At 37.8% G+C, this 265,323-nt stretch overlaps 2 protein-coding genes across 10 annotated transcripts; both read left to right on the top strand.

The window, feature by feature from the left end:
* The first annotated feature begins 24,725 nt into the window (after nt 1–24,725).
* On the top strand, nt 24,726–116,708 carry COBLL1 (cordon-bleu WH2 repeat protein like 1). 9 transcript variants are annotated; one of them, XM_074828983.1, is made up of 13 exons: nt 24,726–24,917; nt 74,262–74,441; nt 80,134–80,335; nt 81,270–81,498; nt 84,049–84,143; nt 84,268–84,507; nt 93,224–93,368; nt 98,514–98,582; nt 104,051–104,318; nt 106,854–106,939; nt 108,311–109,935; nt 110,568–110,750; nt 115,168–116,708. In XM_074828983.1, the coding sequence occupies exons 2-13, from the start codon at nt 74,350–74,352 to the stop codon at nt 115,252–115,254; spliced, it is 3,321 nt and encodes a 1,106-aa protein (XP_074685084.1). In that variant the 5' UTR covers nt 24,726–24,917; nt 74,262–74,349; the 3' UTR covers nt 115,255–116,708. The 9 variants fall into 9 exon arrangements, with proteins under 9 accessions (XP_074685084.1, XP_074685085.1, XP_074685083.1 ...); XM_074828984.1 differs by lacking the exon at nt 24,726–24,917 and adding an exon at nt 25,209–25,347; XM_074828982.1 differs by lacking the exon at nt 24,726–24,917 and adding an exon at nt 25,418–25,855 and having other exon boundaries at nt 104,060–104,318.
* Nucleotides 116,709–137,596: 20,888 nt separating this feature from the next.
* GRB14 (growth factor receptor bound protein 14) lies at nt 137,597–206,243 on the top strand. Its single transcript, XM_074829965.1, is given in 17 exon segments — nt 137,597–137,700; nt 138,514–138,699; nt 138,880–139,090; nt 139,092–139,384; nt 141,072–141,204; nt 175,633–175,807; nt 183,268–183,389; nt 185,360–185,434; nt 191,784–191,921; nt 192,960–193,070; nt 193,265–193,360; nt 193,942–194,022; nt 196,272–196,388; nt 196,485–196,542; nt 196,634–196,721; nt 201,374–201,467; nt 205,560–206,243. Coding segments are annotated over 17 exon segments (2,229 nt in total). The 3' UTR covers nt 205,707–206,243.
* The last annotated feature ends 59,080 nt before the right edge of the window (nt 206,244–265,323 follow it).

The following is a 265,323-nucleotide window of genomic DNA, read 5'->3' as shown; positions in this document are numbered from 1 at the left end:
TAGAGAGAACTGGGAGTGTTAATCTGCTTTAATTTCCCTACATAGAGTCAACTTTGAGGGTGATAATTTATCTGTTGTCCAGGTACCCAGTACTGTTGATGGAGAATATTTTTCACCAGTTTAGATCCAGCAATAGCTGATTTTGTCTTAGCTGTGAGTAGTCATTGGATAGATTCCCCTTCTATGCCAAATGGAGTTAAATAATATTTCCTCATGACAGCTAACAAGATCTTTCTGATGAATCAGAAATCTCTCATGAGCTTTTCTGTTCTTTTTTTCTGACTTTTTTTCTTTCAAATTTTTTTTTGTTGAGTATGCTACCCTGTTTCAACTGCTAATAATACACTATCCTTGCTTTAGAGGGTCAATGGAATAATTTATAGGATGCACTGTGGTACTGCCTGTTCAACTTAAAAATTCTACTGAGGCTGTGTCAATATTAAATCACGTTTACATGTCCTTTATGAAGGACAAGTCTTTCTATGCCTTTCTACTTTCTAAATGCACATTTAAAGAAAATTTGTTTCATGATGCTTTGCAATTTGAAAAGTGTAAAGTCTGATCAGGGTAGTAATAGTCACTTAAATGTTTTCATTGCTGATAAAGCTTTTGCTCTTAAAAGTTTCTTTTGCCAAAACTAATTGCATTCATGTAATCATATGCTCAGTGGTTTTCATTCATGAATTTGCCAGGTGATGATGGGGCTCTCCCAACCATAAGTATACTGGAAAAGGGAAGTCAGACATCATGGGTGCCAGAATTTAAAGTTAACTGCTATTTGGCTAATGGCTTTATAGAAGCTGTGGTTCCTTCCTTTCCAGTGTTACATAGTGTAACCTATTGAAACGGCAAATAACAATAACCTGCTATATGCTTTCTTAGGACCTAGGAGGTCTGAATACAGAAAGAAGAACCTTTTTATTTCATAATAAAAATTGTGATAGTCAATGGTTTTTGGAAACAGTCAAGACTCCCAAAAATAGAGTTGTAGCTATTACCAAAGCAATACAGGAAGCATTTAAGGATATGAAAATAAAGCTGTTATAAATATGGCAGTGGGCAAGTCTTTATGCGATAGGAAAGAAAGACACATAAACTTAAAAGGACACATTACAGCAAAGAAAGTACAACCACACTGAAGAATTACTAGCGAATATACTTAATTTAAGCTTCAAACAGAAGTGTCTTTCTGCGACTTAAAAAAATAAGGCAAAAGCAGCAATTTACAATCTGGTAGTTTCAATGGAGCTCACTGAGAATGAATGAAAACTAGTTACTACCTGTGTTACACTATTGGACAGACTTTTGCACTGAAGAGTATACTTTAGATTTGTAGTCATAAAGCAGGTTTGGTTGGTAAGCTGGAGGTACTTAGCACTGCTTAGCTACTGAACGAATCACAACCTCCGACTCTTTATATTTCAATATGATAAAGTTTTCTTTTTCATCTCAGTATCTTTTCAGATTTGTATCTTGTTTTGGCTGGTTAGCAGTGCACGCTAGGGTTTGTTCTAGCTTTGTAAAATCCATTGGGATGCTTTCACTGGCCTCAGCATGTGCAGGATCTCACCACTACCACAGGACCTCAAGCAGAGGTGTGCTGTGCACAGCAGTGGAAGGAGTGCTGGAAGCAGTGATAGCCCCAACTCCAAATGCTCTGTGGTGACAGGGCCTCACGGAGTCCAAGCGGAGGGAGAACAGCAATGTTCCACAAGCACTTGCTGGCAGGGTTTTCACATCAAAAGCTGGTACTGTGACTCACTATTTTTTCCAAGTTCCTCTCTCCAGCTGAGAAGGCATTTCAGGACACCAGATGTACAATTACCATTCTTGCAGGAGCTAAGCAGACAGTTTCTGACTTTGTAGAAAAGTGTGCTTCTTATCAATCACAGACTTCTGCACGTTCAGAAAATACTTTGTCAGATGAGCAAACCTCAGATACTACCATAGACTCTGTAGAGAATTTTCCTTCCTCCTCAAATTTTTCTATGGAGGTGGGATCAGAATGGCTCAACAGACATAATTCTATATAGTTTTCATACACAAAATCTTTGTCTCACATAACACACGCTATCTGGATTTGATATGTGAATTATATTTATCTATTTAGTAGATAAACTACTTACTATTTGTGCCTCGGTAGCAATCAAAACTTAAATGTAGTGTGAGGATTTATTTGGACTCTGTCTGGGGTGAACATTGAAGTTAGGGATAAAGACAAAAGTGGCAGACTAAACAAATGTATTGTGAGTGCAAAACATGAGATTGAACACATTCCCATAGCAGGAAGGAGGGAGAAATCAAAAAATAAACATAATGCACATAAGGTTTATGTTTTTATAGTAATTCTGTTACATGGAGATCTAATTTTAAAAAATAATTCTTGAGTTTCAAGCTAGAAACTGTGTTGCAACATTTGTTGTTTTTTTTAGAATTGGCACAAATTCTACAAAGTAAAGTATTTCAGTTCAGGCCAGTGAAGGAAATAAGTAGAAGCTTTCCAGTTTCTTTCATTCAGTACTTTTAGAGAAGATGAGATTCAGGTACATGCTTAGTACAAATTCAACATATGACTCAAAAGTCTTCATGGAAAGAAATTAGATTGTTTGGTTATTCCTCTTTCTGCTTATTTTTCTGTTCCCTCCTAGCTAAATGTTGATTCCAGGTGCTTCATAAAACAATACTGTATGGAAAAGCTATAGTTGCTGTATAGAATTCCAAAATCACATGCAGCAGGCATTCAAGAAAAGTTCAGGAAGGTCTGAATTTTCACGTGTCGTTTCCTAAATGAGACAATGGCCACTAAAGTTCATGGACTTACTGATTTCATACAAGTACTGAAGTAGTGAGCTGAAGACAAAAAGAAAGTTAGAAACTAAGTGAAAATTACTGTTAGATGCTGTAGGGATAAATTACAGATGTCATTCTGTAAAACCTGTATTAGGTGGGATCATGCAAATTAGCTTTCAGTGGGAAGCTTATGTCTGCCACAAGCAGTACACTTGGCAGTCTCAGCTCTAGCTGGTAGAAGGCTCTATACTGAAATAAGTCCTCACAGCCTGCTTCAGTTACCTCCTATTTTCCTTTGACTCTTCAGTACTGTCCTTTGTATTGGTGGTGGCAGAAAAACTGACAGTGGTGATACTGCTGTCTTGCCAAGACTGACTGAGATTTTGTGATGGTATGTTGTATGAATCTCTCATGACTTGTTTCTAGAGGCACGGCCTATCTTTTTTTTGTGTGTGTGTTCATATACTGCTTAGTACAGTGGCTTCTGATATATGACAGGACCTTCTAGATGCCGTATTAACATCAGCAGTAATTATTACACTTTGGCCATATTTTGTTGTTTCTCTATTGTTATATTTTTTTCCCTATCATGAATGAGTAACAAATATGTCACTGGGTGACAGAGGGTCCCTTTGCTTTTATTTTTGATTCAAATATTCAAAAAAAAGGCTTACAAGATGTCTCCATACTTGGTTCACTGAATTTTGTGTCTCTTCTGAAAAGGACACAGGTGTCAAATACCTTATTTATGTAGCCAAAGTGCTTAGTAGTTATTCTAGTTTTTGTAGTGATGCATATGCACTCTTGTGAAAAAGCAGTACCCTGCCTATTATACAGAATATGTTAAAATACAGGGCAGTCCTGGCCCTCTTGGAACACTAATTAACTCATCAAAGGGGGCATAGCTGGGGTCACATGACATTTGATGAAGTCACAGCTGTCCAATTTTGGCCTTCTTTCATATCAAGTCATTTGGAAAGATAATTTTGAGGAAAAAACGCAAGTATTTTCTTTTAAAGCCAAATCTGACTGCTTGGATAAGATGTAAATGATTAAGGTAGACCCTACGGGGCAAAAAAGTTACATGATTACAGGAACTTATATTTAAAACTTTCCCTTATACTGAACACTAGCTTTTTTCTTTCATCCTACCTTTTTATATTATAGAAAATGAATGTTTCTAGTGAACTTCTGCAAGTAACTTTCAGGCTCTTTCCTATCATATTGCAAGAGATATGTTAGCTAGAAGAAGTGAATACAGGTATCTTCCTATGCTGTTTGAGGAAGTCACTCGACTAGGCACTAACATAAAAAAAAAAACCAAACCTGGAAAAGAGATGATAAGATGTGAGCATATTTAAATAATGTTCGGGTCACATAAATTCACTGCTGCTCATTTGCTTCTTCTCTTTCCATGTTTTCTCTGTTTTATTTTTTCACAGAAAGGATGATCTGTCTTATGAAATAAAGTTCTTTTACATCCCAGTTCAGTGCTCTGATGTGTGAAGTGCAAAGTCTTCTCCATCTATTTTTCTTTACATTAAAATTCTTGGCATTGGTCTGCTACAGTATAATAGATGTCTTAAAATAACATGAGTTTTCACAGAAGGATTATTACCTTCCCAGGAGTATGTAGCTAGCTGTCTTCCAGAGAAGAGATAAATCCCTAAAATTAAGTTTTGAAGGAGGTAAGATATAAGACAATACCAGAACACAGTGTTTTACAGCATTTTAAATTAGTGGCATGCTGTATGCTGACAGCAAACATTTGTAACAGTGCTAGTCTGCCTTCAGTGTGAAACAAATGATGCTTTTAGACTCCACTCATGTATTTAACAGTATATATTAAGTCTGTTCCCATCCAATGACTGGGCAGTGGGATGAAAAAAAGATTGTTTCTTCTAATAGGACAGTAATTTTTAAACTATACAAACAGATTATGGTATAGCCCATTTTGTGCAGAAATCTGGTTATCAAAGAACAGTTTATAGCATGCTGGTCCTTCCAGAGGCTTCATGAACCATCATGAAGCCTGCCTGGAGAGGTGGGACAAGTGTGAAGTTACCCAGTTATGATTGGGTAGTCGACATTTTCAGTCTTTCAGAAATCAGATGTAATTTGATCTAGTTTTTATAAAAGAAGGGTAGGTCTCAGTGGTGAAATGCAAATATATAATTGGTGGCATATCAAATAATTGATGGTAGACTCTGTTGTACTTGTCTCAACTGTGGGAAAAGCATGTGGATGCAGCAGTCTTAAACCAGCATGTTGCAGAGACAAAGGGGAGCTAGACCCTAGAGGTGTGAGGAACCCCCAGTTTTCTTAGTTTGGGTTCAGCTACAAAGCAGTGGGAATCAATGATATAATACACATTTCTTCCTCATAATTCCTCCTTTCAGGCCTGTGTTCCCAGTCTGTTGCATTAAGTGGTTTACAGGAAAAGACCATGAGGGTGAGTGAGCTGGATCAGTTTTCTAACTTTGTGGGTAGAGACGCAAGAGTGTGAGAAGCTTTACCAGAGGCAGTGGTGTAGCTGTCAATCCTGTGGATCTGCAGGTGCAGTGAAGACCCATGCCATTATACTTCAAGAAGTTACTCATTGTGAAACTGGACAAGAGACCCTGTTTCATTTCTTGCATGTGCAAAATACAGATAACATGGCCCAGGAAGCTTGATATTTTAAATTAAGAACTGATACTTTTATCTGCTTTCTGCAAATATCCGATCTCGTATTGCTTAAGAATACCAGTGATAAAGATACTAACAATTCTGCTTGCTGTAAACAAATTCAAGCTTTTATAATTGATTTAGTCACCTCTGCCTACTCTGAAGTCCACTGCAACTATTGACTGAAAAGTCAGGGAAATGCAGAAATATGCAGGAAAACTTGAAACTAGTCTTTCACTTTGGCAGCATCTGCTGTTAGACGTCAGCTGAACCAGGAAATCAATATAAGCATTTAAAATGCAAGTCTTCTTTAATAGGTAGAAATACTGTTTCTGCTAACACACGCATAACTCAATCTGTAACAGTAAAGAACTGTGGACATCTTAGAGCAGAATTAGCTCTAAAAGATTCCTTAAGTTCTGTTGGATGCTACTTTGTATTATTAATTGCTGATAATCTGTTCCCACCTTCTTTTATTAGGATGCAGTTCTTCCTTAGGTGGCTGTTCTATTGTAATTTTTTTCCTTGGAAGACTGTGAATCTTGTAGGGGTCTTCCAGGAGGGCTTATATCTTGGAACTAAAGCAGGATGCAACAAGAAAAACATCCTGAAACTTTAGTAGGGCATCAAAAAAGAAGCATCCTGTAACTGAGGAAGGAACTTTGTTGAAAACTTGCAAATACTCCCAACTGATGGTTAATGCTTCCAAAATGAGAGCCAAAAAAAACCCAACCTTGTGCTTGTTGTGCTATAGTTAGATATAAGCTGCGAACTCCCTTGGAACTCACTCGTAACATCAGTATTTTAACAATGTAAACTGCATTTCATTGGACTGTATTTTTAAATTGTTGAGATAATGTTTTACAAGTAATTGTTGCTTATGATGAGATTTGGTAACTTGTGCAACATCTTTTAGCCATTTCCTCTAATAAGTGGGATGGTGTCAATGTAGAATTATAATATAACATCCTATGCATCAAGACATCGCTAGGTGTTAGACAGAGTATCATGGGACTGGTACAAGTTTATGAAGAATATCACTGTGACCCAAGAGAAAGTCGTTAGTGTGGAAAGATGAACTAGGTAAAACCAGGCAACTAGATAGACTGTTGTGTGAAAATTTTTAACTTTCCTATTCTATAGAACAATGATAAATAAAAAGTTGTTTCTGTATTTTCATCATAGTATACCGACGCCTTTTACCTTTAGAGCACAAAACAAACCTTTAAACTGCTGTTTTGCAAATGCAAAAATAATGTCTTAATTGGAATATTAAAGGAATTGCAGAAGCATTTCTATTTATGTTATTCCAGGGTCTTCACTCCATTCATGAGCAACAGCCTTCTGCATGCTCTTTTACTTGGATTTAAATTTTTGTTATTCTCCACAGGGCTCCAAAGTCTCAATCCTGAACACACATAGTTAACTAAAAATGCAGAAACAGTCCCATTTACTTCAATATAAAAAAAGAAAAAAAGATTTAAGTGTTTGTTGAAATATTGTAGGAATATTGACCATTACACAGGATATATCCAGACTGACCACAGTATTCTGGGCAATAGACAAAGCACTTGTGGAATATGAATAAATTAATAATTCAATTGATAATTGTTAGTGACTATTCAATAATTCAATACTCTAATTAAATAACTGTTCAGCATATCAACAGACCAGCATTTTATATCTAGGCCTTCTAGGCTGTACCTTCAGTTTGATACTGAAACTAATTTTTATTTAAATTGATATTAAAAAAATACTTTAGTGCATTATATGTGTTTGTGGTATTTAAGTATATTTGTAAGAAGCTTGGGAAGAAAGTGGCAAGATTCAGATGCTCTCTTCTACACTGGACATTACAAAGCAATTCAAACTGGAAAGAAATTATCTGTAACAGAAAGCAAGTACAGATTTCTTATATTACAAAATATTTTGGAAAGTGCAAGTTAAGCAAATATTTATTTAGTGTTCTAGGGAAAAGGAGAAAAGAATGAGGCTCCAGATTTGCTAGTAGTTAACCCCATCAGAATCCAGACTCCTAACATGGGACGTTGTCATCTTGTCCTAGAGGAAATGTTAGGTCTTTCTCTTTCTGGAGTAGAGTAAAGAGAAAGACATGAAAAGCAGATGTCATTGTATTGCTGGGAGCAAGAGGTGAGCAAGAAGTAATCATGATGATACATTTGAGGGTGAGGTTCTCTCTTTGTAGATTTCTCTACAACTCTTTCCAGTAGTATCTGAGAATCTGCAAGAAGTAAAAGATGGCAGTGATATCTCTTCTTTCCTTGCTGACAAGAGTTGTGGTAGGGGTGACATATGGTACATTAAGATGAAAACAGTGGCCAAGTTGCTTTCATTTTCAGTGTACTTGAGAAACCTTTTCAGCTTAAAAACATCACTGTGACAGGCTTATCTCAACATATATTAACTGCAGAACAGCTATTTTAACCTTTCAACACATCTCCTCTATAGCCATCCATTTTTACATGAATTCTGTATTTCCTCTAGTATGATGATAATGCAGGACTTGTGGGAACTTTTAATAAATATGTAGCAAAATAAGTGATAAGTCAATACAGACCTGATACGTATCTAGATGTTACCAGGAGTTGAGAAATTTGGTTGTTGTTTTAGAAGCAGACCAGCAGATGGTGCTCAAAAATAACGGAGTTGTGATGATGCATTTTTAATTAATTTATTTTTCTTTTTTGTTCTTTATAGAATGGTTATTACACACATTTATTAATTAAATGGAAATGTGAGTAAGGATGGAAGAACAGAACACCCAACACTCCTTGGAAATCAGTTTCTGAATCCGTACTAGTTTTCTTCTAGCAATAATTGTTGGTTTTAATTTCATTATTTATCTTATTATATTACTTAATTTCACTTCAAATGTTAACAGTTTTGTCTTAAAAGTCTAGCTTTCCTTCTAGTCAGACTGAGATGGTTTGCCTTGTAGATTTAAGAATAATGGTAATGATATTTGGAGGGGTGATGGAAACTGCAGATGATAGTTATTAAATTAAAAAAAAAAAAATAGAAAAAGTCCCTACTTGAACTAAAGTTAAGCTGCAAAGATACACCAGTAAACTTAAGAGCCTTGGGAATTTTATACACAATATATTAACCATAAAACCTCCTCCAAATTATAAAATTCAATGTTAATTTCATATTCACGAAGCGAGCACTGGCCTGTGTTAAAATGCGGTAAAGTTAACATTCTCTGCCATCCTGTTAAGTCTCAGTCTGTGGCAGTGACAACCTGTTGACATGCTATATTCTAGATGCTGCGAATGATATGCCCAGGTACTTTGAAACCTGTCAGCTTTACAGTCCCTGCTTTCTTGGATATTTCACTTGCAGACACCTTGATAAATACCCACTTCACTTCATGCAACAGAGTGTGAAAAGGAACCTAGCTTGGGAGCTTTGGCAAACCCCACCTAAGGTGTGTAGTCTGTTTTTAATTAAATGTATTGGCAAGTTAATGAAGCTGGTTTGTTTGAATAGTAAAAGCTTAACGTTGGCAGTAACTGCCTTGAGGTAGCTGTACTGGAAGGAAAAGAGAGATTTGACAAAGAATCAAAAATGTGATAAATGGTATACTGGTGGTGGCATTTTGAGAAGGAAGGATGAATTAGACTGGTCTTTGGCAGGGCAGGGTTACAGTGCTAGCTTGCACATCAGTGGAGACAGCTACAGAGCTCACAATTAACGTAAGAAGCCTATGGCAAGTAACAAATTTTGGGTTACGTAAATTCCAGGAAAATGCAGGTAAAAGTATGTACTAAGTGGAATTTAGTAAGTAGAAATTATATGTGTGCATGTGCACACAGACACACACAAAACAATCAAAACAACCGATGCATTCTTTGGAAAGGGTAAAATGCAATTTAGAAGCAGGAAAAACTTGGAAAACAGATAATTTACTAAGCATGCAAATAAAACAAGGTACCAGCCTTTGTCTCTTGCTGCTAAACCCAGTTTTATAGACTTATGCTTAAAGATAGACTTTCTATTAGTGTTTCAACAGATGCATCAGGGGAGAAAAAGTAAAGATTTATTTGCTTTCTGTTAGGTTGCACATAAAAGGTGGGGCATTAGTACAGGACCTTCAAAAAAGCATTTTCAAATAATCCCAGCTCTTAAATTGCTTTGTATACTCCTCAGTGCTTGGCACACCTTCAGCATCCATAAGAAGCATGTGTCTCAGGTTTTCTGCTGTGAGCTACTGAGATTGCTGCATTTCCAGCAGGAAAAAAAAAAAAATTACTAAAATGTAAATTAGGATTCAATTCAAAACTGTGTGATCATACATACAATTTGATTTTTGTGAACTTTAAATATGACTTAAGATCTTTGATAGACTGAGAATGAATCAGATTACCCAGCAAGTCCAAAGCCATATATATGGAGACTGTCTGACTTTCAAGTATGCTGAAGGCATGAACAGGAAAAGAACGGTATTTTTGTAACTGCCAGTGTCACAATAATCCAGTTTGGAAGTTACGTATGCTGTGACATGTCTTTGAACTCAAAGCTGATCAAACAGTTTTCTGCTTCTCGGTTCTTATTCTGACGGCGTCTTAGGCTCCTGTATGTAGAACACCTCTCTTTGCTTTCTCAAATATAGGAATGAAGTAGTTTGTTCATGATGTTAGTGAACAGAGAAGCATTGTAATGGTTTATATTGATTTTGTGGACTGTATCATTACCTGAACTTCCACAGCAGTTAGGGACAGACACAAGCAAGTCATTTATCTATACAGCTAGGGTCTCTGAATGCAGGTATTACTCTGTAGCGCATATGAAGTTAGAACTGCAGCTCATATGCAGCTTGAAATCAAGGCCATTCGTTAGACTGAATCTACCCCAAGGCAAGAAGTTTTGGGCGTGTTCTCATGGAAGTGGTCAGGAGCTCCTTTGGAAATAACAAGGATAATGGTGACTATTAAAATTAAACATGGCCATAGATTTTTGTTTTGTCACACTGCCATCCTTTCTTGGTTTTGATTTTTAGTGCTTTTGTTGCTTTATTACTCTTGTTGCATATGACATTTACTGCGTTCCACAGGGTGTCCACCAGCCCTCTTATTCTTGTGTTTAAAAGCCTTATTTCCTGCTCTGATTTCATAATAGTGTTCAAACAGTTTTATTCACATTCATCTTTGACAAGGGGATGAGATCATTCTTCTCTTAAACTGAGTGCATATATTTATATTTTTGTTGATCTTATCCACAGTAGACTTGGCCAATCAGAAAACCAGCACAGATATGCTGAGATGGAGGTCATGGGGCTGAATGTCACAGAGTTCAGGCATGCAATAGTTGCTGACTGCTGTTTTTCTGTGGAGAATAGGAGATTGCTGTGACAGAGGCTCTGAAACCTCTGGCAACATGTAGTGGACAGAGACAGCAGTAGGCTCAGAGCAGACCTATATAAGCCTGATGGTTTAGCATCTGGCTTGATAATCTCTTCAGCAGGAAGCTATTTTCACCTGATGCTTGTGGGCTACCTAACATATGGTGTCCCCCACACTAAACTGACCCTTCAGGAAAATGCAGTATTGATACCTCAAAACCTGGCTCTTGCAGTAGGTGACTGAGGTTTTCGAGAGGAGACTAGTCTCTAGATCAGAGGCCAAATGGCACAGAACTGGTTATATCCACAGTACATATCAGTTGGCCCTTGGTGTCCCCTGGACAAAATAGATACTGCTCTGGCTCTAGGCATAATTTGTGTGTGCATGCACATGTGTGTCTGTGAGAGATTTTTTTTTTCAGCTCAAAATATTTGGAATGATGTGAAGGATGTGCAGCAGCTCATGGGACTGGTAAAACACTCATAGATAACATTATATGGAGGGTATGGGAAAGAGTACTGGCTGGGACAGTCAAACCACGCCAGGAGTGTTGTAACAGTTAAGCAGCACTGATGAACAAGGGTGCAGGGTTCAATCTCATTCCTATATAATTCAGCAGTATAGACACAATCTGCCTTTACGACTGGTGAAAATCTGTGATAGATTATCCACTATCAACGATATCAGGAGATACCACTGTATCATTTACAATATTCACACAATGTCAAAACAGGCTAATAAGTACTAATATAGTCTTGTTTGTTTAGTACCTACTTGCGCCAAGGAAGGTTTAGACTGGATATTAGGAAGCATTTCTTTACAGAACGGGTTGTTAGGCGTTGGAATGGGCTGCCCAGGGAGGTGGTGGAGTCCCCATCCCTGGAGGTGTTTTAGAGTAGGGTCAACATAGCACTTAGGGATATGGTGGAGTTGGGAACTGTCAGTGTTAGGTTAACGGTTGGACTAGATGATCTTCAAGGTCCTTTCCAACCTAGATGATTCTGTGATTCTGTAATAAATAGACAAACTGAAATCAATCGCAGAATTATAGCGGTTTCTTGTTCTACCTGCAGAGGGCATTCGTACTATTCAGTATGTCATTTCTCTCCAGTTGACAGTGAATTCAAGGGATTATTTGTGGTTATCTCAGTTAAGGGTGCATAAATCAGGAGCTTTGTGTTACTTGATTTACTGAGCATACCTGCCTTCTCTAAAGACTCTGAGAACCTATAGCTGGGTATATATGAAACAGCTGAAAAATGTGATTGTGAGAAGAGTTGTAAGAGACGATCAGGTATTTTCCTAAGCAAAAATACCATTTTGCTTGCCAAAATACTTTTTCATTTTAGTTACACAGTTTTTAAAATTATTTTTATTACTAATTTCTAACCCTTTGCATTTTAATAAATTTTTACACTTAATTTGTGCACAGTGCTAAACTCTTAAACTCCTTTTCAATAAAGTTACTCCACAGCTTGCACTGAACTTGCAGAGAGCAGCAAAAGTTGCAAACGTGAAAAATTTGAAAAAGACATAGTGAAATCAAGCTAAAGTGTAGAAAGATGGTATTTTATTTTCTTGGAACCAAGAAGCACAAGAGGGAAAAGACCATGATATCGGGACTATTAATCAAAACATTTTTCAAAGCATTTGTTTCAGTTTTAAATTTATTGTGAAAGTGATTATTGTTGTTTTCTTGAAGAGGGAGCATGCCCCTTTGGGAGGCTCAGGAAGTATCTTCATAAACCATCTCCCCATCCTGGAAGTGGCAAGGGCAAGGAATGTAGACTAGCTGGAAGAACAGGTCTGATAAATGGTAACCCAGGCCCATTGTATCAGACAATGGCAACTGCTGAACAAACACTGGCAGGGCAGTATTAGTCTGCACAAGAGACAAGCTGAAGCACAGAACACTTGAGATCCTATTCATGAGATAGTTGTTGATCCTTAGATGCCTCTGGAAGAGAAGATGACTGTCAGAAAGTTGGCAGTCTATAACAGTTGAGAATAGAGCTTTAAGAAACAGAGAAAGAGAGGAACAAGAGGAGTTTCCATCTCTTTTTGAGACTAGTCATTCTACTTTTGGGCATTCATTCTTATCACAAGCCATAAGACAATATTCTGAGAAAGTCTGTATTCATTATGTCAAAGTGACTGTGAAGTATATCACTGAGAATCCAGGGCACTGAAATGAGGATAAGGTGCTTGTCAGGAAGGTCATCCCTGGCAGCAGACGCACCTGTATTGCAGAACACAGTATCGCTAGAACTGCAGTTTCCTTTCATGTAATAATCCAGCGCGTATTCATGAAACTGAGAGTGACTGAATGCTATATTCCAACTTCTAAGTGCCTGACAGCTCTCCCCTTGGATGCATATATTTCTGTAGTCTCTTTATACTGTCACAAGCTGCTTGACACACAGCTTTCTCCTCTGAACTCTCATCAGCTCTCTGACAAAGCTTATTGACTATTCCATAGTGGAACTTACATAAATATTTGAGTGCAATCGCTGCAGATGGTGTGCTAAGACTTGCTGCTCTCAATCATATTTTTAATACAGAGGCCTTTCTGCTTATTCACACTTCCAGTAAAATAGTTTATGAGCCTTAACGATTTAAAAAGTGACTAGAGTTACAGTGATTGCCAGGTGGAAGAAATTGAGGAAGGCTTTTCTTGCTGGCTAACACAGAGATGTATTTCTGTAGAATCCCCCATGCTTACAATGGGTTCTATAATATTCTAGTAAATTAAATTTATGATGCCTACTGCATGTACCTAGGTATGGGAATACAAAAAGTACTCTTAGGTCTGCTGGGTCAGATGTTGCTAAAGAGATTAAATTGCAACAGTTACCTGACTTTTGTATGCCTCTGGGTAGTGAAAGGGAGGATGGGAGGAGTTGTTGGAACTTGCTGTTTGTTGCAAGTTTGGCAGGGGATTCTACCCATTCTATTATTCCTCCTCTCTGTTTCATGTACTGCAGATTAAACACGAGTACTATTCAAGCAGGATCTGCTGGTGAAGTAGATCCTGAAGCAGATAAGGAGTGAGATTTCTATCAGAAGTGGGAAAAGGCATTAATACCCCATTCCTTTACCACCAGTTCCATGGTGGCAATCATAAAAAATTTAACAGATTAGATTATAACTCCACTATTCCCAATGTTTTCACATGCCTACCATGTAAAGCTGAGGCCTGACTTCAGAGATGTTGGGTTGACTTTTACAATTCAGTAGAATTGCTGTGTTTTTTCATTGCACAAGGTGAAACCATTAATAATCTCTGGAAAGTATGTTTGGTCTTGATGAGACTTCTCACATAAAAATGATAAACTATATGCAAAAGCTAAAACATATACTACAATCAGATCCTGAGGTTTTCCTGTAATTTTCGGCATGCTTTTTTTCATACCTTGCTTTTACCATCTACTAATTTTCTCCTTCAATAAATTAAATCCTTTCTGTTAATCTGTAACTGAAGTAGACTGTTTGCAAATGAAATGCTACAGCTCTAATCAGATTGCTCTCTACTATGGCATTTTGCAATGTGTGATACTCACTCACTGGTATCTGGTGCAACCAGGAGAGATCTCTGGAAAGGCAGCTTTGCTGGATAAACACAAGGAGTAAACTGTGTTGCATGGAAGGATTTAAGAAATGGTATTTCACTTTCTTCTTCACAGCATCAGGTTAAAGTTGTCAAGGCTTAAGCACATTACAGATTCCTGGTGTTCTCTGTCATATCATACTGAACTTGGATACCTTTTCTGTGCTGTACTCTTGTTTTTTACCTGGATGATATTTGACTGGCACAGTCATCAGAGAAAGCTTCCAGGTTTTAGTCTTTTCTTAAGGAACTGTATACAGCTTAGATTCCTGTTTGTAAGAGTTAGCTGCACATAATTGCTGCAGCTCTTAAGAGAAGATTCTCTTCACAGTGACTGCGATAATGAATTCTGAACACTGCCCTCACTATCTCCCCAATGTTCAATTTTGCTGAAGATTGCAAAGTGTTTCTTTTCTTATCATAGGCCCCAGACGTCTAGGATTCTTTCACAGAAGTAACTTTCAGAATATATCTCATGATTTATTTTGGAGTTAAGAGAGAAACTCAGTTAAAACTAGAAAAATGGACATCTGTAAGGATAGAACTTCAATATATTACAAAAATGTTGCTTGGAAATCTGCCTCCTAGCTTTTTTTCTCCTTCAGCACTGTGGTTCAAATCTTTCTCTGAACTTAGAGAAAACTGTGTAATGTGTTCAAATATTACATTGAAAGAGCCGTCAGTTAAGGATGATCTTTGCAATGATCAGTAATTGTTATTGGTACCTAGTAAAATAGAGTTTACTTTTTGTCAGCTACACATTTATTCTGTAATTGATAATTTTTATCATAAGAAGGATTAAAAATCTGTTATTTTATTGAAAAACATGGGTGAAAGTAATTTCATTTTATATTCAGTAATTCTAACCAAAGATTGCAGTAGTCTAGATAATTAGAAATTTAGTTGTCCCTGCCATTTCAGTTTGAAAGTCCTAAATTCAGATTGATTCACATTCACTACCTTTCAGGTTTACGTAGGAATGATAGCTGCCTGATGAAGCTGCATCACTTTGCTTCTGTTCTTTTCATACATTAAGACAGTAACAAATCTGATTTCCTGACTCAGGCTTAGGCAGTTGATCATAGTCATCGGAGCGCAGACCTTGAAGAGTACTGGCATTAAAGTCTCTTACTCTTGACTAAGGATGAAATCGTGAGAAAATTCTTACTGCACTTTTCTTTATGCACTCTGAATTTTTGTTCCTCAATGGCATGTGAAGTGGAAAAAAGGTGGTTTGAAAAAGTAAAAAAAAAACAAAAAAAGGAATCGTTTATTTGCTAGAAATGATGACAAATAGTTATACAGTCTAGCCTAATAGTCACTCTGATCTAGAGAGGACAGAGTGAGTTGGGGATTAAAGCCTCAGTATGCAAAGTTAACCATCTGTCCAGCACAAGATCATTGTTTTTACTTGTGCCATGAATCTGTTCCTGTACCTTCATGTTCCTTAACCGTGTAGTCTGGCCTTGCCATTTTTACCTCTTAGTTGTCTTCCTCTCCTCTCAGTTTTCTTATTTTATGCTGCAAAATGTCATGTTTCTTTTTAACATTAATAATCACTGTCTATGTTTTAAGACAATTTCCTTCTGCCCTCACAGGAATCTTATCTCCTGAGCCATTGCGCAGATTTACGTCCCTGTTCTTTTTCATTCACTTTAAATGTTTCAAAAATTTTCTGCCCTTGGGCCAAGGATTTTCTAAGGTGCATCTTGAATTACTTAAAACGGGTTATGCAGCAGGGTTCTGTCTGTAAAATTGAAACAAGAGTTAGTTCGCTTGAAAAATGGTTGTGTGACTCAACCCAAATTGATATCATGTTGACCAGAGTCTACAGCTGCTTATTTCTCAAATGCAGTTTCATAAGTAGTAAAATAAAAAAGAACACAAACCATTTAGGGTGACTCTTTGTTTCGCCTTATTTTCTCCTCCTTCTGCATCTGGGCAGCTCAACCCTCTTTCAATCTTTTCTCTGTAACAGTTTGGCCTAAATAGACTCTGATGCATTTAATTAGCATATACATGTTTATCTTTGTGAATCTTAGCCTGGATTGAAGCCCAAGAACTTGTATTTGACTATAATGGGCTGACTTTTAAGGTTCAGCCAGGTCAATAAGCATTTCATACACTGCTAGGGAGAGATAAAACATCTCCTTGTCCCAGTGCTGTCACTTTCACACACACTGGCCTCAGAGCTGTTAATAAGGCCATTCAGCATCACCACTTTACATAGAGCCTCTAAAGTCAATACCCAAGAAAGCCATTCAGCAGAGCTGTAATTTACCTTCTAACACCACCAAACTGCCTTTACCAGCTCTTTGAATGCCTAATGATTGAAAGGTGTGGTGCATTACAATGTAAAAAATAAGACTGAAGGCAAAATCCTGAAATAATTACAGTAGGTTCAAAGAAACCACAGACATCTATAGCACTCCTTTAACTTTATTAAAAAATGAGGCCTTTCTCTTTTAAAGTTAGACTTCCAAATATATCTAAAGAACGTCAGAACATGAGAATGGCCTCTATGTCAGACCGAATGTCTTATCTAGCCTGGTATCCTGTCTCAGACAATGTCCAAAAATGAATGTTGAGGGAACACTATAAATGAAGGGAAAGCATATATACTTCCACAAATATTCCTATCGTCAGGCAGTCTGTGGTTCAGGAACTTCCTGAGCCATAGATGGTTCTTTGTATTTAATAACTCTTGATGGATTTCTTTCCCACTGACTTGCCCAGTCTTCTCCAGGAAGAGATAGGGGAGATAAAACTGATGCTCTTTTAATTTTCTAACCTTTATTTCTGGGAAAAACATTGGCCCCATTCCACAAAGTCAGAAATAGCTGCATTGCTGTTATAGCAGCTGAGTGGCCTATGGCTCCAGTATAGAATGATGATGGCAATTTCACATCTTCTGGCATAAAGTGTGACACTGGAGCTAGACATTGGTCATGGAGTGGGACTGACTGATGCATTCAAAATCTTTTTGCTGTATTTAGACGTTTTTTTCTTTTCAAAGGAAAAGGTTAAAAATACCTTTAATAAGCTACTTAAAAGTTGAATCTTCAGATCTTTTAATCATGCAGTTGTATTGCTATGCATAAAACATTGCACAGTCTTCTAAATCTGGCCTAATGCCCAAGTCAAATTGGTTGAGCTAGGGGCATTTCTGTTGCTGGTTCCATATGGAGCATTTAAAGCTCTAGCCTACCTAGCTTGTTTGTTGTTTTTCTTTTAACTTTATTTTAAATGAAAATATCTTCACAATTTCATGCAACATTAGTCTCCGATTAGTACACAGTACTTAACTAGAGTGAATTAATAGACGTTAACGTACAGTAAAAAGCAACGTAAACTGCTGCATGTATACATAGTAATTAGCATGTGAGAATTCTAAGCATCACTATACTTGGTTTTATGCCATAGTAAACAGAACAAAACCAAACTAGGTTGTTAAGCCTTTTTTTCCCTCCTGACTGTATAAGATGCAAATGAAACTTTCCAAACCGTGCCATACTCAGTGGATACTAAGCAGTGACTTCAGCAGTTTGGAGGGAAGGAAGAATGAAATAACAGCAGCTCTGATGCCAGGAAGAGTGCTTTCCCTGGTGTATAGACACAATCCCTCCATTAAAAAATTGGGAAAACTAGTGATAGAAAATGCTCCATACATTTCTTAAATAAAATTAAACTTAGCTAAAATTTAACTGCTTAAATTAGAAGCATTTCAAGATGCTGAATATATACACTGTAGCTTAGTAAATCAATAGCAAATAGATATGCATACAAGTCATATTTTTATACAACACACTCAGACAGCTTTCTCAGTCTGTTGCCATGGGCTTATTGTTATGTGTGAGACTGCTGCTTAATTACCATTTTTTGTTTACAGGGCAGATACAGTGATATCTATACTGGTGCATACTTACCAGAGAATATACTTGTACTACCCTTGAGCTATCCTGTCCTGTGTACTGCTGCTAAACATAGCCACAGAGATAAAGAATTTTGCTTCTACATTCTCCAGGAAACCTGGCTCTGAAAATTAGTTGTTAGCCCATGCTGAGCTTCATGCAGCTGCTAGTTTCAAACTGTCTTTGACACGTCTGCACAAGTTGTGTTGACTCTACATAGATGCTTACTAATGAGGTAATTCTGTAAGGAGACACTGGCAATCTGCAGAAAAGAAACAGTCAAAGCTGGGCTTTGAAATTACTTTGAATTATTTATGAAAACTCTTAAACTGAGATCAGTAATAATTTTCAGCTGAAGACCTCAAAGAATTTCTGCAGCCGATGTTTCATCTCCCCCTGATGAGGCAAATACTAGACATAAAGCCACATTCAGCTGTAATACACAGCCTTGAGCTCCCATTTGGGTTCATTCTTGCTTCTTAGAATCATAGCGATAAGTGATATACTTGGAAAATGTGTTTGAAAAGGTTGTGGGAATTATCACAGTTGGTAAACTCTGCCAGGTACTCCAACTGAAACCTTTTTGTAAGTACCTGTTCATTACTTTTATTCAAATGTTTATTGGAAAAAAAGTCCGGCTTTCTAAAAGTTTAGAGCACTAATAATTTCTGGATCTATGAAGCAGCATATGTACCTACAGTGTGGCTTAAATAGAACTTGGTGCATTGTTGTATGCTTGAAACTGCCACCATTCGAAGGTGGGATGAGCCTCTTTTGACAAATAGACAATAGACTTCTCCAGGTCCCTAGAATTCACCATATGCAGATGTGACTGGAATTATCTTGGATCTGTCTGTGCTGAACATCTCAGTGCTATCTTGTGTTTAAAATAGACATGATAAATACTCCCCTTTGGAGCTCTGTTGTGGGGTCCATTCCAGCAGTAGGTCCCTAAAGCATACCTGGATAAGTGTGCTGCACACAGAACAGCGTCTATTTCTTGTTAGCATTCCAGAGGAAGAGTGCCTCTTCCCTGTCTCCCCATTTGTTCAGTTATCTAATCAGAGCATGCAGTTCATAACATCCAACTTAAGTATTTAACTCCCTCTCCATGCTTCAAACGTATCTTAAACATATGGCACTAGATTCCACCTAAATGTATGTAGTGCCTCAGAGGATGTACTGAAAGCGTGAGCCCTGTAAAGTTACCCTGGCTAGTTCTGAGTGAGCTAGCTGAAGTATCAAGAGATACAAATTTGTGCAGCATAAAGCTTCTCCTGGGCTTACATGTATTGCTTTCACAACGCAGTACAACCATAGCAATATAGCTTTCAGGACCTAAGAGAACTACTCTACCAATAGCTTAGCTATTGCTACATTTTCTGCATCTCCATTGAAGAAATTCCCAAATCTCTTTTGGATCTAAGTGTTATTTTTCTAATAGAAAAAGGATATGTTTCTTGTAGTGTTATTGTATGATACAGCAAGACATAAGCTAATGCATTACTAATCACTTGAACAAATATTATGAATGTATTTTTTTTCAAAGGTGTTTTTCTTCATAAATATTTTTTACTGTTTAGACTTTACAGACTTCAGTGTTGAGGATTTTTTCAGGGCATATTTTCCTAGTTATATATGAACTATATGAATTTGTAAATTTAGTGCATGATAGCAATTCAGTGAACTTGCAGTTTCTTCTAAATCCTAGGTAAGCTTAACATTTAAATTCATTCTCATCTATCCTTCATTGCAACTACTGTGGTTAACATGATTTGAAAGCATTATACAAAGCTGTTTTAAAAAATAATTAACATTGCAACAGGATACTTCAGGGCATATGTGATTCTATATCTTAAATCACTCACTACTCCGCATCATCTGAGGCTTTCTAATATTACTGAAGTGCAAAGTTATTCCACATGAGAACCTCACTAATTGTTATTTAATGCATTCCCAAAAATACTGTTCAACAAACAAAATAACTTACAAATCATGACATGTAATGTGGTAAAACATTCACCTTGATGATCCAAAGGCAAAAATAAAACACTAGCAGAGTAAAAACATCACTTAGCAATGGGAATGCATCACAGTATCATGGTAATCTTAAATATGACGCAAAAAGGACAATGTATCTCTAAGAAAGTAAATGCCTGCAATGTACACATGAGGAGCAAAATATAGTTGGGACAGTATTAAAGAAAGAAATTCTTTTTGGATCTAATCCTGCATTTACTATTATATGTGGTAGCAACTATTGGGAAAACCCTCATAAAAGGCAAAAATTACTTAGTTCTATACCTGACAGTGTTTAGGGTACCTTTTTGTAGTCTTTGTAGTTCATTTATCAGGCCAAAGCATTAAACAGACAACTGCATTGCATACAACTTAGAATAACGTGATCCGTCTCCTTCCCAGGGTGAAACCTGTCTTTGTGTAGATGGCCAGCATAGATATGACTTACATATAAATTATTAACATATAGCATTAAACACAAAGACTAAACGGTACTATCTGTGTAACCCTGTTTAGGTTAGCAGTGTCTGTGATGCTTTAGTTACTGTAATAGACGCCATTGCAAAGCAGTACACCAGTACAAACTCAGCTGTAGGGTAATTTTAATATTACTTTGGATCACATAGCACAGTTCTAACTTGAACTATTTTCTACTTTTTCCTTGTGTAAGAGGAGAGAAATCATTGTTTTATATATTCCATTGCACTTCAACAATCAACTGGTCCAAGTGGTCAGGCAGTTGGACTAGGTGATCATCGTAGGTCCCTCCCAACTGAACTCCTCTATTCTAATTAGAAAAAATCAGGAGCCCTACTATACACTGAATATAAATCCATCAACATATTGCATAGGATGTCTTTATGCTCAGATGTTTATCAAATCCATGTATCAGTGCCCTACTTGGTAAATCTCAGATGCAGATTTTGAGCCTACTCATGTTAAAACCGATTTTATAATTTTCTGTGTACTTAAAAATATAGCATCCACCCAGGCAGATGCCTTTTATTATTGTCATCCAATTTGCTTTAAGATCATCTGCTGATGAGAGTAGAGAATACAACTAGTTGTGATATAAAGTAGTGCTCTCCCAGTTGTGCTGTTAACTAGCTGTGATTTTAGCAAATTGCATAATCTCCGGGCACCGAGGTTATTTAACATGAGAAATAGAAATAATAATTTTAATTTCTTTATGGTGGTAACATTTTACTATTTAGAAATGCTCCCTGAGCTCCTTAGAGAAAAGGTGTTAACAAAATGCTTACTGTTCCTCTTGTGTATTTATAGATGAGGTGTGTATAGTGTTTTTCAATTAAAATGCACAGTTTAGATGGGCACAAAAACCTGTCCCTGTGCCTACAGCAATACTTTCAGTGGCTATATGCATGTGTGTGCATGCTTCCCAAAACCTCACCCACATGCTGGAATGCAAACACAGAAAAGGCAACTGTTCAACAGGATGCGATGTAAACTGATTGCCTGCTCTGAAGAAAAAAATTACATACAGATTTAGTTTTCATTTAAACAAAATTTAGAGTCATATAATAATTCCTTGTTTTATCCTTATACTACAAGGGTAAAAACCTGATTTTTATCATGTCTGCTCTACTGGCAGAATAGAACAGCTCAGCTTTCTAATATATTTTAATGATGCATCATAAAATTAATTTAACAAGGAAAACACCCTTCAATTCCATATTCTATTTCACACCTACTTTGCACAATATTATTCAAAACAACTACTGTGTGATACAGTATGATTTTCTATGTACAGAACTACATTAAGAGAGCATTCAGGTTACATCCTTAAATCACGAAATGCCACTAATATGCTGTTATATATGAATAAATTTAAAAAGAAAGACTTTGTAAACAGGCAACAGTGAAAAATATCGTAAGACTCCTGTGGTTTGTTTAACACTTCTAATAGCTTTCACCACAGGCAATAATGGGCATACCTGTTTGAAAATCATACGGTCTATTAGGTTTCTACAGCATCTTTCATCCCAAAATATTTGTATTCCACATTTCTGGCAACCTCTTGAACAGAGGAGAGCAACCACCAGCACTATCCTACTGTGTGGGTAGAGGCATGGAGATTTTTCCAAAGCCATCTAGGACAACTCCTGACTGTTATGAAAAATGCCATGGGATGTTACTGCTTTTTCAGAACAGGCAGGATTTTGTTTTTAGTAATTTAACTTGTATGAAAAACCCATGCTTAGTAAGGTGGCTGGCACTTCATGTCTCCACCTAAGGTAGAGGTTCTCCTTCAAATAGCAGTTGGAATTAACAGTTCTCACAACAAGCATAACTTGAAGGTTATGCTAACTGTAAGCAGAACGGGGTATTAATCTGCAAACATTTGTACTGAATATACAATGGTACCAAGTACATTCACTGAGTGCAGCGGGTGGCGGGTTGTCACGTGGATTAATGCCTCCAGCTAATGATTGTTTTACCTCAAACCATAGACAAAGGATGACATTATTGCAACTGTGCAATTAATAACCTGCCACTTTGTTAACTGCTACAATGATATCTTCACAGATAAGCTTGAAGAAACTAGGGAACTTTTCTTTAAATGTTCTTTCTTTGCACTATTCAATAGGAGAGACATCAATAGTGTATTAATACCCCATTTACTCAATATTCCCTCTTGCAGCCTTCTGTTTATTGTGTATGAGAGTTACATTTGCTTTATATGAGCAACATTTTGAGTTCAGGACAAAGATGTGAACTTTTTAAAAATAAAAGCGTAAGAAAAGAGAGTTTGACTCTGTCATCATCTTACGAAACTTGAACACAGAACTGATTTTCTATTTTTAAAAACCAAAGTGCCATAGGAGTCTAGAATTTGTTTTTAAAATCTGAGATCCCTATGACAAATGGTATTTCATAAACCCCACTATTTTAAGTGTAGTCATCATAAAACTCACTGCAGAACATGGCCTGCAGGCACTCAAGTTTAGAGCCTACAGTGTTTCTAGGGATCAGCATTTCAGACATGTTTAGTTAACAACCGAGATTTGAATAAGACTAGAGGAAGTGTAAGAAGATAAGCATAACCTCTCTCCTCTTAAGTGTGATTGGCATTATTCGGTTAACTGCTTTTTTAGATAATTCCCCAATCTCTATTGGAAATTGCCACCAATAACTTTTTTTAGGTCATTTCCCTGATGTCACTTTTCTCCCTGGCACTGCTGAGTTTCTGTGATTAGCCCATGTGAGCTATTCCATAGACTGCAATCTTCATGGCATTAGTACTTGCCAAAAGAATTAGACTATGGCATATAGTGATTTTCAAATGAGATTTTGAAGAGAATGGTACAACAGTACCTTGTCTGTTAGTGATCTAGCAAAGTTTATGAGAAGGGATGACAACATCACACCAAATTATGTAATTATTCTAACTAATATACAATCAACTACGACGGTCTTCAGTTCAGTTGGAACAACACTGTAGTGTTGAATCATTCACACCTTGGGAGTTTCATTACCATTTAGAAGATGCAGTCACTTCATAGTTTTGACCAAGAAGTACCGGGTTGGAAACATGAAGTTCTTTAGTACTTAAACTGAGGCTGCGGTCTGAATGCAGAAAGTTACCCTGCCCTTACTGTAGGAACAGTCAACATACAAAGAAATTATTTGTCAACCTTCATCCTAACCTAGGAAGTGGCCAAACCGTTTGTGGAGCCTGAGAAAAGAAAGCGGACTGCCAAAAGAGAAAAAGGGTCAGACTTACAGAAGGTCTTTAGTGGGGTTGTTCTTGAGATTCTTCTTACTGATCAATTTGTTGAACACCGTCTCTTTGAAAACTGAACCATGGAAAATCCATCTGACTCATCAGTGATTAATTTTTTGGTTTAAGAAATGTACACTGATTAACGGGGTGTGCCTGATAATGGCATGTGGTTATTCAGGGTGTGAACAACCTCTAGGGTCTGACAAAACAGGCAGCTTCAGGGTTATTTAATCTATTGAGGAAGGAGAAAATGAAAGCAGAAAATGTTTATTGAAGAAGCACAGTACAAATGAGAAGGGCATACAGGGAGAAGCAAAATGTTGTTATAGGATCTGTATTATACTATATACAGTATTATGCTAGACAATGTCCATATTAGGAATAATATTAAAATAGAATGGTCAATTATAACAATATCTGGGCAATTATTTTTGCCCAGATATGTAATCTCAGAACTAGTCAGAAAAAGGGCATTTATGCTAGAATGCAATGTTCTACTTTTTCCGTGTGGGGAAAAAAAAAAAAAAGGTGTAAACGCTTTGTCCGTTGGCTGTTTTCCAACTTCTGTTAAGCACTGGCCAAAATATTACCTGCATAAAGGGTTGGATGTTACTGTGCAGCATCATGTCCCGACCCCCCGGCGCGGCTGGGGAGGTGCTCCGTGCTGACACGGGCGAGTAGCGCGGTCCTGCCAGGTCTGCTCACCGGGTACTGGCCAGGGAGCAGCCGGTCACACAGAAAAGGCTCCAGTGCCGTCATGCTCAAAGCGCAAAGCGAAGACCGTGCCCGAAACCGCTCCTAACACCGGCACTCAGGTACCGGCGGCACGGGTGGGTCCCGCTGCAGCCGGCGCGGGGCCGCGGGGGGCAGCGGCGCGGAACCTGCCCCGCACACGCCCGGCCCTGGGCGGCGGGCGCAGGGCGAGCGGCCTCTGAGCCCCGGGCAGGGCGCTGGGCCGGGGGGCGCTGGGTTCCCACCGCGGAGCCTGGCCGCCGCCCCGGGCGCCCCGCCCGGCTCTCCCCACCTGCGGGGGCTTCGCCCCGCGCCCTGGTGGCTGGAATGGGGAAGGGCTGAGCCCGAGGCGGCGGCCGGGACACTTTGCTCGGGGAGAGGAAAATTCCAGCCGAGAGGAGCGGAGCGGCCCTGCCCTGCCCCCGCTGGCCGCTGACAGCCCGCGGCCGGGACCGGGGCCGGGGCCGAGCGGAGTCCCCGCAGCGGCCGGGCCGCCACTGGAGGGAGAGACGGGTGCGTGGGGGCGGCCGGCAGCGAGAGGGAGGGAGGGAGGGAGGAGCTGGGACGGGAACAGGGAGTCTCTGTTTCTCCGCGGGTGCCGGAGTGGGGAACACTCCGCGTTTCAAGTTTCTCGCCGCGAAGTGGGTTTTTTTGCTTTTGTGTTCTTTGGTTTGTTTGTTTTGTTTTGTTTTTTCCACCTCCGCGCAAGGTGTGGTCAGCGAGCGGCCGGCCCGGCGCAGGCAGCCCCGCGCAGCCCTGTCCGTGGCTGCCGCCGCCGCCCCGGGAAGACGCCCCATGGCCGCGCTGTAAACAGCGGGGAATGCCCGGGCTCGGGGGCTCGGTGGCGCCAGAGCGGGGCCATCTTCCTCCGCCTGTCCCGAGCAGGTGAGGTGGGAGCCGAGACGAGGCGAGGCGGGTCCCCGCGGCTGCGCCCGCCCTGCCACCGAGAGCCGCCCTCCGCTCCCTCAGCCGCCGGCATGGACGGCCGCGCTCAGCCGGCGGCCGCCGCACCGCCCTCGGGGTAAGCACTGCTCGCCCCGCCGGTGGGAGGCGCGGGCGCCTCCCGGAGTCCGCGGGGCAGCCGGCGGGGAGCCGCGGTCACGCCGGGCCGGGTGCGGGGCGGGCGAGGCTGGTGCTGTGCGCGCCCGGCTGTGAGGTGCAGTGTCTCGGGGGGAACCGCGGGCGAGAGGCGGCTCCCCAGCGTTGGGGGGCGGGTGCGTGCGCCCCGTCCCGCGGCGGCCGGGGCGAGGCGGAAGCTGCGGCGGCCGCGCCGAGCCGGGAGCGGGGAGGCGGAGGCAGCGGGAGCGGCGCGACCGTTAAACGGCTGCGGCGGGAGCGGGCGGGCCGAGCGCCGCCTCCCGCGCCCCGACGGCAGCGGGGCTGGCTGCCCTGGCTGGAAGCGGGCTCTGCGGCGGGACAAGCGCGCCGGGTCGGCGGTGCCCGGCTGAGCAGCGGCGTGTTCCTGGGGGCTGCCGCGCCAGCCCTCGCCCCTGCCCGGGGGCATTTCGGCGGGGACGGGCCGTGGGCTGCCGGCGTCGCCGCCGGGCGGCCAGGAGCCGCCTGTGCGGTACCCGTCGGGCTCGGCCCCTCGGGGAAATCGCCGTAACGCGGAGGGGACCGGCCCGCCCTCCCGTCAGGTGTGCGCGGGGTGGCGGGGGGGCCTCTGCCTGGGAGGGGGGGTGGCGGTGTGGGAGAGCTGGGCCCTTCCCGGGGCCTTGGAAACTGCCCGCCTTGGAAGAGGGAGAAAAAATAAACAAGCAGCGTCTGTTGGAAGAAGGGAAAGGGTGGGTGTGTTTGCTTTTACAGGTTAGGCTCCTCCGACAAATTGCTTATAGTCTGTCAGAAAGTGTAACTTTAAAGAATGTGTTTTTAAATTTAAGTAAAACTTCCCCACTTACAGCTCAGGAGCAGGAGGACTTCCCGTTGAGTTAAGCAGTCAGGTGTGTTTGAAGACAATTAATTCAGTCAGTAACTTCAGTAGGAACTTGAGGGTTTCAAAATACTGGCAAGACTGCTGGAGTTATCTGTAAATAGAAGGGACAAAACACATGGTGAGCGTATTTTTTTAACACCAAGACTTTCTTGAAGCTTCTGTATTATATGCAAAAATGGATTAATTGGATTTCTGACCAAGTGAATGCGGGATGAACAGCTGCAGCTGATGGTAACTTACTCTAGTATTTGCAGTAGCAATCAGATCAGTTTCAAGTCATGTCTGTAGTGAATATGGAAGACTCGTAGAGGAGGGGTATTTATTCACTTAGGGCCTTGTGGCAATTCCACGTTTACATATGGCGATTGAGAAATGAAGTTTGTGGTGTTAGTCAATGTAGAAGGTATAATTACAGTATAGATAATTATTGCATTTTTAAGACTTTGGGTGCGTAAGCACAGTTGAAAGGATTGAGCATAGGATAATAGAGCACGTAACCAGGTTAGGAAGTGACTAAAACAGTATGTCTTGAAGGGCCTCAGTTTTACTTGTGGGCAGGAACATGAAAACAAGCAAAAAGGCACAATTAAAATGTTGGTTATTCTGACAGTTTCTCTAGGCCTGTTGCCTGCCATAAAGCAGTTGGTTATACTGAATTTTGGCTGCTGCTTGTCTTATCTAAGTCAGGAAAAGTAGTCTGTTCCCTTAATGTGACTTCAAGCATCTGTCAGCATTCACATCTCAGTTTTGAAAAAGATGTAGCTAACAGCAGTGCTCATTTGCGTTAGCCCTGCGGATATATTTTCAGGCCTTTTATCAGCTGTTCCCATGTAATTTGGTACTTAGGAAATAAATTTACCATTCTTTTCTTGTTACAACAAGAGTTCTTTATTGGCAGTCTTAATTACTTCCTGAAGATGGTCTCATTTGCTCATTCAAACAGTGGATTTGAGGAAAAAAATCTGGATATACCAGCAAAAGTGGCAACTCCCAGTTTACTGAAAATGATCCACAGATACATTTTTGAATAGTAAGCAGTACTGCAGTTCTCTCTCTGAGACGATAGGAAAAATTGTGCAATCTGGGAAGAATTTCAGTTGAAATAGCAATTTTCTTTAAATGTATTACCAAATGATGTGATACTGCATTCTATCTCTTCTTAACTTGTCTAGCCAGGTGGAGAACATTGTTAATCGGCAGCTGAAAATTGTTTACCAGCAAATGGGTTCTTAAATCACTGTTTGAAGTTATGCAGTGTAATTACTGATAACTCTTCACAGCTTAGAAAGTCTATTTATACTAACTGCCAAGAAGGCTAGAGGCGTTAAAGGTGTTTTGTGAGTTTTCAAGCCTATTTAGCCTTGGAACTTCTCTATAATTTAATCATCAGTGACTCTTCAATATAGAATTTTTTTATCAGTTCTATGGGGACAAGCTTCAGGAAAGGATTCCGTAATTATATCTGGGAAGACATCTTTTTTGCATGCAGGAGTAGGCTTTTCTATTGAAGAATTGTTTATTAAAACCAGTTGTGGATAAAAATGTGTGCTTGAATTTGGGAAAAATAAGCCAATTTATTCTCGTTGTACAATCAAGTTAAATCAGTAAAGATTTTTAAAAAACAGCCTATGCTGGATTTTTTTTTTTTAATACTATGAATAGAAGGTGTGCCCAGTAACTGGCTGGAAATTTTTGGAATACAGTGAATAGAAGGTGTGCCCAGTAACTGGCTGGACATGACACATAGTTTCTTCTGGTAGCAGAAGAAACTTGGCTGGACCTACTTTTAAGGCATTTTATAGCTCATCTGTCTTGCCCTGAGTCTATCGTGCCTTGAGTCTGAGCAGCATTCATGACAGTGTGTTCCTGCCAGGCCAGTTGACACAGTCTGCTCCTGTTTATCACAGAACTGAATTGGTTTTATGTATTGGATGCATTACAGGATGGTAGGAAAATGTGTGTTTTAATACTTAAAAACAAAAAAAAAGCGCGGCTGTGGTTGGTATCCCATCTCTTGAATGCAGTTTTCCTGCTGTTGCTGGATAGCAAATCCAGTACCCTGGAGTAAATCAAGTTTTACATTACCAAGTAGATTTCGCTAGGTGACATAGGCTTTTACCATGAAGAACTGTATGTACTGTAGTTTAATATGCTGTTAAAATATTGGAGAAAATGGGATTTTGGTAAATGCAAGATTGATTTCCTATGAAATATTAGAATGCACATTGAGGTCCACTTTTAATTCAGTTCTAATCAGGTTCTGAGAATTTTACATTATTCCATTTGTTCCCTTAAATCATATTTAAAGCTATATTCTTACTTTCAAAATAATAGTTCTGACCTGCTTTACCTAAGCAAACCCCCTTTGTTTTGTCATTTTCTTTTTGTGTGTCTAATGAAAACATGCTTAGGAGATACAGCTGCTCTCCAGGGGCTGAAAATAGAGATGGTTGTATCTCAGAGGAGGGGAAGAGCCAAACTGAGCTTAAGGTTAACTTACTGCCAGGAACACTCCTCACATGTGTCTTCATGCTCCTGTTCCCTTGCTTGGCCTAGTGAATATATTTGAAAAGTTTAATAAGAAGAACAGGAGAAAAGTCTTTTTCCCATGGTTAGGTCTGTCTCAGGAAGTGAGAGATGTTTTCAGAAAGAACACGAAATTTAGCTTTTCTCTTGTGTGTGTAACCGTTGAGTTGTTATCAAATCATTTCAATCAGATTATGGATCTCTGGAGACATCAGCTGTGGCTCAGTGTTGAAAAGTGTCTGGCATTAAGCTTAGAATGCTGTTTTGAGCTCTCTTCCTCTCTTTCAAGTTGTCAGTTGAGTCAGTTCACAACATAGCCACACGTTTGTTCAAGTATAAATGAAAGTTCTCCCTGTTGTGGCATGTGGGATGGGACAGAAAGTGTAGCAATAGCTTCAAAACAAGCATTCTATTGCCAAGCCACAGCAGCAGGTGGGGGAGGTGTGTCTGAGTTTGCTCAGTTTGGTGAAATTTAGGTCAGGGCTGAAACTACGTTTTTATCTTGCAATGAATTAGCTGTTGCTATTGCTCTGTATACTACTTTATTGTATACACATTTTTATGAATAAATGCAAGACCATTTGTACTTATGCTACTAAATGGTAGCACTGTCTAGGATCAGAAGTTAGGCTGTCACGAGTCTAACAAGTAGTCCAATATTAGATGTGCTTTATCTCTTAGACCAAGGACTTCAAGATAAATAGTTAGCTCATTTTTTTTTCTCACCCCCATGACCCTGATGAAGATCAACTAATTGAGCAATAATGAAATGGAAAGAACTTTGAGAATTTGTGATCATAGAGTTCGTTGGATATTTGAAATGATGAGTTAGCTACTTTGTGGGTGGATGCCCTTCATGAGCCACTTGAATGCTAATCATTCCAGGGGGTAATTTGCCAACTGTGTTCTGAACATACACCTAATAGTTCTTGAGGTGATTATGTTTTCTTTTTAATGTATCTACCTTAACCAAGGCAGTGTGAAAATAGTTGTATGACACAGTGGTGCCATGAACTGAATGTTTGTCAAGTCTGAAGTCATAGCTGGGTGCTTATGGAGGAGTCAGTGGTAATGTTCACTGTTGGAGTATGTTGCTGTGGGAATGAGATCAAGGAAACATTAGGGGGTTGAGGAATGTGGATACTAGAGTGAAAAAATGTGTGGGAGGGTAATACACAAATAGAGAAATCAGCAGAGTTACTTCAGAGCTTTGTCCAAGTGTGGTGGTGTCCTGTGAAACGGAAAAGCGAGAGCTAGTTAGGTATCAAAAGCATGTGAGGGGAAAAAGTGCTTGAGACAGGAAGGTGGGTTTCAGTGTTATTTTAGGATAGGTTCTTTTCTTGCTATTGTTACTGGATTTTTTGGGTGAACTTTAAGGGAGATTACAGTGTTTGTGTAAAAAATGACCTTCAGGTTTATGTTGAGTAGATGCATCTATGTTGGGTGGAAGAAGGAAAGATCCCATTGTAGGCGACCAAAAGCTTAGATTCCAGAGGAAACTGAAGATCTTTACGGGATTCCTGTCATCTGACAGATAAATTAACTCACCAGGAATATTTAAAAGTCACAAACAGTTTCTCCTGTAATCTGGCAACATCTAAATAGGTCTCCTTTCATGAAGTCCAGTACTGCTTCTGACTTTCTTGACTGTAGATTGGAAGAAAGTTTTCAAGCATGCAAGTTTTTCTAGCTTGACTGCTGTTATTTCTAGCTGCCACTGTTGTAGTTTCATACGTGCTGGGGAGCAGCAGATGCCAAATTATCCAGCCAGACATTGGAGTTGTAACAATGTTAGCCTGCTCAACTAAATTATTTTTTTTTCTAGAAATTAACAAGTCAACATGATGACTTGCTCTGTTAATGGAATGCCAGGTGTCTTTTATGGCTGCTTGCAAGTTAAAACAGATCTGATTGTGTGCTTTCTTTTCACCTGGCTCTCACTTGCTTCCCCAACAGCTGACCTGCTACTCTGACTTAAGTTCACATAGCTACCTGCTATTTGAGAAAGAGTTGCTCTTTACTGTATTTGCTGTCCCTATGTACTACCCTAAAACTCAGAGAGTTGACGTCAGGGCATTAGAGGATGACAGGAAGCCAAAATGTTGGCTCCTAGGTTCCTGTAGAGTTCTGTGGCAATGCCCAGTGTTAACACAATGAAGAGAAAGCTCGGACTGTGCAGCATTCGACAATGGAGAATTCAAGGGGGAAAACCACCGCTGCTGTTTTGAGCTGTAACAAGCAATTGAAAACTTGAGGTTTTACCTGTATTCTCTCTTAAGGTAAGGTCCCACGATTAAAAATGCAACTCTCTGTATGAAAGTAAACTTACGCATTTACTAACTGGGGTTCCAGTAGATGCGTTCTGACGTAATATCTGCATAGTGATGGATTAGTGGATAAAAGTGTGTTTTTTTCATAGTTTAAGAAACATTTTTTTTTATGCATCAGAATACCATGGGAATCTTTATAGAATTGAGAGTTCATGGATTTGCTTTTTGCTAGAAGGCTATCCAGTTCAGAAGGGGCATGTACGCTTATGTGTATCTTTTGGTGTTTCTAAGGATGGGTCCCTAATCTATCTATGAAATGCCTCCCTGGGGAGTTTGCATATACGTCAACTGTGCTGCAAGACTAGGGTTGTCAGGATTACTATTTTCAGTTAAAGAAAATAGAGCACATGACTATTTTTAGCTAGGCATAAGCTTTCTTTTGTGAGAAAGCACTGGTTTTGTTGGAAGCTTTAGTTCTACAGAGGTTTCCATTGAAGAAATAGCTTCCAAGCTGTACTTTCTTAGCTGCATTTTAAAAATGCTTTCTGCACATTTCTTTGAATTTTATTTCTGTTCTGGAAATGTAGCTACTTGGTTTGGAAAACATAGATCAATCTTATTTAAAAACAGACAAATAAACAAACCTCCTCTTCTCCCCAAACAGTGCAAACAATTTCTCTATGATAAACAAGAAATGCTGTGAGCTTGAGTTTTTCTCAAGTGCCAACAATGGTACAGTTTTTGTTCTTTGCCCTGCATTTCTCATACAAAGTGATACTGTCTTAATTAAAAAAACTCCACTACTCTCTTAAAATAACAGCATTAGAAACATGGGTATTTTTCTTTAAAATCAAATCTCTTTTCAATTGAATATTCCTGAATATCGATTTATTATTTTGAAAACCTTGTTCTTTTCATGGGCCTTGGTTTCCGGTTGGGAATTAATTTTTCCTTTTGGTATTGTACCTGGCTTTCATGTCAGACCTTCAGATGCATTTTCTTCCAAAGACTAAGGCTCTGTACATACATTTTTAGCAGGTAACTTTTAGATGTTTTGCTATAGGAAAGGCATAAGTATCTTTCAGTTGTCCCTATAATTGTCCCTATAGTTGTCCCGGAGGGAGTGCTTTTTCTATTCGCAAAATGAATTGTTTTTTTACTGTATGTTGCATCCAATTTGACTTCAGGGTTTGTTTGTTTGTTTGTTTTTAGTTTGATGTCCTGGGTGCTTTGCTGAATAAAATGAGGTAAATAGGAATGTTCAAGGATATGGGACCATCAGTAGGGTAACAGTGGAAACTTTGTGTTACTAATGCCCAGATACTTTTTATGGGTAGGTATCAAGGTAATTAGAAGAGCAATAGGGAAGAATGCAGTGCATCAAGTTTGGGTTTTGTCATTTACTATTTTGCCATGTGTTTAAGTATCATTGTATTGCTTTTGACTTTTGTAAAACCTAGTACAGTCCTTCTGTACTGTCAAACTAGACCAGCAAAACAACTGGATATAATACTGGAGGTAGAAGATAATCTACTGAGGTATCTATTGTTTAACTGTTCTTGTGACAGGGATGTTGAAAGCATTTTTTACTTGGGAGGAACAGTGTTTTGTCTCTGGATCCAGGAAAAAAACACAGAGGAGCCAAAATGTCTGTCAGTAACAAAGTTGAGAAAGCAAATGTTTACAACTCGTCATGCTAGGTTGTAACCCCCTTCAGGGAAAAATGAAGTATGTCTTCACAAGTAGCTGTGGACTTAAACCTTTTGGTTTTTTTTTCATTAAAAATGCATGTTGTGCAGAATTAAATACGAAACCATTATGGCTTTGAGAGCATAGAAACTATTTGCATGGACGTACGTTGGTTTTAGTTCTTTAGTTTGCAAGACAAGTAAGGCGTTAGTTAGTTGATGACAATTGTGTAGTATGTGGAAATTCCAGAAGTGGAATTTCTGATGTAAAATCAGAAATTCAAGCCGTGACAGAAATCTGGGGTTTGACAATTTTTTTCTTTTTTTCTTTTTTAAGTTCAGAAACTTCAGTTCCTCAAAAATCAGGTACCACTATGTTGAAAGTTGTCCCTAGGTTCCCAGACTTCCATTTCTTAAGAGTTACTGCTTTCTCCATTTACTCTATGCAGTCTCCAGACATAAACTCCTCTGTATCCTCTGCTGGTAGCTGATTCATGGTCTCTCACTTCCCCTTGCCTGCAATTTTGATCCTCTCCTTCCACCCACACTACAAAGCAGCCTCACTAATTCCATCCTTAGCACCCTCCTTGAGCTATTTTTACCTCATTTGGTTTTTAAAGTACTCACTACTTGGAGAAAGTCCTGTTTTGCTGAATCTTAAACTTCAATGTGCTACTGCTTTATTTCTAAAAGCCTTTCTCATAAGTCATGCTTAGGAACTTTGAAGAATTGTAACAATTCCTAAGACACCTTAACTGTTGTGATTTTAACATTTGGAAGGTAAAGTGGACTTTCCCCATCTGCTTTTATTGGTGGCAGATGCTCCTGAAGTCAACACTTGGGTTTTGGGGGATTTCCGTTTTTTTCTTCCTCTGTGTGAGGAGGAGATTCCTTCCTCCTATTACCTTAAACTGTTTTGCAGTGTATGACCCTGTCGTTAAAGCAGAAGAAGAGTATGAAAGAGTTTTAGCTTTCTGGATTCTGTTTTTCTGCATTCTTTTAAATTGTGATTTAAAAAGAACCTGGCCCTTCAGCTTGATCCTTCCATCTATTTTTTTTTCCCTGTGTCCCTTTCTGCCTGGATCTGATTTCTCTTCCCGTGATTTCACTGTGAAACTATAGATTCTTCTTTTTATTAAATGTGGCTTTGTGTTAAAATATTGTGTATTATATTTTACCTAGGTTAATGCATCTTATTCCCTTGTATTCCCATGGGCATAATGGGAGAAGGGCTTCCCAGGCCCTTTCATATGGCACTTTAAAGGGCGGTCATTGGCTGTGTTTGCAGTTGCTGTTCTCATCCGCTCGCTTATCTGCGGTTGAGTAATGCATTAGACATTGCAGGACTTGGAGCTGACATCTTAAGGCAACAGTGATAGCTAGAGAAATGAAATAGTTGAAAGGAGAAAAAAAATAATTCCTAAATCAGAGTTTACTTATTACTTTGTTGGGCCAGTAGCAGTACTTTTCTTAATGCTTAATTTTCTTATGCTGTCCTTCCTCAAAATTAGATATATTTAGTTGATGTCTACATGACAAGTTATCAGGACTTATGTTGTAGACATTAACTGATGTAACTGGTTCAGAATGTGTCTTTATTACTTCAGTTTCTGAATGCTTCTCTTTTGTTTGTTGTTGGTTGGTTGGAGTTTTTGGGGGGTGGGGAGAGGGGCCTGTTTTTCTAAGTGATATGTACAGGGATTAGAGGATTTTGAAATCTAGGTAACTTTTGGGTTTTGTTTTGATTGTTTTTCTGCAGTGTGGGGCACATATTCCCCTCTCCCCCGTACATATTGTTGAGACAGTCTCAACATGCCAGGCAATGCTTGCTCATTTTTATAGAAAAGCAAGGTGAAAATCTAGAAGGTATGGAGAACCAAAGCATTTTATAAGCACTTCTTCAGAGTTGACTGTCAGTAGTGAGGGGGATAGGAGAGAATCTGAAGCAGCTTATTTGGAAAAGTAATAAGCATCTGACATCACTGTCTGAACTGTTGGAATCTTTGTCTTATTTCTAAGCATCTTTCTTTGACTATTCTCATATTTCCGCTGCCCAAATATTCTTACAAACTTTCCAGTCTTCCTCCCAAAATATACTGCTGTAATGCCTCTTTATCCGTAAATCTCAGATGAATAAAGGAGAAGGAGGGAAATGCAATGAATTGTAAATGTTAAATGAAACCTTAAAAATATAAAATGATTTTATAAAAAGGAGCTATGATAGTTTTAGAAATATTCAAACAAATCAATCAGTTCTTATTTCTTCTTTCTGATGGTGTTGTTTAAGAGACTGCTTATAGGCTTCTGTCTTTTTTTTTTTTTCTTTCCCCCTACGTTTACTTACCAAAAAAATTTCCTGGATTCTCTGACTTCAATATGTAAAGCCTGCCAGTTAACCAGTTTACAGGATTTCTTCAATTTTTTTTTTTTTTTTTAAAGACTGCTCGCCAGCACTTAATGCAGAATGAGTTTTTATGGTAGAATTGAGAATGTTTGGAAATAATGACACATAACGCAAATGCTGGAATTTTATCCTAGACAATGGCAAGCAGTATTTTATATGCGTTGACTGTAGATGGAGATTTTAAAAATACTTGGTACTCTGACTGAGTGGTCTTGTGGAAAGATCTATATGGTGTCAGTCAAAGCTCTGTCCCTCTGCAGAAGAGGCAAATGTCCCGCATAGTCTCTCCACTAAACAACAACTGGATTTTCCTTCATATTTCCTGAATGAAATCTGTCTATATTCTGACAAGCTCATGCTGCCTCTTCCTATTCATGTAGTAGGAAATTAAATGCCCAGTGAATTGTTTATTTTGTAAACAAATGTTTGTCAGAGCCACTTGGAGAAACTTTAGCAACCTAAAATAGAAATACTCTTGAAAAATCCTACCCTGATTGAGAAGTGTGCAGTTCATTTGCCAACAACATATTTTCAGAAAGGAAAGATGGTTGAGTATGTAGAGTTCTTTTGGTACATGTAAACAAAAGCTCTCAGATTAGGCACAATCATTTTATGAGGTTTTAACTTTCATTTAAAAATAGAATAAAAAATGAGATCTGGAAAACTCTATCTGCAGTTATTGGCCTTTCCCACATCCTGTCACATCACGTTTTAGATCTGTCATACACAGAATAAGTGTTTCCTTGAGTCCGTTTGTGCTATCATGTGAATAAATGCTCAATGTGGTAGAACGATCTCCAGTCTGTTTGTAAAAGAGCATGTGATACTTTATCAAAGATAGGAAGGGATAGCTAAACATGGCATAGTATTTGTGGAAATTATAAAAATTCAGCTATTAAGCTCAACCCATTAAAAAACTTTTGGCTTCTGACAGTAAAATGAGTTCCATCAGAAAATGTGAATCACATCCTCAAACTGATGTAGTTGGACCAGTATTATATACTATTGTGTTTATCTGGGGCTTTGGTTAGCAGATATTTTCAGTTAAATATTTAAGTGGCAATGAGAAAGAAGTGGTTTGGTGACTCTTTATGAGAAAGACCGATTCATTCAGAGATCTGGATATGGATTTACTTTTCTCCCCCCTACCCCTCCCACGATTTGTTGGTTTTTTTTTTTTTTTTTTTTGGTTTGGTTTTGTGATACTAGTCGAATAATTAACAGAGGTTGCATACCTATCTCCCTCCCTCATGGACAGTCTAGGTGGAAGGAAGTTTAAGTGTCTCATTCTGAACTGAGCAGGTTTGCTGCTGCTGTTGAGTAAGTTTGCAGCTTCTTTATGTCCTTCTGTTAGTTGTTGGTGATAAGCTGTTTGTAATCACAAAAATCTGAGGTAATTCCTTTTTCTCTGTTTAAGGTTAGGCAAGGTTTTTGTTGATTTAGGCCCCCTTCCCTTGCCTCTATTCATCTTGGGATATTCTTTTAGTTGGGGGATGTTTTTGAAGTGTCAGCTTTGAATTTCTGGATCCAAAAGACAGCCTTTCTGCTTTAAGCTAGGAGCACTATGCACTAGCAGACTCTATATCCATGTAATAAAAATTCAGAAAATTCTGGTCATTGTTGTTTTGTGTGTGTCAGAAGGACAGCCGGATGGCCATTAGCCACAACTTGAATCACTTCTCCAACATGAAGCCGGAGTTCTTTCCATGAATTTCCTCCTTTGGGCAGTGTTTGAAACCCAACCCTTGCTTACTGGGAGAGAGAAAATGTGGCACTTAGAGAGATTGATGGGGTTTTGGTTACTGGCAGTGAGAGTTTTACTCGGTAGAGTGAGGGTGAACTTTTCAATTTCACAGTTTGCAGCTGAATTTTAGCGCTCTCTAGTTTGTGTCTTGTTCTGCTTCTATCATCTGTGTAGACAGCTGCCCATGAACTTTTTTCCAGATTGACTGCTCCATTTTTCACCATGTTATCTTTAGTTTCATAACAACATTCTGTGAAGCCCTGATGTACTGCAGCTAAGTTTGGGGAAATCGGGACAAATTTTGGAGAGGTTTTAGCAAATGAACTATCTGTGGCTTGTCCCTGACCTAGCTCTTACCACTAAGGACATGAGTAGAAGCTCTGGTCTAGGTGATGTTCTGATCTACACACCTTGTCAGTGAAAATTCTATTGTTGTAGCTGCGTTGGTAGTAATTTTGCCTGTCCTTCATCCCCACCCCACCCCAGCACTTTTTTTGGCCAGCGTAGACAAATTCAAGGTTTTCTAGTGTTCTTGAATCAGGGTCATTAGTTTCTGATGAAGAAGTTTGCTCTATATTGATATTAGTAATTGCCTTTTTGTTTCCACTGACATGCTGCTTACCACTTGCTTGAAGATAAAGCAGTAAAAAATGTGGATGTCTTGTAGATACAACTAGCAAAACATTCCTCATTTTATAAGTTTTTAGTGATTTAATGTATTCAACAAGCAACAATTTCTTCTAAAAGTGTTTTGAACAAGTACAGTGGTTAACAGTTAAGCACTCTCAGTCTTTCTATTTCTAAAGCGTGACAACATGTGAATGGCATGTTCATGAGTTACTGCATGGTTACAGAGTATGAGCATGTAAATCATTCAAAATGCTGTTTGTCTGGTTACTTTCATGGGTAGGAATGTGGAAAATACTGGATTTTTGACAGGATTCTGACTGTTGTGATAACACAGGATACAGAATTATTAAATAATAATCTGAGAGGTGTCTAATCCAAAATTTCTATACATATATTCTTTTAGGCATATAACAGAGAATCTCTGTTATATTTAGGGAAAACTTCTAAATCTAGAGAGAACTTACAGAGGTAGCTTCAGATCTCAGGAATTTGTGTGTATTTTAAGGGCTTTATGAGATGTTATAGCTTAGATCATTTGAGCAGTATTTCTGTTCTTTCCTCTGAAAGCCATAAGGTAAGAAAATCCTTTTTCTTTGAATTTTCTTGGGTGTTTTTATATTACTTGCTGTGTGGGAAAAGTGTGTTACTTTTTTTAGTTAATATTTATAAACTTAAGTCACGTTGTTTCAAAGCACTTGGTATACATCTATATACTGTGTAGGCTGGGTAGATGCCATAATAGAATTTTCAGAAGGAAAGAGCCAGGAAGATAAAATGCTAAACTGGAGGGTGCTGTTTCTCATAATGGGAAGGCACTCAGTTATAGGAACTCTGATAAATAAAGCCCATAGACAAACTGCCCAGCTGTACTTTTAAGATGAAAACAGGATGTTGGTTGTACTGCTGGAGAACTACTGTATAAATCAAAGGATATGCTATTATTGCTGTGTAAGGAAGCTGTACTCCCTTAGAGTAGTTCTGTATATAAAAGAATGGTAATTGCCATGCTTATCAAGGACTGGCAGTTCTCTTTTCCAATTGTGACCTGGTGAATCCACCTCTAGTTCATGACTTAAAACAAAATGTTGCCAGTTATTTTAATTCCCTATTCAATAGGACAAACAGAATGTGGTTATTTTTATCTCTTTATGATTCCTTAGATTGTACAAATAGAAAACCACTTTATATTCAAGCCAAAGGTGATTTACTGAGGGGGATGTAGATTGTTTGCCCAGTGCCTGTTAAACCCTGCTTGTTCAAGTTGTGTCCATTTAGTCATGTCATCTGAAAATGGCCAGCTGGCTTTCTCCTCTTGCCAGTGTTTGACCTTTCCTTCTCCTAACTGTTTTTTTTTTTTTAAAGAGTTTACTTATACTCCCTTTAAATTTTTGTTTGATAGGTTAAACCATTTTTTCTTTGTTCTCATAAGGTCTTTTAAAGCACTTCTCTGCTCCTATTCCACTCAGTGTGCTGTCCTGCTGTTCCTCAATGCCAACTAGAAAGGTGGTGCCTTTAATTTTGTTTTTAAAATTAATAGTTCTTATGTTTCTAAGCGCTATATCCAAGTACACTTGCTCTCTTGAGGAAGGAAGTATGTCAAATTACTTTTCTGCTTTTGATTTCCACCAGTTTATTTTTCTTTTCAGGGAAATCATAGAATTATAGAATTGTTCGGGTTGGAAAGGGACCTTTGAAGATCATCTAGTTGAACTCCTGTGGTAGATTTGTAGTACACTGTAGGATAGCCTAGATTGTTGTTTAAGAAATATATGTAAGTTTCTTTTAGGCAGAAGTAGCTGAATCTGGAACAAGTATATGGATAAAGGTTAAACTGACGTTCCTGTAACGTGTGTGTGTGTTACAGAAAATTTTTTGGGATAAGTCCTCAAAACCAGAACTATTTTGGTAGAATCATTTTAGCCTAGCAGTTTACACTGGTTAGTAGAAAGTTGTCAGCCTTTCAGTATTTGTACTCAAGTGCAGAGTTTGCCTCCCTCCCTGCAGTAAGACTCCTGACCATGAATCAGATTTGAAACCAGTCCATGCTGCTGATGCCTACATGGTAGAGGAACAAAGAGTCTGATAAGAAAGTGAGGCAGTAGTGAGTCAGTTATGCAGAACTGTAAGGGAAAGCAGATAGGCTTCACTCTTGAAAGAATCTTCACTCTTAAAGGTGCTACAGCATAAACAATATTGTTTCAATATTGATTATACTTTATACTGAATTATAAATTCATCTTTCAAATTTATAGTTTTCATGAAGTTTGATACTCAGAATGACTTTTCTGTTATTGACCATCACTTATCTACATTTCCCTGAAATTCAGTGAGAGAAGGATGTTGCAGGAACTGTTTAGGCTTATTTAACAAGTCGTCATAATACCTAAGGAAAAATGGGTCTATAATGTAATGTTCCAAAAGACATTTCAGCCTTGTTGTTCAGACAGTAGCACGTTTGAAATAGCAACTTCTTTAAAGGGCTAAATAGTGCTGTTATTTATATATATATTTATGTATTGTATATATATTTATATGTATTTGGATGTACTTGGGGGGATACCATATTACATGTAGAGATATGTAATTTCTTTGGAGTGTGAATCTTTTCTGGGGCCAGAAACTAATTTAATTGAAAATGTTTGTCAGTTATCAGACATCTTAGTGTCTGTAGCAGCAGTTCATTGGATAAGGGTAGGTATTGATTTAGGGTAGACCAGTGATTTTGGAAAACGCATATAAGTTTTAAGTAGTCATGCCCTATGGTCATTAAAGATAAATTTCAAATTTTAGCCGTTCATATAAACTCACGATGTTCCTTAACAGGCCAGAAGCGTGGTTATCAGGAGGCATGCCGTGGAATTACCCTGATGTGACCTTGCAAGTGGTGGATTTGAAAAGTATTAAGCATTATTTGAACTGGTCCACTACTCTGAAGGCGTCTTAATTATATTGTCAGTATTATTTTTCTTAAAACTTCTAATGAAGGGGGATGTATTCTGGAGTTCTTGTCTCAGTTATGCACTCAGACAGTTCTCGCTGTGCAGGTTGTATCTTAAAATGATTATGATTTGTTTGGTTTTTAAATTTTTGAGCAAGTATCACAACTTTTCATCCCCAAAGCAAATAGCTGTTGCTTTTGATTAGTAACTTAAACCTTGGCAAGTATGTAAATTCCTCAGCAGGGCACTGGTTTTGAAGAGCTACTTATGTTCCAGTGAGAAATCTTTTGAACAGATTGTTTTAGAACATGTGATTTTAATTTTTTTTAAAACTTTTTTCCTGCTTCTGTACTACATTATCTGCACTGATTTGCTTCTTTCCTTCAGGAAACACATTTGCATTAAAGATCCGGTCTTCTGTTTATTTAGTTCCTGCTGCTTATTGCTTCCATGAGGTCCTCTTTGACCTTACAATTAACAGAAGAATAACTGATATCCTGGGAATTAAGAAGAAATTAAGTACAAGGAGCTGATAAATTCTGACGAATTCTTTAACTAATCAAGCTTCTGTTTTGACATGCAAAGATCCTCAGTAATAAAAAAAAATAAAAAGATTAAAAAACCCCATGAGGAGCGTGTTTTTCAGAGTGCCTCTGGTGCTTCATGGAAGGCTTTAAACTACAAGTGTCAGGGATACCACTGATTCCTATGGTTAAATGTTGGCTTTGTCATCTGAAAAAGTTCAAGTGTATTTGCTGGAAGGTACTCTAACCTGGCCTGAGCCAGTTTTTATTTATCTGATCTGTTTTGGCTAATTGACTTTTAGGTAGAAGATTTGCATTGTACCATAGCATTTTATAATTCCAGCTGTTACACCCTGACTTCTATTTAAAATTGGTTTGCTCGTGTAAGGATTCTTGCTGCAATTAATACAATAATGAATAGTAGTGAGTATAAGACATCACTCAGCTTGCTTTTAAGCTTAATCACATGCAGCAAATCCGGTGAAATACCAGTGATAGTTCTGAGATCCTTTTTTTTTGTTTTTTTATATTATATTATTATAATTCTGTTGGAAATAAAGATGGCTCGTGAGAGAGAAAAGTGGCATATCAAAAAAAATGAAAGGGTTGATTGCAATGTTGTCTGCTTAATGTCACTTTAAATGTTTAGGCTTGGTAATTTGGTCTGATTTGAACATAACAGCGTCATGTTCGAAGGCAGAGGATGCCAAGAAAGGAAGGAGGTGATTTACATCCCTTGAGCTTCCGTAAGTGGGAGTTTCAGATTGGAATTTGGCTATGAAATACTCAGATTTTTCAGAAAGAGCTACATGATAAAACAGGATGGGATACCAAGGCCTGTAACTGGATCCTTTGGCAACTAAGCTTGTATGTGTCTTTTCCAGAATGTACAAAAGGGTCTGCTCTGTCTTGGCAAACAGCCAGCTTGTTTCAGTTTCTACTGTCTTGAGTTTTACAATGTACTTACATGTTTAATAAACCCAAAAAACTTCAGGCTAGTATCATGAACAAGTTCTACTGTACATCTTGAGACTCAGACTAATCTTAAATTCCGGTTAGAAGAACAACATAGTAATACCAAACCTTAGTATATATGGAATATGGAATTGTGTTTCATTGTGCCGATGAAATTAAGCTATCCGTATTTGTTTGTGGCATATAAGCAAGAGTATGTTTTGTACATGAAAGGATAATTCTAAATACTACTAGAATCACTGTTTACTCATTTGACTTGTTCTGTTGGTTTACATATGCTTACGCATACTTATATGTGTATACTCACTGACGGTGTTTGAGTTCAAGCATTTTCCTTTGGTTTTTAGAGCTTATTCTTAAAAGTTCTGCATATTTTCAGATGACAATGCTGTATATATTGTCACTGTTGGTAGTTGCCAACAGTAGAAATGATCTGTCAAATGTTAAATTAATTCTCATTACACACTTCCCTTAACACAGCTTATAAAGAAAGCTAAGTGTCTTGAATTCCAAGTACATAAACCAGTAGGGTCAATGTACATATTCTTCTTTGGGAATCTGTGGTGACAGCTTTCACTGACCACGGCATGGTGCTTCACATAAGCTCAAGATGAGCAGAAAGATTGTTCTTTCTAGTTTCAGTTTCTGTTCTTGTTCCCTTCCAGCCCCTTGCGTAAGAAGTGTGGAAGGCTGGAACATCTACCCAGTGTGACCCAGAGGCATGTTGTGGGTTTGCCCATTATGAGCAAGTGGGGACGATTTCCTTTCTTCTCTTTCTTATTTTAAAAAAATTGAAAGAATATGAACAGGAGGGGATAATGTGAAGAGGCGGCTTCACCCCCTCCAATGAAGAAGGTGAGGACTTGGCAGCATTAGGTTTACAGTTGGACTCAATGATCTTAAGGGTCTTTTCCAATGTAAATGATTCTATGATTCTATCTTTCCCTTCACCAGTCACTCAGCTGCATCACTTGGTGTCAGTTGTGATAAAAGTTATGCAGCCATGTAATTTGGGCTAAAAAAGACCAGTAAAAAGAGAGAGAAATGATAGCTTGGCCTAGCTGTAAAATTTGTCCTGCAGTTTTCTCAGAAACTTATGTAATTTTATGATTTTTTGGTTTTGACAGCCACCTGGTATCCTTATTAGACACGTATAACCCCAGAAGGCTAATGGTAGAGTATTTTTAAAAGCTGCTGGATCATACTTAAACATACGGTCTAAAAAAATGTTTCATACAGTGTTACTGTGACAGTTGTATCCCCCATTCAACCCTGTCATTTCACATCAGCAAATATGCAGAAAACAGAATTATGAGACTAAAAAGGATGGTGAGCTTGAGAAACCATGTGACTGCACATGCAGAAATAGTGCAGTGGTGCGAGGTGTTTTATGAACAACCATTGTTTAGCCATGTTAATTTTCTTTTTTGTTTAGAAAACAGATTCAGTCAGGCTGTTGGCGAGTAGTTAGGTGTGGTCTAGTAATTCATACTGTGATTTGCAGTGGGATTCAGTGAGGTTGTGTAGCCAATGGCTGGTCCTTATATACAGAAGATGGTGAAAGGTTGGTGGACCTTATGAAGAGGAGGAATCACACAGTCTGTTTCCTCTGTCTTTAATCCCTAATTTGACAGGTGAATTCTGGTATCTCCTAGCAGTAAGACACAGCTTGTTGGTCCTCTGTACATATCCAAAGTGACAAATAAGGCCATAGCCTATTTTTCTGATCCCTATCTGTATGTCCAAGTCAATGCTAGACCACCTTTGTCTAACAAACTTAATTTGTGGCTGTCCCAGCGCTTTAAACACAAAACCACTTACATATTTTGGTAGCTGCAGTTACATGGAAAGAAGTCTTCATGTATGCAGGCTACATTTTAAATCTCAGTAGGAATCCAGGAGTGAAAATATCTTTTTGATCCATTAGATAATCTTGATAGTTGTTATTAATTTCTATTTTAAGTAATGAGAAAATAATAGAAAGATGCAGAAAGCTAGTGTAAGTTTTAGTCATATGTCAGCAACAAACTGGAGACAAGATTGTCACAGTGTAATGGGGCTTCTGCAACATAGATTTTGGACTCCTGGGAGTGATCTTATGATAATAGTCACCTGTCTCAAATTTTTAATTTGGCAGAATTTGTGCTCATAAGATACTCTTGTACTGTTTAGTGAAATAGGAGCTTTGCATATGTTTTTAGCCTACGCTGTCAAGCATACCATACTAGCAATACAGATATTTTTGTCTTTTCTGGATATTTTTTTTTGGATCATGCAGTAATTGGTTGTTCATTTAGAGGAAGACATTTGTGTTCTAAAAACAAATGACACACAGCTGTGTAGCCGAGTGACCCAGAGAAAACGAGTTCCCATGATCTATGTGTATGTGCAAGTGAGGGGGATCAGAACTTGTTCGTTGTCCAATAGTTCAGTTGTGCATGGCCTCAAGGGAACATGTGGCTCCTTGTACTGTTAACTTTCCATGGGAATGTAAGAATGTGTCTCACAGTGCTGGCTAGTAGTTGTCTGGAGAGTTTTGTTTTGCTTTTTAAAACTTGTTTTCTTGCATCTAAATTCCTGTGGTTTGTATAGAAATGGGGGCTGCATATTGATTGCACTTTTGAGGAAGAGTGTAGAATTGTGTGATACTGCAGTTAAGAATTGGACATAAATGTTTTGCATTGCAGTGATAAAAGCTATGCAGCTCTTTAATTTCTGTTCTTTATGTTCTTGAACAAATACTTCTGTTCAAGGGTATTTGAAAAAATGAAGGGAACTATTTGGTCATCTGCATGCATAAATAGACATGAAATTCTCAGATACCAAAGATGTGAAAACAGATTTATTTTTTTCTTTTTAAATTTTTTAATTTGTTCTACAGTGGGTGAGACAGGACTAGGATTGTCAGAATCCTTTCTTTGTTATTTGACTTTTGCAAGTTAAAATTTTAGTATTTGAATTTTTTTATTATTTTTCATTGGGAAGTGTGTGTGTAACCTCCTCATCTAGAACTGCAAAGTTCTGTAATGGCATATAATAGACCAAGTGCTGTTCAAATTACTAATGACCAACTATGGAAGCTTAATGCATTGGCTAGTTTTGAAATTATGATTAGCAATTTGATTATTAGCAATATGATTAGCAAAATTAGCTATTTAGTTGCATAGGGTTCCTTGTGCCATCCTGATGCGTTATTCCAAACCTGTGCAAAATACGTACAAATTAACAGTGAACACTTCTCTGCCTTAAGTGAGGAAATTAAACAGCAGAAGAAAACAGAACTCAACAGAAGTCATGGTAGTTACTTCCTCCACGTATCTTATTATACACAGCTTTCTCAGAGGCCATACTTTTAAGGCTATGGCCTTGATGAGCAAAGTACCTGCTTCCCAAATTTGTCCAGTTGTGTTTAGTTTTCTATTAATAATGGTATAGGTGGCAATAGAGGTGGACAGAAAATGTATTTGAGGCACTATTAGATTGCATCCAGTGTTGTCTATTTTTAGCTTAAATAGTTTATTTTATTTAGAACTAATGGAGCTCACTGTCATCAGTTGCATCAGCACATGACCTTGCTGTGTTATGTGTAAACAGTATGATGAACTGGGAAGTTATTGTATGAAGTGTTATGAGTATAGTTACTCAGTGTCTACAGGCAAACACTTCAGCAGAAGCCCTTGCTCTCCAAACCCAAGCAGAGGAAATAATAATAGCTAAATCTTTTCAGTAATAAGTATTTTCCTTTGTGTTTTGCAGTTTCTTGGGTTTTTTTTCTATTAAATATATATTTTAAAGAATATGTATTAAATATATGATTTTTAGGAAATACTGACTCAGGCACTGAAGTTTTGGTGCCCAAATCAATTTATTTTATCAGGTCACTAACCTGTTAATTTAGTATTTGTTTCTAATACTAAATAGTTTAATGTTTTTAATAAACAGTATCTGAAACTGTTTATTAGACTGTAGAGTGCTTTAGTATAAGAGTCAGCAAAATAGGTAGATAATATGCTCAAGTAGAATTTGTGTAGCTTTGGAAATCAATACCATTATATAATCATCTGCCTTATCCAGTGTTAAAGTCACCGCTATATTGTCGTATTTCTTTGTCAGTATATTAATGTCATGCCGTCTAATAGCAAAATAATCTCCCTATATAAACAGTTTAAAAAAATACAAGGAGCAATCTTGTGGCAAAAAGAATGGTTTATTGTTACTTGACTGTTGAAACAGTTACCAATCCATTCTTGAACTTCTGTCTGAGGGAATAAAACTTCACATTTTTTAGAATTCTTGCACTCTGGGGTCAGAAAAATGACAGCAGATGAATTGGTGTTCTAATTTATAATGTGATGCAACTGAATGAAAATACAACTTTTTGCTTATTTTCATTTATTACTAGAAGCATTGACAAGGAAGGCTGTTACTGATCATACTTTCAAACTGAACATTTAAAATGATCTAGGATTCCAGGTGACTAAAATGGTTGTGTATAGTCATACATTATCTGTTAGTTTAGAATCTACTGAAATATCAGGTTTATACCTTGAAAGGAAGCTTTTGTTTTATAAAGTGGAAAGTAACTGTTGCAATCCTGGATGACCTCCAAATCTCCTTTGAAAACAGTTTCTTCACTAAACAGGAATAGCTTTTCTTGCAAATGTTTTGGCTTTCAGTTTGAATGCCAGGGATTTGAAATTTGGGGGAGAAGAAGCCAGTAAAGCAGATTAAATAGACTCCTAAGTCTTGCTTTGAAATATTGCTGTATTAAGTCTTCTATTTTTGATGAAATGATGCATGAATCTTTTATACATGAGAAGGAAAATGTTTTAAAAGAATATGATAGTGTTGAATGCAGTATTAAGATTTTTTCACAGACTTGCATTCACTTTCTCATGTTAATACTGTCCTTCCTTTCAGAGGAAGAGAGAACTGTTTAGATTCTGGCATCTCAACATTGATAAAAAGTCATGATAGGAAGAAAATTCTGTAGCTTTTGTATGAAAATGCACATGCTTTTTGAAGATTTTTTTCTTAAATTATTTCAAAATGAACTAACAAACCCAAAATATATATCAATTCTCAGAGTACCTTTACAATAGCATTCGTGTGTTATGCTCTTAATACCATTTAATGAATTTGTAAGATACCCTGATATCTCTGCAGTAGAGTACCTCTTTTAAGATGTGATTTATATTCTAGGGATATTTGTTGCTGAACAATACAATGCTTGAAGAAAAACTAATGAACCAGTCTCCTGTTTTATACAGATGGGATTAGATATGCTCTGATTTGCCTGGAAAAGAATAAGAAGCCAAGAAGTTTCAAAATACAGCCTACCTGCAGTGCCACCCTGTGGCTTTTTTTTTCATGGCTCCTCTTAAACCAGTTTCTGGTCCCTCATCCCCAGTGGGAAGATCACTTGTGAATTTCTAAAATGTCTGTATTCCTGGCTGCAGACCTGGTCTAACCAGGATAGTACAGCACATTTCTTTGCCTAACTTGTGTGAGACAGCATTATTTGTCCCTGCTTAGATGGAGAACCAGAAAGAGGTCTAGGAAGATGGTTTAATTTTAAAATTAGATTGACTAAGTAGACACAGCATTTCTTATGAAGATCGTTGATACTATTTTGCATTCAAGGCATCTGCATTTTTGTTGACTTTAATCAAAGGATGTCGGAGAGACTTTGTTCTTAAAAGCAGCATTATGCTTTGAGGGATATGTTGTGCTTTGCCTTGCACCATTTTGAAGAGTCACTCAAATCTTGGGGGGGGTGGGTAAGTAAGTGCCTGCAGGTTTAAGTCTCTGGTTTTCATTTATAGGAAGTAATACAATGTTGAGGATATTTCACACCAAGCAAGTGTATAGGAAGGAACTTTGCAGCACTTCACCTGCCTGGCCTGTCTCAGAGAGCAGAATGTGGTTTTTTTCACTCAGCTTAGTTTTACTAACATCTCTGGGTGAAAAGCAGGGCTTTACCCATCTGTATTTTCTTCCTGCCATTCTGGCAGGGAGCAGAACTGACTCTCTTGCCCCTGTTGCCTAGGTGCCAGCACTAATGCTGTCGCTCAGTGCAGGTGTGTGTGGGCAGCAGTTCCCTGGGCTCACTGCCACCGCCCACCACCTGGCCCTGAGGTACCAAAAGCTGACCTGCCACTCTCTTGTCCAAGGACAGTGTTTGGCTACATTTTTTTTTGAGTGTTTTAAATTGGCGCTTTTAGTGTTGTAAGAGGTTTTTATTGTAATGCTTTTAACATGCTTTCAGCATTTTCTTGCTGCAAAAGTAACTTATTTTAATGTAATGAACTTACCAGGCTTGTGTTGCTCTGCTCTTGGCCTGCTCGCTTTCCTCACATCACAGAGCGCTCACTGCCTGCCCCAGAGCTGCTCGCGCTGTGTGGAGACAGGACGAGTGACTAAGGGGACAAATCGAGTCTGGGCTAGCAAAGCCTCGGCATGTGTTACTCAGACACCTCTGGGCTTCAGTATCTTCACTGAGGGCTTTTTATTTTTCTGTAATAGAAACAAAATGTGAGAGCACGTAAGTATCGAGCTGTGTATTTAATGTTTGTAGGCTTTCTCTGATAAGCAGGTGCTTACATTCACATTTGTGTCCTAATTACAGAAGTTGTACTTGGCCTTTTCTAAAAAGTGAATGTCTCTTTTTCCAAATTCACATATCTTGCTTGTAAACTGTAAATAGTCATGTGAATGTGGGGTCTGAGTTCTTGCAGAATCTTAAATCCAGCAGTAGAAATATCTGATACTACAGTCCATACCTGTAGGTTGTACTGTTTGTTATGTCTAGTTGGAAAGTCTTAAACAGTGAGAATTAAAAATGCAGTTTTCTTCTTCTAGTGTTGTCAGAAGGATTTCTTAGACAAGTGTTGCAATTTTTTAATTATGTTTAATATAAATACAGTGTGTATCTAAGCAAAATGATGAACAAAAGGCTTAAAAAGAAACATTTAAAAGACTGTACTTTATTTTTGTGAAACGTTTTTGAGTGGTTTAATACTTGCAGTTAGGTAGCCTGGATTTCCAGATAGTAAAAACCAAAGGTAGAAGTGGATGTGAGGGGAAAGTCACGGAGAAGTTTTTTATGACTTATCTTTCTTTAGGAAGCTTGTTTGGTCTGTCTGTCACATATCAGGCTTCTGCAGTATTGGGGATGTGTAAACTAAAGTGTCTGTGATTTAAAGTTACTACAGAATCTATTCAGGATGCTGTAACAATTTATATTGCAGTCAATGGAAGGAGCAAGTTTATTGTACTTTAGATGTTTTTTGTTCAGTGGATGTTTTTCAAATGACTCAAATGTAAGTCATGGACAATTCTGATTACCCTTTCTTAAAACAAAACAGAATACTGAAATGCACACATGCATGTACATTCTTGTGTATCGCAGGTCCTGGCTTGAGTCTTTTCCATATTAGAACTTTGGCTAGCAAAGTGTCTCACTTCATACCCTAGATCACAAAAAGACTGTGATTTTATTTTAAGAAAATACATTTAAAAACTTGGTATACCATGTGATTCAAGTTCTGGTAAGACTTCAGCATTGCCCATTAGTGTCTGTAATGGCACTTTATTTCGTTGTGAAGGAAAATCTGTGCTCGTGGTTGTGAAATTCATGACTGTTGCTGTATGCCCTTCCATTTCTTTTTAATAGGTACTTCTGTTTATATTTTTAAAATTTAAAAAACTGTCACATGAGCTCATCTATAAAACTTTCTATCTTTAGGAAACTTTATGAAAAGATGCTCTTTGGTTTTTACAAACAGTACACAAGGCGAGAGGGAAACCAAAACAACCCCAACAAAAAGCCCTGGTGTTGCCACATGCTGTTCCTTCAGTTCTGTGATATGCTGTGTCCAACTTGGACTGTTTAATAGAAGAAAAATATTGCCAGAAATAGCCACCTACCATAACTGTTTGCCTTTCTGTTGAAGGCCTTCAAAGTTTACGAGGCTAAAGTAAAACACTGAATCATAAAAACTTGGTGTATTGTAGGCTCAAGTTTAAAAGTAGATAATAATCAGGTAAGCAGACCAAATGTTCTGTGTGACTGGTATATAACTCTACAATAATGTAATGATTTTTTAGTAGTTTAAATGACAATACACCTAGAAACATTTGTGAACTTACTGTGGCATAAGAGGCCTCTTACTGCATGAGTAAATATTTCTCTCTCTCTCTCCCTCCCCCCCCCCCCCCCCCCCCCCCCCCCAGCAGAACTTGGCTTCACTGAACTGTGCTATTGGCATTTCTTCATTTCTCCTGCTTTCATTCATTTTGTTCTTTGTAAGCTTTTTCATTTGATAGGATTTCAGTATTGGTATTCCCCACAAATAGAAGTGTTTGAATACTTGAATCACCTCTTTTATTAATCTTTTCTGAGTAGGTAGAAAATCAAGCTTGACAGTCCTGCTCTGTGAAGAGCTTATAAGAACTTGGGATATTTTAGCGTACAAAATTTTGTTAGGCATCTGTTTTGTACTATTGCAGAGAGGAGACAGTCTGCACAAGTGGTATAGCACTCTGATGAGCTGTACGCCCGTTAGGGTGTTGTACCTAGTTTCTAGAATATCTGGTTTCTCTAGTAGCAAGTTCAAGGAGCCTATGAGCTCCTGTTGAGGTAGTGCAAGTAAGGTTTCTACATTCAAGTGGGTGTTCCAGCAAAATATTTGAATGGTGGAAGATGAAACATGATCTCTGTCATTTTTTGCCAATGTAAAATACATTTCCCACCCCCCACCCCCCCCACCCCCAAAAGCCCATGGCAGGAGTGTTTTTTCTAGTATTATACTGTAGATTTTCTAAAATTAAAATAAAAAAAGTAAATTCCCCAATACTGTAACCTGTGTAACAGAGATTGAGTATGACTGGAGCACTTGCACTTCTTCTGAATATTACTTTAGAACTATGGTTTGAATCAGACAAACTCCAACTTGAGCTTTTTTTAAAAAAATTTAAATCGTAGTGGTGCAAATAGTACTTTCAGGGTGTTACGTTTGATCTTCTTGGAGATATTTTAAACTGTTTTGTTAATGGTACCATATCGTCTCTGCTATATCTATAATGAAGTCAGTATTTTGGGAGGCATATTCTCTTTTTTTTTCAACTTTGTTGATTTGTGCTTTCTTCTTTTAAATACTAGAGAGAATCCCCAAATGTGACTAGCTGCCCCTTCCAGAAGTTGGTGTGGTATACTCCCAGTTTAGTTGTCTGTGATACTGATTCCAAAGATATGTGCTTATCTGAATTAAGGAGCTTGTGTGTGTGCATATTAAGTAAGAAAGAACACTCTGTTTTTCTTCCTCATTCCTCCCTTATGGGTGGCAGAGAACCTGAGGCACATTCCTTCCCAGGTGCCATCTTTGCAACTGTGGGCTTTTGCTCCCCAGGTGGCTTCTTGCTGCTTTGGAACGAAGGCCGTGCTGTAAATCAGTTTCAGCTCCTGTAAACAAACTCTGATCTGAATTATTTAATGTCATCATGAAAAAGGGGAGGGCTTTTCATTACAAATTTTAGTATTGATCCCAGTGTGATTGATTGTATAATTTTTCCATTGTCTCATGTTTACTTCACTTTGAGGAAGTACCTGAAACTTGCATGACAAAATTTATAACTGCAGTATGATGTTCGCTTTTATTATTTTTCCTTTCTCTTTATTTTCTTCCTTCCTTTCTAATTTATCATCTGATAAGTGCAGGAACTTAAAAGATGAAGAGGACACCACCCGATACACAGTTCTGAGGAATGGAGTGGAGGAGTGCTGGATGAAGCAAACATAAGGTGTCCTTGCTTCACAAACTGTTTAGCATTGAAACATTGCAATTATTTTTAACTTTTTGTTTTGGGAGGAGAAGAGTGAGTGTTACTAAACTTGACCAAAGCTACAGGTTTTTAAAAACAGCATTATACTACATGTAAACATTCAGAACAAGAAACTTGTTCAACTTTTTAATAAAGCTACATCTAAATTCCTTACAGCAACAGTGCCATAAAAAGATCCATCGAAGTACAGACTATTCTGTCAAGGAATGGATATTATTATGAAAGCTTGTATGTGAAACTGGATCTGAAGTTTCTGAATTAAAACATGGGATTTTTCAGAAGATCATCACTGTGGGAGCTTTATTTTGTCTGTCATTTTTTTTTTATTGACTTTCTAGGCCTCTGAGAGTGATTTAAGGACATTCAGTAGTTCTGTTTGGAGCTGTAATTCTCAGATATCCAAAAACACTGGGGTTTTTTTTCAGTTGTTTGTTTTTGGGTACATTTGATTGTTGAATCCCATAGTGACATTTAGTGTTCCCGAAATTGTCTTTGTTGTGTGTGGCTCCTGCTTCCGCTGGTTAAGGAAGATAATACTGTTTCAGTTCTCCTTAATGTTGTCTAAATAAATTGTGAAGAAATGGGAGGGCTCCGGAATCTTACAGAATAGTCATAATAATAATGTTTGTTAAAGAATAAGGTGTTTGTTAGAAATTCCCTGTGGTCCTCTGTCATAAGTGAGTTTGGAGGCTTAAAAGATATTTTTAGCATTACAGCTTTTAAATAGTTGCATACTGTCTCTTTTTAACTGTGTAAGTTTGGTCACAAGTCAAGTTTTCCACATTGTGTTCCTTGCATGATGTCTTGGCAGTAGCGATCCTCTTTTGAACCTCTAGTGCTTCATAGAGTGGTACGGTTGTTTCAGTTGGTGTTTGCGTGGTAACTCAGTATGTTACTGCTTGTACAGGAGGGCTGCATTTTCTAAGTGTAGGTTTTTGGTGATGGCAGTTAAAAAAAAAAAATTCAACAACATCATTCAATCATATTTTGGGACCTGGTTCTGCCACGATACCAGTTTTCTTGTGCTGTAGCACCAGCATAGGTATCAATTGTCTGGGGATATGCCTGTACCACCCAGTGAAGGCATGACTGGAGCGTGTGTGGGTATGGCTCTTTGCTGCAGCTTTAATCTTGTAGGGTAAGTAACACAGTAATGAAGGCACAGTGTCATCAGTAACTGGAGTGTGGATTACTAAACCCCAGAGAGCTTTTAGCTGTGAATACCACATCCTTCACTACTATTTTAATCATGTTGTTTAATTTACAGCTAGTGTTATGCATGTTTATGTTACAGCAGCAGCTTCGTTTATCGAAATAACCTGAATACAAGATTTGTGGTGATTCTTTTTTTTTCTCTTTCTAGATCCCAGATCTAGTGATATCTTGGTGTGCTCCTAACCATGTGTTGTATTTCAAGCTTTTATGGAGGGTTATAAACTGGGATTAAAAAAAAAGGAATTATTTAAGCATTAATCAATGATCTTATGGAAACATTATAGCAATAGACCAAGAGTTCTTGATCCTAGCTTTTCTGTAGAGTGTTTGGTGTAATGTGTATTTGAAGAATTCTGTAAGTGTATGTTAGTGTATCTAAAATAAAAACAAGCTGAAACTTCCCAGAGGCAGCTGAATTAGTCCTGTTCATGGCCTTCCTGCCTACACACTCTGCTAAATAAAATAATACAGTTGTTTCACAAACAGAGGGAGGGTTATAAAGGTAGCTTTACTGTGACATTAAATCTGTCTTGAGAGCTTTCCCAGAAATATGAATATAGTAATTATATGATTAAACAATAAGGAAACTTTTTGGGTTGTGCACTTCCTCAGGCTATTAACCTAACCACTAATTAACCAACAGGAAATTCCAGACCTGAAAGTTTCATTATTGCTATACTAAACTGTGAAAATATAAGTGTGTTAACAAGGATTTCATTATAGCCATCTGTAGCTTGTTTTTAAATTGTGTCAAAGCAGGAAAAACATAATATACCATCTGTTACCTAGCCATATCAAGTTGACATGGAAAATACTAGGAAAAAAATCCCCCAATTTACAACCCCAGTTGTCTCTTATATTTTATTTGTGGCAACCATTACTGCTGTGGCAGTGCCACCACTGTAGTAATGTGTCATTTACCCCTTAAATGATGTATTTGGTTTAGTTTACAATTTCTGTATTGTAACTTCAGTATTTGGGGACGAAGAGGTGCTGACTTTCCAAAATGGTAATACCTGGGCAATTAATGACCCCTCAATTTCAGTGTCATATTCTCTCAAATACGTCTGAATCATCAAAACTCAGAAGGTGAGGATTGTCTTGCAATTTAGAGTTCTTTTTGGTTTTAAGTAAGTAAAAACTTCTGGATAACATCTATTAGTATTTTCTCTTTCTCTGAATAGTGAGCATGAATTGAAGCATGTTGCTCTCATCAGATGCTGGGGTTTTTGCTGCTCCTTTTACCTTAACCCTGTGTTCCTCTAAAGAGCTTAATCCGTACAAACTTTCCCAAGTCCATTGATTTGTCGTTGTCTTTGACCTTAAAAAGGAGGGAACTTGTAATGTATTACCATGAAATATTATGGATTCTCCATTGTCGGATGTTTGTAGGTGTAATGCAGGTAGAACCTTGGGTGAGAAGGTGGTGGTCCAATGAAAAAAGTTACAAACATTGCTCTTGGGAAGAGAACTGGCACAGAAGAAAATTCTAAAATAACTGTGGGATAGTGAGGCAGATCCTTAGCAGCTGAGATGAAATGTGACTCAGTAAGGTCATAAAATGTGCTAGTGTTTGCATATTACCTTTGGGATGAGTAGAGAGAGGAGTGATCTATGATGTGAAAATGAGGATAAAAGGTTGTACTTGAGATAGAGAAGTGGAAGAGTCATGCAGCAGTTAAAGAGAAGTCACACTGACGACAGGCAGCCCAAGATATTGTCCCCAAAAGTTTTCTGAGTAGGCACTCTCTTTTTATCCTGAATTTGCACAGCAACTAGGACGGCTTTGGTGAGGGCTCTTAAGTACTGCCTTAGTATTCAAGACAAACTATAAATTTGGTGAGTGAACTTACAAACAAAAATCTGTTTCTCTGCAGACTGTGATGCAACAAGCACAGTTAGAATAAAATGAGGAACTCTTCGATATAGCAGTATATCTACAGTGTAAATGTCTTAATGCTGTAAAAATATAAAAAGAATCTAAGTGCTGAGCTGACCAAATGGATGAGGAAAAGCCAGCTGGTGCAGTCTTTCTGGTCTTTCAAAAGGCTTCTGCTTGTGTCAAACCTAAAGCCTTTTAGGAAAACTAAACAAGCATGGCATGAGACTGTAGATCTTGCATGGGTAAGTAACTTGCCCAAAACTAAGAGCAAAGGTATGTGAAATGGTCTACTATGGAGGTGAGGGGAGGCAACCTTGGAGTTCCACAGGGATCTGTGCTGGAACTCTTAGTTCAACATGTTAATAACCTAGAAAAGCAGCTGAATAGTCAGGTGGCAGGTTTGGTGACAGTAAAAAGTTATTATTCATAGTAATGAGAGGAGACGTGACTCTGAAGACTTGCAGAAGGATTTTACAAAAATAAATGGATAATAGAATGAGATTAAATTCACCTTAGATCCATTTAATACAAATCAGTTTGCCATGTGTAAAAGGAATAGAGAAGAAGAGAGAAAACATGATTATGTCACTGTATAATCTATAATGACAATACAGTGCACAGTTATGGTCTCTGTCATCTCCAAAAGCATATAGTAAAACTGGAGAAGGTTCAGAGAGGATCAACAGGGATGGTCAAAGGTGTGATATGGCTTTCATATAAGGGACAAAATGATGTGGTCTCTCAGCTTTCATGTTCTTACATTTACCATTTGTACATGTACCAATTTGTTGTGTTCTAACTGTTCCAAGTAAGTGAAAAGAGAACATGCAACAGAATTGTCTAATGGTGCTGCATAAAATCCTTAAACCAAATGTTAAATAATGGAAACGTGATTAAGTCCCCCTTAACACTGAGTGATTATGCAAGTCACATCAACAAGGAAAGTTGATTATAGACTGTATATGAAAAACAAGTTCTTGGTCTGCTTCCAAGCCATTTGGAAGCCTCTTGTCTATGCTCTCTTCTTCAGGTTTTTTTTGATAGAACAAAACTATTTGCCTTTCCCTGGAGACCTGACTGGGTTGATCCATCACAGATGAGATGTCATCTCAGTACGTACAAAGCAACTGAAGTAATAGACTAATAAAGCAAGAATTTAATTTGGAAGAATGCCTATTCTTAGCCTAGAAATCCAGGTTTCCTGCCATTCTTGCTGCTTTCAGACTTTAGCTTCTCATGGATATTATTTTAAAAAATAATCATTACTATTTCAGGGTTAGATGAAATATCAGATAGTTTTAAAAAACAATGTTTTGTTTATAACAATAGAGACAATAGGTTCAAAGAGCTCCCAACTTCACAGATTTGTCCCTGTTGGGGAATTTTTAAAAAACATAATAAATCTAACCAGCTTTTCCATATGCAGATAATTGATACACATCCGTTGAGTTCTAACAGCCTATTGGGCTTCTGGGGGTTTTTGTTTGGTGTGTTTGGTTTTGTTCCCCCCCCCTCCCAGTGCAGAAATACTCAATGCTCTGGGTAATCACTGGCAATTGAATCTGAAGGTATTAAAGATTAAAAATGAATATTGGGAAGCTTTTGTTTTACTGCTCTCACTAGTATATGCAAGTCTTTATATCCTTTTGGTCTTGGAAACAATTCTGTGATTTAAAGAGTATGAAACATACGTACTAAAAATGTGACCTATACAGGGGCCTCTCTAGAAAGCATTTTGTATTTAGCACTATTGTGTCACTGTAGTTAGCAAAATTAGATTGTTTACTTCTTTTTAAAGCATGCACACAAGAAATAAAATACATTCCATGTTTATGATCCATTCACAAGCATTCATTCCCTTTTGCTGCTGATACTTGTCAATTGATGTTTCCTTTTTAGGGACTGTTTGCTAATACAGCAGTGCCAAGATGAGTAATTTAAGTAGATGCTTTATGGAAAAATGAGAAACATTTTAAAATTCTAATCCTAAAGAAATTCTAATGAAACATTTTAATTCCATTCCCTTAGATGTTTGGTTTTTTTCCTAATACCCTAAGTAATCCCTCCACCCTGTCTTTAAAATTCTCAACGTTTTACCTTTCACAATTGTTCTAGGAACTTACAAAAAAAACCCCAACAAAAAAACAAAAACAAAAAACACCAAAAACTAGTAGCCTATGCAGAGTGATGTCATTGGGAGAAAAAGTAAAACTAATCTGTGAGATGCAGGGGAAGTAGCCAGGTACATAATTGCAGAAATGGAAAACCTTTCCTTTATTCCCTTTCAAGTTATCTGAAATCTTGGGCACTTGTTTATTGTGGTTGATAGTATTAAATTCCATTGGTGACTCCCTGAATGAAAACCACGTGATTTTCAGCAACGATAAATTTACTGCTTAATATGTGAAAGCCATAAGAAGGGAATTGCTAAGTAGATAAACAGCATGTAAAATTGAGTACCTCAAGATACCACTAGGACATTTTATTATTGTGAATATTAACAGAATATTTCTAGCTACAGCCCTTGGACCCGAGTAGTAATTAACACCTCCAAGTGGAATTCCCAAATGTTTTGTCCTGTGTAGGACATATTAGCCATAGGGAATGTGTTAGTATTTTAGACAACATTGATACTGTCTGCACTGAAATTCTTACTGCTGGCAGTCTAGTCCTGCAAGTCGTACTGCATCTGCATTATCTCTGTTCCCAGATTTTCAAGCAATTGAAATTGCTTGAAGGATTTCTATTCTTTGTATTGTTAACTCTTGAAGTTTGGTTGCAGACTGCATTTGACTTGTAACACACTGATTGATCTTTCATTTAACCTTACACACGTTAGGTAAAACTGACTTACATTTCTGTTTTGTCTGACATAATGGGGGATGGATGCTAGTGATGGGAATTCTTGAGTAAGAGAGTCTGGACAAGGAGTTGTCAGGAATGTTCACTCAGCACACGTGCACTCACACAGATGTTATCCTCTCACTGAAGTGGTACACAAGCCACTTCGAAACACTGTGTGGCCTGATACAGGTCTAGAAGCAACATTTACCAATGATAGGAACCTGCAGGATGTTGCCACTGATGATAGTGCTTGCCCAAAGAGTTTGACTGCATTCCTTCCCATTCCTGGGCAGACTTAATTGTAAGCAGTCCTTACATGGCTGTATGTGTTAGGTTTGACTTTGAGAATTGCTTTTGAGCAGCTTCTGTTTTTAATTGACAATAAGGTCAAGCTTTTGTAAATTAACCTACTTCAAACACTGCAAAGTTGTTTTTTGTCTTTCTGATAGCATAAATATTGTACTTTTGTTTGTGAAATTGATTCATCAACATCTTAAGCTTCAATAATTTTGTAGGTAGTACTGATGATGAAATTAACTACATTAAATGGGTATTTGTCTCTACTGCCTAAGTATTCCACTGATCATTAAAATTTGCTCACCTGAACTGTTTAGTTTGGTATCTTACAGACAGAGACACAGGAAAAGCTAAAAAACATGGAAGAAAGAGTCCTAATTCTAAAACTTACCATTAAACTTGTCTTGCAAAATTAAAAGGGACGCAGAAAACAGGATTGGATTATTTTTACGGTATAAAGCCACAGAAGACATAACAAAGCTACTTAATACTCTCTTCTGAATTGGCTGAAGTAGAGATGTCAGGATTAATGGCTATACAAATCTCTAGATGTACTCCGTAGGCTGTGTGGTCAGGTGGTGGGATTATAAATAGGTAGGCTTACTGATGTCACCAGTAGCGGAAGGGGACAACCGTGAGCTTGCCATGCACACACACACTCCGTCCCTTCTACCTGCATATGCTGTTGAAAGAAATTCACTTGATTTTAATGGAGAAGAAAAACCTCTGTTATCTTGCAGGTAAGCGGGAAAGTAGTGCAGTCAGTTCTAACTGTTCTTCCTCCCTTGTTCAGATGATCAGCAGAATGGCTTCAAAGTAATACTTGTATTATCTTACTGGTGAGTGTCATACTAGCAATACTTTTGTTTGCTATACATGGATAAAACTTTGACCCACAGAACTGTTCTGGTTGGTGTAAATGGGAATTCTGGAAATGTTAATTGATGTAAAGTGACACATATTTTGCAAGACTAAGGATGCAAATGTTGGTATTTACACAGCGTTTCCCTGCTTGTTTGGTTGAACTTGTCCTAACACCTGCTGTGAGGAAGAATATTTACCGATAATTATATATCTGCAGCAGCATTTTAAGTCATTGCACTTTTGAGGGAAGGCAGAATTTGGGTGTAGGACAGTAGGTAAATTGCCAGAACTCAAATGTAGGCCTGTAAAAAGAACGAAGAATTTATGTCTGTTGTCCTGTTTTCAGAGAAAGTATGTAATTCTTATAGTCCAAGGTACAAAAGCTTTTTTTAATCCCATTTCTGGCTCAAGATGAGGGTATAAAAAGACCTATAATTCATGTGGATAGACTGCTGAAATTTTGGTGATACATTTCTGGGTATAGAAGCTGTTCCATATTTTAAGCTGATTGGGGCCTAGAAGCTTGAATGAGGTTATTGAGATTATTTTAAATGGGAGAATGTTGTTACTTCATAGAGACTGTAAGGCTTTTCTGGCCTTAATTGTCTTACATCTGATTTTGATCTACACTTCTGTTTGGAAGAAAACCCACTTGTTTGTAATAACTTGTAAAAGTCAACGCCTTAGTAGAGTCATTGCTGTGTATTGTGTGTATTCGTTGAATATTATGTATCACTTTCATTTATCATGGAAAGCATTAAAATAATTTTGTAGTACCTAAATAGACTCAATGCCTAAATAACTTCACAATGCCTCGCTGCACTTTGCTTACAGCAACAAAGAAAGAATTTAAGAAATCTTGTTCAGTTATGCTTCTGGCACTGAATCATATGTTAATATGATTAAAACTCAGCAGTGAAAAATACTGGGTGTAAACTTGTGATAGTGAAAGTTGAAAAGGATGAGGGGGTGAATACAGGAGAGAAGTATAGTAGTTACAGCAAATTATTCATCAGCATAGTTGTATGGGAAAGTTTCTCTACATTCCCCAGAGCAGACTGCTGCTGCTGATTATAATCCGTATAAAAGGTTAGTAAGAAGTAAGCTTCTCCCCTTCCTAAAGAATTTTTTCCTACTTTATAGTTAATGCTGAAGTCCTGTACCCTTTTTCAGAAAGAGCAGAGGCTTTCTAATGGAAGTAATAGGTCATCCAAAATAGCTTTGGTGTTACCACCATCATGCGGGGGAGCCAGCTTTCTTTGAAGAAATATCTTTTTTCTTCCTTGCCTGTTGCAAGAATCCAGCAAGAAATGGATCTAGGGGATTTTGAGTGTGCAGAAGAAATCAGAGAATGGGGCTAATGACAGGTCTTGTATGTAGTTGGGGATGAGTTTGGGGAGGAAATAATAGCATTCATTTGGGGCCTTGAATTGACAACCAATGAGGGAGTTTAACTTAAAGTAGGACAAAGGGGAGGGAGCTTCTGCTGTCAGCAGCAGTAAAGGTGGCTGTGAAAACTGCTGGTCGGGTTTACGCTATGAAGAGAGCTGGGATAGGACTTCTGGCTGTGCTTTGTACCACCCATCTGCGTTCACACAGTGCATGAGGGATCAGGCTTGGGCTCCAGCAGCAGCACTGACATTTGAGGAGGTAGTAAATGCCACCCTGTTCTTGAAGGTAAGAGGGTTTTCCACTTTGCTTTCTGAGGAAGATGCTGTGAAAGATGAGCAGGAGAATCTGTTGGCAGGTAGGTACTCAAAGCATTTCTTCTTAGTTTTGCAAGGTGTGTTACCCCGAGATGCTCAGTGCTTCTGTTTGGGGAACTAAAGCTATGTTGTTCATACTTTGGGAGAAACCTCTTTATTACATCCTAGTTTTGGGGGTTATTAACTGCCAAGATGCTTCTCCTGCAATTTATTAAAGAAAATGCTTGTTTTAGTACTATTTCTTAGCCTGAACTTTTTTTTTTCCTTTCTCATTTTCTTTCCTGTAATGAACGAGAGTACCTTGTTTGCTGACATGGTTGTCTGTGTAGGAACTCTCTGTCCATTCTTCATGTGTCACATAGCCTCTGTATATATATAATTTGAATTTTTTTTTTAAGCTCAGGATAGGAAAATTTCCCTGTGTCCCATTTCTTTCCAGTGCTTAATGTGATGTCTGTTCTCCAGTCTGTTAGCCTCTCCTATTTCTTGGTTATGCAAATGTACAGAACATTTTGAAGTGTTACCAAAATATAGGTAGTTAAAGGACATAACTGCTAAGAAAAGACTCCTGGTGGCTGAAGAGCTTTCTACAAGGGAGAAAGCTTGTTCTGTTCCAGACACCTGCATGAAAAACAGAGATTAGCTGCAGTGCTTTCCAAAGTTGCATTGATGTGCTTGACAGAATTATTCTTCCTGTATCTGAGTCTTCAGCTGGGAAATGGGACTGTTGCAGCTGAACCCAACCTTCTGTAGCAGCTAAAAGGAAGAGGGAGTAAAGTTTGTCTTCCCTGCTGTTACTGAAGAGCTTCCTAGCTGCTGTCCTGCATTGTTATGTTACCCACCCACACCTACACCCACGTACCTGTATTTGAGGCACGTGTGTATGTGAGGAAAAAGGGAAGGGTCCATATCGGCCTCTTTCCTGGCTGCTGTGATACTTGAGTGGGTCTGTTTCCTTTTCCTTACCCTTCCCAACCTCTAAATCCATCCAGTGTCTGCCTCCAGTGTTACTTCTAAAACATGATTTTGAACAGGAGAGAAAAGCAGCAGCAGAAAAGCTCAGATAAATTGGCAATTCTTACCTCTATTGATGTTCAGAATGGCAGCTGAAAAAGCCATGAGCACAGCTCTAGGTGTTTCATCTGCTGGCTTTGAAAGACAGTGGTGTTATAGCTGCTTTCATGACTAGGAGATAACAGCCAGAAGGGCAGATTCAGGTTTTACTCTATTTGAGAGCCCTTAATCGAACTTTTCTTACTGGTCATAGGAGAAGAACATCTGTGTGAGCATCCTTTTATAGCAGTTGTTGAAAAAAGATTTGGGGGTTTGTCCCTAGTGAAGGTAACATATGTTTGCTTGAGTTTTAAGCATTTGTTAGATTTATTAGTGTATCAAAGGTTAAGCTCCCCCTTTCAGTTCAAGCTGCTCTTTGTTTTCTTTTCCTGTTTATTCAGCCAGTTATATATTACTCAATTACTGTTACAGATTTACTGCTTTCTCTTTCCTGCTCTCTTTCTTTTCTGTCAGGCTGTTTCCATAACTAAATATAATAAAGTCGTATGAAGTTTTAATAGTTTTGAATGTCATTCAAGTTTTTTGTACTTTTGGTAGTAAATCGGGGGGTTTTTTTGTATTTTATACTTTGTGGAAAGGTTGCATAAGTATATGCTTACTGCAGAGGTATCTTGCACATGGACATGCCAAGTTTGTATTTTGTGTTAGCCCTATTTACTTCAGAAGTCTTACGTTCTTAACCTCCTTAGAAGTAATGTTGGAACTAATTTTCCACTATACTGCTTCTTTTTCATTTGTATGTATTTATTTATTTTAGGAGAAAAATACTTTTGGCACAAAAGAATGTGCTATAAAGGAACTTCTGTTTAAGAACACATGTCTATAATTCCTCAGTAATAATAATAACCTTTAAGCTAACTTATAGCATAAGGTATTTTTTATCCCCTGTTGCCTGCTAGGATTCTGAGCTCTTGGCTGTCTTCCTAACAGCGAGGCAATTCTTATGCCTTGAGAGGAACTAACTATGTTTTGTTACTAAGTCAGTGGCTATCTGTGCTCGGGAGCTGGCTAGTCTTTCATATTACATTACATAACCTTATACTGGAGTTGCTGCCCTTTAATGCTAAGAGGGGCACAATTAAAAACATCCCCGTACCACCTCCCCTTTTTCCTTGTAATAAGAAAAAACATTGCATTAATTATGGCTCGAATACAGTCTCTTCTGTTTTCAAGACTGCCACTGCCATGGGGACAGACAATCAGACAGGCAGTGTCTGTTCCAAATGGTCTGGAGGGAACTGGAGGATTCATTTGTTGCTTTCTCGCTTTTAGTGTGAACCAGACATCTGAAGATTCCATTAAGCTTTCACCTTACTGTCATGGTTACCGTCCCAGTCCTGTGACTTATTTCTCTCTAGGATATGACTTTTTTTTTTTTTAAAAAGTCCTTTTCTTTAGAGATGAGGCTAGTTAGGGGGGGATTCCACATATCCCATTGACCAGGAAAAACTTTTCTCTAGCAAAAGCTTTGAAAACATGTCTTGATTCCAGGGATGCCTTATTTTCTTGATCCAATTTATTTATGGAAAGAGAGTGGAAACATAGGTATTTCACATTTTTTGCTTTCATTGTAGCAGTCATCTGAATATAGACATAGGTAAGAAAACATCTGCAGATGATTTGTTGTTTGCTGGAACCTCACTGAGTAAACCCACAGAGATAATCTTCAAAAATCAGTTTATTAATAGTCTTATCACTTGTAGCATTATTACTGGCATGTCAGTTGGCATATCAGTTGCATGACACGTTTTTGTGTTGGGAGAGCTATTTACCCAGTGCCTCATTTCTAGCACCAGCTTATTTTTATGTAATATTTTTAAAATACCAGTATTATTTGCAATATTGGTCTTCTTTCAGCCTTGGGAATCTGTATAGAGAAGTGCACTGTGAAATACCCCATTATCAGAGAAGATTTACAATTGTTCATGTTTGTTCCTCTACCTGGAAATGGAACTTAAAATGTGTTTCTGAACTTAGGTTTCTTTGGTACCTGCTGAGCCACCTGCTAGACACAATATCCATACAATATAACCCCAGATTCTTCTACAAATAACGAAGTGAATGAGTTTAGAACCTGAAAGCTCATATTTTTCTATGGAGCAGATACAGTAAATATGTTTCATTATTTTGTCCTACGTGTATTGTAAGCCTGGTTTGAAGGGATAACCTAAGAATGGACAGTGCTTGACTCTCATTGATCCATACCTTGATCTTAACATCCAGCTGGTGCTTTTATTATAGAAATAAAGAGAGAGACAGTGTATCAAATGCTGGTATTGATCTAGAGATGAAAGCCTGGTACCAAAGCTGATAGGCATGTTATATAGATGCCATGAGACTGGTACAGAAAATACTTGGGCTGCTTAAAATTAAGGATAAATATTAGAATAATACATTTTTATTATCGTCTGATGATACTTTTAAAAACAAAGTTGTAAGTCTTCTAGTATGCAGAACAAATCTTAGTGTTTTGGGATAGCTTTTGTCAGGTACCAGAAGTTGTTCTTAAGGATTGTGATTAAGAAAACTATATATTTTTTTTTAAGACTTTCATTAAAAGATGAATGTCGGCAATGTATTACAGAATTACAGAAGAAAGCAACGTACTGCTGAGGAGCCTCTTTTCTGTGATCCAAAAGCAACTATGTGAAAACAAAGTAATTGATGTCCAGAGAAAGACAGTGTTATCAGTTTTGTGACTTTTTTTTTAGATTCTTGGCAAGTAGTGCTGGAATTGAAGCAAAAGTTGAATGTGCCATTCAAGACTACCTTCAATGTTTAAATTTAATTTCCTCGCATAAGAAAAATTTAGAGACTTTTATGTAAGAAAGGAGGTACAAAGAAGTTTGATGTATACATACAGCCATAGATCTTAAGCAAAGGTAAAAGATTCATGCTGAGTCTAATGATTGTATGCCTATTTGTGTATTATAAAAAGGTGAGTCAAAGCTGGGAGTGATTTTGATGCTTTTGATTTTTTAATGGAGAGATATGGATTTGATGGATGGACCACTTGATGGGTAAGGAATTGCCTGGATGGTTGCACTCAAGGAGTTGTGGTCAACAGCTCGATGTCCAAGTGGAGAGCGGTGACGAGTGACGTTCCTCAGGAGTCAGTGTTGGGGCCAGCGCTGTCTAACATCCTTATTGGTGACATTGACAGTGAGATTGAATGCACCCTCAGCAAGTTTACCAATGACACCAAGCTGTTTAGTGTGGCCAACATGCTGGAGGGAAGGGATGCTATCCAGAGGGACCTGGACAAAGTTGACAGCTGGGCCCATGCAAACCTCCTGAAGTTCAACAAGGCCAGGTGTAAGGTCCTGCACATGGGTTGAGGCAATCCCATGCACAAATACAGGCTAGGTGATGAGTTGACTGAGAGCAGCCCTGCAGAGAAGGACTTGGGGGTAGTAGTGGATGGAAAACTGGCTGTCAGCCAGCAATGTGCGCTCACAGCCCAGAAAGCCAACCGTGTCCTGGGCTGCATCAAGAGAGAAGTGTGGCCAGCAGGTCGAGGGAGGGGATTCTCACCCTCTACTCCGCTCTCATGAGACCCCACCTGGAGCACTGTGTCCAGCTCTGGGGGCCCCAACATAAGAAGGACATGGACCTGCTTGAGCGGGTCCAGAGGAGGCCATGAAGATGATCAAGGGGCTGGAGCACCTCCCCTGTGAGGACAGGCTGAGAGAGTTGGGGTTGTTCAGCCTGGAGAAGAGAAGGCTCCAGGGAGACCTTATAGCGGCCTTCCAGTACTTAAAGAGGGCTACAGGAAAGGTGGGGAGGGACTCTATATCAGGGGGTGTAGGGATAGGATGAGGGGTAACGAGTTTTAAACTGAAAGAGGGAAGATTTAGATGAGATATAAGGAAGAAATTCTTTACTGTGAGGGTGGTGAGACACTGGAACAGGTTGCCCAGAGAAGCTGTGGCTGCCCTCTCCCTGGCAGTGTTCCAGGCCAGGTTGGACAGGGATTTGAGCAACCTGGTCTAGTGGAAGGTGTCCCTGCCCATGGCAGGGGGTTGGAACTAGATGATCTTTAAGGTCCCTTCCAACCCAACCTATTCTATGATTCTATGATTTTTGTGTCTGCCATTCTGTGATACTTGTTTGAGGTGAGTTGTCTGGACTCTTCAGTTCGATCGTCTTTATAACAGATACACAATGACCAGGAAAAAGCAGTTTCTGTTTTCTTTTTTTACATTTTCAGCATTCTGGGGTTTTTGTTTGTTTGGTTTGCTTAGTTTCTCTAGTCTATAGCTTATTTCAAGCTTGATTCTTGATCTCCTTGCAGGTGGTTGTGGTTTGCTTTCCCAGTTTCTGAGCCTTTTTCCCTCTTCAGATGTTCATTTGTCTTAGTCTTTCAGTGCAAGACCCAAATACATGATGGGCTCTCACAGTAGACAGTAAGTTTACCTGAAGAAAGGACACATATTCTCAAATGGCAGCCGCTTAACTTGTTCCATTGCATGGGCTTCTGCTGTAAACCCTAGACTCCACTAAAAGTAGTATTCAGGAGTTGTCTCACTTTTGTATCTTCATGCCCACCTCAAGGTGGGAGCTCTGTTCGTGAGGAGAAAAGTTTACTTGTTGACTGTTAGTTCTGAGAGTTTGCCTTCATAGCCTTACATGTTTAGCAAGTCATAAAGATACAAGGAAATGTCTTGGTCAGTTCATATACCTCTACCGAGTAGTGCCCTTTTCCCATGACGGAATGTTCATGGTATGAATTCTGTTTTGTAGAAGCTTTAGGGCAAACCAGCACTGAACATCCAGAACTGACAGAGTGACTCTGAAGAACATAGAAGAGGAGTTCAGATACTGTATTACTCTCTGAATGGTTTATTTGACATTCTTTATCTCAGAGGTTCTCTTTCATCTGGAGGTGCTCCTAAAAGCATACTCTGTTGTGCAATCATTGTTCTCCATTAGATCTAACTGATGTCTTGCAGTCTTATTTGGAGGAGTGTTAGAGGTAAAATTGGGACAACGCAACTGTAAAGGTAGCAGAAGGTAAGTAAATTTAGGGAATGCCCTTTCCCAGCTCTGATCAGAGAATCTAAACAGTGAACTGTAATTTGTCAACGAGTACGCTATAACGTAAAATCTATTGTATAGAAGCAACTGTACTTTCTCTAGCAGGAGGATTTTGTGAGTCCTTGTTCTAACTGTAGCATAACTTTTGACTTCTTGATCTAAAATTTAAGTGACTGAAAAAATTCTAGAATTTGTTTCAAGCAACTTGTTAGAAATGTGTGTGTATGGAGGAGGTAGGACGCAGCAAACAGCAGTGAAAGGTGGTTAAGATGTAGTGTAGGTAGTTACAGGTGATGCTCTCGCTTCCATTTTCTGAGTGTAACAGTCTTTAAGGGGGAGAATCTCTAGAAGCTTATAAACAAAGCAGCCTTTTCAATTTTTGGAAAAAGCTAAAAGTATGGGTTTTTGTGAGAACAGGTCCAATTCATTGGGTGCTGTAAAACAAAGGACTTTCAATCAGTTCTTTTTCTGTCAGCTTCAGACTTGGGCTGGAAGAAGCCAGAATGGGAATGGGTGAATCCAAGATGTGAAAGAGAAGTCTCTCTGAAAATGGGAAAAATAACCTTGTGTCGTGGTATGAAATAAATATAATTTTAAAGATGTGCTAGCAAGTGGGACTTACCATCAAGTACTGCAAAATGTTAAGATGTGTACTTGCAATAAGCACGTACATATGCTGTTGTAGCTATATGTACTGTGACACCGTTGACTTTAACTGATATCATGCAATGTTTCCACATAATGATGAACAGATAATTTAGGGACTTGGGAATTTTGTGCTCTTTGCTAATAGCACACAGGAAAGTAGAAACTCATCTAATGTAGAATGTTAGCTGAAGATTTTGTTTTTTAAATACAGATTTTTAATGAAATATCTATTGAAAAATATACCTTATTACACATTACTTATTGTTAAATTCTGTGCTTTCCCTGATCTCAGGAAGAAGGGGTTTTGTTTTAAGAGACTATAGATTCCGAGTGTCAGATCATAGACAGGAAAAAAGTTTAATGTGCGTAGAAGATAAATCCTCATATAGAGGCTATTTTGCTGCACTGATAGGGGTGGGAAGAGCTGCACTGATAGGGGTAGGAAGAGTAATGATCTGCCTTGAGTATTTTCATTTCAGTCTATCACAAGGTTATGCAGAGTGGCTTTACAACATCTCTGTATCTATTATAACAAGAAAAGCCTGGGTATTCCAATTCTCAAACTAAAAGAAAAATACTCCATGTGGAATAGATATGTCAGTGCAATTGTTAGTATTCAGATTAAGAACAATAAAAATGAAAATGAAGCTGCATTTTACTAAAGGAAAGAAAACAAAAATATAATCTGTAATTATACTGCGGATGAAACTGGCCTTTCAGACTGGCCTGTGGACAATAGATACTATTGTAAAATACTCCATTTTTCATGTGTTTGATTATGTAATTATCAAGTCCCAATTTGGGAGCTCCAACTTGCAAACTAATTTAAAATGTGGATTAGTAAACATTTATTATTTATTATTTATTTATTATGAAATAATACTTCCACTCTTTTTTTTTTTTTTTTTTTTGTTCCCCAAAAAAGGTTATCTAAACATATGCCTGGAAACATTTAGTAGTGATTTTTTGAGTGACTTGCATTGATAACTTCAGTCATTTGCTGGACTATGATGAGCAGAATCAGATAGGAATGTTGCAGTTGTCTCCAAGCTTTTTCTTAGCAAGTAGTGTTTGATCTTGAAGATGTGTGGTCGTGATGCTATGAAACTATAATCTTCAAAGAGGGAACTGAATAAACAGGAGGAAAGTTGGTACTTTCATGATCTTTGCTTAGTGTAGAAGACAAATTTGGTTTGTAAGCATTAAAGATGAGTATTGGGCTGCGAATGCTTATAAGTGAAATTAGGAGCTTAAATATTTTATGTATCTGTTGGCCAAAACTGATGTATCATTGTAAACAAAACAAATTAATGTACTTAATGTAGGCCTGAACTCTTGTTGAACTGTTCCTTGGTCGAGCAGATGATGTGCAAGGTTTCGGCTGTCTGCTACTATGGCGTAGCAGTGGAGCAGCATTATTGTACTAATCGAGAAGGCATAATAATTGCTTGGGGTGAGAGGTAAAAGGCAAGAAAAGCTCTAGAAGAAGCTTTATTGCAGTGACTCTTTTCCTCTCATGACATGATCTTAATAGAGCTAGATCCTTTTCTGCCTTTGAGTGAAAATAAAATGAAGTGCTGCTTGTACTTTTGGCATATATAATTTTGTAAAGTATGATATAAAAAATGTTTAGTTGCTCTTTGTATAAACCAGTGTTTTTCATGGTGCCATAAGTCAAATTTACAAATTTAAGTCTTATCTGTTGTGCAGTACAAGGTTTTTATTCTACAGTGTTTAATGAACTTTTCAGTACCTGAGAGATGACTGAATTGCAGGTGAGGTCCCTTATGACCTTTCCTGTCCTAGGTGATTGCTACTGAAAGTTTGAGAGATGGTTCTGATGTTGGAGGTTAGATCCAAAATAATTTCAGTGAGAGGACTATCAAGCTGTCTTTGTATAGTGTCTCATGTAATTGTGTTCAAAACAGTAAGTGGTGTAAACATTAATATTCTTTGATACCAAGATTTGAAGAGGTGGATAATTTTTTTTTTAATGCTGTAGACTTTGTGCACAAATCTAGCAGATTTCCTCTTTTTTTCTCCATTTTTTTTGGGAAAGTGATTCTTATCAAAACGAAGTGCTGGTGATAACTGGAATATCCAGGTCACTGTCAGTTCAAGTATTTCTCATTATTTTAAAGTGCCTTTCTCTAGTTACTGATAGTTAAAAATATACTGCTTGTAACTTTCTAACAGGGATTTTTTGAAAATCAAATAAATAGATGCTTTATTTATTTATGATGCCAGATCTTTATTTTAAAAAGCGTTTCCACTATTATTGTTCTGGCAAGCAGGAAATATGTTGCAATACAGCAATGACACTTTATTCTGTAGAAGTGGGATCTGAAGCACATAAAATGTTGACTTTCTGGTCTTGCATTTGATTTTAAAAGATGTATTGTTTTTCTTAGCAAAATGATGAAGTCTTCTATCTGCATTTGGCTGAAAGAATTCTTTAATGTCTTTACAGGAACTGTATTCTGTCACAGACTGGTGGGAATTGCAGGTGGGACTTCATAAATTTGCATTTCTAAGAGATAGGAATAAGTTCTCTTGGGAACAATATGATCTCACAAGATGAGGGCTAGCTGGAAGACTTGGCATAAGCAGTGGGTTCCGGGTGCACTAGTAACAAGGGAAATATGAACTCTTCCCAGGCTGCACCACCTTGTGTTTGTGGGACCCTGTGAGAGCATTGTAGATGTCTCTCTGGCTGCCTTTTCCAGAGTGAGGAAGAATCAGAGAAGAAAGATTATATTGATTGATTTTTTTTTTTCTTTCTTTCTTTCCTGCTTTGTCTTAAGCAATTGATTAAACAGAAGATGACATTCAAGCTGTTGCAGTGTTATAGGTAGCTGGAATTGTTTATATGGTGATAAACAGTGGGGAGCATATCCCTTCAGGTGAATTGAGATTGGCAGTTTTAATGTCTGGTGTAGGGAAGGTCGGTCAGCTGATGGGGTTGGGACCTGTGGAGACAAGGAAGGAGTAAGGACCTGCATTGTGTAGGATACTGCAACATAATTTCCAGAGGAGTTCTTATGAGTTGTGGCCTTATTTGGTTAAAATTTCTCTTTTAACTTCTTCTGTGTCATAGCTAAATGAGCTGTACTTTGATTTTTCCTGCAGCTTTCCCTTAGTTCTATAGTAGCCATGAAAATAAAGAGTACGTTTTTGGTTGTTCTAACTCATCCTAATGTTTGCTTTGATAACTAGAATAGGTCTGCTTAGCCCCTAGCATATCTGGAAGCTATCTGAGCATGAAAGGTGCTGTGAGTGAGCCTATTTACCGAAACAACCTTTTTTTCTGACCTCTAAAGTGTTATTTTTATATGATTGTTAATTTCTCCCCTTTGTTATGGTTGTATTTTTGTCTTACTAAAAATCAAAGGTTTTCTTCTTTTCAGGAGAAGAGACTACCTTAACCACTCTCTCTTTTTAGCAAATTCATTAAAAACCAGCAGCTGTCCTGCTTTGCAGAGTACCTGGTAGAGGTGAAGAGGCAAGAGAAGTGGGCTTTTGTTTGTTCTTTATGACAGATAAGTGTTTGAAATGATGGTGTAGACTTGGAGTTACTTGAATAATGCTGGCTTTCCTTTTTGATGTTTGACTAAAATGGTGTGTGGAAGGATGCCTTTGTGAGAGAAATCACCTGTGTCAACTTCTTGGAGGCCCCATAGTGCAAAAGAGGAGGGGAGGGTTTATAGGTTAAAACTACCTCTGCAAGTGTATTCCTGTCTCTTGCTGCTTTTGATTTTCACCTGTAGATGTAATCATGGTAACTGGAGTCATTCTTGCTGCCCAATACCAGCTCTGGGGTGCTGGGAGTGCAGGGCTTCTGTTTACCTGTCAGATAGCCTCTCCTGTGACCAGGCAGACATGAACACCAGAAACGAAAAAGCTGTAAGACCAAATGTAAATACTTTGGACTAGGAGTGAGAGATGAGAGAGTTGGTGAAAAGTGACAAAAAAAAAAGAGATGCGACACCTGGAAACAGAAAATGAAAAAGTATTGGGATCCCTGTTGTTTAATAAGAGGTTGCCAAAAGCTCGGCATAACTTCTGCGAAAGTGTACTTGGAGATTTTTCCTCCTTTGTGTGGGGCAGGAAACATAAGCATAACTAACCATAAAGAACATGCAGATGAGCTAGAGATGGGTCGGGTACATAGCTCTGTATGCGGAGATTCAGCCGACCTCATTTGACTGCCTGACCCCATGTGTGTATATATGTATTCTTTATTTAACACATGGAACTTCATCTATCTAGCTGTTGCACATAAGGCTTGACAAGGGTATTTTATCAGTTCTCAATCTCTACAGTGTAAGTTAGACACTAAATAAAGCCGTGTTTTACTGATGTGGACCGTGCATTTATTGCTGTGTGTGATTAAGCACTCTAGTGATAGTAGAGTTCCAGCAATGAAATTGCATTCGTCTGCCTAATGGAAAATATAGAGTCCACTAGCATGTGCAAGCAAATCTTTCTGTGGTGTGTAGTCTTCAAAGATTAAATTCTGAGTTCAGTTGCAATAAGTATGTTTTAACAGTCATTTGAAGTCACTTAAAGATGTAAGAATGAGTGAAGAAGGGGAAAAGCAGAACTGCTTTACTTTGGGTTTGAATTTTTTTTGGTATTAATGTCATAGGGTTAGTTTTCATTTTTGTGGGGTTTTTTTAAATAGTTGTATTGATGCTCTGTATTGGATAATATTTTCTTTTTAGCAGTTATGTGAAAGCTAAAAATCATGCAAAAAAAACCCCAAACAAGTCAGGGAGGAGTAAAAAGTTTGATTGATACATTTTGCAATGTTCACATAACCCAGAAACAACCCAGGCAAGCTGCTCTAGAGACCAAAGTTAAATTTGCAGCTAATGCCGCATGTTGTGAATTGCATGCGGCGTGCACCAAAACTAATTTAAAACATTAACAGAGAGGAGGTATACATCTTGATGGCGAATCCTCATTTGGTGTGTTTGGAGGTCTGTCAGTACTTCCGATTAGCTCTGAGAGCCTGTGAATAGTTAATTATTCAGCATGGAGTTCTGAAGTTCAAAACTCTAAGCGCTTTCAGGCACAGATCGGTCATGTGAAGTCTGGTTACACAGTCATCTTTTGCAATGCTGCTCTGGACCTTGTTTGCTCTTCATTGTGAGTGACTTTAAACTTTGCTTTTCTGAGAAAGATGTGTGTTTCTAATTGTTGTATGCTAGATCTTTTGTTTTAATTCTGTAGGACAATTATAGAAGTTATTTTTTTGGTTATGTTTAAACATTTAAACTTTGTTACAGCTCCAAAGTCTAAATTGCAGGCATATTTTTGGAACCTTTGTGTATTATGCTTGAAATGTATTTTAACTTTCTGTGAATGTGACTCCATTCAAGCTTTTTAAAATATTGTTTATAAGAAATTAAGAAGTTCTCATGAGGCAATGCGTCTCCACAGTGTCTTTGGGTTTTGTTTCTAATGGTGAAATTCCTAATAATAATATCTTTTCCTTGTGACAGTATCAGTGAATTGTGCAAAGTTATTTGAATAAAAGGGAATGCTAGACTGTATGTTGTAGGACATGAGAGTCCTACCTTCAGAATTACTGTAACATAAATATATTAAGAGGTGTAGAGAGTTTTCCTTTTGATACCATTTTGGATTTTTCTTTTTGAAGTGAAGCAAGTGAAACAGTGATCACTCTTTGCATTCAAGAGTACACTGGCTTGTTACTAAGATGGGAAAGGATAGCAAGAAAATAGGAAATCAGCATAGGTGAGGGGAAAATATGAAAGCGTATTGTGACTGAAATGTCAAGAAATATTGCAACACAGTATTGGTTATACTGCTATTTTATTACTGTATAGAATTAAATAGAGTAGAGCTGGTAGGATTTGTTTGAATTATGTTAATAATAATCAAAAGAAAAATTTGGGGAGGAAAAGTGTGATTATTCCCTTGCCTATCTCTCCTATATATGAAATATACTGTCATTGCAATTTGACTTCATACTGCATAGCACAGTGTTTCTGCTTATACTAATCCAGTAAATCTGTTTGGAGAACGCACAAATAGGGTCCTTTACTTAACCCAAGGGAGGAAAGAAAGTAATTAATTTACTTTTTAAAATATATATTAAAAAACCCTTTTTGTTTTGGGTTTGATGTTTATTGGGCTTTTTTTTTTATATGATACAGTTATCTTAGCCTGTTGTATCTTCTGTCACCACTGATCATATGTTTAAAATACTCTCTCATCCCTTCCTTACACCTATCACTTACACAGTCTGAATGAAAAGAATTAAGCATGGCTCATTCCTGTTCTGAGACTTGTTAGTTTGCCAGTATGGAATCGTATGTGTAAATACATACTTGACTTTTTATCCTTTTATTTCAGAAGAAAATCTAAAGCGCCGCCTCCTCCACCTGAGCCAAAACCCGTTGCTGTTTCTCCATTTGATGACACAGAATCAGCCAATCTCATCATGGAACAGAAAGAGATTGTAATCGATAAAGATATTGAACTGTCAGTGGTCTTGCCAGGAGATGTGATCAAGTATACTACAGTTAATGGGAGGTAAGTTACACAGAATTACATATTTGTTTAATTTTGTTTTCTTGTTCTAGTTTACTTCAGACTTCATCCAGGTTTTAATCACTCAGTAAAATACATGAGTTGGGTAAGCCTGAACATTGAGTGTGTCCAAAGAAGAGCAACGAAGCTGATGAAGGGTCCATAGAGCACAAGCCTTATGAGGAGCGGCTGAGGGAACTGGGGTTGTTTAACCTGAGAAAAGGAGGCTCTGGGGGAGACTTGATTGCTCTCTTACAGCTACCTGAAAGGAGGTTGCAGTGAGGTGGGTGTCAGTCTCTTTTCCCAAGTAACAAGAAACAGGCTGCCCAGGGAAGTGGCTGAGCCGCCATCCCTGGAGGTATTTAAAGATGTGTAGACATGGTGCTTGGGGATGTGGTTTAGTGGTGGACTTGGCGGTGTTGGGTTTATGGTTGGATTTGATGATCTTAAAAGTCTTTTCCAACCTAAATGATTCTGTAATTCTACTATGATTTTTGAGTAGGTGTGGAAACATACTTTATATATTTACCTACTTTTTGGGAAGATTGTTTTTTGAGATTCAGAAATTTGTATGGCACCTATCAGGACACATAGCCATACCTGTTGTTCTTTCTAGTCACTAGAAAAGTACTGTTTTGTATGAGTCACTGAATTCTTCCCACATGTTTTCCCTGTTAGCCTCAAAGATGAGTTCCGGCATCCTGTTTGGGTACAAAGTCATGTGTTCAGCACTTGCTCAGTGCTACTACCTGTAGACTACTAGCAGTCCTAAAAAAAAGTGTCATTACTTCAGACAAAATCTATAATGCTTCAAAGAAATAGTTTCTAGCTACAGCTTTGGATTTTTCTTTTTTAAACAAATACATTTTGCTTAAGCTAGTTTTAATTTGAAATGCATATTTCAGTCTGCTAATTGGTAGTATAGACTGTATGTATAACTCTCAAGTCACCTTTAGTTCAGAAAGACCTGGACATTGACTGGTGAGTTGAAATCATAAATACTGGGACTTAAAATGTTATATTAATTATCATAGCAGATCTACTAAGAAGTCTCCTATGCAAGGCCTTCTAGGATACCAGTTTGTTGCTTTCCTAAGCTGAGATAAACTATTTGTATATTGTGTTTGTATTAGTGTATTGCCAGTGTCTTTGCAACTGAAAGCAAGCAGGCTGATATAGTTATTTATTTATTCATTCATTTAAACCAGGTAATATAAATGTGTACTTACACCTACTTCACTTCTTAATGAGAGATAAAGTCTGGCTCAAGTCTGTTTGCACGCTTTGTCATTTGCTAGAGTTCATGAGGTCGTTGCTTAGACATCAAATACCAGCTTGTTCTCCAGAGCTGCAGTGGATGAACTTTTGTGGATTTCCACCCCACCCCCTGCCCTGACTCCATTTTCAGGATAACAAATCTGAGGTTATATTTGTCAGAAGAAATTTTCTGAAATAATTGGTGACTACTGTGATGCTTTATGGTGTTCTTGTTAGGATGTTTACAGCAAGGAATATTGCTGTCTGTAAATACGGTGCCTTCCTCTGTTTTTAAAATTTCTTAAAGGTGAGACTCCGTGTGTACACTGTCAGGCACTTCTTTCTTCTTTTCACTCCCTTTGTTCACACTCAGGAGTACCGTGTGCCCTCTATCTTGCTTTGTTCAGAGCAAAGTGCCAGAAAGGAATGTTGCATATATCTTCACTCAGTCAAATTACATTGTGTATAATTAGTCAGTGTTCAAGACAGGCCTCACAAGCTTAGGAAGCACACACATTTGCCAATCAGGTTTATTATCCCACAGTTACTGTGAGTTTTTTTCAGTCAAGATACTGTATGTGATTGATTTCATAAATGGCTCTCTTACAAATAAGAACCTGTATTAGCACTGCTAGACTCATTCAGAACGAAGGAAGATATTGTACAGGACCTGCAGTTCACTGAAACATGCCTCAAACTATCTGTTTTGTTTTTGCTCTGTCTTTATAGTCATATTTTGTGAACAAATAGGCAAAATCCCTCTAGAAATGATATAAACAGATAAATTGCTAATTTATCTCTTTCCTGTTCATAATCAGAGATGATTATGAGCTTCAAAGCTCCCAAGGAGATAATACCTTTTTAAATCTCATACTAGAAAAAGCAAAGCTGTGAGTTTGTACGGCCATGTACTCAAATGTCATAGTCCACTAGAAGAAACTTCTCTACTGTTCTCAGATGAAGTTGGGTCGGTTTGCTCCCTGCTTTAGCATAGTGGATAGCAAGAGCTATATAGAACAAAGGAAGATGTTATATAGATAAATATCCTGATTGAGTAGAAGTAGGCAGAAGAGGATCATAACAAAGTCCAAAAGGGATTTTATAGAAAATGATTACAAGAGAGAATAATTTTTGATCCTTGAGTTAATCTGTGGGCAACTATGGCAAAAAACCTGAGAGACTGAGAAAAGGAAGGAGGACTGAAGTAGGGTCATTCATCATTCTTAAACTTCAACCATGAGAGGATTCTCTATTTAAGCCCAGACTCCAATTTGTATTTTGTAGTAGTTGGGGATAGTGATTCAGAACGTTTGTTCGGAATGTGGCAGTGGCATTCACACTGTTCTATCACCAGGATTCCTGTGGGGGGGTCCAGGCCAACAGTTATTTAAAAACAAACAAACATAAACACCCAAAAAACATGGTAAGAGCAATGAGTAGGTAGGAATTGAAGGTACACTGTTCAGAGGAGGGGAATGAGTGAAGCTTCTTTCTTTCCTTTTTTTTTTAAAATGTTTGTCAGAGTGAAGTTTCTGAATCTTCTCCATTGGTTCGAATATTCTGCAGCCAAAGAAGAAAAGAACTATTTTATTCAGCAGCCTGATAATTTTAAGTTAGTTTTTATTGTCCCACAAGGAAGAAATGCAGAGTCTGAGAAAGTTTTCTCAAAATTGAATAATTGGTTTCAGTTGTATGCATCAGTAAATTAACTTAGAGATTTCAAGGACCAATATGATAGTGACATGCATTTTATTTGAAAATGGTGTATCAAACTAATAGTTTTGCAGGGTAGCATGTTTAAGGCTTCAGTTTCAGATGCCTTTCAGAGAGACCTTAGCTTTGCTGAATTTGTTTTCTTAGAGTCCTTTGTGAGTTTTCATTTGATCCATTCTTGAGTATTTTTGGTCATTAAGGTATTCTTAATAAACTGTTGGTTTACTCCGTATAGCTAGCTAGTGAATAACAGGCTTTGTTGTGTTGCCCTACTTTTCAAAACCTATTGTACTTACATTTGTTAGTAACAAATTCTGAGGGGGGGGGGGGGGGGGGGTTTTTTTGTTCTCCATGAAAACAAATGTCTTTTTCTCTTTAGAGAATAGGATTAGTAAATATTTTTGCAAGGAAGGCCATGAAACCATATGCTTAAGTAATGAGAGATCTGTATAAAGCCAAACTGCGTGTAGGTTTCTTTTTCTTTTTGATTCCATCCCTGTAGGAATACTTCTGGTGGTTACTGACAGAGTTTTGTTTGTTCAGTGGTGCTTACTGTGAGTCTCGTGATGGGAAGACCTTGTTCCTAAAGTCTGATCATGTAAGAATTTTAACTTTTTAAGTAGCAAGTTTCTAGCCCTCGTTTTTGCAGAGGTGTGTAGAAATTTGATGCATTTTTTTCATTTAAACACTTGATCCAGTATTTGAAGGATCAAATTAGACATCAAATACCAGCTTGTTCACCAGAGCTGCAGTGGATGAACTTTTGTGGATTTCCAAAAACCTTTCACTTTTGATTGCAAACGTAATGGGAGAATGACATGATTTGTGTTTGCAGCTCTTTTATTATTAGGGTGAGATGGATGTACTTGTTCTATTATGGGTTAGAAGTACAATAAATAGAGTCATTCCTTCTTTCTTCTAATCAGAGCAGGTTGTGATATAGGCGAGAGAAGAATTGAAATAAACTCTGGTTTAGCTATGTGAAAAGGGAGGAACAGTTATTTTTCTGCAGTGCCAGTGCATTTCTCATGGTATTCCTCAGGCTGATACATATCATATAGATGAAGGCCCGGGCGTATATTACGTTCTTCTATACCTCTTCAGACCATCTGATAGCTGCTTTTTGACACCTTGGAGCATCATTTCTTTATGTTTTTTTGGTTTTATTGTTCCTCCTGCCTTTGTCTCCTGAGGCAAGAATTCTTCTGCAACTTAAGCAGGCAGAAACTTTCCTCTGGGGAAAAAAGGTAGTAACAAGTCTGCAGTAACTATATCTGTCAGCTTTCAAACTGTTTCTATATCCTGGAACTGCAGCATGTGCACCAGAGAGTCCAGCCCTGCTTCTAGAAATCAGAAGACAGTTTGCTTAAAGAACACTCATTCTTTAAGACCAAGTGAAAACAGGAATGTTATTCTAAGGTTAATTAAAGGGGGGGGGGGGAACCCCAGTGTTCACAGTAATTTTTAACATTGAGTCATTCTTTTTAGAGAACCATATCATATGAAAAGTCTGTTTTAACTTCCTACTTAATAAATGTATTGATGTTCTTTATATTATCTAGAATTCTGCTTAGCTTGACAGCTCTTTGTAGAAGCCATCTATTTCTATATTTGTCTATGCTACCAGAATACTTGCATCTGTTATGAGGTTACATCTAGAATTTGAGATTTCGGGTAAATCTATACTAGCCAAACCCTGTATTAATTTTCTCTTAAGACATTTCAGTGTTGTTTTTCAACATAGCATTTGATTGCTTCACAGACTTTTAAATTATTTCCATAATATCCTTGTGAGACAGAGCAGGTGGTAGATTTCCCTGTTTGTAGATGTAACTGAGAGATGCAGAGGATGTCAAAATGAAATGCTCCTTACAGATGGTTACCCAACTCTAAAAATTATTGAGGAATGACTAGTTTCAGTGACCTGATAGTACTATAACCTTCAGTTGGTGTAACAGGCAAAGTTAGAATACTCCTTACCTTTGGTCTATTTAAACTTCTGTGACACTTCTGTTTAAAGTACAGCTTTAATAAATTTATTCCAGTAGCAACTGGGAATGTTCAGCCTATCTTAATACGCTGTTATGCATATTCTTCACTGAGCACTGAGAGAACAAGGACATACAGTTAGTGACTACATATGAAAAATTTCTCAAGAAATTGCATTCAACTGTTGTCATTTAGCGCCTTTCCCTCTGTCTGTATTAAACACCTGGCTTCATTTTGGGATCCCTAATGCAAGACCTCCTTAAGAGGTGAGTTCCTCAAACTTCATTTCTCCTGCTTCCTCCAAATGGCTCATGCTCAGAATTTCTGAAAATAAAGTGCTCTAACTTCAGAATGAATATAAACATTTCAAGTTTTGGAAGGAAATTGTTCTTAATGAATAGCAGGGCATTGATCACCACTGCTACAGTTCCCATTAAATGTCAAATGAGGTGGCTAATCCACATTTCCCTGCTGACCTCAGGAAAAGCATTACTTCACACAAGCAAAATTTTTTCTCTTTGCTCAAGCATTTGGCATACTTTTGTGCAAGCTGGTTTAATTTTCTTTTTAGTTTTTTGCGTTTGGCTTTTTTTTTTATGTTGAAGATATTTAAAGTTGGTGCCTGGTGGTAATTATTGAGTCATGGAAGGGACTTGGGTTAAATGCTTAGCAGCACGATTTGTTTATAGCCTGCTTAATTGTCATCTGTTGTGACAGTTCCATTTGTCTTTTACAGGAAGCCTATGATGGACTTGCTGATCTTTCTCTGTGCACAGTATCATTTAAATCCATCAAGTTATACTATAGAGTTGGTATCGGCAGAAAATAGTCAGATTAAATTCAAACCCAACACACCAGTAGGAATGCTTGAAGTGGAAAAGGTGATTGTAAAGCCAAAACAAATGGATAAGAAGAAACCTGCTCCAGTTATACCAGAGGTGAGAACTAAAATTAAAGTGTATTGAGAAATTAAAATCAGTGTTGTATTCAACAAGTTGAGCTGGTAGCTCAGCCTTTCCTTTCAGCTTTTCCTGTTGTCTGTCATCCTGTCACCATGGACCCCTGTGAAATGCTTGGCTCCATGTTCTTGTTAACATCCTCTTAGGTAAAATATATCTCAATTTGTTGTGGTAAGCATCTTTGCTGCCAAAAGAAGGAAACATTACTGTAGTATTTGAAATCCCATGCCTTACTGTCCATTTGACAAATTCTGCACATGAAGTGTGGCTGAATACAGCCTTCCACAAACTGAAAGTCAACAACTTGTACCATCTGTCACGCTGTGATATATATGCCCTTCTGATTGTATGTTCATTTTCCTTTAATACAGACTGTACTTTTTTATTGTTACTCAGCTTTTTTTATATACCCTTAAGAAGGCAGAAGCTTTTAGAAGTACTACAGCAACTTCTGGGTGTAGCCTAAATATTCCCTTCAGTCTTTGTCCTTCTGTTGTGTAGAAGAATTCTGGGTTTTAATTTATCTAAAGCACTTACACAGGGCCAAGGGAGTCCTTTTGCTGCACTTTTACCTTTGTCCTGCATGCGTGCATGCACACATGCACTCATGGCTTGCTGGCTGACTTCTAGGGTTACCTGATACAATTTAGCAGGGCATCTCACTCCAGGCATGTGCCCTGTTGGACAGGCAAATGACAGATACTGAAGGAGGAGCAGAGTGTTTCATGTGTCCTTTTCTTGAGTAGAAGGGAATTGCAAAATTGTTATTAGTTTCTCTTGTAATATTTCTGAATCTATAACACTGGTGAAGTTGTCCATAAGTGGAGTTCCTGTGATTACTGTAAGGCTGTTATACAAATGCCAGTTGTCTCAGAATTTGTGCTGGTATTTATTGGAATTTTCTTCTCCTTAGCAAACAGTAAGGGTAGTGATAAACTACAAGAAGACACAGAAGACAGTAGTAAGAGTTAGTCCACATTCACCCCTTCAAGAACACATACCAATTATCTGTAGTAAATGTGAGTTTGATCCTTCACACACCCTGCTGTTGAAGAATTACCAGTCTCAAGAACCCCTTGATGTGACAAAATCTCTTAATGACCTTGGACTAAGAGAATTATATGCCATGGATATCAGTCGAGGTAAGATAGCTTTTGTAAATTGCAGTTATAGAAAAGATAATTACTTAGTATTTCAATAATGTATACATTTTGTTGGGGTTTTTTACTTACGAAGAAAGTAATTTCTAGTAATTTAGTATGTATTTCATTAGTCTTCCGCAAAACTGTAACTGGGACAAGTTTACCTGTACTTATGTTTGAGAAGTGTTATATGAAACTTTTGTTTTCTAACAAAATGTTAGGTAGTGGCAAAGGTGACTAAGCACAAATCATCACTTAAAAGCAACTCCTTCCTCTCCTTCCCCTACCCCAAAAAGACCGACACCACTGTATTTCCCTTAGCTCATAGAAAAGACATAGGATCATGATGAGCTGAAAAAAATGGAAACATTAGAGAAATTTAGTTTTGCCTTTGAATTATTTAAAATTTTTTAAGTGTTAGAACATTCTGGTGATATATATTTCTGAGTGCTGTTAGCTAATTTTCCAGATTGTGGAGGAATAATAATTCTTGTTTTAACTGTAGTCCAACAGGGGAACAATGAACTTAGTTCCTTATATTTGTACGGACATTCCTATGCCTGGTTTTAACTTTAGCTGTAACCTCTCTTTTTCAGGAAGGGTTTATTGTACTGTGATTAAAAATTCTATACAAGTTTCAAACTTTTGTCACGGGAAATTTTACTTCAATATGGAGTGCAGTAATATTGGCTCACTCCTGTTCTATTTGCTTGTTTTCCTTTCTGCTCTAAAACTTGGGGGTTTTTGTTGGGTTTATTGTTTGTGTCTTTTTTCCCCCCTTCTACCTAAATATGGTAACCTTATCGTTTGGTGATTACAGTTTCAAGAGTTCTCTCAATTACTTCCCAAAGGCCAGTTATTTTGAACAACAGGAGAATGACAGATATAAAAAATATATCCTTTTCCCATGGAGAAAGCAAAAATGAAATATCTTTGTTTTCCACACTGGAAACCAATACCTGGACTGCATGTGCCCATAGTGCATTGTCTTGTTTGTTGTCTGGCTTTTGCACAGTATGACGTGTGCTTCATTTGATTCAACAGCCAAAAGTCCTTAGGAGAGAATACAAGGGCGTATATGCTTTCTACATGGCAGTGCGCTGCTAGGAAATTTAGATATACTTCAGTTCTCTTGATACATAGTAGTTCAGCATTTCAATTTTGCTGACAACTTTAAAGCTCTGAATTTTCAGCTTTCTTTATGAAAGTAAATGATGAGGTATACCTTTTACGTAATAGATTTTAAATTAAAGTTTTATTCAGTTTATATTTTAATTTTACGCCCTTTGTTTTCCAAGTTTGGACCACCTGACAATTCAAAACTTACAGAGCAAACTATTCTGTATACTGATTTTCCTCTTTCCTTCAGAAACATGTGGAGCCTCTCTTCTTATTTACAAGATTCCAGTCTGTGTTGCTGTCTTCAGGCTCGAGTTCTTAGATGACTTATAGCGTTAGGTAGTAAAAATACACATCCTTTTGCTTCAGGAAAGTACCTGGTTACTTTTTCCTAATGTTGAAGATTCAGCTTGGATTTCTGTGGTTGTAACTTATAACTGCATCCTCAATTCGGATTCACATTTTCTGTCTTTGTTTTTGTCCTTCTGTAGCCACATCACCAGTTGATTTAAATTTACAGTATTTGCAAGGTACGATTTACTGAAATAGGCAGTGGAACCGTAGCACTTACATGACATTACCATCCGCTCCTATTTATAACCACTGCTTGACTGTGACATGAGAAATTATCTCTGTCCTATTATAAATGCATATTTAAAAAGACAATACAGAAGTGGATATACCCAGCTATATATATAAAGTATGTCTGTATAGTTTTACCCTAGATCTATTGATTAAATTTTACAACCATATTTATATTGATACTTGTACCAAGAGCCCATAGTGGCCTTGCTGATTTCTGTCGCTCATTGCATTTGCATTCAGTGGGATTTCTTTAATTTTTACTAGATTTAACTTTCTTAAAAAGAGACAACCTTAAGATTTACAGATCATCTGAATGAATAAGCCAGTGTAAGGAGGATAAATTCTACAAGATACCAGAATGGACTTGACTATCTTTACTATGACTGCCATGTAGTTACATGTGCAGCACCTATCAGGTGTTTCAGTGATCCTTCTTCATAATCATACCATGTGCAGGCTTGTGCCTGACTTGGCCCACTTCACACTTTGCCATGAATTTAAACTGTTAGGAATTGAGAGCTGGAGAGGCTGATGCTCTTTTTCCCCTTTACAGCCTTTGTGTAGGAACCAAAACGTATGACAAGTGGAATGGGCTGGATTAAGTGCTAGGGGTATTAATAACAGCTGAAACTCATCTATTCAGTGTTCTAAGAAAGTCAGGAAGAACATAGATGGTAGGAAACCTGTTCATTCTCCAGTATTTAGAAAACACTGTTAATACAGGGGATTTATGATGTGTTTTGTATATCCTTCCAGGAGTCTTATGACATATAATGAAACAGTAAGAATGCAGGAGAAATAATCTCTGCAATAAATAACATCTGGAACTATTGTTTTCTGTCTTAGACTCCTACCAATCTGAAAGCTTAGATGTTCTGAAGGAGAAAGAAAACAAAGGATTTTTCAGCTTTTTTCAACGAAGCAAGAAGAAAAGGGAACAAGTAAGGTGTAACTTTGTATAAGCAAAACATCTAGAAACATATTCGTGTTGAGCAATCAGTATTGTCAGTTGTTTTCCAGAAAGTATAAGTAACCTGGATTTTTTCCTTCCTCCTACACCCCAAGGCTGCCAGTGCCCCAGCAACTCCATTGATGGGTAAGCCAAGGCCAACATTTATCGCGAGATCTAACACTGTTAGCAAGCAATACGATTCAAACACTCTGCCATCTGAAATGCCGAAGAAACGGAGAGCTCCTTTGCCACCTATGCCAAATTCTAAGAGTGCTCCTCAGGAACTTGCACAAGCCCAAGTCAGACCGGCATCTGATATGGTGAAATCTAACAGCTTTGATAGGAATGAACAGGTTAGTTACATTTGCTTCACTTCTCTTAAGAAGTTTAGACACAATAATCCCGATAACCCTGTTAGTAGCTGCTGAGGCTTGAAATAAATGGGAAATAAAAGTGTAGTGCTAGCTTTTAAAAATTGTAGTTTGAAAATAACCACAGAAATTAAAAGATGTGTTCCTTTTAAACTTTATATTCTGTGTGCAAAGTAGCTGCTGTATTTTGTAAATGTAAAATCAACTTCCTGTATGAGTTGCTAGTGTGAGCACCTTTTTGTTCTTCTGGATGAATAGTTTATATATTTAAATATGAGAACATTGTCTCACTTTATCATATCTGGTAATTGATGTTCTGATATTTCCAGTAATTTTTAATGTTTTTAGTTACATGTGATAGCAAGTAGTTTATTCTTTATATTACATTACTAGAGAAAGGTGGAAATCTCGGGGAGTAGCCATAACATTCTTGTGTTCCCAGCAAGTTGAAGGAAGGTTTTTATTTTAATCAAATAGGGATGTATTTAATTGAAGCTGAGGTGTGGATACATATTTAAGTAACCTATATATCCCATGCAATGCAGAAATTCTGCCTACAGAATTTGGGAGAACTGATGTATTAAGTGTTATCCTGGTATTGCACATATTGTCAGTTGTGAATTCCAATTAAAGATCAAGGCTAAAATTGTCATTATAATTTTTTTTTAATTTCATACTTTGCTTTGAATGTAGTATCTAAAGGTGGTCTTTAATAAATGAGGTTATTGGCATGCTAGAAAAATAGTGTAGAACTAAATGAAATACAAGTCTGAGGGATTAATTTTCTGTTAGACTCAGACAAGAGATTTCAAACTGTGACTTCCTTTATCTTTATGCAATGATTTAGTCTTTCATTGATGCACAGAACCACAAGAGAGCACTGTTCAACAGAAGTTCTGAATTTGTGTATTGTGTCCTGCTGAGAAGCTTTATCATTTGAAGAAGACAAAGGTTTCTTTGTGTATTTTAATAAAAGGAACTGGGGGGTGTGTGTGTGTGCGCGCAAAATCAAGGTTTGTTTTTTACCTCATTGTGTTTGTCTTTGAATTTTTTTGAAAATACTTTATTAATGTTAACATGCTTTAAATGATTAATAGCATGTTATATCTAACAGTAATGTATGACTGCTAGGCTAGGATCTGTCACTCAACAAAATTGCTTAAGTTTATTATTTTGTACTGACATTTCTTATTCATCTAAAGTGATTTGACAGAAGTTGAATAACTCACAAAGAAAGGACAGAAGTCCAGATTAAGTTATATTTTTGTGTGTATTTTCTATTTTGTACTACTTTGTGCAGCTTCCTTAGAACTTAGAAGCTTTTGGCATGTGTCTTTTAAGATGACTTCTGTTTCGTTCTGATTTGATTGCATGGTGATTTATCAGATAATACAGAGCTTGGAATTTAAATGTGGGCAAATATTTGCTCTGTGCTTTGAATTTTATTAATTCATGTAAAATATTTTCTCTTTTTAGTATCTACTTTTCAATAAATATCTAATGAATGAATTTGGACTGCATAGTACATATTGCTCAACTTAATCAGGGAACTCTTAGGAGGGATCCTATGAGAGACTTTTGCGGAGGATAAAGCTGCTCCTTGGAAGAGTGTTGAGATATTTTCAGGGACAGCATTCCTTCAGCACAGGAGTGGTCCATTCCCCTAAGTGGGAAAAGGAGTAGGCATAAAAATAAACAGTCTCATTTAAATGTGCTACTGAGAGAGCTCAAGTGCAAAAATAAGCATGTGAGGGATGGAAAGGGAACAGAGCAATTCCCCAAAAGAAATACAGAGGTACTTCTTGGACATGCAGAGATGCAGTTAGGAATGCAAAGGCAAACCTGGAGCTCAAAGCGGCAGGAGATGTCAAGAATAGTAAGAAAGGCTTTTATAAGTTAGTGGCAAGCAGAAGTTCTGGGATGAAGTCATCTACCTTTATTTTAGCAAGGTGTTTGTCACAGTCTGCCACAACATTTTTTGTTGATAAAGTAAGGTATGGACTAGACAGGTGAACCACAAGATAGGACAGAAACTGGATGAACAGATCAAATGGTGCAGGTTAATGACTCAAAGTCAGACTGGTTATCAGATGGAGTTCGTGATGAATTGGTAGTATGGCAAATACTGTTGAATATCTTTATAAACAACCTAGATGATGGAATTTAATGCACCCTCAACAAACTTGAAGTTGACACAAAACTGGGTGGAGAGGCAGGTACACCGGAAGAGCTACTGTTTGAGGAGACAATGACAGGCTGAAACTGCATGAAGATTAAAAAAGATGCATGTGAAATTCTCTATCTGGAATGGAGTAATTCCAAGCACTAGTACAGGCTGGGGTCTGGCTATGTGATCCACCTTGAATCCAGTGTACTCAAGACTTTTTAAGCCACACGTGTACTGCTATGTCCAGATTTGGTTCCTGTAGTTCAAGGCAGAGATTAAAAACAGGCAAGAGTCCAGTGGAAGGCCACTATGATGTTTAAAGTTTGGAGAACATAAATGTCCTAGTGAAAATAAGGCTCAGATTGGATCTAATTGGTTTCTTCTGATACCTAGAAGGTGTTGCAGGGAAAGTAGAGGAATATTCTTCACAAGGATGCATGGTGACAGGATGATGACTAGTGGGCACTAGTTACTTCACAGGAAATTCAGATTTCATTAGATACAAGAATAAAAGTCATCACTGTGAGAACAACTGAACATTGGAATAGGTTGCTCAAGAGAAGTGGTAGAAGTTCCCTCAGCAGAAATATTAAAGACATGCCTTGACAGGCTCATGCAGTAACCTAGTCTAAGACCTTGTATTCAACAGAAGGTTGGATCAAATGATCTCCAAAGGTCCCTTCCAACCAATACTCTTCTATTTCACATGGATGAATCAGATTCTTGATTTTTTCAAAACTGTATGCACATAATTAGAAGAACAGAAAAAAATATAATAGGGCTCCATCACTAACAGAAAACAACAAATACTTGGTTTTGCTGTGAGATCAAGCACTACTTGAGTAATGCCAGCAGGGGGAAGATTTGGAAGCTTGTTTCTCAGAGCTTCCACTGAATTCTCTAAAATAAACAAAAAGGTATCTCTAGCTATTGAGACTTCTAGTTTCACTTAACTGTAAAATAAGGGACAGTTCCCTTAAAAACATAAGGTGTTACACGAAGGACAACATAAAATAATGTTCTTTAAGTAAAAATGTCATTTACAGGATTTGCAACTTTATAAATTAAATTTGTCACTATTTAAATACATAGTAAGAATCAGTCATTATTCCAAGAATTGACATCCTAAATAGGGAATTTGAAATGAAATGTATAAACATTGTAGAATAAAGTCAGTTTTTTTGCTTGCACAACATTTTTTCATCTGTATCATGTGCATTAATGTTTTCTCAACTCAAAGTGACCAATTTATACTTGTTTAATCAAAGTCAGCTCTCTGTAATGAGGCAAGTACAATGGTCACACTAGACCACAATTACGTCATTGTAAACAATATAAGAATTTGGTGTCTCATATTCCCCACTGTTGAAAAAAATGCATTCTGCTGGTAGGATTTAAAGTCTCTTTCAGGTTGCTCACCAGGCCGATCGGTGTGTTTGCTGGGCTATTTAGTATGTCTGGGAGTTTCACTGTTATTGCAGTGTCCCATTAAGTTAATTTACAAAACTTAGATATACGTTTTTTTTCTTAAGAGTTACTTTTTATCTGCTTTTGCCTTACAAGAAGTGTTTCCTTGCAAATCATTGCTTTCAAGAATGCCTAAGTTCTGAAGCCTGCCCTTCAGTTTATTTGGCAGACTGGATACATACTTTTTCTTCTATGGACCAGGATGACCTTCTGCATGTGCCTTATTATGGACAAATCTCTTTTGTAACATCCACAAGGAAGACAAAGTGAAATGTCAGTTTTGCCTGGATAAACTGTTTGCCTGGTTTGGATAGAAACATGCCAAAGTAGTAACATCAGACAATAGTGAAATGAGCCAACTTTAAGGGAACAGAGTTCTCACTGTTGTCTTTCTTCAAATTCACAATGTATTGTCGTCCAGTTTCTCACAGTATGAAAAAGAGTTTTAATGTTTACCTCCTACAGCTTCTCCACTTCTTTTTCTCTGAAAGAGAAACTGCTTTCTCTTTATATGAGCAGTTACTTTGTGGCACAAAGCTTGGAATTTTTTCTGCCTCAATTTCAGAGCGATTATAGAATTAGTTTTTGGAGAGATGTACCTGTTTTTCAGGGAGAGATTAGTATGGTGGGTGTAAGGGTGGCTTTTACAAGTTATTACGTAGCCTGAGACTCAGAAGATGACTAGTAAGCTTAAATGGTTAATGTTTGTCCATCAAATATCTGTGTGAAATCAGATTGGAAATGAGCATGTTAGTCTCCAATATTGAAATCCCTCACTTGTTTCTAATTTTGGGCAAGATGGCTCTTGCCAGAAGTATGTTTAGAACTAGCAAGTTTAAATACACTTGCAAGTAGAGAGGATTCTCAAGGGGTTTTGCGCAGTGCTGTTGTTTAATGCAGTATGTGTGTCTTCACAGTTTTCATAAAAGCGGATGCAATTTTCTAGTAATAACGCTTCTTGAAAGGAAAATTTATTTTAAAAGAAAAGCATTTGATGATGTCCAAAATGCTATTGCTAATTTTCTTCCTAATGCTTTATTTATAAAAACTAGACTGTCATATCTTCATTTTATCCCCTGAATGTTTGTCTCCTTACACTGTTTTCAGTTATTGTAAAGGAGCATACGTAAACTATGCTTGAGTAGGAACAATTAAGTGAAGATTTTTAGTCAAAATGTTTACAGTTTTAAATGATGGATAGAACTCAGCTGTAGAAATATAGCTTGCTTGTATTTATACAACCCTAACTCCTAAAGAAGTTGAAATCTCCAGTCTACCCCTTAGAAAAGAAAGGGAAGGAGAAGATGGGAGAATGGGGGAAAGGTGGGAATCAACTAAACCATAAAGTATTTCTGAAAAGCTTTATTAGCCACTGTCACAGAACAGCTTAGTTTAGATTTCTGGGAGGGATGAGTTGCATGCTTAACAAATTACACCAGAGGCTCAGTTGCTTGAAACTTGGTGGTCAGCCCTTTAAAGGAGAAAGTTGGTCAATGATGCAGCGAGCACTATGAACATCAGGGAGGTCTTGACTAGAGCCGGGGTTACCTGGGAGAAGACAATGCTCAGGACTACCTGTTTGCTCCTACTGAAATTTGCATGAAGGTGATTTGATATCATTCTGATATGATTCAGAATTGGTGGTGAACATTGCATGCATCCACTTTTCAGTATACCAAATGCATAACCTTGTCCCCTTGCTATATTTACTTCTGTACTGGCAAGTGTGTAGATAAATCGTAGGAGAGAATAGTAGTATCAGGTGTTTGAACAGAATAACACCAGCTGAGTTTCTCCAAATATATTCTCTATGTCCTTTCTTTCCAGTAGGTCAGAGGTAAGTTACTTCCTGTGTAGTACTTTGGCTAAGTTTTGGGAAGCTTAAGTCATGTAATAGAAATTGAGTGCATTAATCATTGCAAGAGCAAATATATTTTTTTTCCTGTTACTCCCTGGACATACATTTGCCTGCATACTTGTACAAAGGGAAGAAGGAAATACTAGCAATGTGACTAGCAATGTGCTTTGATATCCCAGTTGCCTGTGTATCTTCTGTTAAACCTACGTATCTGTGGAGCAAAAGAAGTAGGTACTGGTGCTATGACAATATGTATATAGTGCCCCTTGGTGTGAGGTATGCTTTCCAGCACACTGAAATGCACCACTGCCACTACATTCTCCCAGTATTTTTTTTCCTTCTATTCAAGCTGCAAAATTACTGTGGCTTAATTACCTTTCCTTTGTTTTTTGAAATGATAAGAAAGGCCAGGCGCAGTGTCTGCCACTGTTTACAGAGGCTGGAACTTGGGAAGCACTGGTCTCTACAAGTGTCTGATTGGGGTGGTGTGGAATTTGGTGCCAAATTTGTCCATACCCATTTGAGGTTAAAAAACTTCATATCCATCCTTGTTTGTTCCAGGAGGAGGAGGGTGTACAGTGTTAACAGTGGAACTCCTGCATATGTTGTGGAAGTTACGACAGAGCTCACTGGTGTTTCTGCACAAGCACGGTTAATCACCTTAGTGATTCTAACATGAATTTTAATTTAAGTGTAACTGATCAAGCACTGGCTGTCATTGGCAGTTGGTATGACACATGAACACCCAGATGTATATTCCAAAACTTTGTCAGATAATGTCTTAATAATATTATTTTAATTTTTTTCCATCTGTTTAAAGTACTATTTTCATATTACAGCCTTGGTTAGGATTTGAAAGCTCTTAATATTCATATGTTGAATAATTCCTGAGAAAATCTGTTCAACACTTGAACCTTAACTGGAACATTTAGTACTTTCTCAAAATCTCTCTTTGCAAATCATTTGTTTCTTTGGATGCAAAGGGCAGTAGAAAGGCTTATAAAAATCTTCTAGTAGCATTTGTGCTCTTATGCTGAGAACATTATTTCCCCCCTACACACATACTCTTTCTGTGCAGGAGGGAACTCTGGTGACATCTGTTTAGCTGAGCGAGTATGCGCAGAACTCTGCCAGCCAAGTCAGCTGAGGGAGCCTGTGCGAAGCAGATGAGGGTGCAGACCTTTGAACAGAGAAACAGTGTCTTTGTGCAGAACAGAATGGCTGCAGCTTGGAGAGCAGCTACTGAAGAGGAGAAAAATAGAACTGCCCAACACCAAGGAGGAAAATGAATTAACGATAAAAAAACCCCTCATTTGGAGAAATAATATTATTTGACATTCGCTCCTGCATAGATTCAGATGCTGAATACTATTAATTTCGGGGGTTTTCGTAGAACTATTTGGAAACTGTGAATGAGGAACTGTAAAAGTGTAAAGGGATTTTTGTTGTCTGATGTTTTAATCTAGAAACTGACTTGTTTAAAAACCATTCAAGCATGCAAGTATTTTTAATTAGGAGTTGAATGCTATGACCGTATCCTCTGCTCTTCTTAAAAGAACACTTCACTTTGTGCTTTGTTTTTTCTCCTTAAAACCCTGAGTGCTGCTTTGCTGTAAAAGGTTTGACTTCCTTGTTTTGACATTAAAGTGATTCGTAGAAGAATTGTGTGAATGTTTTGGACACTATTGCTCCTTACAGGGCAGTAAAGTATCTAAGGGATCTGTCACACCTGACACTGATGTGGGACAGAAAAGGTGACTGAGTGTGCCCAGCATAGCTGAGAGGATGGTTTTCACCATTGCAGTTCATTCATTCAGGTATTCTATTGAGATCTAACAGGAGCTGCCAGACACTGCTTCACAGACACCTTGCGCCAGTGTATTTTCTATTGTGAGTTATTTTCTTTACAGTTTTGATTGTGTACAACCAAATACTCTAGCTTTTGGTCTTTAATATCCCCCTTACTGTAAGATCTGTATTTGTTCAGTGGTAGCTTTCTAAATGATAAGCATCTTATTACGTGGATATTGACATGGTCAACAATTCTGTTGTCAGGGATGTTTTTGAATGGATTGTCAGTGAAACAAAAGTTTGTAGGTGTATTTATGCCATCTCTGCTCCTTGATACTCTGCTTTGTGAAATGGGCTAGTTAATTGAAGCACAAAATTCTCTAAAGATGACCCCACACCCAGTTGCTCTGTGGATCCTTCTATCCAGAAATTAATGTCACTGCTGGATTTTATTATATTGTGGACTAGACAAGTGATAGGGATCAGAATTACTACATAGGCATCTGTGTATAGTGCCAAAATACACTCCTTTATTGATGGGATTGTGAACGTTATCATTCTAGTAGATGTGGAAATACCAGGTTTCTTCAGCATAAGACAACCTGCAGTTAAGTATGACAGGCAACTGTATAACCACTGTCTTTTGAGACACAGAATGTATTTTTAAAACAGTTTTAAATGCAATTGGACTGCGATATCATAAAACTATTAAGTCTTCAGCAGGTAGCCTTGTCCATTTTTTTAATGGTTTTGATTAATTATGAATTAAGAAATTTTTTCTTTTGCTACAATAATGAGGACATTATTACACTTTAACATCAGTATTACAATTATTGTTTTACAACTTACTGCCATTTAACTTCAGTAAGTATTATGATTATAAGACATCTGTACTTTCCAAGATAAGTTTTGAAAGTTGGCATTCAAAAATTTCTACAAAAGTATTTCAAGAAGGGAAAAAAAATCCTAATAATGTGAGTACAGCCCAGTTAGGACTCTTGTTAAAGGAATGGAGAAGGAAACATTGTGTCATGTCATTGTACTAGTTTAGTTGAAGCTTCTTTCCACAGTGATTTTAGGTACTTTTAGAAAAGAATTATTTGGGGTTTGTAGAATAGCCATTGGGCATAAAAGAATTCAAATTCTCTTTTATACTATATGTAACAACTGATTTTCTTTTACTGCTGTGTCTTGTACCTCTGTGAATATATTCAATTATTCTAGAAAATCTTTTTTTTGGAAAACTACTCCTCGGAGGAATTAAGATGAGAAACATAATACGTTTGGTAATAGGTATATATTTGCTCTTTCCCAAATGTATATTATAAATACTTTTGGAGAATAATTAATAGAGCTATTTTGCTGGTATTTTTTGATTGCTAATAATCTGCTTCCTCCCTTGTCTCCCTTCTTAGGCCCCTCCAGGATTAGTACGGAAAGGTTCTCTGCCACTCAGTGACACCGCTTCCGTGAACTCCTCTCTACGGAGGCTGAAGCGCAAAGCACCCTCACCACCCGCTAGAGCACCGGAAGATCAAAATGAAAGCAGTAAAGAGACTGGTAATCTTTTTATGCTGTTTAATTGGGAGGCAACAAGAAGTATGGCAATTTGGATAAACATTAGAGAAATACCACCTTATGAGATAAGACCTTCAAGTAAAAATATGAGTGAAAATAATCTTCAGATTGTAAGGAGTGGTGATACTACTTTATGAGATTGACTTATGTAGTGTGTGTGAGCTGGCACAGGCAGGACACAGGAACAACCACAAAACCATGGATGAATCACAAAGAGTAAATTTATTTTCGTTACCTCGCCAACCAGGGGATCCCTGAAGCAGCACCTGGGCAGAGGCACACAGGTAGGGACACAGGCACCACAGAGCTCAGTCCATGCTAGAGGGTCGCCAAACCTGCTGTTTTCACCTGTATATCAGGAATTCACTCAGGCATAGTTTACCACTGTGCTTTGATCTTTCCCATAGCAGGGCAGGAATCTGAAGTATGTTCGATAGGGTGCCTTGAAGTCTCTCATGAGCCTTTGTCAGATGACACAGATGTTCTACTTGTCAAACACACAAGACTAAACAACGATTAGTATGCTATATGTGGTTTTCTACACCTCGGCCACAAGTTGCTTGACTGTGTTTGCAATTCTCCTTGCTGGTTTTCCATTATTTTTCCACATTTCACCCCCTTGCTTAAGGGACCACTTCCATTTGGGCTTGTAGGGCAGGGTAATTTACAGAGGCATGCAATAAACACGTATAGAAAAAGGAATAAACATAGCTCTACAATAGTGCTTTGAATCAGGTATCCCCACTCATCCTTTCAGGGAATTAAACCATTCAGCCAGCCAGGCACTACCAGTAGATTGTTTCATTTGACACATTAAGTTCTGGAGGTGTTGAATGTCATCCTCTACGCTGGCTGATTCATCTGTTATGTTGAAGCAACACATACCTTCAAAATCAGAGCAGCATTTATGGTGTCAAAGAAGGAGATAGTCCACCGCCAATCGATTTTTGTAATGTTCCTTGGCTTACAGTGTCACCATAGTCAGAAAAAAATAGCAACGAGGAACATGAATATGAAAAGCAGTATAGTATAATTCTGTAATACAGCTACTGGGGTTGACGTGACAAGGAAACATGTTGTCAGAAGATCTGCAGCTGTTGATCCTCTCTCAATACAAAAGGCAGATGAGTTAGTTACAGTAGAGACCGACCAAATCCAAGTATTTGCATGTTGGTCTCATGAGACTGTATCCGGAGCATGTGCTTGTAGTACAAGAATACAAAGCATGATAAGCCAACCTATGATAAGGGACGAAAACAGGAGTTTCATCTCCTTCCAGTAATACATATACTGTTGCTCGAGCTCCTTCAGCTAATACCACTCTGTGTTTGATAACCTGATGTGAGGTAATTGCCCACAGAGATTGAAGAGCTATGGCTTGTGCTTTTTCAGATTGAACTTCAATTTGATGTCGAATTCACGACACCAATGATACCATTCCGGTGCTATCTCCTCTAGATAAGGCACAAGTATTCCTGAAATACAAGAACTTGAGAATCTGATATTGATAGAGGATGTAAAATAAGAGCAGAAGTTGGGGTACACAACTATATGGCATTCTCAGGGGTTATTATGTGAGTCTTCACATCTAGGCTAATAGGTTGTGGTCCCACCATGCAATCTGTTAGTGTAAACGATTCTGTTTCCCCTGTAGTTAATATTTTGGGGGAGAGATGCCATATGGAAGAACTTCAGTTCTTACCATGTTTTGTATTGGAGGTGACGTAATATGATCATAGGGTGTTTGATTATGAATATTCCATCTATTTAACAAAAAAGCATGGTTTAGTAAGATGTGAACTCCAATGTTGTACAGTTTTAGTACTGGTTAGCTATTTTAATTTTCTTCAACGTTCCAGTCATTCTTTCAGTCAAGCCATTACCTTGGGGATGGTAGGCAATGTGGAATATCCAATCTATCCCTAGCTGTTGGCTCAGTCTTGGACATTATGTCCACTAAAGTGTGTTCCTTGGTCACTTTGTATTTGTTGAGGAGGTCTGTATTGATAAATGAGCTGTTCTAATGCTTCAATTGTGCTATGTTGATTAGCATAGTTGGTGGGTTTAGCAGAAAACTGTCCTGACACTGTATCCACAGCAGTGAATACATATGACCACCCCCTTGACAGTAGCAGTGGGCCCATGTAATCGACCTGCCAGGTATTCAGGGCCCATTGACCCTGTTTTATCTTTCCCCATGGCCTATATAATGCCCTTAAATGTAGCTGTGTACAATTACGTGCATATGCTTTATAAATATGTAATGGTTAGCAAAAAGAAAGCATTAGTGAGATCTATCATCACCTGTCAGGGTTGTAAATTTTTGCTGATTTTTTTCTATAAGAGTAACCATGTCTGGTACCATAACTGCAAGTGGGGGTGGGGTGGGGTGTGACTTCAGTTCCCTATAATCTACAGTCATTCTCCAAGTGCTGTCTGTTTTTTGAACAGACCAAATATTAAAAGCAGTCATGGTTTCCTTAATTCCCACTTGTCGAAGAGCCTGAGTGGTTTGAGTAATTTCCTTCTCCCCTCTTCCCCCTGGAATATGATACTGTTTTACAGTTACCACCTTGGCAGGCACAGGCATCACAACAGAATCCCACTTTGGGAATCCACACAAGACAGTTATAGGTCAAATAGCTAATCCCACTTGCGAAGTCCTGAAGCAAAAGTGACCATTTAAAGCTTCAACTCTTTGTCCTGCCAGCACATCAGCACCCAAGATATGTTCTCTAACTGGGGCAGTTAACACTGTCATGGAAAATGGAGGGGCATTTCCTACTGTTAGGGTAGCCTTAGCTCAGAGGGCAGGGGTCAGATTTGCTCCCAATCCACAGATCTGTGATGTGGCTCCCTTAATATTACTGTGTAATACAGTAACTTAAGCTCCAGTATCCACCAGAGCCTAATACATGTAAAATCTCCCCAGACCACCAGAGTTAAAGGAACATAGGGGTGTTAGTCCCCCTCACAGTAAGAGGCTACAGCAGCGGCAATTTTGGGGGATCTGCCAAACCTTCATTTCTGTTGTTTTGGCGTTTGCAATGTAGTACCTGGCCTTGAGGTGGCAGACGGGGGTGGAGGGTGGACATGGAGTTGGTGGTGGGGCCAGGGGCAATCGGCTTTTTTGCGTATATGCTAATTTTTTCCATCAGCAAAATATTTCTGGTGGTGTAATACTGTTTACTTCTCATCGTGGGACATGAGCATGTACAAAATCATTCCACGTTTGTTTCCTCATCACCCATGATGTAACGCCTTTCGATTTTTGCCTGCTTTCCTGTACTCACCACCTGCACAGATGGTCCCAAAGTTACAGCTCCAATTTCCCTCAAGGTATTTGCTAGGGCACCTACATTACCAGTATCATTAGTGACTGCTGGTATAATCAAGGGCTTTAGTGAGGCAGGTGCTCCTCTCAAAAGCTGCCTTTTGATAGTTCTTGTTACTGCTTCTCTGTCCAGATTGATTACATGATTCAACACTAGCCATTGCAGTTACCAAAATGTTCCTAGGCACATCAGAGTAAGATGATAAGCAGTACAGCAAGCAGTGAAAGCAAAAAGCAGCTGCTAATGAGCACCAGAATTTAACATAGGCAAGCAAGCCCCATGGCAAGCACAGAAGCCTGCTGATTAAATGCCAATAACAACTATAAATTTGATTTAGCACATTCCAATGAAATCTGTCATTATCTTGAACGCTTCATGCCCCATGTTGGGCACCAAAAGGGAGTGTTGTGGTTTAACCGCGGCCAGCAACTAAGCACTACACAGCCACTCACTCACTCCCCAGCCCCATTGATTAGCAATATGCACTATCAACCGTTCTTCAGTATCTTGCAACCCATGGCACTGCTCTGCTTGAGTAGTAATTACTTCTTGCGCGATCACCTTTGCATCTTCTAAAGACTCAACTTCCTTCTCCAGTTCTTTCATTTTACTCTGTAAGGCAACAATTTCATGGTCAAGAGCTCTAAGACTGGTAACTAAGAACCATCCCAGTCTCCCCATTAACTTGAGAGAAGAATCTGATGCTGCTTTCTGTGGCAATCTGCACGCAGCTGTTTCAGTTGTCTGGGGGGTAACTGCTGCCCATGATCTACTTCAGGCCATGCTTCCAGTGTAGCCAGGAAAGTGGCCACAGGGGTCCAGTGCTCAGTACTGGGCCATCCTGGAATATGAGGAGTCACCATCGTGGCCTCCCCAGTCCCTGACTCTTGCCAGCCATGGCATCCTTGTTCCTGGATCCTGACAACTACACCAAATGTGTGAGCCAGCACAGGCAGGAAACAGCAACAACTGCAAAACCACAGGTGAAACTCAAAGAGTAAATTTATTTTCATTGCCTGGCAAACCAGAAGATCCTCAAAGCAGCACCTGGGCAGAGGCACACAGACACAGGCACCACAGCTCAGTCCATGCTAGAGGGTCACCAAACCTGCTGTTTTCACCTGTGTATCAGGGATTCGTGCAGGCATAGTTTACCACTGTGCTTTGATCTTTCCCATAGCAGGGCAGGAATCTGAAGTATGTTTGATAGGGTGCCTCGAAGTCTTATCATGAGCCTGTGTCAGATGACACAGATGTTCTACTTGTCAAACACACAAGACTAAACAACAATTAGTATGCTATATGTGGTTTTCTACACCTTGGCTGCAAGTCACTTGAGTGTGTTTACAGTCTTCCTCGCCAATCTTCCGTTATTTTCCCACAAGTGTGAGAAAGTAGGCAGGTCTTAGGGCATGCAGATCAGAAAAAAGTGGAAAATACCAAATTAATTATAGTTAGGTTAACTATAGCAATTGTGTTAATCAGATGGACAGCTTGGGGTGGGGAGAAAAGATTAGCTTCTTTGGATCAGAGAGGGCTTAATAGGAAATGAAATGAAAAGATAGAATTTTAGAGAAAGTTTTGTATTGTTCTTTTGTAAGTCTAATGTTTGATCAAAAATACCTAAGAGTTGACATTAAAATATATGGGAAATGTGTCAGTGAGCACTGGTTGCTTAAGAGAAGGTGCATTTCTTGAAGAACTCACTGGTCTGTAAGATCACAATTTAACATTTTATCTAGAACTTTTGTTGGTGCTGAGGCAAAAAACCTTGTTCCTTGACTTTTTGCAGTAACAGAGTCAACAGAATCAGCCCTTACTAAAGTGGAAGAAAGACCCACCGAAATGCAGTCTGAAACAGGTTGGTTCTTTTTCCAAATGCATTGATAAAATCTACTTCATAGGAATCTATGATAATTCATAGTAATAAATTACTGTACTACAGATGTGTCATAAGTATAGAACTAATTTTAACACTTCAGATCAATTAACATTATCTTTGAAGTACCATTATGGCTTTCTAAAATAAAGACATTTTACCTTTACTGTCTACAAAAACACATGCAATATATTTTGGTTTGGTGTCTGTGCTTTACATTTAGTAAACTAAACGTTATCCCTGTTTTCCCTCCTCCCCCACAAGTTGTAGACTAGAACAAGCCAGAAATTCTGTGATTTCTGTATACCTCTTAACAAGACCTTCAAAAGCTGAAGTCCAGTCTTGTTTTCAGAACCCCGCCTTGTGCTGCCCTTGAGCTGCATAACCTAGGGGTAGGAGTAAATATGTGCCTGCCTTTTGGTTTGCATCTGAAAAGCCTTTGAAAACATAAGTTGTGAATATAAACTGCATGCATAAATAGTTGTTTATACATTAAATCATTTGTTGGGTGCTATGGAAAAATGTGATATATAAAAGCATGGCTGTTTAAAATACAATTCTTTAGCTGCTGAACATAATTCTTTTTTAATTTATGCAGTTTGTACTGCTAAGTACTGTTGTTTGTAAGCATCAGACTGTAGGGTTGAGAGACAAGATAGAGCATCTAGGAGTCTTCTAAAATTTGTAAAAGCTTTTAGAATAATCAGTGCCAGTGCCGTCTGGAAAAATCACTCTTCAATGTGTTTCACTAAGAATGAAATATATAAACCCTAAGCATGTGGAGTGCCACTGGCATTATATGAGGCTGAACACTCAGTTTCTGTGCTAATTGATGGGAACCCTTTAAGTAGTCTTCCAGCTGATTTTTTCAGGATGCCAGTTGAATTGATTGGAGTGGTAAAACACACATGTACCACCACAAGAATTGAAAGTCACCTGCTGTCCTCGGTCTCTGGCAAAGGGGAAAAAAAAAGATCAATAATGAGTAAATTTGAGCTTGGTTTGTGTTTAGGGCAATTTATGTAAATTGTCAGAAAAGATCTTTAATAGAAATAATATGTACCTTAATAAATGGGAAGTGTGAACCTATACTGTGCAGTCTGAGGCTGGAGACATAATGAAGCTTTGACCTTTCCTTTTCCTAGTTGTTGCAGCAGATGAAGGAGAGTAGTCACTTTAAGTGAGGGTTTCTTAATGATGTTTATTAGTACTTAATTTTCTGTGTTGAAAACCATGTTTATCTACGTGTGATGGGTCTAAGATGAGCAAAGTTATCATACTGATTTAAAAAATCAGATTTTTGGGTTTTCTTGAGCTTGTTTCTATCTTAAGATTGTAGGTCCATGCTAGAATTTATGCATTTCCCATCACTGTAATGTCCAAAGTGCTGCGTAGATAAACAGCTCTGAACTTCATAGAAGGGGCTTGCTTGCTTTTCCGTAGATTTAGGAACCTCTGCTTGAAGCATTTAAGTTTTGTAATTAAATATTTTAATTTAAGTTGCAATGGAAAGAAATAGAAAAATGTAATCATCTTCACCAGGCTTAGAACAGTCTGGGATTTACCTCTGCAGTTAGTGACAGTCTTAATTCTCTGGTTCTGCTGCTGATGTCTTCGTGCAGTCTCCTTCACTGAAGACTTAATGCAAAGTGGTTTTTCTAAATGTAGAGACAAGTCACATAGCACAGCTTTCTTGCCTTTTTTTTTTTTTCCTTTTTCTCATGGGATACTGCTGCTCTCTGGTGGCATCTCTGAAACTGTCCTGAGGCCTGTGTATAAAGGGTCCTTTTAGCAAAGCTCATCATGCATCACCAACATTCCTCTGCAGCAAAATCAGTTGCAGTACACTTGTCCTATTCCTAGTCTGGAAATTATGCATATTTGGGTATTGTTTTAAATGGATGAGATAGTTCAGTATCTCTTTAATTGCTAAATTGCACGTAATTTTAACTTTACATAAACTCGGTAGTTCATTCCATTTAGATTAAAACTGCCTTGATTGTCAGGCTTCTGGAAGCATTGTGAGTTTTTGCTCAGCTGTGACTGGCATTCCCAAAGTAGTTCAGTTATGCATTACTACTTTAGTAAATAGGCAAAAAAAAGTTAAGCAGCAAATACAGTGTTACCTTCTGCCCTACAGTGAGCCATTACAAATGTTCAATTTGGTGTCTAAGTAGTGTATAGCTAATAAACACATATACATTAAGTGAAACTAGGCTATAGAATTTGGGCAGTATTTCTGTTGTGAAATGACAGTTTTCCCATGGTGTAAAAACCAACCAGCCTGTACCTTGACAAAAGTAGTTTGAAGGCATACATCTACTAGAATAACCATTGACAGAGAATTAATTTGAACATTTGGGATTATAACCAAGAATTTTTTTCTCAATTTTGATTTTTGTTCCCCTTCCCAAAGTTTAATTAATGCTCAGTCGCTTTTCTAGGGAAGAGGGTGAAATGGTGTTTAAAAAAAATAATTTAAGTAGTACAGATTTTAAAATAATTTTCCATCAAGCAAATCCATTGATGTAATCTTCTTGGTTACAGTATCTCTTAAGAACCTTGTTAAGTTCAAAACCACTGGCAGATTTGTATAATGTAGTCAGGCTTGCTGGCTTTGGTGCTTACAAGCATAATGGCTCACAGAGCAGTGTCAGCCTATTCTCTATTGTGCAGAGAGTATTCTTACTGACTCAAAGGAGACTTGCAGCCAGTATGTCAGTCATCTTAGCAGGTATGTCTTCACAATGTCATCCTGCAGGCTTTAACGATGTACTTTTAGGGCTAATTAAAACTCAATGACTAATGTTCATAGACAATAAATTCTACACAGACAAAAATGCAATTTATATTATATATGGATTTACGTATAAAGTATATAAGCAATAAGGCAACTGTATGTAGCCAGTATTGCCATAACTACTTCCTAGCGATATGTTGCATATAAAAACTAAACTGAGGGTTTAGAAACAAGTCATAAAACCTGAACTACAAATGCGTTCAGACTTCATTCTGCCACAGCAGTGGTGGCCCAGGTCTGGAATGAGATCCAGTAACAGATGAAAAACCACTAGTTGAAATTAGCTCCAAGCAAGGCTGATGATATGCTGACAAATGAAGTAGAGTACTTTGGAAAAAGCGTGAGGGTTGTTTTTGTTTGGTATTATACATTTGTAGGTCAGGTTAGTCCACTCCAAAGCTTGGAAGTGTTCCTAGCTCAGCAATGGCAGACATTCACATAGCAGGAATGTCAGGAATGTCTCCTACCAACCCAAGTTAAGTTTCCATCCCATCAGTATAGATACAACTCAGCTTTTGTTATACTTCTCTCCAGAGGTAAAGTGATAGAGATGACAGCAGTGCCTGAGCAAAAAGCCATAGCAGCTCCAGAATGCTTCCATTTGTCTTGTCAGAAGTCCTGGCTGTGCTTTGTTGTGTAATTCAAGTTTCCACAGAGTATTTAGACTGAAGGTCTTAGTCTTTGTTCCTGTGGCTAGTGGTGACTCAGGCCCATGGCATAATAGTTCTCACTGGTGAAGGAGACAGTCTTCTTGAGAGCTGGTTATGGGCTGTGGAATATTTTCAGCAGGTTTTATGTTTGCCCACATTCTGTTTTGTTTGTGCCTTGTCATTGAGATATATATATATATATATATCTATATATATATCTATATTTGCACACACAAGATCGTACTACTATTGCTAAAATCATCTCCCAAAGTATGAGGCTGCTGGCATGACTTTTCCCCTAGGTGGAAATGAAAGGGGTTGGGGGAGGTGGGGGGGAAGGAAGAGAAGGCCCTTACTAACAGTAAATTTTTAAAGAGTCCCTTTAATACCAGTGTGGCATATTTGTATGTATCTGTGCTTAAATCACATGGAAGGAGCTCATCTGCACCACTTTGCAGTCTTTCCCCTTTTTCCCTGGGGATCTAAATCACCTCTGCATTCAGCTCTGTGACACGTTGATCACATTGCTTAATGTGTAACTATAAAGCATTATTACAAGAAGGCAATACAAGAAAACTAGAATTAAGTAGTAAAATGTTTGGCTTTTGTAGTTGCTCTGTAACTGTGAATGAGTAACTTCAGTATTACTGAACTCTTAACTAATGACCTTATTGGAAAAATCAAAGTTTCTGTTCTATACTGAGACTTTCTCCAGTATATACAGTCCTCTATTGTTTTTATAACAGTGTACTTCTCTAGAAGTACTGGAAGAATTGTAGGACACTAGTCTGTACAAAAAAAGTCAATCTTAAGATTTTTTTTTTTTTTTTTTTTTTTTTTTGTATTCTGGGATCTGCTACTTTACAGTATTGCTTGCTTTAAGCCAGTATTTTGTTTTCTTAGCCTTGGTTTGCACTTGAAAATTTACTGATACAACTTGGAAAAGTCTGAAACCAAATTGCCCAAGTGCAAAGCCTGTACCTAATGGGTATTGGTGCACGCAGAGCTGACAGGAATACCCCAATCAGGTCAGGCAGAGCGCACTGCTTGTATGGCTCAGTTGTTGCCAGTAGCATTCCATGGCACCATATTGCACTTTATAGACGGAATTAACTATCTTCTTTGTGTTATACAATACAAGTTGCCCAAGAGGTTAATTGTGTGGTCTACTTAGTAACATTTGAAAAATGTGAGTCATCATCTTGTAGGAAGATTGCTGGCAGGGAAATAAAACTAGGGATCGTTAATCCCTCTGGAAATCAAAATAGGTAGATTTATTAGTTTAACTTCAGGCACATTGATTTATGTGTGTCCTAATCCAGTAACTAAACCTTTTAGTTTAACTATGGTCTATCTGAAAACTTCATTATTTTTATGGATTAACACTTTTCTGCGTACTTTATTTTTGTGCATTTCTACTGTAAGACAGGAGACTACACAAGACCATTCTAACTATGTTTTAATACACTTAGGATAATTTTGATAGTGGTGATCAAATTTGTTCAAACCATGGGCAAAAATGAAATTTGGTTTGCTCTGTTTAGTTCCTTAACATACCTACTCTGATATAAAGGAACTGTGTATTTTAAACCTCATTGGAGAGCTAATGGAATTATTAAGAAATCTGGGTAAAATAAACTGTCTGCCTCCATGAAATTTGGGTTTATGATATTGTTAAATATGTTTAGATCTGTCCTAATCCAGTACTTGGGTTAAACAAGAAAAATGTTATACAGTAGTTACAGATGCAGAAACAGATGGATAGTAGCATGGTGATGAGCATATTCCCACATGTAAAAAGACAGAACTGGAAAGAACCAGAAAATTCTGTGAAGTTAAAACTCTGAATGAGTCTTTTTCTTTTTAACCTGAATTATGAGAAGACTTAGTTTTCCTTCTTCAAACTACTTAGGCTGACTTCACCAGTCCCTTTGTATCTATACTCTGCATTGAGAACTGTAGGTTGTTTTTTTGTTGTTGTTGGTTTTTTTTTCTTCCTGTGAGTGTAGGTGTAAGGAGCTTAGAATACAACCTGGAAGAAATTGATGAAAGGGAAGAGATGAGTATGCAACAGAGAGAGGACAGTGAAAGTACAAATACCTCTCTTGGGATAGGAGAGGTTACTGCAGCCTTCAGCTCTGCTGAGGTACCACTGGAAACTGAAAAAAATGATCCTGCTTCATCAGCTCCAGTTCCTGGCAGTGTTTCTGTAGACAACTCACAAAGCTTCAAGGAAGAAAAACAAGAAAATATGAGCACAGATGGCAAGTAAGTACGTTTTGTGACAAAGAAAGGAGCATTGGGGAGGGAATGGGGGAGGCAAATAAAACGTAGAGTGCTGTTTCATTGTGGAGCACAGAATAGAGAATTGTGAGAGAGGAATGAGCTTAATATGCTTAGCTTTCATTGTAGCACTCTCCTGTGCCCAGTAATTCCTGAGGCTTTTCAAAAAAAATGACAAAAGAAGTGTTCTGCAGGCTATTCTGTTTAAGCCTCCCTTTCCTTACTACTCAAACGGCTAGATCCCAGAAAAGCTGAACCTGTCACTAAAATACCCAGCATATTTACTAAGCAACATGCTGCAAAAAAAATTTCTATTGATTAGTTAAATGAAAATTTACAAATTCATTCTTACAGTTGGGGAAAAACAGGTAGATCAGCTATTTCCGTTCTGGGCACAGTTATCCATTGCTTGCATATTTGTTTTGGTTTTAATTTTTCTTTTCTTTTACTTATATGTTAGCCAGTTGTCTTGTCCTGTCTTGATCCATCTGCTCTCAGGAAAACAAGTTAATTCTGCCTTTTTAAAGAATAAACACATTCATTTCCTTAACTGCTCTTTTTCACTTCTGGTGATGCTGTACCTTTGCCCTTCAGCATGTTTGTTAAACTACCTGACTCAGCAGGTTTCCAACATGAGTTAGTGCCTGCTTGAAATAAATGTTGATTGTCCAGAGATGTCCCATTGTGTTAATGTAATTCACTATTTTTCTGTTCCCTGGGGCAACTAATATGGCTACTGTTGCCAATTTAAATTGGATGAACTATTTCAGTTATTGTACTGAAGCCAAAATGTGTGACTGCCCTAGTAGCCAAGAGCTTTCAAGATAGTATGGAGAGCTTTGACTTGTATTTCAAGGGTCTTTTTGTCAGTCCAAGGCCAAATGGGGCTTTGCAGAAATCTTTGGTGCTCTGTCCTGACGAATATTGTGCCAGTTTCTTGGATGTGTCTGCTCTATGGGGATCTACAAGGAGTAGGAACAGTCAAATGTTATTTTTAAGTTGTCTTGAACTTGCAGATTATCAGACCTGTGTTATTGGGCCCATTTGGCCAATTGTCCAGGGCATGTTTCTGTTTCCCCCCACTAACTTGTAATAGCCTTTCATGGCCTATAATCCTGGTGAATATCATCTAACATGCACTGCACTCTAACTTTAGAGTTTGGCGATCTTTCTTTCCAGAAATATCACAGGGATTCCAGAATGACGACTAGGTTTTCTCTGACATTATATTTCTGGAAAGCTTTTGATAATTCAGATCTTTTCTTCAGAGTAACTAGATCTTATATAAGTGCTTTTTAATCAAACCAGGGATATGTGTAATATTCCAGTCAAAACCGCTGATTTCTATGATGATACTCTGTGGTGTTCTGTGGCTTTTGGATTTGATTATTTTTTTTGAACAGTTCAGCCTGTTGTGAATACTTGTAGTTCAGTCCCTCAGCTGTGTAAAAGGGAATGGAAATAAGCAAGAGTATGGAGTGCAGGACTGAGCTTTAACTTGCTTCCAACAATAATTTTGAGAGCGTATGCTCCTGTTCAGTGGTTTATTGGACACTTACAGTATATTTTGGACTGTACAAGCAACATGAGGATGGATGGTTATTGAGGAATTTATCATTTTAAATGATTCAAAGCAGATGTTTCAGCTCAAGGCACTGGTTGCTGACAATTAATACATTTGATGTGGCAAATGAATTGGAATCTTCATAATGTCAGTGTCTGTAACTACAGCAAATAAAAGTATCTTAAACAGAGATGTAAGCTTGAAGTTCTAATAACTTTTTAAAGAGAAATTTTAAGTATTTTGGCCTTTTTCATTTACCTTTTTAAGCCAAGGACTCAGTATTCCCCCTCCTCCACCAAGATGAGGGCTTTATTCAATATTCATGCAGTTCTTTTGTACCCCATGATCTGAGGACAGAAATTGTATGCATTTGCAAAATATTTAGTATGCAAGTAACATGTTTGATGCGTGTTTCTTTGTTGTTCTCAAGGTATTTATTGAAAGGGACAGAAAATTTTTCATTACTATTTTGAAAAGTCTGTACTGCACAGTTCATATGTTCATATGCAGTCAGTGTCTCATGCAGCTCCCTGTATATTGTGTCAGGGACAAAATCAAGGACACTTGATTGGGTGTTGGAACACTTCACACTAAGAATGCTGTTACATGACTGATAAACCATTGCGGCTTCACTGGAAGTTGTTTCTGGAGAGGGGCTTGTTCAAACTCCATGAGTAAACAAGGGGGAGGGAAGAAAAGAAAGGAAAAACTGATCATCTGCTCACACAGAAGAGAGTGAAGCTGCATGTCATTTTGGTAAAATATCATAGCAGCATTTCCTCTTGGTTTTTTTTTTTTTTTAAAAAAAAATCTATTCTGTTGAGTACTCCAGTGTTTGGCAGAGTGATTCTATTTTGTCCATCTGTGTTTGGAGAATATTGCCAGTTCTCTTGCATCGTTTCTTGTGTTTATTGAAATGAATGATAGCATATTTAATGTACTGTTGTGCTTTGCAGAGGACTACAGACTAAGATAAGCAGTGAGCAAGCTGCATTTGAAAAAGACAGGAAGCTTAGAATTTTGGATCAAAATAAAACCGATGGTGAGTAGTTCCCACTCATTTTTAATACTTCAAAGCAAGGTTGAAGAGAACTTTTCTATTCCTTTGGAAAAAATGACAATACAGTCAACTCTTGAATTGCGATCTTCAGATTATTTTCTTTATACTCTCTCTAGCTCTGGTGTATCCTCTTTGAGATGAGGTGATAATTCACTGCAGGTTTTTTGGGTTTTATTTTTAATATTTTGTTATTATATCAGTAGTCAAAGCTGCATCGTGCTGTTGTAGGGCAGTATGGGTGGAGCAGTGCTGAGGAGAGGGAATGCTGGACACAGAGGTTATCCTCCCACGTGGTGTGACATGGGCACTGCACTGCAGTGTGGAAGGAGAGGCTGTCAGTTGTTCTTCGCTTATGAAATTAGCCTGAGTTTTCTGCATGAAAATGCAGAAAATGCAGTGATTTTTAAACACAAACAGAACAAAGTGACACAATGTTTTGAAAAGAAGCGACAACATCTTGTGCATCTAATGGATCATAAATTTTTCTGTGGATTTAATGACCTGACTGATTTATTTTACCCTTTTGTGACACTGATTTTCAGATTTATATATTAGGCCTTCCATAGTCTTTTATATTCAGCACACCTCTGTTTGTAAATCATAACATACTGCATGAGTCCTGTTTATATGTGACATAATTTTAACCGCCATTTTATAACATACATGAAATGAGGAAAGACTTTTTTTTTTGCAAAATAGCACCCCAAATGATTGCTCCTAAAGAATTTAATTTTTCTCGATATTATATTTAAAACAACTTGACCCAAACATTCCTGTTTTCGAGAGGTCTACATGTTTAGTCCAAGGATAGAAAATTGAATTATCAGACCTGCTATGAAGTTGGAAAAATAGAGTTGGAAAATTGCTTTTGTACATATATTTTCCAATTGTTCTCTTGTACAAATACATAAGGTGTAGTTGACGAATAACATTTGTAATGTTAAAACTAAAGAACAGAAGCCACAGAAATGTGGAATGAAATAAAAATTGGCTCTAATCTAATATTGAATAGTCCTTGAGCTCTTGAGTCACTGATGCCTATATAATCAACTGAAATTCATTAGCACTTTTTAAATGATTCTAGAATAGATTTTTCTATTAAGCTGATGCATGGCACCAGTAGCCTGTTAATTAAGGAAGAATACCTGAGTTAGAATACTATTATTTGGCAATATTAGTCAAAGATAAGTATATCTTTAGCCTTTAAAAGTAAGTGTTAAGGAAAATTTTAAGATCAGTGAGGAGCCAGTCCTTGTAGTTAAATACATTGGATGTGGGGCTTTGTGGTGCAAAGGGAAAGGTTGAATCTTTTTGGCATTTGTATTAATTTTGGAATCTCTCTTTAACTTAAAGATCACAGTGATGCAGAACTCCTTCCAACAACAGAAGAAGGGAAAGCACTTCAGACAGCTGAAGTTAAAACAGTAGATTTTAGAGAAAATAACAAGCTTGAAGTTGACAGACTATCAAACTGCCAGGCGTGTAAAAATGACATTTCTGTAAGTCATAGGAATTATCCTCAACCGATTCCAGAAAAGCAAGATCAGAAAACAAATCAAACCAGCTTGGACACAGTAAAAACTCAGGATGTTGCAATCCAGACAGGTCCATCAGATAGCAATTTGGAAAGGACTACACCAAAAGAAATTATTGTTCCTCAGGGTTGTGAATCATCCACATTCAGAGGACTGGTCCTTCAACACAACACAGATACAAACAACCCTCTTCTTCAAGTGATCCATGGAATACAAGAGGATGAAGGTACTTCAACAGAACAAAATCTTGAGAGACAAGAAGTTACCCATGAAAAAGTAATTCCCATAGAAGATCAGAGTCACATTTGTGTAAATGGCAGTGACTTTGCTTCACCAGAAACAACTGCAAAAACTCCAGATGGCTCTCCTGTAAAAGGTCACCCCCTTTATAGACAGGACACCAAACCTAAACCCAAGCCTGCTAATGAAATTACGAGGGATTACATACCAAAAATTGGAATGACTACTTATAAAATAGTGCCTCCGAAGTCCTTAGAAATAATGAAGAGTTGGGAATCAGAAATTCCATCAGATAATAAGCATCAAGAGGTATCTACTTTGGAAAACTCTCGGAAGCATGAAGACCCTAAAGAATTCATAATGCAAGCTGAAATTCCTCATCTTCCAAAAAGTGTGGGTCATTTACAGGTTGGTTCGCAAAAGGAACCTGCGGCAGCAAATGATCTGCTGCACAGAGTGAACAGCATTTCTGAACACGTTGTGACGTCTGGAGCTGAGATTACTACTGAGAGCAATCAGATGGAAACAGAGTCTTCCAAACAGCATGTCCCACTGATGCTAAGCTTGGATAATACAAATGCTTCTTCTGAGACTCAGGACAAGTCAAATGCATTAAGTCCTACAACGAAGCCTAGTTCTTTTTATCTGCAGATGCAACGAAGAGCTTCAGGTCATTATGTGACATCTGCAATTGCCAGAAGTGCCACTTGTGCTCCTAATTCCATTCAAAATGAAGCTAAGAATACAGAGACAGGGAAAAAAATCTCATCACTTGATCCAACTTCTTTGTCTTTACATAAAACAAGTCCTTCCTCTCCTCCAGGAGATGAAGAAAAAGTTGATGATGGAAAAAAAATTGAATCCTCCACTTCCCCTGTTAAAAGCAATAAACCTTCAAGTTTTCCCTCCTGTCCGCCAGCACCATTGAACCTAAGAACTCTAACAACTTTTGCAGTTCCAAAGCCGTACTCCAGTTCACGACCATCCCCTTTTGCTCTTGCTGTCTCATCTGCAGTCAAAAGGTCACAATCATTCAATAAGACGCGCACAATCACTAGCCAGGTACCAAGAGAGGAATTCCCTGTTGAACTCTCCTCTGCCACTTCGGCAGCTGGATTCTCCTCAGCTACCTCCATGCCTCAAGTCAAAAACCCTTCCTTACAGACCATAACAGGGGGACCACAAAATAGTCTAACAGATAAGGTAAACTTTATTTCTAATATTGGTTGACTGTTGATCCACTGTCATCTAGTGTGACTAGTCCAGAGGCTGGTCTCTGAACTGCTCCCTGGTGAGAAAGTGCTGTATTCATACAGTGTAAACACCTTGTGGTGTCTAGCAGTAGCACAGCATCATAATGAAATGCAGGAATGCAGGGAATGTAACAGTGAAAACAGCCTCATTCAGATTACTGGCAATAATTATTTCTTGCCATAATTAGCATCCCCTACTTCACAGAACAGTAAACTAAATAGAATTGTTTATACTTTTTATGTCTTTTTGTGTTCAGAGTGCTTATGATTTGTTCTTTGTGGTTCTCTGTGTTGATTTCTTAAATTTAATTCTGAATAGCATGATCAGTTTGGCTTCGAGTGATCGTGGCACAAACACACTTGAACGGGGATATAAAATTTTGCTGGCAGAATTACCTGAGGGAGAAACTTATGTGCTATAGTGGAAATGTGGCTGATCTCTGAAATCATGAACGAAGCAAACACTAGAGTGGTGGCAGTTTGATATGCAACCTTGTGCCAGATTGACTTAGTTTTCCATCAATGACTAATTCAGATTAAAGGTTTCTGTTTTGTTTTTCCTTCCACTTCCAATCTTTATAGAAAGGCAGCAGTGTGAATAGTGAGCAGAAGAGTCAGGTGCAGTCAGGTGCTTCCTCTGACCACCCACTGCCTGTCACTAAGAGACAAACCATGATGACATTCCAGCGCTCTGACCCTGAACAGATCCACCAGAGCTTGCTGGCTGCAATCCGCTCTGGAGAAGCTGCTGCCAAATTGAAAAGGGTGAGTTTTCATCATTGCATCCGTAACAATGAACTCATGGTACTTCCTTCAAAATTACCATATTGATGCCTGACACTGAAAGCAGTTAGCTTTGACACAAAGTGCTGCCAGGAAGTCTCTTAACGATGAGAAGGGAGTTGGGGAAGAGAGTTCGGTTTTGCAGAATAAACTAGTGAATGCACATGCAGAGATTCATACATTTTCAAGCAGTACAAATCCGATCAGAAATCTTCCTAAAATTAATTAGAAATCTCAAAGTTATCAGTTAAGTATGTCTTTCATAAAATCAGGAACATATTCAATTATTTGTTTGTGTTTATATGGTTTGAAGTGGTATGGTTTTAGACACATGCTAAGCAGCTTCACCCTATACCTAAAGTAGCTGCAATCTTTTGCAGACAGATAACACACAGAAGTTCTGAAGATTGTCTTTATTTATTAGACTCTATCAGGTTCTTAATTCTTCTTAAATGTACTTCAAGCCTTCTGCTGGTGTTTGGTATCATTAGTGAGATATTTCTCAATGTTTTGTCAACAGCCCTGTTAGGACCATCTTCCCCCACCCCCTCAAGTTAAAACTGTGGCTTAATTTTTCTCTTCTCTCTCCTAAAATTCACCTGTGCTTCTCTCATTGGGTAAAATGTGGCACACTTAAAATCTGTACTGTTTTAAATATGTAACCAGACAATTTAATGGTAGTCTCACACAAAGCTTTCTTGATCCAGCATTAGTATTTTGCATTCTGTATTGAGGAATAATTTCTCATTGCAGAAGGTTAAAGAAATTAAGTAGTTTTTGTTTCTCTTTCCTTTCCTGTCTGAAAGAAAGGAATGATGTGTGGTGGGTGGATGTAAGGGGTTGGGTTTTTTGGTTTTATGGAAGTCTGTGATTCCCTAGGGTTAAAATCTCTCAGTGGATGGTCAGATATTAGAACAATCCATTTCATAATTAAGGTTTTGTTTCAGTGTAGCACTGCAACAGCCTCTCTGAGACTTGTAGACCTCCCATCATTTCTACACTGAATAGAAAGATTCCGTTTCCTGGAAAGGTTACAAGCGTGCTCAGGTAGTTTGTGACCTCTACTCAGTAAAAGTGGTACATAATACACTGCAGTATTACTTCTAACTACATGTCACTGACCACAGCCACTTTAAAACCAGGATAAGATTAAGAAAATGCTGTATTGTTCAGAGTCACTTAGAGGTCAAATCTGTCTATTCTGCCAGAAATATTGTTTGGATTTTGGTTGCAAATATTTTTTAAAACAGTTACAAGCCATGCCTATATTTCCCATAGAATCATAAAACAAAGTTCACACACTATGCAAAATAAAGTTGAGTATTATTCAGAATGTAATTATGCATTGGAGGAAAAAAAATAAAGTTCATAATGTGCTTTTCAAAAATCAAGAAGTCTATTTCTACTAGAAAGAAAACAAAGAAGAACTTCATTATGTGGTTATTAATTCTTTTCTAATAGAAACATTCTTAGGGTACATTTGACCCATATAGTCTTTTATCAGTCTAGGTACAAGAATGGCATGGGGAAGAAGAGAGTTGATGACTGAAGTCCTTTTTCCTCTCCCTTTCTCTTCTGTGGGCAGGAGATGTTCTGTCTCAGTAGAGTATCTGTTGAGGCTCGGGGTGAGGAGAGGCCTATACTTTTTAAGGAGACATTATAATAGTGAAGATGCTGAAAACAATAATAATAAAAAAAAGTATTCTGTAACAAAAACCTGAAACAGGCTTCAAAATAACCCTGAAACACACACACACAAAAAATGCAGTGAAGAACCCACTGAAATTTTGCCAAACATAAAATTCTACACGCTGTTCTTTTCACTCTTACCCAGTGCACATGTCCTGTGGCACAGGTATGTCTGGCAGCAGAAGGAGAGGGTTTTTGGCTTATGGCAAATTCAGTAAAAATGTGGTCTCATTTTATGTTTAACATGGAGAACTGACAGTAGTAGAACAGAGAAATGAGGCATTTTGTATCAGTAACTTAGAGTACCAGGTTGGAAGGGACCTCAAGGATCATCTGGTCCAACCTTTCTTGGCAAAAGCATGGTCCAGCTGAATCTTAGAAGTGTCCAGTGTTGGGGAATCCAATGCTTCCCTGAGGAGATTATTCCAGTGGCTGATTGTTCTCATTGTGAAAACTTTCCCTTTTGTGTCCAGTTGGAATCTCCCCAGGAGTAACTTGTACCCATTATACGTCATCTTTTCCATGTGCCTCCTTGTAAAAAGGGAGTCTCCATCTTCTTTGTAGCCACCCTTTAAATACTGGAACATGCTGATAAGGTCTCCCCTAAGCCTTCTTTTCTCAAGGCTGAACAAACCCAATTCTCTCAGCCTTTCCTTGGATGTCAGGCTTCCCAGCCCTTTGATCATATTTGTGGCCCTTGTCTGGACTCTCTCCAGCCTGTCCACATCTTTTTTTATAGCAGGGACCAAAACTGAACACAGTATTCCAGGTGTGGCCTGACAAGAGCTGAGTAGAGTGGGATAATGATTTCTCCATCTCTGCTGGTGATGCCCTTGCTGATGCGACCCAGCATCCTGTTGGCTTTCTTTGCCACTGCAGCACACTGTTCACTCCTATTGAGCTTGTTGTCCACCAGCACCCCCAGGTCCCTTTCCACAGAGCTGCTCTCCAGACAGGTAGATCCCAGCCTGTGCTGCACTCCTGGGTTATGTCTTCCCAGGTGCAAGACCTTACACTTGGTTCTTGCTGAACTGCATAAGGTTCTTGTCAGCCCACTCTTCCAGCCTATCCAGGTCTTCTTGCAGGGTGACTCTCCCTTCCAGAGTGTCCACTTCCCCACTCACTTTGGTATATCAGGAAACTTCATCAGGGTACACTTGATCCCATCACCCAGATCACTTAAGAGATTAAACAGTGTTGGGCCCAATATCAATCCCTGGGGGACCCCACTTGTGACAGGTTGCCAGTTTGAAAAAGAGCTATTCACCACCACCCTCTGGGTGCGGGCTGGCAGCCAGTTCCCCACCCACCACACAGACCACTTGTCTAGACCATAACGCATCAGTTTCTCTAGGAGGAGGCTGTGGGGAACTGTATCAAAAGCTTTGAGAAATGCAGGTAGACAATGTCCACCTCTCACCCCACATCAACTGAGCAGGTTACTTTGTTGTAGAAGGTGATCACGTTTGTCAAGCACAATTTGCCCTTGGTGAGCCTGTGCTGGCTTTTCCCAGTCATGTGCTTTACTTGACTTGTGATAGCCCCTGAGGGGGATTTGTTCTATAACTTTCCCAGGGACTGAAGTAAAACTGATGGACCTATAATTTCTTGGATTCTCCTTTAAGCCCTTCTTGTAGATGGGGTGACATTAGCCGTCTTCTGGGAAGTCCCCCTTTCTCCACAAATTCTCAAAGATTATGGAGAGTGGCCTTACAATTTACTGGCACCTAAAAGTGATTTCAAGTATTGAAAGGACTTTTTAAATGCATTCAATTCATAGCTTCCACTATTGTGCTGCACTCAGTAAAAGGAATAATAATCTGATCCATTTGAATTGTGAAAGAGTTCTGTCAGGTGCTTACTTCTCTTTTTACATCTTACCATACTCTCCCTTCTTTCAGCTCACTTTCTTTTTTCAGCTCAGAGAAAATTATTAAAAAAATAAAATTCTGGCACCACTAGCCAAATTATTTATTTTTTCCCGTTTTATTTAATACGTTGTGTGTATGCAGTGCTGAGATCTGTGGCCTTTTGTGTTGCTGGTCTTTTGTGTTCAATAGGGTCTTCAGTAATTACTAATCTAAAATGGGTCAAGTGAGGTTTCTTTTTAACCATTTTTCTCCTCAGAATGTTTTCATTTTGTTTAGTAAACTGTGTGCTCTGGTGTGTGGTTCACATGACTGTGGAGCATCCACAGCTCCCATTAATTCCAGTTGGAGTTGTTGGTTTGTGCAGCTCCACTGCAAATCAGCTCTTTGCTGTCTATCCTAAAAGTTATAGTTTGCTCCTGACAAAAGAAATATTACCATTGTATAAAGGAATATTAGAAGATTTTGTAAGAAATTGGCTCTATTCAATATTTAATAAAAAGTGTGTGTTTTAATGATGTTTTTTCAAGTATTTCTTTGCAACCAGGTCTGGAGAAGGACTAAAAATTATGCATGTCTTGAATAGTTATAAACTGAATTTTTAGCTAGGATAAAGTATGTCTTTAAGTAACTTTTAAATTTCCACTTCTGTAGCATACGTGCTTTGTTCCGAAATCATGTAGAAGGTCTTTCATTGCAATGAGAGAAATGCTAACTGAAGTAACAGTATTCCTTGAAGTAATGCTGTGTAACATACTACAGAGAGAAGAATCTGAAAAGTTAGGTTAATATTTCTTTTATCTTTTTGTTTTCTCTCCCCCCCCCCCCCCCCCCGCCTCCAGGTTGGTCCTCCATCAAACACCATAGCTGTCAATGGAAGAGCCAGGCTTACTCATTTGTATTCCACAGAAGCAAAAACTAATCACTAGATATTATACCAAATGTTTTGCACTTTACTACTGCTTCATAGGCCAACTTATTACTAACTACAAATTTTTGAAAGTGTAAATGCAAGTATATGTTAATATATTTTTGTCAATTGTTATAGGAATTTCAAGCTGGGTCCTTTGTTGCCTTGGAAAGATTATTAGAATATGTAAATTATGGTAATACTTTGCCTTTTCCTCTTTATAAAGCTGACTATGCTGCTAAAAAGGTTTAAGAGAAGGTGCAGATGAGCTTTGCTTATGTTAGAATGAGAATCAAAAATTCTTGATTTTAGCCTTCAAGACTGAACAATATGTAGCACTGTGCTGAAACTACAGATTTAAAGCAATCTAAGAATTTTTGATCATTAATTTTCAATTGTGTATTACTTTAACAGATTGTATGAATTTAAATCTACCACATGCTGCCTCCGTAGTACTTTGTTAAATTAATTTGTAATTAGTAGAAAATCTTCATTATATTCAGTAGTTTGTTTCTGTTTAAAAAAATAGATGGTTTTGTTCCTGTAGCTGAGTAGTTGAGATAAGTATTTTGATTTTTTTAATCTCCTTTAATTTTTTCCTGGTAGCACACACAACAAAATCAGGACATAAATTATTGGAAATTTTTGTACTACTTAAAAACTTTTCTTAACGGTAGCACTAAATGACATTTTTCATCTACTCTTTGAGTACCTGTATATAATATTTACCTAGCACTCAGATAAGCAATACTTTTTGTGAACTAGATATATTTTAATCATCAGCATATAGTCACTTACTGATAAAATGCAAATTCCAGTTTTGATAATGAAATAGAAGAATCTTTTTTTCACTGGAAGCATGACTAAAGAATGAACTGCTTTGGATTTATTCGTGTAAAATATTTTAATCTTAAAACAGCACAATAACACACTTACAAAGCATTCTTGTGTTTGAGAGTGTCTATTTATAGATTAAGCATTAAATATCGAAATGGGAATATATATTAAAAGAAAATGCTTCATGTTATATTTTATCTATTTTCCATTTCTTGTCGAGGTTATACATTTTGGGAAGAGGGTTGGAACTATGATCACACTCATGATGAAATTTCTAGATTATGGATGCATGCAGCAAGTGTTGGGGTATTTGCCATATTAAAATATTTTCTTGCTGGACTTGATTTAAATAAAAGTAACGGTATTTAGTTTCTGTTCTTCAACAATATATTTATTTTGCATTTTAGAGACATTCTGTAACTCGGTTTCAGAAACTGATCTATATGTGCATTTCAAAGGGTTAATTAATGGTTTGCTGCCAGGTTTTTGTGCAATAATCTCAAAGAGGTCTGATTACTTTTCTAGTACAGAGTCAATTATTGGTTACAAATAACAGTGTTAACTTAATGCTGAAACCCTTCAAGGAATGTTTTAGTAAATAAAAATTCATAAAGAGAGCTGATGAACATTTGTTCACTGCTGTTCTCTCGTGTTTTCTCTCCTATATCTAAGTCAAGGTGTATTACCACTCCTTTCTCCTCCTTGTTCTTGCCTCCAATGAAGGGCGAATTCCAAGGGCGGGGGGAACCCACATGGCGGTTCAAAAGATCTGTTTCAGGGTCTGATTGCAAAAGAACGCTTCATCCTTCACTTGAAAATGGTGAGATAGAAGAGGTAGGGTTTTTTCTAGTTTCTAACTGGGGCTTACATTCTATATTTCACTGTGTCTTGAGGGACAGACTTGTAAATGGTAACTCACCCCCAGGATTCTAGTGCCTGTGTTCATTGTGATATTTGAAGTCTGTGTTTCGAGCACTGCTATACACCATGCTGATCTGTACCTGCCACAGAGGTTGCACTGTGAAAGGAATCTCCTTGTGTGTACTTTGGGTGGGAGGGGGTTACATGGTTTTTTTTCAAACCTTGGTCTTCTCTGTCAAGGTGACTAAAGTTATTTCATAAAACTAATTTAATCTCCATCTGTGATAATACAAGTCTATATGACATTTCACTACTTCGACCAACTTGGTGGAGTCCGATTATTCCGGTTTAGGAAAAAGTTCAAATAACTGTGCTTGGTTTTCTTTGGTTTTGACTACAAAATTATACTACTGTATGTGCCTTAGTCCCGTATGTTAAAAGTACGTTGTCCTTTTATGTGAAGTCCTGAAGGCAAATATCATCCTATGTAGCATAGATTAAAACCAAAAACACCTCACTTGAATTTAGGGTTTCTTGTCTGTGTAACTGAACTTGCTTGATAGTTAACTGAAATGTTTATACACACTATATTACTGTGAAATTCTTCAGCAAGATTTTCTGTTACTAGCTGGCAGTATTGTTTAGCAAAACTTCCCCCTTCTTCCAACATATATGAGTAAGGCATCTTTAAATCTTGCTATTGTATACCTAGAGACTCATTTTTTCTTATACTCTTTTATTAAATTCTACCAGAAAAACTCCTGTTGATGAACTTGACATTTTTACTCATTGTTCGAACAAGAAAACATTTCTGCTCGAGTAACAAGTAAGTGTTTCTAGCAACTGCAAGCCCAAGCTAGACAGCAGTAAATTTTTGTTGTGGATGCCTTACAGGCAGGGAAAACAGGCTTTTTTTTGGGCCCAAGAATACTTACAGTTTGGGCAACCTGTATTACAGACGTCTTCCAACAGAAGGCAACTAGTTCTGCCATACCACTTACCTTTGCTGCTTTTGAATGGCAGTCAAAACATTTAGGGAAGGAAAGTCAGGATATTGCAGTGAATGAAATGACAGTGTAATTGTGCAGACAAAATAGCAGACCCCAATAAAGGTGCACTACGATTTACTGTCATGAGTTCTTTGAAGAAGCAGCAAATATCCATCTAGCACAGTGGGATCTTGATCTAGCTCAGACTGTAGGACTTTTTCTAGCCCTCCTTTACTTACAAAAACAATATACTAAAAATGATCTTGTTGGTTATTATAGATAATATTGTTTTTATCATTTTACAGAAGAATAAAATTAAGACTACAGATGTGTCTGGAGAAGGGAGCAGTTTTGCTGGGATAGCATAATGAAATAGTCTTGTTACTAGAGGTTTTAAGGCCAAGGCAAGAGCTCTTTTGCAGCTGAAAGATGTTAAACCACTGGATGTCTCCGTTTTGGGGACATATTTAGTAATCAGTGCCCTAGTTTTTCCTGGCTACTTGAAATTTGTGCCCTAGCATATTGTAGATTAAGATCTCTAAGGAAGACATGAAAATGATATGGATATGGACCAAGAGGCATGGATCACACATACTGGGTAAAGGATGAGAATATAACATGAGAGCAGCTCATGCTTTTAATTTCAAGTTTGTACAGGCACCTGTTACCAGCCAAAGCAAACATTTTCAGTTGGAACCGCTTAGAATCCTATTTTAATACACAGTTGCTGAGAAGGTTGAAATAATTTCCTTAAATAGGTACAAAGAAAAGATGCTGTTCAGCAGTAGGGTCTACATCCTTGAGTGCTTGGCCAGAGTGCATCTATCAGGTGTCGGACAACTACAACTAGATTGAAGAGTAACTAACTGTAAACTAATAAATTGATGGGTTGGTAGCCAAGCAAATAGAGCTCTTTGCAGAAGGGCAAATGTCTCTTAATTTAATTGTCTATGTCCATGTTAACAGAATGGGAGGTTGAAGTCAAAACAGCATGTTTAGACCAGAGCTGCCATCTTCACAGGCACAACAGCCTGGGTTCCTGGGTGCTGTGAATGGTCTGAGGTTCTGAAGCTGTGATGTTCTGTTAGCGCTTGGCTGTTGACTGGATAGCTGAATCTGAAACATCACTTGTTATAGACGGATTTCTTACAAAGTCTGTTTTGATGATAAAGCAAAGCTTTACCAATATCAATGGAAATGCTTCACAGCCTTTAACTGAAAAGGATGCTTTCTATGTGGATTACTTTATACAATCCAATTGAAAAATCACAGGTAAGGTGGATTTTTTTTTTTTTCCTTTAAAATTTCCAATTTAGGTAGCTTTGTGAGAGGAGGTGTCCTTCTTAAAATTACATGAAATTTGCAAATAACAGGAATCTATACTTCAAAAAAAGACTTAATTTTGGTTTGTGTTCCTTGCAAGAGCTATGTGATATGGTAACTAGCACAGAAACTGTGTATTTATCGCAACGTATTGTATGTAAAGTGGCATTATTTTTGTTAGCTGTTGCTGCTGGTTAACACAAGTTAACTCCTTAATGTTTTTTGTGCGTATATGTCTTCAAGGAGCAGATTTGGAAGAGAAGTAGCTGTATTAAACCTTACATCCACATAACAGTACAACAGCTAGGGTTTTAAGTGAAAGAGTAGATGAACTCTTCCTTCTCTCCTTGTTCCATCACCCTGGAAAGACTACTAAAACTGTTAATGGACTTAGTGATTCCGAAATTATTCAAGACACTGAAGAGAAGAAAATTAATGGGAGGGGGAAGGAGAGGGGATGAGCTAGAGAAAAAGAAGAGGAGTTGTGTTTTTCTTGATGTGGAGAATCACCACTTCTGTGAGAACATGCAGAAGGATATTTCTGCTCCTCCCCTGTTTAATGCACAAAGGAGTAATCTTCTACAGGCAAATTACCGGTTGAGGAATGACTTCACTTGCTTCCCAGTGGAAGATGTTGAATGAATTTGGTATTCCTCATCAGTGTCTTAAAATAGGAAGTGCCACTTCTCCCCCGACCTTTCATATTTCATGTTTTCTGGTTTGGCTTCAGGGTTCTACAAATATTGTACCATTTCAGAATGTGTGGGTACAAGCCAGAAACTAAAAGCTTAACTCTGAAAGCCTGATAACTTGTGATCCCTGTTCATGTAATCAGTACAATGATGAAAATGCAATCCTGCGCAGGACAGGCATTGTTCCGCATTTGCTAATATAGCAGTGAAAGAAAATCTCTTAACATTAGGAAAGGGAGAAACAATTGTATCCAAAAAGGACACTAAAACTATTAGGAAATTTAAACTACATCTATTGGTAACTGTTATTTCAGAGCGATTGTGCATATATAACTTAGGGCCTGGAAATAACAAGGGCTGTATCTTCTCCAACAGAAATAGATGTAACTCCAGTGCCAAAAAGAATCCAGAAAAGTTGGATTTGTATGTATGTTGCTAATTCCTCTGAAATTCTCAAACTTTGAGAATGGTCTTGTGCCAATAACATACTACAGCCAGTCCGATTATACAAAAATGCCAGTGACATTTACTAATTACCAGTTTGTGATTGTATAAGAAGTGTATTTTCAGTAGCTGTTTTGTTGATTATCAGCTGCTGCATGTGAAGAACAACTGTCTTCTGTTTCAACAAATGATCTTGGCAATTTCTAAAGCAGTGCACGGGCGTTCCCAAACAATGCTTAAAAGAGGATTTTAGGGGTAGGGTGGGAAGCTAATTCTTAGGTTTCTCAGTCATTTGAATACTCCTCAGAGCAATTGCTAAAATAAAGAACCTGAAGAAAACTTACTCAGAGTGGAAGACTAGGCATTTCTGAAGAATACATTCTAGTCTTGTCTTATATGAAATGTAGGGCAACATTGTTTTGTTATTCGTATTAATAGTGACCCAACTCTCTCCGTAGAAAGCGGGCATCAATAGTTGGGGGAGGTTGGGGTGACGGAGGGGAAGCTTCGAGATCAGTGTAGTTGAACTTCTCCAGAAAAAAGTCATAAGCTGCTGAGGGACCATTCCCTTGTTCCTTCCATTTGAGAGAATAAACTGAGATACGTAAAATTCAAGCCTTAAACTTTGATCTCATTGGATTGGCACAATTCTTCACAGTATACCTAACTATGTGCCATGTATGAATTAAGTATCATATTCCCTTAGTTACTTAGTGGCAAAAAATGGAGATAGATCACCATGTGGAATAATCAAAAGTATTTACATAGCTATCAAACACTCACAGATTTAATCTTATGATTTGTCTGCGTTTTTATGCAGCTGTGGTATCTGGTTGCATCAGATTATATGAACTGTAAATCTGTAAAAGTCTCCTATATCTAAGTTTACTGTGAAGATAAGAATTTGCAGTGTGCCAAGAAATGCTCATTAAATATTCCATCAGTCTTCAAAGTTTCGAGTTAAACTTTTAAAAGAGAGCAATTGTCAGTACAGGGGGTACTGCTGCTTCTGTTAGCATGTTCAAAGAATGTCAGAGCAATGGGGCATCACCTTTTTATAGTTTTAAGTCTCTATTTGGATTTTTTTTTAAATCTGAGTTTCATATTGAACTTAAATGTTGAACAAATGTGCAATGGTTAAAATGTTTTAACATCTTTAAGTGTGAAGGATCCCCAGATGTTTAGTAGGCTGTAATTAGGTGAACCTAATCACTTTATTCATTAATGAAATACTGTCACTTAAAGTGTACAGTGCCTTTGATTAGAAGCATTCCCTTATTAAATGGACTAGAACAGCACCTGAGGATGTCTATACTGTGTCAGTGATTCTTGAAATATTAAGCTGTTCCTGTTTTAGTAGTCATGGCTCCTTCACAACTCTCTTCGGTCCTTTTTAAGATGTAAATTCAAGCCTGCTCTGATCTATGAATAAGAACATTGTGTGCTGCTGACACTAATGTGAGAGTAAGTGCTGCTCTGTAACTTGCATAAGGAAGTCAGCATTACTAATATGAAAGAAATTAATTAACCATTAAAGCAACTTCCCACAGAAACTTAGATTTAGTCATTATTTACATTCTGTATGTAAATCGAGATTTAACTTGATCACAAATTACAGGCATCATGCAGAGATTACTGCATGAGTTTATTACCACTGCACAGGGTTAGATGGTCACAGTGGTACCTTATTTTCATGTGGGTATCAGATACCTGAATACCTACAGGTAGTAATGGGAAAAAAACAGTGTACTCCATCAATATACATATCAGAAAATCTTGTTAGTTTTGGAGTAAGCTGATACAGAAGCAGGGAGGGCAAAACATAGAACCCAGTGATGTATTATAAATAGTGAGGTTTAACTAAGAAGACAAAACATCAGGTTATGTGAAGTCTACCAGTTGACAGATTTTGTTCAAATAAGGATTGGAATGATTTGAAATACTGAAATTGAAGTCTGTGGATAATTGGGTTTTATTTATCAGTCAGGTGTAGACTGTAGCATTAAAGTGTTGTAGAACAGTATGGCTGGAGAGCTGATATTTCCACCTCTACAGAACTGGCTTTGTCATGTCTAGTGACTGAACACAGCTCTTAGTCCCCCTTTTGTGTCCTGTTTTTTATAAATAAGCTAATTTTGATGCAGCTGGATTTTCTAGTACTGTTTACCGATCTGTAACATAGTAAATCAAAAAGCAAAATACTGTCTACACATAATGCAGCAACCTCTCCTGTACCACACAGAGGGTAATGATACTTGTTTAAAGTCTTCCATCTGAGTACTAAGCAGGGCTGACCTTGCTTAGCCTGTGATATTTGATATCGTCATAGCCAAAGCAACAAGAACACTAAAATACAGTAAATACAAGGAAATTTTCACAAGTGACAGAATAGTTAAAAGAATGGGAATGTTAAAGAATGCGCTTGAATATTTCATAGTGAACATCCAGAGGAGTAAAGGTATTGAAGCATACAGTCAGCTCAGGGCAGTGGGAGAACTAAGTCCACAGAACCTGCAGTTGCAACAGCTGTTAAAGAATAAATTTGGCCAACAGTGGCTATTTGCAAGTACTAGTGTACTTAGTGTACTAGTGCTGGTGTACCTTAACCACTAGCGTACTTACTAATGGTTAATATATTTCTAGTTGAAAAAATAATTAATAAACTATAGTTGGACTCAGAATTTCATAATTTCCCCCCAGCTATATGTGTGTGTCTGCTTGTTTGTTTACTCTCTTCCCTGCCCCCCCATGTGTTCCTGATAAAGAACTCAGACATGATGGCTACAGTCACACTTAATCTGAAGCAGTAAAGCAAGGACAAATGAATTTATTTCACAGTTGTGTAAGGCTTTATATAGCTCTGATATATCAAAAATACAGTGAAAATCATCTTTAAAATAGTTAAGCTGATTGCAGATTTCTAAATGAAACACTCGAACTAAACAGGGAGATGGGGGAAGGAATGTGGAGAGAGCTACAATTGGTCACTTTGGTTAAACAGCATGACTGATTCCATCAGCAGAGGCTATTCCATTTCTTCAGATGCTAAGAGCTAATTAAACACTTGTGTTCTGCAAACTGAAGTGTATTTGGCCACTCAAACGTGGATTGGCGGACACCTGCAGCTATGAAGTGTGTGTACCAAGCAAGTCGGTCCCTACGGTATGTATGCCATGCTGCTGCAGTTCTAAACTCCAGCACCTAAATGATGCAAAGAGGTGAAGCAAAGGCTGAAGATGTAGATTGCAGAAGACTTCTTTTTCAAATTATAGAGGACTGGGAGAAAGATGGGCACCCAGGCAGCTGCATAGTTAGGTGCCTCACTTTTAAGGATTAGCATACTGTTAATCCTTATTAAAAGCGGCTGTACTGCTAGGGTTAATTCTTGAATGGCCAGAAGGTCTGTTGGGAGTCAGCCAACAGGCAGTCAAGCTGCTATTGGGCCCAGCCCTTGGAGCTGGCATGTTTTAATGATCTCCAGAGAGTGCTGAGAACAGAAGTCTCTCAGAGACACTGTTTACCTGACTCTCCCTTTACCAAGACAACTGAAGGGTAGGAAGAGGAGAGCATTACAGTTTCTGTAGCTGCTGGTAACTGTATGGTAACTCTTACACATAGCTGTGTAAGAGAGCTCTACCAGAGCTCTACTGTGAGCGGTGTAAGAAAGCTTTACCAGAAGCTACCGTGAGACAGGCACGAGCTCTGTGCATGGAGTTCACCTGGGGCTGGCCTGTCAGGACAAGGGACCCTGAGAGAGGGAGGTTTGGGGGAAGTAGGCTTAAGGGCTCTACCTGGAAGTGATGGGCTTAATTTTTTTTTTCATTCAAAATGTGCTATTAATGATTTTTTTAAAAATGAGAATTTTCTTTCCTGTAGGCCCCCTGTAAGTGCTGGAAGGCCACTCTAAGGTCTCCCTGGAGCCTTCTTTTCTCCAGGCTGAGCAACCCCAACTCTCTCAGCTTGTCCTCACATGGGAGGTGCTCCAGCCCCCTGATCATCTTTGTGGCCTCTTCTGGACCCACTCGAGTAAGTCCATATCCTTCTTATGTTGGGGACCCCAGAGCTGGACACAGTGCTCCAGGTGGCGTCTCACAAGAGTGGAGTAGAGGGGGAGAATCCCCTTCTTCGACCTGCTGGCCACACTTCTCTTGATGCAGCCCAGGACACGGTTGGCTTTCTGGGTTGTGAACACACGTTGCTGGCTCACAGTCAGTTTTCCATCCACTACTACCCCCAAGTCCTTCTCTGCAGGGCTGCTCTCAGTCAACTCATTGCCTAGCCTGTATTTGTGCATGGGATTGCCCTGACCTATGTGCAGGACCTTACACTTGGCCTTGTTGAATTCAGGAGGTTTGCATGGGCCCACGTCTCCAGCCCGTCAAGGTCCCTCTGGACGGCATCTCCCTTCCCTCCAGCATGTCAGTCACATGACACAGCTTGGTGTCATCAGCAAACTTTTTGAGGGTGCACTCAATCTCACTGTCAATGTTGCCAACAAAGATGTTAAACAGTGCTGGCCTCAACACCGATCCCTGAGGAACACCACTCATCACTGCTCTCCACTTGGACGTTGAGCTATTGACTGCAACTCTTTGAGTGCAACCATCCAACCAATGAACTATTCTAGGCTGTCAGGTGTGCTTGGAAGTTCAGTTGATGTAAAAGGCATATTTTTTGGTGCCCATGAAAGATAAAAGGCTAAAAAGAGAGGTAAGGAAGGGTCTGCTAGACCACACTATTAGGAAAAGGAAGGAGGTGAGTCTTGTGTAACCATGACATTAATTTTAAAATATATTTTGGTAGTGATGTGAGTTGCCAGATCATCAGTGGGGAAAACAACAGAAATCAAACTGGAATGATTTTATCTCAAAGTGGGGGGGGCGGGGGGAAGCAGTTAAAAGCAGCAGATATTTCAGATTAATCCTGACTCTTTAGATTGATAATCTAAAGGTGGAAGGCAATTTGGGTGAGAGAGAATAAAACAAGAGTTATAAGACCTTTAGAAAACATGTCAAGAAAGATTAAAGGAATGGGGTTGTTTTAGTGTAAAAAAAAAAAAAAATGGAAGACTGATCAGGATGACATAACCATGTTTGAACACAAAAAAGTTGCTACACCAAGGCAAGTGATTAATCATTGTACCTTCAAGCAATAGTCTGTTCCAGCTTTAGAGCATAATGGAAGAATGGCTGTACTGGGTCAGACTGAAGGTTTGTTCAGCTTGTTACGTGGCTTTTGACAATGATCAAAAATTCATCCCTAGGGAAAAACATAAGATTATAAAACACACAAAGTAATACTTACCCAAGGTATGCTCAACCTTCAACAATTTTTAGCTCTGAGAATGCCTAAGTGAAAATGATTTCTGTGTATTTAATAGTCTTAATAGTCATCTTGTTCAAGAACTTGGCTACTCATTCTTTCAACTCTTGTAAAATTTCGGCGGTGACAGTACTGTGTGACAAAGTCTGCTTTTACTTAATGACATACTGTCTGAAGAACCATCTTTTTTTGTTTGTTGTGAACTTCTACTTGCTAGCTTAATTTTATCCTCTCCAATTCTATTTCTTAAAGAGACATTAACTCATCAATCCCCATTCATGCTCTTTATGCCACTCATGTCTTTACATAGTGTAAGGGGTTGTACCATAGGCATTTGAGACTTGTACACTCTTGCCATTTTATCTGTTAGATGTCATTGAGATTTGCCAAAAGAAAAATATAGGTATGACCATGCCTTATGATTCACTTCTTTCAGTATCTTGGGAAGAGGACATTTTCTCCTAGCCGCATTTATTTTTCAAATCTGTGTTCTTGCAGCTCTTTGCCATAGTGAGTCACCTGCAGGCTACACCTATCTTCCATACAAGATCAAGAGTTTGAAAGAAGTTTGTATGTCACACTTCTAAAGTATTAAATATCCAGCTGAATAGAACCTTGCTAAGTCCTATTTTTTCACAGATGTGATCATCTGATTCACAGATGATCTTTTCAGTTCTCTGGACAGTGAACAAAATTGTTTAAAAACTTGAAGATCTGATATATAGGTTGTTCAGTTTACTGTGATAGTTGTTTGTTAGTTTCAACTTAAAATAATGAGATTCCTTTGGCAGCTAAGATATGCCACCTTTACATGTGAAATTTCAATCAGTTTTTCTGACAGGAATTTATATTGAAGTCCATTACCAACATACTATGTTTGATTAGAATAGCTCATCTAATCTTTCTCATTCATCCATTAGCAATTTTCCCAGGAAGTTAGCAAGGCATAAACCTATAAGATTTCCAACAGTGAGGTGAGAAATGAAGCAGCTTAACAACAACAACAAAGCCCCTTGTCAAGCAAACATTCACGCTACCTCCCACCTAAGCACCGAGTGCTGTTGCTTCCAAAGGGATGGCAACTCAGAACCCAGTGTGGTAACACAGGGACCTTGCTGGGGAGGGCCCTGTCCCACCATCCCTGAGTGAGGGAGAAGGGTAGGCCTGGATACAGCAGCCAGGGTCAGCCAAGAGTCCAGATTACCAGACAAATCCATAGTGAGGAAGAAAAGTCTGTGGCTCTGGGTGCAGATCAGCATGTCCATGGTCAGACACAGGCATGGATGCAGCAGGAACTGTAGCTCAAGTGGGGACAAGGCACTAGAGCCTCAGATCAAGAGCAGTTCCCCAGGAAGGGGACAGCCCTGACTACAGCCTCCCCACCAAGCTGTCTGAAGAGCTCTTCCCAAGGTCACCGCTGCAGTTCAGGCAGCCAAACCTCCAAGACAAGGGAGGATATGCTTGTGGTCTTGATAGCTGGCTCTGATGGAAAGTATGCCCCTGAGTGAAAGGAGCTACGGCAATGTAGTACTTGAGATAGGCTAGAGTTCACCCCTGGAAAAACATTTTGCTAGCAGATGCACACCAGGCCTAGCAGGAAAAGCAAGCACTTGTGGGCAAGTTACTAACTGCTGTGGTTTTCTCATCCCCCTTCAATCCCCATCCACCAAACTGAATGCAGTTGGCAATTTGGCCACAATTCGTACTCCCTCTCCCTTTTTTAAAAAAATCATATTTGCACTATAGTCAATCACTGTGCTGAAGGTTACTGTAAAGTATCAGTTGACTGAAGACCTTGTACTTGCATGATGAGCACTTTTGCCTACAAATACAGGTAGCTGTCCAGAAATCTAGAACAGGGAGAATGTATTGCCTTAAGTTCAAATATTCTTTCTAGTCTGGCTTGCAAACACAGTGTTTTCTCCTGAACTATTTCTGCTGATTCATTATTAACTTACTTTGTATTGCAATGTTAAAGTGAAACATGTTTCTTTAACTCTCTTTAAATGAACTACCTTTGTGGCAGTAGTTTTAGATGGGTTTTTTGATGCCTTTTTAATGGTACATTAAAACTTAATGAATGCTGAGTAACAGTAGAATCCCTATGGAACCACATATGGTATCTACATTAATACTGAATGAATGCATAATGATCAGTAAAATTTCTGTGGTTTCCACATGAATCAACAGTGATGAGCCACTTAGTGTTACACTCAATTACATCATGTTTAATTTATGTAGCATTGTTTGGACATTATGTTTAAATGTCTTTAGTAAATCATTGAGACTCTAATTGAGCCTCCATTTCAGTGACAAATTGCACTGTAAACATTAAATTCAGTTTTTTACACAACAATTAATTTATGTTGAAGCCTGCTTGCAAAGGGTCAACAATTTGATATATTCTCACTATTACTGCCTGAAAAATGGAATCCTAATATGAAAATAAATTGCAGTACCTGTTAAATTATTTCTGTTCCCTTAGTTATGCAGCATCCGGACACTGGAAATGTATTTATTCCCACAACTCTGGAAACAATGTCAGTACCTCAACTGCTCTATATGACTGCTGCCAAGCAGTTCAGAAGAACTTTTCAGGTCAGAGTACCTTGTGCACATCTATGCATCAGACTCAAAAGAGTTTTCCACAATGCCTGCCTCTCCGCAGTGTCACACCACCTCTTGTGTATTTGGGAGGCCTTTCTAGCGCATCCATGACTCGCTTGCAGTGCAGATGTACTACAGCAAGGTGGACCAAGAGCTTTTGAAGACTGACTATGCCACCGGTCTGCCAGAGGTAGCCAAAGAGGTGGTGAGGGAACCTACACCAAATGCAGACACGCTTTCAGCTGTTGTCCAGTCCTGTGCAGGACCAGGAAGCCACCACTTTTTCCCATGGTGTTGATTACCTGACAGCCTGTGCAGAGGAATATAATCTTGCCTCACTTCCAAAGCATTACAAAAGTGTGAGGGACCCACTGCCTCACTTCATCTCTCCTGCTCTACCTTGTAACACACGAACATGGGCAGTTGGTTGCATAGGCCCTGGGGTGAAGGCTCTGTGAAAGGCTGCCAGTGGCAAGAGGATTGTCTGTAGCTGTAGCCCTCCACTGAAGACTTTCACAGTAACTGCTGCAGCAACAGCATTTGGAGTGAAACGGGGTAGAAACTTATCAAAGGATGCTATGCTAGACTCCATCTTCCCAGACTGGCTCCACAGGGAGATTAGAGATATGCACATATCTGATCACAGTGAAAAATAATACAAGTAAATACACTTTGTAAGGGAAAACTGGAAATAAAATACTCCTACTCCAACCTTCCCTAGGAACTTCTCCTTGGCTTTTACATTTTCCTATCAGGTACTTCTAGCAGATAAGCTCCTGACATGCTGTTTCAGTGGGTGTCTGCTTGAGCTGGTTTTGGAGATGTTCCAAGGCAGGTTTGCAAATATTCATTCATAGAATGAGGCTGGGGTTGCCTGTTTTATTCAATCAGCTCAGTTACCTAAAGAGCCATCCGAACTTGTCTGACTTCTGGCAGAGAAGGTACCCTCTTCCACTATAGAAGGGATCTTGTACTCTCTGTTCTCTCAAGTTGGTCCTCCTCACTGGTAGTTCAGGCCAGCAAGGTCTTATCAAGAGTCTTTTTTACTTGAATATTCTTCCTCAAGTAGCTGTTCAAAATACAGTAAGTTTGACAGGTCTTGTCTTGGGAGTTTTTAGTTCTGAGAGGTTGTCTAGTCCAGCTGTCTTAACAAGAAAGACTGGGGGGAAAGAGAACTGGATTTGGAGAGCTATTTACAAATAAATCCATCAATATATTTTTAGCTTCTGCAAATTTCCTGCATTAGCTTCTAGCACTAAGCACTGCATCCAGTTACTTTAGTTTATAGAGAATTTACCATCTGTGAGTATACCAAGCTATCATTTTCATTTGCTGTTCTTTTTGATCTGCTGTGAGATTATCTGATAACTGGCAAGGCATCTAATAAACAGCTGGCCAACAACTTTGTTAGAAGATCTATAGAAAAAGAACTTTATAATGATAATAATCATAACAATAGCTGCTCTCGTTTCCCTGGATTGCTGAAAAATGCAAATTCAGACCTTTAATAATTGCAGCTCAGGCTTTCATTTCTGACAGCAAAGTGAGAGAGAAAAAAATCTTTCCATCCTAAGAAGCTGTAAAAGAGGCTATCAGCTTCTTTTTTTAATTATAATTCATTCTTGTTAGAAGAATTTAATAAACGAAGTATAAGAGTGAAAAGATACTTATGGAGAGCCTTTTCATTTTGCTTTAAAAAGTCCTTTTTTGGTTTATGTTGATCTTTTTAATGATTCTGATCTCATGATTTAGGAATTCTATGTTGTGTTAATTTAATTCAGCTTTAATTTGAATTGAATAAAATATTGGCTAGCTTGCTGGCTATGATGATAAATGCATGTACTGCTTAAACAGAAAGTGTTTGAAATATATAAAATAATCTGAAATACACTTCAATGTTTGTCTAATAGATTTTAGTGATGTAATTATTTCTAATTTGTTATGTGGCTGTATATTTTTAGAGCCTGCCGTGTAAGAGTATTTTTTAAAATTAGATGTAATGAGGTTATAATACCACTATAGCCTTTGGAATAACACCAATATAAGAAACAGTACAAGAAAATAATCGAATGTATGCCTTGAGCTACATGGTGGCTGTACAAACAGACTTCATGGCAAATTAGATTTCCTTGACTAGTGTTGTGGTTACAGTGATATAATTCATGTTTCATAACTCTGAAGATATAATGAAGACATTGTAACCAGAAATGTGTCAATTTGAATAAATTTATTATGATTTGCTTTGGTTCTAAAAGCTCCCAATATGTTATAATAGAAGCCTACGTTCTTGCTTGAGAGCCAGCCAAACTCTGTAGAAAATGGAATGGGGTTTTAATGTCTTAACAAATCACTTAATGGTAGATTTTCCCTTCAAATAAACAAAAGGAGAATTGTTCTGAAGGGACTGTGCTAATAAAAGAGATTGGAATATACCTTTCTTTTAAAGCCACTTTGAAAGTAGAATGTTTGGAAGCCTTGTATTTAGATGGTGGCCTCTTATTCCCCATGGAAACTCAAAACATTGTTAAAACTGTACATCCACTTTTGCCTGAATCCCAGTTGCAATGAAGCAAAACTTAGCCCATGCAACAATTAACTCTCTTCACCCATTGCTGAACTGCAATTACATTTGGACTGAATGCAATATTCAACAGACTACCTCCAGCTACAGTGCAAAGTAATTTCTCCAACTAAAGCCATGGAGGCTGGTGGAATGTAAATTGGAATTTAGTTAAGGCACCATCTAACATTTGCACAAAGTACAATTTATCAGTTAGGAACTTTCATGTATCACCTTCAGTGACACATTCTAGCTTTAATACAGTTTCTTGGACAGAGGCTTGGTATTGGTTCTGAGGCCATGGCTTGACAACATGCTAACATGGGCTTGAGGCCTTGAAGAGTTGCCACAGGAAGAAGAATCCTCAAACTCACTTTGTTAGTTCAAGTTTGTTAAGACATTTTCAATGGGTTGAATTTTTACCAGTAGGCTTTTTGCCAGATCAGATATTGTCTGTCCTCCCACAGCCTGCATAATGTCAGCCCAGAAACATAAAGCTGCTACAGATTCTTTATCATGTACTGTGGCTAATTTGACAGAAATGTGACTGTGTGCTTATTCCTTCTGTGGAATGGGTATGTATGTCATCTTGAGTGCTCCAGTAGTACAGATATCCAGTCATGTGAAAGAATACCAACTTTTGTGTCTAGAGTGGATTTATAAAAACCTGGACTTTATGAAAAGGAAATGTATTAGTCCAATAGTTCTTCTTGGATGATAGGATGCAAGTTGCATTTTATAAGTCTGAAAACCGCATTGCTGTTGTTTTATAAAATAAGTTCAACGAATGTAAAAAAAACCCCATGTATTGCTTTCTTTTATTTGAATTCTCAGACAAGTACAATGGATTGAGATAAATTTATGGAACTGACAGAGAACACTGAAGGATGAATTTAAAAGGATTGAGTGGCTATAACACCTTTCCTAATTTTAGATGTGATCTCAGTTTGTAGTCCTGCTTCCCAAATGCTTCAGATCCATCAGATGTTAAATTTCTTTGAAGTCAGGTGCAAATTATTTATGAACTTGTTCAGTAGCCAGCATTTTTCTCATTTCCACTCCCACCCCAAGGGAAATTTTGTAAGACTTTTTGACTTTTAAGTAGAATTTACAGGGCCACTATGTGTAACACAATTGTCTGGAATTATCTTGTATGTTCTTATTCAAGTAATATGTAATATGTCCTTCATAAATACAGAGAAGTGAACTAAAAGGTTGCTTACGTTCAGTGTTATGAAATTGTTCTATTTGTCATGGTAAAATTAGGACTATTAGAAGAAAATCACTTATTAAATGAAGTAGAGGAGCTACTAAACAACTCCAGAGCACAGCTACAGTAAACATGAAATCAAAGGAAAAGGTACTTTTTTCGTCAGCTCAAAGGAAAATCACCTTTTGGACCAGATTTAAAGCTGACTTATTGTCAGGAGTACTGAAGTATTAATACATTTTACCTCTTTTATTTTTAGAAACAAGAAACCTTCATTATAGTTACAAAGAAGGACGGCCTGATTGTTAGAGTACTAATTTTGGACTCAGAGTTTGCATTCCTTACTCAGCCACAAATTCCATTAGATCTTGAGAAAATCACTTAGCAAATTAATTACATTGTCTAATTTTCAACAGCTTACTGAGATACTTTAGTCAGAAGACCGTTCTCCCTAGGTTTCCCATGTAGTCAGAGGAAACAAAAAGTTATTCTGGGATGGTTGTTAGCGCTAAAACCCCTACGTGGTTTTTAGTTGACTCTGGAGTCACCTGTTCCTGTCCATGGAAGTTCTATGCCTCTATGTTAAATGGCCAGCCTAACTTGATATAGTATCTAAAGTCAGGTACTCTGAATACCCACTTAGGGTTAATTTTAAAACACGTTCAGGCACATTAAGATGCAAACATTTACTCATCCGTATGAAGGGAATAAATACATTAAAATGTTAGGTGCACTGATGTTGTGATAATTAGGTTCATAAGTGCTGAGATTGTTGTTAGATAGGGTTCCTGAATTACAGACATTTGCATTAATAACCTTTTAATATAATAACTTCCAAGTAGTCAGCACAATGCTTTTAAAACATGAACGGTAGGTTGGTTTTTCAAAGGTTTATTGAATACCTTATTCCCTGAATACAGATTTCTTGGAAAAACTCTTGAGACGGAGCAAGTGCCCCTTTCTCTATGTAAACCCTGTGGGATTAATTCATTCCAAAAAGTACTAAATGTCCTACCAGGTGATATATTAAAATGGTGGCAGATATGTTATACAGTGGCACTACCTTAGGAATTCCAGCTGGCTAGATAAGCATTTGTTTGTTTTACCTTCTGTCATTTGGGAGGAACATAATGACTCCGTCATTAAGGTTCAGCAGAACTTTCCATTTCATAGCCCCTTTTCAAGGCGTTCTAAATTGCACATGCACAGGTAGATTGATTTGGAAATTGCTTTGCTCAGTGAGGACTGGTGCAAATTTGAAGCTGCAGATCTGGACTAAGTTATTCTAGTGATTTTGGAAGAGAAAAATTCTTCCTCCCCTCACATGTATGCAGATATGCATACAGTCACATTTTAAATTTCTTACTGTTCCCAGAATTAGAGAAAAATCTCCTTCGATCTAATGAAAGCTTCCAAAACTCAATTTCACAATGCAAGATTTCTGAAGTTACTAGACTTTCATTTTGTTTCCTAAAGTTATGGATAGTGTATTGTGAGCTGCATGTTACAGAAGCAGAAAAGAAACAATATGAGTGAAATTCAGGCACCTGAATACCCATGTCCAGTGCTATATTTAATGTCAAAGGATATCAGAAACATCCACATGGGGTGGTCAAATGTGATATAGGATTAACAGGAAATCCATGTCTTCTTAGGGTATGGCAGAATAGGTATCTAAATTGGTATTAGATGCCTGCATTTAGGCAAAAAAATATCTATATATCAATTTTTCAAAATACAGAAGTAATTTTGTCTTTAAATTTCATGTATCAGCCTCGTACTCTGATAACAAAAGTGGAATGCTACCTGCCTTGAGTCTGACCAGGTATGTTGTTTCTTTTTGCCCAAAATAAGTCTACATCTCTCTTCCTCTTTGCATATATCTGGAGACTCTTCCTGTGCTTTGTCTGATACTGTTGCTTCAGTGTTCTTGGCAGCAGCTCAGAAATGGCTGAGATTTATGAGTGGTGTGGCTATTTGTGAAAAGGTATTTTAGCTCTACATTTCTTGTTAGGTTTTTTGTTTGTTTTATTTTGGGTTTGGTTTTTGGTTTTGTTTTGGTTTTTTTTTTAGTGCTTGTATTTTGTTTCCCGTTCTACAAAACGACTAGTGTTAAAGGGTCTCGAATCTGATTTCCCATTACGGAAACCGAACTTCTACGTTCTGGATAAACACAAGGAGTACCAGATAGCATAGTCACCTGCACCCTTCCCTCCATAATAATTACATGTTTGTGTGCAGTATTCTGAAGGTATATAAAGTCAGAAACTATGTCCTATGTTTAAGGTGAAGCTCCAGAAAAAGGGATGTAAAAAGTATCAGCAGTACTCTGCTGTTGTGAAACATTGCCTGTTTAATTTATCTAAATACTCTATCACTTATGTGATGTTTAACGTCATCCACTCTTCATAATAGTTATTTCAAAGGAACTAACAAAGTATTAATTATCGCAAATATTTACAAGGAATTAATAAGAACAGAGAAAGGTATTAAAAGAAAAATGTTTCTTCCGTTACAATACTATCATTACAAATGGTTGGTGCTGCGAAGTCAGTTCCCTGAGACTCGTCAATTCACTTCCACAAAAAAACTGCAGCAGTGTATTATGTGGTTCATTCATCCATAGCTACCCAGAATATTACATCTAGTCCAGTAGATTTAGACCCATTAGATGAAGACATAGCCACTGTAATCCATACATACATAATATTCACCCTGGACTATTACAGTTCTCTCTAGGAAGGAACTTTATGCCTTATAGAAGTTCAAGGTTGGCCAGTGCAGATCACATCACCTAATGCACAGTTTATTATAGACGCTGCTGAATGATTGATTTCATGCAGCCTTAGTGCGAGGGAGCAGAAACCAGTATGTCATGTTGTCTGACCTGCATCTCACAAGCACTACATGCCACCCAGTCAACCCTATGCTGAACCTAATTATTTGGTTTTAGCTACACCAACCTTTCAGAAATCATAAGCTCTTGATTTGATTTGATTGATTTGAAGGGTATCATTCTTATTCTCAAAACCCTGCACAGAATTTAATTCTATTCTTGTGTTACAGATCAAGGCAAAATTCCAGCAGGGGGATGTTCTGGGCTGAGGACAAAGCTGTTACAGGGAATCACAGAACTTGCTATTGAAATAGTAAACACTGTTGTCAAAGCTAGCAATAAAATCCATTCCTCTACTCAAGTTTCTTACAAAAATATGCTAAAGTATTCATGCTTTTCAACAGGTAAAAATCCCAAGCCCAAACCAAATAACAACAGAAAAAAACACAGTGCAAATCTGCTTCTTAATAGTAAGTGCAGAAAAGGAAAATTAAGTCAGGGGAAACACCAGAGTATTACCATGCTCTGTTTTGTGTAAGTGCACACAGAGGGAGTTCCAGATTAGGTTGAAAAGCAGCTTCTGGTAACGACCAAGACTGGCAGTACTGATTTAGTCCCTTGGAACCTTTTCCTTATCTGCAATAAAAGATACACATTTTAACAGTAATTCTAAACTTAACATTCAATGTGAGCTATAATAATAGGCAAGACTCCTCACAAACCATTCAACCACAGATAATTTTCAAAGAGTTATGCACTACTGCCAAGAAGTTAGCTAGTGATATTTCTACTTGTGCTCATTGGATAAGTTTGGCTTTCATGAAGTACTCTGCCCAAACAGATGGGCCAGTTTTCAAAGTTAAAAATGGGCTTTTGAAATGCTCAAGGAGCAAGGGTGCACAGCTTGTTGTATCAGGACCGTAAGATGTGTTCAACATATTCTAAGTACACCGAGATAACAAATACACATAAATTACAAATTCAGGCTTATATCTTGGGGCATGCCTTTTTTGTTGGACAAATATTTTTTTCTTAAGGTGATCCTCTATATCATTACATTTGATGCAATTGATTTTGGGGTGCTTGTAGAGAAAACATTGTATTGGGAGACAAGACTTATGCCTGGTTATAGCCTTGCAGTGGAAAAACTAGGTACTTCTGTGGCTTCAGTCTAGTACTTCAGTAGAGGTAATTCTTTTTTTCTGCCACTGTTGCTATGACAGAAGGTGGTGTAAAGGTATGATATTAGTTGTCTTCGTGTAACCGTCTTCAAGAAATTATAGTGAAGCTTTTTACGGTGAAGGCATTATACATATAAAACCACATTGAAAATATCTTGATAAAAGCAAGGGGTGTGTGTGTGAAAGGGTGAAATAAAAAATCCAGCAAAAACCCTCTAAAGTTTTCAGACATAATCACAAATAGTTTGGATTTTTTAAATCTTCACTTCATCAGTAATAACTGTGAAAGTTTACTCTAATTAAAGGCATAATTTTGTCACATTAATCAAGTGTCATGGTTCTAAATAGCACACAGGCTTTTGAGAACCAGAGCGCTTGATTTTCTGGAAGTGGGGTGCATACTGAATAGCTTGAATCTGTTGGGGTTTTTCTCAATATATATTTTTAGTTTTACTTGATAAACACCTGGACCTGATTAGGGCTAACAAAGATTAAATTAAAGAGAAAATAAAACTACTGAGTTGAAGATTCAGGGAAATGTTGTCTTAGAATAAGGACCACTGTGCTACAGAAGCATAGCAAATACCAAAAAAAAACAGACTAGGCAGCTTAGATGTATTTATGATAAAAAGGAAGCCAAGTCACAAATATTTTCATGTCAGGACTTAGCAGAAATCTGCTAGCCTTTTAATATCAACACTATTAATTGTCCACAGATTACTGGGTTTGTACTTGTTCAAAGAAAGAGTTAAAAAAGGTTATACTTAAACAGAGCTAGGTCAAACGCTCTCACATATCTTTAGCCAAGCTCTGGCAATATTTTTTATCCTTACAGTGGTTCACAAGGAGAGGCAGTAACTCAGGAGAAACTTTAGTTTCACATTTTCACCTATGCAACATTTCCAGTGCTACACCGGAACAACCACATCAGTCTTTCTGTGTCTCAGCTTTCCAGTGACTATTTTTCTCATACAATGCTATTCCCACAGAAAGCACTGAAAGCAGCAAGCATCAGGACAGACTATGAGAAGCAGAAAAAAAACCTTTTTAAGTCCATTTGTTTCTTAAATTCAAGTGAAATTATAATAGCATTACATTTTTATTGATCTCTCCTACAAGTGGCATTTTTGCTGTCATGACTCATTAGAATCCTAGCAAAGCTGTTTTGAAACAGAAGTATTTATTTGCTAATATTCCTCCTAATTGTGTTTTTTATTTGCCTGCCATTTTAAAACAATTACATGACTAAGCCAAAGACACAAAAAAAGGTACCATGAGTGTCGGGTTGCAACTATGTAACAAGTTGCGAAGACTGTGTGAAAAGTCAAAACATACTTTCTTTTTGTGGCTGAAATTCTAAAATGCTGATTGTATCAGCATACAATTGCCACCTGAAGGTTTTTATCTCTTCCCGACCTCATTTTTCTACCTAGAGCACCTACACCGGTTGTCCTTCCTTCTATTCTTTTGAAAACAGTGAGGTTTAACATGCTACACGTATGCCAGTGAATCAATTAGGCAGAAAACAGTGGTCTGGTCAGTGCAGTTGTGTCAAGATAGCTGTTTGCAAGCAACGAGCTAATCAAGCCAATCATGTCACACTGTAAAATTCCAGATATGTTTGCCATTCTCTGTATATAAGAATTGTTAATCAACTTGGACTTGCACTTCTGCTGTCAGCATAACAGAGAATGAGCTGTTCAGAGGACAAGGAATCCTTCCTTTCATTGAAAATAAACGTCCTGCAAAATCATCTGTGACTCAGCCAAAATGAAAACTGTGAGTATGGCTTCAATGTCAGAAAAATCTTTCTCCAGAATTGAAATTTTGACACGTGTGTGATGATTTCTTCAATGGGTTCAGGAAAACAGCAGAACACAGATATCCCCAAACAGTCCGTATTTTCACCAGTCTGTTTCTGTTACTGTGCCTGAGCACAAGTACGGTCAGAGGGTTTCTCATACAGCTGTTTTCACCAGGGGCTGGGCTTTGATTATTTGACTTTCTATCAGATTGACCGATTTATACAACTTTACCCACTCTGCTTGGTGCCATCAAACTGTTCTCCATACAGCGAGGGGCTATTTTTATTTTGCAATAGGGCAAACGCCAGTAAGGACGGCCGTGGAATTGCCACATAGGATTTTGTGTACATAAAGCGGGGCAGGAGCTGCCTTCCTCACTGTGGAGGAGCTCAAGGCGTGAGGCAAAACCTTTCCACTTCGCGCTCTTGTCGGAGCTGTGGCTGACGGAGAGTCCCGGGCCCAGCTGGGCGCCCGGCCTCCCCAGAGCTGCGCCTCTGGCACAAGGTAACGGGCCTGGCCCCCGGCCTTGTTCATCCCTTCTTTCTCCAAGGTGTAACCATAAATTCCCGACCTCGCCGAGGGATGCGGCACCTTCGTTAATGATTTGTCAGGCTCTCAGACAAGCGCCAGGCCCGCCCGGCGCAGCGCGGCTGGGCCCCGTTGCGCTCCCCTGGGCGGGGGGGGCGGCCCTGTCCGGGGCAGGAGTTACCGGCCAGGCCCGGGGCAGGGCAGGCCCCGGCAGCGTTACCCCTTCGCGCAGGCGGAGGGGCCGAGGCACTCGGCGGGCAGCGCCCGGGGCCCGCTCGGCGGGGCGGCCGCCCGCCCCCTCCTGAGCAGTCAAACGGCGGCGCCCCCTCCCCTCAGCCGCCCCGAGCGCCCTGTCAGGCCCGGCCCGGCGCCCCGAGCGGTCCGGCTGACGCCGCGGCCGCGGCTCCCGGGGCCGCGCACCTGCCGGGCCCGCCTCGCTCTGCCGGCAGGAGCGGAGCGCGGGTCTCCGACCCACCCCCCCGCCCCGCCGCGGCGGAGGCAGCCGCGAGGGCACGGCTTGGCCCCCGCCCGCCCCGCGCTGCCTCCCCGTCGCAGCGCGGAGCCGGCGGCCGCCCGCCCCCGCCGCCGCCCGCGCACGTGTGCCGGGGAAGGCGTTCGGTGCCGCTCGCCGCCCGGGCGGCGCTTCCCCCCCCTCCCCGCTCCCCGCCGCCTCCTCCGCAGCGGGAGCGGAGAGCAGCCTCCGCCCGGCACGCCCGGCAGCGCCGGGGCCGCTCGCCGACGTGCCTCCCGCGCGGGCGGCCGCCCAGCCAGGACGTCGCCGCCGCTGATGGCCGCCCCGCCGCCCGCTGTGCCGCCCGCTGTGCCCCCCGCTGTGCCGCGCGGCGCGGGGCGGGCGGCGGAGCCCGCGGGCGGCGGCCCCTGCGGCGCGGCGGGCTCCCCCTGCCCGCTCCCCCGGTCCCCCGGGGGGCACCCGCCGCCCTCGCCCCCCGACAGGTAAGGCCGGAGCCCGGGCGGGCGCCGCCAGCCCTGCCCGCTCCCTCGAGGGCCCGCCTGCTGCCGTCTAGGGGCGGGCAGGCGTCCCGCGGGGGGGGGCTGAAGGTGCGGGCGCCCTGCGGCCGGGCAGCGGCGGTTTGGGGAGGGGGCGAAGCGCCGGAGGGGAGCGGCCTGGCCCGGGCCCGGCTCGCTCCCCCTGGAACTCAAAAGTTGTTTCCCGGCCCTGCAGACACTTCCCTGCGCTGCGGATGCGTCTGTCTGTCGTCCCGTGTGTCCCCCCATGTCGTCCACCCCCCGCTTTTTCTTTTTGGTGTTTGTTTTGTTTTGTTTTGTTTTTTTTTTAAGAGGTTTCCCAGTTTGAGGTGAAAAGAGACGACGTTGCTGAGTCTGTCTTGTCTAACTGAACCGAGCCACTACTTTCTCATTGCAGTGTCTTTCTTATATGTTTGTGAGATAAATCGCTTCACGGTTAGCGATGTCGCTGTAATTGCTGTCAGTGATGTGCACCCTGTTTCTTACCTCTCAGGCTCTTCTTAAAGGTATTAGTCTCTATTCTTAGTAAAGGAAACCGTGATTTAGGTTTTTCATGAAGCGTCTGATCAGTTTTGGTAGACTGAAGTTTACAAAATCTTAAAATGCTGCACAGAGGATTTTTTCACTCCTTGACGCTAAATACTACTTTAAATGAATGCGGTGACAGTTTCCAGAAAGTAAAGCATCTTCATTCTGCATCATTACCTTACTCTGTTGGTTTTCCCCACTTTGTACCAATTAGTATGTGAAATCTGGAATGATTGTGATGAAGGTAATAAATACTAATCTTGGAGCCATCAACTCACACATGTAGAAAAATCTGATTATATGTTGACAGACTCAAAATACCTCAGGTGCTTTGGGTGGTGCTCTCCACATGAAATCAAGTAGACAAAGTGCTGTTCAATATTTTATGTGAGAAAACCATGCACTGTAATGTACACAGCAGTCTAAACAACCATGTTATTAATGTGATACTTTAAACCGGTGCATAACTGAGCTCTTCAGCAAGTACAGTAGTGATTATCTTCACTACTCTAGCAAAATGCTGCTTGATGATACTTCCAAGACAACCAGATTTAGGAAGCCAGCAACTACTGAGACATTTATTTTATGATGGAGCTATGGAGATTCAAATACAAAAGTAATTGAAAACAGAAATTAGTGTATTGCTTTGCACTATTTTGTCTTGTCAGTCACTTTGACTCCTGATTCTGGTGGAAAAAAGTTTCCATTTGTTTAAAATACAGTTGTGATGTACTCAGGAGATATTACTGAGAAGTTACATGCATCCACTGTTGTAATATGTGTGCATAGGGAATGGCATGAATACAGGGACAACAAAATATTTACTAATGCCCTTAGGAGCCAATATAAATATATCTGTGCTCTTACTCTGCAAAGACTTACACATATTCAAACAACTTTATATTCAGAGCTGAATACTTGGATTGCTTTCAAGTAGTGTTAAACACTATGTTAATAGATTCAGCCTACTGATTAAAAAAAATAACTGCACAAAAAAGCTAATTGCTGCAACCAGGAAGTGTCATGGTATTAGTGCCTTAGGATTTCATGCATTGTGGTTGGATATGGCAATTTTAACAGCAGTTGTTACAATTATCACTTGCTATTATCTATTTTGTTGAAATAGGAGAAAAAAGAAAGATGACAATACTTTGGAGATCCCATCAATTCCAAATCCTTTTCCCGAGCTGTGTTGCTCTCCATTTGCATCAGTTTTGTCAGCCAGTCTGTTGCCCAAGGCAACTTCAAGAAAAAAGCAGGTAAGATTTATAAATTATTATTTGACAAATTCTAAATTGGTTTCATGAAAGCTTGAGGAAAAGCTCAATTACATATTAAGTTATTTTTCTAATAGAGGTGTTCCATATTTCTGTAATTTGGTGAAATTTTTTCTGTAGGTCATTGGTGATTGTAGAAAATGAGGTTTCAGAATCTGTGAGTTAAGACGTGACTGTTCTTTCACAGAGTCCACATGTGACTGTGCACATTTTTTGGGTAGAGCAGAATCAGGGGCAGGCAGGTGGTACTTTATGTCCTTAAATGAGAAGTTAATTTCTTCCCTTCCTCCCCATCTCCAGTTACTGTCATCAGTGCTATAGCATGGAGGGTTTTAACAGTCACTGAGCAGCTTCTTTTGTCTGAAGGTCTAATTTTGCAAGGATAATTAAATAAAACTGAAATTGATGGGGAAGGAGCAAATGATGTGTACATGGCTATAATTTATATGCATGTGTGTTTATCTGTGTATGGCTGATGTTACTGTAACTCCATAAATACCTTAAATTGTAAGCCAAGGGAAGTTCTGAGTAGGCAGACAGACCTGGCAGTGCTCTTAATACTGTTCACACACAGTGTATTTGTTATGCTGAGCAGGGGGTAGGGTTGAAGAGGAAGAGTTGCCAATTAATGGAGATTACTGGTGTCGAAGATCTGTTTCATTCTTTGAAAGCTTACTTGTCTCATTTCACTTTTCTTTTCTTGAGACTGGAAAGAGTTCTGGCAAGGAACACCTGTGGGATTAAGCGTACTACCTCCTTCACATTCTCTTTTTTGGTGGTCTGCAAGATCCCTGTCTTAACAGTTTTAGTGGTGACATTGAAGGTGTAAGAACTTACACTGCTGCTTACTCAGTTTTTAGATTTGCATGAAGAAATTGTCTGGAAATTGAAGTTTCTTGTAGTTGTATTAACTTTTCTGAAGCTGACCAGCCATGTCTGTTTCTGTGCACCTGCAGAGAACTTTACTTGCAAGTCTTGGCCAGCACCTTAAGCAGGAACCTTCTCCCCGCTTCTCCAGTGAGAAACATGTATATGTCTGGGAAACAACTGATTCTATCTTGCCATATTTTGCATATTCTCTAAAAATAGCTATGCTGTCTTTCTGGACTACTTTTATTGCTTTTAGTTCTTTCCTACAACAGCAATACTAATCTGAAGCATTTTCTGGTCAGTGTGTATCTAAACATTGCTAATGCAGTGGGATAAAAGTGTGCTAGTTTTGTGCTTGGGCAAGGTGGAAGCATTGACTGTCTCTGCAGAGGCAGGAAAAACACTGCATTGGTAACATTATCTTTCAGAACATAAGGACTAGAAGTCACATTTAAAAAAAAAATTAGTTTAAATTACTCATGTTGCTAGCTTAAATTGTGGTAATCTTTGTGCTTGCAACTGGAAAGTAGATTTTCCAAGCATAATTTAACACACAAAGGTCAACTATCTGTTTTTGTGGCCTGTCATGTTTAAAATTACTGACTGGCTTGATCAGTTAAGCCAGCTAAGTGGTAGCTTCAGTCTCTCAGAAACTTAAGTACGTAGCTTCACTGATTTCACTTCTGTTTCTTCACAGAGGCTCTTGTCATACCTTTTGTGGCAATTTCTGCTCACAGTCCTTCCATTTCTCCTGGTTTTCCGTTTAAGAATATAGTGCGTGCTCTGGTAAAAGCAGGATCAGGTTTACTGACAGAAGTGAGCTAAAGTAATAATAGTGTCTATGGAGGGCCTGATCAATTTTCCAGTTACTATAAAAATTAAGAAGAGTCTTCCCATTATTTTCTGGAGGCATTTCAACAAGACCATGGTTTCTCTCAAAAAGCCTTTCACCTAGGTATGTGTTTATGACCACTGGAGGAGAAATGGTACTGGGCTAAGTAGACCTTTTGTCACACTCGGCATGACTGTCGCTAAGTTCTTCATCTAAAATTATTAAAGGTTAAAGCCAAATGTCAACTGTTGAGTTAAACTTTTTCTTTGAAATTCAGGTAGAAGTCTTCTAATATGTTTTTAAAATTAATTAATTTTAAAAGGAGAGAGAGGGAATGCTAGGCAAGTGTGCAAAGAGAAATGAACTGGCTGTGATTTTGACTTCCCACAATTGGCTGTGGAGATTGTGCAAATGTCTCATTTCCACCCTGTGTTCTTATTTTCGCAACTTTGTAGCAGCTCTGACTGCAAGTACCTAATCCATATACTAAGATGTCATTGAATATAGCCCCCAAGGTCATGTATATTACTGTTACAGTTTGCTAGTTTCCTAACTCTTAAGATAAACCAGCTACACTTTTTGGTATAGTGTTGACAGCAGCCAGAATTTTTTCTGTTGCCTCTGTGATGATCTACATATGTTTTCAGTGATTCTTCCTTTAGATTAGTTTCTTTTTCTGCTGTATTTTTAATTTCAGGCATAAAGAAAAATTACAGAGTGAATTTCTACTTATGTCTAGTAGGTAACTATTATCAAAATAGGTGTTTCTAAAAGAAAAAAAAAAAAGAAAAGTTATGTCTCTTCTGTCTTTTCTCTCAATAAAAGATTTTCTACTTCCAGGGAAAAAAGAAGTTGTCACAAATATCTGCTTTCTTATTCATAGCACCTGTGACATCTGAAATCTTTCCTCTTCTGAATAGATTATTAACATTATTTTGAATTCTTGTTTTTCTAAGCTGAAGTTCTTACTGTCTTCTGATGATCTTTTATCATAAGCCTCTCAAAACATTGAACATGCTGCTTGAACAGCATGTCTGTTTGTGGGGTTGACTTACTGGAAATAAGTTTATAAAAGAAAATTGGCAAAAGCCACGTAGCAGAATAGTGAGTTGCCTCTGTGCTTGGGAAGTAGGACATCTGTGTGTCTGAACACTATTCAGTCTGCCTCATCAACACAGCTGTCCACCTCCTTTCACCCCCTGCAGTTAGGAAGAGTTTTGTGTTACATCCTCACAGACTCACAATCGTGCCAGTTAACAGTAATTAGAACGAACTTTAAGATGCAACCTTGACTATTTTTTTCTCTTTTAATTTCAAAAATGAAGGGACGGGAATGATGGGTATCAAAATAAGAAGTAAAAGTATAGTCAGCATAGTGACAAATTTTATCACGCTAGAGAGAGGACTGGGACCTGGGAGAATGCAGTGAGCAGGCTTGCACTGAACTGCTGAGAACATGCAGACTTGTACCTCAGATGACCTGTTCTCAGTGGAGCATTTCATGGAGGTGACCCTGTGGAGCTGATGTCATGGTATCACACCTGTGTTTGGGAAGGTGGAACTTTGAGACATTTCACAAGTGGGAGTGGGATTATGTATTTAACATCCTCATCCTCAAGGGAATAATATGGAGATGAAATCAACAGCTGAATGTATGGATAGCAAGACCACCTTGTGGATTGCATAATCCATTCTGTAAGAAATCATCAAGTCTGGTATCCTTGGAAGACATATAGGAGGGAGTTGGGTGCTTTTTGCATGAATAATGTTATATTTATATATGTTCAGATAAACTGAATTTTATTCTTCAGGGTGGAGACTTGTATCTGAAAAGGCAAAAAACCCCAGCTTTTCCCTCACATCCCACACAGCATGGTCAACAATTTCTCTGAGGAATCAATCCTTTGCTGTTATTAGGTGGAGTTTGTGAACTCGTGTGGAAAATCCTATCGTCGCAGAGTCTGTGTTCTCTAAGAAGTGACAAGGAACTAAAAATATAAAACACTTTGTACTTTTGTCTCTAATTATGATCAAAATGGATAATAGTAGGGAAAAATATAAACTGTAAGAAAACTTTTTCTGTTCTTTAGTATACTTTTGGTTTTCTTTGGTCAAGTGAACTAAAAAGAAGTTATTATCATTTTATGAAAGCTTAGCTTTTAAGTCTTTCCGAATACAAAACCTGAATCATTTGCACTGGAGTGACAGTTCTTGCCCTGCTCAAGGATAAGCCAAAAAGTGTTTCATCACAAAAGTAGTTCAAGGTAATTAGTGCCTTGTTTCTTTAAATTAAATTAGAAGTGCAAAAATAAAACTCAAGTAAATCTCAAGGTGAAGAACACTCAAGTCTTTGGAGTTTTATCTTGCCTCTTTTGTCTTTCTTGATGTTCTAAACAAGTAGATATTTTTATCATTTAGAATCCAAATATACTCCCACGATGTTCTTTCCAGGAAATCAATTGTATAAAGAGACCTCAAATACACATTTGATTGTAGTGGAACATCACTTTTTTTGCATTAACAAAGATTTTCATGTAAAGCTCTTTGGCAAAAAAGAACTGAGAGGAACTTTATGACAAAGAGCAGATGTTTCTTTAAATGTGTGCTATTCTAAGTTTATGAATAATACTGAGCATTGACTGTTGTAATTGGACTACCATTTATATTTTTTTACAGCTATAGTTCATGGTCTCCTAGTGTACCCTCTTGGAATCTCATTCTTCAAAATTTTGTGTATAATTCTATTACCAGACATAAATGGCTAAATATCTGGTACTTAGACTTTTTAATGACAGATTTTTTGGCTGAAATCTCTGTTTTCTCTTAACTTTTAAACAATGAAAAAATGAAAGGTTTTTTTATTGAAATGTAATAAGTCATGAATTTCCAAACCGTTTCCAAGGGTTGAAATATCTTTTCCAACCAAAAGATGCATTAGTTAAATTTACTCTGTAATACCAGTTGGTCTGTTCCTTGCCAGATTTCTTTCCAGGTTGGAGAGCATTGCACGTATCCTCCTTTATCAGTTCTCAATATTTTTTCCTTCCAGCTCCTAAACATGTATCTGTTTTTCCCATGTCTTTCCCTTAAATTACACAAAAAAAGACAGAATTTGAAAGGCAGAAGGGAGGGGAAAGAGCCCTTCCAACCAGTTTACAGATTAACAGAAAAAGCATCCTGTACAGAACCAATTTGAACAGCTCAAGTCCAAGCTCAGTTGGACTCCTTTTTGTGGTGTCTCATCTGGTGGTCTTCTGCTCCAGTTTCTGTGTGCTGTTTTTCATTGAAATGGCTGTACCCTCCCACCAAGGAAAGATTTGTTGCTGTTACAGTAGATTAAAATTAGTTAGAGCCCTATTAAAACTTGCTATTTTAATGCATGTACCTTTGTGCTTTGACCAGTCACCTTAACACTGTGGCAGAAAGTCACAGGTCTATATAGGTAAAAATCAAGAGGCAGAGTTGAACAATTTCTCATTTTAGCAATAAGGAATATCATCTGGTTTATGTTGAGGTGGCCTAGTGCAAGCTGTCTGATATATCAACCCGAGGAAACTTCAGAATAATCACCCATTTGTGTCTTTTTCTTTCTGTGTTTTACTTTATCTTCTTTTACATTGGTTCATTCACTAGTGTATCTTTCTTACAGAGAAAATAAATTGCTTTCTGCCAAACTTCACATCAACCCTCGGTGTTATTACATATTAACCTTGTACTTTGTTACTGTCCGAAAACAACCCAAGCAAAGATTCTAAACGTTCTAACTTCACAAAAATAGCGTGTTTTTTTGTTTGGGTTTGGTTTTTTTTTTTTTTTTTTCCCCTTTCTAATGAGCAAGAAAACAAGGTCATTCTAACTTTTCTGGTTACTAAGAGATTGCCTCTGCAAGCTTGTTTCACTTATATCAGGAAAATATTAGGCTTAAATTTTTACTATTTGTAGCTATAAAAAAATCATCAGTACTGTCAAAGATTCTGGTAGACGGTTTGCCAATGTTTGTCAAATTGGAATGATTTGAATCATCCTTTGATTTTGATTGTTTTGGGCTTCATGAGCCTGAAAGTCAAAATTGAAGTTTTTTGTCTTTTCTGTTAGGACTGTTTTATCAATACAAGAAACTGCCTCCTCTGTGCCATTTAGGAAGTTATATCTGGAACAAGAAACCTCTGGTACATTGCAGTAGATCTAATTCTTTGTGTAGAAACCCTTCTCTGTAAATTTGGAAACCTTTATTCTCCAAAAAAAATTTAATATTAATCTCTTTAATTCTGAGTTGACTACCCGGTATTTTGGTCCTGTGACACTTCTACAGTACTATGTAATTACAAGGTGGCTAGGGCAGACAATGATAAAAACAGTCTCAATTTCTTTGAATATACAAGAGACAGTTAAAGCCAGGAAACTGCAGGGAACTTCTGCTCTAATGTTGCTGAGTCACTTCTAATAACTCATTTTTATTGAGTTTGGCTTTATAAGATTAAACTCTGATAAATGGAGCTTGAATCCTCATAATTTTCAGAAGGGAATGAGATGTGATAGGTACTAACACTGTTCTTATTCGTAAGTGTTCCCAGGGATGGGTGCGTTTGTTTAGGGTTAGACTGGAGCACTGAGAAGTTCAGGTTATTTTGTAGCAGCTCCATACCTGCCGTAGACAGATGCATGATTAAATAAATATTTTATTGACAGATCTTTTTCCAGGTGGTTTCTCACTGGCGGCATTGTCAGTAAGTGATACTGTGGTAAGGGGGGATTCAGGATGTCAGTAGTGTAACAACAGAATACTATTGACATCTTCCCTTTTACAGACCACTGTCTGAACTGTCTTTTAGTCAAAACAGATAAACATTCCCATCTGACTTTGAGGGACACACAGTCTAGGTTATTCAGAATAGTTTTTAGTAACATTCATAACTTGTATCATTTATTCTAGATTAACATTATGATTCATATTGAAGAAATTATGTGGATTGCTGTTTAAAGGCATTATTAAACTAGAAGACCTGAATTCTGTTGCTTTTTGAAGCAGTACTCCTCCCAAAGTATTGAGAGCTTTTCTAATTCCTCAAAGGATTGTTTTTTACAGTCTTAGAAATCTTAAACTACAGTGTTTTTCAGCATATACCTTTAGAACTAAAGTTCATATCTGCATGTGTGTGAGAGCTCCATAGATAATTTTCTTTTTTTGTTGCCACAGCAGTTTTCATTTTCAACCAGATAAAAATGAGAATGAGCCATACGTATTTTTGTATTTCTTGTGGTTTTTTTCTCCATTTTGTTTTTCCTCAACATTCTTTTCTGGTCTTATAAACCTCTGTGGTCCTGTTCTTGGTCTGCTTTTGTCATCTCATTGACCAGTATTGTAAACACCTGCTTTATTTTGTGTTCTGCTATTTTTATAATATAAACAATTTAATAGTTGTGTATTATTGAATGAGATGAGAGTAGTCAATGATGAATAGTTAAATTACCTGAAATGCTACAGCTCTGGTAAAGCTGGCAACTTAGATGTTTCTTATTGAAGGTTTACAACTTTGACCTCCTTTGAATTAAAAGCTGTGCAACAGATGGAGAAAATACCAAGTAGTTTACCATATGTTTTACAGTACTTAAACTAACATAAGATTATTAGAAATGTTATTATTTTATCATAGTAGAACTTTGTTATCCTAGTATTGGGGCATTAACTGAAGAATGGAGCTCAAACTCAGATCAATTTCTGTTAGTTTTGATGCACTTTTTAGCATATCTTTGGATTGTTGCATTTTTGATGTTCTGAGAGTTATTATCTATTCAAATAAGAACTTGAGAGCTATAGAAACAAGCAGAGGAATATCCCCATCCTACTTCTGTGTATAAATGTTGACACAATAAGAGTAATTTAGATTTTACATAAACAAAACATACCTCTGCATAAACATCAACATTAAACCTGGTTAGTTTTCACCAGACGGAATTAACTTAATCATGTATATAGAATAGTCTTAAATATTTGTGATTGGTAAAACAATTTTATATTTGTTACATGTGTGTATCTTCTGGTAAGTTGTTTACAGTCGATAGCTGAGGATTTATTTGTTCTTTCACATGATAATACAGTATTTTTTTTTCCCCAATTTTTGCTTCATGATCTTTTTAACTCTTTGCAGTGGTAATCTTTATGCTGTCCCAGTGTATTTAAGAGATCTAGCTAGAATTGTAACAGAAATTGAACCAATTGAATATGGGAATATTAGGATAGAAAAAGGACTTTTCATTTTTTAAGTTGCCTCCTTACATCTCTTCCATGCTTTACTTGCCTTTGCTTTCAGGACCAAGGTTCCTTTGTGTAAGAAAAAGTATAGAAACTGACAATAAACCTGAGATCTCTCACCACCCTATTTCATACAGTGTAGTAGTCAACATCTGATATCTGTGTCTTGACATCTGCAGATTACTTAGATGAGTATCTTTAGGATAAGAGGGGAGTGGGGGTGGGTGGATGGGGGTGTGTGTGTGTGTACACAGATGCAAGAACTGATACAGCTTCCAGTTGGGGATTTCAGGGCGCCAGGATTCCAAACTTTTCTGAGCTGATTATTTCTATTAACAAGATGGGATATATCTCTAGCAAGTGGTGAAATCCTGCAATGATAAGTTGGAGATGACAGTTGACCACTGGCCATATTCTCCTTATTTGTCTTCAACGTGTTTAAAGCTGTTACTTCTGAGGGAATTCACGCCTTTATGACTGCCTTTAATTTGGGAATGAAGGTAAATGGAACAGTGTGACAGTGTACTTAAGCGTGTCTCTCATGTTAGAGTCCTGATGGGAGTCATCTCAAACAGGAAGATTAAAAAAAAGTGCTATTCAGGCCAAAGAAAATTTTTCAAGAAGGGCTGTTGTGGGAAGAGGGATTAGGAGGGAGAAGAAATTAGACCTCTCTGCTCTAGTAACAGCATGAACTTTCTTTTCTCCTGTTTCAGTCACAGAACATTCATTTGCAGCTAATCAGCTCATATTTTAGCCCTATAGTGTACATGATATTTAACACTTAAGTCTCAAGAGAGAAATGTATATTGGTTATCTTAGAGATGTGCCTGTGCTTCTAATAAGGATACTGATGGATTGTTCCTGCCTGTTTCTGGTATGTATGCATGTGCTGCATACCAGTATGTCTATCTCTTTGCTTCTTAACTTGATATTATATCCATAGGAAAACAAGATACAGTAGATTGCCTTGTGATCAGAATTGGATTTTTCAATGACTGCATTCTTAGGCTATAAATAGCCTTTTTATATTAGTTATGATAACTCCTGTTACTGATTGCATTAAGACTTGGAGTTTATAAACAGCTGCAAGGACTTGATAATGGCACAGAAATGGTATCAACTGTTGAGAAACAGGCTGGAAGTTTGCAATAATTTATTCTCATAATCACTAGAATTTACTGCTGTGTGGTGAGAGGGAAGTCCATGCAATATGAGGATTTTCTTATAACTCAATTGACTTTGTTATCAGTGTGCTTTTCAATCAGGTTGAGTCTATTGATTGCAAAAATGGCAGCTGAAAAGCTTTGCAGGGAATGTTCATAACAAGGCTCTAAGATCCCATAAGTTTGTGAGAATTGGTGAGGATGGAAAATTGCATTATGCTCTTTGATACTGTGAAATTTAGAGCTGCATTAGAGAGCAGTGTTCAGCTTTTTGCAATGTTCTTGTAATGTGAACCCTTCCATAATCATTCGAGGGGAGATGAATAATCTGGTGAGTGAAGATTTTTTCCAGGCTGGTGTGATTTTCATTATTAGGCTTTTCTCTAACATCAGCCCCTCTCTGAATAGTGCGTTGTAGCTAATAATTCCTGTAGAGACAGAAATAGTCTCTTCCACATTGGTAAGCAGACAGAATTTGCCTAGTTTCTGTCTAGTACAAAAATTACTCATTAGGGCTAAAGTAAATGTGTCCATCTCCTGATTTTCATACTTTCACTTAGTTCCCATATCTGTAATTTTTGACTGGTTGCACTTAATATTTATATCTGATTGTTCTCATTAAGTTATATTTTAAAGTGATTTTCTTCTTTGAAAATTTCTCAAAGTATGGGATATTTGTGTGTGTGTGTGAGTGACATGTTCAGGAGGCAACAGCTGTCTAATTTCAGATTGTCCAGGAAAGCTGTTTTACTTCTGCTGTTGTGTTAAGATTTGTGTTAAGATGTTAATTTTCTGGGTAAAATATGAATTGCTCAGTTAGAATAGACCTGGGAGAGAGCAAGGTCATTTAGACTTCTCAAATAGGGAAAAAGAGTGTTTTACAGAGTTGAAGATTAAGGGTCCTGCTTGTGATGCTGAAGAAGGTTTAAATCCTTTCCTCAATTTGAAGTGATCTGGATAGCAAGTCATTACTCTAAATTGAGAAAAGTTGGCTCTTCCTAGTGGTTTTTATAACTAATAATTCTGCAAAAAAAGAAAAGGAGACTTCACAGCTAAAAGTTTCAATTGACAGTATAGGCTCTAGTCCATGATTAGTCACTTTGGTTATAGTAAATTACTTTGAGTTTACTGTATTCAGGTAACTTCAGAACATGGAGCTTTCAAAGGAAGTTTGTGTGTTGTCTTCTCTGGGCAACTCACTGGACAGTGAGATCCATTTTTACCCAAGTGTCCACATAATTAGTATGGTCTTAAGATATTATCCTTCTCATTCATGGAAATGAGCAGCAACCATGAAAAGGATATGGTGTGGGGGTTTTTTTGTTTGTTTGTTTTTTTCCTTCTTAATGTAAGATCAGAAGTGAGTTGAAAGAATTTTGGAAAAGGATTCCCCTTAAGTTACTTCTTAGGAAGTTTTATACTTTGTACGTTTGCCCATGAGACAATGACCTTATAGACTCCTCTAAATAAAATTTAAGAGGATATATACTGCTGTGGCTCCAAGATAAAATGTGTTACTGATTCAGTCCAAGCAGTCTCAATGTACAGTGAGGAAAAAACATGGTTTGTGGAGCTCTTGTGCTTGCTTGACCGACTGCTGTTAGTTGATACCTGTAACAGAAATACTAACATGAGAAAGGCTTCTCTTTCTCAAATGAAACTATCTCCTTTAGAACACTAACATATGGAGACAGTAAAACTGAAGCCAGTGATTCAGCTGTGGCATCAAGAAGCTGCCTTATGTGTCTTTGTCCACTCACTTTCTTCTTGCAACAGTGCTTCTCTTTGCTTTGGTTCTATTTGTATGATTAAACACATTTTCCTGTGGAAAACTGGCACTTGATAAAAACTTGTTTTCTAATACAACCAGCCTGTGATCTTGACTGTCAGAAAGTACAACTGCAGAGATTTTTTTATCCAAGAATCTTGTTTTAAGTATGTCTAAGGGTCAGTTTGACCCAGGTATATCATAGCTATAACCAGGGGGAAGAGGGAAGCTGACACATGGGTTAGTAATTGAAGGATAGCATTAAAAAGGAGGAGTTCAAAGTTCATGTGATACATGTTTCTTGGCCAGCAAAAAGACAGCAGTCTGCTGAGAACTATGAAATTACATATTTGGAGATGGCTTTTCAGTGCAGGGTTTGGGATCTGTGGTTATCTTGCTTTGCCCCTAGACTGCTCTGGCATGGTGTGTTTGTTTGTAATGCCTGGCTCATGCATGGAAAGGCTAGAAGAGGAAGAGCTGAAACTATGAATTGTCGTTCTTTTTTGTGGTGTTTTAGTCTCTTAAAATAGAAGCATTTAATAGGTGGATAATTGTATGAAGAGAGAGAAGAAGAGAGATAACAATGGCTCAAATTTCATTATGAAGTTCCCAGGTACACTATAATACATATGTTGCATTACAGGTAATATAGCCTGTTTTACTGCAACTGTTTCTGCATAGGAATCAATCATTATCAACCCTCTAAGAAGGTGTAATGTATTTCCTATCTGAGGAATAAGACCTTGTTACATTTCTTTGTATAAGGGACTATAGGAGTAGAAAGGCAACTCAATCACTTTGAAACCTTTCTTTTGTGGAGTGGTTTTAAAGAAAATAGTTATTTGCCAAACGTATGCAAATATACCTATGCAAAAAGTACCCTGTATGTGTTTCCACAGTCATGTTGATGGTATTAACAGACTCTTCTTCTAGTAAAGAGACAAAGTGACTCTCTGTGCCAAGCAGACAGGAGCATTCTCTCAAGGAAGTGCAGATAGTACTACAAATAATTTACCTGACTTTATGTTGGTCTTGTGTAATAATCTCTGCCTTAGTTTAAAGAAAAAACAAGTTCAAAAAATAGAATCAAAGTTTTTTATAAACCTTAATGAGTTTGTATTCTCTAGAATTTTTTTTTATCTACAGAAGCAAAAGCTGAGTTGGATTTACTCTTGTTACCTATAAATGCCCACATTCCTGCGTTATGTCTGGCAGAACCAGGAATAGATCAGCTGTTGTGACTCCATATCCAGTGCCTTAAGTACATCACTGACCTTCCTCTACTAGCAGGATATCTCTATTCCATATGTTGTTATAAAACCCTTACTTGGAGCTACTAACTCTTACTAAGAGATTTTCAAGTCTTGCCCACTCAATTTAGTCACGCTTTCTTTAGTGGCAAGAAGTAGAAGTGGTTTATATTTTGAAGTATCTAAAAAGTATCTGCACGGTGTTTTCAGAACTGTATCTGGTAGCTTAGTGACAAAAATAGGAGTGAAAAGCTGCATGAACATAGTCATTTTACAGAGCTCTCAAGCAAGTGAGCCAGATCTGATTTCCTTCCTGTCTACCAGCACCAACAAAATTCTTTGTGCACCTGCCATGGACAAGTCAAATCTTTTACCTGTAGAAAAAAAAAAAAAAAGTGGTTATATATGTGTTTCTCTGAAAGCATAATTGGCTTTCAAAGCATTTCTGTATCTCACGTCAACAGAACTCCTCTTGACTTTCGCATGGTGAGAGGCTTGCTCTTAGAAGTTGAGATGTCCTTTATTTTATTTTATTTAAATGGGTGTTTGTGAAATTTAAGAGATTAAAGTATTCCTCAATGCCATTTTCAGTACTCCTGGGTGCAACTGATGTGTATTTTCATTAGTATATGTAAATTACTGTGGTATTTTTGTTTAAAATCAAGTCATGTGAGAGTATTGGATTTTTATTACAAAGTCAAACACAACACTTAAGGTTTTGCTTACTTACTAAATAGGTCTGGTCTGTGTATCTGACGGGAGATGATAAAATACAGATAATCTCACTGAGGAAAATAATCCTCTGCTTCACCTTGCAGACAAATAGGTCAATATTATTCATAGAATGAAAAGCTGCACATGCAGCTTCAGTACCCGGGAGTAAGGAAAAATGGCTTGCGTTATTTTTTTTTTCTTTCCCAATAAAGCCACTAATGCAATGCACTAAGTTTTACAGTTACTGTTTCCCAAATATTTTTCTGTAAGATCCAAGGGAAAAAGATTGTAGAGAGAGGGTTTTTTTCTGGTGCTGCAAACACATGCATGTCTCATATTCCTGTGAGTAAAATGTCTACAGGATCAGGCTCTGGTACCACAAGTTGTTTTCTGAATCTTACAGCAAAATTTTGAAGATATATTATAGAATTTTGTGAACATGCTCCCATAGGAAATAAAAACTGTGTGCCTGAAAGGTAAAAACCTAATTGCAAACACTTGACATTTATTGTAGCTATCTCTAGCAGAAAAGGATGTTCATTCTAAATGTTACAGAATTAACACTTTAAACTTGATCGCTAGAATAGTTGTTTATTCTTCCGATTTCTCATAACAGTGATAAAGATTTTGGACTGGAGCTTAAGAGAGAAAAACAAAAGTAAATAAATATAATACCTTAAACCTAAAAGATTAGTTGCTATGGATGTATTGCTACTATAGACTCAATGTAAAATGAGTCAAAGTTAAAACTGAACCTTTATTATTGAGCCAAAGAAATGGGTTTTATGGCTTTCTTAAAAGCTTCTTAAAAGCTCTTTTTCTAAAGCTAACTGAACAAGGATCAAATATCTGTCTCCAAACAAATTCTCTTTGTGACTTGGCATCAGTTTCTTATCAGTTTTTTTCCATCCTGTATGTCTCAATCAAGGACAACAGGTTTTGAAAGTTTAGGAAAATATTTGTCTTTACTTCCTATGCTTGGCAGTATTTTATTATTATTTGAAAGCTGCAGGTAAAATGCCAGTGCACTGCAGGTTTTAGTTTTTGGGAGGGAGCTGTATTCTCGCATTTATGGTGTTTGTTCTTCCTCTTCATCAACAGAATTTGCCTAAGCTTTACTGATTTTAGGATTTCAGGAAAGTGATTTAGCATGAAGATAGGTGCTTTGAATCCATGGATTCTGAAGTATCTTACTGGCGCCAGTGACTTGTTATATAGTTTTTGCCACTTACAAAACTCTCAAAACACAAAATTACATGAAATCACATTGTTTATCTTTAATTTGCCAATATATAATTTCTTATGTCTTGGAGATGAGATTTTTTTCCTAGACGTTTTGGGATTTCTACAGAGTGTGCTCATCTCCAATTACTGAGGGAAAAAGACTATCAATATGATCTAGTGAATTTTAGCATGGATTATTGTAATATTTGCCAAGTCAGTTCTGAATGCTTCTAAGACATATACATTAGATGTGTGCTAATAATATACTTGCAGTAACTTCCTATGAAACTACAGTATTCTGCATATCTGATACATTATTATTTGGGATGTTATGAATGCTTAATACAAACAATTTTTGCAGAATGTGTGCAGTCTTCACCTATGGTGAGCAATGTTTCTGATGTGAATTGCTTGTTCAAGAGTTATAAAAGAAATATCCAATATCACAGTTCTAACATCTGTTTAATAATTTTGTTTACAACAGGATTATTGCTTAGTCATGCTGCATAAAACCAGAAAACTGTTTTTTTTGCTCTTAAGCAGGTTATGAGACCTCTACAAAAAGATTATAGCTTGCCTTATCTTATAGGCAATGCAAAATTTTACCCTTTTTGAGAAAGAAGGAAAGAAAACACCCTGACTTCCTTAGAACCATGTTAATGAAACCAGACCTGTTATGCAGATATTTGATACATAAAGTAAATATGGGGGGGGAGAATCGACAAGTTGAGTTCAGAAAACAGTCTTAAAGTTGACTTGTAACATTTTACGTGCCACATTTTCAGGCCTTTGTTGCATTGCAAAAGTAGAAATTGCATTATTTTAAGTAAAAGGGGAGTTTTGCTGCTGCTTTGATTAAAGGTAGTTAAGAATTATAGAATTAAACTCCATGGATTCAGTGCATCTATTTTTATGCTCCGTTACTTTACTGAAACCCTAAGATCAGAAGCACTGAAGAATATTTTTTTTGTTGGAAAAAGCCAGGAAAAAAAACCCCAACACTGTAACCACTCTGTAAAGTGCTAGAATACAGTCTGATGATTTGATTTTTGTTTTTGTTTTGACAGTGAAGACAAGGTTCTGAGTGATAGAAATGCATGTTTTTCTGCTTATTTTTATAGCCAGAGATATCAGTGTGGGCCTTTCCAAGGACAGAAGATGAGTTTTCAAGCTCTTTGGTTGGTTGATTTCTAGTTAGTCCTACCCCAGTGTCTTCTGTAATTGGCTTTGAGTAGGACTAGATTCACATAAACAGAGTGACATTTACTAAATCCTTATTAGCCTTTTCTTTGCACTGACTCTCCAATATTTGAGTTATGAGAAGTTAGGCTTCGAGGAATATTGCTAACTACTTTGTTCTGCTTCATGTTATCACCTGGGTGAAGGTTGGCGAGTTCTGTGAAAAACCGACATGAGTTTGTGTTCAAGAAGAGTAACACTGCCTGCAGTTATGCCAGTAACTCTGCAGAAATGGGTATGATACTTAAATCAGTCTTGTAATTCTGACTTTAGTATGGTTTGGTAATACATTCGCTTAGTGTAAATAAAAATGTTTAAAATAAAGAGGGCTATATTTAATTTTTCACTTATTTTTTGTTTCTCTAGTGTAGTAAGAATTTTTCTTTTCTGATGAATGTAGATTTTTTTATTTCATTATGTGAAATATATGTTTACATACTATACATAAATATATATGTGTACATAATTGAATATTTGTTACTGTGCTTTTTTTCTCTGTTACTGTAATTCTGTACCCTGTGCAAGAAATTGATTTTGCTTACAGATTAATGTCATTTTAAAATATAATGTGTCATAATTGCATTTCAGAATATTAAAATATGCCTCTGTGGAAGGCTATGGCACTGTTCCTAATGGAGGATTATTGGAGTCCTCTTCCACAGGCTTTGGATCAGCCTTGAACACAGCATACTTTTTCCTCACCCTCTCTGGCTAGCACCTTAACGGTGGATGGTCCATCACGTATTTTGGGAATCAGGGTAACACAGTACAGTGTTTCTCCATATCCGCTGTAGCTTGCCTTTTTTTTGTTATCTTGCTAAAAAGCGGAAGCAATGCAAAATCATCACACCCATGTGCACTAGGATTGCCTAGTGTAACTCTGTGCATCGGGGGTATCTATGAAGTTAAAAATACACGTGGATGTGAAGTATGGAAATACCACTCTCTGCTAAGCCAGATATATTAACTTCTAAGAAGTTAGTTCAGACAAACTGTAAGTAATTCTTTAGTTCGATTTATTTTGTAAATGTGTAGGTATTTTTCAAAAATCCATTGCTGCATAATGTGCCTGAATCACTGTTAATAGGCTCTTCTGTTACTCAAAGTCTTTTAATATACCAGCAGTGTGAAAAATGGAATTTCATTGAAATATTGCTACAGTATTAAATGGTTCTCATGAGCAATTTACACAGGATACAGCATATATTTCTTCTGGCATAAGTCCAGTGGGTCTAAAGTAGTACATGAGCACATAACTCTTATTGATTTTGGACATACGGGATTCTTGTAGATTACTTCATTGTTTGAGTTGGAGGGGAAGCCTGTGAACATACAATTTTAGTGTGATTGATTGGTACAGATTAGATTATACTACTATCTTAATAACATGATCATATACTACTTTTCTGGTATAACTTCCCTTTCAGATTTAGATGTGTGCAAGATGTGCTCTTACACAGTTTTATCCTAACAATTTGGCATATTTCTGTTACATGCCTCAAAAATACTCTTTTAAAATTGTTTTTTAAATTTAACTTCTCAGTTGTCATCCTCTCAATCCTGTGGTTCCCTCCCCTTCCTCTCTTCCTCCCCCCAACACCCCACCTGGTCTCAAATCTTCAGTTGTCACAGTTATTTTATTTTTGGCTGTTCTTTGGTTATTTGTATGTTAGAAGATGAGAGTCTTTGTTCTTGCAGTGTGTAGTTGTGTTGGACTCCTCTGGTATGCACATAGCAGTACTTGGTGCTATGTGGGAGGGGAGAGATGTGTAATTTTGCTCAATCTAGCATTCAGAAGGCTAGGAAACTCAGTTTTAACTGAACTGTATATTTTAATGGATTGCTTTTCTTTTTTTGCTGTTGAGAGGTGAGCATCATTCTCCGATGAAACTTAAGGGTTTTTCTCTTTTGACAAATGCATGGTGAGTAAAATTGTTTTCTGTGCATTCTCTCCTGTTTTAAAACACAAATATTTTCACACTACTATCAAATTTACTGTCAACTTCTCTTTGTCTGTGCACTTTGTAAGCCCAAAATAAAAATAATGGAAGTAGGAGGAGGAAGAAGTGCAGGATGTTGCTGTAGGTAGGTAGGTAGGTATTGGGTTACACACAGTTGCAAAAATTCTCAGAGGCATATATCCTCACTGAGGGCTCACTATATGCCAAATTTAATAGTCCTGTTTATGCTTGTGATGTTTGTATCTATGCATGTAGAATTTCTCCTGAAAGTATCTCTTTTCTCTTCTCAGAAAGTGCTTTTGTTATTTCTGTAACAATACCCTAATTTCTGGAACTGGAGTAGTGCAGGGGGGGAAGGCAGGAAAGCAGGAAAGAAAGAGCCTTGCTTGTAAGGGGTAATATTTGTGCATGCATGTGCATGTGTACATACATGTTTTTGCTTCTCATGGACATTAGAACCTTAGACACCACTTTTGACTTAAAGTAGTGCAACTTCTATTTTTTTGTAATGCAAGAAGGATCTGGAAATGTAAAAATGTTATGTTAGCACTGCATAGTCAAGAAGAGCTTAAGCATTAACTCATAAAATATTGTTTAAGCTATTGATCACCCCCAATCATTATTTCTTAAATTTATGGAATGGGTAACTGTGTAAGAAGTCTAGTTTAATTATGGTACTGCAAAAATTGCAAATCTGTTTTTTTCTTTTTTTTTTTTTCTCCCTCACAAAAGGTAAAATTTTGCATTATCAATGTGATAATCTGGCTGTTCTGCCAGTTTCTTGAATACATGGTTTTGTCTCATTTTCATTCCAAACATCTAATATGTCTAAAGTTATTTCATACTTCTTTCTGTTTTAAAATCTGATATGAAGTACTTACCACAGTTGATGTGTTTTATTCTTAAGTAATGTATTTTTAACTAAAGCTACAGGGCCTCGTTTAAATTCCAAGAGGTCTTTTAGCACAGGCAGAAAAATGACTTGCTTAATAAACATGGAGAATTATGCATATTGAGTACTATTACAACCAGATTTATAGACTGGACATATAATTAATCCAACATGGTTAGAGTAAACATCTTTATCTTTTGTATGAAAAACTTTGTACTCCTCTAAAAATGCTTTTAAGAAATGAGATTTAAAAGGTCATAATCATTCAAAACATTGTTTTACAGTTAAAGACCAATCATTTATTCAAGATAAACACCCACAAGTCTATTAGATTTGTTATGTGGTAAGTAGAAGAGTACTTATGCACCTGATGTTGGATGCAAGGTGTATAACAGTGAGAGTTGTAGTTTTTTCCACAGCATCTGGGAACTTCATAGCATACTAGATCACACAGTGTTAAAAAGCCTTGTGTACATAGGCGGTATGTATTGCAGCTGAATAATTTCCAGTGATTCTTGAAGAGATTGCATAGTGTCTTTTAAATTGAAGAAATATTGATTAGAAAATGAGGATGTGATATACATTGCTCAAATCTAGGACTGGTATAAACATGCAAATTTCAAGATTCTCTTGCATCTTTATTACCTCTATTTTTCTGGCTTGAAATCGCATGCTGCTTTAATCAACACTCGCCCCTCCCCGAAGGAATAATGGTCTCTTAAGGCAAATTGTACAGAGAATTAGTAATGTCTGTCTGCAAGTCCAAGAGCATAAAAGTAATATTTTGATTTTGCATTTGGGTTCCCTGAGATGAAAGGCCAGTGTGCTAATCCAGGAATCACATAAGGCACTTTAAGTGACATGATAATGGTGTCATTAAATTGATACCTTTTATAAAATAACTGGAGGCAGACAAAGCATTCATGTATGAAACATCTCTTCATAAGGACAGTTTGCAGAATAGTCATTTAAAGATGCATAAACAACACCTGTGCCCTCTTTGTCTTTTGTACAGTAATAAAAATAAAAGAAACACAATAATAAAATAACAGAAAGGGTAACATCCCACAAAGATTTGAAGACAGATGAGAGGTTTAAGTGGGAGATTGACTTGAGCGTGCTTTAAAGATTTTGGGAACAGTGGTCAGAAAACCTGTGGTGGTTTTTGAATCATTGTAAGTTCTTATTCTTAATGGAATGTTTTGTTTCATGACTTATTGGGGGGTCTGAGAGAAGATAGTGGTAGTAACCATGGGTAAAGCAGTAAGATGGGCCTGACTGAAAATTCAGTAAAGAATTAGATCTCAAAGATACATTACTAGGATAAAGCATCAAGATATGCTGCTACTGGATCTGCAGAATTTAATACAAATAGTAAAGTTTTTGAGCCAGAGCAAGAGTTGAAGAAGGTTGAGGAGGAGGAATATATATGGGAATGGGCAAAGACTCAAACTGAATTCAGGAGACTGGTAGTGTGTTTTTCAAAAGAAGTTTATGTTTAAAATTGCTGGAAGGCCAAGCTAGTATGTAGGCTCAAGGAAAGGTCTTGCCACCTTTGTGTATCTAGCATATTAGGGTAGCTCTGTGTTGTTTGAGGAGATCTAGAATTCTTGCTTCCTCTTGGTAATACATAAAAACTTTGTGAAAATAGTTTTACAAGTATCTATCTCAGATATTTGTTTGAGGAAGCATACAACTTCCATGTCAACTATGAAAGGATTCATGAACTGCCTAGAATTCAGTCATCCGTCATACTGTACTTGCAGATATTAAGTTCCCTAGTCATGACAGAGGCTGACATGATGCTAGAGATTCAGTTTGTGGATGACAGGGAAGAAGGAGGGTGACAGACTAGCATTTTCCATCATTGTGGAAGAGGTCTGGATAGGTTCAGGGACTGTTTAGAAGAGAGCTACTGACAGGGTCTCCTCAGGGGAGGGTATTGCAGGATTTTTCTCCTCTCTGATGATGTTGACCAAATAAATCTAGATCTGATACTATACTTGAGAAGGGTTCTAGGATGAATTTTTGCTTTGAATATGTACTCTTTATACTCAAGCAGGCACCTAAAAATGGATTCTGGTATAGCAGTCATATGCTGCTATATGACTATATTACTGGTTGGCCAGTAATTTTTCCTGCTTTGAACAACATGAAACCAGTAAAGCTTCCTACCATTTTATTGTGTATAAAATTGATTCCCCATGGATAAATGAAATCAAAATGGGACTAACTTTAGCAGTCCCTATGGTTCCGCTACTGGGGTAGAAAGGGAGGTTTTGTGTCATTTCAGTCTCTACAAGCAATAAAATTTTACAGAGCATTTTGTACACAAAATTGTCAATGATCTTGGAATTTAAAATGTATAGCACTATGCTGCATAGTTGCCATGAAAGGTAGATAGGGATGTATGTGTGTGTGTGTATGAGAGGATGAGTGATAAGTGCACAGAGTTTTTTAAAAAGTCTTTTAAAATCTCAGTGGTTTAATGCACTTGGTCATTACTTGTCCCTTGTATAGTTTGACAAGGTTTAGTGGCACAATTAACGTTGCACTCTGTCTCCTCTCTGTCTTCAGTCCTTGAACAAATCTTTGATACGTTTTTCAGTTTCTTCTTGCCTTCTTTGAACATCTAACATTCTTCATACAGTAACCAAGGAAATTGGCAGTGTTTAGTGCCCTACTCTGCTCATAATCCTTTTCTGTTGGCAGAAATCCTTTGGAAAAAAAATAGCTTTTTCATCAATTGAAGAAAGTGTTTGGCCATTTTCTAGCTCTAGTACTTTAGTCTCCTCTTGAATAAATTAGGCTTCAAGAAGTCAGAACTTGACCTTCAGGCTGTGTTATCTAGCCTTGAAGTATATCAAGAGCTATTGCTGAATAGTTATTTCTACTGGTAGTAAACCCCATACTGATTATGCTGCTTTGCTGTATATGAAGGGAGAAATTCAACAAACTGCACACAAGGTGTTGGCGTCAGTCCTATGTGAAAAATCTAATTTCCCTTACTTATTATGTCTTCTGTGTGTTACTTCCTACATGCTGCAATAAGTAAACAAGTACCTGGAAAAAATCAGAATATTTTATTTACTTTTGATAAATTGAAGATATACTAATGAATACAAAGAAAATTCATCACCTTGAACCAAGGAATTATTCATATTTAAGCTCACTTTCTTCCTCATTTTCATGCTGTTGCTATGGGTACTGGCCATGCCCCATGCTCCCTCACTCCTTGTTTTTCTGCCTGTGGGTCAGAAACAGAGGCAGGATCAACCCAACAAAATGCCAGCTGCCTTAAGGACCTAAAAAAGTTATGACTGCATGATCGTGTATTGGGTTTGTGTGGCCCAGTTTCGGTAGTGGGTTGGGGGGCTACAGGGGTGGCTTCTGTGAGAAGCTTCTAGAAGCTTCCCCGATATCTGACAGAACCAACACCAGCCAGCTTCAAGGTGGAGCCAGTGCTGGCCAAGGCCGAGCCCATCAGTGATGGTGGTAGCACCTCTGGGGTAACATATTTAAGAAGGGGAAAAAGTTGCAGGGAAAAGGGCAGCAACTGCAGCCAGAGGTGTGAGAATATGTGAGAGAAACAACCTAATGTGAGGAGCCCTCCACCTGAGCAGGAGGGAGTGGCAGAGACCATGTGTGATGAGCTGACTGCAACTCCCATTCCCTGTCCCGCTGTGCCGCTGGAGGGGAGGAGGTAGAGAACTCAGGAGTAGAGTTAAGCCCAGGAAGAAGGGAGGGGTGGGGGGAAGGTGTTTTAAGATTTGATTTTGATTGGTAATAAATTAATCAATTTTCCCCAAGTTGAGTCTGTTTTGCCCATGATGGAAATTGCTGAGTGATCTCCCTGTCCTTATTTTGACTGAGTCTTTCATTATATTTCTCTCCCCTGTTAAACTGAGGAGGGGAGTGTCAGAATAGCTTTGGTGGGCACCTGGCATGCATGCAGCCAGGGTGAACCCACCACAGATCAAAACTTCTGAACCAATATAATGCTATCGTAACACTGGAAATTTTACCCTGGTTCCAGTCCATCTCAGTCTCTTACACTTGGTAGTGACTTCCTAAAGTTTCTGTTTTGAAGTTGACCTTATTCAGTTGCTTTCAACCCTTTATTTCTCTTTACATAATTTCAAGGCAACCTGTTTTACAGTTAAAAGTAGTTCTATGAGAACAGATTTATTCTGGCACAGTACAGTGCATAATGGGTGCCTAGGGAACAGTACAAAGCAAGGCGAATCAAACTTCCCAAGTCACGCTTTCCAAGAATACATATCCAGCTTCCTGAGCCACAGTTGATAGGCTCTCATCATATTTCTTGTAACATATTTTATCTCCTCTCTCTGACAGATCCTAATGGCTGACCTATATCTCTACCAATACACATGCCTCGACATCAAAAATGTTAACTTGGAGAAACATCTTTGGTTCCTTTCTTTCCCATCCCTGTGGTTACAACTTCCTGCCATATGTGTCTTTGCTAATACCTTTTCTGTTTGGCACCACTGAAATTCTCATGAAGGACAGACCTGGGAGGAAGTGTTCACCTGAAACCCTTAATGCTTTTCCTTTATTTCTTGCTAGAATCCTCTTTTTTTCACTGTTCCTCAGTGTACTCTGATTTCTTCACAGTCTTTTTCATCACTCTTGTTGCATATTGTATCATTTCCACCTCCGACCTTTGCCCTAACATAATATTGTGTTTTTTTCTTAGACCACTTAGACTGCTTTTCTGAACCAGTTAATTCCCTTCTCCAAGAGGTTAGCAATTAAATGGTATCTACACTGAACAGCAATTGGAGCCCTCTGCTTATCTTGTATTAGCTTGACAGCAAGACTTAACCAGCTGCCTATGCAAGCCCTCAATGTTATCATTTTTCCTTTGGTCCTATTGATTGTAACTTGTTGGATTGGTGTCTGTCACCATCCTTTTGGGCATCCTGTTTGACGAGACTTTTAGGATGATCATAACACAAATAAAATACATACATTTATGATGATATGATCATTGCTTGTGTGTGGGGAAGAGAAGCATCATCCAGAAAACCCAGAAGACCTATGAATGTAGGGTATCACAGCATGTGTAGAGATGAGAAATGTGCTACTGACTTCTCAGTTTTCCTGTATGACTGAAGGCTGTTCAGTCTACGTACCCCATTTTTGGTTTAGAACAGATGATTAGAGGTGAATATTGTCAAAATACCTGAATTTCTGAAATGATTAGTCCCTCCTTATTACTACATCATCCACTTACCATCATCTTTCTGTTCTACTTTGTTCACTTGTGAGTGTCTCCTGCACTAGGTGACTGCTACATTTTTGCCAACAATTACAGGGCCTGATTTTCATTCCCAGGTGCTCCTGGTCTTTTTTTCTGTTCCAGTAGTGGGTTGGATTTGTCAGCAAAATTTGCTGACAGTTCTGTGGTAACGTGACAGGATATAGTTGAAGGTTTTACATGGTTTGAGTAGACATTACTAGCTTTATTGCAGGATTTACTCTTTATCTGGATTTTATGCTTTGGCCAGAGGGAGCAATGCTATGTGAATAAAATGAAAGACAAGTTGAAAAGTGCTGAGGGTAAAATGTTCTGTCAGGATAACTATTCTACAACAGTTAAACCTTGCTGTTATATACCACCAGTGACTAGAAACAGATACCCAGAGACAATAGTGGGCTGGAAGGATGTTTTAGTCTGACCCAGTAAAGCATGTTTTTTGGTCTTATACCAAATGGCAAAGTGTTTCAGCATTCTAAACCAACTATTTATTATAGTGGGTTAACCTACATAGCCTTTGTCATACGTGCTCTGAACATTCCTTGTACCACTCCAGAAATTCCAAGAAAATTTCCAAACGGTATCTTCTTTAGCTAAAAATCTAAACTTTGCTTAGTCTTACAGAGTCAGTATGCTTTTCTCCTCTAGTGACCTCCATGGGAATACAGAGGTGATAAAGGTGATGACAGAGGCATTCTTTGCTTTGAAGCTGTGTGGTAATTCAAGGCAGAACTTCTGTATAAAATTGTAAAAGTGAAAGAATGTTTTAAGAAAAAATATTTTTTTTCTTCTTTAATTTTAAAAAAATATTTTAGGGCTGCTGCAAAGGAAATGGAAACTAGTTGGTCTCTTACTGGTGTTATTCAGAGACTTGGTCTTTCTCAGCTTCAACAAGAGATCTGCTCTACTGAGAAACCAGCAACATAGTGTGAAAAACCTGGTAGAAACAATAGGTACTTCTTTTTATAGCTGGTATCTCTTCAGAAACATAGAGTGCAGCCAGAACGTGGCAGTAACAGATTTGCTTTCTCTTGTGCTGGAACACAGCATTCTATTTATCTCTGACAAGCGAAGGATATGTTGGACAAACTGCACTATTAAATACAGAAAGCCTCATTTAAATAACGTTAGTGCTTTGACATAAATAGGGACAAGCTATTCAAACACGAGGCTGATAACATTCTGCCCTTAACTTTTTTGTACACAGAAAACAAAAACCAGAAGTATATTTTATATTTAAATTTCTTTCTCCTCCGATCTTCATACATGACTTCTTTCAAAAGTAGAGTAGTATGTGAATAATTTATTCCATATTTCTAGTTTGGGGGATAAAGAACACTGTTGCACTGGGAACTTTTTTAATTTTCTGTTCATTTTCTATTTCACAAACTTTTTTTTTTTTAATGAAATACTGAAGTTCTTCCTTCAAGTCAGATTCTTTGAATCTAGTATAATTTTTCCATCCTCTCCCTCTTTTTAAGTCCAGTTAGTCTAACTGGATATTTTTCCATCAGTATATGTTAAGTGCATTCTAAATGTTGTTACTGTGTATAGTAAAATATAAAACTGGGTATTATTACTAAAAGTTATGTAAAGTTAAGACTTAGCAGGCAGTGTGGAAACAAAGGACTGAAGATACTAAATACCTAATAACTAAATAAACTAAGTTTACTAATATGGCTAATAAGCTGTTCATCTGCACTAAATTAACTTTTCATGAAGAAAAGTTCATGTGAAAGTACACTCTTATTAACCTTAATACAATAATCAAGTCTGGTCTGAATATTGATCTCTTTAAATTGAACAATAAGGCTTTTAAACTTTTATTTTGAGGGACTTGGTTTGGGGACAAAATATGAAACTCTTAGCCACTACCAAGATGAGTTTTGCACCTTGCTAGTTATTTTAGCAATTTTCTATGGATTTCATGAGTATTAAGGTATTGGGTCATAAAGCATGTACTTTTAGCCTAAATATCTTAAGCTTCGTACCATGAGCTGTATGGGTTGGACATACTGAATGATATGAAAGAGCGAGAGCGTGGTGATTCTGACACTAAGAGGTGGGTATGCATGGCTAGAACGGAAAATAACTTGTGTACAAATGTACTTGTTCAGAAGTTGGATTATGTTATGTTCTCCACTGAGTTTCACAATTACTTTCCATTGGTTAAAGAATTTTACCCAAGTTTCACTGGACTGTCATCGTCCTTTATTTATTTTTAGTGTCTAGGAAGATGTAAAACTCTCTTGTCTTCCTAACTGAGATCCACGTGTCTATGTATTGGGTTTAGATTAATCAGGAAGCCATGTGTACTGTACACTGAGGTTGAGAAGTGACCTGCATTTGATTAGTAGGTTTACATTTGATTAGTAGATTACTGTCTGTAAGTGGTACATAGAAGACAGGAACAGTGAACCTTTTATCTTTCCTAGGGCCAAGAGGTTTTTCAAATAGCTTTGTATCAGATGTTAATGTACACACTTAGCAGTGCTCAATAATGTAATGAAAAATAACTAAGACTTATTTTTATCATGGCTTGTAAGACATGGGTTCTCCACTCCAATGTAAAAGTTAGTATGAGTAAGAGTCAAAAATTACCTGACTATAGCCAGCTGTTCTAAAAATGAACCAGTCATTCCAAGTTTTTCTTTATTTTGCAATCTCTGCATAACTGTTTAATCTTCATAATAGCTCTTCTTTTGAAGGACTTGGGAAAAGTTATTGGTACAAATCAATGTGAACTGCATTAACCTACTGAGATTTTTCAGAAGTATGATGATTACTAAATCATTCTAGTAACTGCTATGAACAAGATGGGGAAGCGTTTTCATAACTTTAACAGTGGATTTTCTTCTAGGAAGAAACAGATTCAGGTAATGTTAGTAGATTCTTACCTATCTGCGTGGCAACAGTGGCTCACAAATTCACAATGAAACACCCCAAAATTAATCTGCTGCAGTAGCCCTTGGGCTTTTCCTCTTTCACAGGACTGAAGAGAAGTTTATACCCTATGCACATCAGATGAAGTAATAGATGGAGCCTAAGCCTCCATTTCTGTTGATGTTAGGATAGACTGAGGTTTGCCATTTAAGTTTCTTTAAATTTAGACTGTATAACCTTCTGTTAACTATTTCATTTTTGCCTTTTCATTTCCAGTGTCCTCTCTATTTAAACTGGCAATTTTATTTCACCTGTAAAGAGTAGATCTGGGAACATGTTCTTCCATATCCGTTGTGAATAATTAATGCAAATAAATAATTTAGCTGCTCTGCAGTGTGTTTATCTTGTATAAGTGATCCTTTGACTGCTTAATCATTTGGCAAACCTGCTAATTTTCTTTCATTTCTGCTATTCCATGGAATTGTATTATTTGAAATTTTTGCTAATGATGTATAAATTTCCTCAAATCTTTCTAGTTGTTCATACACATTTTACCAGTTGTACTTGAAGTGCCTCTTTAGCTGTTTTTGTCTGGAAGCTCCAGTCTGAAAAAAATCTCTCATAAAGCAGAATAATTTGAGACTCATTATTTAAGTAAATTGGCTCATCCAACCCCACCTTTCCTTTTAAATAATGTGCATTCTTTTTAAGGACTTTATTGTGGTTTTTACTTATATAGATCCCTCTGCATTTGTTACTGCTGATTTGGTCCTTTGTTGTGATAATGGCTGTTGATGGTGATAAATCTTTCACTTTCTATGTTTAATCTACATGTTATTTATTACTGTAATTCTTACAGTATGTTGAACTTCACAATGTAGCTGTTGTTACTATAACTGGAGAATTAAATAACTTTTTCAGCAAAGTATCATATAATTAGAGTATTGAATAATTAACTCTAATCTCACTTTCTGCTCTAAAAGTAGTTAGGTGTCCAAAGTGTGGAGCTTGCTTTCTCTAGACCTTGCCTTTTGTTCAGTTTTATACAGAGAAATGAAATTTCTATACTATTTTGTTGATATTTATAACTACATTTTGCTTCTGTGGACCAATATTAAAAAAGTGAATGTATCAAATTCAGGATTAAATAATGTTATTTATATTTTAATTTTCCTGTTGTCTTTCAAACTTTGTTTCACTTCAGTTTTACTGATGTTGTCTTTGAGATGATTGCATGTCAGCATTGCCCTCATTCTGCCATTTTTTAAAATATCATAATGTGATTGTCATAACCTTCGTTTGAAAGAACTTTACTGGTATATTTTTGCACATAGCTTATTATAATTTGGAGATCTGCATAATTTAACCTCCCTTTTTATAATACAACATATTTATACATCTAAAGCAGTAGTCATATGAGGAAGTCTAAGTGCTTTGCAAATCTTAATGAGTTCAATCTGTTACCCTGCTGTACAGAAACAGATTTCAGTTCCCCTGCCCCGTTTTACAAAAAGGAAACTGAGGGACTAATACTGACTTGCCCAAAGTCAGATGGCAAATATGTATTTTAAAAGTAAGAATTGGACTTTTTTTGCCTATAGGCAATCTCAAATATTTTTTGTTACTACTTCACATTGCTATTTAGTTCCTTTTTTTGGTGTGCTTTTTTCATTCATGGGATGGTCAATTTTGTGCTGGATTAGGTGGGGCACAGAGTCTGTACTAAGAGTACAGGGAAGGGAAGTGACTGTATGAGCTGTATAATATAGGCAGTTGTGTTAGTGCCATAGTAAACTATCAGAAGACTACTATAGAAAATGAATAGAAATTGTTTTAGTTGATAATGTGTGTATATTGTTACTGTGAAATTAAACATTTTTTTTAATACCTTCTAACAGAATATGTAGTTCTAAAAGAATACATTGTGTTTTGAGGCAACAAATTAATGAATTGCTTGAGAAATCGAGCTTGTCAGTGGTCTTATATTTGAATAAAGGCTGGCAATTGACATTATTTTTGCTCTTTGAAGTGTCAGTTTAAAAATGGATAGAATTTGGAAACAATATGCGATTTTTCTGGATTGTGGTAGTAAAGGTAGCCAATTTTCCTAGACTTTCTTGGCACTTTGGTTTCATTGCAAGACAGACATAATTGACTATTAGTGGTTTTATATCTTTTAGTGCTTGTGGGTCCATACCTCAATCTATCAATAACAGATAGTGTATTCAAAGTTAATTTTTGGTCATGTGGAAGAACAGCTCCTACTCCTTTGGGCAACCACTTCCTTCTTTGATGTTTGCTGTACTTGTAATCAGTGACTTGGCTTACCTTCAGTTTCTCTGAACTGATCTCCCAAGTCTTCAATATATGGCTTCACAAGCCATACAACATGCTTAACTTTTCCTTAATAGCCTTGATGGTCGTATTGAAGAAGATGAGCGTTTCATTTCATGTCACTTCTGAAGTGTCTATTTTGGCTGGTTTTTATAAATTTTCTGTTTTGTACCTTAAGAAGAAAGCAAGGTATTCTAACACTGGAGCTATAGAATAGAAAATGTTGCTGGCAACGGTATCTTAAAATATCCCTTCCTGAAGCTGATAGGAATACAGTCTGTGCATGACAGAGAATTTAAGTCTAATGCTTGTGTCACCTAAGCTACTGTATATATGTCCTGTATATTTTTCTGCATGGGAGTAGTGAACCTGCTGCCTCTTGAAGCTATACTGTGTTCCAGATAAGAAGTCAGGATTCACTGGGACCTGCATTTTACATAAATTTGTTTTTTGGATTGCATGCTGGAACTTATTTTGCCCTCTTCCCCTATAGGCAGGCTTCCAGGTCATTGTCCCTAATCACTGGGGGACAGTTCATACCTGCTCAAGTATACACATTGACGAGTGTATGCAGAAATCATGTCATGCCTTGTGAACCCTCCTCAGATGAGAGGTTGACAGGCTTAACCACCACCATTTTTGTTTTGGGTGCCTAAATTATTAACTTTGGCCTAGATATTAATAAATATTAATATTTGTTTATTATTTAATATTAAATATTAATTTTGGCCTGGAAAACTTCCTGTTGGAGGAAATATTGGAAGCTGGTCTTTTAACTGTAGACTGAGTTATTTAAAGGGAAAGTCTTGCATTCACACCTGATATGAAGACAGTAAATGTTACTAACACGCTTTTTTTTTTTAAACTATCATGAGTTAGCCTGCTCTTAAATATTTTTATGAATGCAGAATTTTACTGATTCTCTCTAAACCCAAGACAGACTACTGCTAGCGGTCATAAAATGGTTCAAAGTGATAGAAATTTCCAAGCATTTCCGTTGTAGTTCAAATACACTCCAGATTCCCCAACCCTCTGCCAGTATCAATAATCAAAAAACTTTGTCTTGCAGGGGGCAAGGTTGGAAGTTGGAGAACAAATGCTTCAGGCAAATAGCCTGTTAGTTAACACTAAAGATAGAGGTTAGCACAGTATCAAGCAGGATCTCAGGGGAAGTATGGCACCCTGGAGTGTAAGACTTTTTAAGGCCTGGTTTTGCATACAATAACTGTGCATTTAACATAAATGTGACTGAAATTGTAATGCAAGTACAAAATGTGTGATGTTTTATTCATGGGGGGAAAATAGTTGTAGAAAGATAAGCTAAGGTTAGGTGCTTGTATCTTTTATAAATAAAAGTGGCTTTTTTTTTTTTTTTTTTTTAAAGATGCTGACCTTCCACTGTCCATGGCTATACAGGAACATTAAGAATCATGTAAATGTCAGGTCATTTTGATGTAGGCACCTAAATATGGACTCCATGTGCTGGGTGGTTCTTTATCTGTTGGATCTACCTGGCTTTTTTTCACATGTTAGGACTTAGTTTGAAATTTGAAATTCCTCAGTGCGGGGTATGGTCTTTCCATATGTTTGTGCTGTTTCTGCAGATTGGAACTTCCAAAACAGATGGCTTGAAGATTCTGAAGAATCAGACTTGGAACTTGGACACCCTCTCTTAAAAGTCTATGAAACACATTATTTAATTATTGTAGTGGAGATGACAGTTGAGTGTGGAAGAAGACTCGGGGGAGTAGAGCCCAGCCTTCTCTTGCTCCTCCCTCCACCCACACTGATTACCTTATGTGCTCTTTTGCTTATTATTTTAAACAGTTCCTGATTTTTTTGCTCCTTATGATTAATTTTTAGTATAAAAGCTAGGGTTTCCTTTTTCCTTTTCTCTGTTAAATACTAGGTTATATTTGTCAACATTGATTTTACATTCTGAGTTCAGATGATTACTGAAATACAAACAATAATATATTTTATTTTGAAGCAATGTTTCTTATCAAAATAATGTTTTGGAAGGATAAAGATGCATTACACATACTTCTGGGATCTTGGCTGATTTTTAATATATTGAAAAATGGAAAGAGGATGCACAGGAAAGCTGTACCTTCTTGCCAGCTCTGATAGGCAATGAAAATGATTAATGCTTGTCATGCTCAGCTTGGTGCTTTCCTCTTATAAGATGATCTTGGAGCTACTAATTTCTTACTTCTGGTGGTTTAAATGGAAGCTATCAAGATATTTCTTTTCCTGACCTTGGGAAGAACTAAAATCTCCTTGTATTTATAAACTAGACAGGAAAGAAGAAGATTTGAGCACTACTGAGACAACTTTTTCTGTCTACCAATAGGTATAGTCAAGGGAAGTTAAATAGCTTTAGAACAAAGCTTGAGGGTATATGGTAATGAAAACCGTAATGACCGCTTGTTCTCAATTAGCAGCTCTTTTCTTATGTGTTACTTCTCAGACAAATTTTCAGGGGAAAAAGATGGAAGAGAGTGGGGATGATTGGCCAGCCCAATGCATGATGATAACTGCTAATAAAAATAAAGTAATGGTCACTCAAACTTCCTTATCTCTGTAGGAGGTCAGCATAACTGCATCTTTAGCATAATCCTGCCACCCTTTAATTCTGGGAGCATCCTCTACTTCTGGGAAGAGAAGTATTTATTGCAACATATTTCCAAGGAAAAACAGGCTTTTGAATTTATCCTTTTTCATCTGATCCACTCCCCTTGGAACAAATACATTCCCTGCAAATCCTATAAGAGACTTTGCTTCAAACACTGCAGAAAGCACAGACTGAGCAAGTTTTTCTAATTAAAAAACCCCTCAAAGGTCACTCTAACTGATGAGATTTACACCATCACATTCAATTCATTAAACTAAAACCGTAACAGAAGTTCAGAAGGGTCTGTTAGGTGGCTGCCTGTCTGTTGTCTCCTGCTGTATTTGAATCCCTTTCAAGGAAGAGAAAAAGGGCATAGCATTTGTGTTTTATATGGTAGCACATGTCATAGCTGTGAACTGGGGTGATCCATTGTCCTAGACTTGCACAGGATTTATTTCCCTATACCGAGAAAGCCAAGTGAGAATACTCACAGAGAATATAAACTCGGGTTTTTTTTCCATTGTTTTTTTGTTGTGTTGTTTTGTTTTAGCTGTGCTCCTGTAGTCCAAGGCCACCTCCAAGGCTTCCCGTTCCCCGAGTTGAATGGCTGCAGGCAGCTCATTATCATGACTTGTGTTGCTGTCTTCAGCATCTTAAAAAGTCTTTTTCTATTTCTTCAGCAATGAGTGTAGTCATTTGCACTGCAACTCTTAACCTTTTTAAAAAGAATTTCTGTAAAAATCGTCCGTCAAGGGCCTCAGTGTGGGCTGTACGTGCTCTTGCTGTAAAACGAACACACCACCTAACTTGATGAGTACCTGGAGAAAACTACAGTTGCTAGTATGTGCTGGCAGGGTCCCTAGCCAGGGCACTGGTGTGGATTCTCAACCTGGCTTTATTGCAAGAATATTGAGAAATAGAATAGAATATTTCAGTTGGAAGGGACCTACAATGATCATCTAGTCCAATACTAAGGAAGTTGCAGTTGCTTTCTCTTCTTTTTTTCCCTTTCTATACAGTCTCTCTCCTTTCTGGCACTTCAGCCTGTAAAATCTTTTAGATTCAGTGTGACACAGACTTAGTGGAGAGACTAATGAAGCTGTCTCTGACCTTCAGTGCTGCCCAGAGTAGGACATGTTTTAAGGTGATGGGATGCTGTTTTGTCTACTCACCTGTACAGCCCTCCATCCCATTCACAGTGCACCCTGCCAGACATGTCTTTTAATTTCATCTTTGAATCCTTGTAAATACTGCAGGAATTTAAATCATGCTGGTTTATCCTGCACTGCAAAACATAATTTCTGTGTTATTAGAGTAGGAGTTTAAGTTGTGTGTGTGGAACAAGACCCTACTGCAAGCAGGTTACATTGCTACTGGTCTCACTTGCTTAGCAGTGGGAATGCTGCCAGAGCATAGATATCTTATAAGACCAACCGTAGCCATCAACAATGGCTGCTTTGGCAGTAATGATCACTGAATTCAATATTGATGTGGTCTTTTTCCCTTTTGCATTAAATGTGAGTACTGGGCTATAGCTTAGGCCTGCGGTAACATCAAATCAGCTTTCTCCAAGGTATGCCTGTTTTCCCTGAAAAGCTCTGCTTTGAGGTGAGACAGATTTTAACCACTTTAGAAGCGTGATTTTAGTGTTTTCTATATCCTGGAGATCAGTGTCATGTCAAGGGTGGCTGAACCTCATGTGGAATTCTTGAGCTGTCATCATCTATTACCTGAAATATTAAAGCAAATCATATTGGACTTCATCATGATTTAATATGCAAGGCCAAAGTATTGTTTACCTGCCTGTTTGTGTTTATAATAAAATCTCAAACATTTGTTTTATTTTAGGAACTATGTTACTATTCCAACATACAGTACCACAGATAAGAGTTGATTCTTGTCAGGAGACTCAATATTTTTCACTTTTTTTTAATGAGAAATAGAGGAAATCTAGCAGAGTATTGAGTTTCTTGACTGCTGTGAGGAATAAGAAATTATTTTCTACTCCTATACAAAAAAAAATCTTCTGTATTGACTTTAATGGGATTAGTCACTGTGCAGAGCTTATAAAGACAGAGCACTAGTGTTTTGCATCAATTCCATCCAATTCACTGGTTCATCTGATTCATTTCATTCATTCTCCTTCAGAGAAAGAAAATACAGAAAAAAATACCTGAATGGTCATGTCTTCTTTCAGTCAGTCAGTATGCAATGACACCTTAAGCTGTTCATTTGAAACTAAGCATAAGCAGGTTTAGCTTCACTTCTTCCAGAACTTAGTGGATACTCATTCTTCAGGACTCTAAAATGTGTACCAATGTTGAAAAAAGTATTTTTTTACTGAAATGTAAAAGTGAAAATGAAAAGGATAAGTAATGAGAATTTGTATTGACTCCTTCCATACCGCCCCCCCCCCCCCCCCCCCCCGCCCCCAACATAATAAAGAATCTTGGAAAAACCACTGAGATAAAACATGATGAAAATTGTCTACTTTGTGATAAGATTTTTGCATGTACATGTTTTAGAACATTTTATTTACTTTCCTGGTCCTCATATGATGGTAATTCTTTTCCATGTATGATGTTTTTGATTCTGTATATATGTATATATGCCTTCATTTACTCATAGTTCCAGTTCTTGCTTGTCAAAATTTGAAGCAGCTCTGTAGCATCTCCTGTTTTTATGGTCTATAGAATTGTGATTACTGTTATGGTCTATAGAAATCTGATTACTGTTCTCTGAACTAACTCTAATTTTATCAAATCTTTCTATAGTTCTGCAGTCACAGAGTTCTTGAGTTTCACTGTTTATCCTCTGTGGTTTCTTCTTTGGTTTATATAAGAATGTACAGTTTCACTAGGTTTATTTACCTTTACATTACTTTTTTTTTTTTAAGTGAATGCACCAATCTGTCCAGTGTCCTGTGGCAAGGGATGTCCAGTAGCCAAATTTAGAAGTGGGATATGCTTTGCTCAGCTGTTTTGTACTCAATTATACCATCGTACTAAAGAAAAATGACTGTCTTTAGTATTGTATCCTACGTGTATAGGTTCTTGTCTCAGTCATGAAGCTGAGAAAGAAATATATTTGGACTAACTGAATCAAAGATTAAACTTATGGATATTTTAGCTTTTTTATTTATTGCAGGTAATTAAAGTGTATAGTGAAGATGATACTAGCAGAGCTTTGGAAGTACCAAGTGATATAACAGCCAGGGATGTATGTCAGCTGTTGATATTGAAGAACCACTATATTGATGACCACAGCTGGACTCTGTTTGAACAACTTACACACACAGGTTTAGGTAAGACTCATACTATATAATGGTATGGCAGTAAATAAGGTGTTTGGTTTTCATTTTCACATAGAAGTACAATTGTAATAGAAAGGCTTGGGAGGGCTTGTGTGAATTTGTTCTTTTGGGAGTTTATTGCTTCTGCTTCTCCTTTTTTGAAAGCATAGCTATAAAGTACATTTGCCTCACACTGCTTGGTCTGTGTCTGTAAGAGTGATTTCACAGAATCACAGAATCGCCTAGGTTGGAAAAGACCTTGAAGAATCATCTAGTCCAACCACCAGCCCAACATTAACAGTTCCCAACTACACCATATCCTTCAGCGTTACGTCAACCCTGCTCTTAAACACCTCCAGGGATGGGGACTCCACCACCTCCCTGGGCAGCCCATTCCAACGCCTAACAACCCGTTCTGTAAATAAATGCTTCCTGATATCTAGTCTAAACTTTCCCTGGCGCAACTTGAGGCCATTCCCTCTTGTCCTATAGCTTGTTACTTGGTTAAAGAGACTCATCCCCAGCTCTCTGCAACCTCCTTTCAGGTAGTTGTAGAGGGCGATGAGGTCTCCCCTCAGCCTCCTCTTCTCCAGACTAAACAACCCCCGTTCCCTCAGCCGCTCCTCATACGACATGTGCTCCAGACCCTTCACCAGCTTCGTTGCCCTTCTCTGGACACGCTCGAGTAATTCAATGTCCTTTTTGTAGTGAGGGGCCCAAAACTGAACACAGTCATCGAGGTGCAGCCTCACCAGTGCCGAGTACAGGAGTAAGATCACTTCCCTGTCCCTGCTGGCTACGCTATTTCTGATGCAAGCCAGGATACCAATGGCCTTCTTGGCCACCTGGGCACACTGCTGGCTCAGCCGGCTGTCAGTCGCCCACCCCAGGTCCCTCTCTGACTGGCAGCTCTCCAGCCACTCCTCCCCAAGCCTGTAGCGCTGCTGGGGGTTGTTGTGGCCGAAGTGCAGCACCCGGCATTTGGCCTTATTGAAACTCCTCCAGTTGGCCTCAGCCCATCGCTCCAGCCTGTCCAGGTCTCTCTGCAGAGCCTCCCTACCCTCGAGCTGATCAACACTCCCACCCAACTTGGTGTTGTCTGCAGACTTTCAGAGGGTGCACTCGATCCTCTCATCTAGATCATCAATAAAGATGTTGAATAGGAGTGGCCCCAAAACCGAGCCCTGGGGGACACCACTCGTGACCGGCCACCAACTGGATTTAACTCCATTCACCACAACCCTTTGGGCCCGGCCGTCCAGCCAGTTTTTTACCCAGCGAAGCGTGTGCTCATCCAAGCCGCGAGCAGCCAGTTTCGCCAGCAGAATGCTGTGGGAAACGGTGTCAAAGGCCTTACTGAAGTCAAGGTAGACAACATCCACAGCCTTTCCCTCCCTTTGTAAGACACTGATTGTTAAGGTTCTCACTGCAAATTGTTCCTTGCTCTTCCTTGCTTTTCTTTGGCCGTTCTTCCTCTTGTATTGGTATTTCCTGCTTATCTCTAGCAAGACTTGCATTATTTTCATTGCAAATAAAATCTTTGTTGTTCCAAACATCTGAGTGAAATCTCTGATATCAGGGACAGAAAGCTGTTACACAGTCCTGTTCTTTCTGGACAATAAGGCTCAGTCTTCAGAAGCATTAGAGTAGGCTCTCGATATTTTCCTTCAATATGGTCAGTTTGGCTAGATTTATCGTGAACTCTGGCGCAGGACTGCTTAAAAGCAAACCAAAACCATTCTTCTAAACTTCCACTTATGGACCTATGAACTGTGTTGAAGTGACTTTATGCTTAGTATTTTAAGTTGCTGGAAGCGAAATGCTCTGAACTTCCACATTATCAGTGTTCCTCTAGTACAGTAAAAAACCTCTTTTTCTATTATACAACTTAAAAGGTGTAATCTGTGGTTTCAGACTACAACTATAATTTTAACTTCTGGTCTCTATTCCTTTTTGTTGTGTATAGACATAATTTTGCAGTATAAAAACACATTAAGACAAATTAAATTTAGAGATGTAAAGAATGCAGAACACAGGAAAGACTTCACTCAGCAAAAGATGAGTTTAGAAGCCCACTACTAGGATGTAGTATTGAACTGATACTCTAGTCAGACAATCTTACTTATACAACACTGTGTTACTGTATTATGTTTGGTTTTGATGGGGTATTATATCAGAAAAATGTACTAGAAGGCAAATGCCATAAAAAATCTGGTTTTCATTTCATGTCACTCAAAGTTTCTATATTATTCTTGAACTTTAGCACTGTACTAGAGTTACCAAAGGTAGTACTTCCGCAACCTCAAGGGCAGTTCAAGCTGCTGGTGCAAAGTGTGCCTTGAGAAGAAGGATGTTTTGGGCGCCTTCCTGCATTCTAAAATACATAAAAATCTCCTTGGAGTTCTTAATTCTTAGAAGAAACTGCACTGGTACCTGGTAATGGCAGTACTGTCCATTTAAAACCCCCCTCACACCACCACCAAAAAAACAAATACCACTCCTCCCCCCCCCCCCCCGCCCAGTATTTATATATGGCTAAAAGCTATTGTTAAGCTCCCTTTCTGTGTATATATCTAGGGAATCTGGACTTGTGGATTTGTGTAAAGTAAACTTGACTGTGCATCTCCGACTGTATTATGTTTAACAGCTGTATTTTAAAGATGAACTACAAAAGCTAAAACTGTTTTCTGCCCTTTTCTGCTCTTTTATCCTATGAAGGCAGCCACAAACGTTTTTCAAAATTTTTTTCTTGCTTTGTAACATTTCAAAGATATTTATAACCTTTTGCACTGAATGTATCAGTTGTAAGATGCTCCCAGCTCAGAGTAAGGTCAGAGTTAAATCTGGGTCGAGGCTGTAAATGACTGACTGCTACAGAAGAGGAGGTATAAAAATAACTTTATACAACACTACGTAGAAGTGTTTTCTGTATTTTATAGTGTGGCTGATGTTTAAGTAGTGTAGTAAGTATTGAAGAAGACACTTTTGACAAACCATGCCAGAACAATAGTGGCATTGTTTCTTCAGGTTTATTTATTTGCACGATATACATTTTGTCAAATAGTGTATTTTCTTCAATCTGAAGGATTTATTGGAATATTTCAATATCAAATCATTAGTGAAGCTGCTTTTTCTAAGATTCTGAAATTCTCAAAATTGCTGGTGTGCAGGTCTGAAGACCTGCATTCACTATATGATCTTCTGATTGCTACAGCTGCTTTGGGCATAATTTTAGAAAAAGGTGAATTGTTCATTTTTAAAATAAATTATTTCCTAAATGATGAGGGTGGCAATTCAGGATTTATATTTATGATACTGTTAGATCTAGTTTTGTTTGAAAGGTTTAACATATTGATCTTGACTTGCATTAAGTATATTCTTAAGCACTGGATGAGTAGCATGAATAAGTATTTTTCAAATGCTAATGTAGTTTTGGACTGTTTGCTATTTATTATTCTGTTGTGTGCTTTACCCATGGAAATTTAGACCGGTTTTTTCTGCTCCCAAGTTAAATGAATGGATATAGAAAGGAGAAGTACTGTGAGTGAGTGTGTGTGTCTGTGTAAATTCCAGTGTGATGGGGATTAATAATTCATTCACCATTTAGTGAACATTTTCTTTAATATCTAACAGCTGTCTGAATACTTCAGAATTAGATATAATTGCATGAATCTTAGTGAGCGGAGCACAGCATTCTGCTTTTAATCAAGACAGACATTAATTACATCACCGGAGTGTGCCTTCATTGCTGTGTGGAGGCATCTGCATGTGAAGGGTAAAAAAGTAAAAACAAAAAAATCCTACCTAAAACAAAACATAAAACCATGGTCTGAATATTCCTGTTTTCACAAACCTATATGCCCTTTACTGTGGAGCTATATTGTTAACAATAAGCATGGTCGTGTCCTCGCTACATTGCATGGCAAGTGCTGACCAGCTTGTGTTGACTCAGGGCGAATGGGCAGGGGAGATGGTTCCTCCATTTGCGCCACTTCCCCGGGGCGCTGGCCGGTGCACCCCATCTGCCTGCCCTGGGGCACCCACACTGCACACAGCCTGCTGCTGCTGCCTCATCACCTGGGATCCAGATCTCAGCCTTCCTACCCATCTTCAAAGTTTTGCAGTAGCCTGGGCTCTGTTTCAAATATCTGAAGTATGACAATTATTACAGCACTATAAATCGCAATGTATTTCAGAACTGTGTGCTTCAGGTATGTGTCCTTTTTGTCTCAAGCTATTGAATTCAAAGAAATCCTTGGATGTTTTTCACCTTGTCTAAGGTTATTGAAGGCAGCTGAGGTATGCCTAGATTTGGATGATGCCATGTCATCCCTACCACCAGGTACCTTGGTGTTGAAGTCCCATGCTTCCATTGCAACTTCCCTGTACAGGGCAGGCTACAAAACCAGAAGCTGTTCTCCTTTCCAAGAAAAGTACTGTCTTCATCCTGAAATTTTTCCTTTTCTAGTGAGAAATTTTTGTGTTGACTGTAAACGGTTTTCTATTTGCTTCTGCAGCTCAATAGACTTGTGTTGTAGGGTTCCTCTTTGAGTAGGCTATAGTGCCTTGGCCAGACCCATCATTGTTGTGTTTCAGTCTCTTATTTTGATTTCACTGTCTGCATTCTTTTAGGTAGCCTGTGGGAAGACTCACAAAACACTATCTGTGCTATAGTACTGGACAATGGCTTTTCTGATTTTTGTTTAGTATCCTTTTTTTTCCCCTGATGGGTGGCTAGAGAGGAGGCTATTTGAAATGTGTTCTGTCATGCACTTCAATGTTAAATTTTCTTTCGTGTGCTTTTGTTACTTCCCATAGTTAAGGAGACTCTGTTTTGGACTGTAGCAGGTGCTCCTAATGTTAGAGATAGTAGTAATAAAGAGGTGGTAGAGAGGAAGGTGGAAACTCTTCAGTCTAACCGGAAGAGAAAAAATGATCTAACTAAACCAAAGTGCAGCTTTTTCATGGCAGCATTTAGGGATTTGATTACAGGTCTGTGTTTTGGAGGGCACTAACTCAGTCTTTCAGTTCCTTCAAGAAAGTAAGTTGAATCAATTGTAAAATATTCCGTGATGTGACACCTTAAAAATAAATAAATACCAGCATCTTTACCCATCCATTGGGGTGATGCAGAATGTCTTATTTTTGTACCAAGAAGTAAGTCTTGAGGAAATGCTATTTTCTTAAATGTCACAATGCCAAGCATTTAAGAGTTTTAAATGTCATCCCAGAGGAGCGCTTTCTCTCTGTAAAACTGAAGGGAAAAAAAATGCTGGTTTTGAGTAAGAGCTTCAGTTCTTTAGTGTCTTTTTACCCCTGCGTCTGAAGAAAGTGTTTTGGAGTCGTAAGCAGCCTGTACAAGATTTTAAAATGCTCACTTTTCTTTCAGTATTTTTGAGGTATTTTTTGTTTTCTGAATTGCTTTATGTTTTTATTTGCTTTCTGTGATCTGGTTACAAAATGCGAGTTTCATATAGCATCATTAATCAGTCTCTTTATGGGCTCAAGAATGAGTTAAAGTCAATGAAGAATGAGTTAAATTCAATGAAAGTTTAACTTTTCCCTTCTTGATCATGAGAGTGCTTTGTCTTCTGCTAGTCATGAACTTGATATTTTCCTACTGAGGTGAAATTTAGCTGTGTGAGTGTATTGTTTCTAAATTTTCCAGCTGGAAATTTCCTGAAGAAGTTTATACATTTGCAGGCTACCATAAGGGTGTTCCCCACCAGATTGGACAGTGTGGAAGCATGAAGCAGTGACTGGCAAAAGAGGTGGCAAGAGAAGATCAATAAAAAGATGCTGTAGTTCTAAAGAGGCTTTAATGATTTCAAATTTGAGGTTTGATTTTTATCTCTTAGAAGGTTGTACATGCTACACTTTATGAAAGTTAGGCTCTTTGCTTAGCCAGGATCACTTGCAAAAATTTACCATTTATATTAAATTAATGTTATGTCTAATTAAGTTTTTAAAAAAATCCATACTAGTCTTTTATCTGTTATGATTTTTTAAGATTTTTCTAACAGGCAGTTATATGAGAGCATCAACATTCCTTTAAGGTATATAATAAGATCTTTTATGATAAAGCAATGAAGTGGAGAAAATGTGATCATAAAATTGTGAGTTACATGGTTTTTATAATATATTTTTAATTGCCATTTCCCTTTGAAACCATGATCAGAATTGGATGTTAAAACCCCGTAATTGGCAGGGAGACATAAGTTCAAATCTCAAACCTATTGTTAACCTGTAACTCATTGTTGGAGTACAATTTAAATTTGGAGGTGCCAATGATCATTTAAATAAAATCTACAACTTTGTTCAACTCCATTTTGTTCTCATTAGTTTGAGTCCACAAAAAGTACAAGTGGCCACAAAAACTGTATACTCATTTGGAATCATGTTCATCCTTTTTTTGTAGCATGAGTTCATAAGCTGCTGAGATTTATTAAAGAAAAAAGGCCATACAAATAGTATTGCACAGAAATTATCCATAGTCTTTCAGGATTTATGTGTAACTTCCTGCACTACGAGTAGTCCCATTACATTATTCAGAATACGCAACATGCAAACATGCACAACGCAGGAAAATTCTTAAATTCTATATCTTTCTTATAAGTGCATTTCATATTGCTGTAAAATTGAATCTGAATGGCAGAAGCAATCTAAAGCAGTGAGAAAACCGATTCTGAATGCCAGTGGTGTGGTACAAATAACTGAATTCTTTGCCTTTTCTTCCCCTCGCCCCACTGCAAAAACAAACTACACATTAGGATTCACTTTGTAGGTTATTGTTTTGTTTTCTTTTTAATTTTTTTTTCATGGCTTACTTTTACCATTCCTTTTGCTTATGCTAGTTCTGTGGCTCAGTATCCCTGGTTTGTGCAAAAACATTAAAACACTGAAATGCCCTAATTTCATTTGCAGTTTTAGAAATGCTTCAGGACATAGTGGGGCCTTGGGGAGAAGGTGGCAAATTAATGCTTTTCTATATTGCAGATAACTTTCACTTTACAAATGATGCATTAGAGCAAGGAATTCAACAAGACAAACATTCCTGACATCCCAGACAGGCTGAGTGAATGGTTGAAGTGGTCTGCTGCCTACTGCCCCATGTATCACCCAGCAGGAACTGCCTGGCTTCTGCAGGGAGAACGTGGATTTGGCCATGACATGGAATAAAGCCCTCAGCTGCCCCTGTAAAAGAAAACAACAACAACAAAACACAAACAGAAATCCCCCATGTAGGACAGACCTCAGAACTTGGGCCCTACTGGGGTAGAACAGTAACTTGGTATAACATGGACCTGATTAATGGACTGTGTTCAGATTGCTTGTTTCATGTTTTGTATTCATTTTAATTAATTTAATTTGATAATATTTTTTTATCTGACCTTTGTGTTTTTATGTTCTGCTCTTAAGCTCTTAGGCACAGGTTATGTGTTTCTTTTTTAATTTGTTTGGTTTTTTTACAGGAAGAGCTATAGAGGACCATGAATTAGTGATGGAAGTCCAGTCAAATTGGGTAATGGAAGAGGAAAACAAACTGTATTTTAGAAAAAATTATGCCAAGTATGAGTTTTTTAAAAATCCACTGGTAAGTCCTAACATTCTATCTGTGAAGTGGTGCAATTGCTGTTGCTGCAAAATAGGCTTTTCTGTTACACACAGACAGGCAGAGTGTAAAGCTGTTAGTATAACATGAGTCAAAAGGAATAATTGGGAAGGAATATATGGGATATAGGAATATATTGTAGTGCATGTAACTGTTGGCCAGTCCCTTTGTTGGAACTGTAAAACATCCATGTTCATACTTTTTTTTGGGTGAGGGGGCAAGCATGGGTTTAACTTTATTGAAGTTTGCACATGGACCTGTGGCAAAATAAAATTTTTGAAATTGAGTGAAGTTTCCATCAAGTGACAACAAAATATAAAATGAAGCAGTGTGAGGAGGGGCATCTGTAGCAAAGATGATTTTATTGTTAAAGTGAAAATTTAATGTTATGACCCAGTGCTGTTCAATGGCAGCTTCTCACAGCTGCACCAAAATGACAAGTGACAGAACAGGCAGTGAGCAGCCATAACCTGTTAAGAGTAAGTGAAAGTGAAGCCAAAGTTAGTGTATGTAAGGAATGGAAAAAGAGCAGAGACAACTTGTAACTCAAGGATGTTGCCAAAGGTTAATGTTGCTGATTCAGACCTTGGCTGATGGCAAAGGCTATGGAAGCCGTCCTGGCTCAGCAGGAGAAACTCACCATCTGGTTGCTCAAACGCACAGTGTATTTGGATCACTCCTAATGCTGTCTCTTATAAAGCCAGCTAGTTTCAGATGTCAAAGGGAGAAATAGCAGAAGTGTATGAAGACTTAAAAGGTGAAAAGTGGAAGGGAACTCAAATTATCTACCTGTGAAAAGGCAAATATTAAGATACCAAAAGATAGAAGAGATCTAAGGGTTTGTTTGTTTTTTTTTCTTGCTCCACCTGTGTTTCTCTGGGCAAATCATGTACTCACCTGACATGGAGATATCACTGCACTAGTGAAAAATTCTAAGTTTGAGATGGTCTACAGTTAGTAGAGAAGCTTTCAAAGGATAAGTCTGTATGTATATTGATTAACCAGTGAGTGGAAACAGCTGTGGAGTGTGGCAGACGTGAAGCTATGACTAGCATCAGCAGCTGTGGCTAATCAGAGTCCTTACTCTTCCTGTTGAGTCATTCTTCTGGGCACTATGGTCCCAGGTGTAGCAAGAATGCTTTATCAGAAATGATATGAATTAACCCTACCAGTAGTTCAGTTTTGTTAAAAATGAAAGTCAGTGGACATTGGATGGTCAAGGGAATATAAGCTTTGAATGTCCAAGCTTTAAGAAAACGTTATTAGTAACGGTCAAACTTGGCTGGTTTGTATCTGCATGACTATATTGAACTCCCCAGCTGCAGATCTGTCCCATAAATTACCCCTTGAGCTTTCCTTGATAATGAAATTGACACTTTAAATGTGGACTTTTTAACCACACTGTATTGAGGTAGTCAGATCATGATGTTAATTCACATTCATATCATACAAAATGGACAATTAAGAAAAACAGAGAGGACTGGTTCTCTATTAATGGAAGTTATCCCAAAATATTTTACTGGGTTTCTCGTGTAATGAAAACAAGAGAAAACAATATATTTTTCAGCATGTTGGTGTAGCATGCTGAAAAATGTATTGTAGCATTTGTAGCATCTTGAATCCCCAGGCAAGTCTTATATGTCAACAGAAATAGAAATTACTACTAGAAAAACAACACTAAGGGCCAAGTACTGCAATATGACTCACACTGATGTATGAAACCCTCTTGCTTCCAGAGACCACTGATGTTTTCTCGAAATTCTAAATTTTTCAGCAAATTATATATAAGATGTCACCAATATAGGAATGATATTAAGGTAAGCTTAAATTATTGGATCAGAGAATCTGCAGTGTCTTGCATTGCACTGGGAACTTTAATTTTACATCCAAAAGAGATAGGAAGTTTTATATTTATTTTTATAGAACTTTGATACAAATTATTATTGTTACAGAGCTTTTTTCCAGATCGTATGATATCTTTTCCAAGTGACACCAATGCAGCTGTAAGTCACTCTGGGATATTACAGGTATGTAATCTTTGAATGAAGATGAGCCAGCATAGCTCAGAATTTCCCCTTGTCTGTGTTGTGTGAGCATAGTTCTTTGTCACTGTTGGTTCTGTTGCTGGTTTTTGAATAACTCAAAACATGTTTAATAACTTTTCCTTATGAGATATGAAGCGGTGTGTCCCTTCCAGACAGTTATTATATGACCACAGTTGGAAACTTGCACATTCTTTCAGAATCAAGGAGTGCCAAACCAGACACAATGCAGTAAAAATGGTTAATACCTTTATTGGGTATTTCAGGTGAAATATCCTGTTCCCTTAAAAAGGTGAATGCTGCAGTACTTAGCACATACTTAACAGCAGGCCTGGGTAGAATACTGAGGAACTGGTAATGTGATACAAATGGGTATAAAAAAGAATTAAATGGTTAAACTTAATGAGTAGAAAATTTAGACTGACTGGTATGATTTGTTAGCTTGAAGGCTACTGTAGCCTTTGAAAAAAAAAAATATGGTAGGTCACTCAGTGTTAGTCATATTTAAGCAGACACAAGATTTTAATTTACAGTGGGAATAATTTCACAGAATGACCATATCAGGAGGGATCATCGTCTTACTTCTCAAAGAGGGGAAAAATGAGTAATAAAGGTGGAAACATACACATCACTCTTGTTTGCTTGTCACTAGAAAAATTAATTAATAGAAGAACTTTCACTGGCCTTAAGACAACAACCCTGCGTGTGAGTGTTTGGGATAAAGAATGATTGGAAAGGCAACATAATAACACAAGATATTTAAGGTAGAACTAAAATTACCAAAATTTTTGCATCTATATAATAAATTCTACCTTAGCATCCATCAGTAAATGAAAAACATTGAAGAACTAATTCTCAAAGCATTCTTCTGTATTAAATAGCTATAATCCTTATAGAAGCAGATGTTACTCAGGATGTTAATTATCCCAAATATAGTAAAAAATGTTTCAAATTAAATTTAAATGACATGTGCTAGATTCTGTAAATCATTTTTAGAAACCTAAATAAAAACTTTGTAATTTCAAAATATGCTGCGTATCTAGTGAAAATCAGTTCACTTTTGCTACCTAAATAGAAAATAGATTTTGCAGTCTAACATAAATGTTTTGTTTAGAAAATCTTGTCCCCTGTATTAATAGAACTTGATATTCTTTGCTCACAAATGTAATTTGGTAGTTTGAAAAAAAGACTTTTATAATGGAACTCTTTGCCATATAGTCTTGCACAGAACTTCCTTAGGCCCATATTGTGTTATGTAGAATGTATGTAGAGCTTGCGGTTAAGATTAAGAATCTTTCTAAATATATATAGTTACATCCCATTTTGGTAGCTTGAAAAAATTGTTGTGAACTCTCTTCTGTTGCTATTTTATGCTGTATCATCTGTTTAATTGTATTTCATCAAATAAAACTTACTAGGCACAAAGTAGAGAATGCCTTTGTGAATTGTGCAGCCATTATACATGTTTCGGCAGAAGTTGTTGGGTAAATTGTTTACAGTGAGTCGCTATTTCCTTGGAAAACTTTCATTAAGACAAGTTAATGGGCTTGCGTTATTATTTGTGATGTGCTTGGTCAAGTATCAAGAGAGACATTAGTTTTAACAAGTCAATGCTTACAAGTGATTAAAAAATCACTTCTGATACTTTTATAGTTTTTTGTGGATTGAACTGTAAGCAAGTAAAATATTTTACAACTATGTTTTTCTTGACTTTCATTGAAAGTGGGAGAGTGAGTATTTTGGCTGATGGCTTTAAATCAGAGCATCTAAATAGCCTCAGAAAAACAGAAAAAGTTTACCTGTCTCCTATCTATTTAGCATGTGCTAAGTAAAATTACTAGGTCTGGCATATACCAAATGTCTATGTATACCAAAGAGAGAGGTTTAATTTCTGCCATGAAGATCTTCAGCCTAAAAAAAGAGAAGCAGCATGTCACTATTTTGATTAGAGTATGGCTGCTCTGAGACACAACACTGTATGTACATGTCTAGTGGTAGGCAGTATGGATCATTTGGAACTTGCTTTAGGTTATTTTTGCAAATTGGATGCTTTAAAAAATGTCAAAAATGAATGTAGTGTGAAGATTTTAATCTGAGGCCTCTCCCTATAGTAATGAAATATTCTATTATTTTCAGAATTTGGGATGGGTTGGTGGTTGATTCTTCAGAATTATCAATTTTCATAGCTGGGCAACAAATTAATTCACTTGGTTTAATTAGATGTGAAACTGTTGTTAAATGTAATTTTAAATAGGGCTTGTTTAAAACATCATCTGCTTATTGGAACAACTCTTATTTTAGATGTATTCATGTGTGTACTAGATCCTTTTGTGTTCTTATTCATGGCAGCAGTTCCAATGAATACACTGCACAGCATAGATAGCATTGACAGGATTGAGTTCTGCGTTAGTGGGTGAAAACCTAGCCTCCCTGAAGTCAATAATTATTTTTATTTACTTTGAAGCATCAGAATTTTATCCTGGCTTTCTTTCATTTTGTCTGTGAACATTTCTCCAGTGTTGTAATTCTGTTTTTTTAAATCTTTAATTGTATTTGGAACAGAATTTTTTTCACTATGCAGTATGTCAATCAGTGTTTTAAATTTAACAGTAACATCTTCAAAATGGAAGGTTGAAATTACTTGGGTAATTACACTTTTTTCTGGTTTTGCTTTAAGAATAGACCTATCCCCCCACTCCTTCCTCATTGTTTAATAGATGCAATTGATATTCAGGTTCTGTAGGTAGACTTGAAGTTCAGAGTTCAAGTGTTCTATTGACCAATTTGGCTGCTTCTTTCTAATAGCTTTTTACATATAATGTGAATACATTAAAAAAAGCTATTGTAGATAGCACATGTCCAAGCCATCTTCCAGAGCAATGAAAAAAGCTTGCACCTGATGTAGAATATATTAAAGAAGGGAGCATATATCTTTCCTAAATAAACATAAAAAAATGTTATATATGCAAAAATTAAGTTAAAGACAGAACAGGATTACCAACACAAACACTCATAATTTTGTGAAAAGTAGAATGACTGATAGTATCTTTTCCTTTTGCCCTTTCCCAATTGATGTCTCTTGCCCCATGTTCTTAGTTTTTCCCACTCTCTGCCTTCACAATTTGAGATTCAGGCTTTCATTTCTTTAATCCCTCTGCCACAGCAAGTCCCTCTTTCCCTGAGCAGTTTCTCATCTGACTCTGTTCCAGTCTTCAGGTTGAAATAGTCGTGCACTGAGTTTCAGTCTCTTGTCAATATCCTAGACATGTTCTGGTTTGCCCGTTGCTTTTCCCCGTCTTAGACTCTAGGTTTTGCTCGCCTTTCTCCCAGTCTAAACTCCTCAGATTGACTGAAGTCTATAGGAGACAATACTGAGAATCAGCATCAGTTCTTCACTGGAATTACTTGGTGCCCCCCAAATTTATCATAAGGTTCAAGGGAAAATCCTTCTCATTCCCAGTAGCATTGGACTGGATCATGGCCAGCTGTCATCACATCTTTGAAGAAATCAGTCATCAAATTCAAACTTGTTTCACAGAGTCTTAGGGAAATGATGGCTTCTTTAGCTTTCCAAAATAGTGTATAAGTGCTCGAGAAGCATCCACCTTAGCAAACGTTGTTGCCTCTTCTACTGCAACCATCCTTTCATTGAAAATGTTGAAGATGCAGACAAATAAGTTGTACAGTTAGGAGTGCAGCTCTCAGTCTTTACTGCATTCATTGATGTCTAGTATTTCTGCTGTTGTTATTATTATATTCATGTTAGTGCAATGTTTTTCCTGTTCTGTTGTTTTTCACTTGTTGATTGATTGTATTTCCCCACCCCCCAAAAGACATTTATTTGCTTTCTTTTTTTGTTCAGATTGGTTTTAAATTGGTTGGTTTTACAGCTAATCAAATTGTAATCAAGTCCTTGGTACTGTAATATATTAGTATCTGAAAGACATGGTGACATTTGACACCACCCTACATACCATGTTATATATTTCACTGCATGGGAGAGAGGGTGCAAGCTTATTTCTGCATATTGTGTGACCAGTAATCCCTGTCTGCAGCATACCATCATTTAACTCTGCCCTCTTTTTCTTCCTATATTAAGGACTTTTCTTATTTTTCTTATTTTTCTTTTATTTTGATTACCTCTTATCTGCATAAGCAGGGATAATTTCCCCTATAATAAACTTGCATGTACTTCCATTGGAAAAAAAAAAAAAGCCAACCAACAAACAAAACCAAAACCTCAACATAAACCCCAACCAAAACCAACCCCCAATAAAAAAACCCAAGGAAGTTATCTTTTCTACTATCTTTAGTTTTAGGGTTTTATTACAGACATTCAGTTCTCACTATGAAGTATTTTTACTGTTCATTCCTTCTGACAGTTAAAGGTTTTGACTACAGTTTATTCATGTTATATTTTCTCACGGAGTCCTCAGCTGTCTTAGAAAGAAAAAGATGGATCTAGGATTGCCTTTTTCCTAGCATTATTGCTACTTTATTTTAATTGATAGCATGGGTACAGCAGTGACTGTCGAAGCTGAGCTTTGTATTGCTCCTCCACTTTGGTCTGCTGAGTAAGAAAAGCATTTTTCATGACAGCGCTTCTAGTTTGAAGCTCTTATGGCAGAAATCCTGGGGAAAACACTTGTGCAGGCTGGGAGCCAACCACTCCTTTCATCTTCAGCAGAGATGCTAAAGCCTAAAAAGATGCTCTTTTATTTTTACATACATTGACTCTTTTAGGTTTTCCTAAAGCTTCCATTTGACTTTGTTTATAGAGTTAAAATACTTTTTCAATTCAGCCTTTATATTCACCATCAGTGAACCTGTTAATATGTGGCAAATGGGAAGATTAACAGGCTGGAACACCTACTAGGACCTACCCATCTGCTTCAGTGTGGCTGAAATAGCTTAAACTGCATTTGCACACAGCTGTGTGCCAGCAGCACATGTAAATAGATGTACCTAGTCTTATTGTAATTTAACTATTCAGGTGAATAGCAGTGAAGCAATTCATAATGCATTCCTAGTTGTGGGCTAGGGCACTCCCTTGTCAAATGAAGCCTGCCCATGTTACTGCATTCACACCAGTTGAATTTAATTAGCTCAGGTTGGTCTACAGGTAGTACAGTCATGCATCTGACTGCAAGGGAGGAAAACAATAAAAGTCAAAGAAACCTTGTGTATCTTGTTTGGGCTGCATTATTTAGTGGCCAGAGAACTTGGTGTACTTCCAAAATCACAATCACTTCATCATTTTGCTGCAGTCCAGTACTAGCCAGTCTGTCTCTTGCCTGGTAATTTGTTGCTTTGTGTCCTCAAATCAGATTTTCTGAAAGTGGTAGTGGACAGAAGGAAAATGCAGCAATGAAAGCTGCAGATATCAACCAGAAAATCCTTTGTTCCCTACCTCTGTATAAAGCTAGATGATATGATATTTATGATACTGCAGGCCAGCCTGGGGCAAGGTTCATTGAAGAGCTTAGTAGTAACAGAGATTCTTTTGCGTATTTGGAAATTGAAGGTTAGTATGTTTAGCTGTGAGTCATAGTTCTGAGTAGTTTTATTGGAAGAAGAGTAATAAAAATGGATGCATTACATGGAATTAGAATAAAGTTAACGTGGTTGCCAGCTTTTAGTGGGTACTTTTGCAGACTGAGTAAAACTGTGTACTTGGTTTTAGCAAGATAACAGCTGTGTTGCACTCTGACAATTGAATATCTTGAGTAGAGGCAGGAGCTGTCTTGGTGACTGGTCCAACCTCTCCTGGTTTTGGTTCAGCTAATGCTCCTAAAGCTAAAGGTCCTTAAGCATCACTTCAGGTCCTGAGACCTTTGTTCCCTCCTTTTGAAAATGCTAATATCTGCCTGACCTGCATGGTTTTGTGATTCCGATTTTGTGACTTGTTTGTTGAATTAATTCTAACTTGGATCAGTTCTCTTATCTGGCTTGTAACAGAGAGGAGAGAGGGATGGCATTTTTTTTTTTCTTCTGTTGGTAGTTTTATATAAATAGGGTCTGAGGCACGGGATCAGAATTTCTTACACTGGTTTTGTTGCTGAAGTCAACATATTGCATAACTAATGCTCTCATTTCAAACCATATGTTCCATATAAATATGTAACTTGCTTAGCATACCTTGGAGTTGTGTAACATTCTACATGCCTTAAATCAAAGGTACTTTTAATGGGATTAGATGCAATCATAACTGAATTAGTGTGGTATGATAGTGGATTTAGGGGTTTATTCCCCTTAGTCCTGTCTGAGTATGTTAATGAAACAGAAAGCTGGTTTCAGATGAAAAGAAAAGTGCATGTCTGATATTTTCTTTCAGATGTTCTTAAGCTCCAGCACGTATCCTGAGATTCATGGTTATTTGCATGCAAAGGAGCAGGGAAAAAAATCGTGGAAAAAATTGTACTTTCTGTTGAGAAGATCTGGCCTTTATTTTTCCACTAAAGGTACATCTAAGGTAAGGGAAGGGAAAAAAAAAAAAAGAGACACAACTACGAAGTTAGAGCAAATGTGTATGTATTTATCATTTGTTGTAATAATAACCAAAATTTGAATTTCAACTTATAGTGATAAAAAAGAAAATAAAATCTATTATAAATAAAAATTAGAGCGATATTGAGATATAAAATTGGGAAAGTATTGTCTTAGAAACAGTAGTTTCTTTTTTCCTGATAACTTTGCTTCATTCTGGTTAATATTTTTCCAATCAGGTACCAGAGTACCCTTTAAAAATGAATTTTCAAATAGTAGTTATAATCCTGAAGTATAAGTAGATGCTCTGAAAAGTGGACATAATGGTTCATTATCTAAAATAAACAAAAACCTATGTATAAAAGGATTTTATAGGAAAATTTTGAGAGTTTTTAGATTTTGTCACTGGACAGTTTATCATTTAGTACTTTAAACCTGATTATGGATACATTGGAGTTGAGACACCTTTTACATAAACCACTTAAACCAATGTTTTTTCTTGTTCTGAATTTTCTGTGTTAACTTCCAGAGTATTCATTGAGGTGTTTTTGTATCCTTTAGCAAATTTCTTTTGTTTGCTTCCCTGACTTAATTTACCTTAGCGGATGGAGATATTGGTTAGAAATAATACTTGACAGTAATTATTACAGTATGTTGTTTTCCAGATTATGAAAGTATATTTTATTTTGATGCTTGAAATTCATACTGCTCTCAGAACTTGAATCCTACTCGAATATTACTGTGGATTGAATTTAGTGGATGTTTTCCCAGAAATTATATTACCTGTACTTTGGTTTTTCTCCCTCTCTGGAAGAATGATCTTTTTGACTAGTCTGAGGTGTTTTTTCTTTGCATTATAAAATTAATGTTGAATTGTCTCTTTCTAGATTTCACGATGTCACAGTTAAAACTGCAATACGCAAGACTGTTTCGGAACAGGATAACTACTACACTCTTCTGAGTTTCTTATCTGGAGAGGCTGGCTAAAAATAGTCTAACTGTATTACATTGCTCTTCTTTTTAGGAGCCAAGGCATCTGCAGTTTTTCTGTGAATTCAGCAATAGTGATATGTACATGTCTTTGACAGGCAAAAAGATTTCTGGAGCACCAACAAACTATGGATTCTGCTTTAAGGTACAAGCTTATTATTCTGATATATATATATTAAAGCAAGCCACAGTTTTTAGGTAAGCTTAAGTTTCTTTAAGGTTTTTGAAAACAATATTCAGCTGTCTATTATAAAATAGGAGAATTAGTGGCTTTTATTTCAACAGGTATTATCTTCAAGATATGCATTAATGCTAAAAAAATGTGCTGTGGCCTTCTAGCCTAACAAATCAGGAGGAACCAGAGACCTGAAACAGCTCTGTGCAGATGATGAACAAAGTAGGACCTGTTGGATGACAGCAGTTAGGTTGCTTAAGGTAATTTTTCTGTGTGAAGTTACCTTCTTGCTTAAGGTTACTGCGTGAAATTTTGACTTGGTGTGGTAGAGAAGTAACGTAATTCCAGGTTCCCATGCAGTAGCAGTATTGATTTTGTACTCCAAAAGCTTATTTTTCTTCATCCCAACAAACAGAGAAAGTCCAAATTACTGGAATCTTTATAGGGGATGGAATGATGTCTTGAAGCCTCAGTCCTGCAAATATGTAACATTAAGCATATGCTTTTATGTAACCATGGTGAATTCAGTGAGATTGTTGTGTAGTGTTGGATAAAGCGACAAGAATGCACAAGAAGGAAACTTTATTATGTTTTTCAAATGTGTCTGTAAAAAAAAGAATAGGTCAGTTGATGTATTAAATGGGTAGTATTTAATGCAGAGTGTGCATTTATAAAGGCAACAGCAACAATGATGATATTGTGCATTTCCTTATCCTAACAGCATTTGTCTCTGGTTTTTAATGGTAAAGAAAAGCATGTGTTATCTTTTACATCTGGAAACAGATTTACTTGGCTTAGGTTTATAATTTAAAATGCTAACCATGTTATTTTCTGGTTTTAGTATGGGATGCAGCTGTATCAGAATTACATGCAACCATATCAAGGTAGAAGTGTCTGCAGCCCTTTGAATGTAACACCTATGGTATGTCCCACGGTAGCTCCATGAATAAATACCTTGTTTCTGCTGTCATGCTATTTTTAAGTAACTTGTGTCAGTTATACTGCTGACCCAATCCTGCAAATCTTTGTATGTGCGAATGCTTGTCGAAATCTTTAGGGCTGTCAGAGTTGACTAGAGAGCTAATTAATTTATTTACTTGCCTAATACAAATTGGGTAGTTCAGAGCAGTTAACAGGCTTTTTCCCTTTGTCAAATCTCCAGTATTTTGGGTGTTAATTGGCTTATTGTCACAGTCAAAAAGAATGGAAAGAGGATTTTGAAAACAGAGCAGCAGAATTATAAATGCATTAAAAAAGAAGCAAAGTGTTTAAGGTTACACATGCTGTAAATGATGAATAAGAAAGCTATAACAGATCCTTTCTGGTATACAGTAATACTTCCATTTTATTATTCTTTTAAAAATATTAAGTACTTGAGATGAATTTCAGCTGGTATAATACTGACTGGACCTCAGGGGAACACCATAGTTTGGCAGAACTGGGTTTTGGAGGGACAACAGCCTATACTAGATGTTGTGTCCATCTTCTCAGTCAGATAGTTGGGATTGGATCAGGTTGTCCTGTTCTTTAACATCTTATGTTATCCCAGCTCTTTAAGTCATTTGATTTTAGACTTTTTCATGGATGATTTATCACTTTTGTGGTTTTTGTTGGCTAAATTGGGTAAAAATTACTTGTTGCTGGGACTTGTGACTGATTTTATGGTGGATTTTTTGAGCTTTTATTACAGTTCTTGCTGTTAAAATGCCCAAAATATGCATTTGCTATTGTAGATATTCACAAAAACAGTTTTTAGTGATAACGCTAATAAGTATAGCTCCAAAACTGTGCTTAATACACAGACCGTGTCTTTACTTTGTGTTATGTGAAGCTGTTAGAATAGCCAGTTGCTGCTTTTATAATGGATCTGGGAGCCATTACTGATTCTCTCTCACGCTGTTGCATGTGTTTAACTCATGTAGCTTCTAACGCAGGCAGAATCTATAAACAGTATTAAGCATGGTACTGTTTTTCTACTTGTGTATAATTCATGATTAAACAGCAAATTGGGTAAACTTGAGAATTAAGTTCACAAGCTAATGAACATATTCACAGGGGAACCACTTCCATGTTTCACATTCCTCAATAACTCACAACCATGTCAGCTATAAGGAGTTCCCTCCACTCTCCTAGAGGCAAACATTTTTTCTTATTCTGCCCTTGTTTTTTTACTTTTGCAAAGTTCTTTACAGGTTACAGTTACTCAGGCAGACCTTAGACTGCAATGTCAAGAATTACAGTGAACTACAGAATTGCCATCTTCCATTTCTAGTTACATTCATGTGTGTAACCAAACAGGAACAAAACAAATCTCCTTCGGTTCTGGAATGGGAAGCTTTGCTAACCCTACAGAAATCTGGGCCTCTTGGGTTCTAGATGTTACTTTTAACTTACAGAATGCTAGAATGTTCTTTTAATTATTTGATATTCCAGTGCCTGCCAACATTTGAGCTGTTACAATCCCTATTAAACTTGACTTTGTAAACCTTGGTTTCTGAGAAGTATTTTGGTGAGTTTTAAGACTGTTTTGCCAGGCTTCAGTGCTTTTTATTGTATTGTTACAAACTTGATCTTCACTGGGAGAAAAAGAAACAAGCATTGTTTTATAACAGATCCTACAGTTGTTGAGCCTGTGATAAGATTAGAAGAGATGTATTAAGATAGAAGTTAAGCTCCATAGAAATGGCTGTTTTCAATGCTTAAATCCAGTAAACTTTGAGTGAAAGTTTATCTAGATAATATATAAATTTGACATATTTATAACAAAATGTTTCAAATCTTTGTTAATCTGATGGTTATGTATAAGAATTTTGCATTTTATCTTTTTTCTGTTACTTGGACCACTTAATAGCAGTTTCCTGACTTGTTTTGACATGCAAAGGGCTAGTTATAGTTAAAAATATAAATAATAGTTTATGGTAAAACGATGTATTTATCATCCAGTGCAGTAATGTAAAAAGATGATCTGTCCTGCCAGACTGTAAAATTGAGGTTTGCAGCGGCATACTGGAATTACAAATGCTCCCTAGGGTAAAATGAGTTTGGCTCTGATGGGAAACACTGCAGATACTTGAAACACCACTTACAAAACAATGTTTTCTCAGAAGCTCACTTTTAAATGATGGATCTTTTAAAAAATGAACAAACTAAATTTATTTTTCTTCGTTGCAGAGAAGCATTTCAGAAAACTCTTTAGTAGCAATGGATTTCTCAGGAAACAGAAGCAGAGTTATAGAAAATCCAACAGAAGCTCTTTCAGTTGCAGTTGAAGAAGGATTAGCATGGCGGGTATAAACACCTTTGCTTTTCAGAATAGTATTTTCTGATTTTTTTTTTTTAAACAAAAAAGATTTGAAATCATGTTTTTATTTCTCTCTCATACAGAGGAGAGGGTGTCTACGACTCAACTCACATGGTAGTCCTATTGCCATGTCTAGCATGGGTATGTGTGAGTTAATTCATTGACAGAGAAATGCAATAGCTGTTTCTTTCAATAAAGGCAAAATGTTTTTTAAAGGTCTTTATTTCTACAGCTATACACAGATCTCAGTCATGGTTTCATCATAAAATCTCTAGAGAAGAGGCTCAGAGACTTATTTTGCAGCATGGACTTGTAGATGGGTAAGTTAATTCTTTACATAACTCTTCTGACACATTTCTAGTCAACAACTGCTATTTTCGTGTACTTCTTATTGAGGGGAGAGATTGAGGAAGGAAGATTTTAGACTTACCTAATAGAAATAAAAATTCTTTTATATAGGGCTATCTGGGGATCAGTTGGTTTCTGGTTTATATCTTTTGGAAGCAATAAAGTGGTGATCTAACACTTCGATTCTGTCACTGACAGATTAGTTATGTCCGCTCAGAGCCAGGCATTTGAGCTCTGTATTTGCACAATACTCTCTGGGAACTGTCAACTTTGGCACCAGTGTCTTTTGTATCTCTTATTAGTGATGAAAGAATGAAAGAAAGCCTGAAAACATTATTCTAAGATGAACTGTGCAGGGACAGCCATTGAAAAAAGTGGTTTTTTCAATGCTTTTCCTCATGATATGACTAAAAATCATATTATCCCTTAATGGTAAACAATAAACATTAGGGTAAGATTTCTATTTTTCTCTCATTTAAATATTAATTTTAAAAAATAACAAAGCAAGTAGGCATTTTATGTTTGAATCCTCCTGTTTTTCATTTCCATATTTTTATCCTTACTCCTGTATTAAATGTAAACTTGGGCCTCCTTCATTCAATGCATAATTCCATAAAACCCTAAGTTTCTCTGACTCTGTTTCCAGTTAGGTACCTGTAACATCAGATTACTGGTTAAATGACTTCAGTTTTATATTTTCTACATCTGCAGAAAGGGCTCTAGGAACAAAAGCAATGGGAAGGAAAGGGAAACAAAAATAGTCGTACTCAGCAAGGATGGCTAATTGGACTTCCTCTTTTGTATTTTTTCTTCTTTTTTATTAATTTCAGGGGTCTGGTTTTTAAGCCTGGATAATCATCCTGAAACTGCTTCTGTACTCTGTATTCATTTTTGCATTTGTTACATGAGAGGAACAGGACATGTGGGTGAATCCAACATGTATTTCTGAGCAGTATGTCATTCTAGGACTGATGAATCTTCCACTGTATTTCAGTGGGTACACACACATACTGTTAAATGAAACCCAGTAGGTTTGGCAAGTAAAGAGCAATGGTGTTTGAGACGAGAAAGTCAATATCTTGCTAACATTAGTTTAGTACAATGTTGTTTATGTTATATTCTTGTATGTATTCATAGACATGCATTGTGGTTTTGGTGAGGATGATACTCTTGCTTGGACTGTCTAGAATTGATTAGAACATGGTAGTATGAGTGCTTGTATTCAGGAGTTACAATGAAGTCATGAATACCTTAAAGCATGTGAAAAATGCTGTGAGTTTTGATGGGCTGAAAGCCCAAAATACAGAAGCTTTTAATGGGAATAATAAGATTTTAGTTTCTGGGGCCAGGGGCAGAGAAAATAATCCATGTTGAGCCTTTTATGGTGATCCCAAGCAGGGAGATCTGCGTATAGGACAGAGGTCACAGGACCTCTGTAATACCATATGTAGCAACAAATATGCTGCTCATGATGGCTTATAGAAGATAAAGGGACTATTATATAAAGGATCTACAATAGTTTCAGTATTTGGATAACAGAATTAGGGACAGCAACAATCTTAAGGTGTACTATGAAGGAATAAAGTTTTTGGATCTACTGTTCTGGTGTATGTCATGGTTTGAGCCCAGAGGGCAATTGAGCACCACACAGCCATTCCTTCCCCCCTTCCCCCTCAGGAATGGGAAGAAGAAAAACAACGTAAAAGGCTCCAGAATTGAGATAAGGACAGTGAGGGGTGATTCACTCTAACAACAACACTTAACAGACAGAGTGGGACAGTGAGAAGCATTACCACATCTTTAAAACACCTTCCCCCACCCCTCCCTTCTTCCTGGGCTCAGTTTTATTCCCAGTCTCTCTACCTCCTCCCCCCAGCAGCAGAGGGGCAGGGAATGGGCATTACAGTCAGTCTGATGTTCCTTCTTCCTCAGGGGGAGCACTCCTTGCATTCTTCCTCTGCTGCACATAGGTTCCCTCTCATGGGAGACAGTCCTCCACAGACTTTCTCCAGTGTGAGTCCTTCCCACAGGATACAGCGGTTCCCATGCTGCTCTGGTGTGGGTCACCCCTGTGTGTTGCAGTCCTCCCAGTGCCTACAAATAGCAGGGGGGTGGTTCTTCCCTCAGAGTCCCAGCCTCCTTTAAGCACAGCTGCCTGCTCTTGCATGGGGTCCTCCACCAGTTGCAGATGGATCTCTGTTCCACTGTGGACCTCCATGGGTGGCAGGGTGGGGTGACCCTGCTGCCCCACCATGGGATACAGGAGGGTTCTCTGCTCTGGCGCACCTCTCCCCCCTTCCTCCTCCTTTCTTCCACTGACCTCTATGTTTGCATAGGTGTCCTTCTCAACTCCTCCTCACAACTCCCACTCCTCCTCCCAGATTCCCCTTCATAAATACGTTACCGCAGAGGCGAAGCCACCACCACTAATTGGCTTGGCCCTGGCCAGAGGCGGGTCTAACTTGGAGCCAGGGGAGCTCCAAGAAGCTTCTCACATGGGGTGACTGCTGTAGCCCCCTCCCCCACTACCAAAAACCCTGCCATACAAACTCAGCGCAGTATAAAACCAACTTTCTTAAAGAAGTTTGTGTAGCAATATCGTTGATTTCATACTTTATCCCCTAAAGGATATTCAAAGACTTTTTGGTGATAAATGGTTGACAGGATTGCAAACTGATCAGGATCTGATTGGTGTATGCAGTAATAGCATTACCAAGAGGCCCATGACAAAATGCAACTGGTCATTCAGAGAATTCCTTAAGTTTATGAAGCAGCAGTTGTTTGGAGTCATCCAGCATGTCTAAAAAGCTCCCTTTCAACCAACGTTTCTAAGATTCTGTGAGCTACAACCATTTCTTCATAATAATGTTTTTAAAGGTTCTTTGACAACTAAAGTAGGTCTATTGCGATAATGTTAGAAAAGAGTAAAGATCTCTTTATGTGAAGGAAAACAAATATTGCTTATCTTTGCTGTTAAAACAAGGAAAACATTAAAAAAAAGACTTTAAAAGAACTGATGAATGTGAACATAAATCCTATTCAACCTGTATTCTTTCCTACCCAATGTGATTACTTTGTGTATTGTGTCATGTGGATCCCAGTATTTGGTGTAGAGACTCCATTTTGGATATCTGCAAAGTGGCACATTCCTAGTGTCATTTTTCTGAATAAAATAAAATCCCAGTCCTTAATGTCAAACATATAAAAGATTCAAGTTTATGCATAGGATCTAACTGTGCTCTGAATAATTTCATTCATGTCCTGGAGAGGGTGAAAGGCCACTAGGTGGTGAGAGAGAGCTTGTTAGGAGAGCCTGAGTCTTTTGAGAAGTCTTACTTGTCCTTATACTTGCCATGTGCTCTTACAAGGCATATGCTAAGTTGGCAATTATCCCTCATTAATAACTGAATTAATAGCAGAGCTCCGAATTAGACTGGATGGGAATTTTGATAGAAATGTTAATGATTATGGACTCCAGATTTCTTAATTCCAGGTATTTTCTTACTTTGTAAAAATAGAACTCTTAAAAACTTTTGAGGATGAAATTAGTAGTTTGGATCCATGCTGTTAGTAAGTGAAAATCCACTGTAAGCTTTTCTTCTCCTGAAATCTTCTATTTTCATATAATAGTTGTACTCTCATTCCTGGTATGTGGTTGGGCAAAAGTAGGTGGCCACTAGTGCTCACTTGGTTGATACATGCAAGTCCATCTTGCCCATTTCTTTTGTGTCCTGAAAGAGGAGCGTGCTTGCCAATGGCAGTCCCTCCATTTCCCTTCTTTGGTGTGTTGGTTAGCTCTATCTGCTCCAGACCTGCACAGTACAAGCAGTTCAGACTCTCTCCACTACAAAGCTGTGAACCAGGTACTTCACCCTGTCCTTCAAATTGTTCTCTGCCAATATTCCACACTCAGTGATTCAATGAAAGATATCTCTTATTGGTAATCATCCTTTGCCTATACCAGATTATCCTACTAAGATTATGGCAAAATTATGTCTGTCCATAACCTAGCATAAACTAAGTTATCAGTAAACTAGTGGCAGTGACACTGTTGGCCACTGAGTGTTGTGATTTGAATAATGATGCCATAAAGTGAGCAGAGTGTAGCTCTGTCTCAGTGGGAATTTTGCCAATGTGCAGAAATGAGTGTGCATTTCTGAATATTGGCCAGATGTGAAAATTATTCTGGTATGTCTTTCATTACCTTTTCTGTAAACTTCCTGTTGAACGACCTTTTGAATTTTCCCTATAATGCTTATGATTTTAGGTAACAGTCAAAATCCAAAGAAAAATTTTGTTCAAAGCACAAACTTTGAGGGTGCTTTTCTGTCTGAAGAGATGCATTGTAATTCTATGCAGTGTAAAAACTAACGCCTACAGTGTTACTCATTCTGAGAATGCATATTTTTCATGTAATAGACAAGGTGAGGAAGAACTTAAGAAAAAGTTTTTCCAGTGACACATTTGCAAAGAAATACTGATTAAAAGCATAGCTTACGTAATTAATATTATCTCTGGTTTTTTCACTAATACTTACTGTAGTGAATTTACAACAATTTTAACTGGATGTTTACAAAAGGATTTCCAGAGTGATCTTACTGTGAAAATTTTCAATCTCTTTTAGGGTATTCCTGGTACGTGATAGCCAAAGTAACCCCAAAACGTTTGTATTGTCATTGAGTCATGGATTAAAAATAAAGCATTTTCAAATTGTACCAGTAAGTAAATTTTTCAGTTTATATATGCAGTTGTAGAACAAAACAACTGAATAATTGTGATACAATATTGATGGATTTTTTTTCTTTTGCTGTTATATGGGAGATGTAAACGTAATACCTGTATCACTAAAAATATTCAGTATTCTTGAGTTGAACACTTCGAGCATTGCTGTTTGATTTTGTTATAGACTAGTATCCTAAATCCTAAAAAGTATCTTGAAATAATAGACAAATCTTTTTGAACTGGAGTAGAAGCAACCCTGATGGCATGAAAATCATGTATTAATAAAGGTCATATTGCATCTTCATTTTTCAATATGTGCACAATTTCTTTTTAGTCATCTGTTTAGGTGGACTACAATGTGTGTCTATATCTCACTGACTCATCTGTTCAGTATAGTTTCTCTCAATATTTGGAGTCAAACATTTTTTGCTGACTTTTCTTGATTCATGTTATTGCGGTATATTCATGTCCAATCTTATTCAGGGGGACAATTTTAGCAAAATAATGATATCCTCATTTAGTCCAGCTACTTATAGGTAAGCTGAAATTTCCTAAATTGAAATCATATTTGCATCTATTTTCATTGAAGATATCATCCAATTCTCCTGCCAGAATGGCCAGCTTTCTCCATCGCTTTCACTGTCTCCAGAGGTGGTTTATGCTGTTTTATTTACAGTTTGTTTCTGTTGAGATGAGAAACACTTTAGTATTGTGTGTTTTAGCCACAGATGCTTGACATAACTGAGCTGACCTATAGCTTTTTCTTCTCTCTTCACAAGAACCTTTCTTCCAGACCACATAGTTCTCTAGCCTCCATGTTTCTTCCTACTGAAGTTTCTAGGAGATTCTGCTATTTCTCAGTAGAAATGAGTGTAGTGGCATTTTTTTTGTTTGTTTCTGATCTTATCTCTATTATTTTAATGGGTGATCCCCTATGATTGTTCACCAAATTTCTCAATGCCTTACCTAGGGCTTGTAGTTGATATCTTCCCCTAAAAAAGTTTCTGTAGAATAAAACTGAAGCAATACTGGGGAGGAGGAGGAAAGGAGTGAATCAGTCTTAGCTAAAAGAATTGCCCAGGATTTTCATTGTGTTTAGGTACAAACAAGGGAGGAGTCCTTCATCCAAAAGTGATAGCTATGCCCTGGATCCCATACGAGCATCAGAATCCCAGGTGTAAGATCTCTATGAATCTATTGACTGTGGTCAATACTTTGGGGTAACTGTTGTGTGGTTTAGAAAGCCTTCTGAACCCTGTACAAATACTGTCTGATTCTACTTTGTTGGGATGTAATTTAACTCTCAAATTTAAGAGACCACTTTTTCTTTCCCTATCAGGAAACAGACCCTTTCTTCTCTAAGAGCAGAGGTAGCAGGAAGCTGCAGTTATTTATCTCCAGTTTCTTCTGAGCTGGATGGTTATCCTCTTCCCTTTAAAAAAATTATCCAGTCAATTCTAATGTTCTGCAGATGTAAGCAGAACATTTAAGGAATTAATCATATACACTCATGCTAAAACCTTGCTCTCCTGTTGTAGGGTCTTTGGAGGAACCAGGAATTCTTTGTTTTGACATAGATTGTCTACAGACTTGTGTCAGTTTTTCCATGCTGGTAGTCTAGAATACCTGTACCACCTCAGTGCAAAACCTGTATTGCTTGAAGGATGTTTTTTTGATTGTCTTTAAAGTAAAGCAATTTGTCCTATGCTAGTTACCAGAAAAAATAAATCTGTAATGAGAACAACTTCATCCAAGAGAGAAAATGTGAACATGGAAACTGTTATTTCCCCAAACATATGCATATTTTGATTCCTTTCTGTCATTTAATTTCCAGTCTCATTCAGTACCCTCATGCCATTCTCAATACCCTGGTTTACCACATGCTTTGTTTTTTGCTAGAACAATACTCTTTAAGGAGTTCAGAAAAGTATTTTTTGAGGGGGAAAAGGTTTTGCTTCGTTGTTGCTGATCTTCTAAATGAAGCTATAATTTTCTAAGAAACAAGGCATTTTGTGTTACTGGAGTAAGTTGGTGGTTTATTAGTTGGAGATCAAGGTTACCTTTTTGAACTTCAAATCCTACTGTTCTTCTAAACCCTTGCCTTTACCAGTCATTGGGAAGAGAAGATAAACTTCCCTACTAAATACAAATAAATAAATAGCATTTAGAAGGTCTTTTTAGAAGTTAAAAATCATTTGGTCTCTAAATGAATTATTTATCTCTTACGTTTTAGTTTGCTTCAGGTTATAGTGTATTTAAAAACATCTTTCAGATAGGGCACACAGCCTGCCAATTCAAGCTTCCCCCACATTAACAGATGCATCATGTCAGCATTGGTAACATGTGCAACAGATATTGCAGGTGGGTGGCAGGGAACTGATTGTAAAAAGTTGAAAAGAAAACCTTTAGGATACATTTGGGATCCCATACTGTGAAAATTGGAGAACCTGGTATCTTAAATGTATTTTTTAGCCTTACTACTCTGAGCTGATACAAGTTAACTTCAGCGTAGTCTATCCTGAAATTAGCTGTTCTGTAGTCCATGTGAGAGAAGAAGAATTGATACACATTTCTGGGACTTTCCTTTTCCAGTAAATGTTCTCTCATAACAGCCACCTTAGCTGGCAGAAGACGCTAGGTTCCTGGGCAACATAACTTTGATATGAGTTTTGACTTTGCAAAATATTGATTGCTTTAGAATTAGCAATCTGGTATGAACTTCAAGGTTTGGGATTAACTTGGAAGGGGAAAAAAAAACTGAAAAGGAAATCCCAGTCAACAGGCATCTGAACTGTCAGCTCTTCCTCGTCTTCAGCATGTTGGTAGGAATATTGCATGCATAAGGAAAGTCCGATGAATGATAATCCATTTCCAGGTTCTTGGCTGGAGCACAGGAATTTACACATGCATACATTGGTAATTCCTTAACTAGCAGTGTTTGACTTGGATTGACCAAAGCCTGAGAATAAAGATATTACAGACTACTTCCACACATGGTAGAAAGGGGTAGAATAACCAGGAGTCATAAGCAGTTCAACAGCTGCTTCAGATGAGAAATCTTAATTACAGGTAAGAGAGCTAATTATATCTTCTCCTTTCCCCTGTACTCAAGTAAGGTAGTTACATCTTTCCCTAGCACATCATCTGCTACTCCATGCTAGCCCTATTTCAGGATCTTCTGTTCACTACTCTCTCAATTTTGTAAAGTATCTTTTTTCGCTTTTCTTTCTTAAAATGGTTTAAATAGGGTTTTTTGCCCTCTATTTACATTAATACTAATTAGTCACTATTGCACTGAAGCTTATTGATATTAGAAATATCAGCAGTAGAGGAACTAAATCAAGAAAGCATGTAGTCTGCAGTGCAATGCAAATTGTTCAAGAGCTAATGTTCAGTAACCTAGAATAGGAAAATACTGATTGTAAATTTTTAAGCATCTAAAAGTCAAAAGTAATCTTTCAAGGTATGTTTTGCAGTTTCTTCTTTATCTCCTGTATCTGTGCTGATACATGCATTTGGAGGTGCAGCAGTTCTTTCTCCTACAACAAAGAGCGTACTACATCGCGCATGTTACTTTTGCGATGGGCAGTTTCTTTGTGTAGCAAATATCATCCAGTACACCAGTGCACTAGTGTGTAGCCTCATTGCACCTTACAAAAGAAGTGGTACAAAATGCAGCAGTCACACAGAATGTGAAAGGAGTGAAGGTTGAAATCCATGAGCAAGTTGAAACTTGGTTGTTTCTTGTCACTCTATAAAAACTCAGTGTTCATATTAACTCCAGCTATCATGCCAAAGCAAAGGCATAAAGTAGTATTGTTAGTGCAGAAAGAATATTTCCGTACTTATTTAACTGTTTCATTTTAGGCATGCACCTAACTTAAAGGGGAAGTTAAAGAATGAATTATTTTTCTGTTGTGTATTTTTGATCTCATTGTGAATGATGACTGTATTTTTCATTCTCTCATTAGTCATAAGATTATCAATATCTTGGTCTACAAGAAGACTTCTCAAACAAGTATTTCAATTGGGAAGAAATACCATAGCAAAAGAGGATTTTATTCTATCTTGTTTTTCCATTTTTACAGTTGGAAGATGATGGGAAGCTATTCTATACCCTTGATGATGGTCATACCAGATTTACTGATCTCATCCAGCTAGTGGAATTCTACCAGCTTAATAAAGGAGTACTACCTTGCAAGTTAAAACACTATTGTGCACGAATTGCTCTTTAACCAAAGCATCTGTTGTTTCATCAGAGGGAAAGGAAGATACTAGAATACTTTTTCTCCTAAAGGCAATTTGTATAGTAAGAAGGGAAAAAGCATTGCATTGTAAAGATTCTATGTTTAAACTGCAAAAAAATTTATACTCTATAGATAAGAACTTTGCTTTGTGATTGTCACAGCAAAATTAACTTTATGGATTTAAAAAAAGCATTCTTTCCTATGTAATTCTTTAGTGTTGTCTTGGACTTTTTTTTTTTTTTTAACTGAAAACAATTAAAAAAGCTAATTGTGTAACTTCTACAAAAATATGACTGAAGGGAAGATCTTTGTTCTTAGGTTTAAAATTAACTTTTTGTCTTCAAATGTTTCTCATAATTTCTATTCATCACATAGAAGAATAACATTTACTGTGGTGAGGATAAGCTGAAATGCACATTTTATTTGTAAATAAAATGAATAAATATTTTGCACTATATTTTTGAATGCTACTTTGAGGATTATCATATACAAAAAGTGAAAATCATTAAAACTACTTATAACTGATCAGTTGTATTGAGTTGTGCTATTACTGTTGTAATATTTTAAAGGATTTTTTTTCTCTAATGACTAAATCTACATCTTTATACAGAGCTGGAGTGTCACTTACTTGGCTGTGATATTTATAAACATGCATAAAGTATCATGTGCATAATGTGGTTTAGTGTATACCTACAGAGAGAGGGAGACCTGTTAAGTACTGTGGATTGTTGCAGAGTTGGGGAGGGAATCAACTTCAATTGCCCTTAAAAAATAATCTTATAATATTTAAAAATTTACAATATTTACAATACTTACAAATAAAGGTAAATCCAGTGAACTTTACTCTTTGCTGAAAACCTGGTGAGAGTGTATTTGCAATCCGTTCCTAGCTTATTTTATTATTCATCACAGAATAAAAATTTCAATATAGCTACCAGTCAACCAGTCTTTAGAGATGACCAAACTTCTAACATTCCAGCTAAAAAGAACTGTTATGGTAGACTGAGTCAAATTTTGGACAGATACTTTCAGTATCTGTGTTTTAAAACAGAGATCATACTGCTGCATCCTTGAAAAAAGAACCAAGTGGAACTGGGCTTGTATTGAAAGAGCCATCCCTGTCCTGATGCTTTGCTCTCCAGTAGGTTTGATCTTGTTATGAGGATTCAGGACCTGGTTCTGGACATCTTCACTTGGGGTAAAGGCTGGAGTGCAAGGTAGTGCTTGGAGATGGGCCGTCACTCTGAATCTGGCCCTTTCTTCCTGTGCTTGTTTAGATTCTCTGCCTGTCAGACATACCAGCTGTCCTGCTGTAGGAGTTGGTGGGGAGGGAAGGTGAAGAAGGCCTGGGCAAGAAATGGAGTAAGATGGACCCAGTGGCAGTGTGCATAAGCCAACGAGGTCATGTAGATGGAAGCATTAGAATATTATGGTAACTATAGCCTATGGTTTTGTTATTGTGTGTCTGTGGAAGGCAATAATAATAACATAATACTGTGATACTTAATTTACTGACGTGATCCACACATCACTGACCTTTTCCTCTGGTATGCAAATACAGTTTTTAAAGCTCATTAAAAAAGCAACTCTTCATAACGTGTACCAAAGATGCAACATATGTGGTGCCTGAGCTCATTACATTAGGAATTCCTTGTAAAACTCTTCACAGTCTAATATATTTAACTCTTAAAACATCGAATATAATTTCAAATTGTAATTACAAAAATATAGTTTTTATTAAAACCTCTTCAGATTTAGTTTAATAATGTGATTATTTCTCAGGCCTAGTATTATTTCAGAGATTGGAATAGAATAAGGAGAAACATTCCCCTCTGCATCCCTGATTTTTTGATCATTTTCTGACAAATTAAATGAATTGTCTACTGTAGTCCGTTTCTACTTGGACATGCAAAAGCTTTGTCATAATTTTTCCTTGTATGTATATATTTGCTAGCATACTTGGTAGAGAAGCTCGGTGAGTACCTGTCACCTTTGGTCCTATCAGAAAAAGAAAAGAGAATATGGGGATTTTGTCATGTGATGGAGGGACATCAACCATTAAGAATCTTTGCCTGCTTTTTCAGGTTTTTTTCACAGGTGAAATTGAAAAGGGAAAAAAAAAAACAAGTAAAACAAAGTATTATTTAATGAGGATGGTTTTGGACACTTGAAACTTTTTAATTGGCAAGTCTTCAAAGCCTTCTTACTCTATAAAATGTTGCCTCCTGCATTTTGATAGCTCTCTTAAGATCTAAACTGAAATCTTTCTGAGAATACAAAGTATTTTTTTTACAAATGGGCATACATTTCCTGAACCGTATGGTTGTTCATGACTATGCCATAAAAACCAAAACAGTAAAACTAATAAAATCTAGTTTGGTGTTTAAATGACTTAACATGCTACTTCCTTGTTTAAATATTACTGAAGGAAGAAGCATGAAAGAGGTAGTCTTAATGTGTAAAAACAAACAAACAAACAAAAAACCCTTCCAAACAAACAAAACAAAACTCAGACTACTTTAAAACATGCTAAATGGTACAGCCATTTGGTATATGACTTGCAAGATCCTTGCTAGCAACCAATAGTTTCTTGTCAGAAAAATGGCAAGGTTTTTTATACCACCCAGGATATCTCTGACCATAAAGTTCTTTGAGGGTGTAGGCTTACAGGTAATGCTGTTTAAACAGAATTTCAGTGTGTTAACAGTGACTTCTAATTAGGAATACTACACTTTGGTGCCCACCTTCACAAAGAAAATTGGCTAATTAGGAGTTCTTAACAGCTCAGGAAGAAATCAGTACTATTTTGGGCAAGCCAGTCTATCTGTCTCCAACCGTTTACTTCTCTACAAAATGTGGACAATTTTATATCTACTCATAGAGCATTTAAGGACCGATTTTTAGAAAAATTACAATTGAAATTAGTACTGTGTGCAGAGGCACTTTTTTAATACATAAGGAAGTGATATGTTTTTACCTTTACTTTGGGGAGGTCAGAATCTACAGTCTTAAACTCCTTGATGGAGAATCAATGTCAAAGCACCCAGGTTTGAAGCATGATATTTGAAAACCACTTCATACTTTCTTCAGATTTGAAATTTTATACTTCTGTGAGCGTATCTGGGTAGTGCAGTGCAGTGCCAGGAAGAGGGAACTAAGCTTGCCATGCAGAGGTACCAGAAGCAGTATAACTACAAGCCCAGCTTTCTATCTGGGGTAATTAGCCCTGCAGGGGTATGCTCTGCAAGATGTGAGCTAGTTCAGAGATTGCTCTAAAGCTCAGCATTGTATTTGTTGGCATGCCCTTTGTGCCTTAGTTTCCAATCTTAAAATCTTCTTGGCTCAAAGGAGATTAAAAGTTAATTCACTGGTGTTTCATAATGCATATACATACACGGCCAGAATTAAGGTTGCACAGGCAGCATTAAATGACATTTTTTAACTTCTGAGTGTTTTTACTTAACAATCTTATTAAGTCACTTAATGAAATTTTTGAAATGTAGCAAGTCTTCAGTTCATCAGATGAAATGTTTTGAAAGAGAGCTTTAACCCATTAAATAAAAGAGGATTACGTATGTAGCTAACGACAAGTGGGATCTTTCAAGGATAATTGAATTTCTGTCAAATGTTGTCTGTTACATCCTGGTTTAAGAATTGTAGCGTTTTGTGCTTCCCTGGGGGTAGAATTATTCTGTACTGTAAGTGGGTTTGAGGTGTCTCATTTTAAGACACAAATCATCTTATTTCAAGAGAATAGCCTTTTTTTGTTGTTGTTACATTGTTTAAAAGCCACTCATCTTCATCTAAATAGAAGCCATTTAGCCACCAATTAGTTTTAACTGTTTAAACCTAATTAATAGATGTAGCTTACAAATCAGTCTAGCATTTGTCAATAAGAAATTTATACATAATTTTTGTTACACATTGCTTTAGTTTAGAGAAATACAAAGCAATTTACAGCTTACATGAGCGTTTCTGTTTGGCTAGTAAAAGAATTATTTTTCTTACTGTTCTGATATTTCAAACTACTATTCTTTAGCACTGTAATGCATTCCATTTTTAATTTCAACTTTGTAGCTGAAGCTTTCACTGAAATCATCGAAGATGGGACATACCCCATTACTTGAATATACTTGCAAGCTTTCAGAGGTTAAACACTTATGGTCTATGCATAATCAATGTGTATGGTAGTGCAATTAATGTTAACTTTAATGAAATGCATGAATATTTAAAACTTAATGAATCTGGCTTTACAGTGCGCTTTACAGCCTCGTTCACATATGTGAACAGTATTGACTGTTGGCCTCTGGATGTCAGCAGTGTATCACAAAATTCCTGTAATCAGCTGCTGTTTTCCTGCTTCCTCCCAGAAATATCTGTGACTTGTGGTCTCTGCACACCTCCAGAACACCCAGTGCTTTTTCCTCTTATAAATTATTCACTTACTCTGTACCAATTAGTTCTACCAGTTGCTAGGTTTGTTATCAAGTTAAGCTTCAAGACAAGAACCTGAACTCAATGAGTGATTAAAAATTTATTAGCAGAGATGATTAAATATGCAGATAGTCTGTGAAGCTTGTTCTTGAAACCATTATATTACCTTTTTAATACTAATGATTTGTATAATTAATTTTAAAAAAGCCTGAAAGTCTTTTAAAAAAAATCAGAGTAGGACATAAAAGGGAAGAGATTAAATGCAGAGGAGGCAGTGAACCTGAGTATTAAACCAGCTCATTCACATGTATAGGCAATAAAGTGATTTCCTTACAGGAATAGTTTGTGGTTTTTTTCCCTTCTGCTAAGTTGATTATTTTATTAATCTTTTAAGCAATTTGGGAAAACTCTATCCACTGGTGAGTCGTATTTTCAAAACAGAACTTTATGTGATTAACACTGATAATACAGACGATTCCCCTAAACCTTATGGTAAAAACTAAATCATATCAAGATGTGGTTTCACAACATTTAAGCACATACTGGATTTTAGGCGTGTGAGTAACCCCAGGGTTTCCATAGGAGCCACCCAGGTACATTAATGTTGCCAGGGAACTGCCAGGGAGCATGGCAAATGCCAGGCAAAGTTTCTGAAAGAAGGGCTGTCCCCCACACCAGTTTTTTGAGGTGATGTGCGTCCATGTGAGATGGGAGGTGAGAAGAGCCCGTGTCCTCACAGCTGTGCCCAGGGCAGCAGAGGGTGGGGGTGGGGGCAGGTGGGACCCTCTGGGACAGGCTCTGGAGGGGATGGGCCTGTCCTCCCCTCCCATGGGGGAAAGAAAATATATGACTCGATTGCCCATTAAAGGAGTAACTGGAGCAGAGAGGCAGCCCTGGGGCCTGGCTTTTTGCTTTCCACCTTTCTGAGAGAAGCAAACCCTCATGGCAGCGTAGAAGCGGCCTGGAGAGCAAAGACAATGGCAGAGGGAACCCACACAGCTGGCGCTAGCTTTTGACATCTGCTCCTATGTGGATCCATGTGATGTGTGAGATGTGTAGTGCCTCTATGAGAAGGTGTGGAAGGTAACAAGACCTGGCTGTGCACTGGGAGCTGGAAAAGGCCAGGGGTGTGGGGGATGCCTAGGGGTGAACTGTGTGCTGCCATCCCTCTGCGCCAGTGCCCAGCGGGGGAGGTGGTAGGCAGCAGCCCTCAAGCACTGCGCTATGCAGTGGGGAGAACTGAAGCTCACTTTTCTCTCCCTCTCCTTCCAGCTCTACTTCTGACAAACCTGCCTGGTGCAGCTACACCAAAAACAGGCATCCTATGGGAGTGAATTGCTGTGGATGAGGCTTGAAGGAAAGCGAGGGCCTACCCCAACTTCTCCTGGGGGCCCTGTGCAAAGGTGAGTGAGAGCAGTCCAGGAGCTGTTACTGTGCCCTTTGCCTCCTGGGAAGGGAGGAGTCACCCCTCAGGTGAGGCTGTGAGCCCCACCAGATGGAGATTGTCAGAGTTAATGAGTTGCCCATCTGGGTTTGACTAGTAGGTGTGTGTTTGGAGGGGGTATATTATACATCAAATTGAGGTTAGCATGAATAGTGTGTGAAATTGTTTATTTTTTGAGGTTGGGGGCTTGAGGTGGGGAGGGAAAAGCACGTGCCTGTTGTGTTACCCATTTTTTCCCTGTTCTGTTTATAAATTAGAGTACCTTTATTCTCAAATGCAAAGCTCTATGTAGTATTCTTTAGGCTTCAGTTACATGAAGTGCAGTGAATATTTCTAGCTGTGGCCATAGTAGGCAGCAGAACAGGAGCCAACTTCTTCTAGAGTGAGACCCAAGGAAGATGTTTGTATTGCCATCACCACTGAACTTGAATGGCTAGGATCTTGCTGTAGAGGATCAGTCTAAACAAGAATGGTTATTCTTTATCCAAAATAGCAGCTGTGCCTCTTTGATGGTGTGAAATTAGACTGTGACCTTGGAACTTCCTTAGAACATGGTCCTGGAAGCATTTCACTAGCTATTTAGGCAATTCATTGACTCAGATATACAACTTTACTTTCTTGTTTTCTTCTTGCTCTGAGCTACATTGTAACATCACTTTTCACAAATGTATTTCAGCTTCCCCTTCTACTACATCAGCTACCTACTTGAGGAAAGAGAAGGAGCAGAAGAAAGAGCATTAACTAGGGTAAGCAATTTGGTAGAAAATATTGAGAGAACACTGAATGAAGTGTTTCCTGTTTCCCTTCTTGTAGCTGAAGCTGAAAAAAATAATAAGTTCTTAGTCTTACATTCCTGAATATGGGGTAGGCTGATGTGCTCCTGAGTGAGATCATAAGTTTAGATTGTTTTTTAATGTCAGTGAAAACTTTCTAATGTTAAGAAAAATCCTTAAACTGAGGGAAAGAAAATATATAGCTTCAAATTTTTTTACAGTGTAAGAGGATGCAGGTAGGAGAAAAAACCCATGAAGCTTTCACAGCTTAGGGTTTTTTTGTTTATTTGTAGTTTGCTGTGGTATTTTTCAACCAAAAAACCCTTATTCTGTTAAATTGTGCAGAACTCTGCAATTGCCAAATCTACAGCCTATGCTAAATGTTTTAAGTTCTGGGAAATAACTCACTGAAGAATCTCTTCTGATGATGGATGTGAGGTCAGCTATTCAAACTAAAATACTTTCTCCCCAGTTACATGGTATAGGGCTGTGGTGCTCAGACCATATGCATAGTTAGTTATTTTTAGGCATTTAAGGAGAATGTAAAGGAGGTGATATGTGTAGGAGGGTGGAAGGGTAAGGAAGGAATTTTAAAAGAGATACTAACACTTGAAACAACAATAGATATGCTATTGGAGTGATTTTTCCTAACCTGTATACATAACGTCTGAAGGAGTTTGCTTCTGGACTGAACAATTAATGAAGTCCTCATTTCTGAAATGATGTGTGTGCTTGTGTGCTGTGCATAATGCTATGGATTTCAGTGTGCTTAAGATAATGTGTGTAAGTGTTGGCAGGATCAGAGTCAAAGATGTCAAAAATAACTTGGAGGGCTTGTGGAAATTCACAGTGTAATAAGACGATACTTCAATTGGTGCTGAAGTGGAAATTGTAGCTGATATTATATTTAATGATGGACTGTGGTCACTGGGTTCACTGTGACTGAACAATATCCATCTCTTTTTTTGAGGTAAATGAAGAGCGGTATATGAAGTTGAACTAAAAATTAAGAATGTTTTTCCTCTTTAGTACTTGTACATTGATAATACTATTTGCACTTATTATCCTGTATTGTGTGTTTAAGAAAACATGCACAAAAAAACCAACCAAGAAAACCCTGAAGCCTTCTTTACAAGAAAGGATTTGCGGTAGGAGTCTATATTTGAAGTGGCCTTGGCCTTGTGAAAGTGTAAGATGTATGATACTTTTGAAGAAGTTCCTCATTCCTCAGCACTGTAGAGTTAGGAACTAAAAAGCATTATGGGAATGATCTAATTGTTTCTATTTCTTTGCTAGAAATAAAACTAACACACTAATTCAAAGAGTATCAGCAGTACAGGTGGCCCTTAAAAGGGCCTCCTCAAGGCAAAGAAGTACAGCTGAATTGTATTACCCCTTTGCTTAAGATAATGAGGGTTTGCAGCAAATGAATTCTAGGTTGTTCTGTGAAAAAGTGAAATACTCCTTTATCTGCAGGAGTGTGTGTTCCACTTCTGCTCCTGCTTCCACTTGAAATAAGGCCATATCTCTCAGCATGAATTTAGAAACACAGGGAAGAAAGAATATGCTTTTGCCATCGTGTTGATCCAAGGAGCTGCAAGAACGTTAACTACTGACATTCTTCCAGGCTTACAACTTTTCTTTACCTCTGTATATAATTCTTTCTAGATTATATTTTTATTACTTGCAGAAATTAATCTCTTTGAAATATTTTTTTGTAAATTATTTATCATCTTAGAATTTATTCTATAGAAAAGAGGAAAATACTGTCTTTGCTATATGAAGAGCATTGTTGGTTTGCAGATCTTTTAACAAGTTTTTGATGTAATCTGGAAGCAGCATTGATTCTGTATCTACAGTTGCTGAATCTAGTGCTGAAAGCACGATACTGAATGGATTAATGCATGTGTACTGTTCAGGATGCTTTCAAAGTCATAACAGTAGGAGAAAAATGTATTTGATGTTATGCAGACTCCTCACAAAGAAATGTGGTGGTGGAGAAATTCTGCTATACTAGATTGTACAGACAAAAAAAAATGGGCTTGAGCTGACAGAACATCTTTATAGTGGAGAGGTTTGCCTTTATAGCATATCAGACTTGTGGGTAGCTTGAGAGAAGAAAAATGAAACAAATGGAGAACTCCTGAAGACAAGAACTGTGATGATGAAGAGGTTGGAGGAAACAAGTTTTGAGTAAAAGCTAGAGAACCATGGCAGTTTAGCCAAGTAGGCTGTGGCTGTTTCAATTCTGAAAAACACCAAAAAGTGAAAGAGTGAATGAGTATATGAACTGGAAGGGAAGAAGCTAGAGAAGAACAATTACTTCAGCTGTTTGGGGCAGGGGAGGGAGGATTCTTAATCTCTTTGACCCACAATTATGAGGCATTCTAGCAGCCATGTATATGAATTTGAAAATTGTCACCAACTCTGTCATTCACCTGTGCAGTCTCATGGAGCAATTCTGAGCTAGTACTGTAACACCAGTATTTTTTCTGAATAACTCTGAACTTATTCAGCAGCCTGATGTTGCAGGAGAAGTTTTGTTGTGAGAGGTGTGTGCATTTGTTTTCTGAATCTAATCTTCTTATGCTCTGCCTTACAGAAATGGCATCATAAACTTGAGACAGGTGGAAAGATAGTGAGACAAAAAAGTGAGATAGATGCATGGTATGTGCTGCAATTATGGGGCTTGCCCAAAGATGGAGAGACTAGTAAGAATTCTTATTTCTATTTAGTGATGTGGCACCATTTGCTGATGACATGTAGTTGTAACTAAAATGTAATTGTCTTGTGACTTTTCTCTGGCTTAGGCTTCCTGTGCCAAAGATACGGCTCTACTTGTTAGGGGATAGCTATAACAATTGTTACTTGAAAGTTTCATTGGAAGCTGCCTGACTTTGAAGTGTTGAAGTAGTTGAATGCACTGTAAAGTTTTAAAGTAAACTTTGCTGTGATCTCTCTGCTAAAGAGTAGTGTAGATATCTAAAAAAAAAAAAAAGTAGAAAGGTGGAAACCACATATGTAAGCATGCTAACTTTTTATTAAAAGAAATCATTCCAGGAGACCTCATTAAGCCAGGACGATATTCTAAAAGTGAATATACATGTTGACAGCTACACCCATAAATTTGAAAACTGCAAACATGTTCAGCATAAAAGCCATTTTTGAAAAAAGCTGTTGCTCTGCCCTTGTACTAATTTAAGAATTGTTCTTTCATTCTGATTTTTATAGTTTCTTTTCACATATATAACTGGGACAGTTTAAAAAGTACTTTAAAGAATCTTTCATGATGTCACAAACTTCATAATGCAGATGATTATTTTTAAAAAGGCACACATTACATAATGACTCGAAGTGTCAAATAAGCTCAATAATGCCATTCTTTAGAAGGGAAAAGAAACAAAATGACCTGTCCATAGACTGTACTTCTGTACAGTGTTCTTGCAAAGAACCTCTGTTTCCTGAGATTAGTGATGTGAGTTTAAATCTCTTGGCTTTAGCACTAGTCTTGGTGAAGAGGTTCTCTTGTTCTATTCATACTGTATCTGGACACATAATAAAGTCTTCACAGTGAGCACAAGATGACCTCAGACAATCTCTTCTTTCAGTACCTTTGTGTCAGAGTACATTCAAGGTACATGCATATTTAAGTTGGTTTTGGTAAAGCAGGGACTTAATATTAACCCAGTTTGGAGAAGTGTAATTGGTGCAGAGAGACTTGAGTATTCTGCCTGTGGATGCAGACTCTGAGGAACAAGAAACAACCAGTCGTGACCTCAGGTTTGTTTTCTTGTCGGTGTGGGAGGAAAGAAGAGGAACGATTCACTTGGTCTGCTCTGTGTGGGTGGAGATAAGATGGTATTCAGAAGCTAGAATAATTTCAAATGAAGATCAGTAATGAGAAATCCCGCCACAAAGAGCATGGGAAGATGGCAAAAAATCATCAGGTGACTGAGAGGATCTGAGCAAGGGACAAAACCTTGGGTTGGAATGTTTCTTGGACATTAAGAAACGGTGTGATTTTTATTTGGGGAGGGCAGGGTAGGGGGTGGTGGTGTTCGCTTTTTTTCAGTAGGTAGGGATTTTTGTGGCTACTGTTTATATCCAAAATGTGTATGTACAATCTGATTACTTGTATTTTGTCACATTTAGAAAATAGCTTCTAGGTTTGACATGATGGTACTTTATGTTTGGGAAAGGATTGCATTTCATGCTTAAATGTGTATGTTACCTTAGATCTTCTGACAAATGACCAGTGGTGTGTTGTTTTCCCTACTACTTAAATCAAAATATTTTTTGTAGAAAATATATTCTTCTGACTTCCTGTCTGAGTGGTGATGTAATAAGGAACAGGAGAGGCAAAAATCTCTTGCTGAAAATAATCTGATGACGCTTGAGATGAATCAGTACCTTGTGAGTAGAAACAGTTTTTATGATAAAGGTTTTGATATGTTGACTGAACTCTGTCATAACATAGTGGTTCAAAACTTTTGACAGGTAGATAGCTTGTTTACTTTGATAATAAATGGAAGACCAAGGTAGAATTATGAGGTGAATCCTCAAGGATTCACATTAATACATACATGTTCAAATATTGATGATTCAATTTAAGACTTTGTCTTGACAGCCAAAAAATACAGTTTTGCTACAGAAAGGTTGTCAGGTATGTTGCACTGCAGAAATGAAATCGGCACAGAGTAAAGGAAGCTGTAAAAGCTATGGAATTCCTGGACAGAACTGACACAGAATCTTTCTAATTAATTGCTGACATGGTTGTGCTGTTTCTGGCCTCTTCCAATCTAACTGAACATAAACTCCTCAGATAGGCTTTTTATTAGTGAATATTAGTAGATACCATCTGGTAAAGGAGAATCTGTTTGTGCAAAGTACTTCTTCTAATTAGTGGTCTCAAACAGATTTTCATCTCTGGTAATATATGTGTATGCTATTTGTGGCTAGTGAGGAGTAAGAGTAAACTTCTTACCTAAATCTGTCCCAGGGCATTACTACTTTCTTGTGTATTGAATTAGACTCCTGCCTCAGTTTTACATTTTGTAACATGTGTTCTGGTATCTTTGACATAAACAGGGGCAGGGAAACAAACCCCAATATGAGTATATAAAAATCTTTTTTTAGGTGATGACTAATATTTAAAAAAGCCCCCACCTTATGCATCCAAACCAAAGGAGTTCTATATGCATAGAAGATGCTTTACATTGTAGAAACCCCAGAAAAAGTGAGGCTTCAAGGAGGCAGTGGCTTTGGCACATTCTCTAGAGCTGACACTTCCAAAATCATATCATGATTACACCATGGACTTCCAATAGGAAATCTTGCCTGAAACTTTTCAAGGTTTTTGAACTTGGGATAGAGCCAATAACAGACCCAGATAAGGGCAACTAACAGTTTAGGAAAAACAGGTGTGGCAGAGAAAGGACTAGAGTGATGCTATATGAGGATAACACTGTCACTGAAGAAGAAAAAGAAAGCAATGTAGACTACAGCCAGTAACACATTACTGGCTGACACAATCTGACACAAACACTTCTACATTGCCCACTGTTTGTCCTGGAAAAAACATATTTAGAAGGAAAAATGATAAAGGCTCATTATATCAAGCTGCTGGATGTGGAATAAATATACTAGTGACTAATATTCTTAGTTTTGTAAGATTTTTCAGTTTTCTTCTGCTGGCTGAAAAAGATTAGATTTTTCTGCAGAGGTAATAGAGAACGAGAGTACATGAAACTGTGGAAGAAAGTACCAAAGAACTAGATGCCTGTCATTGAAGGTGTCTTCCACTTCATAATTGAGATATCTGCTGATTTAGTCAGTGTTGATCTTGGTGATAGACGGAAAAGAATGGTGCTGATGTGATGCACTGGGGTCAGATAAGGAGATGTAGTTTTGGTTATTTGCTTTTTATTGAATATTAGCTAAACTGTTTTTAAGATGGCAGGCTCAAAATAATTGCATAGAACTTGTTCAAGTGTTATACTACTGGTACCCAGCAGGAAATATTCTGAAGTATAACCTATGTACTGTGTACACACTAACAGTGAATAGCAGTGTACCAAATATATCAATGTGCTATTAGTACATTTAATGGCATTCAGCTGTGACTATTATTGCATACAGATGTTGGTTTTTTTTTTTTTGTAATGCAAAACATATTATGTCTTTGGGTAAGCCTTCACATTCTGGTTTTGTGCCAGGTAAAGAAGTTATCAGTCAAGTAAGTAAACAGTGATATTTATATCTGGGCTAACAGATTTTTAAATGATGCATTATACCTAGAAGAATACCTTTTTCATTTAATGGTTTTGGGGTTTTTTTGTGCAACACAAGCTGCTCTTGTATTGGAGAAGAAAATAGATGGAGCTGGGCAACTGAGCAAATATGACCATATGGCAGCATATCCTAGTGTATCCTTCCAGATTCTGCTGTGGCAGCAATAGCAGTAAGACTCCTATGTTATAAAATAGCTTCTATATCCAGGCCTTTTTCTTAAGGCTAGTTTAACAAAACACAAACCTTGAAGTATTAATTTCATAGTCTAGTCAAAACTACCTAGATGTGTATGGTTCCTTGTTAAACCTCCTTTTCCAGTCAGCTTACTTTCATTCTTCAATTCCTGAATACTTTGGCTTGTACCTGGAGGTATGGGCCCATGCAGATTAGTTGAAGGCTTTAATTTCCTTTGGGTCAAGGAATAATTTTGATGTATCCTCTCTCCTGTGAAACCTTCTGCCCCAAATTCTTGCACCTGGAAAGCTGCTAATGATTGCCAGAGGTGGAAACACAGGCTGACTGGTTCTGTATGAGAGATGGAAAAAGCACAATGGAGCACTGAAGAAATGAGATTAAACAATTTGAAAAGGTGAGTACACTTTGCCTCTAGGAACAACTACTCTGAGAGTAAGGATTTCTCTTCTCCTCATCTCCAAAATGCTGGACGGGGTGGGGAATGCTCATTATGATTTTTGGTAATGTCTCCAAATTAATTTAAGTCAAATGGAGTCAGTGTTCTCTTCCTACCAGTGGTCAGTTGTAAATGCTGGTAGAGGGAATAGGAAACAGGAGCTGTATGGAGGGACCTTCCCTGTTGCGCATGCTTCTGGAACCAGTCTGTTGTTAGAGAACTTCCTTACAGTAGGCCACATCTTTTCTGTTTTGAATTAGTCATTACTGGACCATGAACTATTTTCAGCTCTGTTTGGTCCCATTTATATGCTCAACTTCCACCACCTCTCAGGCAAGAAGTTGCACTTCTTGTTACACGAAGGAAGTTCTCTGTGGGTTTTTGAACATGCTGCTTGATATGTTTACCAGATGTTTCTAAGCAACAAGTAGTGAGCAGGTGACTTGTCATCACCTTTACCTCACTGTTTCTTACTTTACAAACATGGGTGTAACACCTCTTTGCTGGGAAAGTGTCGCAGATGAAAGTATTAACATGGCAATGATTTAACAGGAATTTTAGATTTATTAATAAATAACAGCAATTGATCATTTACAAAATAATTTAGAAGATGTTATGAAATAGCGACTTATTTACAGATTCTAGGATGACAAGATTCACACTAACTTACTTTGTGGTATCTTAATTTATACATATGTACATGCGCATACACAAACACAAAACGTACAAACACACATACAGAAACAAAGGTATTTGGACCCAGTAGAATGAACACAAAATGTACAAACACATACAGAAACAAAAGTGTTCAGATCCAGTAGAATGAAGTACATACCCACACACCAATAAGCAGAGAAAGAACAGGTGAAAGAGAAGCTAGCTCAAAGTAAAATTTCCCTCCTCTTGAGTTTAGAGTAAATACTCACAATGCCTTGAGACTTGCGCTGGCTGACTTCGCCCTGGCCTTCTGACAGCAGATGACACCCTAAGGGTTTTGATACCTGAGAGGCGTCCCAGCTCAGGGGAGATGCTGGTCACAGACCCGCTGCGATCCAGGAGAGCTCAAAGGGTCTCCCTTGTGGTCGCAATTTATAGGGTCCAAGATAATTGACTTTTGTCAGATACCTTTTGCTCACGCCCAGCTTGAACAAAGTATTCTGGTGCCTTCCAGCAGTTGCACAAGAACTTGATGAATGTGCAACTCTGTTATTGTTCCCATTTGACCACATCCCAGGCACAGGTGTGCCAGGCCGTTAGGAGATGGTGGGCTGTTATAACTGTTTCCGAGCGATCAGGAGGGGCAGGAGCCAGGCCCGTTAACGTTAGCAGTCCTTATCTCCACAGATTGGTGTATAGCTCAGGGGAGGTGGGTGGAATCACACCTAGCACCAAGCAGCCCAACAAGGAGGGGTAAGAATTGCACCAAAGAGGCTAGTTGAAGAGTTGAACTCACTTCCTTTTGGACATTGTCTATATTCCCGCTGATTCTTCTTGTGCTGTTCTGAACTCTCTGCTTTCCTTTAATGAGGTTATCAGAGCTGCACTTAGAATGAAAGATCTGTGTGTATTTGGATTTACAAAGTCACATAATATTTTGATTTTTTTTTTAATGTCTTGTTCTCACTTTTCCTTCTTTATGTTTTTTTAATACCCTGTTTATATTTCTGACCTCTGAGCATTGAACTGATGTTTTTGGAGTGGTAGTACCTAACTTGTGGCTAATCATTGCATGTGCATGCTTCAGGTTATTCTTTCCCATTTGTGCTGGGTTTGTGTGAGTAGTGGGTGGTGGCCTCTTATGAGAAGCTTCTTGAAGCTCCCCTGGCTCCAAGTTGGACCTGCTTGCACCAAGCTCAAGCTGATTAGCAATGGTGGCTGTGCCTCTGTGATAACATATTTAAGAAGGGGAACCTGGGAGGAGGGGTTGTGAGGAGAACACCTATGCGAACATCAAGGTCAGTGGAAGAAAGGAGGGGGAAGGTGTGCCAGTGCAGAGACGCTCCCTTGCAGCCCGTGGTGGGATGGCAGGGCCACCCCCTGCCACCCATGAAGGTCACTAGTGGAGCAGTTACCCACCTGCAGCCTGTGGAGGACCCCACGCTGGAGCAGGTGACTGCGCCTGAAGAAGGCTGGGACTCTATGGGAAGAAGCCCCCCACTGCTGTAGTTTAGCGTTGAGAGGACTGCAACATGCAGGAAGGACCCATGCTGGAGCAACTCGGGAAGTGCTGCAGCCCGTGGGAAGGACTCACAGAGAAAGGTCGTGGAAGACTCTCTCCTGTGAGAGGGACACCACGCTGGAGCAGGGGAAGAATCTGAAGAGGAGTGAGCAGTGGACTTGCTGTAATCCCATCTCTTGCGCAGCTGTGGGGAGGAGGTAGAGAAATCAGGAGCAAACCTGAGCCTGGGAAGAAGGAAGGGGTGGGGGAAGGTGTTTCTAAGATGCGGTAATGCTTCTCACTGTCCTACTCTGTCTGTTAAGTGGTGGTGGTGGTGTTAGTGTCTGAATTAAAATGGTGTTCTTTTTCTTCCCCTCAGGAGTCTGTTTTTTGCCTGTGACTATAATGGGTGAATCATCCCTCCCTGTCCCTATCATGATTCCCGAGACTTTTGCTTTATTTACTCCTTCCCGTTCCTGAGGGGGAAGGGGTGAGTGAGTGGCTCAGTTTCCCTCTGGGCTCAAACCATGACACCATTACTTTGAATTTAATGACTCTTTAATTTTTTTATTTTTTAAAAAAAATTTAGTTACTGTGAAGGTAACATGTGGGTATATGTGAGAGATGATGTTGTCCTGCCTGGTGTGTTGTCCTTGGTGTTGTCTGACATAACTTGAATGTTTTAGAAGACATAAAATTTGGGATTTTAGTGTTCTGAAAAAGTCCAGTGAGGCAGCAAAGATAAGAGACTGCTGGACAACAAAGAAAAGGGGAATTAAAGGGGATTTCTTGGAGACAGCTGGCTGGACTGGCTTTCTAGGTGAAGAAAGGTACTGATACTGAAAAGAGAGGCTGATAAATGTAGGGCTCTAATGAAGAAAGCAAGAGTAGCAGGAATGAAACAGTATGATCTTTGGCTGGAAGAAAAGTGGACCAAGAGAGAGCTTGGTTACAGAGAAGTTTGAAAGTAGAAACTTTTTTTTTCTAATTTGGTTCATAGAATCATTTGTGTACACTTTTACAAATGACCAGTAAATTAAACTTCTGAAAATTGCCATTTGTAACTATTCCAAACTGCCAGTTTGAATGGACTGCGAAGATATCTCTCCATCCACTCCACTTCCCCTGCCACTTTCAGTTAAGATTGGATCCTGATGGATAGCATCATTTTGTCATATTGTAGCACTTTATAAATAACATAATACAGTGATGTACAGTGCACTGACAATTGCAGTTTTAGTAGCTATTGGGAAAGCTAAAAATGAACATTTTCCATAATCTAGATCGTTTACTTTGGCTGGTGGGCTTTCTGCACATCTCCAGTGTGTATTCCCATAAGATATTAAAAAAGATGTATATGTTTTTATTATATTGTGTATACACTTTGGTAGGTGTAAAATAAGTTTACATTTTAAATGCATTTGTGCTACTATCAGAGAAAAGCAAAACAAAATAAATTGATGCCAGGGGAAATGTCAGGCATGCAACACAGATTTGTTAAATAAACATTACTGTGTGGCATTAGCTAATGTTATTACTTTGTTTCCCTAGTGGCTCTTTTTTTGATTATCTGCATTTCTAAAGACTGTGCACATTTCATACACAGTAACAGAGCACAAGGATTCTGCTTGCATGAAGAGCCTTGCAAAAAATACAGAACATGATGGCATTTTTTATTTACAGCTGTGCTAAAAACATGCTTACGTTTTTGTTGTGGAAGAGGTAATGTGAAGAAATTTAGCTATTGAACTTTTTTGAAACTGTATGGGAACTATATGTAGAAAAACTTAAAAAGCAAATAGAATCGCAGGGATTTAAATAACAGTTAAAAGGATATTGTGCTTTCCCTGAATATCTTCCAGAATAGAAACCAAAATCAAAGTCTAAGTTAGAATTTGTAGAAAGCACTGGACAAAGGGTGGCATAGATACGCTTGTAACTGTGAAGGTGATTTCATAACTTCCACTCAGCCTTTTAACATGTAAATGCTTCTTATTCATATAACAGGGCTGTTGAAGCCGATATGCACTGTAGATAATGTTTATACGTAGTGTGAATTTGGGAAATCTTACGAAGACTTCTGTGGGTGGGAAATCCCTCCCTCTGTGGCCAATTCATATCCAAGAGCAGAGACTGGAGTACCTGCAGTGTCACTGCATGACTTACTTAAGCTGGATTTATTAGCAAGGATTCAGGGTAATACAGCTATGTGTTGGTCTGTTTATATATTTGCTGTTACAATATTAGATTGGATAATATATGTATATTTATTTGAAGAGTATAAAGCTCATTTTCAGGGTTTGCATAATCAGCATATTTCAAGCAAGTTTGATGCAGAAAAGTGACTGGGGTAAAAAAAAAAGTATATCAAAGCTGAATGATCTTACCATCTGTTCAATTTATTTCATATACCATGTTGCTGGTCTTAGTCCAAGTCCAAATAGGCTTGTATCTATACTACAGCTGACATCAGCTGGCCTGCCTTTTGGTTGTTAGTAGAGGAGATAGAAGGCTGGGGCAAGAGAACTGATCTCGAGCATGGCTGAGACACGTTGACTAGAGTATTTAGAGGGGAAAGATTACACTGACATTACCTTTCTCAAAAACAATTTGATTTGAACTCAAAACAGATTGGACGTGTAATTATCAGTGCTTGTTTAATGTAGTGTTTCCTCCCTGTTGAATGTTGACTTAAATGCTATTTCAGTATATTTACTTGGTTTTGATTATAAAGTAGGAAACAATAGAAAACTTATATGAAAGGGATAATATTGACTTATTTCTTGGCCAATCCATTTAGTATATCCTACAGTATGGATCTTCACTTGACTTAAGGGAGCAACTTGTAGAAGTGGCAAAAGAAGTAATTTAGAAGAATACTATTAATCTCAGTTGATGAACTGGAATGTAGAACCTGAGTTCTGGTGATGTGGTGTTTTTTGTTTGCGGTTTTTTTTTCTTTGTTTCATATTTTTGATATGTGTGATGTATTCATGGTCTGACTTTCTGTCCCTTCCACTTTCATCTCTCAGACAGTCTTCTGGCTGCTGTTGCTTTCTCTTTATGGAAAGAGGGCTGACAAGACATTAGTCCCTCCTCTTACAACTCTTGTTTTTGACTTTCTGATCATTGCACTGTTCCCTTCCCTAATATAATGCTATCTTGTATGGGTAAAAACAAAGAACAGTATTCCTGGTTTACTTTCTGGTGCCTGCCACACCTTAGGGATTTCTTGCTGCCAAGAAAACAGTGTGACTTGGGTCTGACTTCTCCAGATTCTGGTATGTTCAGAGCAAACATGTTTTCTGAGGACTGTGACTGCCAAAATATGGCAATGATCATTTTACTATGTGCAAACTAAATGTAGCTTTGCCAGAACAGGTGCAAGTTCTACGTAGGTTAGGGCAACTCACTTTCCCAAATTTCATATTTCTCATGAGAAAACATGTTCTCCAAGACTGAAGTCGGTTAGTTGTTTCTTTTCTTTTTTTTTTCCTCCCATGAGTTAGAAGATGTTCAAACAAGAAATTATCACTCTGGGGAAAAGCATAATTTTGGGAAAGTTCTTGAGGGGATATGATTTTATAATGGGGAATGAGACATGCTTAACTACAAATATTCTCTGTCTTTATTAACTATGTTATAGAGTGTATATATGCTGGAGACCTGCTGAATAGCAAGCCTCTTTTCTTGGGGAATGTGGCATGCCTGGATAGACATCTGTGTCAGAGGTTCATTGTATTTCATACTGAACCTGAATTATGTTGTTTTAAAATGGAAACTTCAGAATGCTCCTGAGCCTGATCCAGCTGAAGATGATAGTTGGTATACCATTCATTAATTTAGGAGCTGGGTCAGCTCCTAAATTATTCTTCCTTTTGTTGCATAAAACTGAAAAAGAAGGAATTCAACAAGTTTTGCTGTAGGTATAAAACTAATTGCCACAACTCTAATTTCTAGGCTGGTTTTCAACTCTCTTTTAAAAAATGAACTATAAAAATAACCTTTCTTTTTTGTTAACCCTATTAATGGATTCTATCACCTACTGGTGGGAGTTTAATCCCAGCACCCACCCTTTCCCATAATTTTCCTGAAATCTATCGTTTGCAGCGTGTGGCAATAGAGACACTTAAATAGTGACACATATTTATCCTTAAGAAGCACGTTGTGCTGGGGTTCATGCTTGAGTCCGTTTTTCTTATCTTTCTCAAATGGCCAAAGTTAACTGATTTGAAAGGGCCTCATTTTAAATTACATTCATTCAGTGAAAACAGAAATTAACACTTAGAGACATCTATATGCTAATGATTGTAGCTCAGGGAATACCCTTCTAACCTTTTCGAAAGGAGTTGGTAAAAAGCCATTTCACTTGAAAGCAACTTAGTAAAAATGGTAGATTAATTAAATACAATAAAATTTCCCTAAAATCTTTATCCCATTTATCACTTATCATTATTTTTTCCTTTTCACATATGGTACCTTAGCTCCAAACTGAATGTTCCAGGATGCATTTATTAAACCTGTTTTTCTGGTGACATCTATTAGATGCTGAAAAACAGAGGTTAATAACGTCATGAGTTTTAGGGATGACATGCAAACAGAGGTGAAAAAGCAGCTTCATCTATCACAGTACATAAGATACTAAGTGTATGAATTTTGGCAAAAGGGTCAAAAATGTGTAGGGGAAAGATTTCTTTATAGCCCTTCCAGATGCTAAGCAATGAACTGAACAAGAAGTTCCCAAGCTTTCAGACCTTTTAAGTGCTATGTATCTGCATCCATTAGAGAGTTTACTGTAAATGCAAAATATGACTATTGCTGATTATAGGCATATTTATTATAGGTACAGTCTGTCTTTGTTCTTGACTCTGTTTAATAGGAGGTCAGAATTCCTGAAGAGTATGGATTGAGTATTGCACATATTAAGCTGCTTGTACACATTAGTATTCTACCTTGTAGTACCTGTGTTACTGCCTTATGTGTAATGTTTCTTGGATAAGGTCACTGCTGTATATAGAGGACTTGCAGGTCCTTGAGTCTTGTGTTCCTATTTGGAAGAAAAGGAAAAGCTTGTGGAAACAGTTGCCCTGTTGTTCTTACACTGACTACTATTGTTGCGGTTGTTCTTAGAGGAACAATTTCTAAGGAAAAGGCCTAAAAACCTAATGCCTGAAGCTTCTGTGAAGCTACCCATCTGATTAGTCTTGTAGATCCTGATATCAAGTCAAACTAAGGTCAAATGAAGTATTAAGCTCTGGAGTAAGATGTGTCTGCCCTAGGCTAGAAGCAATTTGCAACTCATACTTGGTTTAAATTTAATAGCAGTAAAAATCCTATTGAAACAAAATGTGGCAATTACTGCACTTGAAATTCCAGTTCAGGAGAGACTGGAGGAAGGTTGCAGATCTGTACTGGTTTACTGATGAAAATCTGTAAAAGTGATGTGAAGATCCAAAAGGATCATAAGCTTTAGTAATACTTAAGCAAGTATTACAGAACAACTTCCTTTCCACCAAGAAGAGAATGCTAGAAACCTTCCCGGTTGGCTGAGCAGTGCATCTGCAAGCCCTAAGAGACAGGCGTAAAAGACTGTGTTCAACTCTACCTCAAGAGAGAATCAAACATGCTGGGCAACCAGACAAGAGAAGATAGGTGGTGACGGTCCCTGAGCAGATAGGGACACTTGTGACTCGAGGATTGGAGGGTGAGATTTTTCTGCAGGAATTGAGGGAGAAAGCTAAAAGACTGGGTGATAGCTACCTCCTACACAGCAAAAGAAGAGAGGCTGGGAATCTTTTGACGAAGAGCTGCTAACAGGTAATATATGATTAAAAAGGAATAACTGTGCCTTGAAGACACACCAGAAGAGTATGTGGGGTGTGAGAAAATGGCTTTTGCTGGCTTTATTAGCAGCTCAACCATACCCTAGGTTTTTTAGTGTTATCAGAAAAGTAATGATCTACACTGCTGTGTTTTTGTCCCCTGGACTGCAGAAAGACAGTTTTTAAAGAGGCCGTTGCCTAATACCACGAAAAGCTAACATGACCTGGGATCAGGGCAGTTATGAACAACAGGATCTTTGTTTTTCCACTGTTCTGAGCAGGAGCTGTTCCCTCTGCTCTTATGACTTCAACTTGCCCCTAGGTTTTAATCAAAATGGTGTCTCTTTCAAAATCCTTCAGTAAAGGGAAAATATCCTATTCGAGCTGCTGGATTTTGGTGTGTGTGTAAGAAAACACACATTTACAATGCTAAAATATCGGTCAGTCTGTTATTTCTCTCCCCCCACCCCAAAAGACAAGATAACTGTTAAAATTGCAATTCTTTACCTAATCAATTTTGGAAGCAGCACTTACTTCTTCTGGCAGCCACTGAATTGCTTTTCTGCACTGCTTTGACTCTGGATAAAACCTGATAGTTCAATTCACTTTCTTAGTTAATGTGAGATGGTGTTCTTTTTTCTTTTTTTTTTTTTTTTTTTTTTTTTGATAGCTGGTACTCTATGTTCTAGGTTGGTCTAGTTAAATAAAAGCCCTGCTGTCTTGGCTGTAATATGGGGCACTCCAGAACTGTTAGAGCTGGAGAAGCAAAGCTTTGTCCTTCTTCTCTTACACTTTTCGCATCAGTGTGTTGAGCACAGCAGGGAACTGTAACATACTCTGCTGGTCTGTAGTCTGACTGGCTACAGGCTTTCAGCACTCTTCTTGCAAAGGCAAGACTGAGAAACCAAACATCTGTAACCTAAACTATCTGGTACATTATAAAGCAACAGCAAAATGTTTGTAGAGTCCATGACTAAACAATAGACCCAGGTTCAGAGGTCAGCACACTTTTATAATCATTGCACTGATTTTTGTAGTGATGGTTAGTATGAATTGTCATGCTCTTAAATCATAAGCTTTGAGTACTAAACTGTGTACAACAGTTTGGATTTTGCAACCACAGTACTTGTGCAAATGTATGGAATGGAAAAAAAATAAACTATACAAGCAATGGAAAATAATTCAATTTTCAACGCACTGTGTTTTTAGTTAACATAACAGTGGTTTAACTGCTCTTTCCTGGGACTCTAAATGAGGGGGGGCATGCTGTTCTGTTGGTCCAAGAACATTTTGTAATGAAGGATATGTAGCTCCCAAGGTGCTGAGTTGGTGTGTCTGCGTGACCACTCTAAATTAAAAAAACAAAACCAAAACAACTAAAAACCAAACCAAACCCCCCAAAAACAACCAACCAAAAAACCCTTCCCAAACTCCCACGAACAAAACAAAACCAAATCACAAACAACTCATTGATCCTGTGTAGAAAGAAATAGTGACAATGTTCATAAAATATTGCAGAGAGGGGGAAAAAATCAGCAGAGAGAGCAAATAAAAACTGTTGCTTTCACTGTGCCTCCCATGAAATAATATCTGATATCTACACCACATTGGTCAGATTCTGCACATCTGTACACCCGTCACGCTATCAGACTAGAACCTGGTCCTCAGTTTGCACAATTTCTGATAGTACGATGTTGTATGGTTTCTATAAAAAGCTAAGAATATTTTGTTTGCATATTCATGTACATCAGGTTTTCAGTTTATTTAAAGGTGAAAAACTTGTTTCAATCTTGTGGGCTAGATGCTACAGTTAATTACTGTGCAAGTGGTGGATTCACTGCTTAATTAGCAAAGCATTAGTATGAGTGGACATGGTATTCTTTGTTTCTGGACTTAACTGTGTGCATTTAATTTCTTTTTATTTACTTATTTCCACCTCTTTCTTCTGCTAAAACAATGAAACTAAAATAGGCTGTTTAGAGACATCTTACTGCAATGATGCTTCATAGCAACACTTGGCTTTTGTGAAGGTAATAGGTATGTTTCTTGTTCATGAACAATTTAGTTAAATGGGAGCTGACTGTAGGCTGAGGACCATTGTCTCTTTTCACTGGGAAATGAGAACAAAAGCAGACGAATGGGAGCATGTAGGTACTTTGATCTAAGACCCAAGAGACTCCATTTTCAGCTGAATAATGATTTGGAGAGGGACCTAATATCTTAATAGATGTTCTTGGGGTTGAGCAGAGCTCCTTGTGCAGTAGTAGCAGGAAGATAGGGAGCTGATGGAAGTCAGGAGCTTCCAGAGCTGCTTTTTGGGTTCAGAGGCTTGACTTGTCCCCTGCCCTAGGGCACATAAGTGCTGTGGGACTGGTATGGAGCTTTGAGTTCCCTGGAGGTGGTGGAGGTAGGTGACTGATTGTAGCTCCATGTACCCCAGGAAGGCTCCCCGTGCCTGTCAGTAAATCTACCTACTGCTGATTCACAGTCATCGTGTGCCAGACTGGATTGCTTTCTCAGACAAACATTGCTTGTCTTCAGCCTGCAGTTTATAAAAGCAAACCCACATATAAATCCCTCTGGCACTGTAATAGAACTGGATTTGCAGGAGTTTAGCAAGCTAAAGCAGATCCTACAAGTTGAACAGATATAGATTTAAAGCAATGGAAAAACCTGACTGGGGGAATTTCATAAATCCTGTTTGTTGAATGCATCAGTACACCAGTTGTTTGGTTTGCTATGGTATGAAAATTTAGTTAGCTGAGATAGTTAGATAATCTTTTGAAGGTTTTACTCCCTGCAGCAAGATCGAAACTGAGTGAAGTTGATACTGTTTATGTTAATGAAAATATTTTTAAATGGATAGCTATATTATAATTAGGAATTATTATGGTTACAACAGAAAGAAAAAGCCTATCAAACTTTCTGGGTGAAGATAACTAATATTTCAATCACTTAATGGTTTATTATAAAACCAAACCTCTCTTAATGAAGTCTTATTTTCAGTTGGTGATACTCTGCTTTACTGTACTTGCACAGGTTGTGGCATAGGCTTCTAAATCTAGAGCACATATACACTATAGCTTCATAGGGAGAAAAACATTCTGTGGTGGCTTGTTATAAATATCAGCTGAAATTATTAGTTTTTAACAAAATTATCAATTTAATTGGAATGCTATTTTTCAGGCTTATTTGAAATGTGTCAGTAGAGTAATTTTGTATTATACCTGCCTATGTCACTGGTACTGTCTGGAAAAAAAGTGTTCAGGGTATTCCACCTTTCCCCTTTATGTTTTTGAGACAATATTCAAACTAGTACTTCAGTTGTAATGTTGTGAATTTGATATGTCTTGGTAGTTAAGGTATTGAAAAACATACTAAAGTCTTAAATCGCCCCTTCTAAATGCAGTACCTAGGCACTTGTGCATCCTTTTGTAAATGAAGTGTTAGTTGCCATGTGATAGATTATTTCGTTACCTGAATTAATGTAGATAGAGATGAAAAATTATAATGGTGATGTTTAACAGTTTATAATATTAGTACAACTGTCACTAGCATCAAATTTCATCTGCATCCAGAAGAAGCAAAAAAGATGATGTATGGGTTTTTTGGTGTGGTGGGGATTTTTTGAGTAGTGTCTCAGATCTCTGAGATTCTAATTAGAGTTGAAAGTTAATTCCCTGGTTTTATACATTTTTTTCTCTATGAAACTTGATGTAGAATTTTCCCTTGTAAATGCTTCTCTATTTTTTAAATGTTTCTTTAAAATATAACATCAGGGTTTTGTAGTCATACAGGTAGACTTCTGATAGTGATTCTAAGAAAGTTTAAGAATAAAATTTTTTTCTCTGCATCTTGGTTAAAGAAACATCCATGTTAAATTACACATAACTTTCAAGCTGATTCACTTGAAAAGGAAAACAGTTAGGGTTTTTTTGCTGACTCATTGTATGGAAAACTATGTATAAGCTACTCATTTAGAATATTAGTGGAATGGAAATCAGCTTGGGTAGAGTGATGCATGTTGGACCCAAGACTGAGCATGCAGTTACCAAAACAAGGAGAGGAAAAAGTTTCCTGCATGCATAAGCAATGCATATACATTACATAATGTAAGTGCAGGAATATGTGAGATTAATGGACTTCTGGAAAAAATATGTGGCCCTATTAGTTCATTTCTACTCTGTCGTTGCTGGTAGAGATTTATTTGTCTTTGCACTAGGCTTTAGGTATTCTGTTCCTATAATAAGAGCACAGCAGAGCCATGTAAGGACAAGGAGAAACCCTCTCAGGAGAGAAGAAGGACACAAGGCCAGCTTTGAAGGTTTGGGTCTCCCATGCTGTAACCAGGCACAGAGCCAAACATCCAGCTGATATCCAGTGTATCACGTGCAGAGGTGACAATGGGTTTGTAATCCAGCCACAACAACATTAGTTAATGACATACTGAATTAGAGCAATCTGTAATTTTAATAAGTGTCGTATGGAAATAGATCCTTTGGTGGAGTTCAAGGGATTTAGTGTTTTCATACAAGAGAATGTGATGAGTTACTTTGGCACAAACATGCACGGGGTTTTGATTTTTACATATGCTGTATATAGTTGTGTGATTGTATAAATATTTGCACTAGCTTTGTGTGACTGCTTATCATGGATAGCTGGGTCTTGAGGCTCTTTTGCCAAGCTGTATCTGTACCTTTTGGGAGTGTTTGCCCCCTGCCCTTCCCCCCACCAGTCGTCTCCCAAAACAAACCTTAGAGGTACAATCTTTACATCTAGACATCTGAAAAGATGCTTCATGCTGGCACTGCTTATGGTAGAGCTTGCTTACCAGGAATTCAATGCCCTTAAAATAAAGGGCAGATAACAGCAAATGTAAATTGCCTTCCCCCCCCGCCCCCGCCATCTTCTTTGACTGAGCTTTTGGGCTCTGTGGATCATACTGGTATTACTATTTATATAAAGCTTTTGAGACTTCCTTCCACCTGTCCCTTTCCTGCTTCCTTCCATCCCCTACTCCCTAAAGTACTTGTAGTTGAGGGACTATTTGAAGATTACCAAATGTAGTCCATTCAACACCCATCTCTCCAAGCCTTCATAACTTGGAGCAGTTTGTACAGGATCAAAATGAAACATAATCCATTGAATAGCTCCCAAATACTTCCTGCTATCTGTAATAGCCTGCTCAAACAAATCAGCAAATCTAATTTTTCACATCCTTCTGTTTAACCTTAATCTCAGATGTAATCTGAGCCTAACAGGTGATCTGCTGATGTTTTGAGTGTGCAAAAATAGTTGTATCTCTTAAGTCCTTGCTGATGTCTGCCAATATTCTGCTTGCTCTGTGCCTCACGGGATGAAGAGAAGATGAAAACAGACCTATTCAGGACTTTTTTTAAATGTTCCCAAGCCCATCCATGTCTTTAGCATTAATATACCTCTGTGATGTGGTTTTGCCTGTGATCAAAGAGGGTGAAAGCTGGTCCTCATCCTTGCACTGCTAAGGCATTAAATACCTCGTGTGAAATGCAGGCACAATGAAGTAAAATGGACAGGAGGGTTGTTAATGTTGTGGAATATCACAGGTATGTGCAAACAACTTTCACATAATTTTTGAAACTGCAGGGAGAACTTTATTTTTATAATTAAAGATACAGTTCTTCTGGTTCTATCCCTGTAAATAATCCTACTGGCATCTCAATTTGTACTTCCCTGGTCGTAACCCTACAGTGCTCACTCTCAGAAATAATTTAACTTTGGAATTTTGTTATCTGCCAGTGAGTCTGAAGGTGTCTAGTGTTTAAATAAGGGATGCATAAAAATACAAAATGATTCACGCAGGAAAGTTTTTGAAATAGTGAACTCTTCTTTCATTGCAAGCCACTCAAATTAGTTCTGTGATTCTGTCATTTCTGATGTAAATACTTTTGCAGTTTGGAGGATGAAGAGAATCTCGGATCTATGTAAAATGTAGGTAATTTTTAGAGCTATACGTGTAACAGGAACCACATGAAATCATAACCCATAGCTCTTTAAGCTCCAGCTTGTCTATGTTTAAAAACAAACCATAGGGTTTTTTAATGGCTGTATACATCTTGCATCCTGTTAGGCAAACCATACTAATTTTTCCTTTCAAATAGGAAAATGCTTTAAAGTCTTTTGTCTCATTTGGATAATGTAAATAGAAGAAGGGATCCACACTTCTCTTGTCTCACAGTCATGGGATCAGAAAGGGACTGTCTGTTACCAGATATTGACAGATCTGTACTTTGTATTTTACTAATACACTTTAGCTAATAGTGATTTGTAGGTGTGCTGAAGTTAGTTTATTTGGTCCTACTCTGCAATTCAAACTATAATTTAATGCCTCTCTTGCATAATTCTTGTAGCATTAGACTAGGGATGTGGTATTGTACGGTGTATTATATTCAAACACTAAAACAAAGGCAGCAATAGTGCTTAGAAAGGTTGCTTCTGGGTAAGCCACTCTGGATACAGTAACGAACATGAACACGTTTTTAACACTAGAAAGTAATACAACATCTATTTTACAGTTAATATACTTGCTGTTCTTCATTTGCTAGTAGCTATATGGAAGAAAACTGGTACTACTTTATACATTATGTATTGGAGCATACTTTGCTAAGGATCTGGGATTTCCCTCCATGGCATGTTTTGAAAGTATTATTGACATTATGTCCCAGGGTGTTACTGGTGAACAACATGTCAATGCCTGCTGTTAATTATTCTCAATCTGCTGTTGCATTGTGCTGAGGTGGTGCAACCTATGCTGACATATACATAGAGTAAGTAACATTCCTATGCTTTGGGAGGAGGTGAAAAGAACTGAGTGGAAGAAAACAGAACCTGGAATAGCCAGGAGAATTAATTTATAAATATTGCGGGGACTGTGCTCTTGATATAGTTAGCAGAGATTTGATACTGGTATTACCGTTTGGTTAGAAAGATTGCACAATATGATGGTAAAAAGAGCATATTGCAATTACATTTTAATTGCAATTATATTCTAATTACAATGGGAAAATTGTTCTTCGACATCTTTGCAATATATTTTGGAAAATTCTTTGTGCTTTTCGGGATAAGCAGTGTAGGTGGCAATTATCTCACTGAAGAAACTGGAGAAAATATACCAACAGACTCATGCAAGCAAGGTCTTTGGCAAAGAAACTACTATTAAATATATAGGATGAAAAGATGATTCTCACGCTGATTGAAGCTCTGCTACTGTGTAACAGTGTTGAACTTTTGATGGTCCTTTATTCTTTTGCAAAGTGTGGGAACTGACAGCATAATGTGGACAGTTTCAGAAAGGTGGTATGCTTTTTAACTTTAAAATTTTGTATTAAATATATTTCTTCTCTTCAATTTTTCTTCTATTCTGCCTATGGCATTAGGACCCAAAATGTTGTTGGTAGTCTCAAGAGAAAGGCCAAAGAACTACTTTTCTTGCGCAAACACTTAGCCCTTTGGATTGTACTTAAGAAGTTATCTTAAAATTGGTTCTCCTTCCTTAGGATCTAAGATGACTTGAAGGTACCAGGTCAGTCCACTTCCCTTCCTTCAGATGTAAGGATTTCTTAAGGGGGAAGATGGTCATCTTCGGACACATCCCAGACGTGTTTCTGTATTACTGCAGGTAGGAAGTCCAGCACTGAATTCCAAAACGTGAGAATAGCCCTGCATCTAGGAAAAAATTTCCAATGTATCACATAATATATATTTGTAACACAAAATATGCATATATTTTTCTTTTCTTTTTTTCCTGAACTCAGCTGAAATTCATTGGAAAATACTCTGTGCATTCTGCCTATGATAGTTTGGACTGAAAACTTTAATTAGTTTGTAGGGCTTTTTGTTATTATTTTATCTTTGTTCATTATTTTTTGCTCGGTCTTTGTGGATGTTCTGTATTTTCATCATCAAATAACTTGCTGGCTATTTTTGTCAAACAAGAACCCTGAAACCATCACACTGGAGTGCTGAGCCTATCTGCCCATTCTGTCAACAGGATGAAAGTGAATCTCAAGCTTTTTTAATTACAAGGATAACATGTTCGCTCATCTAATAATGAAGATGGTTAGCAATTTTAAATTTTAATAATCAATTACTGAAAGTAATTCTCCATTAAACCACAAGAGAGCCATTAAATCTCAAAAGATGGAACATGCTGTATGTAACAGTAGCAAAATTTCTATTTTTAAATATCATTAGGGAATATCTGATTTTCATTTCTCTGCTTTTCTTTTACCTTTTTCCTCATGCAGACCATCTCATTTTCAGCAGGAAGACAGCACATGATCTTATAAATAATAAAAGAAAACCCTTGCAAGACTTGATCCAATGTGTGAAATATGTGCTAAAAATCTAATTTGTTTCAATCCAGCATATTTTGACTGAATAATAAGGAAAGTGACTAATTAATATCTTAATACACTGAGGGCTAGGTGGCATGGTGGGCTTGATACACTCTCCTTTCACCTCAGCAGACCTGAGTTAAGATCTTATTGATATTGCTGGTGCTGAAAAGAGTTTGGTGGTTTCTCTCTTGCTGCTGGTATAGATGCCATCTAAAACCATAAGATTCTGTAGTTGGCAGCTTCAATTATAAACATGTTGAGAGCTGGAAAGCAGGGATGCTACAGCTCTCGGATAGCTTGGTGTGATTACATGAAGATGCCTATTCAGTGACAAGCAAGTTGGCAAACATAAATTGATAGTTGCTTCCAGCAGAAATAAAATAACCCCAAAGTATTGAGAGAAGAGAAAAGCAATAGATTACTCTCACCTCAGCTGTAAAATAGCTATTTTTCTTTCCAGGGCATTTAATATTGAAAGCTGCAGAAGTGATTTGGAGTGGTTTGTTGGTAATGTTGGACTAACTACTCAAATGTATGCTATTTAAGTGTTCAACTGTAGAGTATGATAAATGTATAACTTGAGTCACTTTGTATGGGGAAAAGACCTTAAATGTCAGTGCAGTTTGAAGGAAAAATTAAAGCTCTGAAATGAAAAGCTGATACAATGATTAACTTCAAAATGATGCTTAAAGTCTTCAGTTGTTTTTACTAGCAAGGAGCCACTGATATTACAGAGCATGAGCCGCTTTCCGGCAGAAGTAGTGTGTATTAGGACTTGCAAAGTTCAGCTTGATTCTTTAGACCCCATCAATGAATTATACTGTCCCAATGTGCCTCATGGCCCATCATTGGAATAACAGGCAGTTGAGGGACTTTTAACATTAGTTGGCATAAGTTCGCTGTACTCAGAAGGGAAGGTCTTTGTCTCTGATGGCTTGGCTCAAAACAGAGTCTGATGACATCAACAGAAAGTTTATCAATATTTTCAAAGGAGCTGAGATACCTTAGGAGCCCAAGTTTAGTTAGAAATAAGGTGGAAGAAGGTTTAAGATTCTCTCTTTTTTTTTTTTTTTTTTTTTAAAAAAAGCCATAGCTGTGTGCCACTGATACCTGGAAAATTCTGTGTTTTGCTTGGCATAAAGCCTACTGCTGCAGCCATAAGCTTGATTTAGAGGTCGAGGGGGAGGGAATTATCTTAACATGAGACTCTACATCAGACTTAGGGCTATTATCATTGCATTAGATACATCTTGTTCTTAGCTTGTGTTTTTATTGATCTAGAAAAAATAACTACAGAAAACTATGTGGTGCTCTCCTATCTCTTCTTCCAGAACTTCAGGTTACAGATATAAATTGACTCTTTAGGTAAAGTTTCCACATATCTGAAGGCTTAAGTAAGGTAATAACAGTATAGTTTTCAGCTTTTTGAACAAATTTTATTCCCTATATGAAGCTCGTTGATAAGACTGATAAAAAAACAACTGCTGTCGCTGCAGAGTTGGGGGGAGGGACAAAAAAACCTTTGAAGCCAAAGCCATTCTTAGTGTCTGAAATAGAAGCAAAAAACCTTCAAAATTAAATATAGGTTGAGAACAATTGCTCTGAGCTTAACTTGATTATGTTCATCAATTAGGCAATTTGAAAGAAAAGGTGATTGGACCCGTGGAGCAAAGGGGAAGTATTAACAAGGAGAGGGGTGACAAGGTCACTAACCTCTGTGGCACAGAGAAAGAGACAGATAATCATCATTTGTGGAACATTAAGGCAATATTTAGGGGTAGAAGGTTGGTGAATAAACTATAATATTCCAAAAAAACATTGTCACTTTGTTTTGTCACTGCAGTTGTCACTGTAGAGCTGTGAATGTTAGTTCTGTTCTTGTCCCTTACTTGTTTCTTAAGCTCTTCCTCACTTCAGGGCTGAGAAGTTAGGTATGGAATGGTTCTTTTGTGAAAAAAACTCTGCTGTAACTATTAGTATTTCTGTCCCTTTTATCAGTTCTCTATTCATATTTAGGTTCACAGTGGTTGTTAGAAATTAGCTGAAACCATGGATGGCTCTGTAAGAAGCGTAAATAATTTTAGCATGGTGTAGTTATGGCAATTAATGGCCATCCTCTGTCCTGACTGCTCTGTGATTGCCTGCTTCCATTAGGTGAAGAATGGCTTGTGGGGTGTTTGATTACAGTGCTGAATTTTGCTTTAGACTTACAGGGTTTGAAATCTAAAAGCAGAATCTTCCACTGTGAGTGAATTTCTTCTGAGGTGTGATCTCCTAGTATAAATTTTAATGGCTTAATGAGGTTTCAAGGAAGGCTGGTAGATGACAATCTAGGATAAAGATGTATTGTATGCTTCTTTATCTTGAGTATGTACACAGTACATCTTTGAAGGAGTCACATGTCTCCTAGAAGTTTTAGGAAAGTCCAAAGAGTCTGGGTTAAAGGAGTATCTGCAAAGTGTCCTTGGGTTGCTCAAGGTGCTCTGAGACCAAGTGAGGCAGTGTTTGAGAGCCTGTCTTTGTTCTCAGGCAATTTTTGATATGTTTGAAGGCCTGGAGTAGGTGGTCTGCAGGTTTTTTATTTTTTTTTTGCAGCTTGGGTAGACTGTACTTTTAATGCTGTTGTTTCAGAAACTGTTATTGAAGAGAAACTCTTAGAAGGATTAGAAAATCTCCTCTTTCAAATTAATCAAATGAAACTTAAGAGCAATAGCTCTCAATTTAGAAACAAGCTAAAACACCTGAAGCAGGGCTTCTGTGCTTGGAAACTTGTATGTCTTCTCACTGTTGTTAAAAATTCAATTTTATGTAGTTTGATTAAAGCTAAGTTTCCAAGGAAGGGTCATCTACTTACAAGTGTAGAACATTGAGTACAACAGCACCACTGTTAGTGAACAGAGGTACATAGGTATATTTGGAGGCACAGATCTTCTCCTGAGCATTTAGTCTTGTGCATGAGCTCAGGGAAATTTTGCTTCTGGACATCCTGACTGTAACTTGTAATACTGTGATACTATTAGCATGCCTGGAGAAATGCTGCATGTTGGTTGTTCACCACAACCTTCATTGTTTAACTCTTCCTATTTTTTTTCTTCTGAAATACTTGTCCCTCTTCTCCAAGGTATATTTGTTTGGGTGGTTTTTTTGTTTGTTTTGCTCAAACTGTACTATTTCTGATTTTGAATTTTTATAACACTTTTCAAAATTTGAAATTTATTACACCTAATGTCCTCTATCCTCTGTGTAGCTTCCCTGCTGGCTCTGCTAGCCTGACTGGTGACACAACTGTTGCTCCTTTGATGTCCCCAACACCGTCCTGCTGTGATTTCAGTACTTTCAGCTGTTTCCTGTTCATAGTGAACACAATTTCTCAGAGTACAGAGAGAAGCTTTTAAGTGTAGGCTTACATGTTGCAATGGCAGAAACCCTAGAAATACTTAGATATCATACAGATAAGCAGAAACACCACAAAGTTTAGCGCAGTTTCACATCAATAAGTGTTGCTCAACCCTTTGCAGTACAATCATAACATCTCCCCAGAGCTATTGGTTGTGCAAGCTGCCTTCTGACAGGCTGCAAGAGGGAATGATTAAATGCTTGTTTAATGATGTCTGAATGGAGATGTAACTATTGGCCAAGCAAATCAGCTGCTGTCGAGGGCTGCACATGAACTGTGTTGGTTTTCCCATGCCGTAGGTAAGCAGTGCAAATTCAATTTAATTGCAGCTATATGTAGTAGTGTATAAATATAGGAGGAAAAGACCCCAAACCTACAGATCCAACAGCATAGCCTGTTTCTATCAGCTAAACAGGGACATTTTTTTTTGTTTAGGTGTGTCTAAAAAGTCTTTCACTCTGAAGAAATAAACTTCTGTTGTCTGATTTCCTCCTGCTGTGTTCAGAGATGGGATTATGTTCTCTGTACTAAGCCTGATGGCTGCTAAGAAAAAAGTATGACCAGAAATCCTCAGAAAGAGAAGTAAAGGAGTTATCTTCAAGAACCTACGAATTATCTAATTACTTAGGCCAAAGTTGTGATGAAATCTAGCCATTCTTGCCGTTCAATCCTTGTTGCTTATAGTAACACAAACCAAGAGGAGTCTGGATAAAGAAAAAAAATCTTGTTGGGGATATGTGTGTGCGAGGAACTGACTTTTGGAGACGAGTTAAAAAATAATCTATTGTCACATACAGTGTGGCTATGCAAATGAAGTATTAAACATAGCAAGGGATTAAGAGCAAGCAGCAAGAGGAGTCTTCAATATTAGCAAAAGGCTGAAATTAGGCAAAAGGAGAAATAGAGCAAAAGTTTGTGAAAGTGTTCTGTAATAAAGCTGAAGTTGCATGTATACTTAATTGTACACAGTCCTGCTGAAGACTGCTGCTAGATGTTCAGCTGACATAAGAATTCTTTGTGGAATAAGCAGGATTTAAATAATTTTGGCGATGGTAAGGACAGGTTTTGAGGAAGAGTTGGGGAGAAAGGCTGGTTTTGAGATCCTGAGAGGGATGCAGTTGTTGGGGGAACAGGTTTCTTTCTTTCTTACTTTCATCCTGCCAGAATATCTGAAGCTATCCCTCACTATTTCCTCCAGGCACCTACCCGCTTACCTCCACTCTTGCATTCTCTTTGTAAGCATGAGCTCTGGCACCTTCCAGTACTGCTGAGATGATGGACAGTGCTGGTTCTTATTACAGAAAGAGGAGGGGCTGATCCCAAAGGGAGCTGTGGGGTAGAAAACTTTCTTGTCCCTACTGCTGTCAGAGTCTGGGGTAGGAATTGCTTTGGTGTGTGACAGCTGCCTCTTGAGGTGAAGACTCCAGTGTAGGTTTGGTCCCCTCTCTTGGTGAGAACAAGAGGCAATGACTGTTATGGAGTGACCTGGAAAGCTGACTGTTGCCTTCTCCAGCACAAATAGGATGAAGGTGGCTTGTGGTGACAAACTACTCTATACTGCTAATGCTTTCAGGCAGTTGTGGTGTGACAGATCTCTTGCTAAAGTCTGAATGCTAGTTACTGATCTAATGGCCTTTTTGGGCTCAGGACTCTGGTGTGCTAGAAAATGGTGAATATTGGTGAATACATCTTCCTGGTGAGGCAGGAAAAAAAGCCTAGGGATCAGTCTTGCTCTTGTTTCAAAATCTGTTTTCAAGAATTTGAGTCACTTCTAACAATGAGGCATGTGCCTATTGGTCAGCAGGCTGGATTTGTTTATCGTTTAGAGGTTAACTGGGTATTGCATGATGTCATGCTCAGTTACACCTTGCGATTTGTTGAATAAAGCAACTGAAAAATCCCACAGATTCTCCCTACCCTTGCCTACAAGTAAATGGCTCTGAATATATAGAAATAAATTGTTATCAGTATGATCAACTGCTTTTCTCTTTGGCACTCCTAGTATATGCTCAAATGTTGCAGTGTTTTCTCTTTCTAGCTCCACTTCTCTTTTCTTTTTCCTCCTCCCACCTCCGCCAAGATTCTAGATTTAATAAATTGTTGATGTTCTTGCTTCCTTTATATTCAGATGAAGGTCCAATCTGCAGTGAAGGCATGTAAAACTTCTAGGACTCAAAACTTCTAAAACTTGATTTTGTTTATTCTTCTTAGTGACTTAATGAAAAATGCTCACTGAATTTAGGAGTTCAGGGATCAGATAGTGTTAGATTTTTTTTTTTAAGTCTTACTTGACATTTAAATTTGACTAGAAGAATTACCCTTTTGACAGCTTTTCTTTTTCCATACATGCTTGCATAACACACTTCAGGTCTTTCAGACAAGATGCAAATTCAAGGTCCTGACCACCTGTAGTCATTGAAGACTTCATGGCACTCTTTTTTGCAAGAGGAGGAAACTTAACGCCAATGACCTGGCCAAATTCCAGCTTCAGTAATTTCATTTGCTTTCCTAGAAATATCTTTGGTGTTTTCAAATGGGAAATCTACTCTACATTTGCTTCCTCAAAATACTACCTGATGATGCTGAGTGGTATAAAGACCTTCAGTGTGGACCAGACAGGTTTAAGTGTAGACTCAGTCACCATTTGCTTAGCTCTCTATAGAGCTGTTGACCTTGTGCTAAACACTTGCACACACGCAAACAGCTAAAAGGAGTTCTGCGTAATTCATAGTTGAAGTTTGAATCTCGGCATGTAATAACTTCTTTCATGATGAAAGCATTTCATACCTCAGAGGATTTTTAGTATTTGTCTCATGTTTCTTTTTATAAAGAGTTCAAAGTACTTTGAAGAATGTTTGCTACTCTTCTCTGTAAAGTTTCTCCCTCTTATGACCAGAAAAAAAAGAAAAGAATATTTAAGAAATATTTAGAAATCTAATACTGCTACTTGGTTTGTTTCCTCCAGTTCTTGGTCACATGAACAACCATCAAAATATAATCCTGAAACACCAAATGCCATTTTTGTATGATTCTTGTATTCACCGCCACTACAATAAAAATTGTTGTTCTTCAGTGTCTCTCACCAGTGCACTGCCTTCCACCAGCCTGTTGCTATTTATTATACATGTATTTTGATAAGGCATTTTCTGGAGACTTATTTTTGTGGGTAGAGAAAAAATAAGTGCATAAGGGAGGTGACAAAATTGCTTTATTCAGTTCAGCTTTGTATTTAAAGGCAGACCTAAGTAAAGAGCCAATTATATCAATTTAAAATTAAACTAATTCATATATTGAATATATTTTGAGCTATTCACCTAATGATTAGGTACTGAAACATTTGCACAAGAGTATAGCTGTGTAGCTCTCATGAGTAGAGAGTTGGGGAGAAGTCCACATGGTGTGCTGTGATGTGCCAAGGGGAGTACAGTTCATCTGAAGAATTTGATAAATGTTTTAGAACTTCTCTAACCCAGTTGGTCTAGTTTGTTTTGCCGATTTGCTAATGAATTCCCTGTACACTGTAGCCTTATAAATAAAACCAACTTCACCATAAGCTGAAACTAGCTCTCTCCTTAAAACCACGTACTACAATAAAAATTGAAAGTAATACACCAGGAATATTATCAAAGTTTGTCCTCCATGTGTGTAATCAGTGGGACCTACTGAAATGTTTGAAGACTGTTTCACTGTAATAAAAAAAAAATCCAATCTAAAAATAAGAAAAGTAAAAAAAAAAAAAAAAAAAAAGGGGAAATTGTTAAATTCTGCAATGCTGGTATAATTACCAGACATATGTATTCAAAGGTACACATGCTCTTTCTCAGTATGATCGTGGGAAGACAAAGTTTCTTACTGCCGTGACTGCAGTTTTATTAAGCAAAACTTGCAAAACACAACACTACAAACTTAGGAAATGCGGCTTTAGCATTGTTCTGTGTTCAATAATTAAATAGAAAATTCAAGAAATTGCCTTCTTGACTTTCAAATCATACTTTTGCCATATCCAAAATGAAACACAACTGCAGGGTACTAATAAAAGTAGGCATGACTAGGCAAGGTAATTTCCTCCTGCATTAATCTTAAATTCTTTAAGAGTCATCAGAGTTTTATTTCAGTGGTTCTGGTTTAAATGGCCGAGTTCAACAACACATTAAAACTTGCGATGGGGAGATCAATTTCAAACAACTGCACCCTTTGCAGTTGTGCCTGTATGAAGAAAACCAATCTTTTGTTGATCAGAAATTCAGGGTACTTTAAACAGCATTTGAAGGAGCCAAGTGACTCTTGTGTATGTTTTAATAGGGCTGGATGCTTGATGTCCACTTGTTTTGTTAAGAGCAGTTTAATTTTAACAACAAGCATTCAGTGTTTTCTTTTGCTCTGAGACTCACTGAGCACAGAATGGATGAGTAGCTGTCAGGGAGAAGGTTGCAAGTAACCACAACCAAAGTCCTGCTGTGCAGTAAATCACTTGTAAGCAATTTTTTTTTCTTCTAAGTGACAGTGTCTAGCTCAGATCCCTAAGAAATCAAACACACTTTTAATCTGATTTGAAAATTTACCACTTCCCTTCTGGGTTCCCTTTTGCTGGAGCGAAAGGGCCACAATTTTATTTCCTGAACTAAGGAAAACTTTTAAATGGGCTCTTCTCTATGCCCAGTCTCTCCAAATAAGGAAATGACCTTATTTATGCTACAGTTGAAAAAAATAAGGCAAGGTAAGATTGTGTCACACAACCCTTCTACATTTCTGTAATCCTAATATGGATAAATACATATCCTAGTCAATGGAAAGGAGGGCAGTACAACCCTGTTGTATGACTGTGGTCGTTGTCTTATGCCTTGGCATTTGGAGATTATTTAGGTAGTGAAAGCAATAGGTAAGACTACTATTTATATGGGGTAAATATAATCACAGTCTAAACTTCCTGATTTCTGAATTATCTGATGTCTGGAAGCAATATTTGAACCAAGCAGCCAAATGTAATTAAATTTGACTTCTGTTGCTTAGTAGCATGTGTATGATTTCACATTTATCTTTAATTTTCAGTGATTTTTAGCTGACATCAATACAGAAGTACTCAAGTGTTTTAGGAAGAGACTAAAATAGCTCTTACTGAGTTTTATATTGCCTTTCAGCCTTGACCAAGTTAATTTGGTGGCTTGTGGTGCTTATGTGGCAGGTACCTCTCTGACAACAATGTAGATATGCCATCCTTAGAGCCGTTTTTCATCAAAAGGCACAGGATAAAATTTATACAGCTCTCACCCTTGGGAGGAGCTTGTAGTCTGGTCTGGGAGTGGGAGGCTTGTTTTTTTTTCTTCTTCAGGTTTGTATTTCATGGATTAGTCTGCTCCTGAGCTTTCAAGTGTTGTATGTTTTATCAGTCACAGGTATCCCTGCTCACCTCGTGCATTCAATTGGCTAAGGGCAAAGTCTGTCTATTTTGACTAGCTTCTCATAAGTTAGTAAACGGCCAGTTTTGTGAGCAACAGTCAGGTGGCCTTATATCTCTCTTCTGGATTCCCTACCACGTTAGACATACTTGGCTTTTTCTTTCTAACTTGGAAGTAGGAGAATTATTAGAAGAAGGAGGAAGAAAAAGTTCTTCAAGGTCTATCAGATACTGTTCTTAGCTGTTATGCTCTATTGGAACTGACTGTTTACCCACTATCTGTACCTTAGTTAACCAAAACATGCCTTTGTTCTCAGCAGCTTCTCCCTTTGTTCTGACAGCAGCAAACATTGTGTCTGCCAGCTTCTAGTATCCTTAGCAGTTGGAGCTGCTAATTTTTCAGTAACTACAATAAGTCATTGGTGATTATTTTCAGACAACTTTCAAATATGTATATTAGGTAATTAAATTTGCAGTGTCACTCTGTTATGCTAATGTTAAACATGCAACCCTTTCCTTGTCCTTCTGTATTAAGCCTTTTCTAAACTGATGTGTCAATAACTAATTTTTTCCAGCTGTTCTAGATCAACAGTTATTTTCTGATCTGTGATGTAAAAAAAATCCACTCACCTCATTTATGCTCTATACAAATGAAATGTAGCACCTTCAGAAGTCACTTTATTGTATTCAGGTGTCATAGTCTAGCTTCTAAAATCACTTTTCTCCTTTGTTACCACATAACTCTTAAAGGTATAAGATAAATGCTTGTATTGCTTCTATTCTGGTCCTTTTGAATCTGTCAAGGTGCAAGACCAACAAACCTTTAACATAGAAAAGGGTCTTAGATTATTAAGAGACCATCTTGTACTCAGAAAATCTACTAATTGCAAGTAATTTAATTTCAAAAATACAGAAATCTTCCCTTTGTCACTTTTTTTTTTTTTCTCTTCAAATAGTTTTCTAAGAAGGAAATTGTTCTTATTGGGGTTGGGGTTGATCAGAGCTCAGTCATTTCAAAAGGCTCTTTCCGAGGTGTCTTGCTCTGCAGATTTCCTGATATGTAGGACTTTGAGGTTATTCTTACTTCTACTTACTTCTTGAGTTTTATCTCCCAAATGAGAGACTTTAACAGTTGTCCAGGCAGAGAACCAGACTATTCATATATCACCATTTTTAGTGGTGGACTTGGCAGTGTTGGGTTAACAGTTGGACTCGATGATCTTGAGGGTCTTTGCCAACCTAAATGAGTCTATGATTCATCAGGATTCTTGCAAGTTGCCCTGCCTTCTTCTGCCATTCGCCCTTAACTTTTGTAGTAGAAGCAGTAACACAAGATTATTAAAAAATTTTGTTCCTTCAGCCTTTCTTACTACAGAATTTTACAGAATAGATAAAATTTAAAGTCATGATAATGGGAACTGAAAAAGCTTTCCTTGAAAGAGGAGGTGGGGGGGTAACTCTCAGGACTAGGGAGTCAAGATGGACCCCTGCCTAAACATTCAGAGAGTTTTCTGTATGTCATGCATTCTTATCATCCCTAAAAAGGAAAGCAAAATAATACTTGTTTTCCCTCTTGACTATGACTATTTGTGAAAAGCAGATTTAATCTGTTTTTCCTTTACTTCGTAGTTCCTAAAACAGTGCCTACTAACACATGCTTGGTAAAATCTGAGATGATCCTAGTAACATATATTCAGCAGTGGTACACCCTAAAGGTGTAAGTCTTTCTCCCCGTGGTACAAATTTCTTTTCAGCCATCAGTGAGGACTTCCCTAGGTGCAACAAAAAAGGTAGAAGCAGGTAACTAAGAATTTGGAGGAATGAAAACATAAAACAGTTGTTTGCACTTGGTTTGCTATATTCTAGAATGATATTCCTTATTGTATGTTTACATTGTGGATGTAGACTTTTTCTGCCTGGAATATGTAACATAGGGTACTACATGCGTTTACCTATAGAAAGTACATATTTGACTGAAAAAGGAAATAACTATATATTTCAAGACTGTGTTGTAGCACATACACATCCAGGAGCAGAGCTAATGTAGTATGTGCAATCTCAAGCCTTGCCACTTCCTGATTTTGAGTTCTTTCCAGTGCAGCCCTAATGGCAAGTGCCGCATCCCTACCAGATTTCAAGTTGCTCACCCAAATGGAATCAGACTTCTTTCATGTGGCCCTTTTGATGTAATCGTGTGTAAAGTGTTCCCTGTGTTTAAAACAAAACAACTTAGAAATGAGTATTACAGGAGAGCCAATTTCTTTCAACAGACTTGACTTGGGGAGTGAAATGTCTGTTATCAAATGACTAAGCCCTGCTTTTGGGAGTTTACAACACAAGTTCTGACCACACTTAAATTGGAACACTGACAAGGTGATTACATGCAGTCTTCATGTCTTCCTCAGGATGGGAAATGGAACATAATAGATTTTTGTGCAGCAAGGCACTGAATGCCCTAGTTTTTCCATGTTAATATAATTTAAAGATAGGTATGTGCAGAGAACTGTCCCAAAGGAAAAATTCTTTATGAAGATAGTTTGCTTTGTTGTACGTGTTTAGTATGCAGAGGAAGAAATTCCTTTTTCTCTTCTTCACCTACCAGCTAAAATATAAGATGAGCTTACCAGGAAAGCATAGTTATCAGTGCCATAGAACTTTATTAACTATAAAAAACCCCACACAAGCAACGCCTCCCCCCCAACTTTTACTTGTTGCTATATCTGCTTTTGTGATTGCCTTGCTTTTAAGTATTATGAAAATTCCTATGATGACATAAGCCTTCATTTCCAAAGGTTTCCAAAGGAAACCCTATGACATAACAGAATTAACATGAAGTTAGTCAGCCACAAGAGATTCAGGGTGAGGTTTAAAGTGCTTCCAAGTTCTCTGTATAGCCTACTCAGTTTGGACCAGCAGGTATATGTGCCCTTAAAGGGTTACAGTACAGCTGTTATAACACTGGATGTAGCAATAGCTGACATTTAGGGGTCTCATTTGTGACATGAAACCTCTGCTTCGGCTACTCTGTCTGATAGAGATTTACTGCTGGCATAAATCATCAAATTTACCGATCTCTTTTATGCAACGATACTTATAAGGTGACCATCTAAATTAGTCAATAAGAAATCATGATTACAAGCAGTATTGAAGCACTGCATTAATTTTTCAGAGCTTGAACATCTACCTCTATGTGATATTTATAACCTTAAGTTATCTCTTGGTGTTTGATCCTTGGAGCTGTTTCGTTACAGAAAGCAAAACAGGATATTCCTTTTCTGAAAGGAGTTTCTTTCCACTGGTATGAGGTATTCAGCAGAAGGAGCATTGGTCAGACTGACAGAGACTTGAACCTATACTGGGTTCAAGCCCATATCTCTTTTTTTCAGAGAGAGACCTCACTATCTTATATTGAGGTTGCTCTTCCCCTCCTTCTTTGCAGAAAAGATGTGTTGGCCTGAAGGGAACAAGCAGGACTCCTGGCTGGGACACTCTGCTAGGAACAGGAAATCTGTTCTCTGGTGCTTGTTCCAGTGACTGTGTTTTACCCAGTAACTGTTTCCTACAAAGTGAATGAAATCTTGTTCATAAAAGCAACTTCCCAGCGGGCTATATGAATATATGGTTGTTCAGTGCTCAAGAATAAGATGCTTCCGGGCATCTGAAGCAGAACAAGAGAGTAAGTCACCATAGTCCAATGAGTGTTGTGAAGAGGTACCTGAACTACAGGCTAAAATAATGAAACCATATTAGCTGTGGCTACACTGTCTGTACTAATCATCACATCTCAAGAAAGCTAATATGGTTAGACTGCTCCTGGTATCTGAGATGCCCTGGGAACCTTATAGTCTATTGTGGGTTAAGTGTAGGCTGTGTCAAAATGTAGATTGTGCTATTTCAGTCTTGGAGCATTCAACATATCTGCACATGGCTAGAAGATGTATTATGGGAAACCTGCATGTTTCTGAAGTGGCAGCTGGAGACCAGAAAAATAGGATTTCTACAAAAGTACGTGTAATAGGATGCAACTGAATCCCATTCCTGGGCACAGCTTTGGACATCTATGGAATTAAGCAAGCATCTAGAGGCTGGTACTGTTGAATATCTGAACATGAATCTGCCCAGACCCGCAACAGCCCATTGAGTATGTGTGCATGATTCTACTAAAGTGGAAGGGAAAGCATAGGCTGGGATTACTGGCAGATGGCTGACCTGCCCCCTGGGGAGGTAGGAGGTATGGATTTGAACCTTGTCAGACAGCAGAGGAAATTGATACCACAATTTAACAACACATTTGAGTGTCTGCTCAAAAGAACCTATTGGGAGTGTCTGAGTTGCAGAACAGATGTTCTCCATGGTGCAACTTGCAGTCTTATTCCCTGATTGTCTGAACTGAATCCTTCTGGATTACTGTGAATTTAAGGTTCTCTCTGAGGGGATCTCTCCAAGGGGACCCTGCTGAAGACCTCATTCCAACCTGCAGTCTGAACACAGCCACATATGTGTCTGGGTGCCAGCAGGCACAGAGAAGTGTTGTCTTGCAGTGCATGTGCAGCTAAAATGCTTGAATTATGATACCTGTGGAGTCCTGCTGTGCCACACCCTAATATTTTCTTGTCTGTAAATATGCATACCTAGAGCATCTGATCTGTCTATAAACCACCTATTTTTTTTTAACCTGGTCTGTGCTCAACTTACATTGCAATGTCTTCATGCACAGAGCATGCAGGCTCTCCTCCTTCAATACTTTAGTGTAACAGAATCATAATGTAGTTTGAAGTTCAGTTCATAGAGCAAAAATGTTCTTTTCAACATGTGTGTTTTCATCCAAACTACTCAGCTTTGAGGTGTTTGGAGCACAGTCAAATCTTTGCTACATGTATGAAAAGGACTTCACATGATGAAGGCTCCTGTGTCCCTGGCATTTAGATGCTGTTTTGAAATAGAAAATAATGATATTGTAGTTACAGTTTTTCAGTGAGAATGGGAGGGAATAATAAAGCTGCATTGTAGATTTATGGTAAAATTAACCTTGAAGATTTAACTATAAGAAATGTAAACTTTCTATTATGCTTTTGTACTGCAGTGACACATACAAGTACAGTTTTCTCAAGCTGAAATCACATCACTTGTATATATTCTCAGGATGACCCCTTTTCTTATTTTTTGTTAAATGAAAGGTGGAAATGATGATGAAGTAAGCTTCAAATGTCTTATTTGGGTTTTTTTAGCTCCCTAGTACTGTATGAACCACTCATTCTGGCAATGGCTATAAATACTTAGTGGCAGACAAACTGTACAAATGAACTCAGAGCTATATAAATATGAGGAAGAAAGAGTTTTTTTCACTGATTAAAGTGGAAAAAGGAACATTTTCTTGTGATATCAAAATACAGCTTGATTGAAGATATGCACAGGCGTACAAGCACACACAATTACTGCTTGAGCTATGAAAATGTAGCTCTTAATATCTGTTCTAACCTCCATTAGGAATATTATAGAGTTGCAGTCTGCATCTATATTGGTTATTTAACAGTGATAGTGCATATTGTAATTGATCTAGATAAAGATGTTGGCATAAAGTGTGGCAGATGTGCTTAAAACCTTATGTCCCTATGTAGTCATATTGGCCAATGATGGCTTAATTTTTCTTTGAGATAAAATGTGCAGCTCCACGTTGTAGCTTGGTGTATCTTTTAAAAGCAAAATTCCTCTGCATCTTTATTTAAAGTGACAGAGTTTTTATCGAAGAATATACAGATAATTAAGTGCTGAAACTGAAAACCATCTCCGAGTGAAGAATTCTGCTGATTTTGTGTGCGTGATTGTTTACGGATTTCATTCTCCATTTGCTCCCAAAGAATACACTTAAACACTCAATCAATGAATAACCTACAGCAGTTTGTTGTAGATTCAATAATGGGGAATGGTGCATTGTACCAGGATAGTCAGATATACCCATAGGGAGTGTCAGTGGTCAAAATGCTTCCATTGCCAGAAGGTAGTCTGAAAATGGTCTAGAAATTCAATACAGCATTGACCCTACATTGTATACATGATCTACAGTCAGTTTCTCAAGCTTACTTGAAGTTTAAAAAACAACCATTTTAATTCTAGGATTCAAAATATATATACAAATATATATTCTGGATTAAAAGTATTTTTTTCTCTAAAGTTGTAAGTTTAGGAGGTGTTTTTTTTTTTTTCCTCCTTGTATATATGTACATTCTTGTTGTTTTGTTTTAACACAAACATATTTTATGACAGTGAGGTTTCTGAACATACAGTCTTAGAAAATTTACACACAGCCCACCTCCCACTCCGAATTGTCAAATATCTCTACCTGGTCTGTCTCTGACACCAAATGTTTTTGAAATGCATAGCGATACCAAATTACAGACAATAAGTATGTTGCTAGACTTACTGAAAAGCTTTAGCTCCTCTTGATATGCGCAGCTGTCTTGAGCTATGAAGTTCACAGTTCTGTCCTTTAAAGTGGAAGTTTATTTAAATACTTCAAATTGAAACAAAAAATATGAATGATATTTTTTAATATAAATTGAAGATTATATTTCTTAATTGGTTTACCACAGTACCCAGAATTAGAAATGGTTTTTATTGTATAAAAGAAAACTAAACCTGTTTCCATCTATGCATATTTTTATTCTCTGTTTTTGTTTTTAATTTTTTTAGAGTGGGAGTAATAATTTTCCAAATAATCCTGCCTGGTACACTGCTTACTCCTAATGCCCCAGTGGATGCTATGCTGCGACTTCTTGGATGGAACAAAAACTTCCTGCTAATTAACACATCTCTCCCTTGCTCCGGTCTACCGACCATTCTAGGTAAGTCAGACACTTTCATTCTGCAGTGTGTTTCTTATTTTCTAAATTGCCAGTGAAGGTCTTGCTAAACTAAAGCAAAAGTGTGCATTGCATTGCCCTGTGTTTCAGACTGATGCATGTTAAAGTGATCGTTACTACTAAATACTTAGAAAAACAGTTATTAGACTTAGTGCCTTGAGTTATGCATGTGACCATAAAGTGAGATTGCACCACTTGTGATTTTTAATGTCAGGATTCGTACAGTGTCACAGGCTGGTTTTCAGAAAAGAATGCACAACTCTAGTATTTGCTTCCCAAAGTGAAGTCTAATTTTTGTATTAAAATAGCAGCCATCAACTTTTTGGTTTAATTCAAATTTTTAAAAAGATCGTTCTCCCTTGAGATTGTTTGCAATGATGAAATATTTCTTATTTAACAGATGCAAATATTTTGTAAAAGCAGGAGAGCAAAATAACCTTCCAGCTTTTCCTGAAGCCTAGAAGTGTTTTGTTTTGCCAGCTGTCTATGAAAGTTCAGTGCATAAAAGGTTAGGAGCCTGACTTTTTTCTGTCTTGTATATCTTTGAAAAATTGGTTTATGGCGAGTCATACATCATGTAGCTAAGACATATGGGAATAGTTAAAGATTAAGGTAAATAGACAAATTGAACTGCTTTAAATCATTTTTCCCTGTTTCACTTTTATGAAAGAGCTTATGAACAAAAGTTGACATTAAGCAATCACAATAGGCTATTCTATATATTTTAGACAGTGGTAAAGACTTTAGTGTCAGAAAGTGTTGCATCACTGATGCTTATATCAATTTGATTGGTGTCCAAGTTTTAAAAATGTTACTTTGTCAAGTCATAACCTTTTCTGAGTCTTTCATTTGTCATTGTTTTGATGATTATATCTTTTAAAAAAGGGGAAAAAAAGAAAAATGTTCTGTGCATGAGGAATCACATCATAGTTTATAAGACTTATCAATTATTTGGATAAAATTAGCACTTTTGTCATTCTTATGTAATAAAGTTGCTTAGATGTTTTGGTGGAAATGTTTCATTTTAAACACAAAGATTGGAAATTTCACTCAAGAAAAGTATGTTAGAAATGTATTTTAGTGAAATGTCAGAACAGTTTCGCTTGCAAAGTCATAAATGAGAAGATTATAGTCACCATACTCTGACTGTTATTGATAATAGTAGTACCATGAGCTGGGGCCTTCCAGACCAAAAGAAAAAGTGTCAGCTGACAAAGCAAGGTAATTCAGAGTATGAACTTGATATAAACAGACAAGTATTTTTGTTCTTGTCTTAACTGGTCCAACAAAATACGGCTATTCTGTAGACACTGAATAAGTAAGAGGGAATGGATCTGTTTTGCCTATTTGTGTTTTTTGAGTCTTTGGCAGGAACTTAAGAAATGAGAAACAATAGGAGTTTGCACTAAGAATGCCATCCATGATTTAAAAGTATTGTTTCCTTTACTTTGTGATTTCAGAGCAATTATTTGTGTTGTCATTCTGAAGGGCTGGGAGCTGGGGTGGGTGTTCAAGATGTTGTTAAGATGAATTGACCATGTCTAAATATTTCTGTGTGCTATAGGAAGCTTTAGGGTGAAAACAACCAAGCTATCAAGTAGGATTTTTATTCTGATCCTTGGGGGCAGCTTAGGCAAATGGTCTTAAGTTACAACACTAGTTTCTCCCAAAACGGTGGCCAAATATAATGATTGTTGTCATGCTTTTACAACTGTTGTGGATAATGTGACTACATAGCTACGTGGTTTTACTCCTTTACAATATTTGCTTGTCATTTGATTGTAGGGAGATCATTGGTACACATAACTTGTAGGCCTCATATTTTTATTTGTCTAGTACCAGTCTTGTAACTAATAGCTAATTTGTTTTATTTTTGCTGTATGCAGTAATGATGAATACACTACCAAAAAGTTTTGAAAACCTATTATTTCGCAAGAGATAATTTTATTTCCAATATAGATGAGGGACGAAACCACAGAAATAAATAAGATTTAATGCTGGGAATGCTCTTCTATATAGCAAGGTAATAATATTGCTTTCATAGCTATTTTTAATGGGTCACTGTTTTGAGATAGGGAATGTGTTTGGACTGTTTTTGTGCACTATGTAAAAACCAACACCAGTCATGGTATTTTCAGTACCATGGGTATCCGTGCAGCGTTTATCCTCTGTGGTAGGAAAGTGCTTTTTTCCTGAAATCTATTGCTATCTTCCCTGTCTATCGCATCAGCTAAAAATAAGGCAACTGAACAAAGCCCTGCAGTATTAAAATAATTCTTAGGTCAGTTATATTCCTTTAATGGAGAAATGACTCTTTTTACTTTGCTAGATTAAATTTGGATATTAACCTTGATTATTGAATTACATTGCAATGTTTTAAGTTAAAAAGATATATTAGCATGATTTTCTGGTAAGGCAACTTCTCTCTCCCTCTTTTTCTTAATATTGGCTGTGGAAAAAGTGCCGTTAAGCTTAGCATGACATCCAAATGTAGGTGCTTAGGCAAGAGAGCTTTGACATTTCAATCACAAGAGGGAGCTGTTGGAGCTAAAACTACTAGAAATGCGCACTTGCACATTGCCGTTTTAATCAATACTGCTCAGTTCTAAATATTTAATGAAATACATTAACAATTATTAGTTTCCACCATCACACCCTATGACTACCACTGACATGCATTTTCTAAGAGAAGTATGAAAACAATAATTAAAGTGAATAAACCTATATGTTGGTAGTAATATATTTGGCGTGTGTGTGGGAACAACAGCCAATCTTTTCTCCTTATGTTGGTGACAAGCTTAAATCTGTTTCAAAGCAAACAGTCTTGTCAAGCAGTGAAACATTACTTTCGTTATAGAAACCTTTGTTACTCATTTATGTTGTTGTGTATCAAAAGTCTGTGGGTCCAACTTTTCTAGTGACTCTGGTAGGAAATTGAGTGCACACATGAATGTCATATGGTGAAGAATGTCAGTTTATATGAAAATTGAAGAATTATCTGTTTTCTCCCTGCAGTTATGCACAAAGGCATCATTGTCAGTTGCCTTTCTTAGACCTTCCCTGCAGGCATGATCAGACTCAAGCAGACAGCTATTTTCCTTTAATTTTCCACAGCAAGCCAGTAATGCTTATGATTATTGTGAAGTCAGGAAAAGTTTAGTTTCATCAAGTGACATGTAGTGTTGCAATTAGTTACTTAAGCACTTCTTATAAAAATTTCTACTATGGTATCTAGCTTGTCAGATGCAGCTAAATATTAGCATCTTGTATTAAACAGGAGGGTAAAAACTCCTAGCAGAAAGCACAGCTGACAGCTCTCAACATGAGCTGAATGATCACTCACAATTGTAATCGATTCTGTAAGTACTGAACACAAACCCCCAGGCAATTGAGGAAAATAGGATGATGAAGGACTGCAAACTAATATGTTACACATCTTCATTGATTAGTCATTGATTAACCATTATTTTTCTGAATGACAAACAGCTAGTGGTAAAGTAACTGAAGCTGATGATTTATTTACATGTTAGACAGAAGATGACTTCTTTATTCAGCTGATTGTGTGCTAATGCGAAATCAGAAGACAGCAACAGTTTAAGAATAAAAGCAGGTTTAGAATCTCTTTTGACAACATTCCTAGATTCAAAATATTTTTACTAGAAAGAAATTTAACTAGACTTTCAAGCAACACATGAAATTCAAATGCAGATCATCTACACGGTACCTGTAGTATAACTACATTTAAAGAGAAGATCATTTTATAGACTTGGTATTTACAAGAATATTGATCAGTGTTTATTGAACTTTTAATTTAATTCTCTGTTTTCTTCAGTGCTTTATTGGCAATTAAACACAGCTGCAGAAATGGCAGAATAATGGTTTGCAATATACCTGCTATCTTTATTATTCTGAAAATACCTCAAAACCCGAGCTTTGAGCACCTCGTGAAATTAGGAAACACATAATTAGGAAGCAGTCTATGCATTTGTAGATCAGTTTTTTCTTTAATACATATCAAACATCTAATTATAATCAACTCCTACCAATAAGTATGAAGTAAAACTGATTACAGTGGAAGGTGGCAGGGGTATTTCAGTGAGGTTTCTGCCAGTCCAGTGGAGTTGTCTTGAGAGTCCAGGTGACCTTTACCCCTTCTGCCTTCTGTTTTCTTTTGTGACCTCTTTTGTTTTTTATTCCCCCCCCCCCCCCCCCCCCCCGGAACAAATCTATTCCTAGTGAACATAGTGCTTAAATCAGTTTAAGGAAAGAAGCCTATGATACTGTCTGTTTTGAGAGATTCCTTGGTACAGTCTACTTCAGCTATGAAAGTACTGTGGACAATGCCTGTTATTTATTACTGATGAAACATTAGAATTCTTCAATTTTATTTTTCACAGCATTAATTGTGATGAGCTTTTTGTAAGCACATGGATATATTTCTTCATACTAATTATGTTCTAAATTAACAGTAATTAATGTGTGCTTAATATAGAGTGCTAGTGATCTGTGATGTGTATTAACTAGTTATCAGAGAGAGTTTCAGTGAAAGATGTGTGCTTTCAGGAAATATGAATGTAGAATAACTATTTAAGGGAAATTCATCACCATTGCTAGATTTAAAGGTTAATTATCGTATCACATAAATTAAGAAAAAGAAAGATGGCAGTATACCATAGAACTGCAGCTGAAGTGCAAATGTGCTTGATAATACCTCTAATAACTGTTCCGTTATTAGACATACAATTGTGCAATTCTGTTGTCTTCTGGACTTAATAGTTTTCTAATTCTGTAAATTAATACATTAAAATATCACTACACACTTGGCCAACTCTTTATACATCAAATTTCCTCCCCCCATTTTATGGTGAAAACTTATCCTATACTTTTTATCTTCTGTATGTGTTTTTATGAGAGGCTTACTTGCAAGTGGGTAACAACTGATATCCAGCTGGTGTATTCTGAACACATTTAGTATGAACCTCTCCTAAACTGTTAGCTTTAACGTTGAAAATGTTGTCAACTGTCACTAAGCATTATCTTATTTCAGGGTTTGAGCATTTTTTACATTAAAAACAAAACCCCATGCTCTTTGCTTTCAGATTTGTAACTTGCTTGCAAAAGAGCTCTGGGACAGTGGTGAATTTATACCATTATTACTTTTGCCTTTCTGCCAACAGAGTAAAGTTGAACCACTCTGCCCCTTTGGACATCCAGTTGTCCCCAGGTTTCAGGACTGGGTTGGACTGGGCAGCAGAAGCATTTCACCAGGCAGCAAGTTGCTGCTTGCTAGGCAGTTCCATGTTATGAGCCCTGAAACGATGGTACATACCTGTTTGACACATCTTAATTATAAATCTCTACCTCCTCATGGCTAATCAGCCCTGTGCGTTTCTGAGGAACCTGCAGCACTCCTGCCCTCCCAAGTGCTGCCTCATGCTGCACGCCGAGCATTCACAACTGGACAGTGCTGATTGCTTTAACAAGTCTGAAAAATAACAAAAGAAAAATTGCTCTTACAGTAAAACCACAAGGAAAAGCCTCTAGGAGAAGCTATGAAAATACACACTTCCATTCCTACTACACCTGCAATTTCGATACCTATTTCTGGTTTCCTGTGTAAAAGTGAATAAGAAATCCACTGAATCCTTATATAATTTTGTGTGTCATACTCTGTTTGTGTTACCCATTTAAATTGCCAATTAAGGGGACTATTCACATGAGCAAGAGTGTGATGTGGCCTACTATGTAATGCTGGTACATACTTTGTTATTGAGGAAAAGAAGTATTTTTTATTTTCCTTCTCATTCTTTTGAGTCTCGATACATTATCACAACTACACATGGGGTAGAATATGCCTCGGTGTCTTCAAGCATATTTAATATCTGGAAATTTTTAAATGAAAATGTAGCTGTCAATTTTAAACTAATTTGGATGGACAGCAATAAAATGCAAACCTCACTTCAAATTAGAATTTTCAGTGAGGATTTCTAATGGAAAGTAATTGCTGACAATAGGAAATGACAAATTACTAATTACTTAGTTCAATTAGACTTTTGTGCCTTTGGTCCTAAGTGGCAAGCATACAGCAAATCTTGCACTTTTATAACAATTAATGACAGTAAAACTATTTAAACTGCCAACAGATGTGAGTAAGAAGACATGAATTGAAACTTACTTAATTTACATACTATCCCAATTTTATATCAAGTAAATGGTGTTTAATTTTTATGTTACAATTAAATATCACTGGCATAGTGTGATTTCTGCAGAACTCTTCAGAAAAAAATAGTTTTGCTGAAATGCTAGTGCTAATGCTTTTTTTTTCTCTTATCACAGCACTATTTATCTTAAAGTGACTCTAAAATATATAGGGGCAGTGAATGGAATATAATTTTTTTAGAGCTTGTGTTAACAGTTTTCCTGAACTGGGATGTAGAATTGCATCAACTAGACTACTGCAATGTAAGACTTCAAATTCTGCCTCTAATTTATGGATGAACGCAAAACTTCATCCAGTGTGTAGCATTCAGAAGCAGTCAAACATCTTATGTATTTGCTTCTCAGTCTTTAATAAAGTCCTTCCAGAATTTGTATGTGAGATATTGTTTCTTTGTTAATGCTGTGCTGGTTTATGACATTTTTTAGTAAAGGCTGGATTCTTCATTCTTTCTTACATTTTGCAGTTTAGCTCTTTTGAATTGCTTTCAAGTATGTTTCTACTGAATATAGAGTGGCAGACCATAAATTGATCATAATGGTTTCTTTGCAGTAATTAATATATTTATGTACAGGTATGTTTTCCCTGTAAAGTTTACCATAATTTCTACACCTCAAAGCTTCTAATATTGGATGCCTAAAATTAGATGCCCAAATAAATCTTTTATGCCTTAGGAACTCCTAGCCTCTTTTCTATGTATTCCATATGATCATTAAGATTTCTTTAGAGAACTGACCACTTCTGTTTGGATATATGAATACCAAGCTATGGAAATTGCCCAGTAATATATTTTTAGTCAAGAAAAGAAGGAAAAGATACTAAATTGTGAAGCTATAAATCCAAAAAAAGCTCTGTTTGACATTACAGATTATTTTGCAAAGGCCTATTTTTGACTTCTTTCCTTAGGCAAAACAAAAAGAAAGCTAAAGGCAACATTTAAAAGAATCCATTAATCTAATAGTAATTTATGATTACTTAATTTTCCAGAAAAATCTCCCTGTCCCTTTGTTTTGTAGCAAGATAGCAGTAGAGGGTATTGTAGCAATGGGTGTTTGTGTTGAAAAGATGTATAGATACAAGATAATATGGGAGTAGAAATAGGAATATCTTTATAAATGAGAAGGCTACAAGGAAATTAAAATGTAGGACCCAAATCAGGAAAGCTTTATAGAAGTGCCTACATTTAGTTTGAACAGTTGTCTTGAAAAAGAAGGTGTTTTGTAAGGAGCATTGTGCAGGTCTGTAATTTTGGTTTACAGAAGAATTAAGTACTGATAATGTACAACAGTCTTAATGCAGAATACTTCAAGACAAAGTATGAGATTGATGAATATACTATTATGGCATTTCTTCCTTGATGTGCTTTTATCTAAGGTCTTTGCAAATGATGACCAATTGATCATCGCTTTCCTCAGTCTTACGCGTTATGTAGTACTGCAAACAAAATAAGGTAATAAAATTCTCTTTGATTTGAAATATTAGGTATCAGAGAAGCTGAACTGAACAGGTGTAGAGGGTGTATGTTGCACATGAGGGTTATAACCATATAACTATAGGCGTTAAGAACTAGCTCTTCACCTGGATTATGTTAGTGCAGTTTTGTTGTTAGTAGAGATGCTTCAATCTACATCACTTAAGTCTAGCGATTTCTGTTGAGTTTTACAGTGTTATAATCCTCTAAATAACAACCACACAGTGTAGGCAGTCTGTGAAACTTCTGGCAAAAGGATTTCTGTAAGTGCATTTCCCCAAGAGGTTTGTCTTGGTGTTTGGTTTTTTTTTAAATGTTTTTATTTTATTTAATTTCTGAATTTCCAGTAATTAGGGCAATTATACTATTACTTGAGAACAAAGCTGATAACTGAATTGAATTGCCAACGCTAGTTTTGGACAAACCTATGTTGTTTCACCACAGCTGTAGTTTTCTCTTCCCAAAAGCTCAGTGAACTTTAGAGCTAGAAATACAAGAGAGACCATACCTCATAATAGAGGAGAAAGGAAAAGCTTAGGCAGGGGGTAGGAAGCCTGGGCAGGGACAGAGGAAAGAAAGACTTTCACAAATCAGAAAGGGAAAAAAAAAATGTGGCATTGGTATTGTGCTTAGAAAGAGATAATGTGGAAAAGAGGTGAGAGCAGGGACAGAAGTATACCTGGAGCAAGAAGGACAGAAAAAAAGAAGTGGCCTAATTAGAAGAAAAAAAAGAGAGAGACAGATGATGGGGGGAAGCAAAAGAAGGGTCAAAGATACCAGGCAAAAAAATAATGAAGCTAAGGAAAATTAGCAGGACAGATATAAGGCTAAGAATATGGTGTCTTCATTCATGCCACAATGAATCATGAGAGTAGAATGTTTAGGCTGATTTAATCATCCGTGCAGTGTATCATTTCCTTTATAGCTCCATCATAATTATTGAGGCACTGGCAACAGACGAAATGTGCAATTCTCAGTTGTTTGGACTATTGAGGAAAATGAGGATGAAAAGGACAAAAAGCAAGAATACAAATGTGTTTAGTTGCAGTTCAAATAAAATGTATGGATATAAGTGTACATCCAACTTGCATGAAGAGATATCTGTATCTCTAGTGATACATTAACTTGGAAGCTAGATTTCTAGTGACAGTGTTGTCAACTGAAAAGAACTGAGAGAATAATTTATTTCAGTGGAAATATATTGTTTTAGTAATAAAACATACTGGGAAAAGTTAAGTTTCTAAAATGGACAATACCATTATTGTTGTAAACATTCCTTTAGCCAAATATTAATCTTTTTCATGATTAAAAAGGTATTTTTATAAGAATTGGAAAATGCAAACACCAACAGTCATTTAGAATTTAATAAGAAAATAAAGGCCATTCAAAATTGACACATTTTCTCAGTTTCTCTGGCCCAGAATATTTAAAAATTACATTTGTCATTATAGAAACTCTTAGTTGTCTGACATGATTATCCTCATGTACTTTTCTCCAAAGTGGAAAACAATATGAATGAATTTGTACCATGCCCGTCGCAGTTAATTTTCTGTTATCATAACAGTGAAAACTAACAGTACAGGATGATGCTGTAAATATTTTCTAGCATATGGAAGTAACAATGCTGTTAATCTAATAGTTGGCTTATTATTTTTCATCATGGAAATTACCTGTTTCCATTTTATTTTTTAAGACTAATGACTTTGAATCAGAGTAACTCTACTGGAAATTTCTGATAAAAGTAGATCCCATTCCCCTCTTTTTTTTTTTAATTCACTGACAGACGTTCTACTATTCCAGTGTTTCTGAACAGGTAAGCAAACTGCTCCCCAACACACAACTTTTTTTTTTTTTTTTTTTCAAAGAGAGGAAATCTGAAGTGTGAAAAGAAAAATTAGTATCATTTAGAACTAAGACCCTGATTCAGCAAAAATCAGCTTGACTCGTGCACTGGACAAGGCCGCTGAAGTCCTGAGCAATTGTTTTTCATAGCTACACATCCAATGGAAGACAGATGGCTGTTTTGCTAAGAGAGGTCCAGTCATCTTAAATATGTTTAAATGAAATGTTTGATAGAATTTTCCAGCTATATAATAGCATTAAATAATGGTTCATTATTAGCAACAAAACAGATTATTTTTTTTTTTCAGATATACAGGTATAAGACTACTGTCAATGTGATATATCTGTCGATTGCATTTGTTAATGAACTAAAACTTTGCTAGATTTCATGCATTTGTTTAAAAAATTGCTGTGAAGGATGACACTTTTCAGAAAGAAGAGTAGTGACAAAAAGAAAATGTGAAAATACGGCAAAATATAGTATATTCTATAACTTCATTAAGGATAAAGCACTGCTATAAGTAAAAGACAAAAATCCATATAAAATTTAGAAGAAAGCAACTGCTCCTTTTAAACTATAACTGTATAGAAGAGTAGTGGAGTAAAGAGAACAACAGTTTATTGGAACAAGCATGCTAAGGAGCAGATGCTTTCAGAATCAATAGATAGGTTTTAGAGGGAAAAAAAAAAGCTTTTCTTCTTTTCCAACTAACGTAGCGAAAGAGAAATAAACTATTAAACTCAGCTATTGCTAATGGCTGGAAGCTGGTGTACCAATACAATCAGAGAAAATGCAGATTATAGGTATGGATTTTGTTGTTGCTTTGTAGTGGATATGTTGCTGCTGTGGACAAAGTGTATAAAGCCAAACACCTTTTCAAGAAAACAGAGTACAGGGTATTTTAGTGTGTGCAAAATTAATGTCTTCGTACATGTATCTTGACTGACTAGATTGTAGGCGAGAACTAAAACAGGGATACCTGATTTTTGGCCTATTGCACAGCACTGACCCTTGCAAATGAAGTACCTATGTTTTTTATATTGACAGATGTCTAGAGTGGTTGCAACTAAAAATTTTACCTCGTCACTATAGTACTGGAGAGATAAGTTAATGACTATTGTAAAGCAAACTAAGCAAATGTGTTTTGAAGTCAGCCATCCACAAAAGTTAAGGTCAAGTTCCTGCTTGACAGTGCCTGTTTTGGCAAAATATAGTAAACCAGAAACTCACGTACGCTCTCCTTCCTAAACTTTTCCATTAATTATGGAGGATCATACAGATATGAACAGAAGATGATCTACCTCACACTAGGTTTTCAAATAGTTGTTGTTGCCAGACTAAAGCAGTCAAAAAATAGTTTTTTTCTGAAATCATGCACTTGTCTAATCTCATGACTTCTGTGATGATCATGCTGTGGTAGTGTATCTTTATTTAACTTTAATTTGCTAAGTTTATATTAGTCAGTCTTTTTCCACTTTTTTGTAAGCAAAAATGGAGTTTAGAAGCAGGATCTTCAGAAAAAAACCAGTCTTTTTCAAGAGCTTAATGCTATGAGCACTGGACATGGCAATGCTGAAAGTCGTTGCCTCTTGATGTGGCACATACTGCAATTTGTCATGAGGAAGCAAGAGTGAGCAAAGCTTCTTAGGTCTGAGCCGTGCGTTTCTAAAGAGCTTTGCCTGCTGACAATCCTGGAGAGGTGGAATCAACTGTCAAGCTGTCTTAGAGCCTTATGGCCCTACCAGAAAAATGGATTCATATGGCATTAAGTTGTTGTTGCCCGCATTAGGTTGCGTCATTATTGCAGCCAAAACCTGCTTTTAAACCTTACTTGTATTTGATCCCCTGACTTAAGTCCTCTCATTGGTGTAAATTGCTTCTTTGGGGGCTGGCCATGTCTCTATTGTAGCTCTTAGTAACAGGTATGTTCCACTTCCTTCAGTGATGATTTTTTTTTCTTTTTAAAAAGAAGTTTTGTACAGTATCTTTTTTTCTTTATTTTGTTGCAGAGAAATACCAGTTAGTAGATTTAGAAATGGCTGATTGCTTAAATTGCAGAGAATGGGTGAGCTTCTGTTTTTAACTTGCAAAAATCTAATCTAACATCATCAGCAGGTAGTCACGTTGAGAATTAGTTCATGTGACTGTATTTGCTATAACTTGATGTCAGGTTCTGCTCTTTGTTATGCTAGAGTAAGTCTGATGCAAGTCTTTTGGCTTGCATCATCCCTGGGGATTTACCACCGGAACAAGGCAGAGCTGAGGACAGCATGAAGCCCTTACCCTGAGGTACTCCGTGCATGGTGTCTGGCTACATGTCTCGTTACTTGCCAAAGCCTGATGGGCCTTGGTAGAAAGAAGCAGCTTCTGGCTCCTTGGTTTCCTCCTCTTCCTTCTCTTTACCCTTTCATTCCCCCCTTCCAAAAATCTCCACATTCTTTCAGTACAAATACTCATAATTTAAAGATAATCCTTCATTGCTTTTCATCATGTTTTATGTTCCCTGCATGTATCCAACTGTTCTGTTTTGCTGGGAGCGTCTGCCTCATGAAGTGTCTTTTCCAACCTAAATGATTCTATGAAAAGATTAGAAAGTGAAGATGCAACAAGGCCTTATATTAGACTGCAAAGAGAAAGATCTATTACATTCCCACACTGAGAAGTGTAAGTTTGTCAAATATTTTTTCCTCTCAAAGATGAGGTAGCTTTAGGACCCACAGCCTGTCACTGAAATCTACCTTTTGTACCCGAGGAGTGCAAGTGCTGGTACACCCCGAGCCTGGGGGAGAGCAGCTCTGTAACTCAATATAGTACAAGTAGTCTTTTCAGTTTTTCTAGATTCTTGCTTAGTCATGAAAGGTAATTTAGCTCTGACTTTAGTATGATCCTCTGGGTTTTGGCAGTAGTCTATTGATTTTTGTGTTTTATTTTTTATTTATCTCTCTGAATTCCATATGGCTTTCGATTGAGTTGTGCTGGAAAAGGACAAAGAAAAATCCCACTCTGGTATGTCAAAAACTACACTTTGACTCGATAGGGAATGATAAGGGATGAAAGACATTTTTCTATGGGCTTATAGAATGCTGTAGCTGTTTCAATAATTCACAAAACCACTGGTGTTTATAAACCATTGTCTTGTACCAGGACACAGAGTGTATGCAACTGCCAGGAAAGGACAGATCCTACTCTCATGAACTTACTGTCTCCCCGTTTACCTCCTATAGTTAGAGAGTTCCTTAACTTTCATATACTGATCAGTTTGTTCGTTCTAGCTTATATTAATGTTAACACCAAAAAAGATATTTTTTTTTTTTTTTTTAATTCCTGAGCAGGCTCATTTTCTTTCAGGACTTGTTGTCCTTCCTCTGTTACTGAAACAGCTTTCAGTTTCCAGGCTAGCTAGCTGAAAGACTGTTTGTGGCTATAAAAGAGCCAAACCAGGGCTCAGTACATGGATCTGAGGAGGATTACTAAGGATTCTAGGGCATTTTGCTTCTGTCCAAAATTACTTTAAGGCATAGGTGTCAGATAGCTTGGCTGTGTCTGATGGATCAAGGGGACGGAGTGAGAGTGAGAAAGAGAGGTGAAAGGGATAAGGAACGGATTGAGGACAAAAGGAAGATCAGAAAGCAGTCTGGGTAGTGAAGGGAAAGACAGGAACAATATCTTACTTGTGAACTTCTATTTCTAACTCTTTGAATACCAAAGGCGACCGAGAGCATTTCTTCAGACATATTGACACAAGCTGGAGACAGGTAGCTGGCTTTAAAATTCATTGCTGATTGTGAATTATCTACATCATTTTTAAAATACTTTGAGAGACTCTAAAAGAAGTTGTATATTCTTGTTTTGAGTCATAAATAAAAACGAATCAAGTGTTTTTCACTGTGGGTCCATTTTCTCTCAATTTCATTCATTTTGAGAATTCTAGCAATACCTGTTCAAGAAACATTCAAATCCACAATAAGCAGTGTTGGAGGTCAGGACTGTGGTGCATTTACAGAGCAGTGTGTGAAGAGGAGAATCCTGACCATGCTGTGCATGGCCATGGGTGCTGAACAGGCTGGCTGCCGTGAGCCCCAGTACCTGGTGCACTCTCTGCTTGGCACTGGGCACTTGGGTTAAAGTTATCTGGAAAACTGCTCTCAGGGCATCTGCACTATAATGCTGATGTTTCTGGATCTTGCTTCCTAGCTTTGGTTCTCTGGGTTTTCTGCTGAAGTGGGACTCGAGTAATTTTTCAAAAGCACAAGCAGGAGCCACAGGGTTGTGAAGTCTCCTCTAGCCCCTCCATTTTTGAATAAAACCAAGACATTCTTGTTCTAGTATAAGTTTAAACCATGTGCTGGTCTATATAAGCCATGCACTGGTCTAGTATAAACCATGCACTGGTTTATAGCCAGATGACCAAATGTGCAAAGTATGACCGGTTTTACGCTCTCACTGCACATCTATGGTTATACAGCCAGAAGAGAAGGTAATTTTTTTGTC

The sequence above is a fragment of the Strix aluco genome, chromosome 6 (assembly GCF_031877795.1).
Source record: "Strix aluco isolate bStrAlu1 chromosome 6, bStrAlu1.hap1, whole genome shotgun sequence".
Lineage (NCBI taxonomy): Eukaryota > Metazoa > Chordata > Aves > Strigiformes > Strigidae > Strix > Strix aluco.
Note: the sequence above shows the minus strand (reverse complement) of the source record. Positions and strands in the feature narration are given on the sequence as shown.

Bases quoted from the DNA above. Each gene is read 5' to 3' on its own strand.
- COBLL1 (XM_074828981.1), top strand. From the start codon at position 25,812: ATGGACGGCCGCGCTCAGCCGGCGGCCGCCGCACCGCCCTCGGG. The intron at 104,319-106,853 runs GTAAGTACGTTT...TGTGCTTTGCAG, and splicing joins AATATGAGCACAGATGGCAA to AGGACTACAGACTAAGATAA. The intron at 110,751-115,167 runs GTGAGTTTTCAT...CCCCGCCTCCAG, and splicing joins CTGCTGCCAAATTGAAAAGG to GTTGGTCCTCCATCAAACAC.